This window comes from Vulpes vulpes, chromosome 12, assembly GCF_048418805.1.
Source record: "Vulpes vulpes isolate BD-2025 chromosome 12, VulVul3, whole genome shotgun sequence".
In the NCBI taxonomy this organism is placed as follows: Eukaryota; Metazoa; Chordata; class Mammalia; order Carnivora; family Canidae; genus Vulpes; species Vulpes vulpes.
In genome coordinates this window covers 45,955,439-46,243,796 of record NC_132791.1, presented here as the reverse complement: position 1 = coordinate 46,243,796, position 288,358 = coordinate 45,955,439, and the positions used below count along the sequence as shown (strand labels likewise).

Below are 288,358 nucleotides of genomic sequence, written 5' to 3'. Positions count from 1 at the left end.
AACCACAAAACCTGTTATGCCTGACAGGATGGCTAAAATAAAAAAACATAAGAAGCAAGTGTTGGCAAGGATGTGGAGCAAAAGGAACCCTCATGCACTGTTGATGGGAATGAAAATTGGTGCAGGTACTGTGGAAAACAGTATGGAAGTTTCTGAAAAGATTAAAAACAGAAGTACTATATGATCCAATAATTCTGCTACTAGGTATTTATCCAAAGAATATGAAAATACTAATTTGAAATGATACATATGCCGCTATGTTTACAATAGCATTATTTACAATAGCCAAATTATGGAAAACACACACACACACACACACACGTATACATACATATATATATATATATATATATATATATAGGAATATCACTCAACCAAAAAAAAAGAATGAAATCTGGCCATTTGCAACAACATGGATAGATATAGAGAGCATATTGCTAAGTGAATAAGTCAGTAGAGAAAGACAAATACCATATGATTTCACTCATATGTGGAATTTAAGAAACAAAACAAATGAAGAAAAAGAGACAAAAAAAATAGACTCTTAACTATAAATAATAAACTGATAGTTACCAGAGGGGAGGTTGGTGGGGAGATGGGTGAAAAAGGTGAAGGGGATTAAGAGCACACTTACCTTGATGAGCACTGAGAAATGTACAGAATTGCTGAATCACTATATTGTACACCTGAAATTAATAATATAACACTATGTTAGCTATATTGGAATTAAAATGTAAAAAATTAAAAAAAAATAAATACCTTAAAAATAAAAAAGTTCTAAGAAGTAAGTAAATGTTCCATGGTGACAAAAAACGAGAGACTAGGACCAGGATTCAAACCTAAGGTGAATGACTATGCATACTGGGAATTCATCACCTCATGTTACTAATTATTAATTAGTAGAGATGATGATGATGATAATGATGATTTTAGGGACATTATAAATGTTCTTCTCTCCCTTCAGATTTGTTTGGTTACTTAATAAGAGACACTTATAAGGATTTACGGGCTGAAATATCCCTTTGTCCTATCAACTAAATGCGTCATCACATGCCTTTTTTTCATAGGAGAGGCCTATAAAGCCTCACTCTGGGTCCCCTTATATTTGACATGATTCTAGAAGAACCAAATTTTAACTTCAGAAGTGGACTTAATTGAATCAGCCATTATCAAAAACTGATAATAATAATAATAATGCTGGCCTGGGAGAACAATGGATCCAATCAGACATCAGAACTCAAAAAAACTGTAAGAGGGTACCATTAAGCCTAAGAGCAAATGTCATTTGTATTTCAATAGACCCAGAGGGATTCACTGTTATTAAACCACAGGACAGTCACCATTGTTTTAAAAGAATATTAAATTATGCTAAGTTTCCTCCATCTAAAATGCATGGAAGGACAATATTTATTCCTACCCAAAGTGGAGGTGCCATGGCAGCTCCCCAGTGTGCTGCCCTGAGCTGAGCTCCCACATGGAGCTACCAGCACAGAGTGTTCCTATAAAGATAAACTTTCAATGAGTTAATGCTCATTTGTCCTCCTCTGTCAAAGGAGAACAGCATCGAGGGCCAAGCCCACGACAATACACTGTGGTTTCTGTTAACACACAATGGATTTTTAAAAACATGTATATTTCTTTTTTTAGTGTTGAAAGTGCTCCACACACATACCATGAATTTATCTTACTTCAGTGGAACTGAAGATGAGGTTTCAAACCTTATTTCCTACTCTTTGAACTCTTTTACTCTCTATATATCCTTTTTAGTAGCTCCTCATCTTTTAGTGAAAGCCTTTAGCAGTCTTTACTGCATTCTTTCTAGACTATAAAATTACGTGTAAGGAGAGATCACATTTTGGCCATCTTTTTTTTTTTTTTTTTCATGGCTTGCTCACTTTTCTCCCACATATTTCCTTCTTTGACTACTGCCATTGTAAGACTTTTAAATGCTGTCAGTTGGCCTTGGGGAACAATGGAAGGATGCTATTGTGACACAGTTGTCAAATACTCTATCGTGTTGTAAAGGGATCAAGCTGATCATACTAAAGAAAGGATGATGCTTTGGGATGGGTTGAAGCTAAGTACAAACTAGGTAGGAGGAAAGGAGAGAGTGATGCAGAAAACACTGGCCTCAAGGGAAATGAAAACAAATGGACTGGGGGATCCTGGAAGGACCTGTGGCAAAGGTTGAAGACAAGAGTAGGAAAATGAAGGTCTTCCTAGATGAAAACATAACAAAGGGACACAAGTTTAGTTGGTGAAAGTTATTATGCCAATGGAAATTATAAGAAGCCATAATAAGTGCACACTAGATAAAAATCTTTATGGCTAAAGTAGTTGGGGTAGACTAAACTGCTCAACAAATAGATGCCAACACAAATTGGCCCAGGCAAATTAAAAACTTATTTCTTGCTTATGTAACAGGTCAAAGTAGATGCTTGAGTAGGCAAAGAGCTCTTCTTCATTTGGCAATTTAGAGACCCAGACTCCTTCCTTTTTGTGGTTCTGCCATTTATCCCCTGGGATTTAGTCATTGTTTGCACCCACATGGTGAAAAGAGAATGAAGAGCCACCTGTTCACTTAAAAACTCCAGCCCAGGGCAGCCCGAGTGGCTCAGGAGTTTAGCGTTGCCTTCAGCCCAGGGCATGATCCTGGAGACCTGGGATCGAGTCCCACATCGGGCTCCCTGCATGGAGCCTGCTTCTCCCTCCGCCTGTGTCTCTGCCTCTATCTTTCTCTCTGTGTCTCTCATGAATAAATAAGTAAAATCTTAAAAAAAAACCCCAAAACTCCAGCCCAGAAGGGACACACATGACTTCTCACATTCCACTGTGGAGACAACTGAGCCATGTGGCCTACATTTGTAAGGGGGAAGGGAAATATAATCCAGCTGGGGCTCAAATGAAGTCCAGGTATTGTGGAATGAATAGGTTTTCATGGACCTATTCAGGGAAGAATAGGTTTTCATGGACCTATTCAGGGAAGAATAGGTTTTCATGGACAGCTTATGGTTTTTGCCACCATGGCTCAGGGAGTAAGAGCATAACTGTAGAGTTCAATAGATCTGTTTTAGAATTCTTACCTGGGGATATTGGTCAGTTATGTAGGCTCTGTACAAACCTCAGTAACTTCTTATATAGCATAGAGATAATAGTAACATCTACCTCATAAGATTACTATGAGGATTAGGTGAGATAATTAATATAACCCATTTAGCACAGTGCATGATAAACCATAAACATTCAGTAAATGTTTGCTATTATTCTTCATAGCTATAACCCAAATAAGGGAAAGCAATTGACATTTATTCTGTACCTACTTTAGTTCCAAACTGATGATAGACAATTTACACATGTTTACCATATAATTCTCAAAACAGTACCTTGAGATAAGTATTATCTGCTTGTTATAGATGAGTGGCTTAAAGCTCAGAGAAGTAACTTAGCTAGGATATAGGAAAGCAGGATTTGAGCCAAAGTTTATTTAATTCCAAACTTCATATTATTTCTACTAAGCATACAAATGAAGGGGTAAAACAAATGTGGGGTGAGGTGAGGCAGATAAACAGAAGAAACAGCTAAAGCCCGAACAAGAGAGTGGAATTTATTTGAACTCAAAACAAGGGCCTTAGAGAAGAGGGACACAAACCTTTACCATCAACCTCTAATCTTAACCCATAGTTTAGAGGGGGGACCTTTAATCCAACAAGGGAGGAAGAGTATATACCTTAACAAGAGTTAAGATCTGTTCAAAATTAGCATGCAATTGTATTTGTGTTTATATTCTACCTCTAATGTGTTCAATCTATTGTCTGGGACTCTCAGGCATGGGTAAAATTTAATGGTATACTCGAAATCTTCATGTGCTATTATTATTGGGATCATTTTCAGAGAAGATGGAGCAGAAGAAGTTTGGACACCCAGGTGCATACTCATTGAAGGGAAAAAAATCTCTCAGGTACTTCTGGAGGTAAATGGGTGAATTCTATATTCATTTATCAAAGACATACTCTCCCACTTCATCTTTAGGCATAATAACTCAGGTCATTTTTCTGGTATTCCCATCCCTATAGGCCCTTATATAACCCCTTTAAAAGTACAAATCAAACCCAAACTGAACATGTTCTTTATTACAGGGCTTCTCAGAGACTTTGCTATGTTAATTTGTATTAGAGAAATTTAGATTGTGAAGGTATAGTTGGCAATATTTGCCAAATCTATCTTCCGTAGAGACTTTTGCTTCAGGGAGTACACTTTGGGAAACACTGCTCTAATGTATTTCATTGGCTACTGATATAGAATGATCTGAGTTTTGAGACTTTGAAAAGCATTTGCTGTGTTCTTAGAAAACACATTTTCTGAAAGTTTGTGAAATTTCTTCCACAATACTACCAAGGCAAATCCTTTTAAAACACCTCTCAAGCTACTGTATATGGAGGCACTAATTGCCTTTGCAGCACTTTCTCTTCTTTTTCTCTTGTCAGGTCAGCAGTGTGCTCTCTTTCAGGGGATGAATCATGAAGAGTTTAATCAAGTAGTAGCAGTCCTCTTTCCAAGTGTAAGCACTGGATACAGGTTAGTCATAGAACACTGCTCTGGCCACTATGTCCAAGAGAAGTGTTCTTGGGTATCAGCAAAAATATTTTCTTTCACTAAAAAGATAGACTTGGGAAGAGCAAACCCCACTTCTGCCTGTTTCCTCCTTCTTGCCTTGAACATTATTGGGTAAGCATGTGCAAACATCACAGGATGGGATGAGATGTCTAGGAGAGTTGAAGACATTGCATCAATAGCTTTGCTATATTTGATCCAGTCCTAGAACCATCCACTTGGGAGATTCCTATTAAGTGGGATTATATAGATCTGTTTTGTTTAATTCACTTTTATCTGGGCATTCTCTTACCTGCAGCAGAAAGAATTCTGATACTTAAGATATATGTAAGCTTGTAATGACAAGCTTCACACTCCCCAGGCACGGCTAAAGTTGTGCTAATACCTACCATACTACCTGCAGGTTCCCTTCCTTTCTTCTCCCTCTTAAAAAACCATATTCAAACGAAAGTGAGAATAACACTATTGCATAAATCACTTTGCAATTACGTTAATTTAAAGAACAAGAAAATTAGTTGCAAATTTTATTACTTTCAATGCTATAAGTGACAAATGATGTGGGGACACATCTTACTACCGAGTGTAAACATCAATGCACTATAATGTTGTGTTTGAAACCTCTGATACAAACAATCACCTCATAGATAGTGGTTGTCAAATTAGCCTTGTAGATAAGGATCCTAAGTCTAGTCCAGAGGTTAGCAGACCTCTGCAACGAGCCAGATAGTAAATATTTTTGGCTTTGCTGGCCATATAGTTCTCTGCCACAACTACTGAACTCCACCTTTGGATTGTAAAAAGTTACAGATTATCATTAATGGGCATAGCTGTATTCCAATACAACCTGATTTACAAAAGTAAACAGTATGCTGATTTTGGCCCATGGGATATAGTTTGCTAACTACTTTTTAAATCTGCCATTTGTTTTCTTCCTTACTACTCCATATTCTCTGGCTGGTATTTGAAAAATAGTACAGATTTGTATAGATAAGGAATTTAAAGCTTAGAAATTAAGTGACTTGTCTGAAATCTGGGATTTGACCCCAGTTCTGGTTAGCTCCTAAGCCATCCCTCACACTCTGCCTCTATACCTTATTTGGGCCCTTCTCTGCATATCAGAACAGGCCCATGTTGGAACCAGAAATCCACTGTGGTGGTACAGCAAAGACGCCTGAATGACTCCTTGAGAAGAATGAAATTTCAATCTGCTCATTGAAGATTGAAGAGCTAAGTTATGGTCCTTCTTCTTCCACCTGGGAATTATTTTCTCAATTTATTTCTAGAAATAAGAAGGTTGTCTTTTTTTTTTTTTTTTTACCTTGGACCTGCCTGGCTAGAATCTTTTTAGGTTTGTCAAATGCTGACATGGGCTCTGCCTTTGAGTCTCACAGCCCAAGGAAACCAGCTGTCCTTGCATGCTAACAAGACAACATTTTTCTTGGTTCATTTGTTCTCCAACCTGGGCCACCTCTGAGCCCATTTCTGACAAAGACTCTCCTTCCCTACAGGCCAGCTCCTATCCTACAAACTCTGAAAGGGCCTCTGAAGCCAACACTGTTTACCAATTTGTTCTTAGAAGTGTCAGAACTGTAATCAGATGAGGTCAAGCAACAATTCTCACAGCTGTTATAAAACATTGCTAATTGCTCTACAGGCTTAATAGAAAACACAGCGCTGTAGCCTGGAAATGGTAATTATTGTGACTCAGGTTTGTTGGCCTAAATTCCCTGGCTGAATGTTCCCTTCCAGCCAAAGGGAAAAAAAATTTTTAAAAAGAGTAAAACATGAAATATCCCAACTTTAATAATAATAATACAGAACCATACAAGTATTCGTGACATAAAGAGTCACTGATTTCTAAAATTGTGATCCTTTGTCAAGAAGGTAGTGTAGAGGGGCACCTGGGTGGCTCAGTGGTTGAGCGCCTCCCTTTGGCTCGGGTTGTGATCCCGGGTCCTAGATCCTAGGTTTGAGTCCTGCATTGGGCTCCCCACGGGGAGCTTGCCTCTCCCTCTGCCTTTGTCTTGGCTTCTCTCTGTGTCTCTCATGAATAAATAAATAAAATTTTAAAAAAAGAAGATAGTGTAAATCTTATGAGTGAAAAGAAACTCTGAAGATTTGGATTCTCTACCCCATGTTAAGAAATATTGATTGCAACCCACAAGAAGGCTTTCACTTAACCACATTTTAAAAACCTTTCATAAATATTGCAATAAAGTGAAATTCATTGCTAGTTAAACTCTAACACCAGTATGAGCTTATTTATCATCCAGATGACTGAGCTGCTGGGAAGAGGAAACAGAGGGACAGTAGGGGATTTATATAGCACATCTTGAAATATCTTTCTGCAAGGTAATAAAGGCCATGCTCCACATTCGAATCTAAAGGCCAATAAACAATTTTCAGAAAAAGAAAAATAAAGATGGTGGAAATAGAGTACACTGGGAAATTCTATCTACACTATAGTCAATTATTGCAGTGTTCAGCTTTATTATAAACTTTTTTTCCCCATTAAGCATAGCTTGTCAGAAATCCTATACCAAGGGAATAAAATGTCAGGATGGTGTCCAAATCATTATAGTATGTTCCTCATAATAGATTCTTACTTCTAGAAACTCTAAATGATTTGTGACAGTGTTCATGGCATTTGAAAGTAAAATTAGTCAAGTGAGAGTTTTTAATGAAGAATCTTTGATAAGGAGAGCTGTTTGAGTTAAGCCTGCTGACACATATACCTGAATTTTTTTTTGCATGCCATGCTTTCATTCACAAAGTGAAAAGTCCTCTCCAAATCTGTACCATAATGTATCTTGGAATAGGATATTGCTTTAATAAGGTTTATATACCTGAAGTCATCAAAATAACAACAGTTTAAAAAGAAAAAGAGGAAAAATTATTGGTAAAGAATAGAATTTCCATTTCATTGAAGGAAAATTTAGCTAGTACAGTAGAGTCCTGGCTTATGCCTGCCAACCTGATGTAATGACAGTAGTGCCCTCTTTCATGCTTAAAAAGATCTCAGTTTGGGAGCTAAATAATATGATCATCTTACCTCTGGATGCACTAGAATCAAAGGAGGGAAGCTAGTAATGTTGCCAATTAGTTCCCTCCAAGGCCAATGGGCCAATTACTGGGGGATGTGGCAGAAATTTCATGACAGAGGAAAAGTTAACCTGCACAATCAGTTACCTTTGAAAGAACCTAAAAAACTGGAGTCACTGGGGGGCCAAATTATCTTTATAGTATCAGAGGTTAAGTTCCTTTCCACTGGAAATGCAAAGAGCTCTGTCTTTGCTGGAGATAGGAGAACTTGGATCCAGCAGCTGATTAGGAACCACAGCACCGTTTATAGCAACAATACAAGAGAACAGGATGGTATTGAGAAGTGGCTGAGATAGAGGCAGTGGCATTCTATGCCTGAAAGCAAGATCAGAAAGGGTATGAGCCAAAGGGGATATTCTGGGAAGAGAAGAAGAGAATCTCTTTCTTAAAAATATATACACCCTTAATTGCTACTAAAGGTAAGAACTATAGCTATTGTCCCCAATTTGAATGTGTGTGTGTATAAGAGGGACTGAGAGTGAGATAGAGAACAAAAATGAAAAGAGAAAACTGTGTTGAAGTAATGACAATTTGCTGGTGATTAATTTGGAGACCCACAAAAGATACTGAGATGGGCAATATCTCTGTACCAACCAGGCTGAAGGGAATAGGTGCTAGAAACAGAGTTGACTTTAAAATCAGTTCAGCAAACAATGCAACAAAGCTTAGGGGGAAAGAATTTTGCTATTTTATTTAGAATCCTGTGTTTAAATCCTGTTTTTTTTTTCCAAGTGCAAATTTACTGCCCAGCAAATTCAAATAGTAAAAAGAAAGAGAGAAGTAAAAACCCAGATGATAAGTAAAGCAGGTATAAATATAGACCATTAGAGTGGGGCATGCTTACATGGGGACAGATGACCTTGGCCTAGATAAGACAAATGACATAGATTTGTGTCCCATACATAAGGATCGAAGCCTCAAAAAGTTACTTAGTGAATATCTGAGAAGTAGATGCTTGTTAGGCTCTTTTTTTCAAGGGGATTTGTTGTGTCTAAATAATTATCCTCCAGGAGAAATCAGAATCCAAGGCTTCTAGCCTGTGTGAACTAAAAGTTTGAATTTACATAGCTCATATGGTATAGTAACTCCAGACAAGAAATTAACATAAAACATAACCAAAAAAATTGGTAAGTTAGGGATCCTGGCAGAAAGAAGTGAGAATGGCCCTGTGAGACATACTCAAATTACAGGGCTCATAGAATTCCCAAAGGTCAGCAATCTATAGTGAAATTGAGCTCACAATAAAACAAAACAAAACAAAACAAAACAAAACAAAACAAAACAAAAACAACCAAATCTGAGTTCACAGATGGTATGAAAGAAGATAATCAATACTGTAACACAAGGGAAATAATAGAACATATTGGAAAAGATTATACATTAATATACTTAGAATAAAGAAATAAAAGAAAGACCAGAAACTATAATAAAAATGAGTGTAAAATAATAGAGCATATAGTAAGAGGATAGGCAAAAAAACAGTTTTGAAAGAAGCTAAATAGAAATTGTGGAAATAAAAAATAATATTTGAAATTAAGATCTCTGTGGGTGAGTTAAATGATAGATTAGATACAACTAAAGGAAGATTAAGGGAATTAAGAGATCAATAAGAGGAAAATTACCCACAATACAAATCTCAGAGATAGAAAATATGAAAAAGCAGCTAAGAGATTTGAGGGAGAGCATGAAAAAATATAGTGAATCTAATGTGAGTTCTCAGAAGATAGAACAGAAGAAGAGTCCAAAAAAAAAAAAAAGGTCTAAAAGAAATTATCCATATTTGAAAAAAGAATTGAATCCTCCAATCGATGGGGCGCCCTAAGTCCTAAACAGGATAAATAAAAGCATACACACAGTGTAGGGAACTAAAGACATCAAAGAGAAGGATCTTAAAATCAATCCAAGAAAAAAGGAATTTTCCCTGATAGAGGAATCATAACTAGATTGGTATACTTCTCAATAGCAGAACATGGTGGGATAATATCTTCCTGTTTTCAGGGTAAACTCCATACATCACTTAAAAATGAGGATAAAATGAAGATAGTTTCAGAGAAAGAATTAAGTAAAGTGTTTACTATTCATAGACTCTTGCAGGGAATTATTAAAAATTACTTTTTAGTTAAAAAAAACAAAAAAGAAATGATTCCCAAAGGAATGGCAAGTAGGAAAAGATAGTAAGGATAACAATTGTAAATATATAAATAAATCTTAACAAGTGTTAAATGCAAAAATAGAAATCTTGTAAGGGATCCTCATTTTAGGGATAGAAAACCAGATGGAACCAAAATACTATAAAACAACATGGAAGAAGGAGTGACTTGAAATGAAGTATTCATAAGTCCTTTTATTATAAGAAGATAGTGATTAGTTTTAGACATTATTGAGTCAAAAAGACATTATTGACTCAAATTATTGAGTCAAACATAAAAAATTAAGGGTAACTCAAAATAAACATAGAATGTCTGTTTTGATACCAATAAAGAAGGTAAAAAGAATAAATAAATTTTATCATTCTAGCAGGAAGAATGGAAAGAGAGAAAGAAGCAAAGGAAATGAAAGTGAATAGAAAACATGAAATAATTTAAGAACCAAAGCAATGCAAATTATATGAATTCATATATTAAAAGAAAATGTCTTACATTATTCAATAATCAAACAAAAAGAAAAACCAAATCATTAGTAAGATGTTTGCAAGAGGCAAGCTAGTGACACTGATGGAAACAAAAAGTTTAGAAAGATCTGCCAGGGATGACAATAGCTTTTGATTGGCTACTCAGCAGTTATTATTATTATTATTAATTATTATTATTATTATCTAAATTTTTTAAAATTCAGTTTGTTAACATAGTGTATTACTAGTTTCAGAGGTAGCATTCAGGAATTCTTCAGTTGCATATAACATCCAGTGCTCACTTCATCACATGCCCTTCTTAATGTCCATCACCCAGTTCCCCCAAACCCCCTCCCCTCCAGCAACTCTTAGTTTGTTTCCTATGATTAAGAGTCTCTCATGGTTTGTCTCCCTGTCTGATTTCATCTTGCTTTATTTTCCCCTCTCTTCCCCTATGCTCTGTTTTGTTTCTTAAATTCCCCATATGAGTGAAATCATATAATTATCTTTCTCTGATTGACTTATTCCACTTAGTATAATCCCCTCTAGTTCCATCTATGTCATTGAAAATGGCAAGATCATTTTTTGTTGGCTAATATTCCATTGGATGGATATACATATATATATATATGGTATATATATCACATCTTCTTTGTCTGTCTTTATTCATCTGCCGAAGGACATTGTGGCTCCTTCCACAGTTTGGCTATTGTGGACATTGCTGCTATAAACATTGGAGTGCAGGTGCCCCTTCAGATCACTACATTTGTATCTTTGGGGTAAATGCCTAGTAGTCAGCAGTCATTTTAGATGTACTTCTCAGCTATTTTCCTTGATGTCAGAGCCCTTATCTCACTTAAAAGATGCAAATGCTCAACAGGAAAGAAACAAACAATCCAATCATGAAATGGGCAAAAGACATGAAGAGAAATCTCACAGAGGAAGACATGGACATGGCCAACAAGCACATGAGAAAATGCTCTGCATCACTTGCCATCAGGGAAATACAAATCAAAACCACAATGAGATACCACCTCACACCAGTGAGAATGGGGAAAATTAACAAGGCAGGAAACAACAAATGTTGGAGAGGATGTGGAGAAAGGGGAACCCTCTTACACTGTTGGTGGGAATGTGAACTGGTGCAGCCACTCTGGAAAACTGTGTGGAGGTTCCTCAAAGAGTTAAAAATAGACCTGCCCTACAACCCAGCAATTGCACTGTTGGGGATTTACCCCAAAGATTCAGATGCAATGAAACGTCAGGACACCTGCACCCCGATGTTTCTATCAGCAATGGCCACAATAGCCAAACTGTGGAAGGAGCCTCGGTGTCCATCGAAAGATGAATGGATAAAGAAGATGTGGTCTATGTATACAATGGAATATTACTCAGCCATTAGAAACGACAAATACCCACCATTTGCTTCAACGTGGATGGAACTGGAGGGTATTATGCTGAGTGAAGTAAGTCAATCGGAGAAGGACAAACAGTGTATGTTCTCATTCATTTGGGGAATATAAATAATAGTGAAAGGGAATATAAAGGAAGGGAGAAGAAATGTTGGGAAATATCAGGAAGGGAGACAGAACATAAAGACTCCAAACTCGGGGAAACGAACTAGGGGTGGTGGAAGGGGAGGAGGGCGGGTGTTGGAGGGGAATGGGTGATGGGCACTGAGGTGGACACTTGACGGGATGAGCACTGGGTGTTTTTCTGTATGTTGGTAAATTGAACACCAATAAAAATTAATTAAAAAATAAAAAATAAATAAAATAAATAAAAAAAAGAAATTTGACCAAAAAAAAAAAAAAAAAAGATGCAAATGCTGGCTTTTCAGGTGACCAGTGTCTTTTGAAAACAGTATTGACCTGTGCAGGTTTCCTGGTCTTCATGTACATGACTCTTGCCTAGATTATTCAGTAGCCTTGTCCATTCTGACATTATGTTACTTCCTCCTCCTCACCCCATTTTAAAAAGTGGAATTCTATGTTTACTATATTATTTTACTACCAGAAATTTAATATTTATTTTAAACTGTGCTATTTCATTGCAATTGTTTTCACTAATATTGTAGTTGCATAGGCTTCCTACTAGATGCAGTTTCTAGGAAAGTTGTTGTTTTTCTGATGTAAAGGCACAAAAACTCCTTCCCGTTTGGAACACAGATGCCTGTTGGTGAGGGTCACTATGCTAAGGATGGTAGAAGGAGCCGATGTCCTTTTGAATTCCTCAAGCAATGGAATTAGCCTTAAGCTGCCTGCCTCTGGACTTGTTAAAAGAAAAAAAAAATGTCTGGTTTAAGCCATGCTGGTTGAGTTTCTCTTATATTCAACTGAATATAATCCCAACTAATACATGCAATATATTCTAAATATGATTAGGCATTAATGAATCATAATTTGCATTTTGATAGAGCTCAAAGACTTCAACATCCCCCTTTAAACTTGATCTTCCCCAAAACTCTGAGGTGAGTGAATATTTGGTAATTTTCTCATTTTTTAAAGAAAGATTTTATTTATTTATTTGAGAGAGAGCAAGAGAGAGAGAGCATGAGTCAGGCAGAGGGGTAGAGGAAGAGGGAGAAGCAGGCTCCCTTTTGAGCAGGGAGCCCAGGGCTAGATCCCAGGACCCTGTGATTATGACCTAAGCCAAAGGCGATACTTAACTGAGACTCCCAGGTGCCCCTTGTTCTCATTTTCTGAATGACATTATTTAAGTTTTGACAGATGAGTGATTTTTCTCAGGGTCACATAGCCAGTCTTTGGCAAAGTGATACATGAACCCGCATGTCCAGGATTCTCGTACGGTGCATTTCCACACCACCAACTGATAGGGAGGTATGCATATTTGCAGTTAAATAGAAGTTTACCCACATGCTCTCACCAACTCTCAGTTCAAACCCACAGAATAAAGCTCATATAACTGTTGAGATCGACTTTTCATGGCTAAATATAAATAGCCACCCAGAATAATAGGTTTCATTCTGGTCTCCCATTACCAGCAGGGTTTGCCTCTGCTTGGGTGGGCCAATTCCCAACTACAACCTTATAGTGGTACGTGCACCAAGTGTGTGAGCTGTGTTGGGGTTTCTTTCTTCTCTCCGTCCCTCCTTATAGACCATGGTCTCTATTCAGGTGAGATGATTCTGCTTAACAGAATATTCTTGGTATGGTTTTCAAATAAATCAATACTTCCTATATAAGAAGAAAAAGGAATCGTATGGAGGAGTTTTTTTTGTGGGATAAGTTGTTTGCAAATGCAAAATGTGTCACTGAGATTTTAAAATCAAACTTCCAAAGCTCTTTTCAGAGTCAGAAAGTTTTCTTTAAGAGAGAAACACAGAGTTTAGATCAATACTTTTCAGCATTCAGCATACAACAGATTCATCTGGAGGACTCAAGATAGAATGTTGGGTCTCACTCCAGATTTCCTGATACTGTGGTGGTCCAAATATTTGCATTTCTGACAAGTTCTTAGATGATGCTGATGTTGCTGGTCCAGGCAGAGCTGAATTAGACCCACAGAAATCCATGCATGTTGGAGTTGGAGGAAGAATGAACATGTCTCCAGGCCCCTCTTAGATATGTCAGATGGTTTGCCCAACGTTACACGCCAAGTTAATGGCAGACTCTACCTTAAACTCTAAATTTTGTAATGTCCACTTAGACTGGGACCTTTCTACATTCATTGCTCTGCTGTTCAGCAAATTTATGGATTTGCTTTATTCTCTTCTAGAATATAACAATAATTATGGTAATATATATTACATATACATACATAATATGTATGTATATGTTTGTGACTTTCTAGCAAGACTTATGATGTAAATTCAATTTGAACGTTTATGTTAATAAGGCAAACAAATAACTCAGTGTCTCAGAGTGAGTTTCAAATTCTTTTGTGCTTTGTAACAACCTAGTAAGAAAAATACAGTTTTCCTCTTTATTTCATCATTGTACATCTGAACTATGCTTACCTCTGCTTAGTTTGCTCTTTTGCAATCCTGTACTCCTAAAAGGTGAAGAGTAGGAGTATCTTAGATGAGCCAATATTTTTACAGACACTTGAGCAACCCAACCATTTCTTACTCACTGGAACATTGTTGTGCTTCTTAGCAGGCAGCAAGTGATTGCCTAAACCAGGGGTCAGCAAACTTTTTTCTGTAGAGAGCCAGATGGTAAATATTTTAGGCTTTGTGGGCCATGCTGTCTCTGCCACAGCTACTCAACTCTGCTGTTGCAGTGTGAAAACAGTTATAGACAATACATAAATAATGAGCATGGATGTGTTCCAATAAAACTTTATTTGTGGAGACTGAAATTTGAATTTCATATTTTCACATGTCACAAAACAATATTCCTTTTTGGTGTTTTTTTCAAGTACTTAAAAATATGAGGCATCCCAGCTTCTGGGCCTTACAATGGGCAGGCTGATTTTTGTTCTAAGGCTATAGTTTACTGACTAGTAAATCCAAGTGCTTCTTTCCTCACTCCCTCTCCCACAACCTCTTCCTTCCCCTAGGGGGTTTAGGGGCCTCAGTGCATTTCTTTATTGCCATTAAAATTCCATTCCTGGTAGTTAATGTGTAAAAGAAGATTCAACGTGAAACAAACTAAAACCACAAGATGTCACACCAATTTGGCAAAGATAAGTTATAGAAGAGGTTACAATCTATGTTAAATCGGGGACACTTAAAAAAGAGCTCTCTCACATTGTGGAAAATTGGTACATTTCCAGAAAGGACTTCACTTATTTGTATACCTCGAAGATTTTAAGCTCATAGTCTTTTATGATTTAAGATTATGAGTAATCTTGCAGATTATTTCAGAAAAGAACTCATTCTAAAGAAATAACCAGGGATAGGAGCAAAGGATAGTTGTTTCCTAATGGTCAAAGGTAGGGGGAATTATGTTTATGGAAGTGTTATTTAAAATAATAAAAAATTTGAGTCTAATGTCCAACCATAGGTGAGACAGAGCAGAGGTTGGACTAGTGTCCCTCAAACCTGATAAAAAAATCCAGTATTCCTTGAGTGTCTCCATAAGGAAAACCAAAAAAGCAAAAACACTACACCTCTTGAGTAGCATATCTTACAGGAATACAGAAGGAGGATGCTTACTAAAAGAAGGATATTTACTACAAAGACTTCACAAAGACCAGACCAAAGCAGTCTGAGCCAAGTTGGACCCCATCATTGGTCTTTCAAGGACTTTCCCCCTCATTAAAATACAAAAATTGCACCCAAGGGTGGAGATTTAACCTGTTAATTAGACATGAGATACAGGAAGAAGCATGACCTTTAAGGACATATGTGCTAATAAATCCTGCCTCTATAGGCTTAGACATGACCCCTTTCCCACCTAAATTTCTTTAAAATACTCTTCCTGACCTCTCCTCAAGAGAGCCAGGCTGAGAATACTTTCTATTGTGCTGCCTCCCTTGTGCTGGAATATAAGCCCTGATAAAGCTTTGCCTTGGAACTCTGGCCTCTCATCAATTTCTATTGTCTAGAGTCCAGAGCCCGGTTCAGTATCATAGGGAACTGGCTAATAGATTTTAGTATATCCATGCGATATTAAGAATGACAGTCTCCTTGTGTAGTATTAAGGGTAATGTTTTTTCTTGTTTACACTTTTCCATCTTCTTCAGGTTTCTTTTTTTTTTTTTTTTAAGATTTTATTTATTTATTCATGAGAGACACAGACACATAATAGAGGGAGAAGCAGGCTCCCTCTTGGGAGCCTGATGTAAGACTGGATCCCAGGACCCCGCCCTGAGCCAAAGGTAGATGCTTAACTACTGAGTCACCCAGGCATTCCTTCTTAAGGTTCCCACAATAAGTATACATGACTTTTAAAATCAAGCAAAGTAATAATTATTAACAAATAAACAGATTGAAACAATTCCATAGAATAATTAGAATTAATATTTTCTATGCCTTTAGCTTTTTTGTTTGGGTTCATGATGGCTAGTGCTGATCTGAGGACCACCAAAGTTCTGAATGTACCTCATCCCATTGGTACATATGTGAACCTTCCAACTCATTACACTTGCTTTTTCACCCTGATATCCCTTCTCTCGTATTCACATCTCTGCTCTAGCAATTCCTCTTGCTTATGACAGGAAGCACCTTTTTTCCCTCTGGGGGTACAATTCTACTGGGAATAAGGTGCTTTTCTATTATCAGTTCTTACAATGCTCCTAGTGTTTTCAACTCTTTTAATTTGAACTGGTTCTTTCATTTCCTATAGCCCTTATTTTTTGAGGAAATCCAGTTCCCTGATGCTTGGGTCAAAATCTTAAGTATCCAAATAGTTCTGTAATCAAATTATCTTTTTCCTTCTGCAATAGAACATTTACTTTCTATTGAACATGGGCTCCTCACTTTACTTATTCTATATAGGGCAGGATGCCTGCCCAACTTGGAACTTTCTTGAGAGTTAAGTGGGAGCCTTTGTGTCTCCTCCTTATTTCCCCTAATATTTGATTGTGTTATGTCTGTTTCTTACAAGAGATTTGGTTAGGTTTCCATGAAAACGAGTCCTTGAAGGGAATAATTAACAGAGTTAAAAGATACTTTAAACCAGCATTTTCTAACATTTTTTTTCATCATGGCAAACATATAAAATGAAGATAATTTTACAACACACTGGAATAAATGAAGAAGCATGCCTGAGGTTGGAAATGCCTGGTCTAGAGACTCTTGCTGTCCAAGACCATGCTCAGTCACCATAAAGGTTGATAAAATTCTTGGCACACTTATGACTATTTGAGACATACCAGTGTGCCATTGTATATCAGTTGGGATGCTCCTTAAGGATCAGCTAGTCCCTCCACTCTCACTCCCTTTGCTTATAGATTAAGAAAATGAGACTCATTCTCAGACCTCAATGGCACCATGAGGCTGAGACATTGAGCCAGTGATTTCAGGAAATGGAAGAGCTGGGGACTGGAAGGCACTCTGTCTCTCCATCTTCATTCATTCATATAACCTCCTATTTAGAATTTTCTAAATTTTTTGTTTTGTTTTTTGTTTTCCCCTAACAAATACTTGTCTTATTTTAAGGACAGATTCCAAGCTGCTTTCAAAAAGAAGTAGGGGAAAAAGTGGATCTAACTGTTAAATCATATAATGTTTCTCCTGCTGGCAAGGTAAGGTAAAGCTGTTATGCTTTTTTTTTTTTCTTATAGATTTGGTTGCAGAAACTAAAGATTTGCCTCAGTTGTAGATCTGGGTACTTATATAAAGCACACAGTTTATGCAAAATACAAGATGAACTTCCTGTGAGAAGAAAAAACTAAGGATCACCCACTTAGGATAACCAGGCTCAGAGGGTTAGTTAAAAAGACCAAGTACCCTCTGCCCCTGACCAAAATGACTGTTCTCAGGAACCTGAAGGAAGGTACTAAAAGTAGCTGAAAAAAACCCCTGATGGTAGTTCTCAAATGGCTATTAACACCTTTTCTTGAATGCTGTGGAAGACACAGAAAGCAAAGCTAGCACTGCAATTCTCCACTCTGGAGATCCAGTCATTGAACCAGGGACTTTGGCTTTTGCAAACATCACCAGAGACTTTTGAAGTACATTTCAGATTCTTTGCCTTTAAAAATAGACGATAGGCAGAGGGGCAGGGGAGGAGGTGTGAGTCTCAGGCTTCAAGTGAATGAGATCATTCTGCAGCCTTCCCATTTCCCAGACTGCAGATGTCATAAGGTGAGAATGAATCCTCAACTTGTTCTGGTTTCCAAGTTACAATCCCTCTGCTTTTTCCCTACTGCCTTTAGGGAATCTGTGCAGTCTGCAAAACCACTTGAGAGACAATCATTCTTACAGACAGCAGACACTTACATTACCCCACTGAAACTCTCTTACCCAAGAGTTGAAAGCTCTTACGCATAACAGGTTTAAGTATAAACATGTGTTTTTGCCATTCATCACTCCCCCACCACCCCTTTAAAGAAGCCGTATGTTATCATATTCTGGGAGGCAACACAATCTACAGCAGGTGGGCTCTTTAATTGGCCTGCTAGGGGAGAAGCTGAAGTTGGGTTCAAAAGATACTGACCTTCTGGGTTTGGTTAGCAGGAATTTGTGAATGAGGTTATAAAATCTAAACAGAGAGCTAACCTACCTCTCAGATCCATAGGGGAACAGTCAAAGCCAATGTGATATTTCTCAAGGGAAGTGATAGAATGTGAAGAGGTTGTGATATTGAAGGTCAATAATATTTAGCTATAAAAATAATCCTATTTATCCCCACAACAGTCCTATGTATGGCCCCATGGGATCACTCTGAATCTTTACATTCTTTCATTCATCTGCCTTCTGGGAACACTCTAGGGCAGGGCTGACAGTGACTGAGCATGTGGAGGCTTGGGGGTGTTGGCTAAGCCACCAAGGTTAATGGCAGAGCCAGCACATTCTTGCTCTCATATCTTGGTTGTTCCTATTTTGATCAGAAACTAAATCATAAAAAGATAATGTCAGAGCAGTGTCTACATAGCAAAGCAAAGTTGTGATAAGGTGATGGCTGATAAGTTTTATCAAAAGCAAACACTGTAATTCAAGGCCAAATTATCCTTTTAGGTAGCCTACATCATTGAAATTAGCTGGATGATGAACAATTTGCTTTGAATTCTTGGAGAATCAGCTCATCTGTTGTGAAAGCTTTCAAGATAGGATTCTTAAAACTCATTAACTCAACTAATATGTATTGAGTGCTTGCTCTCTGCAAGGTGCTGGAAACAAAACAGTGAGGCAGATTCAAGCCTTGCTCGCAGCAGTTTATGGTTTAGAAAAAGAAATAGATTTGTTAACAGGTCATTTAGATTCTTTCTGATAGTTGTTATGGGAACACATAGAAGAATACTAAATAAAACCAGTCTTGGTGTGGTGGTCAATGATGGGAGGGGGTAGTTCAAGAAGGTTTTCTAGAGGAATAGCTAAGCTGAAACATGAAGGATAGATAAGAGTTACTTGTTTGAAGAGAAAGGAGAAAGAATGGTCTAACACAGGGTGTCTATTCAAATGTCTGGGGGTGGGGGAATCGAGGAGCTTCTCAGGACCTGCCAAGAGTTCAAATACGTGAGACAGAAGCAGTAAGGGACAAAATCATAAAGGATCTTTGTGTCTAGTGGTTAGTTCCATTCTACTTAGACTGTAGACTAATCCCTTTTAGCCTAGAAAACTCCATTTGGGGTTTACTACATATTGTTTCTATGCTATGTTTCTAAAACTCTGTCCATTATCTTAATGTAAGGAGATATGCATTAATGGTTTGGTAAAAGGGACATTGGTTAACCTTTTTTTTTTCCCAGAAAAGAAAATAAGCACCTGGTGGAGACACCTGAAACAAAAATAGAGATGAGAGCTTTTGGGTATCCACATTATACTGAGACAGGTGGTGTCTCAGGATGAGACAGCAGAAAGTTTCAAAGTTTTCATAAGCAACCATTGTTAAGAATTTAGCTCAGTCCCTATTTTATTGTATCAAATTTTCAGATTACATGCTGGTATTAATTTCTGGAGGGAAATATTAAGGATAAATGATAAGGTTTCCAGATGGTTATAATGGTAATTGGCATGAATTTTATGTAAGTGAACCACATTTTTGCAGTTTTATCCTCCTGCTTTTGTTAGTGCTTTTGGAATAATAATCATTATTATTGTTGGCAGATTTCCCAGATTCCATCTTCAGTTTAACAATAGCAACAACAACAATAATAATATCTGACATTAGTAGAACACTGTACAGATTGCAATACAGGTTTATAGGCTGGCATTCTAACCTCTCCCATTTCCATTATGCATGCCACCTGCATGTACATGTGATTAAAAGATAAGTCCTGGATCTAGTTTCTCATAAAGTGTCTAGGCAATAGTAACATATTTAAATGTGCCTTGGATTTGAAACCAAGGTCAATGGTTTTTATTTTCTCACCTAAAAGTTCTGTTTCTCATTATGGCAAATTATTGGCTTCCTCTGTTATATCTTTGAGAAACATCAGTTTCTACTACACTCCCATTAGTTGCAAAGCCTCTGATTTACCCAAGAGGAGTAGAAAGGAAAAGAATGGTTTAAGACTTCTGGGACATGGGGTTATTTTTACCAAGATCTGAATTTTCTGGTTCTTTATTAGGTTACTTACATGAACCTTGCAACCATCAAAAGAACAGAAAAAAAAAAAAAGAATCATGCTTTATTATTACTTTATGTGGACCATTTATTGAAATATATGTTAGGTATGTTGAGAGATTATTTTAATTTTTTTAAGAAGGCTGCAGGTAGTTCTGTATTTCCATTTCTAATGAAACACTTTCAGAGATTAATTGCTGACATCTATACTGCCATCATAATTGACACATGTGGTTTCTAAGCCTCTTTCCACCATGCCATCCTCTAAGGTTTCTCACTCCAAGGTGATTTGTTTCAAATCATCCAGAGCATTTGATGTGCTAAAACTCATTGGAACCTCTGAACATCAGGTTGGAGGCTGCAGAACTAGAGCAAAGGGAAATGCAAAATCACTCTATTAAAATGACAAATATTCCAGATGTAGCTAATTAGTATGATAACCTATGCGTAAAAGAGAATTGTAAAATTAGTGAGATCAGCCTTGCAATGCCATTAACCATATTATAACTCTTCACATGATTTTCCCCTACCATGAAATGGTCTTGCAAATGCCTGATCTCAATTTGCTTTATCATATGGTGCAACTCATCAGTGCCAAACGCTACTGTGAATACTGTGGTTCTCACAGTGGGATATTTTTTATCTTTGCAAATTGGTAAATTAAAATAATTTCACCTAGGGTGATGCTGCACCAAAAATATGCTGGTGACCTTGACAGCAGCTCTATTTTTTTTCCTGTCACTTTCTTTTCTATAATTTTCTTTTTCATTTCTGTTCTGAATCACCTATTCTACAATATAAAGACTCAGACAGATTAAGAGGCCAGTCCTGTTTATCCTGGAAGCTTTCTCCAAGAGGTAGGCAGTAGCTTTATTTGACGGAATGCTGAAGTCAACAGGCAGCAGGTTAGAGTTAAGCCATTACAGTTCTTCTAAGAAGGAGCATTTGGGGGCCAGCAGGTTTGGAAAAGCTGGGAGAACAGAAGCGCAAATTACTTCTACAAATTAGGCTAGAGACAGTCAGTACATTCAGCGGTTGCCAGGAAGCTAACACGAGGGAAGAAAGGAGCAAAATCAGGTTCTGTGATTGCAGAGAGTGTTTGGGGAAGGTGGCTGCTAGTTTGATCACGTTGGCTCCAGCAAATGACAGTACAGCTCCTTCCAGTGGAACTTAGTCTTCCACTTGCTCTTCATCTCTCATCTGAACACTTCCTTCCTCTGTTTGGTACATTTCTACCTTGAAGCCTTTTATGGCAATTCTATCTTCTGAAAGGATTTCAAATTAGAGCCAGAAAGCATGTGGTGCTGGAGGCAAAAGTTCTAATTAATGAATTTGGATTTTATGAAGTGTGTATGGGAAGAGGAATTGATTTATGTAAAATGCGTTTTGACCCATGATAGCCTGTGATGTTTGCCATCATGTTACATGTTTTCTGATATTACTTTGAGTTGAATTTGGTTTGTCACAGTTCAAGAGGACAGAATATGCACAGTGTCTCATCTGAGGGGCTCTCAGATGAAGGAAAGATAAATGAATATATAAATTGATCATGCCTGAATGCAATTAAGATACGCTAAAATAAGCTGAGATCTTGTTTTAATCATAAATTAGGAATAAAACGTAGTTTGTAGGGGAAAGATACATGCACTCATTCATTGACCCACTAACTCATCAGATCATTCACTTATTCATTTTACACATAGTATTCATTTTATAAAAATCTATTTTGTGCTAGGCACTGTGTTAGATTCTGAATATAGAGTGGAAAGTGAAATAGAGATGGTGCTTGCCCTCAAGAGTTTATATTCTAGTGGAGACAATCAATATCAGTTTATAAATTGATAAAAGTGAAGGTAATTTTCAGGGTTCTTAGATGGGTAATATTGAGATAATGCAGTTATTAAGGAAGATCTATTTGGGGAGACCTACAGGAAAAGAAGGAACCATGCCAGGAGCAAGAGGCAGAGAGTGGTACAGAGGTGGATAGTTGGGACAAATGCTCTTAAGCTGCTGGGATCTTGTGTTGTTCTAGGACTGAAAGAGGAGAGCATGACCAGAATGGGCTAAGTGAGGGGAGCCTGGCCTGGGAGGGGCTGGACAGCAGAATACACACCAGATTGTGCAAAGTTGTATATTTTGACAACCATATTGTCAAAACTTATTTGTAAGATTATTGCAGGAAGCTTGGAAAACATTTATTCATAGAAAGAACATTATATATGATCAGCTGGACAACCTGCAAAAATTTACTTGTAATATGACTACAGCCATATCATCACAGATTATAGTTTCAGTAGAACAGGCATTGTACAGTTTGCACTTCTAAAAGCTCCAGTGCACACCCCCTCCATAGTGATTCCAAATATGAGTTGACTGTTGTTCAAATCAATGTTCATCATACTTATATGTTAAAGCCTGCCATTCCTATTCTACTGGTAATTTTTTCTGTTCTTTTAAAAAATTTTATTCTGTTTTGTTTGTAATCATTAAGAATACATTTGGAGTTTTACCAAATGTCTTCTTTTTGTAATTATTAAACTATAATGGTGGAGAAATGTTTGTTAAGATAATGGGGATGGAGTGTTATTTTAATAGCTGTTCTCTTAGGTTCCTTATCCCTGTGCCTCAACTTTCTTCATAGCTGGGGCCCCTCATCTTCATCTGTGGCTCAGCCCACATCTGGGTTCAGTCACTTGGGTTGCCAGATGTAGCAAATAAAAATACAAGATACCCAGTTTAACTAGAACTTCAGATAAACAATTTTAAATTACATGTCCAATGCAATATTAAAAATGTACTAATACTAAAGAAATTATTGTTTATCTAAAATCCACATTTAACTGGGCATCTTTTATCTGGAAACCCTAGATAATTATGCTCTCAAGTGGATATAAGACTTAGGCCACGAGGTTAGTGGCTTGCTTCTCTGCTGGCCTTCCCCTGGGCTCATCCAGTAACTGGACCATGCCTTGTCCCCTCTTTCTGTTGTGCCCAAGATTGCGAATCCGAGAAACCACCGAGGAGCCGACACCAATGCAAGTACAGGAGGGTTTATTTACAAGCTCCAGCTTGGGTCCAAGTATACCCGACACAGCGGAGCAGGGACTTGGACTCTGAGGCTAAGAGGTATAGCAGTTTTATAGGGGCCAGTGGCCAATGAGATTGTAACACACACAGAAAGTTGCACAGTCATGTCGGTCCACATGCAGGTGGCCAACTGAATTACAATTTACCCTATAGTGACCGTTTGAACTAGCCTATCACTCTGGTCAGAATTGGTGCCCAGGTTTGGTGGGCAAAAGGCGGGGTTTACATTCTAATGAAGCGGTTTCTGGTAAGGATGTGCTCAGCGGCTTGACTAGGGTGGGGCAGCGCCTTAAGCAATAACCAGGTCATGTGGGGGGCATACAGGAGGTGGCGGGTGTAGCACAAAATGGAGTTAGTCCTGCTCTGCTTGTCCAGGGGTAGGGGATTTTTGTTAAATTCCTTGGGTCCCACACTTTCTTGAGTGACTTTTGATTCTTTACATAATATCCTAGTCCTAGTTCTATGAAAAATTGGGGTTGGCCTTTCCTACTCATGCCTCAGGTACTGGAATGCTGTACCCAAATAAAATCCCTTGGGTGAGTCCCTATCATTTGCCTCCATGCCTCCCTGATGCCTTCATATGGAAGGAACCAATAGTGGCAGTTCAATATGCAAAGAAAGGAAAGAATATGCATTGGAATGTAAAGTAAGTTGAACTCCTCCTGCCTCTGTTCTCCTGTGAAAACTTGGTTTTAATGTCTCTGACCTTCAGTGTTTTTTAAATTCTTTTTTTTCTAATTTTTACTTATTTATGATAGTCACAGAGAGAGAGAGAGAGAGAGAGGCAGAGGCACAGGCAGAGGGAGAAGCAGGCTCCATGCACAGGGAGCCCAATGTGGTATTTGATCCCGGGTCTCCAGGATCGCGCCCTGGGCCAAAGGCAGGCGCCAAACGGCTGCGCCACCCAGGGATCCCTGACCTTCAGTGTTTTTAATAAGTATAATGGAATAATTGTATTATTATGTGAGTTTTACATTGTAGTTGCTCAATAAATGTGAAAGATTGCCCATCTGCCATGATTAGATACAGGTTTACTTCTAGGTCTCTTTATATTGTTTGCCTATTGAATGTCTTCCTGTTGACAGAAGCTGGGGATTCCCCAGCACCCAATATATTTAGGGTTCTATGAAGTCCTCTATGGATCTGATTGTATTCATCAGTATTGGGAATTTGTTAAATCAGTGAACAAAATACCTCAGCCACTTATCCTTTTTGTCTGCCTGGTCTCTGGATCCCAGCTATCTAATAATTCCTGTCTCTAGATATGGTCTCACTCAGCCCCCTAATATCTCAGGTTTCTGTGGGAGTCCCATAATCATTTCCTTCCTCCACCAGCCCTTAATGATCAGTGGCCAGTTGGAGTGTTGATCAGGCTGGCCTTCTTGCAACAGGAAGGGGCCCTTACTGTCCTCCCAAGATGCTCTCCAAATCTGGTACAAGTCTGCCTTATTGATGGATTTTGTTTGCCTCTTACCTGCACACCATTTCTTTAAAAAAAATTATTTAAATTCAGTTTACCACCATATAGGATAACACCCAGTGCTCATCCCATCACCTGCACACCATTTCAACTTCAAATCATTTCTACTAACATTTGTTCAGATCTCAATGTCCATCTGCCACACCTTTATCCCTGTAACTTTGTCCTGTAAGCCCCTCCTCATTCATGTGCATGCTTGGCTGAGAAGGTCCAGCAGGCAGTAGTGTTTTGCTTTTTTGTGTCCATTGTAGATGCTATAGGCCTTTAGATACTCCATGTCCAACACTGTCCTAATGTGATTCTGGAACGTGCTTTGTGACTAACTATACCTAGCCTATTTGATGTTTGCTTTTTGAGAACAACCATTGGCATTTTAAAAACTTGAACTTTTATTCTTGGCTCTGAGGTCCTACTCTTTAACTCCAAAATTCTTCCTTAACCAAGACAACTAGCTGGTAGTAGTACTGGCTATGTGTATGTCACCTTGATGCTGTGTTCTGAAGCTAGGAGAGTCTGGGGAATGTGAGAGACGCACTTCGGGCTATTTATCTTTAAAATCTCTTTTAGCCTCTTCCAGTTCCTGAAGAAATAACTCTCCAGGAGGAATGGAGACTCACCACCTGCACTTCAGCTGTCTTCCCATTTCTCACCCTTTACTAACTTATTTTGTTTTGTTTTTTAATGTGATAGAAGCTAAAGAAAAGAAAAACAAAGCATCATATTACAGCATTGGAGATTAGAGTATAGAAAAATAAATCCCCAAACCCCACCCTCCCACATAAGACAATAACCTCATACTAAACTTCTTGTCCTTTTACTTCCTATTCGGAAGTAGCTACTTTTCCAATTAATGTTTAAAACTGTTAAAAGTTCCCCCTCTAGGCAATTCTACCCAGAGATAGCTTCTAGCTAAGGGAAGCTGGTAATTTGCATATAAAGACTTCTTTTAATTACTCCTTAAAACCTGCAATTTTTATAAACTCCCTCTGACATAAACTGTTACTGTATCATTTTGCAAAAGAATCCTGTGAATCTAATTCTAGGGGAATCAGTGTCCTGATCAGGAAAGAATTTTCCTCATAAATATTGACCGCCAACTGCCAAATTCCTTTCTTGCTTTTAAGCTTTTCTGAACCCTCTTAGATCACTTTTTCTAGCTCCTAGTAAGGGTCTTTACACTTAGAACAAAACTTACCAATAGGTTTGCTTGGATTGGATTAAGGCTCTTTACTTTTTCCCATGTCCAGTTTAATCATAGTTGTTCTCTCAAGGTCTCTCCACCTTGGCACCAGTGATATTTTGTATCAGATAATTCTGTATTGTGGGTATGGAAGGGAGGCTGTCCTACACAATGTAAGGTGGTTAGCAGCCTCTCTCACCTCGGTCCACTAGATATCAGTTTCACCCCTTGGTAGGACAACTGAATATATCTCCAGGCATTCCCTGGGGAACCACATCACTTCCTGTTGGGAAACACTGGTTTAGCTGGATCTAGATTAAGTTGAATCGGATGAATTATATAGTGGAAAAAGGGAGAAAGCCCATTTCTTGATACATATATTTGCTTTAGGTCCTTTGTAATTTAATTCCTCCCCTCCTCCATCCTGCTTATCTTGAATATCTCTGTTCCTAATATAGCAGAAGTGAGTATCTGGAGATACTAGGACTTTTGTTCTTGAGAGACAAGGAAAATTAAATCCAAAGAGTACTCAGGATGAGAATTATCCAGTCTGGAAATGAAACAGAGAATGAATATGTCCTCTCAAATTTTCTGTAACTTACCCACAGCTTCCCTTGGAAACCCATGTTTAGGAGAGCTTTACATCCTTATGCAACAAGAGTGAGAATAATGGGTCTTAATTAAATGAGTATGTACTATATTCTGAATTTTCTTGTCATTTAGGTTTTATTAGTTGATTTTCTCAGTAGTAAACATTCGGTGGGTTCAATATTATGCCCATTTCACAGAAAGATGAGAATGAAGAAACTCAGAAAGATGAACTAACTTGTCCCAGTTCACCCAGATGGTAGGCAGCAGAGATGGGTTTCAAATGAAGATGAGCAGATTACAGAAAAATTCTTGTCATACTTCAACATGTTCTTTATTGTGCTGGTTTTGACATTCTCAAGCTGCAGGTAACGGTCTTGCCATCTTGGAAACTTTGTGTAAGATAGTTTTATAATAGTTCTCGTTTTAATATACCAGGAGATAATATGTGCATATCCCTCTGCCAGTCTTCCCCCCCCCCCCCCATTTTTGTAAAGTAGCTTTTGAATGCTACTGAGGCTTTGTGGCTGTCTGGTTAAGGACCCTTTTGCCTACATAATTAAACTGTTTTTTCCACAGTCAGTATTGTTCATTATTTTCTGCAGTTGTTGGCATTAGAATAAATAACTCCCAATGAAGATAACCTCATAAAATTTGCAGAGAGGATATATGTTTGGTTGAGAACATATGTCGGTTGAGGTGTACCTGCTTACTATCCAAATGTTTAAGCAATGATAATAAAAGAAGTTTCTGTTATGTTACATTGCTGGAGCTAATGTTCATAGTGTTCATTTCCAATGGGGCATAATACAACCTTGCAAATAAGAGAAGACTATTTGCCAGCCTTCTTTTTCTCTGCAGAATTATAATGAAATAATTATACTCCTCTCCTTCCCGGCCTACAATTTTGAATAAAATTATAGAATCAGAGAAGTTCAAAACTGCAAGAGTAATCTACTTCATGTCTAGGTCAGCCCCCAATAAGGCTGCCATGTCTCAGAGTAGTCACTTAAATTTTTAAGCCTCATTTTTCTCATCTTAAAATTGGGAAAATATTACACTTCTAATAAAGCTGTCAGAATGAAAAATGAGTGAATATATGTGAGACTACAATGTAAATACTAAAATGTTATATGATTTTAAACTTAGCAAATATATAATGAGGAACAACTATTCAAGCCACTTTCCTAGAGACCCAAAGATAAGTAAATAGAAACCTCTAACTTTAAGGAGCTCTTCCTCTAGTGAAAGAAGGAGACATACAGACAAATGACAGCATTGTAAATTATGCTGCAAGCCCTGTAAGAGAGGACAACAGAAACAACAGAGGAGAAAGTAACAATGTCTGATGTTGAAATGCTTACAAAGGAGGAAGCATTTGAACTGGGTCTTGAAAGATTAAGGTTTGGACAGGAAAAGAAGGGAAGATGTTAATCCAGTTCAAGAAAACAACAAAAGCAAAAGCATAGGCATATGGGAATGGATCGAATATTTGGAGATTGAAATGCGTTTAGTGTAGCTGGGCGATAAGACTCAAAAACAGTAAATGAGACTCATATTTGGAAAGATCACTCCAGTGGCAGGCAGCATGGTCACGCATAGAATAAAACAGGGGAAGTTGGCACATGGATTAACCAATTGGTTGGTCGTTGTAATAATTCTGTTGGAAGAAGATGACAGTATCAGGGTTTGTTGTGTAGATGAAAAACTTAAGTAATTTTGGAAATACGTTTTGGTTCTGGGCTGTTTCCCTGACCACAAATACATGTGAGATTAGACCACATGGCTCAGATTCACAAGGATTATAGATGAGTAGGAGTTAAGGAGATGAAGGTAGTAGAAGGTGGGGTATTTATATGATATTCCAGGAAGAAGCAACCACCTGGGTGGTTACTCTGTTGGTAATAATGAAACCACAAAGTCAACAGCAGAGCACAGAGAGAACAGGGAATGACTAGTGAGAGAGAGGGCTGGAGATGTTGGCAGGAGCCAAGATTACACATGGTCCTGGATGTCCAAATTGGGGGGTTGGGCAATGTCAGAAGGAAGTAGGGTCATACTTTGCTTTGAGGCAGGTCTTAAATGTCTGGGTCACTGGCTCTTCTTTGGACCAAAGACCTTTAGTAATAACCACTAAATTGGGTGGTAAAAATCTTCTAAATTCTAAATTTAAGTCCAACAGTCACTTTCCAGAGTATCACATAGTTGTGCCAAAAAAGGTCAAATGTCTCTGTTGTGATTTGTCAGGAGTGTTCACTTGGAGATTATGTCACAGTCTTTCATCCTCCCTGCCTCTTCTCCACCCAGAGCTGGCACCCTCTGCAAATGAAAGTCAGATGCTTTGAGCTAGTTCCAACCTGTCCCTTTCCTTCTTACCTTTCTTTGTGATTTGCTGTTGTTATTTTCAAGGTGGTACGTGAGGGCAGGATAGGGTGTCAGTCTCCCCTTGAAACATTTGCTGAAAATGGAAAATAAGATGCACTGTGACATTTTAGCTAAGAGACCTTTCTCTGGCTTTGGGAAAAGCCAGCTGAACAGGCACTCATTGTCACACAGTCAGAAGAAAACCACACAGTCCAAATGTCACCTCAGAGCTTGTTTGCTGTTACATTTTCAGCGTACATTTGATTATTCTTCCTTTTTATTTTTAAGGATAAGGGGTCAAAGCCACTCCAGCTCTGCCGTTCTTCTCATAAAAGTCTCCCTCCCTCTTCTAATAAAAGCCACCCACATGAAAGCAAGTCTTGCATAGCTTTTTCCTCTTTCAAATTGTCAAGAGTACATTTGCAAATGCATATGTACCTAAATGGTGTGATTCACTTAAGTTTATTCATATTTTTTCAGAGAAATTGACCAAAATTGCCAAGGAGATAAAATCACATTTTGGGCATTTCAAGTCTTTTGCTCTAAGCACTAACTTCTAGTGCTCCCTTTCAATCTTTTGCTTCTCATCATACCTTTTAAAGAGGCAAAATGATGGAATTGGACAGAATAAAAGTGGAAAGCATTCAAACCTGCCTCTGCCTTGGCATCCTCCTTTACCTACTCATGACTTAGGTCAACTTCCCTCATCCTCAGTTTCCTCATTTGTTAAATGAGGATAATAGTAGCACTTGCCATATGGAACTATATTGAAGATTAAATAAGAAAATGTGTGTGAAACACCTAGCCTATTGCTAGTAAATGTTTTCATAAGACCTCCCGACCCAGTTCAGGGTAATCACGTGCAGGCCAGGGTTTCCAAAAGAACATGAGCAACTTGGTCTGGATGGAAATGGAGGGCTCCTTTGTTCTTTGGCACCACTGTGGCCAGAGGAAGCATGGGAGGGTGTTAAGAGTCAGAAGAGCATGGTCCCCACTTGAGCTCTTGGCAAAGATCCGGGGATACAGCAGGGATCCAGGCTAACAAGGTCCTGCTTCCCAAAGGCTTATGTTCCTGTGGGCCTCATGGAGACACTGTTTGTCTGAGTGCTGAGGAGAAACTGAGCTGAGAGTAAAGGCTTTATCTCTCAATTCTGGGGCCCTGGGCTTCATTCTTAGTTTGCCATTGAGCAGCTCTATGCTGTGGGCACAGCTCGTGCCCCATCTTTCTCCAGCAGATCTACCTAACTAGGTTGTTGGGAGAATTAAATGAGGCAATATTAGCTAACATTTAACAAAACCTAACATTTTTTTGAGGGCTGATCATGTGCCAGGCACTGTTTTAAGCACTTTACATGCATTAACTCATTTAATTCAGGACAATCCTGTGAAATTGGTACTATTGGTATACTAATTCTATAGATGAGTGTGAAGAAACAGAAGTTACCCAGGTTACTCAGGGTGTAGTTGGAAGAGGCAGGATTCAAACAACCTAGCTGGCTTCAAAGCTATGCTCTTAATTGTCTGCTGTCTAGACAGTGGCTCTCAAAGTATGGTCCCTGGACTGGCCATCAGAATTACATGGTAACTTTTTCACGTAAAGGTAACATAGAAAGATGTGCCCTTTTTTGTACTGGGGCTCTTGTAGAACTCCAGAAACTGTGGTTGGTGTGCTGAGGCTTATCTAATATGGAGTCTTCATGCATTCATGCACTGAGTGTGATTCATCTCTGCATTTCCTCAGCATATTTCACATAGTAGGCTCTCAACAAGGTGATCCTGATTGACTGGCAATCCAAGGAAAAGCTGTGGCTAAGTCCTGTCCTCCTAGAAGAAAAGCTACCTCAGAAACTTGTGGTTGAAGACTGAAGCTTGGCTCATCCTTGGCTGGTTTTTGACTCTTCGTTCCTTGTTTGGCCACTCCTCTTTGAAGAACAGGTCATTCGCTGAAATTTAGAGGAAACTTTAAAAAAAGATGTTTCTCAATTCTCAGAGCTGTGGCTTCTCTGGCTTTTCTTTTCTCATTCAGGATCTCCCCTAGATGTCTAGGAACACTAGTTACCTAAAGGCTTGGCTGCCCGCACCTGGCTGGGCCACTGGGCAGGGATGCAAGACACCTGGCAGGAGGGTTTCAGAGAATTCATTGCAGCAGCTGTGTGGCCTGATTGCTCCAAGCCCATTATTCATTTTGCATAATTGTTGACCTTTCTGTCTGCACTCTCCATGGAGAATTTCAAACCATTATCCAGAGCACAGATGAATATCTGAAGTGCACAATAGCACAGGTCACTGTCAGCATCCACCTTATAATCCCTCTTGGCAGCAGAGTAAGGGAGACAGAAAGGCCTACTTACAAGGGTAACTCCAGCTCCAGCGAGAAGCTCCAGGAGTCAGGCAGCTTTGGAGAGATTAGACAAAGAAAGCCCACTCATGCCACTTGTGGATGTTGCCTGCATTGTTCTTAAATTCTAGTCTGACCATGAAATCCTCTGATGATCAGTTGTACAAAGCCATTCATAATTGGATTCCAAACTGCCTTTTTATCCACAGTTCTCTGTGGTTAGTGTGGTAACCCATATGCAAATTCCCCAGAAAATCTATACTGCCTCTTGCCAATGGACCTTTGCACATGCAGTTTGCTCCTCCTAAAATGTTGCTTCCTTGCCTGCTAATCTTCTTTACTGACACTTTTCAGCTGAATTAGTTTCTTTGTTCTGTCTGCCCATAGCACCTTCCTCCATCTCCCATGTTGCATCATTTTGTATATTCTCACACCTCTCTCTTACCCTTCTTGAGGGCCAAGTTCTGGGAAATATTCATTTTTTTAAATTCCCAATTCCTGGTACTTAATAAGTAGACTGTAAAACTTAAAAAATAAATGAGTAAGAAGAATGTACTAAATGAATTCTTTTCTTAGATGCTACAGACTTATATTGTATCTGTGAGGACTCTTTATGTTGCAAGCAAGATAAACTCAAAGTAGTTTAAGCCAGAAATGTATTTCTTGGTCATGTAATTGAAAAACCTGGGGAAGTCTGGCTTCAGGAGTAGCTTGATTCAGGTTTCAAACCAAGTGGCCAGCAGATATATTTGAGTTCTGATGTTTCTAGGTGTTGGCTTTATCCATAGCCTAAGTCCCCTCATAGAATAGAGCTGGCTAGAGCAGACACTCATTTTACTATGGCCTGAGGAGAGAGTGTTTCTTTTCCCCTGAAGCCTCTACAAATGTCTAATCTGCTCTGACTGGGTTATGTGCTAGTCTCTGAACTAATCCCTGTGGCCAACAGGCTGGGCTAAGCAAATTGGCTCAGATCAGGTTTACCTTTGTCAATTCTTTTCCATACAACGATGGCAAAAAGTGGGAGAAGAGGTGAATGCCACAAAATCAAAGTATTACTGCTGCACAAAGAGAATATGAATGCTGGCCAATCAAACAAGCAATTTTCACTCTATATATCCAGTCCCATTGGGCCAATTCAAGAGAAAAAAAATAAACAAAAACTTTTCAAATGCTTTAACAGCCATATCCGATTTTTGTGAACTCAATCCAAACCCTAAAGCAAAATGTACCATCAAATCTTAGGCTCTAGAGTTTAAAAAGCCTTAGTGAAGACTCTATTTCATAAATCACATGGTTGGGTTTTTTATTGTTAAATGTTTTTTATTACAGTAGGCATCAGATGTGTCATTCTTTCCTTTGGTCTAGGTGTATTTTCTCTTGCAATAGTTCACAATTTTATGATTTGGGAAATTGTGTTAAGGTCCATGAGTAGAGAATTATAAGTTTCAAGACACAGATCTGTGCCTCAGATTGCTGACTGGGGTTTTAATCTTTTTCTTTTTCTATGGCAAGTATCACCAATTGGGAAGAAAAATAAATCAGAGCTAACATGAAGAAATCTTTATCTTGTTAGCAGTAGTATGAAAATTCTTTTCTGAGGAAAGATGAATAAAGTAAAAAAGAAGGGTTAGAAAGCATGTACTGGGGTAAGTCTGAGTGGTACACAGATCCCTAACACCCAGAAGAAGTCATTTTTAAAATACAGGTTGGAGAGGGAAGAGAAGTCAGGCAAAACCAGCAGAGGAAGAAGGAGACGCAGGTAAGCAGAAGAGAAGAATTTGCCCAAAGGGGATCTTATTTTTGTGTGGGGCACACTATTGAACTAGTGGCATGATATTCATTCTCCATCTCTCTTAAGAAGTCTTTAGTAAAATCAATATTGTTTATAACACTTAGGTACAAGAAAGTTTTAGGAAGCATTCTAAAAAGAGCTGATGATTTCTTCAAGGTTGAAACAATTTTCTTCTATTATTTATATATGATGACAAAGAAGTTAAATGTAGTTAGAAGTCAAGAGAGTGCCCAGAGAAAAATTATCTGTAAAAGTCACCAAGTACCATTAGTTAAGGTAAATAGCCTTTATCAAAAGTTAAAGGCAGGGGCACTTGGGTGGTTTAGTCAGTTTAGCGTCTACCTTCAGCTCAGTTCATGATATCAGGGTCCTGGGACTGAACTCCACATTGGTCATTGCACTCCCTGCTCAGCAGGGAGACTACTTCTCTCTCTCTCTCTGTCTCTCTCTCTCTCTCCCTCCTTCACTCTGCCCCTCTTTCACTGCTTGTTCTCTTTCTCTCAAATAAATCAATATATATATATATATATATATATATATATATATATATTTTTTTTTTTTTTTAATTAGAGGCAGATAGGAAGCCACCTACCCACACACAGAGTTCAACATCTGGAACCATTTGTATAGAGTTCATAGGTCAGGAATATACCCTAAAGAGAGGATAAAAACTTGGAGCAAGTTTTCCCAAGGTGGACTATTTTGGCTTCAGAAATATTTATTTTACAAACCCACTAAAACCATTAGGACCAGCCCAGTAAACCTTAGAAGAAAGAACATTGAGAGGCTGGGGACTCCTTTCTTCACCAATAGTAGTGTCACAGACATTAGATATGATCTTTGTCCTCCTCTTTGTTCTTTTACTATTTTCCAGATAGTGAGAAGAAAGGGAGAAAAAAGAAAATATCTTTTATAGAAGCCACCTCTGCCTTTGTACCTCATTAATTCTTAATAATCCAGGATCAAAATTGTCTGTTGGCTAAAAAACAAAAATAAATAAAGACATCTTTGATAAGAGTTTTGAAATTTTAGTTCAATTCAATGGGCAATTGTCTGTTTTGGGGTATTTTGAAACATCTCTCCAGATAATTGTACCATTCAGGTAACCATAATCATCTTTCCATCCACTCACAATTTAATTCATCTGCAAATTGGAATCAGCTTTGAATCCAGACTACTGAAGACAGACCATGTTACCCTGTTCTCAGTTCATCACCAGTGATGGGTTTTCCATTTCCCCGTGGAGGGAGGGAAAGTACTGCCAAGGAAACAAAAATGGGTTTGGTTCTTTTTGAAGTCACTGTTCATTTGTTTGTTTGTTTCTTGTCTTTCTTGTCTTTTTTCTTTCTTTCTTTTCTTTTTCTTTTTAAAGTGTCTTCAGGATATCACAGCTTTAGTCAGTTGTGCACAGAGGTCTGGGCTTAGAACACAGCTTTCCTTTGGTTATCTCTTTAGGTAGGGCATGAAGCCTGCTTCTGCCTCTGGATTTGGGGAAGGGTGCTTAAACTTTTCAAAGGCCAGTTGAACGTCACTTCAAGAGAGAACTACCCCAGCAGTCTTATTCGTGTTCCCCACGAAGAGATTTCATTTCATTAAACTCGAGACTTGACTCTCTCTCAGCAAGGTCGGGAAAGTATTACCTGCGGCACTATTCCTCGACTCTACTAATGCCACCAATGTTTGATTTATGGCAGCTGAGCCTTTGTGAACCTCAAAAGGGCCTTGCTGAGAAATGCCTCCTTCCTCTGAGATTAAGGGGCACTGATAAAGAGCTGGATGTGTGTTTGTGAGTGAGAAATGGAAACCTCCATCCATCATTTAGACTGGGACTGGGACATGTGGACCAAGGGAAGCTGCTTTTTAAAATACCAAGGAAATTTTAATAATTTTGGTCTCTCTGTGTGTGTATTGTACGTTAAATTTCAAGCCTGAGATTGTGTGTGTGTTTAATAGACTTTATAATTTTAGATTCACAACAAAACCGAGAGGAATCCTCAGAGATTACCCTGCTACCACACATGCATATACATGGTATATTTTAATAAACAGATCTTGAATTCTAACCCTAGCGATTTCAGATAACTGACCAAGAAAAACATGAGAACATCTATAGGGTATAGCATATGGTTCCTGGGACACTGGATCCCAGATTACAAGGCCATAATGTATCTCAGAGGAACATGTCAGGTTTCATAGAATTGAGGATTTATTGTAGCCAAGGACCATGCCTGGGCTTAGATTTCTAAATTTCATACAGATTTTAATCTTTAAGATTTTGGAGTGAAAAGTCAGAATTCAGAGACATTTTCAGGTACACCTAAAATCATAAGTTATTCTTAGAATACATATATATATTATTTCTCATATTTTAGTATCACTTACCAAAAAATATAACCTGTAATGAATAATCCAACACCGGAAAATACCAGTAACACAATTAACATGTAGTATTCAAATAACAGTTTATGTGTCTCCTAGCAGCATAAAGAGTGAATTGCCAATTAAGGACTTATTTTTCTTCCAAAACTTCCTTCTTTGAACACCATTCATAGGATTTGTATAAACTACACTGCCTATATAAACTTACTGACATTTATTTTCATTCAGGCATAATTTGTGCTTAATGAATATTAAATAAATATAAATATTTATAATATTTATTTTGATGTAAGTGGCTAGACAGTGATACACATTCTGACAACATGGTCAACAGCCACAAGCAGGACCAAGAGTTTAGATCTTGCCCTTTCTTTCCCATGTATTTTATTTTTCTTGTTCCTAGAAACACTGATGCTATCTTTTTTGTTTGTTTGTTTGTTTTGTTTTGTTTTGTTTTGTTTGACGCTATCTTTTGATTCCATGTGTCAGTGGGTTCCATGGAGTCAGTAATGTCTCCAAATTAGTTGTTAAGTTTTAATTCTCACAGAAGAATTATAATACTTTCTCCTATTCTCCCAATTTCTCAACTGATTCTTCTTGAGATTTGACATTCAGAAAAGCATAAATCTCCTACATAATGACAGGGAGGAGTTCAGCACGGACATACTCCTTGGGTAATGTCTGTTTTCTCTATCATGTGTAGAGCAAAGCCTTGTACAGTTATATAATGTGACATCTACATTCCCCCAAATTGCTGTAATTTGCAAAATCATGGAAGAAAAACCATAGGGCTTCTGTGGAAGAATGGGGACAGGTATATAACATTAAAAAACTTCATCAGTGACATATAAAAGAAAGATAACCAAATAAAGTAGTAGCAGCACAGTTTTACACAGACTTTAATAAAGATGCATATAAATATCATAATAAATATGACCCTTTACTTTGAAAAAGACCTAGGGTTTGCTTCTGGGGTTGAGCATTAGAAGAGTCGCAACTTGTGAGTTGTGGAAGTGATGGAAGAAAAGTGATTAGAAATAGGATGAAAGTTGTAACACCAGATGTGCGTGGGTGTGGCTCATAACATACGATGAACTCTGCTAGTGAGCAGATGTTTGAGGAGTGTGTATGTTTATGTGTGTGTCATGTATTCCTATGCTTGGTTCAGTTAGGTACAGTTTTCTGCGTTTACCTAGTGTTACTTGCCTGTAAAGTCACACATAAGCAAATGTGAAATTCATGTTATGCTCGAATTGTTCCTGATTATATCAATCACATTGGAACAAATTTGAGTGTTCAAAAAGCGTTTTAGCGGAATTGGTCATACCTGTAGAGTTAACTGCAGCTGCTGAATGAAGGAATGGCTCTCCAGGCTCTTCTCCATGTGTTCTCAAGTTATGCTTTGGGTTGCAGAGATGCATTCCTTCAGTGGAGATATTCATCCCATGGGTACATAGTTGGGTCAAGCATGTACTGACACTATGTCTTGATTTCTCTTCTTTCCTTTTTCCCTCCCTCTGAAGAATCTGAGAGAAGGAGTATATGCAGCCAATGGAGAACCTGCCGTTGGAGTACAATTTGAGGGATCCCAAAGTCCTGCTTACTTAAGAATAACAATCTTGCCAGCTTCCTACAGTAGCTTGAATCACCATTATTGAGAGGTCATTGCGGTGTTTAGTCAAGACAGGTATGTGACACTGGAATTGGGCACGTTAGTATTGCCCATAGTACTTTATAGAAATATCTACTGGATCTACCTAGCAGGGGAAACATACTTAATGGTATTTACCATTAAGTACCATTCTTCTTTTTATTTATTTAAAGTACATTACACATTTTTATCCATTATGAAAAATAGTATTCCATTCCTTCTGGCAACCCTTTTATACATTTCCTTCCAGTCTAGGAATAGTAGGTTTTGGTGATGGAGGAAGAGAAGAAAATGGAGTTGGTCACATAGCAACATTTCTTACTGATCTCTTTAATCATGAATGTAAGGAGTGAATGAAAGCAAGCTTGGGGACGCTAAACACATGGCAACTTCAAAATAACTCCTTCTGCTCTCTTGGCTGCTCTTTGTGGTAGAGCTTTACTATCTGTGATGATCTAAACTTTCCAACCAGCTATTGGCCTCAGCTGGCTTTGAATGCAATATTGGTTTGGCAACTCAGCTATTGAATTTATCTTCTCAGCTCTTGAATTTGGCTTGTGTGTTTTCCTTGGCTAGTTGCTGAATTTCCCTCTTGGCTTTAGGAACCTGGCTTCTATTAGCTTCCCAGCTTATGGATTTAGTGTATGTATAGATTTGGTTTTGGTTTTGGATCATGCCTTTGACCTGAGTGAACTAACCTGCACCACAACTACAGTTATAAGCTACTTGACTACCTGATGGGGCAGGGCCAGCACCCAGTTCCAGTGTTAAGGGAGCAAGATTAGCTAACGGGGCCCTGTTATCAGGGACAGCAGGTTTGCCTTTGGTACCAGAGCAAAGGACTCTGGACCACCTCAGGATGACATACACAGTCTTCTAAGTTCAGTACAACAAAGCTCCTGACAATACTCCATAAGGACTTCTTTGCTTCTGAGCTTCATGCTGGCATATTGGCTGGGAGTAGGAGGAAGGGCAGAGTTTTTCATTGTGCTGTTCGGTGTCAGTCTCCCACCTTTACAAGAATTCCCTAATGTCCATTGACCAAACCACTATGATCTCTTTGTCTAAATCTTACTGGGACTAGATACTTCTGGGATATCTGAGCTGCATAGCATCTCTAAACATAGCCCAAACTAACTGGGAATTCTGTTGATTCCTCTGCTACTCAATAGACTTGCAGTCCCTGGGTAGTGGATTCCACTCTCTCCTTAACTATACTTCATCTACCCGTCACATTTTAGACTCACAGCTCTGAAACTAAGAAAATTGTCTGAGATTGAGGTAGATTGATCTTTGACTGCAATGTTATGCTCAATTAAAGTAGGATGGTATGGGACATTTTATAATTCAGGCTTGGTAGAAACATTGTAGTATGATTTGGTAAGTAAGCCACAACAGAAGAATGATAATGATGATAGTGAAATCTTGCATTTGTATAGGATTTTACAGATTACAAAATATGTGCATGATTGCATTTTATAAAACTCTGAGGAGTAGTCAAAAGGGGATAGTAATGCTCAGGTGACTTGCCAAAATATACATAGCTGGAGGAAAAGGATCCAGGTTTCTGAGTCAGGTGTTCTGATTCCTAGTCCGGACTTCATTCTGTCATTGCGTATTGTAGTAGACTATTCTATCAGTCCTTAACACAAGGTTGGAATTATAAACTGAGGACCAAGGCAATGTCTTTCTTTTGATATACTCTGATACAGGGCAGGTAATCCTGTGGGACACATAAAGAAAACTACTTATAAACTGGCTTATTCACTTATTTTTTATATTTTATCATTCTTTTTCCCTTAAGACTCACTAAATTTTAGAAGTAGAAGGAACTGTAGTCATTCCATTTTATACATAGGAATATTGAGGCTCAAGAGACTTAAGCCAGCCTGTAAGTGGGAGGGCTGATAATTGAACCCATTGTATGAATTCCAGTAGAGCTCTGTTTCTTACCTTAATGTATCTGGGGCTTAGTAATTATCTTCACTGCTTCTTTCTACCTCCTTCACTCCATCCACAAGGCAGACTTAGTGTAGTCTTAAGGGGCTGGAAGTTCCTGAGGGATCTTTCTTGGGTTGGTGCCCTAGACAAACCTAGATATTTGGATAAAAGGCAGGTCTCACTTGACAGTGAGACCATAGATTGGTAGCTCATAGCATGTTGCATGGTGGAGCTGGCCAAAGTCCGGACATCACACTGGCACCCAGGCTATTGTGGAGCTGTGCATGATGTGTCTACCTCAATATCTGGAAACATTTCTTTGTTTCTTCTCTCCATGCCCATTGCCATAGTCATATGGTGGGAACCTACCTGCAAGCATAATTCTGGACCTGCTTCTCCAGAGCTAATGTGGATCATGGAGCCCTGTGTAATAGCTGAAACCATTCACTGAGCAGGTGTGTTGAATGCCTTTCTGGTGTTATCCCATTTAATTATCTTAGAAACCTCCTCTTCTTTCAGGTGAGGAAACTGAAATTCAGAGGGATAAATGACTTGTTTTTGCTCTCCTTCTTTGTGAAGGTGAATGCCATGACTGAACGGAAGCTCTGCCGCTCCCAGGCCTGCATTCTTGCCACTACAAAGAGTAGTGCCTGGCAGCACTGAAATCTGTGGTAGTTGAATGCCATGTTCCATGGAGCACGCACCCAGGGGGAGGAGCCTGAAGGGGTACCTGGTGGAAGGCTGTGGAGCTGGGGACAGGGGGAGGAGGGAGCAGATTGTTACTCTCCTTCTGACTGAATTCTCCCCCATCAGCAATATTTGGTCTTTATCATAGACTATACTAGTCACATTTTGTGCAGGCAAGGGAATTTCTTTCAGGGTCTGTCTGTGAGCTTAGGGTATTGTAAGCATGACCTTGTCTTCTGTTACAGTTAACAGGGTTAGCTTCCCAATGTTTATGCTTTGTAGATTTTCCCAAGAAGGAATCCTAGTTCATAAGATTTTGATGGTGTCTTTATCATTGTCTTTTACACAATGCCAATTTGCCCCATGCTCAGGAAGAAGCTCTTCTGCATTTCTTGTTCTTAGTGATTACTCCACCATTGTGAGTGGGAGCAGACCCCAGCACTTGCCCATGTATATCCATTCATGATGCCATTTTGATGCACTTGACTATCAAGCAGTGGCACGCAAACAGTCCAGCCAAAAGGCCTGCATCAGAAGGCAACATGGCCTGCTCTGAGTAGCACATGACTCACTGCAATAGGAAGGATATTTGGCAACCTAAATTTTTTGAATGATGGGCTGAGGTGAAAAAAGTACGTAATTTTGGGCAAGTTTCTTAAACCCCGTGAGTTCCAAATAAAATTTGACTAACACATTTCCTTACTTCACAGAGGAGTTAAAAGGACTAAATGGGGACTGCATGTCAAGCTGGGACTAACCAGCTTGGTCCATACTGGGTATCCAGTAAACACAGTTCGCTTCTTAATCCCTCTCTCTCCTTGATTTCTTAAAGCCCTGTAAGTAATCTTGGGAAATTCTAACACATTTAGAAAGAGTCTTTTGCTGGCTAAGCAACTTTGTCATAGCCTTGGTGTTTCGGTAGGCCAACCTCTTCCTCCTTTCCTCAAAGGACTCTGCCTTCGGGTAGGGAAGTCCATGGGAAGTCCTCAGGTTTCCATGCTCCTGCCCTGGCCCATGGCTGTTCTTCCATTGAGTGCAAACCTTCCTTTCCACAGGGACCCAGAGATGCTGGCAGTGGGAAGGCTACCAACAGCTCACCTCCCTTTCTCTGCCCACAGCTGCTCCCAACCCACCCTGCCCAGTGTGAGACAGAGGAGCTAGGACTGTTTTGTCTCACGTGAAGCCAAACATGTCAGAGGAAGGTGTCCTCACATTCCCAGGGAGAGGAGTAGGAGACGTAGCATCATGTATTGTATGACCCTGGTGCAGAGTAGCAATACAGGGAAGGAAGAGAAGAGGCCTTTATCTCTGTCCTTTGGGAGTAGGCCTTCCCAGACAGACAATGCACAGGTGCAGATTTTGACACCCTTTTCCCTTCCCACCTCCTGCTCACGTTCATTTCTATTTATTATCTTATCAGCCTCTCAGACCTGTTCCCTTATCCCCCCTGTTCCCTTGAAACAGGAAACACTTCAGTACTGGGAGGGTGTAACTCACAGGAGGGAAGCAGTGGCTCCACCTAATGCAGGTAGGATTTGAAGCAGCACTGAGGAGCATTTCAACATTTTAGCAAACATGTGTTGAATGCCTACCTGTGCCAGGACATTTCTCCTATGTGATTTTGCTTAATTCTGACAGCAACTCTGTGAGACATGGCATATTTGTCTCATTTTATAATTTTGAAGCTGAGATTTGTTTATGTGAAAGGGGTTGTCCAAGGTTGTACCACCTGTCAGTGTCAGTGAATGCTTGTGATCGACCACACTCAGCTCTAACTCTCCATTCCTCTCCTGGGGCTTCACAACGATCACTGGAGACACGGAAATGTCTGAGACACAATCTCCAGAAAGGAAAATTGCCATAATTTTCCTTTATTTTTTAAAGATTTTATTTATTTATTCATGAGGGACATAGAGAGAGAGGCAGAGACACAGGCAGAGGGAGAAGCAGGCTCCATGTAGGGAGCCCAATGCAGGACTTGATCCCAGGACCTCTGGATCATGACTTGAGCCAAAAGGAGATGCTCAACCACTGAGCCACCCAGGTGCCCACCACAATTTTCACCAACCACATATTTTCTTTTCCCCAGATTTACTGAGATATAATTGACAAATAATATTTAAATTTAAGAGGCCCAATGTGATGATATGATATACATATAGAGGTGTGAAATGGTTACCAAAATAAGGTTAGCTAACACATCTATCAATTCATGTAGTTACCATGCTTTTGTTTTTGTTTTTGTTTCTTGCAGTGAAAACATTTAAGATCTACTCTTTCTAGCAAATTTCACATATTTAATGCAGTATTATTAACTATAGTTGCCATGCTGTATAGCAGATCCCCAGAACTTATTCATCTTAAAACTGAAAGTTTTTGCCTTTTGACCTTTATCTCTGCATTGCCTTCCTCAGCCCCTGCCAAGCACAAATCTACTCTCTGTTTCTATGAGCTCAAATGTTTTAGATTACACATGAAAGTGATAACAAACGCTGTTTGTCTTTTTTGTCTGACTGACTTAATTTAGCACAAATGCCCTCAAGGTTCATCCAAGTTGCTGCAAATGGCAGGATTTTCTTCTTTCTTATAGCTGAATTATAAATATATCTCACATTTCTCTCTTCATTTATCAATGGAAAATTAGATTGTTTTCCATATCTTGGCTATTGTATATAATGCTGCAAAATATTATGGAGTGCAGGTATCACTTAGAGATAGTAACTTCATTTCCTTTGATTGTATATCCACAACTGGAACTGCTAGATCATAAGCTAGTTCTATTTTTAATTTTTTGAGGACCCTCTGTACTGCTTTCCATAGCGGCTGTACCAAATTACGATCCTACCAACAGTGCAAAAGGGTTCCTTTTTCTCCCCATCCTTGTCAACGTTTGTTATTTCTTGTCTGTTTTGGAAATAGCCATTTTAACTGGTGTGAGGCAATATCTCATTGTGGTTTTGATTTGAATTTCCCTGATGTTTGATGCATTGAACACCTTTCCATGTTCTTTGGTATCTGTTTGCCTTCTTTGGGAAAACATCTATTTAGGCCTTTTGCCCATTTTTAAACCAGAGTGTTTGATTTTTTTTTTTTTTTTTGCTGTTTAATTGTATGAGTTCATTATATATTTTGAATATTAAATTCTTATCAGATATGTGGCTCGCGAATATTTTGCCTCATTCAATTGGTTGCCTTTTTGTTTTGTTGATCTTTTCTTTTGTTCTGCAGAAGCTTCTTAGTTTGGTGTATTCCTATTATTTTGCTTTTGTTGCTTGTGATTTGTATATCATATCCAAAAAATTATTGCTAAGATCAGTGTCAAAGAGTTTTCCCCTATATTTTTTCTAGGAGTTTTACAGTTTCAGATTTTATTTTATTTTACTTAAAAAAATTTTTTATTGGGGTTCAATTTGCCAACATTTAGCATAACACCCAGTGCTCATCCCACCAAGTGCCCCGCCCCCGTGCCCATCACCTCAACCCCTGCCCACCTCCCTTTCCGCTACCCCTTGTTCCTTTCCCAGAGTTAGGTGTCTCTCATGTTTTGTCACCCTCACTGATATTTTCACTCATATTCTCTCCTTTCCCTTTATTCCCTTTCACTAATTTTCATATTCCCCAAATGAAAGACCAGATACTGTTTGTCCTTTTCTGATTGACTTATTCACTCAGCAAAATACCCTCCAGTTCCATCCACGTCGAAGCAAATGGTAGATATTTGTAGTTTCTAATGGCTGAGTAATATTTCATTGTACATATAGACCACATCTTCTTTATCCATTCATCTTTTGATGGACACCGAGGCTCCTTCCACACTTTGACTATTGTGGACATTGCTGCTATAAACATTGGGATGAAGGTGTTCCGGCGTTTCACTGCATCTGTATCTTTGGGGTAAATCCCCAGCAGTGCATTGCTGGGTCGTAGGGCAGCTCTATTTTTAACTCTTTGAGGAACCTCCGCATAGTTTTCCAAGTGGCTGCACCAGTTCACATTCCCACCAACAGTGCAAGATGGTTCCCCTTTCTCCACATCCTCTCCAACATTTCTAGTTTCCTGTCTTATTAATTTTCCCCATTCTGACTGGTGTGAGGTGGTATCTCATTGTGGTTTTGATTTGTATTTCCCTGATGGCAAGTGATGCGGAGCATTTTCTCATGTGCTTGTTGGCCATGTCTAGGTCTTCCTCTGTGAGATTTCTGTTCATGTCTTTTGCCCATTTCATGATTGGATTGTTTGTTTCTTTGGTGTTGAGTTTAATAAGTTCTTTATAGATCTTGGATACTAGTCCTTTATCTGATATGTCATTTGCAAATATCTTCTCCCATTCTGTGGGTTGTCTTTTAGTTTTGTTGACTGTTTCTTTTGCTGTGCAGAAGCCTTTTATCTTGATGAAATCCCAATAATTCATATTTTGTTTATTTACTTGCCTTTGTGGATGTATCTTGTAAGAAGTTGCTGTGGCCAAGTTCAAAAGGGTGTTTCCTGTGTTCTCCTCTAGGATTTTGATGGAATCTTGTCTCACATTGAGATCTTTCATGTGTTTTGAGTTTATCTTTGTGTATGGTATAAGAGAATGGTCTAGTTTCATTCTTCTGCATGTGGCTGTCCAATTTTCCCAGCACCATTTATTGAAGAGACTGTCTTTTTACCAGTGGATAGTCTTTCCTGCTTTGTCGAATATTAATTGACCATAAAGTTGAGGGTCCACTTCTAGATTCTCTGTTCTGTTCCATTGATCGAGGTGTCTGTTTTTGTGCCAGTACCACACTGTCTTGATGATCACAGCTTTGTAGTACAACCTGAAATCTGGCATTGTGATGCCCCCAGCTATGGTTTTTCTCTTTTAATATTCCCCTGGCTATTCGGGGTCTTCTTTGATTCCACACAAATCTAAAGATGATTTGTTCCAACTCTCTGAAGAAAGTCCATGGTATTTTGATAGAGATGGCATTAAATGTGTAAATTTCCCTGGGTAACATTGACATTTTCACAATATTAATTCTTCCAATCCACGAGCATGGAATATTTTTCCCTCTCTTTGTGTCTTCCTCAATTTCTTTCAGAAGTGTTCTGTAGTTTTTAGGATATAGATCCTTTACCTCTTTGGTTAGGTTTATTCCTAGGTATCTTATGCTTTTGGGTGCAATTATAAATGGAATTGACTCCTTAATTTCTCTTTCTCCAGTCTCATTGTTAGTCTATAGAAATGCCACTGATTTCTGGGCATTGATTTTGTATCCTGCCCCACTGCCGAATTGCTGTATGAGTTCTAGCAATCTTGGGGTGGAGACTTTTGGGTTTTCTATGTACAGTATCATGCCATCTGCAAAGAAGGAGAGTTTGACTTCTTCTTTGCCAATTTGAATACCTTTTATTTCTTTTTGTTGCCTGATTGCTGAGGCTAGGACTTCTAGCACTATGTTGAATAGCAGTGGTGAAAGTGGACATTCCTGTTGTGTTCCTAATCTTAGGGGAAAGGCTCCCAGTGTTTCCCCATTGAGAATGATAATTGCTGTGGGCTTTTTGTAAATGGCTTTTAAGATGCTGAGGAATGTTCCCTCTATCCCTACACCCTGAAGAGTTTTGATTGGGAATGGATGCTGTATTTTGTCAAATGCTTTCTCTGCATCTATTGAGAGGATCATATGGTTCTTGTTTCTTCTCTTGGTGATATGATCTATCACATTGTGTGCTTTATGAGTGTTGAACCAGCCTTGCATCCCGGGGATAAATTCCACTTGGTCATGGTGAATAATCTTCTTACTGTATTGTTGGATCCTATTGGCAGGTATCTTGTTGAGAATTTTTGCATCTGTGTTCATCAGGGATATTGGTCTATATTTCTCCTTTTTGGTGGGGTCTTTGTCTGGTTTTGGAATTAAAGTTATGCTGGCCTCAGAATGAGTTTGGAAGTACTCCATCTCTTTCTATCTTTCCGAATAGCTTTAGTAGAATAGGTATGGTTTCTTCTTTAAACGTTTGATAGAATTCCCCTGGGAAGCCACCTGTCCCTGGACTTTTGTGTCTTGGGAGCTTTTTGATGACTGCTTCAATTTCCTCCCTGGTTATTGGCCCGTTCAGGTTTTCTATTTCTTCCTGTTCCAGTTTTGGTAGTCTGTGGTTTTCCAGAAATGCATCCATTTCTTCTAGATTGCCTAATTTATTGGCATATAGCTGCTCATAATAAGTTTTTAAAATCGTTTGTATTTCCTTGGTATTGGTGGTGATCTCCTTTCTCATTCATGATTTTATTAATTTGAGTCTTTTCTCTCTTCTTTTTAATAAGGCTGGATAATGGTTTATCTATCTTATTAATTCTTTCAAAGAACCAACTCCTGGTTTTGTTGATCTGTTCCACAGTTCTTCTGGTCTCTATTTCATTGAGTTCTGCTTGAATCTTTATTAACTGTGTTCTGCTGGGTGAAGGTTTCATTTGCTGTTTTTTTCTCCAGCTCCTTTATCTGCAAGGCTAGCTTTTGTATTTGAGTTCTTTCCAGTTTTTGGATGGATACTTGTATTGCGATGTATTTCCCCCTCAGGACTGCTTTTGCTGTATCCCAAAGATTTTGAACAGTTGTATCTTCATTCCCATTAGTTTCCATGAATCCTTATAATTCTTCTCTAATTCCTGGTTGACCCTTTCATCTTTTAGCATGATGGTCCTTAACCTCCACGTGTTTGAAATCTTTCCAAACTTCTTCTTGTGATTTAGTTCTAGTTTCAAAGCATTATGGTGTGAAAATATTCAGGGTACGATCCCAATCTTTTGGTATCGGTTAAGGCCTGATTTGTGACCCAGTATGTGGTCTATTCTGGAGAAAGTTCCATGTGCACTTGAGAAGAATGTGTATTCAGTTGCATTTGGATGTAAAGTTCTGTAAATATGTGTGAAATCCATCTGGTCCTGTGTATCATTCAATGCTCTTGTTTCTTTGGAGATATTGTGTTTAGAATATCTATCAATTGTAGTAAGTGCTGTATTCAAGTCTCCAGGTATAAGTGTATTAGATAAGTATGTCTTTACTTTGGTTATTAATTGATTGATATACTTGGCAGCTCCGGCATTCAGAGCATAAATATTCATGATTGTTAGGTCCTCTTGTTGGATAGATCCTTTAAGTATTATATAGTGTCCCTCTTCATATCTTACTACAGTCTTTGGGGTAAACTTTCATTTATCTGATATGAGGATGGCTACCCCTGCTTTCTTTTGAGGACCATTTGAATGCTAAATTGTTCTCCAACCTTTTATTTTCAGTCTGTAGGTGTCCTTACATCTAAAATGAGTCTCTTTTAGACAGCAAATAGATGGGTCTTGCTTTTTTATCCAGTCTAAAACCCTGCACCTTTTGATGGGATCATTAAGCCCGTTCACATTCAGAGTTACTATTGAAAGATATGAATTTAGTGTCATCATGATACATATTCAGTCCCTGTTTTTGTGGATTATTTCCTTGGACTTCCTCTTTATTTTACAGAGTCCCCCTTAACATTTCTTGCAGAGCTGGTTTGGTGGTCACATATTCTTTCAGTTTCTGCCTATCTTGGAAGCTCTTTATCTCTCCTTCTATTCTGAATGAGAGCTTTGCTGGATAAAGTATTCTTGGCTGCAGGTTCTTCTCATTTAGGACCCTGAATATATCCTGCCAGCCCTTTCTGGCCTGCCAGGTCTCTGTGGAGAGGTCTGCTGTTAACCTAATAGTTCTCCCCATAAAGGTTAGGGATCTCTTGTCTCTTGCTACTTTAAGGATCTTCTCTTTATGTTTGGAATTTGCAAGTTCACTATGAAATGTCGGGGTGTTGAACAGTTTTTATTGTTTTTAGGGGGATCTGAATGCCTGTTTCCCTTCCCAATTAGGGAAGTTCTCAGCTATGATTTGTTCAAATACTCTTTCTGGTCCTCCGTCCCTTTTGGTGCCCCCGGGAGCCCCAATTAAATGTAGATTTTTCCTTCTGAGGCTGTTATTTATTTCCCTTAACCTATCCTCATGATCTTTTAATATGTTTTTCTCTTTTTTCCTCAGCTTCCTTCCTTGCCATCAACTTGTCTTCTATGTCACTCACTCTTACTTCTACCTCATTAACCCTTGTCATTAGGACCTCCAGTTTGGATTGCATCTCATTTAACTGATTTTTTATTTTGGCCTGATTAGATCTAAATTCTGTAGTCATGAAGTCTCTTAAATCTTTTATGCTTTTTTCCAGAGCCACCAGTAGCTTTATAATTGTGCTTCTGAATTGGCTTTCTGAGATTGAATTGTAATCCAAATTCTGTAACTCTGGGAGACAGTACTGTATGATTCTTTCTTCTGTGGTGAGTTTTTCCTTCTAGTCATTTTGTTCAGTGTAGGGTGGCTAAAAACAAGTTGTACTGGAAAAAAGAGAAAAAGAGAGAGAGAAAAAGGGGGGGGAAACAAACAAAACAAAAAACAAGGAGGGTTATCTTCTGATTCTATATACAGTAAGTCCCTACACTTCTCCTGGAACTTTCCAGGGAAAGCTGCTTGGTCAGTAACTTGCTCTTCCCCTGTCCTTCCAGCTGGTCTTCTGGCGGAGGGGCCTGCTATGCTGATTCTCAGGTGTGTGCACCTGGGGAGATGCACCGCCCCCTGCTGGTTGCCGGGCTCAGTGGGAGCTGTTTATCCTTTGAGGCCCCTGCTCCCTGGCAGCCCTGCCCAGTCCCAGGCACAAGGTGATACCAGGAGGGACAACAACAGTAGTGGTGGCCAGCTTTCCAACTCTGAAGTCAGCTCCCGTAGTAACTACCGCAGGTCCCAGTCCGCAGGGGCCTGGATGCTCTGGGGATGGGGGGCGCTGGTCTCCCTAGCTCGGGACACCTGGCTGTAGGAGTGTCCTCGCTGTCCTGGGCCCTCCCCGCCTCCGCCTGTTCGTGGGTAGTGCTGGATCTTGGGTTGTGTACCTGGCACCCTGGGCTCCAGGGCCTGCGCCGCTGGAATTGCGCTCTCGGGGCTCCGCAGCCCCCTCCGCAGAGCTGCCGTCTCCAGTTTCAGATTTTACATTTAAGTCTTTAAACCATTTTGGATTAATGTTTTCGAGTGGTGTAAGATAGGGGTCCAATTTTATTCTTTAGCATGCAATTATTGATTATATAGCTTTCCCAACCCCATTTATTGAAGAGACTATCCTTTCCCCACTTAGAATAGGGAATACTCATTATTGGCTCTATTGTTCAATATTAGTTAACTGTATATATATATATGGATTCTTTTTTTTTTTCTGGGCTCTTGATTCTATTCCATTGATCCATGCCAGTACCCTGCTGTTTTGATTATTACAGCTTTATAATAAAGTTTGAAATCAGAAAGTGTGGTGCCTCCAGCTTTGTTCTTTTTCAAGATTATTTTATCTATTTGGGGTCTTTCATGTTTCCATTCAAATTTTAGGTTTGTTTTTTTCTATTTCTGTGAAAAATTCCATTGGAATTTTGTTAGGGATTGCACTGAACCTGTAGATTACTTTGGATAGTTTGGCTGTTTTAACAATAATAATTCTTCTAATTCATGAACACAGGATATATTTCCATTTATTTATGTCTTTCTCAGTTTCTTTCATCAATGACTTAAATATTTAATATCTTTCACCTCTTTGATTAGATTTATTCCTATTTCATTGTTTTGATGCTATTGTACATGGGAGTGTTTTATTTCTTTTTCACACAGTTCATTGTTAGTGTATAGAAACACAACTGATTTTTGTATGTTGATTTTATATCTTGAAATTTTGCTGAATTCATTTATTAGATCTTACAGGTTTTTCAGCGGAGTCTTCAGGGTTTTCTATATATAAGATCATATCATCTTCAAATAGAGACAATTTTATTTCTTCCTTTCTGATTTGGGTGAATTTTTTTCTTATCTAATTGCTCTAGCTAGGACTTATAATACAATGTTGAATAGGAGTATCAACTATCCCTGTGAAGCTGAAGGTACACTAATGGGTCTTATCCTAAAGCACTTCTCTTTTGTATTCTTAGTACAGACTTCTCTCCTGGTCATCCCAAAGAACTTTTTTCTCTTTGTTACTTGAATGAAGCCCTGCCTATGTTCTTAGAGCAATGAATTCATCTCAAATAAAGAGGTGCCTGCTGGGGTCAAGAACAAACACATCTACCTGCTTCTCACCTCTCTTCTCAGTTTAGTGATCAGCAGATCATGCCTGCCATTCAGAAGCAGACCATGCCTTAGATGCTGAAGAAAGATCAGTGACCAGAGAAAGAAAGCACTAGTAGAAGAAAACAACTTTGTTTTCTTCCTCAGCTGATCCTGCTGCTTTGCTCCAGTAAGAGAGAATACTGCTAATCTGGATATGAAAGCCTTTGATGAGGCCAAGTTCAGTGACCCTGCTATAACCCAGCCCCACTTCACTCAGTATTTATCTGAGGCCTCCCTTTGTGACCCTTGAAAGACTTGTGAGAAATAATGTGATTTTCTTTCTTCTCTTTTGTCAACTCTTCCAGTCTCACTCGCCTTTTTTTCATTGTTTTCTTTGTCATGATGACAGCACAGATCTTCCAACTCATGATGTTGCAGTTTAGTAGTAAGAAAACACAGGAGTGAAAAGTCAGATGTGGTCAGTCAGGTTCATTCATTCATGTTTATCCAACAAAAAGTGATTAAGTGCTTCATATGTTCCAGGCACATAGATGCTGGGATACAACTATGAGCAAAATATCTTTACTGCTCTTGTGGAGCTTACACTGTAGTGAGGGATACATATATTACACAAATAAATGATCACAGAACATTTGAGGGCTGAGGGATGGTCTCTGAAAGCCAGCTATAATGGGCTGTCCAGGTAGTTCTGAAAAGAATAGAAAAATGAAAATAAAAACGTCAAGGGGAGATTTCGCTTCAGTGATTTTTGCCCTGGGTTCATAGTACATGCTAACTGGTGCTCAGAAAACATCTTCCTGGACATGGAGACTCAAATCCTCACTTAGAATTTAGATTAAAAAAATTATAAAAAACAAAGAAACAAAGCTGTTCCCATTCATGTAATTGAGTAAATTTAAACTAATAATCTACATCTAAAAGAATGAACTTTATTATATATAAGCTATGCCTCAGTAAACCTGACTTAAAAGATACTAATCAACTCCTCTCAGCAGTGAGGTTCCCCCCAACCTCCCTCCTCAGATCTGGCTAGTGAGGCTTCTGGACTGAGCTGTGCATGACATGTGGGCACAGCTCTGTTCTGAATGGACTGCCCTCATTATTAAGAAGAATTTAGTATTACAATAGCCTTCAAACAAAAACTGGTTTCTTTCATTTCTGTATTCACTCCAATGCATTCTGTTGTCTATTGCCAATTAAATAAAGTAAGATTCTGCTCAAGAATTGACAATGCTTTCCTATTTCCTATAGCAAACTCTTGTTTTTCTTTCAGGCCCTCCAAATTTTAGCTATGGCCTAACTAGCCCACATTATTTTCCCAAAGTATAAGCCCTTATTATAATCCAGCTAACTCTTCTGTGTAACAAACATGCCTCACTCAGGCTTCTCAGATTTTCTGAAACCTTCACTCAAACCATACTTCCTTTTTAAAAAAAATCTTTTAAAATTCTACGTCTTTTTGAGATTATGAGGAGTCCAATATTTGAAATTAGATAGATAGACCTATGTTTGAATTCTAACATTACCTCAGTTTCCTCATCTGTAAAATAAAGGTAATTACATCACCCTCACAGAGTTGCTATGAATTGATTACCTATAGGCACTGGAATGTGACCTAGAACTGACCTCCTCCAATTTTATCCTAGAGACATTCCCAGATGGGACAGAACTTTAAAAATTTACTTTGTTTTTCCTTAGGTCTCACTTCTATACTTTTCGATTTTATTGCTATTCATGGAGTAATTATTACCTTGACAAACTAGTTGAAATTTATATTCCTAGTCCATTTTACTCTGTGTATATGTCAATTTGAAAAATTCAAGTATTAAATACCACTGTATATAGGATATTAAGCAGCCTCTTTAGCCAAATCATATGTTTCTTAAAGACAGGAATCATCCATCTCTTTTTTTGTTCTTAACACAATATGCATTACTAAGTACATGGTGATTGTTCTACAGATTTTCAAGGATTGGCTAACTCTCCATTGTCTAATGTCAAATATGGTCTAATCATATATATGTGTGTGTGTGTGTGTGTATGTGTGTTACTAAATAAATTAAATTAAAGTAGATTTTGGCTTATGAATATTGTTGTGAAGGTTTTTGCATTTTTCTGTCTTGACAAATTTAAAGTATTAACTATGGTCACAACATAGTGTAATAAAGCATAGGCTCTGAGAAGAGACTTGACTTAAAATTCCAATCTAGGCCTTCACTGGCTGAGTGATTTTGGGCAAATTATTTGGCCTCTCTGAGCCTAGTCTTCTCTTTAGCTAAAAAGGAAGTAAAAACACATATACCCTGGCTTGCATAAGCTGAATACAGCACCATGTGAAAGCGCTTAGGAAAGTATCTGGAAAGTAATAAGCATAAAAAAAAAAAAAAAAAAAAAAGAAAGTAATAAGCATAGAGTACATATTTGAGTATATTTTTCCTTCTGTTTCTTTTAAATTGAATTTTTCACATTAAACTGCAAAGATCAAAAGATCTTTCATCTGTATGAAAGCACTTTCAAAACAAGAGTTTTGAACACCTGTAAAGCATTACCATTATTATTGTAAGCAAGGAAGGTAAACTAAGATAGTACTCTACTCTTTGGAGAGACAGTCTCCCTATGAAGCTGTCAGCAAAGGTGTAGATCTAACTTTCTGAAGAGATATGGATCAGACCCTGTAACATTCCTGAATGAGATGTGACCCATGGCTGACTGCCTATGATCTTCCGCGGGAAATCCTTCTGCCCTGACAAGAAAATTTGAGAGAATAATATAATTATTTACAATAGTCATAGCTATCCTTTTATTTCTCAATATATAAGAGAATTAAGTCTTTTATTTCCATTATTCACTTGTCCCTATTCACTTATTCCTTTTTTCCTTCTTGCCTTTGATTAGAATCAATGAAGAAAATATTGGTAAATGTTGATTTTCCTCTCCAACCCTTGAGGATACTGGTCTACCAGAAGGAAGTCCAAAGACAAAATTGTAATTAAGTGGTCTTGTTATGCTTTCTGCTGTTGTCCTCAAGTTCTCTCTCTTCCAAATTGTTATAATTAAGAGAGTGCCCATTAAATGATTTCCCTTTGTCAGATGGATTATGTTTTATAATGGAGCCAAGTTCTATACTCATTATGATTCTCCAGGCCAGTGCCAACAAAATGTCTGTACCTTTTCCCCAACAGCAGCTGAAACAGCAGAGGAAGGTCACTTAATGACAATTTGGGAGGAAACCAGTATAGCTTTCAGCCAATGGCCTCCTATCCTTGAATGTCAATAGGTGTTCTTTTTCAACTCAGGGCCTCTGCTTTTTATGAAGTAGGGATTTAAAAATGTGCTGGTATCAAAGTGTTTCAGAACAACAAACAGCCAACAAATCTCAAACTAAAGTGATGTTGAATTGATCCACACAGACTTGAAAAATGTTCCACTCTGGGGATCCTGGTGGGTCAAGATATCCATTATCCTCATGCTGTGTTCTCATACTGTGATTGCACCTCTGGGTCACTGTGGCCAAGCTCCCTAATGAAAAGGAAATGATCCCATCAATCGCCCAGATGTTTGGCAGAGGGTAGACTAAACATCTGGTTGATTGACTGAATGGTTTTCTCTCTGGCCAGATGTTTGGTATCAACTAAGCACTGTGTGAGTAGACCATTTAAAAAGGCATTCTCTTGAGGCCCTCAATCACATCTAGTTTATAGGAAGTTCTGATATTAATAAATTTTTGATTCTGAGATGGAATCCTGCTTACTTTGCTTACTCTGTAATGTCTTCATGGCCCTGTTTGATTCTCTTTTCTATAAAGATATCTATGGCAGGATTCTACTAGCAATATAAAAATGTGTTAGCATGAGCACAATATTTAAGTATGTTTTAATGGTATTGAATATTCCACAAGTTATTCCTGCATTGAGTTTTCTTTAGAGCATATATCACTTATCAGTTAGACATTTGGGATTTAAGATATAGCAGTGAAGATTTTGTACTAGCATGGCAGTGTCCCTTTCTATCATCTTTTACTTAGCCAAAGAACTCTCCTTTGTCCAAGAGAAGTTTCTTGGTAGCACAGAGTGAAGCCCTGGGGTCTGAAGTAGTAGATAGTGAAGTCAGTAGTGTGCTATGGTGGCAAGAGCACTAGATAAGAAATCAAGATTTGAGCACTGGGGCCAGTTCATTCATTGACTCTCTAAGTGACCTGGGTATCAGTTTAACTCTCTAGGCTTCCATTTCCTTGCCTGAAAAATGATGAAATACAGCTGGAGTTCTAACAATCTGAAATTTGCTGAAACCCAGGAGATGATCAATGCGATATAATCAGTGTTATAACACTGAGTTCGGATTGCTGCTTGAGGAAGAAATTCCATAGAGGTAAGAAAAGACATTGCACAATGAATTAGCAGCTCTGTTTACTTCCAAGTGTTTCTAGGGTGGGCAATGTATTACATATGATAGTGCCATTGATATTCTGAAATGAGTTTGTTAAGAGGTTTAACTCTTACCAAGAAACATATGATGAATATGGTTTGAGAGTGGACATAGGAAATATTAAAAGGACTTAAGATAGGAAAGGTGGTTCTTATACACTGCCATAGTGGTGGGACAGTGAGGGGGTTGCTGCTGACTCACATTGGGTGGAAAGGGATGGAAAGACATTGGGTAGAAGGGTTCAGAGGAATAACTTTACTGGTGTCACAGTTTTGTTAAGACCAAGCCCCCTCTCTCTCTTCAATTCTACTAGATCATAGTGTCTCGAGGTTAGAAGGATCAAAGACCAAAAAAGCTCTGAGTATTAATTAGGCATCAAAATAGCTTAAATCAGCCATTATCTTCTGAAACTGAAAATAACTGTGTATATCTCTGAGTCAATACAATGTATATTCTAAAAAGCCATGTTTCTAAGATCAGGGGTTTTAGAGACAATAAATAAATATGTAAGTAATGATTTGTGATGTTTCCAGATGAAAATTCTTGAACTTCCTAGTTGTTAAGCTTTTGAAAACATTTTTACATTTGCAAAAGGATCAATTAGTTGTTCAGAAAGTGAGTGACATTGTCAGTCTTAGTTTACTGTAAGCTGACAGAGCTATGAAAAAAAAAATTCAACTGGTTCATCTGCAGGTCTCCAAAAATCAGACTGCAGCCCTTTAACCTCTATGACACTAACATACACTTAATAAAAAACCATACTGTGAACATTGGCTATGTTTTCATTATTCAAAGCAAGTTTGTTTTCTTGTCTGAAGTTTTACCTCCCATGGATCTGGAGTAGTCTACTCTGATTTTTCATCTCTCCCTGATTCCTCTGATCTCAGGGTCAGGGAAGAGGGAACATAGCTAGAGTAGAATTCCCATTCCTTGATCAAAATATTTTTTTCTTGGAAATAATACTTCAACTAAAGACCCAGACCTTCAAAGGGAACTTCCAAAAGTGCATTTTGTTTTATCAGGGCAGCCAAGGACTGAGAAGGATGGAGGGAGGATATAGGCATTCTCCATACTATATCCTTTACATGCAAGGTAAGTTCTTACCTGCCTGGGGTGGGTGAGGGGCACTTCCACCTCGAGTCCTGGGGCAAGGTGACTTCCCAGAAGTCCCCTTGGTCCTGTGGTTCCTCAGCAGTCCCCGAGAACTACTCAAACATATGTGGCATAAAAGTCCATATGGTTTCAATTTCCTTTACTACATGACCATTTTTGCTTTGTTTGTGCTCAGACTTGCCTTATTCAAAATTCCTGCTCTACTGGGCCCCTTCTGCCACAGAATTAGAGGCGGTGTGAGGTTAAAAAAATACTGAAATGGAAGAGAGCTCAACCAGTTCATTCTGTATAATAAAATCTATTCTACTGTGGTCCTAATTTCATCAAGTAATACAAGTCAACATCGGGCATTAATGAGAGAAGGTTTCCAATTAGATACAGTCTGACACTGGCCATGCTTCTCAGTCACCTTCAATTGTCAGCGATAAAAAAGGACAGTTCAATATGATATGGATCATTCACTCCAAATCTCCACAACTCATTTATGACAAACACAACTAACAGAGCATGGGGAACTGCAGAATTGTTTTTCATTATCGTGGCACATTGGCTTCCAAATACAGCTGTAATGATCTTCAGTGGTTTTCCATACCACATTGTTAATGAATTGTTTGAGATGTGATGGTAACCAGAATTCTGACTGAGAATCTCAGTAATCCTTTTGTTTTGAAAAGAACAAATGAGTTTCCAGAAGAAGAAAAGGAAAAAAGAAAGATTCAAAAAGGAAAAGTGTTTAATTTTCATATGAGACATGGGTTCTGTTGGGAGATGAGGGTGGCATTCCTGAAGTATTTGGGGAGGAGGAACAAGTTTGAAGGGGTCATCTCTGGAGTATTAACCCACATGGAACCTTGGAGGTGGCCACATAACAAATTACACGGTTTAAAGTAATGAGGTAAGCTAGGGTTTTATGAAGGCTAGTGTCAGAGTCTACACAATTCCAATATGGTAAGTAGGGCCTAACTACTAGGATTTCTGGGAAATAATGCTATTTAAAGAGAGTTGAATGTCAATATTCCAGGTAGTACAGTCAGGATTCCCCTAGAATCCTGGGGGACAATATCCCCAAGATCTGGAGATACAAAGATGAGGATGGTTAAGCTTCAGTGAACCAAACAGTCTAGAATTCATCCATTCATTTAACCAATATTTACTGAACATTCACTCCAAGTCAGGTTTGGTGCTTCATAAGTATATATTACAATATAGAGCAATATAGATACTGTCCAGGGAAGGGAGAGTAAGCAGGTAGCCAGAGTCGTAGCTCTAGGAAAGGCAGACAGAAGCCATTCAAGCTTAGAACATGCAGGGAGTCCAGGGTACTTAACTATTTTGTCTCCTCACTTAGGCATATTGCTAATTCACAGTTCTATTATTTTTATAACCACAATAATTATATCAGCTGCATTTCAGTATCAAATCACATGAATACTAAGAGGTAGGGCAGAGCAATTGCCAACCATAGAATAAAGATCCAGATGGGCATAGGTGTTCAGAATAAGATAAGAAACACCTAGGATAAGCAGGCATCTCATATTGATGAGCATGAAAAACCTGTGATCTTGGAACCTGAGCTAACAAACTAGGCAATATATGTAAAATACCAGCAAGGGGGCAATGATAGTAACACAACCTTTGACCCTGCAGGGTGTTTCTTATATGCTCTTTGCTGGTGTAAGAGCTAGTCCTACTTGATTCCTCATGTGAGAGAAGGCATGTGGGTGACACTAAATGAAAACAAGCCATACGTATCTATTACTTGATGAAGCTGCTGTGTTTAATTTTCTCATTTATTTGGGAAACAATTTTGTAATGTTTATAATTTGAATATCCCCCTATTTGGTTGAGTTGGCAAACTCATCGTTAGGGCCCTGCACTGAACAGAGAAGTTATAAACACTCATAGAGTCCATTATTCTTCCCACACACAGCTCCACAGCCTCAGCCTTCATAATGAATGAAAATCAAAAAAAATCTTCTGTGGTTCCAAGATTACAAAACTGAGAACTGTGAAAAGCACTGTGAGGGCATAGGCTCTAGCCCCATGTACCCATGGAACATGACTTCCTGTGTCACTGGCTTAGGCATTTCGAGCCCAAACAGATTTTAAATATCCCAAATGACAGATTCCACCTCTGATCTTGGAAAAGAAATCTAGGAAAAATAATAAATCTCACTTTTAAGTATTTCCTTATGTTCAACTCGTATTTTTTCCTGCTCTTCATTGGGTTTTATTAACCTAGCAGTGTTAGCTTTCTCCCTCTTGCTTTTAAAATATTTTTGCTTCCTCTATAGCATTTGTATCCTTCAAATATTTATAGACTTCCTTGTCTTTCCTCAGTCATTAGCCAAGTCATGCATATTTAGCACTTTTAATCTCCTAGACTCTTCATAAATCAATGCCCACATTGCTGGTGTCATTTTCGCTCCTCTGCCTATTTGATCTATATCTTTCTGATTCAGAGATGTTCAAAACTGCATTCATTTATTCCATTGCAAGTGTCACTATCATTGCAAACACCTTAGTGAAAATCTTTCTTTCTCATCTAACATTAAAGCCATTCCTGAACTCTTCCTGCAAAATCTCATAACCAACCCGGACCTGTTTAATCATCCTTTCCCTTCAAAACCATCTTGGAAGCAACAGAGTTTGGTGAAAATATCACTTACCTTTAGGTTTAAATGCTTACTTTGAAACGAATTAACTCCATTCTCCTAGAGAAAGCCACTTTATCTTTCTATGCCTCAGTTTCCCCAATATGTAAAAGAGGGTATTGGATTAGTTTCTTCTAATGAGCCATCACATTCTGAAATTCTGTATTGGTACTGTCTTCATGAATTAAAGAACCTTGTAGAAATCACTTCCCACCTTGACTTCTAATCTTCTTGCCTGAAAAGGGAATTATAATTCTTTTCTTATTTACCACACCATGTTGTTTTGAGGATCATGTATGTGAAAGTGCTCTCAAAATTGTAAAGTGCTAATCAGACAGATTGCTTTATTATTTTTATCATTATTGTTGTTGTTGTCTTTAGTAGTAGCAGTAGTATCACTTTGACAATTACAAGTGTCCTCACTATTTCTTCTACCCCCAAATTGTTAACCTGTTCTTGGTTCTTAGGCTGGAAGTCCTTTGTCCTGTTACTACTGGCTTTACTCAGGGCCTTGATTCATGGGATACTGTTATATGATATCAAACTTTTCCTGGCATTTGCCTGGTTTTGAAGCTTTTTAGTTATTGGTTATGGCAAATATATTTTCATTTTTCTAGCCTTTGTGTCTTTATTTTATGACCAAATTTATTTTGCTTCTTCTGATCACTAGTATTTTAGATTATTATATCTTTGGGAAATATCTTGCATTTCCCTTCTAAATTAGAACTTAATATATCTTTGACAGAGAGTCTACATTATTTATTTGTCCTCAGTGGTGTTCTACTACCTCCTAAAAATCTATCAGATGAAAATTTTGTCAGTGTGCTATTCACTTTTCCTTTAAGACCACTAATGAATGGGGGGCACCTGGGTGGCTCAGTGGTTGAGCATTTGCCTTTGGCTCAGGGCGTGACCCCGGGGTCCTGGGATAGAGTCCCACATTGGGCTCCCTGCAGGGAGCCTGCTTCTCTCTCTGCCTGTGTCTCTGCCTCTTTCTCTCTGTGTCTCATGAATAAATAAATGAAATCTTAAAAAAAAAAAAGATCACTAATGGTATTGATTAAAGGGTTAGGAAAAATAACACTGAAGGTCAAAAGATCCAGGAATATTAATCTGAATGAAAGAGGTCTAATTGATGCCTTAAAAAGCCTGAGAAGCAGCATACTAGAGTGGAAAAATAAACTAAGTAGGATTTAAACACAAATCATTCAATTCCAAATTCTGTAGCCCCCTCCTTTTTTTGGTCACATCTCCTTCTTTATTATAGTTCCAACATGCCTACTTTTTATGGTATTAATCTATAATTGTCTTTGGTAGATATTAAACAGTGGACCACACTTCAGTGAGTTTTTCACCTGAAAACTAAATGTCCTTGGGTCAGTAATATCTTAACCCAACAGGAATAACAACAGATTCTCCAGTGTGGCGGTAAATCTGGAGAGGAGCTCTCTTTAGTAGGAGGTTTTCCCAAACAATGTTTTAAATAATTTATACAAATAATATTCACAAGACAATTTCCATTATATCTACATACACATCTGGCTCTTGCAATGGTGCTTCTTAAATGAGAAATTTCCCAGAGGTTATAATGCCTGAAATTATTAATAATCATGAGAAGAGTACTGCATACATTTATCAATACCCTTTCTGCTCTATTTCTTCTCATGTGTTTGATACATTTTGCAGGAAAAAAAAAAGTTTTGTCTCCTTGAATATATAAGTGTCTAGTGAGAATCCAGATTTGAAAAGGAAACAAAAAGTTTTCTCATTCTACTAAGGGACTAGAGCTTTGAAAAATGTAAAACTTGGATCTTGGAATATGAGTTAGAAATTCTGGTTTCTCCTCCTGTTCCCTACTTATTTACTCTCTTACTTTGAATAAGCCATTTCACTACTCTGAACTCAGTTCTGTGGTGTAAAAAGGAATAGTAATGCTTTCCTGGACTGCATCATAAATAATGTGATGAAAGTTAGATGGAATTATTATAAAATGCTAAGCCAATGAGGTAATCATCATCATTATTTCCACTTAGAAAGGTTAGGAGCAAATGGGTAACTTAGTATGATGCCAATCAAATTGGAAAATAAACCTAAATAAGTTATGTTTAAAATGCACCTTTGGACAAAAGATAGTGGATTTTTAATTTCAACAACCAAGAACTCAGCATTCAGGAGAGCTGATTCAAAGACTTATTAGGAAAGTGAAGAACTCCAAAGTAACCCTTGTCTAAGGTCAACTAGATTCAACTTATCTAATACAGCTAAGTCTATCAATAGTGAATATATTCTAGAAAGTTTGCTAGAATCAGAAAGAATCAGAGTTTGCTTCCTTACTAGGTCTGAGTGAAAACAGCTCTTTAAAGGTGACTGCTAACAGGGGCACTCTAGCTAGGCAAAGGAGCAATTGTGTGTAAGTATTCAGATCATCAAATTTTGCTCAAATAGTATATATGCTGTCAGCATTTATGTATGTTATTAACAAAATAAAAAGTACATACAAGCTTGCATTTATTGATCACTTCATGTGCTCTGTGCTAGGTGCTTTGCTATAATAAATTATTTAATCCACACAGTAATCTGTGGTCCATTCTCTGTCATAACCTCCATGTTTCAAAAGAGAAAATGGAAGCAGAGAGAAGTTAACTAATACATTCAAGGTCACACAACTATTAAGTGGTGAAGCCAGGATTTATATCCAAGGAAGACTGAGTATGAAGTCACTAACCAGTGATAGATCTGGGTTTTGTGGGTCCTGAAGCTTATACAATTGGAGAACCCTCTTTAACAAAAGGATAAAAAAATTATTGGTTAAAAATTCCTTGGAAACTTTTTTTAGCCTTATTAGATTGACAGTAAATCTCCATTGCCTCTATTGTGTATACCATTTTGATTTAGTAAAATTTTTGGAGAAACAACAACATTGACACCATTTGTTTTACTGATACAAACTTTTGCCCATGTGAATAACTAATAACTGAACTTCCATGTAACAATAGTTATTATCTAAAATTTCATTTCATAATTCAGAATGCTACTAATACCCACTTAGTGGCAACTGCCAGAAGTGTTAGCTTGGTCCTAAAAGGCAGTAAAAACTTAAAGTTGTTTTTTAGATCACATAAATTTTTAGTAGGAAGAAATCTTAGAAATCTTACTTAATCTTAAAGTAAAGACCTCTTAACTTTGGGATAAAAAGAGAAACCTAAGAGGAGGCACTGTGGAGAGCTGGTTACAGTTATGGGTCTTGGAATCCAACCATCTGGATCATGAAATCATACAGCCAAAGTTCTCCCACTGTCTGTGTGACTTTGTGCAAGTTATGTGGCCTCTCCGACCTTCAGTTTTCTTATCTGTGAAATGATGATGATAAATGCCTACCTTAAAGGGAAGTAAGGATTAAATGAAATAATAAAGAAAGACTTCTTACCATAACATCTAGCAGATGAAAATAGAAGCAATAATAAAAGTTAATAGTAGTTTTTGTTAATATAGGACTTGTTCAAAGTCACACAGATGTTATTGGCAGCATTGAGGCTAGAGTTAAGAACTCCTGATTTCCAATCAAATGGCCCTTCCAATACTCTGAACAGTTTATTTCCCCAAATTAAAGCAATGATGGAAATGACACAATCATAATTTCAGGAAATCCAGGCATATCTGGGAGACAGGGGTGGTAAATGGGAAGAAAATGTCTACTCTTTGGGTTCCCCAAGTGAATAGCCAAGCATTTTAAAAGTGAGCCTATGCAACTTAATGAGGTGTTACTGTTACCTGGCAAGGCTGTTGGGAGAAATTTAGTTCCCATATAGTCCCAGCACTTCTGGGGAACTGGAACTTATTGGTCCCAGAGGGAGAAATTTCTTTCTGTGGGAAATTCTGTGTTGAGGGCCCTGGACCTCCCTCTGTTTTTCTTTCATTCTCACTACTGAATCACATGTCAGGAAAGCCTGGTTAGAAAGCTATGGTTAGAAAGTTACAAGCTAATTTCTTGTGGAGTTTTACTGGACTGGCCTTGTAGAGAGATCTCTGGGTGAATCCCTACATCTGACATTAAGCTGGGACTTGGACATCTTTTGTGTTATTTTCATAGATGGCATCTCTAACAGGGCAGACATACATAATCTCTTGGTTATTTTTGACCCAAGCAGGTTAAATTATAATGATGGAATTTCCATACTTAATGAATGTTTTCATATTTTAAGCTTAGTTTACTTCATCTTTAAGTGGAAAAATTAGACCTATTTCATGGGGGTTTGTTATCATTTAACCAGATAACATGGTGTCTAACATGAGAGGTTTCAGTAAATGTTAGCTCATTTTTATTACTTTGTCCTTTTACACAGCATTCTGGGGTTAAGAGGTGTTCTTCAAAATATAAACTTAGTGGTTAAATAAGTTTTAGGAATGCTTATTTGAACAAAGTGAAACAGATTTCTTTACTATAACATTTCTCAAAATCTTTGTGTTAAAATGCATATGAACCTCAAGAAGGAAAGAAGTACAGCATGTTGAGTTTCCCAAACTCAATTATCATATGAATATATCAGTGTTTTTCAGAACATAGTTTGGAAAATGCTATACTTTATCCAGAATAATCTTTGAGAAAATGATCTCTGTACTCTCAAATCAAAGCTCTGATTCTTAATGGAGAGTTTCAGAAGTTAAGCAGCAACTGTAGCAGAAGTGAGTTATATAGAAATGATAGATGAGGTGGGAGGTTGTATTTTATGGTCATAATTAGCTTCATTTTTGGAGAAATGGGATTAATTTCATGGAAGTATATTTTTTTATTGCCAAATCCTCGATGAAGAGCCTTGTGTCAGGAAAGCATAATTGATCACCCAGATAAGGATCCCCCTTCGAGTGTGCAAAACTGTTACCAGAGAGAGGCTGCCTGGCCAGGACCTCCCACTGGCCTACCTTTGTGAGAAGTCATGTGACTAGTTTTTACCAATGGAACAGAAACAGAAGTGATGTGTGCTAGTCTGGGTTGAGGCTTTTATTTTTTTATATTATTTTTTAAAAAGATTTTATTTATTTATTCATGAAAGACACAGACAGAGGAGAAGCAGGCCCCATGCAGCGAACCCCACGTGGGACAGATCCCGGGTCTCCAGGATCATGCCCTGGGCTGAAGGCGGTGCGAAACCACTGAGCCACACAGGGATCCCCATGGGTTGAGGCTTTTAAGCAGCAGTGTGGTTCCTTCAAGGTTTTTTTTTCTTTTTCTTTTCCACTGGATGAATGAAGAAGACACTGGAGCTCCTGGTGGTGGTGCCACAAAAGAAAAGTCAGGGTCTTGGGAACATCAACTGGAGGAAAGCCGTGTATTGAGCAGTAAATTTGTATTGGATTATTACACAGTGAGAAATAAGATTCTGTGATGAGACACTGATGTTTGGAGTTGTATCTGTTATAGTAGTTGGTGTTCCTTAACTAACACAATCTCATCTTCCTTTTCTCTTATCCAGAAATATTCTCTTCCTTAAAGTAATTCTACTAAGCATACACTGTGTTTAATCCTGTGTGAGACAAGGGATTAGGGGAAGAGGAAATGCAGAAATTCAAGATGTAATCTTTCTTCTTAGAGAATCCTACAGCCTGATTGGAGAGACAATAACTCAGGCCATATATGCATAGAGGTTCTGCGCCCTGAGGCTGGCTTCTCAACCCTTGTGTCTTTAAGGTTGTCCTCTCACTGAAGAGCTTTCTAGGAAAGCTAGCCTCTGTGGGCAAGATGGACGTGGAGCAAGTAATATGCATGCTAGGATTTGTAATTCCCTCCAGATCTAGTCTATCAGCCTGTCACCTGGAGTTGAAAAGTCTCCAAATAACTGGTGGCCTCAATGAATGGCTTTTAGTTCCAGCTGAGTAATAATTTTCTAAAAAAGAATGAATAAATAAATTAATGAATTAATTTTCCAGCTTTATTGAGGTATAATTAGCAAATACAATTATAAAATATTTAAAGCATACAACATGATGATTTGATATATATATATATATATACACACACATTGTGAAAGAATTCTTATCAAGTTCGTTAACACATCTACCATCTCACATATTTACTATGTTTTTCCTTTTTATTTATTTATTTTTTTGGTGAGAACATTTAGGTTCTACTGTCCTAGCAAATTTCAATAAAATAATGTAGTACGTCAACTACAGTTACCATGTTATACATTGGCTCCTCAGCTGAGTAATTAATTGTGGGTGGGAGAATTTATTCTGAGTTTCAACTAGTGCTTTGTTCCTACCTCTTGGGTTCATTCAGTTATTCATTCAGCAAATCTTTGAGCACATGCACTGTGCTAGGGACCTAGAATGAACAAAATTCCAAAATTTCTCCCCTGGAGCTCCCTGATTTGGGGGAGAGGCAGACATATTTATATATTTTCAATAAATGTGACAAGGAATATGACAAAGATGGAAGAACTCTGCTCTGTGGGACCAGAGAAAGCAGTGATGAACTCTACCAGTGGGGGTTGGGAAGATGCTTACAGAAGGTAAGCTTAGGACAGCTCTGAAGGAAGAGTAGGCATTTGAAGGAAAATGGAAGGAAGTGATTGGAAATGTGCACCAATAATTAACACAAGTAATAAAATCAAGGGGTTGAGGAAAGGTTGAATGTTGGAGAACGGTAAGCAGCTCAGTGTGAATGGTATTTACAATATCTTCTATACCTACAATAGTGCCTATTATAGAGATGGTGGTCAATAAATGTTTATAAAATGCATAAATAGCATACTAAGAAAGTTAAGTTTTAATTTCTTTTTTGTTTCAAGTTTTTATGTTAAAGATTTTATTTATTTATTCATGAGAGACACATACACAGAGAGAAGCAGAGACACAGACAGAGGGAGAAGCAGGCTCCATGCAGGGAGCCTGACGTGGGACTTGATTTCGGGTCTCCAGGATCATGCCCTGGGCCGAAGGCAGCACTCAACTGCTGAGCTACCTGGGCTGCCCCTATTTCAAGTTTTTATTTAAATTCCAGTTAGATAACATATAGTGTGATGTTGGTTTCAGTGGTAGAATTTAATGATTCATCACTTACATACAACACCCAGTGCTCATCACAAGTACCCTCCTTAATCCCCATTACCCATCTAGAGAAGGTTGGTATTAATACTAAACAGGACTAGATGCTATCAAATGTTTTTAAGTAGAGGATTCATATATAAAAAGAAAAAAGCAGAAGATGAATTAAAAAAACATATCATTTAATTATGAGACAGTCTCTTGGAAAACTAAGCTACAATATAGATTTTCATTATGGGCAATAGAGATGAGGCGGTTATAATGTTGTGCCTTTGAAATCTTAACTGTGTCATTATTTGCTACCACCTTGCAATATCAGGAAAAAGAACAGGCCCTAAGGCAAGCATTGAAGAGCACAGAAAATAAGACTTGGTTGATGAGTTACTTATTGAGAACATGTGCGAATGGGAAATGGGATGGTAAAAACGTTCCTACATAAGCTGAAGGCTGTTTATCTTATTGTACAATCAATCCCTATTATGCTAGTATAAATAAAACCTTCAGAGAATCAGAGATGCCAGGGAGGACCTGAAATTTTGTTTGTATTCTCATCCACAGATGATGCTAAGAAAATAATGGCAATGGAATTATTTGGAGGTTGCAGGCAAGGATGGAAAACTTATTTGGATTCAGAACAAAAGCATCATTTTGAATTGGAAAGTAAATGTGTATGCATACTGGCTAATGCATTTTGGAAACAAGGACCTAAAAATGCCAAAATATCACTATCTCTTTAGAGCCATGTTGAACCCAAAGAAGAAGATTGCTATTTCCAAATGGCACCACTGCCCACAATTATGTTGGCAGGAAGTATAAGGTCCCACTGGAAGCAATGAACTTCACCTCCCACCAGGAAAATCTGGAGGTAAAGGTTTAGTACAATAGGGTCATGAAGAATATCCTGTGCCAACTATTTTAACTAGCATGAAAATAGTCCAATTTGAGGATGTTTAAGACTTTATGTAGCAGTTTAGCTAAGAAATAACCTGTCATCATGTCCGTTTTCTTTCCTTTATGGGGTGTTTTGGCAGAACTTCTTCTGACCATAAACAAGCAGAGCTAGAGGGGAGATAATTTGAGGACCATTACCTATGTTCTTTCCCTGGAGGAAAGGTGTAGAGAGAGCCCAGAATTCCTCATTTATATTTCACTTTCCAGCCTACTGCAATCCTGTCCAAGGTTCATCTTCTCTAATACCATCTGGATTCGTAGGGGAGTCTTTCAGGGGGTATTCCAACATGATTCAGATTCCAAATGCCCGGGAGAGTCCAAGGGGAGTGAATTTTCCTTGTTAAGGGTTATCGTTACATGTGTGAGCATGTCTCTACCAGTGGGCTAATTCTTTTGGGAATTGGTTCCTATGGCTTGCTGGGCTGGATGGACTATGGCCTTTCAGATCCTCTCTCCACCTTGATCTCTGTCCTGAAAGGCTAACAAGCATAGATAATAGATACCATCAATAGACTTCAATCAAACCACAGTTCCTCTTGGATGGTCATGTTCCATATGGTTCTCTTTTACCTGGTACAGGTAAATGCTTTCTCCTCATCCTGTCAGGTCTGGAGTGATAATAATACTCCACTGTTTCTGCTCTGCAGTGCTGCACTGCCCTTGTGGTTTCCATGTACCTGCCCTCCTGCAAATAAATAGTCATTTTGTTAATCTCTCCTTAAATGATGTCAGTTTGAGTATTCCACTTTCTATCTTAGTTTCTATTCCAGTTAATGTAGTAACATTTGACTCAACACATGTCAGCTTGGGTAATTGTTACTGTGTCAATGCAGCAACTTCCCAACATTTTCTAAACGGTTAGGGAGAAGATGTTTTATGTCCCTTTAATCTCATGCAGCAACTAGCATGGAACCTACTGTATTGTAGATGCTCACTAAATATTGGTTCAATGAATAACTAAAATGTTAATTGTTAATTGGCCATTTGAGTCTCAAATTTTCAGGCTAATCAGGTGTGGAATATTTCCAAAGAGATTAGAACACTTTTCATTATCAGAACACTTTCTAGATGACAAAATTCTGCAAATTTGAAAATTACAGTAAGAATAACGTATGTTGAAAATATTTTTTTCAAGTAATGTGTTAAATATTGTTATATTCAAAAGTTGGGGGTGCCTGGGTCGTACAATTGGTTAAGTGTCCCCCCCACTCCTGGTTTTGGCTCAGGTCTGATCTCATGGTCTTGAGACCAAGCCCCTTGGGGAGTCTGTTTGGATTTCTTTCTCCTTTTCCTCTGTCCCTCCCTGCTGTGCACTCTCTCTCACTCACTGAAATAAATAAATAAATCTTTTTATTAAAAGTTGGGATGAGTTAGCAATTATCTTTATCCACTTGTGCATGGTATTATCAAAAATATTTCTTATCTCTAGGACTTAGTGTGGATCATTATGCGAGTGACTTTTGAGAGACAGGACAATAGTGTTTACTGACTTTTGAGTTCCTACTATGTTTCTACTACTTTCTAAACACTTTTCATGCATTATATGACTTAATAATAGTAAATCATAATTAGCCCCACTTATGAAATAAGAGCTAAGGTTTAGAGAAAGTAGGTAAGGTATCAAATACTTGTAGAGAAAGATCTAGTCTATCAAGGAATTAAGCTTGAGTTGCAAATGGGTAGGAGAAGGCAAGATTGTAGTGCTTGGTTGGGAGGAAGAGGAATGGCCTCATCTGGGTGGAGAGATGGTGAAGAGTAAAAGAGAGTGGTGGTGACTTACTTCCCACACGCTAGCATGCAGTGCCTGAAGTAGCAATGGCTGTGAGAATACTGTGGAGGCTGATATTGGGTTCCACTACAACAATAATCGTATATAACAGATCACTGCAAAACATAATGGTTTAACTGAAAGTTTGCACCCTTTGACCAATATTTCCCCATTTTTCTCACTCCATAACATAGTAATCATGTATGGTATACATGAAATGTGCTAAGGGAGTTGATCTTAAGTGTTGTCAACACCCACTCCCCTCCCCCCCCCACAAATGGTAAAACAATAAACAGTGACTTAAAACAGCAATCACTTAGAACTGCTCACACATTAGCAGTTCTACTGCTCTGCGCTCAGCAGTGTGGATCTACTGACTGCAGGTGTCCATCTTAGCTGGGGAGGCTCTGGTTCAGTCTGCAGTTACTGGCGCAGCTCTGTTCCGCGTGGCTCATCATATGTTTATGACCTGTGTGCAAGATAGATAAAGCTTATTAAGGTATACAGGCTCGGAACGGACATTGTCATTTCCCCCTCATTCTACTGACCAAAGCAATTCACTTGTCTCAACCTGATGGGAAATATACCCTTCTCTTTTGCTGGTAAAAACCAGAAAGTTAAGTGGCAAAGAGCATGGATCCTGGGAGGAATGAAGAATTCGGGGAAATAATGGGATTCACTACAGCTGAATGATGATTTTCAGTTCCCTGATTTCAAATGATGTTGAGTATATTTTGATTTATTTGTATATCCTTTGTCCAATGTTCTATGATGTTAATTTTCTATGGCTTTGAGAGCAACAGGGAGGCTCTGTGTGGCCAGCTCTGCAACAGGAGAATGGCCTGCTGGAAGAGGCATCTCCAAGCAAATCCAGTTAGGCTATCACTAGCTTATGCAGTGCCATTATGCAAACTAGCAAAAGCATCTTGTGTTGGCTAGCTTTAGGCCTTGTGATCATTTTGGAGGAGGGCAGTGATGAAACTGCATACTTTTTATTTGTATATCACATAACTAATGAGATTTAAATTTTTTACTTTATATCAAGTCATGGAACTGTTTTCCATCACTTTTGGAATTGAAATATTCACATAAACTCTTCAGAGAGCTAGTCACTTCAGATGTGCGGACAGACAAAGGCATTTTGAGAGAAAACTATATATGAATAAACTTGAAACTCTAAATAATATCACCTCCGTGGGACTTGTGGTACAAGGAAACAGAAGCATTCTGTGTTGCCTTACCCTCACAAAGGTGGGGGTCTCTGGTCTCCATCCCCCACCTTCGCCATTCATTCCAAGTTCAAGTGGGAGCTGTGCTCATTAGCAAAATGTCCCCATAGGGCTCTTCTTCCAGGATAATTTGTTCCCTGTCCATGAAAACTGTAGTGTCATCAAAGCCTGTGAGGCTAGATTTTCAGCCTTCCTTAGGCTACAGCAACTAACTTCTCCTACTTAACATCTTTTTCCTAGAAGTATCCTGTCTTAATGTTCTCTTAAATATTATTTGCATGTTTATTTATATACAGAGTTATAAACAGGTATAATTTGAACTAATGTGGAGATGTTTTCAAGAATAACAAATTTTATTTGACCTGTGATTGTTTATTCTATTTCACCCTTTTTTTGGAGACTTAAGTATATTTCAGGTGTAGTAATGCTGATGTGCAAAACAGCATGGGGATTCCTGGCATGTTTTGATGGGAACAATAGGGAACATGAATATCTGGAATTTGGATTTTATCTAAAAACCCAGGAAGAAGTTTGCTATTCCTCTTGTACAAAATGCTTGGCATTGTTTTGAAATCAGAGGAGAGGCTGTGCACATTCCCTTGTTCACCCCAAACCAATTATTTATGGCATTTTTCTAGCAGTGATAAAATAGAGCCAGGGCATAAAGTGTCACAAGGAAAGGAATTAGAAGTAACTCTTAAATATTGAATATTACCTATTCTTAGCAGCATTGAGTGATGTTGACCTTTGATAGGGATCTGTATGTGCTTGTGCATGCTCATTACTCCAAATGGACTATAAGCTCAACATGTAAAGACTGATAACAAAATTATGACTGTCCAGTAGAAATTATCTGAAATTCATGCAGCTAGATCAAAAGCTTCCCCCAGTTCCAAATGAGCAGTAACTGGAATGAATTACATTATGGAGCCTTCCCAACTGCAGCTTAAATCATTTAAGACTTGTTTGGTATGGCACCTGCTGCTCACTTATTTTTAGGAGAGAAAATGCACTTTCTTGAGCATAAGGGCCTAAAGAATTTTTATACCCAAGAAAAAACCTAAATGTGCCAAAATTTTGGGAGCTGAATTTTTAGAAGGGCAGTATAATTTGCTACTCTTCCATGGGACTTAAGGGGCTGAGATCACAGTAAAAGAACTGCCAGCACTATGACCCCCCTTGTCCTTCCTGCAGGAGTCTTAGTAGGAGGCCATTGTGAAGGCTGCTTCAAGCTTTTGATCACTTGAGCTGCAGACTTCATTATAGCAGGCAGAAGGATAAGCTTAAGGAAAGAAGGAAAAAAAAACTGGAATTCCAAATATTTGCTTAGTTTTCAAGAGTTTCAATCCTCATGTTCTTTCAGGGTGATCTATACATTTCAGAAATGAGAAACCCTGACCTAATTACTTTCTAAATTCACTGGAACTGTCATACCTTATGTAATACAGTACTTCCTTTACAAAAATAAGAGTTGGAGGATAGTGGTAAAGCTGTGTCTACATGTTGAGAGGCTAAAAGGGGACTTATGGCAGGCATCTAGATCATTCATGCCAACTGTGAGAGAGCTTTGGTATATGCCTGTGAGATCTAGTGAGGTCGCTAGTGGCTACATGTGACATTTAAATTTATGGTAGTTAAGATGAAATTTAATGAAACATTCAATTCCTCAGTCATACTAGCCATGTTTCACTAACCACATGTGGCTGGTGTATTAGACATTGGAGATATAGAATGTTTTCATTATTACAGAAAGATTTTGGACATCAGTGGAGAGATGGACATAGTCTTAAGAGAAAAGACTAACCACATGTGGCTGGTGTATTAGACATTGGAGATATAGAATGTTTTCATTATTACAGAAAGATTTTGGACATCAGTGGAGAGATGGACATAGTCTTAAGAGAAAAGGATTTGGGTAAAGTGTTTAAAGATAATCCGATTAAAAAAAGAAATTATTTAAAACCCCATATGTTTGTATGATTGAAGCTTTGAAGTTTTTGCTTCATCCCACCTACACATCAAATGATTTCCTTGTTCTTCATCACTGACTTTCACTTGAGTTTTGGGCTCCTAAGTTGACCCTGTGAGCCGTGTTTATTTCCATCTCCTTGCTCACGGTGATGATGCCTCTACATGGAAAAGCCTTTCCTTCTCCTGGCTGCTTACCTCAAATCCATCCTCCCACAAGGGCTTCCTTTATATTCTGTCTCCTCTGTGAGGATTTCTTAGACCACTACAGGTCACTTAATCACTTGCCATTTTTTCCCCTGTATTACATTTTTGATCGTCTCCTGTGCTGGTTTTATTTCTTTACTTAGAATATAATGAGTGTCTTATCTTCGAGAGCTGGGACCCTGTCTCATAGTATGCTCATCAGAAATGACCTTTGCCATCATCCTGAACTCCAACAGATTCAAGAAACTTAACACTGATGCCTTTAATCTGTAGTTCATTCTCCAATTCTGCCAATTGTCCCAGTAATGTTTTTTGTTGTTGTTGTTTTGTTTTTATTTTTTATAGGATTTTGTTTTGCTCTTCTGAGATCCAGGTCAAGATTAGGTATTACATTTAGTTATCATGGCTTTTTTACTCTGGGACAGTTCCTCAGCCTCTCTTTGTTTTTCATACCATTGGCATTTGTCCTCATGATTAAAATCATGTGTTGCATCTTTGGAAGGAGCTACTATATAAATAATAAATTATGTTATTCTCAGGGTATTACATCTGAAATGACATCGTGTCTATTTGCCCCTGATAGGTGATATTAATTTTGATGATTTGGTTAAGATATTGTACAAATTCTCCACTGTATAGTTACTATTTTTCTTTTGTAGTTAATAACTAATTGTGGGGAGATTAATTGTGCTATTAGTTTTGGTCTTTGTTTGTTTCTTTTAAGAAATTTGATGAATGTGTAATTTTGTTACCTTTGTAATACTTAATTCCTTTTGCTTAGTGGCCCTGAGAAACTTTTCTTTGTCTTTAAAACCTACTTTTTTTTTTTTTAAACTCCACCTCAAAGTTGATCATTCCAGACCAACTTTTCAAGGTAGATGGTGGACCCTTTCAACATTATCGCTTTTCTTTTTCTTTCATTTCTGAAAAATGTTCCCAGATTATCTATATGTTTTTCCTTTCAATGACTCCAATTATACATACATTGAATTTTCTTTGCTTTATAGCCATTTTCTCTCTGATCTTTTTTACTCCTTTTTCTTGTTTGCATTTTTCAGTTGTTTTCTTGTCTTTTATTAATTGGCTCTTATAACTGTTTGATTTTATTTGACACCTTGTCATTTTTTTCTTTATTTCAAAGAAATAAATAAAATTCACCTTTTCTTTAATTTCTTCCAGAATTTCATTGCATTTCTTCCTGTTATTTTTCACTTTTATTAATAATTTTTGAATTTTTGATTTTGGATATTTTTATGTCTCCAAATCTTGAAGAAATTTAATTAACTTTGGTGCATTTGTTTATAGTTTTTAGCTCATGGTCATTTTTCTTTCAGGAGCTTATAATCAGCTGAAAAGTTCTAAGTTTCTTTTTTTGTTTTCCTTTTATTTTGGCTTTACTCAGAGTTAGCCTGAGATTTTGTTTTTGTTTTTTTTTTGTATTCCAAGATATCTCAGAGATAGAGTTCATCACTGAATAGTACTCTCTTGTGCCAGAATAGTGAAGTGCAGTTGCCTTAATGGATAGTTTTTTGTTGTTGTTGTTGACGAAGGGGTTGGGGAAGGGATTGGTGCAACTTGCATTTCTTTCTCGCTCTCTCTCTCTTTTTCTTCAGGATATTTAATTTTGTCCTTCTTATTTGTCCCCATTGCTTTAATGCCACATTGTCAAGGGGTCACTCCTCCCTCTTTAGTTACCATCTTCTCCCAAAGTCTTTGCAGAAGCATCAGTAGAACCTCTGGTTTCAATTACTCTTGGGATACTTTTTTTGTTGGCAGTACTATAAAATAGTTAAGTCCCAGACCTGTATTCAGTATTGAGCAGTTAGTATTCACTTTTTCTTCCTGGGAGTTATTCCTACATGGGGTTTATGTAAATCTTATATATTCTTTTCTCTGTAGTCTCCTAAGGCAACTCTCCACTCTCAAAATTCACAAGCATACTATGGCTGTGGAAACTCTATTGGAATTTGGTGTTAGTTTTTCTACTTAGAGGTAACTTGAAATGTGTGATATTAAATGTCTCCTAGTAATTCTGAAGATGTGGTTTCAAGCTCCTTGTATTTGTATTTGAGCTCCTTGTTGAACTTAACTTCTTTGGAAGGATGTGTAGAAAAATTAGGGTTTAGGAAGTTGCCCTTTGCTAGGGCTGAACAGACTTCTCCAATAACTTTTAAGTTTCTTTCTTTATCCTTGATAATCTGTATTTTAATATAATGAGTTAAGATGTGGATTTATTTTATTTATATCTCTGAGCACTTGAAGTGCACTTCATATCTCAGAACTTAGATATTCTTTAATTTTGGAAAGTCTTTGCTATTATCTCTTCACACACACATACACATACACACACATTTGCCAATTCTTTTGTTCTTCCTGGAATTCTGGTAGATATATGTTAGAGCCTCCCAAACTCATCTCCATATCTTTTAATGCATTAACTACTCTTTAATATTTTATTTCCTTATGTTTTTGAACTCTGAGTGAATTCCTCAGTACTATTTTCTATGTCACTAATTCTTTGTGTCAATCTGGAATTTATTCCATTTGTTGAATTTTTGATATCCTTGACTACATTTTTTATTTCTAAGATTTCTAACAGTTTTTCTTTTGAATCTACTCATACCTTTTAAATTTATAAATTTTTAATAATTTTCATTCTTTCATTTAATTTTTTGAGCATCTTAAGCATATTCATTATTTTTTGTCAATGTCATTTAAAATAATTTTTTTCTGGAAGTGATTCATGTTCGTGTGATTGATTTTCTGGGGGGTGGGTAGAAGGAACTCCCATTTTTAGCATTTTATGACTTCATATCTTTTTGAATTCTGTTTTTGCAGTTTCATTTTGGACTGGACATTAATTTGGTTTGGTTTTGTTGTCTATATGCTTATGTTATTACTCTTCTGTATGTAGTATTTTTGTGTTGGCCTCTTATGCCCAGAACTAGTATTGATAATAGTGGCCTGAAGTCCCACCCATGATGATGTTAGAGATACTTCAGGCCCTGGCACTCAGCTAGCTGGTGGCTTGGTTTAGTTCCTGTTATGGAGGCAGTGTTTGTGTCCTCTAGCCTTCTTGAACCCATAGGTTTCTATAATCCCTAGCACAAGGTAATAGTAAACTGTGATATTTTATTAGCCCCTTACATGAAAGGGGAGCCTTATTTTATCTCCTAATTTTGTGGAGTCTGGCTCCAGTCCCATACTGTGTGTTGGGCACTTTTTGCCCCCAGTTTCCCAGCATCTGTTTCTGCATTTCAAGCCTTAGCAGTCCCATGGATTCTGTTCAGTACTTTGAATTTTCCTCCTATTTTCGGTTCATGGAAACAAATTTCTTGTTTCTTCTGACTGATTTTGAATTTACCTAATATTGCTAAATGTTTAGAGCAGAAGTTGTGTATCAAATCATGAATTTACTTTATCATTTTTACCAGATAGCTCTTTACTTGGTATATTAGTTAGATTCAGGGAAAAACAAAAGACAAAAACATGCTATATTCACATTAGATAATTTTAGAATATTTAAATAAGAGAATTACTTACACGAGTACAATTAGAGTATAATTGTAGTATACATCAAGTAATAGTAGAGAGTCCAGGAAACCGAAGGGTTAGTTTAGTATCCAGGGACTAGTAACAGAGAGGAGCAGTCTTAACCTCTAAGTCTGAAAGGGAAAGGGGAAAGAGAAAGTATGAGAACAAACAGAGAAATAGCTAGTGGAATGGGCTGCCTGATAGGATCTGGAGCCTTCAGTTGAAGGGCATAGCCAGCCAAGGTGCACCTGTTCACAAAAGGCTGGAGGAATTAATATACTGAATTCACTCTCTCCCTTCAGTCTCATGCTAATGTTCCCTTTACTTAAACCCAATAGAAGCCAGAGAACAAAGGAGACTGTTGATGCAGTCCATGTTTTCAGCTTCTCTAAGCAAGAGGAGCATAAAGTATAGACAGTGGGTTTAGAAGAGCATGGTTGGTAAAGTTTTCCAGTTGTAACTACAATAGTATTTCCTATGTCACATGTTCTTTTTGAACATTGTCGTGCTTCTATTAAGAGCTGGAGTCTGGTCACATCTCTTAGGTGGGCCTTTATGACTATCCGGACTCATAGGATAAAGTGGAAATAAGGATATGTGACTTTTGAGATTGAGTCATTAGAGACAATACAACTTGTGTCTGGCTTTCTCTCCTTGGACACTTACCCTGGTCTCCATACTTTGAAGAAACCCAGGGCACATGGAAAAACCCAAGTAAGGGGAATTGAGACCTCTGGTACCCATCCTGGTTGAGCTCCCACTTGACTGTTGGCACTGACTTGTTAGCCTTTGTGAGCAGGCCATTGTGGTGGAGAACTCATCAGCCCTTGGGTGGAACACCCAGTTTATACCACGTGGAGTAGAGACAAGTGTTTCTCATTAAACCCTGGCAAAACTGCAGATTTGCAATCATAATAAATATCTTCCTTGTGTCTGAGATGTTTCCTTTCTTCTCCCATAGCACCCTGCCCTAATCTATCATGACATCTAAGCTGTTGTATTTTAATTACTAATTTACATTTTCCTCTCTGCACTAGATTAAATGTTCCATGAGGGCAGATATTGTGGCTTGATTATTTTACCCCCAGTGCCTAGTAGAGTCTGAAATACAGTATAGATTTAATGTATATTGGTTAAATAAATGAATGTGGATTTCAACCTTTTTTGTCTAGCCTTACCTTTCTAAGAACTTTTATGGGCTGCCATTCATAACCCCAGGGTTGCAGATTTAGAAACATTTGTGAGCAGCAACCCAGCATGAGGCTGCAGTTTGAGCAGTTTTCCTCTATAATATACCAGCTTTTCAGAGTGCCTGGCATGACACCACTATCATTTTTGCAGAGCACCAATAAAAAATGATTTGATATCGTTAAAAATGATTTCTCAAATGTGTCCTTAGGAGGAAAGGAAAATGGGGAATTGGAACAAGGAGATTTTAAAGAAATGATTATTATTCTTTTTGAGAAAAGAAATGAGTATGGAGAAATAAGGAAAAAAGGGAACACAAATAAAGGGGAAGGAAAATGTGGTAGCCCTACATCTAAGATAGGCAGTGTTGCAAAGAGAAGATCATAGATTTTAGAGTCAGAACTGAATTATTTTTTTTAAAGATTTTATTTATTTATTCATAAGACACACACACACACACACACAGAGAGAGAGAGAGAGAGAGAGAAGGAGAAGAAGGCTCCAAGCAGGGAGCCTGAGGTGGGACTGGATCCTGGGACTCCAGGATAAGGCCCTGGGCTGAAGGCTGTGCTAAATTGCTGAGCCACCTGGGCTGCCCCAGAGCCAAATTTAAAGCCTTTCCCAGCTACTGAGAAAGTATGAGCTACTGGGCAAGTCAACCTTAGTGTCCTCCTTCCAAATGAATATAATAACAGCCAACTTATATAGAGTTGTATGAAGATACCCTATACTAAGGGCTAATACAACACATGGTATATGGCAGATGATTAACAAATGGCTGCTATATCCTATTACCACAACCACCATGATTAAGGAACTAACTAATTGAAGAAGAGACAGGGCTGGTGAATATCTTCTGACAACCTAAGTCTAGCTCTCACTCAGTGGGTGAGATATTAGGCTACTGCTGATACCTAATATTTAGGGAGGGTTTTTTTTTTCTTTCATTTTTTTTTTCTTCAGGTGTAAAGAGCTGAATTCCATCATGGTATCATTTTATAGCTACTAAACTTGGTAATTTATGAGTAGATTCTCCTTCTTATAATTCTAAAACAAAGAAAAAAGATACTAGGACCCCAGGAAGTGAGAGAGATAGGTTCTTGAGAAGGTAGAAACAGTAGGCATGATGAGATTGAGCCCCCTCAGTCATTGATCTGGCCTTGAGGTCATGAGTTAGAGGTAGTCAGATGGCAGTAAACCTGAAGAGTGAGATGACTCATGGCTTCTTCACCATAAGGCCAATGATTCATTGGGTGTTTTGAGCAGAAAGCATATTATTGAGTAACCAGAAGACACCATACAACACAGTTTATGTACCCTATCTCACACTGACACAAATATTTTACCACTCATTTTGCAGATTGAGAAATAGAGACTTGGAGAAACTAAATGAATTGTTCAAGCCCACACAATATAACTTGTAAAGATAACAACTGGGATCTAAATTGAGCTGTATTTAGCTACAAATCTACAGGTACTGTACTACAAGAAAGCATGTGATGCAGGAGAGAGGCTAGGTTGGCTTACACATGGAGTTATTTCTCTTTGATGATAGGGTAATAGAGAATTATAGTCCTATTATTATTGATACAGGTTGAGTAGAAAGATGCTTAACTTAGCTGCCAGAGCCACCTTATAGAAAAAAAAATAAACACTTAAAATAATTTATTTTCTAATTCCTGAGGGTAGGGAGTTATGGTTATTTATTGACTCAGCTGAATGACATGTAAGTCAAATCTGCTGGTTTCTTTAGCTTATAAGTGTGCATATGGTTACACTAACATTAAAAACTTAGTTTCAATGACACAGAACCTCAGTTTCCAAATCTTAAAGTTTGCCAGCTCCTGGCTTAAAGAATGGTCTTTGGAAACATTTCTCCACTTGAATTTCTTTTCTGTTATTCATATCTATGCTGGCCTCAAGCACATTTCTTAATTTCCTGGAGCCTCAGTTTTATTCTCTCTAAAATGGAATCATACCATTGACCTCATTTAAACTACTGTGAAAATTGAGAGGATATATGTGCAACACATACACACCATAAAAACTTACCTTGCACATAGATATTTAGCATTCTATAAAAGTTCATTCATTCTCTTCCTCGTTTTTTTCCTAAGACTAGTGGAGGATATGATGAGAGGATTATAGCTAAGACAATGAGGAGGTTGGCAGATTTTATCCAAGTGTAGATGTTGGAAGTGGGAAGCAAGAAATGGAGTTTCAGGATCAATCTCTGGAGCTGAAGTAAACTTCCACCACATGCAGTTGTTTCTGTTGATCCTTTTGTGGGAAGTTGGGATTTAGGTAAAAAGAAGACATGGTAGTCAAAGAAGGATGACATATTTATTTGTTATTCATGGCAAGAAGAAGGTCTCCAAAGTCCCCTTCCTCTATAACAACCTGTACCTAATCTTAGAGGTTGTCAACAGAAAAATAACAATCAGGGTGGTCTTTGTTAGGACAGACACCCTCAGGAGGAGATCTCATCATGTGTGGGCCCCATAACTCCCATTATGGGAAGGCAACTACATACATTTGGCCACTAGAAGGTAGAGCACCCTCTAGTATTGGTGAAGTGGAAAGCAGGGCTGAGTGAGGAGCAGGGAAGCAGGAGGCTCAGGGGCCTCTGGTAGATAAAATTTGTGAGGTTCCCTCTTACTTCCCTTTACAATGTGGGGATATTCTGCACAGTTGATGGGAGTCAGGTGTGTTTCCTCCTTTGCACAGCAGGAGACAAAGGAAACTTTAGGAGAACTTCCAACAGTGCATTTTTACTTATATTCTGGCTGTTGAGTTCATAGTGCAATAAGCATATCCAATCCTGATTTAAGCTACAAAGCTTAGGCTATAAGATTGGCTACTTACTGGTTGGTTGTTTGGTTGGTTGGTCGGTTGGTTGGTTTTGGATCATGATTAACTAATGCTTCTTTGGGAGTAGAGTTCCTGATCATGCAGCCCGGCTGTCAGGAACACTGGCCATCACTGCTTAGGTTAGTCTTTACTCAATAGTTCCATTTTGGGGCTTAGCAATTCCATCCCCTCACCACTGGATGAGGGTGCCCTAAAGAATGCTGAAGAACACTTTTCAAGTGCACTCACAGCAATGTTGTAAAAGTGAAAGTTTGCAACCAAAAGGACACCTTCAGGAATTATTAGAACATTTCTTCATACACTTATTTACTGGTAGGAAAAAGGATGTGAATTTTGATTGCTGTGTTTAAATCCTGACTCACCACTTCCAAAGGGACCTTAGGCAAATTTGAATTTTCCAGAGCCCAACTTTCTCATTGGCAAGGAGATAAGAATAATACTTACACTGTAAGATTGCTATGATAATTAATGAGGAAAAAAAAGTTTAAAGTGTCTATTCCAAAGACTGATAGATGCTCAGTACATGCTTGCTAGAAAAATTATTGTTTGGTCAAGGAAAGGCAAGAAGTGTGTGGCAGCAGAAGCAGGGTGATTGGTTGCGATGAGTAGCCAGACATGAGTCTTGGAGGTAGACTGGGGAGAGATTTTCAAAGATGTTGGATATTCTTAAAAGTTTGGATTTTAGTTAGTGGATATTAGATCTCAAATTAGATCAGATATTAGAAAAGAGGTTTGTAATTTTGAAAGAAAAAGCTGCTATGCAAGTATAGGATAGAGAAAGAGATACTATTGAGAGACACTGACCTGACCAGATAGTAGAATTGGGTATGTAGAAGCAACAGAGTATATAATTCAAGAACTGAGATATTGGAACCAAGAAGCTTTAGCCAGGAGTTAACCTGGCTCTGCCACTTATGAATTACATGGTGAATGGCTTTGGGAAGGTTTCTTTACCTCTCAACATCTCAGTTTCCTTATCTCTAAAATGAGGATAGTTATAATGCCTTCCTCATGGGATGGTGAAGCTTAAAGCAGTTCCTGGTACACAATAAGCATTTTTTAGACAAAAACATTGTTCATAATAGAAAGTCAGTTTCACTTGACCAGAGACTGGAAATTCAGGAGGAAATGGTACAGATGCAGGAGGAATGGAAGATGGATCTGAGGCTCCATCTCAGGAAATAGTGCATGCTAGTGCCATCAACCGACATAGGAACATAAGAGGAGGAATAGGTTTGTGTCATGATGGGTCTGGGATGAAGATGTGATTGGGGAAGTGCATTCTGGAAAAAAACAGGACTGGATGAATTCACCCAATGAAATCAGATGGCTGGAAAAGAAGAACACTATAGAAACTTGTAATACATTTGTATTCTTCAGGTGGGTTGAAAATATGATTTGAGTAAGGAGGGATCTGAATGAAAAGAAGAGAATCACAAGATATTTGGATGATAGAAGCCAAAATTAGAGAGAATTATAAGTCAGACAGGGTGGTCAATAGGGGCAAAGACCAAATACTTTATGAATTTATCGTTGTACAATTTGCCTCCCAAAGGGTCATGTCTCCAATGTTTCTGGTAATGAGATCTGTCTTTTTGCCCCATGAATTTCCAGCTGCTTTTTATTTTGAATCATGTAATGAGTCCCAGACACATGCACAATCAACTGTACAGCAGAAAAGAGAAAGACTTCCACATACACTAGCACATGCACACAGACACATACCACAAAGCCTAACTTGAGAAATGAATTAATTTGGTCAAAGAGAATTGTTTGTCCTTAAGTAGAACACTAATGGTTCTCTGTAAGTTAATGGAAATGGTGCTAATCAGTTCTATGCCCCACTTTCTAGACCTTCCTGATCTCTACCAAACCATAGTGCCTCTTGTATGGGTTTGTATTTGTAATTTACTCAGACAACTCATATAAGTTATACTGAGATGTGAGCTCCATTAACTCAGCTTGTAGGGTTATCACTTACATTTTTAGTCTGAAAGACTGGATTGCAGAGTTGGCTCTCCCTCACCCTGGCCTCACCAACAGTGTGGTGGGCAGAATTTTGGGCACATCTTATGGGAAGGGTCAGCTCATAGTCATTGAGTCTGTCTCTGCTCCTGGGAAGGACTGCATCTGAAATGTTCCAATAAAGGAAATCTTTAGGTTTCCAGAGAATGTATGTTTCCATTGAAAAAAAGAACAACCTGCATTAAATACCCTCTATGGACACATTCCTGATCAAGTAGCTGAGGATGCCACCATGTAGTGTCCCTGTCTTCCAACTCACAGTCAGTACTGGGAAAGAAAACCAATAACATCCTGCATTGGAGAGAAAGAAAAAAGTGCTTTGGGGGTTTGAGGAGGTGGAACAAATGCAAGGCCACTGTGTCTATTTTCAGAATGCTAATGAGATGAAAAGATTGAGAATAAAGAAGTAATGTACTCAGTCTATGGCATATTTCAAGGTTGCTTCTTTTGGGTGAAAAACAGTGGAAATTGGAATATGGAATGACAATGTTGGCAAAGAGAGCATTTATCAAAGCAATTAGAAGAGTGGGATTTGATCATTAGTTAATTAATTCAACATGTATTTATTACATGCACACAATATGGAAGAACTCTGGTAGGTGCTGGGGAGACAGCTGGCCTTGTTGGGTATGCCAGGTAATTATCAATATTTCCTGGAAGTGCTCCTGTCCTGCAAAGTGAACATGAGGTGAAAGGAGGCTGTGAAGAAAGGGTTATATCCAATTCTACATTGTTCACACTCTTAACAGGACTCTTCTGAACCATAGCTGAATGGTTATTTTGCTGATACATCAAGCATGTTGCTCCTCTCACTTCCACCATTAGTGATGAAAACCAAATGGGTGGGAATAAATTGTCCATTCCACAAACCATTTGTAGAGATGTTTAGTTAATGGATAGAAAAATGCACGGTAGTTAAATGTTAATTAATTCCTTTTTTGAGCAGCATATTCATTTTATACTATTTATGAGGATCGTCTTGTAAACAGATTCCTATTACTTTGGTTCAACCACTGAATTTCCCTAAGTCACTTATCCTAAATGTTCATTAATTTCAACCAGCTCTAGAGACTGAATTCTTACTGAACATTACCATAAAATGCAACTGAAAAGCAAGGACCGTATCTGTTTTGTGTCCTAAAAAATGCCCACTAAGGAAGGAGAAGTACTTGAGGGAGCTCCAAAGACAGGATTTGATGAAGATAATGATGATGATGATGATGACATGGAAATGATGATTGTGATGACAATATTGGATCTATTCCCTTTTTTGATGTCAATGAAGATGAGAACTATGGTGTAACTTTTATTTCCACATGTTTTATAGATATTTTGTGTTTAACAGGGACACAAAAGAAGATGCTCACACAGGAGAGTCTGTTAGAGTTTCAGCTAAGGAGTGAATGGACCAAATAGATTTATCTGTCTACCAAGAAAATGAAATAAACACTCAGCCAGTGTGGGGGTAGAATTTGAAGCCAACATGGCCTAAGTACAAATCTGAGGTCAATTGTATGAGTATACATCGGTCTACTCATAGACCAATGTACTGGCTGGTCACATAAATGCCAAGTATTCCTTTCCTTGTGTGTAAATGGGATGCAATTCCCTAGTTCTCAGGGCTGTTGTGAAGGTTATTGGGAAATGTAATGAAGTTTCCACACAGTTTCTAATGCATACAATGCAAAAAAAAAATTTATCCTTCTCATCTTCCCTATGAGCATCAGTTTTCTTACCTATAAAATATGAAATTAATATGTACATCAAATGCAATGTATGTGAGAGCACTTTGTAAGGCAGAATGTGTTATAAACTCACATGCATTGATTATATACTGGTGAAATATGGGCTATTAGAGGTGAGCAGGTCCTTTGGAAAATCCCTACAAATCTCTGGACTTTTTCAAGATTCAAGACTTTGAATCCATATTCAATATTACAATGTCAGCATCATGCTGTAGTGAGGAGCAATAGTCATCTCTTTGAACCATGGCTTGTAGGGAGGCTGAAAGGTAGAAACAGAGAGTAGAAAATAGAATTGCCCCTTTGAGACTGAGATCTGCCATCCAGGCTGTGGAGGAAATGCTGAGTTCATTGATAGTCAGTTGTGGAGAGAAAACAAGAAATGAGAGCAATACAGAGAAGCTGCCAGGAATTCATGAGACTTTGCAAAGTTCATCTGTTTGATGGTTGCCACAAATGGCAAAGAGAGCTAGGCCTCAGCTATGGAGAGGAAGGTCACTGCGGGGACTCTCAGTGCCAGGCCCATGTGATACCCCTTGAGAATGGTTCTGAGTTAGTACTTTTCTAAATGGCTCCAGAGGGCTAAGGGCCGAATGGCTGGCACTTCCATAAGCTGCCACTCTACCCTGCCCATTTCTCCCTTGAAGAATGCTGCATCTCTGCAGATCCCTCTGCATCCAACAGAGGGAGGGAAGAGGCAAAGCTCTTCTGCTTGGAATTAGGAAGATCTGTCTGCACTTTGGCTCCCCACCAGCCCCATCAGCATGCAAATAACTCCTTTTGTTCCTGCCAAAGTTCTTCATTGAAAAATCGAAACATCTTGTCTTTATTTTAAATTTTAAACAGGCAAATTAATTTTATTAGTTAAACCACTCTGGAGGAAGAAAGAGCTTTTTACCTTAGATGCCATGACATCATCTCATCTGTCACCTTTTAAAAGCCCCATGTTTGGAATCAAACCTCTTGGCAGCCTCTGTATTGGGCAGCAGCAGCAGCTCTAAAAAGAGAGAGAGAAAGGGAAAAAAAAACATAAATTGAACTGATTTTGGAAATTTAGTGCCATGGCTACAAAGCATCAGACAGGAGAGGCTGAGCTGGAACAGCTGCTCCGGACTTAAGAGTCTGAGCTCTGGAGGCAGAGCTCCTAACATATCATACACTGTGACAGATGCTGATGGCAGCAGGAGCATTAGTGGTTAGTAGAATGGGGACAAAGCTTGAAATTGTATTGGGGGCCAGTGTGCTCAGGAATGACTGTTCCTCTCTCCTATTCAAGCACTAGGGAAATTGGAAACATCTAATCCAGAAAGAGATTAGTGAACTTCTTTCATTGATTCTGCATATGGTCTGTTCTCTTATTATTATTCTAGGTCCCTTAGGCCTATAAAAGTTCAGTCAGTGTACTTCACTCCCTAATAACCACCACCACAATGGTTGAGGCTACTGATTTTCATTGCCGGTTTCCTAAAGTCTTCTGATTGCCTTGCTGACTTGGGTTGGGTTCCCTAGAAAGCAAACTTTGAGAAGCAGATTTTCATACAAGGGGATTATTGAGGTGTGTTCTGGGTTCTCTGCCTGTGAGGAGTAGCAAAACTCAGCAGAAGGAGAGTTCAGCTGTGATGTAGTTGTAATTAGGCCTCAGTTACTACTATAGGGAGCTTGAGAGCCTAGATAGCCCTTCCGAGCCACTCCAAATGGAGGCCTTTGTGGCAGCACTGTTCACTCATCCGATGCCAGCTGTTCCCAGAGAGGAATATAACTTCCCTATGGGAGCATCCTTCAGTCAAGGGCCACTTCCAGAGAGGGTTTTAACTACCGGTTGTCAATAGCTAACACTCCTGTAGCTGGGAGAATGAATATCAGTCCCAAAGAGGGTACCTGGGATGCATGCAACAGCATCCATTACACTGATCTTACACTCCTGTTCCCTCCTTTATCCTCTGTTCTCTATACTCCAAATTATATTTCTCAAATGAAATTGGATATGCCTATACCTTGATCATAAATTCATCAATGGCTTATTGCATAGAGGTAGAGGCCCAAATCCTTATAAGGTCTTCAAAGACCTGAATCTGTGCCACTTTCCCTAGATTTCCAGCCTTTTCCATTTCTCAGTCTCTATGCTTCGGGTAGAGGGTGTTGTACATCTTGTTTTTATTTTCGGTGTTGTACTGCTCCTTTCTGCCTCAGTGGTAGACTGTTTTTCCTTTTCACTGTCCAGAATTTATCTCCCTTCCTAATTTTGGGAACTACCATCTGAGGTATCAATAGAAGAAGGGCCTCCTTGTCTTAGATACTCTACCTAACCTTGTACAAGTGGATGTTCCCACTCCACAGTTTGAATCTGGAGAGAGTGACAAAAAGACAAAGGGATGATAAGATTCAGTTGCTGGCCTTAGTGGCAACATCACTGAGCAGGAGTGACTACAGGTCCAAAAGTATTTCTGCCACCAGTTTCCCTTGATTTCCCTGATGGTTTCTGAGCTCATTCCTTGTCTTCTGTCAGTTTGGTGAATTATCCAACATACTTCTCATACATTCCTCTTTTGATATACTTTTGCTTCATTTCTCATATTTTTAATCAGCTTATGAGTCACTTCCTTAGGGAAGCCTTTAATGGTACCCTCCCCAGCATCGGTCAATTTCCCTTCCTATCACCAGAACTCTTCATTCAGAAAACTTAGATATCTGTCATCAAACATTCATGGAAGTGATTATTTGATTAATGTCTAGCTTTCCGATTAGAATTTGGACTTTCTGAGAGGAAGACTGTCTATTTTTGTTCACAATTTTTTCCACAGCTGTAGCACAGGATCTAAAACAAAATATATAAGCACACATTTTGAATAAATAAAAGAATAGTGAAAGCTAGTGTATGGAATTAGATATCTCTAATTTTTAAGAAATGAGGTAAAAATGGACCTTGAGGTAGAAAGGCACAGGATATTTTCCTGAAGGACTGAGGAAACACCATTTTTGTTATGTACTCTCTTCTTGCATTTCTCAATAATTTCCTGTTTCTCTTCTTCTCTGTCCCTCTTAGTGAAATGTCTTAATGACACAATGACTGGCTTTCTTACATTCTGATGCTATCACACTTGGAAGGCTGGACGTTCCAGCTTCACATTTTTCAGATCTGAGTTATCCCACTGTTTAGACACAATTTAGCTTTGCTTTCCATCTCACCCTTCATTGAACCTTTTCAGGAATTACTGATGAAATCAATAGGCATCTGATGTGTGGAGACCAATTCCTTCACAAAAGCTTTATTAGGTTGCTCCCCAAAACTAAGGTAGTGAAGATTTTTCTTCAGTGGAAAGAGCATCCAATGAGAGAGGCTCCTCCTTTTTCCCTTTTTGGGTCTTTACCAAGCCTCACATTTTCACTGGGAGCCTGAACTTAATGTCCTTTCATTGGAACGTTGCCAGGGAGCTTGGTTTCCATTGTCCTTGTGAGTTCTGGGGGCAGAAATGGATGGATTCTCTGATGCTAGTTGCCTTGAACCTCACAGCCACCAGCATATTTGTGGGAAAAATGAAGAGGGTTGGGCTTTACAATCTGGGGTTCCCTTCAGACAGCATGGCCTGGCTTCAGCCCACTGCAGAGCACATGGGTCAATGTGTTCTCTCTTTGCTCCAAGCTCCATGTTATCTCTGGTCCAAAGCTAACTTGGAGGAAAGACTAACTACTTCTGCCAACCTCTCACCCCTTCCGAGGGCTGAGATACCAACAACTAGAATTAGTCCTTATGCTGGCATTAGTTAGCAGGGAGATTACCATAGGGGCAAAGGTAGGTATTGCTTCAGAAGACAAATTTCTTATCGGGAACTACTCGTCAAAAAGAAGGGGAACAAAGTGAGTATCCAATAGCCTCCAGAGTTGTATTAGGCAGTTTTACACATTTTAAGTCACTGGGTCCTCAGCTTACCCCTGACAAATGCATAGGATTATCCCTCCTGTATAGATAGAACATGAAGATGCAGAATGGGTAGGTGACTAGCACATAATCACACATTACGGTGATAGAACAATGATTAAAAGTGAGGCTGGGTTTTCTCAGTCTTCTAAACTGTCATGCTGAAAAAGTACTGTGGGACTCAGAGTTCTTTGCCTGTAAGACATCACCCTGGTGGACACTGCTGTTTATATGTGGCACTTATCCCTCTCATCTATAGGTGTGGCTTGGCATTGATTTGCTGGCACTGCTGCACCCCATATGACTTGGGATGCCTATATTCAAAAATTTTTTCTGGGTATCTTTTTTTTTTTTGATTGGCATGATATCTAAATCAGACAGGATGGTATTGCAGAAATTGAAAAGGGGAGGGCTCTTTAAAAGTTACAAACTCTAGGATTTGGATTCCAGCTCTGCCATTTACTGGTTGTGTGACTATGCATAAATTACTTCTCTAAGCTGCATCCTTAAATTGGAAATCCTCATACCTTTGTGACAGGGTTAACTGTGTAATAACAAAAGTCATGCATTCTTATTTTCTCTAAATCAACTTAAATCTGATTCTGATCTCACATCTACTAGTTCATGGAAAATGTATTCTCAAACAGTATAGGAGCTCCCCTTGCTAGGACTGTGCAAGACCATGTGTGGAAGACTTGTGTGGTATGTGCAAAATGGGGATGGAGATTGGAAAGTTGTGTGAGGACCTCCATACCAGCCATTTATTCATAAAACAACCTGTTTGTTCTACCCTTTGACAAATGTTGAGAACAAAATGGAAAACACACAGACTCAGGCACCACAGTAAGGCTGAGGAGGCAAATAATGTTATAACAAAGTGTGATAAATAGCAGAACAACATGCAGGTAACTAACCTAGTCTGGTGGTGTGTGTATGTGATTGTGGTGTCAGGGGTCCTTAATCCCAGCACAGAAAGCAGAAAGTGAGAGTGGCATGAGATGGGGTGGAGAGTTAAGAGGGACCAGATAGTTGAATACTGAGGTTCAGAAGTATTGAGGTTCAGAAAGGTAGGACACCCTTGTAGAATAGCCCTCAATCACAACATCTAAAGTGGGGCCATGATGGGGATTGAAGAATTGACCTGTTCAGTTGTCGGGCTCAATCTTGTTATCAAGCCTCACAAGGTCTTTTTCCAAAGGATTTATCCAACAGCTTTATTTAAAAGGAAAATTTGTAAAGCAGAAGGAAAAATGCATCAATTGAGATTTATTGGTGTGATTCCTGTAATGTATTTGTTTCTTTAGTGTTTTTGGACACTTGCTGTGTATCAGACATGTTGCTGTGAGCATCATTTCACTTAAACATTGAAGTAACCTAAGGAAATATGCACCATTATCATGCCCTAAAATCAAAGATTAATAAGGTCAAATAGTTTTCTCAGGATCATACAGCTTGTAAATTACTTAACCATGATTTATATCTAGGCAGTCTTATTTCAGAGCCTTTTACCTTCTAATTTCCAACTAGTTAATTGGGTAAATTGTCTCATAACAGAGAGAGTATCCTGAGGTTGTATATATAGAATTGATACATTCTGATGATGAGTGGAAGCTAGTTTTAGAAGACTGTTCTAGAAAGTGAAAAGTGGGTGAAATTGAAAGTCAAAGTGAAAAGCAACTATGATATTTGTGTGCATGTGTGTGTGTGTGTGTGTGTGTGTGCGTACGCACAGTGATATAGTAGGTTGAGGTCCTACACCACAATTTTTTAAGTTGTGTTCTGCAAAAAGTTTTAGTTTGACATATGTCAAGAGATGTTTTTTGAAGGATGGTTTATGCAGTCAAATTGGTTGAAGAGACATTGGGAAACAAACTTAAATTTCTTCACTTCAGGACTTCTCATTTCCTTTAATATGCTATGTAAATAAAACAGAACTCTTCAAGAGGGGATTCTTATTTTTCAAAGGTAATTGATATAGATACCCATTATTACTTTTTCCTTGAGCATCTATTGAGTAACACCATGTATGACATAGGTAGGGAATGCTGTTCTGAATTATCTTTATGGTTTTAATGATTTTCAATGGGTGAAATCAATTATGATAATTAGTGTAATTCTATGAATAGCTTTAGATAAATATCCCCTGGAGAGATACTTTCTTTGAGGTACAGAGATTATTTTTTATTGGCTTGTTCACTTTAATAGGAAGGTTCTTTATTATTGTCTTGGGGCAATCTGAACTTAAGGGAAAACTTTGGATACTTTTGAACAGCTGTGGATTATACTGGGATTTAATAACATCTTCAATATCATGTTACAATGTATTTGTAGAGATGGATAAATTTGGCAGAGGAGGGCTCCAAATTAGAGGCAGAGGCAAAACTCTTTCCCACAGTATAAAGTCCTTTGTATCAAAAAGACATATCCATGCTGTAAAGACAACACGATGAGAAACAGAGTAGAAATCTGGCTTTTGAAGTTAGCTAAAGTAGATAACGGAAATGCAAACAGAAGAGAGGAAGAGGAATTTACTGAATTGTAATTTCCTTTTAAAGTCTGTTTGGAGGGTCCTTTGCTTTTACCACAATGTTCATCCATTATGCTTTCTCTTTTTATCAGTAAGCATTGATTTGCGAAAATAATGGCTTCTGCTGGAAGAGAAGAATTTCATTAAAAAAATGCTACATCTTCTAGTTTATAGTGTCTTTAAAAAATATAAAAGAAGAAATTGCTAACTTGATTTTGTCAGTTTTCACTGGGATTTGTTTTTCAAATTCTTGGACTGTTTCCATTGATAGAAACAATTTCAATGCTTATGGTTTGGCAGAGAAATGACTTTTTTTGGTCCCCAATAATTGTTTTCTTTAATAGTCTCCAATTCAAAAACAAAAACTTATTCCAGAAGATGAAAACTTGTTAAGGTTTGAGTGTTTAACACTTCTAAATTCATCCTTAAGAATGATGCCAAATAGAAATAATCTTCATCAAATTTCCACATGGATCAGAAGGCTTAAAATTTAGCAAAGTGGAGCAGAGTAAACTTAGTTCTACTCTTGGAGGTGGGAGGACAAACGCAGCCAGAGGTACTTGTACCCAGTGACTCAAGATGGCTGTGGTAGGAACAGGAAGTGGGGGGAACAGCTTTAAAAGTTCTTATATGCAAAAAGCACTCTCGGTTTACATTACCTTGATCAACAGTAATCTTATGCCATGGGTTTTGCCATAATCTCCATTTTATAAGTGGGGAAACTGAAGCTCAGAGACATTAATGCATTTGATACTCACAGACTGGCAGTAGAGTTAACACTTAAACTAGGCTGTATTAGCCAGAGTTCTCTAGAGAAACAGAATCAACAGGATATATACAGTATGCCATGTATTTTTTTATGTGTGTATACACAGAGAGAGAGAGACAGAGAGACAGAGACAGAGAGAGACATGGTTGAGAGATTGATTGATTATATGTAATTGACTCATGTGATTATGGGGGCTGACAGGTCCCAAGATCTGCTGTCAATAAACTGGAGACCCAGGAGAATGGACCTATAGTTCTCCTCTAAATCTGAAGACCTAAGAATCAGGAGAGCTAGTGTTGTAAGTTCCAGTCTGCAAGTTGGCAGGCTTGAGACCCTAGAAAAGCCAGTGTTTTAGGGTGAATCTCAGGGTTGGAAAAGATCCATACCTCAGCTCCAGAGGTCAGAGAGAAGTTTCCTCTTAATCCAACCTTTTTTTTTCTATCAAGTCTTCAATGGATTGGATGAGGCTCACCCAAATTGAGGAGCAATCTGCTTTACCTCTTTAAATGTTCATATCATTGAGAAATACCATTACAGACATGCCCAGCATAATGTTTAACCAAATATCTGGGCACCCCATAGCCCCATCAAGCTGACACACGAAATTAACCATCACACAGGCCTTCTGAGTTGAATCCCATGCTCTGCTTGCATAATAACAATATTAAACCCCCTTTCTGATATATTTTTGAAGTTGTCATCCATGCTATTGTTTATATTTATACTCTAGTAACAATTTTACTTATTGCCATTCACTGTGTATCTCTATGTGACTCTATTGGTCAAGGCTGCCCCCTCATAAAATTTTATATTTATATTAATCCTTTAGAGCTAAATAGACTCAACCAGGGGCAATTTTTGTCCTCAGTAGCCACATGTCTGAAACACTTTGGCTTTCATAACTACAGTGTCGGGTGGTGGGATGTATTTCTGGCATTTAGTAGACAGAGGCCAGGGATGCTGGTAATAATCTTGCAATGCACAGAACAGCCCCCCGCAACAGGGAATTATCCAGCCCAAAGAGTCAGGCAGGTCAAGGTTCAGAAATTGCTCTAGTGTAAGGGTTCTTAGGATCTGTGGTGGATTTTGGGAGATTTGTATATACCATGAAAATGTATGCAATGTTTTATATGTACATTGTTATTTTTTCCCCCTGGAGAGAGTCCATAGCCTTTATCTTATTATGACAGAGTCTCATGCTCTCTATGATGTATATGGCAGATTAACACTAAGCATTAAGCTTCTTCTACTGTGCCTTCCTGCATTACAGAGTCTGGATGGATAAAAGCTGTATTTCCCAAACTTGCTTGTAGCTGTAGTACTGGGTATAAATTCAGTTCTTCTGGGTATGTGGAAGGCAGAAGCAAGGTAAGGTCCATATTCCTGCTGCTTTGTGTATTTTCTGCTGGAAGGGTGTTGGTAGTCATGTGGAACTTTTCTGCTTTATCTTTCCAGGGACTAGCTAAGAACTGCATGGGCAGTAGAAGGCAGTGTGATGACAGTGGTAGAGAAGAAAGCAGTTTTCTTTTTTATTTATTTATTTATTTATTTATTTATTTATTTATTTATTTATTAAAGCATTTTTCTGATCTTGGATCACTGTTACAAGAGAGTATGTTCTTGAAGTCCATGGTTCCAGAGGCAGTCTTCTTAGTTCCCATCTTTCCAATGAGGCCAAGATAAATGCTACTCTGATGGACCATTTTTTGAATATCTTTCTGGGAGTCATTTCTGGAGGCCCAACCTAGAACCTGTTCTTCTAAACCTTCTAACATGTGAAAGTACCTTACCTCCTTGCATTAAGTCCCATCCTACTTAAAAATATTGAGATGGATTTTTTTTTTTTTGTAACTTAATTCTGCTGATATACCTCCACAAAATTTAGGATCACTGATTTGCTGGACTTCTGACCTGATGGAGTTGTTGATTCTTTTTTCACTATAAAATATCATTCACCTAGAGGACAAGATATTCTTGATATCTCTCTCAGGGAGCTATTAAAAAATATTTGACCTGGTGCATCAGTAAGCTTGTCACTGTGGGGAACAAGCAAAGACCACAGTCCAGTGTGAAATCAAACAGACTTTTCTAGCACAGGACTATTACATTACCATGCATGTAAGAAATATTAAAAAGTTAACACTAGAAAGGGCCTGAGAGACCATCTAGTCCAGTTACTTTCAAGGTGGAAATTTATGGGAAATTTAGGGCCGTCACAATGACCTGGGAGTGCTACTGGCATTTAGTACTCAGAGGCCATGGATGCCAAACATCCTGCCATGTGTAGGTCAGACCTACACTATAAACAATTGCTTCTTGCCCATCAATGCCCATAGCACTCTTATTGGAAAACACTAGCTTATTCTCCTTGCTTTGCTAAAGAAGCAAGTGGAGCACAGGACAATGAAATAATTTTCCTAAGGCCATAGAACCCAAGCTCTCTGACTCCTAGAGCAAAGGTCTCTTCTCATCGCAATAGGAGGGGTTCTCTGATGTCACAAAGGGACCCGGGAAGCCAGGATATATTCCTGGAAATGGAATTAAAGAGAGAAGGAGTTGAAGCAGATCTATCAGGTGCTTGATATTCAGTCAACGTGTACCTGAGTGGACAGACTGTTGTTTTATTTTGTTTTGTTTTGTAGATGGGCAGAGTGAGTTCTGATTGTTCGTTATTCAGTGATGTAATGTTATTCAGTGCTGTAATGTTAACTGTTTTGTATGTTATCCTGAGCTAGAGAATCTTGTTGATGAACAAAAGTCAATGGAGAGATGCTGGCTTGGCATTTGACTTTGTTGTCAACATGGTTATCCCATCTTGAATTGTTTATTCCTCAATGCACACAGGGAATTTTAAATTCTTCCTCATTACATTTAATTGCCATGCAATAATCCACTTGCTATTGTGTCTCAAAAGGACACTCCCTCCCCCTTGCAGATTTTGTCGCTGTCATGTTTCCTTTCTGAGATGTTCTAGATTCAACTAGAAAGTTCTGAAAATGTTTTCGAGATCCTCAACCTGTCCTGAGGATTCCTGGGGCAGAACTAATTGAACAGGAATTGATGATTCGTTCTTACATGGGAAAGAATATTTTTTGGCTGAACAGGAAGCAGATTTACTGAATAAGTTGCCTCTTTTCAGTGTGAAATTTAGCCGTATTCACCTTTCTCTAAGAATGAAACTCCTGAATCTTTTTGAATTTCATTGTAAGCCTGCTATTTACTCCTATGGTAATTTTTAAATTGTAGCTATTAGAAATAAAATAGATAGTTAAGTTAGAAATGAGGATATACTAAGTTAAATCTTGACTCTTTCTCTGCACTTATAGGCAGTAATCACCCATACCTTCTGTAACAGTGAATTGCTTTTTGACATAAGTGATGTCTTACTGCCTTTTTACCTCACAAATTAGGCATTCGTTCATTTGTTCATATCATTAGCAAATATTTCCTGATCACCTACAACCTGTTAGGCATTGTGTGCAAGGGATTTATCCAAGGTAACTTATCTAAGGTTATATTACCCAACAACATTTCAGTCTATTTGGGAGTACTATAATTTTATTAGTAGTATTTTACAATGGCCTAGGTTTCTGCATTCTGTTTCTCATTTTGCATCAAAATCTGAAAATGAAACTGATCATGATTCAGAGCAGAGAGATCTCTAAATTGGTGAAGACAACCAAATAGTCTTTTCCTTCAGGAAAAGGAATAATAGTTATAAAGGAATAATGGTTAATAATAGTACGTCGAACTAGAATTAACTACCTTATCCAAGTAGTATAAGGATTAGTGAGAAAGGCAATAAAGAGTTCAGTATAATGCTTGACTCAACCAAGTACACAATAGTTTATAATGCTTATTATATTAGTTATTAGGTGAATTTTTCATAGCTATTTTCCAATTGTCTGTCTATCCTAACTGCATAAGTACCAGCCAGTCTCCTTCTGTTCCAAATCACTGTCAGTTTCACCTCCAGGCACCTGCATTAATAAAATTACTATACAACAAATTGACTGAAACCTTGCCTGGGGAACATAGTTGTAGATAAATTAGCTAAAATTTCTATGTTTGTTTCTCCATTCAGGAAATGGAAATCATAATGAATGTCATCTCCTCCTCCTGGAGCTGGAAGGATTAATGGGAGAGTAGATTACAAATTTATTAAGCATGTAGGATGTAGACTTTTTCAATGGGTAACACACTAGGATGACAAAGATGCTGTCCCAACAATAACACCACAGAAGCAGAACAGCAGACAAAATGATGACTTTATGCTCCATTTGAAATTTGATATGTGTGAGGATGGAGAGTCCACATACATCAAATAGAAAAATAAAAAGTGAAATTAACAGAGAAAACTGAAGAACATCCAAGAATTAGAACTAAGAAAAGTAATGGAGATGCTTACAAGACATTTGAGGCGAAGAGTATAAGGTAGGTAATTCTGTGGTGTATGGTTATAATCAAAGTAACAGAGTTTTACTCTGCCATGGAGAAAGATGGCATTGCTTGAGAAGAGATAATAGTCAATTCTGAACTCTGGCTAGCAACTGCCTGGTGACTTTGAGCATCACTCAAGCTCTCTGGGTTCCAGTTTTCTCATCAGTCCAATACTAATACTTTCCTTGATCCTCAGAAATTGTCGTGAAGACTTGTGAGAATAGCAGCAATGAAAAGATAAGAAATGTGGAAGGACTTTGTTATGGGTTGATTCCTGTCTTGCAGCCCCCACCCCATTCATGGGTTGAAGTTTTAACCCCCAGGAGCTTAGAATGTGAATGTATTTGGAGGTAGAACCTTTAAAGAGGTGTAAGAGTGCTCACAATATTGACTCCATCTTTGGCCCTTCACCTTGTTCATGCCTGTGCAATGAAATGACCTCCCTGGGGGCTATATGTTCCAGGTCCTGTAGAGGTTAATCTAGCCCTGAATGTGGGAAGGCTGTTCTGGTCTTCCCTAAAGTTGTTTAGATAACTAGTAGAGATAACATAGTTTCTCTCCCCACCTTCAAATGCAGGTGGCACCACGAGGTCTGTTAAATGTTAGACCATTTGGCTTTACCTCAAGGACCTCTGCACATTCTCTCACCCTATAAAATCTGTGGGCTAAGGTCCAGACTTTTTGGAGAATAGCTATGTAGTACCTGGATTATCATCTGGCCAATTCCCCCTATCAGTACGTTATCCTGAATAAAACTCTATATAAACTGTATGGAGTCACCTGCTTTGTTTTCTGGTCTCAAGGTGCTTTCTTAGTTTGGACATACTTTACTGTCCCTCTACCAACTTCTAACAAGAGATTGTTAAGGTTAAATTGATTCATTAGGGGTGCCTTAATACAAAATGACTTACAAGAAAAAGAAATTAGGACACAGACAAATATGGAGGGAAGATCATGGGAAGATAGGGAGAAGAGGGCCATCTACAAAGCAAGGAGAGAGGCCTCAGAAGAAACCAACCCTGCTAATGCCTTGAATTCAGACTCATAGCCTCTAGAATTGTGAGAAAATAAATTTCTGTTGTTTAAGCCACAGTTCATGGTACTTAGTTATGGGAGCCCTATCAAACAAATACAGGCTTTGACAAGATAAAGGTACTATCTACTTTTTTGTAGTTTCCCATTGGTAAGGCCTGCATATTTGTGTTCCCTCAAAGTTCATGTATCCAAACCCTAATATGTACATGTATCCAATGTATCCAAACCCTAATATGGTATTTGGAAGTGGGGCCTTTGGGAAGTAGTTAGGTCATGAGGATGGAGTACCCGTGATAGGATTAGTGTCCTTATTAGAAGAGAAAGAAAGGTAGTGCACTCTCAATTCCTGCCATGTGAGGGCACAAAGAGATGAACATCTGTAAACCAGGAAGAGAGCCTTCACCAAGAACCAGAGCATGCTGGCACCTTGATCTTGAACTTTCAGCCTCTAAAACTGTGAGAAATAGATGTTTGTTGTTTAAGCTACATGTCTGTAGTATTCTGCTATAGTAGTTCAAAGTGACTAAGATACTCATGTAGCACTGAATACACAAAAAGTGCTCAATAACTCAAATGGGACTATCAGTGATTCCTGGTAGCATTGCCTGATATGGAAATATTATGGTCAGTTCTACAGTGGAGATGACATTGAAGGAACACAATTGACACATTTAAGATGTAGTCTTTATTCTATTGAATAACTTAATGTAGAATGTGAGAAGTATAAAACCAGTCTGACTAGCATGGGTGCATCTTGGCAACTGGGCAGGTGATGGTTCCATTTGCAGAGATAGTAAAACCAGGAAAAGGAAGCAGGATTTAGGATAACTGAATAGGTAATTTTGATTTATGCTGAGTATAGGACACTTTCATATTCCTAGATTGATTTTAGTACCTCCTAATCACTTAAAAAAAAAAAAGGCAACACTAGGGGCACCTGGGTGGCTCAGTCTGTTGAGCATCCAACTCTTGATTTCAACTCAAGCCATGATCTCACAGTTGTAGTATTGAGTCCCATATGGGGCTCCACACTCAGTGTGGAGTCTCCTTGAGATTCTCTTTCCTTCTCCCTCTGCCCCTTCCAGCCGTCTCCCCACAGCTTACACACACACACTCTCTCAAAATAAATAAATAAAATCTTTAAAACAAACAAACAAAGAAACTCAAAACCAACACTATATCCTGTAGTTCTACTTTTCATGAGGGTCTTAGTTTCCTGCAAACAATCTCTGACTTGAGAATACTTCAATCTATGCTCTTACTTTTTAAGTACATTATCCAAGAAAGAACAAGTTGGGGAAGCAAATAGGCAGAAAAGAGAAACATATGGAAAGAGAATAGGGCACAAATACACTCGCCCAAACACACTTCATTTTAATTTGCAAGAGAAAGCACGAGGCTGCAGATTTCAAGGGTAATGTATTTGAGTGAGTGGGTAGATGGTGATTTTTGCTATAAATACATTGAGTGAGAGGAAGAAAAGATGATCCCTGATTTTATCACTCTCTTTTGATTCATAGCCATTTTATTTCCTTCAGTGGACTGTTTAAATATAAATTGACAGACACCTGTCCAAACAACTTCACTCAAGAGATAAGTGCTTTTTTTGGTCCTTGCTGCCCTTGTAGGAATGACAGAACTAGAGGCATGGTTATCAAAATCTCCAGCTAGTTCACCAAGGCCTATTACAAAGATCATGATCATGGGAAATAAATGGTTAAAGGCAGCAGTCAGGTCTACAGGGTCCTCCTTAAAGACCTGGCTGGTCAGGTGCAGGTGAATTACTGTAGTAGGGAGAAACAGCCTGGCTGACTCCATGTTGCTTCTATTGCCCTTTCTGCTGTGACTTATGAGCTTAGAAACTTCTACTTAGCCCTGCACAAGGGCATGCTAATCATTAAAGGAATTTTGCTAAGATTTCCAAAAACTACTGTTCTCCTGAAATCTACCTCATGTGAGGAGAGGTGAGTACAGAAATGACTATGCTATGTTTAAGATTTACTGGAAGGACACGGCCAGATTTTTGTATGCAAAGGTCAACTGACCAAGGACAAAGAGGTTATAGGATGTTTCTCGGATGTCTACAAACATCAAGTCACCTTTTGACTCTAACCCACTCATATTTCCCTCTTTTGCTAACATAAAAGAAGCTCAAATCTCATGTTCAGGAAGAGAGTTCTTTGGGACATTGTCTGCCATCTCCTCAGTGTGCCGGCTTTCCTTACCCCAACATCTTGCCTCTTAACTTACTGGCCTGTCATGCAAAGGGCAGAATGAGCTTGGACTCGGTTACATAGCCATCTTGTTAAGCAAGGAGTGGTCTACTGCCTTTCTGTTTGTTTCTAGAAGTTGCATTAAGGCTTTTGGTGCCAGTTAGGAATTACTATTTAATCAGGTCTTCCAGTTGAAATATTTGTCAGTAGCTACTGAGAAGAATTGCCTTGTGTTTGGAGAGATATTTCCACCCTCCTTCTGAGCCCAGGGAATGTGGATCAGGAGCTCATTAGCATGCAGAAGCCACAGGAGAACGCCTTTTATTGCAGATAGCATTTTATCACCCAGAATGATTGGTGTATATACAAAGGGGCTCTTCAGAAATCTTCCTGGAACATAATCCCTGGCCTACTCCCGGCCTCCTTGCCCTTCCCTTGTCCCCAGCTGTTGTTTTTGGATTGCTAATTTCACTGCTAGGTGGTGGTTGCTATTTCAAAAGCACCAAGACCTCTCTGTGTTTTGTTTTGTTTTAAGCTGACTGGAACTTTTGAAGCCAGTCAGACTTTGGGGAATTCAGTGACCCCACTGCGAATTATAAGGAATGTACTAGAAAGGAAACCAGCAAAATTTTATAGTATGTCTTCTTTGCCCATCCTTTTTGGTAGAGACAAAAAACAAACAAACAAACTCCACTATTTCTTGTCTGATTTTTCCAGGGTGGGGTGGGGATAAGGGAAGAATATAAAGAATGAGAAAGGGCAGAGAAACACATGCATAGCACTCCTCCCCACCCCCCATCCTGCACACTCACTCCCCTGCTAAACCTCCACAGCAAAGAGCCATTTCAAGTCTGAAACCCTGAGGAGGCCTTCAAGTAAGAAAGGGAAGGTGTTTCCTAGGCTCCTGTTTCCTCTGTGTTTGAGCCATTAACAGCGTTAACTGAGTAAAGCAACCACCAGGCACAGCTGTTTTATTCCAAATACTTGCTGATCCGCACAATTTCTACAGAGCTCCAACAGTTGTTCTGGGCTCATAAAGGACATTTGAATAGATTGTTCTAATTCTGACTGGCACTGGAGTGTAGGATTCTGACCTCCCCAGAAACGGCATTTTTCCAAGGGGAGAGATGGTAAATAGAATATTTCCCGCCTCTTCCCTCCCCTTTATGGCCTATGCTGGCTGGGCTGAATTGTTTAGAGACCCGTTTCATACTCCATCTTCCTTTCAGAGAGGCTGCAACATTACAACTCAATTACCATATGGCAATATTTAGAAATGATCTGAATAAATGAAAGCAAACAAGTACATAAAAATATACACATACTCATATAATTTCTAGCTAAAGAGCTAATATATTGAAAATGTAACTCTAAATCGGTAGTTCCTTATTGCTACCCAGGACAAACATGAGGGCAGTAGATCATTACACATTTCCTGGTACCATTAAAATTCCTCCTAATACAATCTGGAGTAAATATATTAAAGATATCATCTTTGTTGAGTCCTAATCCAGAATATACTGAAGGCTTAAACTGTTCCAGAACAGTTTATCCAAAGTTGTCTTCCAACATTGTGAAAACCTAATCCCTTTCTTGATTTTTTTTTTTTTCTGTAAGTGGTTCTTGATTTTTTTTCTGTTAGGACCACAAAACCACACACCAGAATTTGCTTCCCACTGGAGTGCTGCTTCAGCATGTCTGAAAGACTTGTGGGTCTTGGATCCAAGTACTGTGAAAGGGGAGAAAGGCATAAATAGCTGTACTTCAACTAGACTGTCAGCATCAAGTTTATCATGTAGTATAGATAATCTAACACTGTTTCTGTGTTGCTCTTCTGAAGGAAATATGTGAGCCAAGATTGTAGTTAGGGCACTTACAAAATGCCTCTATTTCAGGGGTTTGGGGTGGGGAATAGCATTGTCATATTGTGGTAGGATTCCTTTTTTAAACCCATTTTAAATGGCCGCAAGTTGTGAACTCAGTGTTACAAATATTGAAACTTAACAGTGTTTGTCTAATTACAATGTGTACATATACATCCTATTGTTTATGGAGATTCAACTTCTTCACAAGCAAATGTGACAACTTTTGATGTCCCATTAAGAGGAGCAACAGTGATCTGTAGTTAGAAAGTATTTGAATCTTTGACCAGGAAATTAATCATTACTATAATTGTAATCATTAAATAAAAGGTGATATTCTTTTTAAGCATACTGTGTTTTAATTAGTTTCAGGTGTACACTATAGTGATTCAAGATTTCCATACAACACCCAGTGCTCGCTCATCACAAGTGCCCTTCCTTAATAATCCCTATCACCTATTTTACCCATCTCCTACCCACCTGGTTTGTTCCCTATAGTTGAGTTTATTTCTTGGTTTCTCTCTTTCTCTCTCTCTTTTTCCTTTGTTCATTTGTTTTGTATCTTAAATTTCACATATGAGTAATATCATATGGCATTTGTCTTTCTTTGATTCACTTATTTCACTTAGCATTATGCTCTCTAGGCTCTATCCATATCATTGCAAATGGCAAGATTTCAATCTTTTTATGGCTGAGTAATATGCCATTGCGTATATATACCTTCTCTTATTTATCCATTCATCAATCAATAGACACTTGGGCTGCTCATTGTAAATAGCGCCGCTATAAACATAGGGGTGCATATAACCCTTTGAATTAGTGTTTTTGTATTCTTTGGGTAAGTACCCAGTAGTGTAATTGCTGGATCACATGATAGTTCTATTTTTAACTTTTTGGAGAACCTCTATACTATTTTCCAGAGTGGCTGCACCAGTTTGCATTCCCACCATCAGTGCAAGAGGGTTCATCGTTCTCTATATCCTTGCCAATACCTGTTGTTTCTTGTGTTGTTGACTTTAACCATTTTCACAGATGTCGGTTAATATCTCATTGTAGTTTGAATTTGCATTTCCCTGAAGGTAACTGATGATAAATATCTTTTCATGTATTTGTTGGCCATCTGTATGTCTTCTTTGGAGAAAAGTCTAATCTTGTCTTCTCCCCATTTTTAATTGGATTGTTTTATAGTTTGGAGTTGTTTGTATATCTTGGATACTAACCAAGAAGGTGGTATTCTTCGTCTGCAGTCTGCCCCATCTGCTCTCTGAATAGAGTTGGTTTTGTTTTTGGTGGAGAAAAGGAGAGGCATTATTTTGTTTCTTCCTAACAATTGTCACATATAAAAAGTATGGTGGTTATAGTTTATATGTTAAATGTTCTTATTCTTGAACTATTTGGTTTTATAAACAGAACTGAAGCTAGGATAAGGCAAGAGAATCACCCAGTGGACAGAATGTAAGGAGATACTCACTCTTAGGGTCACACAAGTCCCAGCCCCGTTCCTAAACATAAGGATCTACTTTCCAGAAGCGACACAGAACATCTCCATTCTGGGCCTTTGACAAAAGGTAAAATCTTTGCCATTTGATCTTTAATAAAGTCCTGCTTAGAGAATGAAGTATTATTCAAAGGATATGCTCTTCACCTATTCCTCTAGGTACTACAGGTTCTATTCCTGGATCAAGTTATTCTCAGAATAATACACAGCTGAACTCTTTGTACTTTACAGCTTTCAGAATTCTATCTTATTGCGCTTTCTTTTAATGGCATTCCCTTAGCTTTTATGAGAAAGTAGTATTTTTAAAAAGCCAAATCAAATCCATAACCATATCTATTGAAAAAACCTTGCTTAGGATGTTTCCTCCAGAGTATTTAGTGTTTCCTAGGTTGATTATTTTGGGTTTCAGTGCTAGGAAAGTTTTACCTCCCTTGAGGAATAGTTATGAATCATCTTGTGCTGGTTAATTTATGTGTCAACTTGACTGGGCCATGGGGTGACCAGATGCTTGATTTTAAACATTATTCTGGGTGTGTCTGTGAGGGTATTTCTGGATGAGATTAACATTTGAATTGGTTGACAGTATATCATATTGCCATTCCCAAGTGGATGGGCCTTATCCAATCTGCTGAAGGTCTAAGTAGAACAAAAGGCAGAGTAAGAAAGAATTTACTATCTGCATGCTGGTCTTTGAGCTGAGATATTGGCTTTCTCCTGCCTTCTACTCAGACTGGAACCTATACCATAATTTCTCTTGGTTCTCAGGCCGTTGAACTGCAGATGTTGGGACTTCTTAGCCTCTCTCTCTCTCTCTGTATTTATTTATTTATTTATTTATTTATTTATTTATTTATTTATTTATACCTATTATCTATGTATACTTATTGGTTCTGTTTCTCTGGAGAAAACTAATACAAACACATTTTCTAATAATTCATTTTATGTAATTGTCTGTATCCTCTTTTATTTTGGCATTCAAGATGCCCAAATTTGAAGCTTACCTCTGACATCCGTGTTTACTGCAGTTTGTGTCTTAGTCTCTTTGGGTTCTTACAACAAAAATATCACAAACTGTTTGGTTTATTAACAATAAGCATTTGTTTCACAGGGTTCTGGAAGCTTGGAGGTCCAAGATCAAGGCATCAACAGTTTCAGTATCTGTTGAAAACTAGCTTCCTAGCCAGCTGTGTTTTTGCTATAGTCTCACGTGGCAGAAAGGACAAGAGCGCTCCCTGGAGGCTCTTACATAAGAGTGCTAATCCCATTTATGAGGGCTTTGTCCTTATGACTGAATCACTTCACCAAGACACCACTGCTAAACACTATCACTTTGAGATTTCGTATGAATTTGGTGCAGGGAGATACATCCAGTCATGGCATTCAGCCTTTTGTCTACTTTAAAAAAGATTAATTAATTACCATATAATGTACTATTAGTTTCAGAGGTCGAGTTCAGTGATTCATCAGTCTTATGTAATACCCAGTGCTCTTTACATTATGTGCCTTCCTTAATATCCATCACCCAGTTACCCTATCCTCACACCTCCCTCCACTCTAGCTACCCTCTTCCTTCCTATGATTAAGAATCTCTTATGGTTTGTCTCCCTCTCTGATTTCCTCTTGTTTTGTTTTTCTCTCCCTTCCCCTATGATCCTGTTTTGTTTCTTAAATTCCACATATGAGTGAGATCATATAATAATTGTTTTTCTCTGATTGACTTATTTCACTTAACATCACACCCTCTAGTTCCATCCACATCATTGCAAATGGTAAGATTTCATTTTCCTGATGCCTGAGTAGTATTCCATTGTTATATATATATATTTTATATATGTTATATATGTTATATATATTATATATATCTCACATCTTCTTTATTCACTCATCTGTCAGTGGACATCTGGGCTCTTTTCATAGTTTGGCTATTGTGGACATTGCTGCTACAAACATTGGGGTGCAAGTACCCATTCATATCACTACATTTATATCTTTGGAGTAGATACCTAGTAGTGCAATTGCTGGGTCATAGAGTAACTCTATTTTCAACTTTTTGAGGAACTTCCATACTGTTTTCCAGAGTGGCTGCACCAGCTTGCATTCTCACCAACAGCATAAGAAGTTCCCCATTCTCTCCATCCTTGCCAATATCTATTCTTTTCTGATTTGTTAATTTTAGCCATTCTGACCATTGTGAAGTGGTATCTCATTGTGTTTTTGATTTGTATTTCCCTCATGTTGAGCATTTTTTTGTGTATCTGTTGGCCATTTGTATGTCTTCTTTGTAGAAACATCTGTTTGTGTCTTCTGCCCATTTCTTGATTGGATAATTTGTTCTTTGAGTGTTGAGTTTGATATTTTCTTTATAGATTTTGGATACTAGCCCTTTATCTGAGAAGAAATTTGCAAAATCTTCTCCCATTCTGTTGGTTGTCTTTTGGTTTTGTCAACTGTTTCCTCTGCTGCGCAAAAGCTTTTTATCTTGATGAAGTCCCAATAGTTCATTTTTGCTTTTGTTTCCCTTGCCTCTGGAGACCTATCAAGAAGCTGCTGTGGCTGAGGTCATGGAGGTTGGCGTCTGGGTTCTCCCCTAGGATTTTGATGGATTCCTGTCTCAAATTTAGGTCTTTCATCATTTTCAGCCTATTTTTGTGTATACCGTAAGAAAATAGTCCAGTTTCAGTCTTCTGCATGTGGATGTCCAATTTTCCCAACACCATTTGTTAAAAAGACTATTTTTTTCTCCATTGGATATTCTTATCTGTTTTGTTGAAGATTAGTTGACCATAGAGTTGAAGGTCCATTTTCCGCTTCTCTATTCTGTTTCATTGATCTTTGTGTTTGTTTTTGTACTATTACCATACTGTCTTGATGATTACAGCTTTGTAATAGAGCTTGAAGTTTGGAATTGTGATGCCACAAGATTGGTTTTCTGTTTCAACATTTCTTTGGCCATTCAGGGTCTTTTTTGATTCCATACAAATTTTGGGATTTTTTGTCCCAGCTCTGTGAAAAGAGTTGATGGTATTTTGAAAGGGATTGCATTGAATGTATAGATTGCTCTAGGTAGCACAGACATGTTAACAGTATTTGTTCTTCCAATCCATGAGCATGAAACATTTTTCAATTTCTTTGTGTCCTCCACAATTTCTTTCATGAATATTCTATAGTTTACTGAGTACATATCCTTTTGCCTTTTTGGTTAGGTTTATTCCTAGGTATCTTATGGTTTTTGGTGCAATTATAAATGAGATCGATTTTTTACGTTCTCTTTTTTTCTGTCTCATTGTTATTGTATAAAAACGTAACTGATTTCTGTGCATTGATTTTATATACTGCCATGTTGCTAAATCGCTGTGTGAGTTTTAGCAATTTTTTGGTGGAGTCTTTTGGGTTTTCCACATAGAGTATTATGTCATCTGTGAAGAATGAGAGTGTGACCTCTTCTTTGCCAATTTTGGAGACTTTTTTCTTTTTGTTGTGTGATTTCTGAGGCTAGGACTACTAGTACTATATTGAACAATGGTGATGAGAGTGGGCATCCTTACCATGTTCCTGACCTTAAGGGAAAAGGTCTCAGTTTTTCCCTATTAAGAATATTTGCTGTGGGCTTTTTGTAGATGGCTTTTATGATACTGAAGTATGTTCCCTCTATCCTTACACTGTGAAGAGTTTTAATCAAGAAAGGATGCTGTACTTTGTCAAATGCTTTTTCTGACCTATGAGAGAATCATGTGGTTCCTGTCCTTTCTTTCTTTTAATGTAGTGTATCGCATTGATTGATTTGTGGATGTTGAACCACCCTAGCAGCCCAGGGATAAATCCCACTTGGTTGTGGTGAATATTCCTTTTAATAGACTGTTGGATCCTATTAGCTAGTATCTTGGTGAGATTTTTTGCATCTATGTTCATCAGAGATATCGGTCTGTAATTCCCCTTTTGGTGAGGTCTTTGGTTTTGGAATCAAAGTAATGCTGACCTCATAGAGTGAGTTTGGAATTTTCCTTTCATTTCTATTTTTTGAAACATCCTCAGAATAATAGGTATTAATTCCTCTTTAAATGTTTGGTAGAATTCCCCTGGAATGCCATCCAGCCCTGGACCCTTGTTTGTTGGGAGATTTTGATTATTGATTCAGCTTCTTTGCTGGTTGTGGGTCTATTCAGCGTTTCTATTTCTTTCTGTTTCAGTAGTGGTAGTTTATTAATCTTATTAATTATTTCAAAAAATCAGCTCCTAGTTTTGTTGATCTATTCTACTGTTCTTTTGGTTTCTATTTCATTGATTTCTGCTCTAATCTTTATGAATTCCCTTCTCCTGCTGGCTTTAGGCTTTGTTTGCTCTTCTTTCTCCAGCTCCTTTAGGTGTAAGTTTAGGTTGTGTATTTGAGGGCTTTCTAGTTTCTTGAGAAGGGCTTGTATTGCTATATACTTCTCTCTTAGGGCTGCCTTTGCTTCATCCTAAAGGTTTTGAATAGTTGTGTTTTCATTTTCATTTCTTTCCATGAATTTTAAAAATTCTTCTTTAATTTCCTGGTTGACCCATTCATTCCTTTTTAGGATGTTCTTTAGCCTCCACGTATTTGAATTCTCTCCAAAATTTCCTTTTGTATATATAAGTTCAAGTTTCAGAGCACTATGGTTTGAAAATAAACAAAGGATGATCCCAGTCTTTGGTACTGGTTGGGATCTGATTTGTGATCCAGTATGTGATCTATTCTAGAGAATGTTCATATGCACTTGAGAAGAATGTGTATTTTGTTGCTTTAGAATGGAAATCTTTGAATATATTTGTGAATATATTCACATCTGGTCCAGTGTGTCATTCAAAGCCCTTGTTTCCTTGTTGATCTTCTGCTTAGATGATCTGCCCATTGCAGTGAGTGGGGTCTTAAAGTCCCCTACTATTATTGCATTATTATCAATGTGTTTCTTTAATTTTGTTATTAATTGGTTTATATAATTGGCTGCTCCCATGCTAGGGGCATAAATATTTATAATTGATAGATCTTGTTGGGTAGACCTTTTAAGTATGATGTAGTGTCCTTCCTTATCTCTTATTACAGTCTTTGGCTTAAAATCTAATTTGTCTGGTATAAGGATTGCTACCCTAGCTTCCTTTTTCATGCCCATTAGCTTGAAAAATGGTGTTCCTCAGTTTCAATATGGAGTTGTCTTTGAGTTTAAAATGAGTCTCTTGTGAGACTTGCTTTTTTATCCAATCTGATACCTTGTGTCTTTTGACTGGGGGGCATTTAGCCCATTTGTATTCAGTGTAATTATTGAAAAATATGAATTTAGTGCCAGTATTACCTGTAAAGTCATTGTTTACAGTGACATAGATATGATCCTTTCTGATCTATGCTACTTTTGGACTCTCTCTTCACTCACAGTATCCCCTTTAATATTTCTTACAGGGTTGGTTTAGTGATCACAAATTCTTTTAGTTTCTATTTGACTTAAAAGCTTTTTATCTCTCTTTCTATTTTGAATGACAAAAGTATTCTCTCCATATTTTTCTCATCTAGCACCCTGAATATATCATGCTAATCCTTTCTGGTCTGCCAGGTCTCTGTGGAGAGGTCTGCTACCAGTCTAATGTTTCTACCTTTGTAGATTCTGGACTTCTTGTCCTGAACTTCTTTCAGGATTTTCTCTTTATATTTGAGACTTACAAGTTTCACTCTTATATGTTGAGGTGTGACCTATTTTTATTAATTTTGATGGGGTTCTCTGTGCCTCATGGACTTGAATGTCTGTTTCCTTCCCTAGATTAGGGAAGTTTGCAGCTATAATTTGTTCAAATATACCTTCTGCCCCTCTCTGTCTTCCCTCTTCTTCTGGGATCCCAATTATTCTAATATTATTTCAGTTTATGGTATGATGTTCTCTCAAATTCTCCCTTCATGATCCAGTTATTGTTTATCTCTCTTTTTTCCCACCATCTTTATTCTCCATAATTTTGTCTTCCATATCACTAATTCTCTCTTCTTCTTCATTTATCCTAGCAATTAGAGCCTCCATTTTTTAATTGCATCTCATTAATAGCCTTTTTTGATTTTTACTGAATGAGATTTTAGTTCTTTAATTTCTCCGGAAAAGAATTCTCTAGTGTCTTCTATACTTTCTTTTCAAGCCCAACTAGTATCTTTATAATTGTTATTCTGAACCCTACTTCCAATATCTTACTTATATTCATGCTTAGGATTAAGTCCCCGGCAGTCAGTACTGCCTCTTGTTCTCTTTTTTGAAGTATGTTTTTCTACTTTGTTTTTCTTGCAGAAAGTGATTGCTTTCATATTTGTAGAATTGCAGCCATTCTTCAGAATGATGTGATAGCTATCTAGCTGAATTCCTGGGACCAGACAAAACTAAGGTCTCCTATTCCTCTGCCATCTTGGACTTCTCCCTTCTGTCAGGTCTCTGCCTTTTTGCCTTTTTCTTTACCTTGGAATTGATTTTCTTCTTCTTTTATTCATATCTTTTATAGCCATGACCATCTAGTTTACTTTATATTTTAAAATAAGAATACTTAAGATTTATAAATGTTTATCATGTGACAGGTATATTCTAAGCATTTATTGGAGATTATTCCATTCAATTCTTACAAAATTCTACTGATTCAGTATCTCTATTTCACAAATGAAGAAACTGAGGCATGGAGCAGTTAAATAATTGCTTATTAAATAACTGCTTATTAAATAAGCAGTTAATAGTTACACTCATGTAACTATTAATGGTAGAGCCACAATTTGAACCTACACAGTCTTATTCCTAAGTCAGTATTTTTAGCCAATATCTATGTGACCTTTGTTTGAATGTATTAACTTATTTTCTAGGTCTTTATATAAGCCATTCAAAATACTTTGAGGAGAGAGATACATGTAAGTGTTTATTTTGATTTTTCTTCTGTCTCAGATTTATACTTAAATTACAAGGGCTATATAACTCCTTAATATCTCTCTGCTATATTATTTTTCAATGAATTTTTGTTTTGAGCATATTCAAGCTTACAGAAGAGTTGCAAGAACAATACAATGAAGGGCAGCCCGGGTGGCTCAGTGGTTTAGCGCTGCCTTCAGCCCAGGGCCTGATCCTGGAGACCCAGAATCAAGTCCCATGTCAGGCTCCCTGCATGGAGCCTGCTTCTTCCTCTGCCTGTGTCTCTGCCAGTCTCTCTCTGTGTCTCTCTCAAGAATAAATAAAAAAATCTTTTTTTAAAAAAAGAATAATACAATGAATCCTTGGATACTTTTAACCTAGATTCATTAATGGTTTAGATTTTTGCTGTATTTGCTTTATCACTCATTTCCATCAATATCATTATTATTTTTATGATTATTATTTTCTAAACAATTTGACAGTAAGTTACAGACATTTTGGCCCTTCACCACTGAATATGTCAACATGTATCTCCAAGGAACAAAGATATCATCTTTTTATGACTATCAAGTTCAAGAAATTCAACATTGATATAGTGCTATTCAAATTTCAGCAATTAGCCTAAATATCCTCATAGTATTTGTCTCTTCCTTTCTCCTTCCTTCCTCCCATCCTTCCTTCTTTTCTTTCTTCCTTTCTTATTTTCCCCTCTCTCTCTCCCCTTTTCCTTCTTTCTCTCTCTCTTTCTTCCCCCCTTTCCTTCTCTCTCTCTTTCTTTCTATTTTCTTTCAGTCCTTCTCTCTCTTTTTCTCTCTCTCTTACTCAGTTTCTTCTACTCAGGATGCAGTCCAGGATCATATTTTGCATTTAGTTGCCATGACTTGCTATGTGCTTTGAGCATTAAGTGTCCTGGAACATTCACTTTCTCACTCAAGCCATCTTTCCTCTAGCTTGGAGTTCTGAGCGTCTTCTATCCTCACTTTGCCTACAAGTGTTTTTGAACTATTTCACAAGAAAGAATGAGCTACATTTTTCTTTAATTTCAAGGGTTCTCCTTTTTGAAGAAGGATCCACCTTTCCTATATGGTTTCTTAAAGCGGCTGTATCCTATTACTTCAAAACATTAAAAAAAATTTAGAAACCACCAGACAAAACATGCACCAAAAAGTCAAAGTTAGTTTTTTTCTCCTTACCTTTTCATTGGAAACTTTCTTTTCTTTTAATTGGAGTTCAATTTGCCAACATATAGCATAACACCTAATGCTCATCCTGCCAAGTGCCCCCCTCAGTGCCCATCACCCGGTCGCCCCAACCCCCCACCCACCTCCCTTTCCACTACCCCTTGTTCATTTCCCAGAGTTAGGTGTCTCTCATGTTTTGTCACCCTCACTGATATTTTCACTCATTTTTTTTCCTTTTCATTGGAAACTTTCTAAACTTTATTATGGACCAAATTTGACTGCTTTTGCCCAAAAGCTTTGTATGATCAACAAAGCCCAAAGCAGAGAGTGTAATTTGAAGACCAGGTATGCCACTGAAAAGAATGTTTCCGTTTGTATTTCTGAGACTGAATATATATATCACTTCAGAAAGAATCTTAATAAAAGGAATGATCAAATCAGCACATCTCCATCAAATATAACTGTAATTCACTCAACATTATCTTTTGATCTTGAAACAGTTAGAACAAGAGCAAAAAAATTCCCAAAGTGAAAAACAAAGCTGTTTCAGTAAGTTCTTAGAGCATATACCTGAGGGCTCTCTTAGAGTTTGAGTTTGAGCCCATTGAAGTGGGTGTGGACAAAATGCAAGGATCAGACCATCAGCTTTCCATTCCTCTACTCCCTGAGGAACCAGTATTTTCAACTTCTGTGAGTTTATTTTGATGCTTAAGATTGTATTTTCCATTGTTTTAGAATATAATTGAAGTAGTCTTTACTTAAAAAAGAATTCCTCTCCATCAGTTAGTTGAATATTTTAACACTCTAATTTAAGGCTCTTTCCTTCCACCCCCAGTCTTCATGTCAAATACTTAATGATCTATAAATATTTAGAAAGTTCTAATGGAACATGCTATTAAAAGCAAACCTGTAAGAAAGTCTGGTATTGTTTGAGTAATATCCCCTAATTTATCTCTTTGTAAGTTTAGATACATGAACACTAGGTTTTCTTAAATGGAATTTTATCCCCACTCATAATTTTATTATATTTCTCCACCCCACTTACAAACTGGTAGGAAGATGAAGGTCCAGACCCTACTACCCTGGATGTAGATTATAGGCCAGGAAGTGTTAGCTGACGGTAGTGGTAGGACAATAGAAACGGTGAGGAAAATCTTTTATTAAAATTGTATTATTGTTTAGGGAATTTCATACGATAATTGAGAATACTTAAATACAATGCAGCCATTTGTTCCTGAGTTTTTCATACTTACATTTCAGTTCAGGGTAGAGGGTGTGTTTAGAGGTAGTGTGGTGTATAGGAAAAGGCGGTGATCTGGGAATTGGGAGACCTGGTTTCTGCCTGGAGTCTGTCATTAATAGGTTCTGTGACTCTGAGCTAGAAGTTTCACCTCTCTGAAACTCAATCCCCATCTTCAAAGTAATAGACCAGATGATATCTCGTTTTCTTTCTTAGCAGTAACACACAACCTTACGAGCTCTAAGGATATCAGAAGCATGAAACGTTCATTAACATCTTCTGATTAGTATTTATACTAAAGCAATACCTTTATATTTACAGTTAATTTATCTTTATTTTCCTTTTTTTAATTTTTTTATTTTTTTTAATTAATTTTTATTGGTGTTCAATTTACCAACATACAGAAAAACACCCAGTGCTCATCCCGTCAAGTGTCCACCTCAGTGCCCGTCACCCATTCCCCTCCAACATCCGCCCTCCTCCCCTTCCACCACCCCTAGTTCGTTTCCCCGAGTTAGGAGTCTTTATGTTCTGTCTCCCTTCCTGATATTTCCCAACATTTCTTTTCCCTTCCTTTATATTCCCTTTCACTATTATTTATATTCCCCAAATGAATGAGAACATACACTGTTTGTCCTTCTCCGATTGACTTATTTCACTCAGCATAATACCCTCCAGTTCCATCCACATTGAAGCAAATGGTGGGTATTTGTCATTTCTAATTGCTGAGTGATATTCCATTGTATCTTTATTTTTCAATGGTTTGCCAGTGCTCTTCTGGATATGAATCCAAGTGAATTTCTTAAATTATAGATATAAGAAAATGGAAATATATAATTGTATATTATATATATAATATATATAATTTAGATTAAATATTTAAATTAAAATTTAAAGAAAGTAATTTAAAAAGATGCTTTTATTCAAATGCTTTTTTCTGTAGAACTATATTTTTAAAAATGTGTCTTAATTTATTTACCTTCTAAATAAGGGGCTTAGGCTTGAGAACTGGAATGGCAAATAGGCCTTATCTGAAGTACTGACTCAAAGGCTCAGCAGGAAAGAATACTTGCTATGGTTAACAGTCAATGTCTACCATGGGTAAGAGAAGCACTCAATGCCATCCCCTTCTTGAACTTGGACCAGACCATCATTAAGAGTGCTTCCTAAATATCATTTTCCTCTACTGTTCTCTGTCTTATGGAATGACATTATTCATCCAGCTGCCTACCCCAAAGCCTAAGGGTCATCTTTGATCCCTTTCCCTTATTCTCCCACTAGCAATTTGTCACCTAAATAGTTCATTACCTCTTAATTAGTTCATCACCACCATCCTCATCCATTCCACCAGCATCTGTCACCCGAGCCACTGTGTCCCTATGTTTAATAATGGGTTACCAATAAATGGATTGAACCTGTGCTTAATGTACCAGAAAGTGGGGAATACATTTCCTTACTTACCCACTTAAATATACAGAAAGGAGTGAAAAGAAGTGGGGGGAAAAACCCTTAATATCAGCACCCATTTACATTTGGGTCAATTAGAGATTAACAAAATTTTATATTATGTTATGTGCTTGCTTTTATTTTGCATTACAGCATAGTATTCTTATCTCTTGAGTGTGTGTGTGGGGGGGGGGGTTGGCTGGGAGGTCATTTGGGGAACATAATACTGTTTTAGAGCATAGTGTCTCTAAAGGTCTGATTCTGGCCCTGCCTCTCATCCATTCTCCATAGTGCAGCAAAATAATCTTTTAAAAGGAGATTTGATCTCGTCAGTTGCTTCTTCCTGCTCCCTGTAGGATAAAGCCTAAACTCTTTATTATGGCCATGTATACACTGGGCTTCATTCTCCTACTTAGTTCCACCACATTCTTCCTTTGTTTTTTGGGTCCAATTATATCAGCCTTTGTCAATTCACCCAGAGGACCTGTGTAGCAATGTATTCCTCTCCCCGCAAAGTTATTATGCTTCTCTCTCTTTAGCTTTTTACACTGTGACTAATACTTTGACTCTCAGCTCAAACATCTCTTACTTGAGAACATCTTTCTCAGTCCTCCATATGAGATCAGAAGCTGCCATATTTTCTCTTCATATTACAGATTTGTGTATAAGTATGTGATCATTTGACTTGTGTTTGTCTTCTGTGCTAGAGTAAGCTCTTTGTTTATTATTGTTTCAGGGGCACCAGCTTAGTATATAGGTATATAAATACTGATGGAATGGCATAGGTGCTTCTACAATTCCATTCAATCCAGGATTCTTTAGTGAAGCAGTAGAATAGAAGCAATCTAAAGATGTTAACACCTTGTTCTTAATATTCAGTCTTTGGTCATGGTACAGATTTGATAGTTAGTTGATGAGAAATATTCCAGGGTTTTAGTTCTTTTTTTTTTTTAAGATTTTATTTATTTATGATAGACATAGAGAGAGAGAGAGGCAGATTCACAGGCAGAGGGAGAGGCAGGCTTCCTGCCCGGAGCCCGACACGGGACTTGATCCTGGGGCTCCAGGATCGTGCCCTGGGCCAAAGGCAGGCGCCAAACCACTGAGCCACCCAGGGATCCCCATAGGAGTTCTAGATTATAGTAATCACCTCAAGTATTTCTGGTAAGTCCTTCAAACTTTACATGGCCGAACAGAACTCTTGATACCTTTCCTTTTTCCCTATTCCTCTCCCTGAAATCTCTCATAATGGCTCAAAGCTTTGACTTCAACCTTGGTTCCTTGTTTTCTTTCCTCTACCAAATGCAATCTATCTAAAAGGTGTATTGGTTCTATCTTAAAAATACATGCACAGTCTGACTCTTCTCACCTCCTCTGCTATCATCGCATTTCCAGCTACAAACATCTCTCACTTGCACAACTTCAATAAGCTTCTTACTGATGTCCCTCTTTCTGGCATTGGGTGAAAATCAATATGGTTTTCACATAATGGCCATGTAATTTTTAAAAATCATATTAGTCCAAATAACCCTATTCAAACTTTGCTTTCTTGGCTTGGTTTTACCCTTAATGTAAAATTCCATTCTTTACCATTGTTTCTTGCCTACAACTTTGCTCTCACCTCTTTCTACTTCCCTCCTCTTGATAATTTCCAGCCACAGTGATGTTCTCTTCACAATTCTTTGATCACACAACATTTAGTCTTGAGGGCATTCATGTTTGCTGTCCCCTTTGCCCAGAATTATATTCTTTATCATGTGTGACTCCTTAACATTTGAGTCACAGCTCAAAGACTGCACCCTGAGAAGGTCTTGCCTGATCAGCTAATTGAAAAGAGTTCCCTCCAGCCCCATCACTATTCTCTATTTTATTATATACAGCTTTGTTTTCTTGACAGCATTTGTCATCATCTAAAATTATTTTATTAATATATGATCTACTTATTTTTTAACTATGTCCATGTGCTGACATATAATGTTCAATAGAAAAAAAAACTCTTAGTCACTTGTTTTCTGTTTTATTTTGGGTTTTAGCCAAATGATTGTCGCATGGTAGTTTCTCCACATGTAGTTACTGAAAGAGTGAATAAATGGAATTTCACTTCAGAATGGAGTAGTATTGGGCAAGGACTAAAGAGCAATAAAAATATTTCTTGGAAAACATTTAGGACTATAGTGCTGTCATTGTTTTTATGCCTTTGCATATACTACAGAGAGTTTTCTCACAGTTTTACCCTATAGCATAATGAATCATGTGACTATTTTTGAGAAGTAGCATTTCATGATGGATTGCATAATTTGCATAATTGTGACCTTTAGTATTTGTTTTTTTTTCCCAAGAGAATATATATTTCCTAAGATTTTATTTATTCATTCATGAGAGACACACAGAGAGAGGCAGAGACATAGGCAGAGGGAGAAGCAGGCTCCCTGTGGGGATCCCAATTCAGTACTTGATCCCAGGACCCCAGGATCACACCCTGAGCCAAAGGCAGATGCTCAACTACTGAGCCACCCAGGCGTCCTTCCAAAAGAATATATATATTTTTAAATAAGTAACTAGATGTTGGTTTCCTGGCACTGGTCAGTCAATGATTGCTTAGAACTCATTGCATTTTTTTCTGAGTTTCATTTCCAATACTTAAGTCTAAGATTCACATTCTCCAGCTATTTTATGGAAGGGCCTAGGAAGCCTACATTTTCATTAAGCATTGGATTCCTAGACACTGAATGGTGCCCTGGAAGGCAGTATCAATGGTTTCTATCAGGACCCTCTTTTACATTTATACCTACTGGTGATAGTTTGTTCGAACAGTAAATGGCACACATACAATGCTAAGGCAATAATTGCTGGCTAATGGACTTGTGGAGGAGTCATGGGAAATCTGGAAATGAATGTAAAAAGTCAAGGGCTGGTAATTTTCAAAAAAGGATATATGTGAAATATGAATCACTAAGATGGATTCTGGAATGACTAATTGTATTTCCTCAGAATAATCAATGCAAAATAAAAAAATGCAGTAATTTAACAATATTGTAGGTTGCTTAGTATGTTCTGGACTTTAGTTATATTAAAATTTTTAATGAATAGCTTGTTATATTTTATTCCTCTTTGTTACTGGAGAGAAAAGTCTAGTTAAATGAGAGCTTCATTTAGTTGAATTAAGATAAAATGAGAATTTTTATTTTATCAAAATAATAAATGTATATGGTAATATATCAAATAGTACATAAGTGCTTATAATAAATAGCAACAATCTTTCTTCCTTGCTATATTCCCCAGAGACAACTTCTAAAAATTTTTTTGTAAGATCATTAGTTAAATAGCAAAATCATAAACAGTTTTGACTAGAAAATAGATATATTTCTGGGAAGATGAATATGCAGTGACAATGTGGCATGGGCATGATTCTGTACATTTATTTCAAACTGATATACCAATGGGTGCTTTGAAATGAAATTATAGACATCTGTTAAAAATCCTCTTTAAATTGTGTAAAAAATGTTTATGTTTTTGGAAGTCCTTTCTTATAAATAATTCAACCAGTGAAGAAGGGAGTGGAAAGAGAGAGAAAGCCAGGACTGAATGAAAGCCAATGCCGATTATTGGGGAAATGGAGAGAGCATGGTGTTGGTCCTCACACTTCACTCACTATTATCTTTGGTTTGTTAATCCTTATTGAGAGTCACTTAAGGCCACCAAAATTCAGCAAACAAAACTGTCAAATCTTACAACTCAGTCCCCTGCTCTGAGAACAAGCTTAGCCAAGAAGGCTCTTTTGCTACCAATGATATCATAGTACAGGTAGGCCTTGCATTGCCCAGATAACTTGAATGTCTGTGTTTTGTGCCAGTTATAGCTGCCACTATGAATCATGTCATAGGCATTTGATTTTTCCATTGACCACTTGTGACCCAGATTATCCTGGGTGGATGGGATAGTCTTGGTTGTAGACATAATTATGTTTGTGAACACACAAACTTCCTATGAAGCCTTATCATCAACTTTCTGGGGGGAATCTTGATGGGACTCCCAGAGGACAGCCTCTGTTACTTTCAATCCCCAAACACCTATTTTCTGTAATACACAGCTTGAGGAAAGCCAATTGCATGGAGACAGGAATAGAGCCAAATCTCCTCAGTTTTTACTGAATATCCTAAGGAGTACGTTTCTACATACTTGCCTCATTCATGACATATTTAGTCTCTGTAATTTCAATCTTTTAGTGTGTCTTTAAGTTCTGGGTGGTTTGCTCTATCCATGTATACTTGGTTTGTATCTAAACTGTAGAATGAGGATAATTAACAAGAAATGACATTTCCATCAGTTCTACTGTGATCATTTGTGAAATAAGAAATTATCCTGGGGAAGAGTTAAGATGGTGGAAGTATAGGGGTACCCTAAGTTTGTCTCATCCCTCAAATACAGCTAGATAGCTATCAAATCATTCTGAACACCTAAGAAATCAATCCGAGTTCTAAGAGAACAAATACTGCTAGTCTATAAGTAGAAAAGTGACCAGGAAGTGTGGAGACTTGAATCCTGTGTGACGTAGCTGTGGATATGGTGGCAGAGAGGCGCTTACAGAGGTGACCACAAAGTATTATAAACAAGGAAGCACAAAATCTGAAATTTTAGAAGTCCACTACCATGGAGGACGTGCCTGGCTTAGAGGTGCTCAGGTGGTGAGGTGGGGCAGAATCCCAGGTGTGAAACTGTGTTCTGAGGTTCCCCTGGGATGCAAAAAGAATGGGTGATGCCTAAATGCTGTGCTGTTCCCAGGCTTGGAGTGGGGAAGCTCGCCGACCACAGAGAGTCTAGGTGCCAGCTTTTCTGCTCTGTATTGCCATAAACTGCAAACTTCTGCAGGTTGTGTGACCAGTTTCCAAAAAATGACAGAAGTGTGGTGAAACCCTCCCCAGGAGAAACAGCATGGGCCTACTCCATGGAGTTCCTAAAATTTGGAGTTTTGAAATTCAGTGACATGCCTGAGATTTAAAAAAACAAATAGCTTGGACACAGGCATGCTGAACACAGGATTCTGAACACAGAGTTACTCTTCTGTGAGGGCTCCAGTAGGAGAGTAGGGGCATGAATTTTCAGCTCTGGAGCAGGAGAGCTGGCGCCACCATATTCATCCCACTCATCAGTGCTGAAAGCCTTCAGGGAGCAAAACATTACCTAGTGGGGTCTGGAGCCACTTACACCACTTACACCAAGCCTTGCCTCCCTGACACAGGATGCACATTTCTACTAGGACACATTCACCTGAGAATCAGGAAACAGGCCCATCCCCCAGAAGACCAGAACAAACAAGTGGCTTCCACAAGATTTACTGATCATACAGGGCTACAAAGCTTCAGCTGTAGGGGAAAATAGTATCTAGTCTCCTTTGTACTTTTATCCTTTTAAAAAATTATTATTTTTTCATTTATTTATATTTTTTAATTCTTTTTTACTTTTTATATATACTTTAATATATTATTTTTGTTTCCTTTCATTGTATTTTGTTATATATACATAAATTTATTTATTTATTTATTTATTTATTTACTTACTTACTTACTTATTATTTTGGGATCCAGTTTCTTTTAACAAGTAGTCAAAACACACCCAAGATCTAATTTTCTTTTGTTTGTTATCATTGTTGTTGTTTTCTCTTTCTCTTTCTTCTTTTCTTTCCTGGACAAAATGGCAAGATGAAAAATTCATCCCAAAAGAAATAACAGGAGGTAGTACTCACTGCCAGGGACTTAATCAATAGAGATATAACTAAGATATCTGAACTGCAATTTTAATAATTTAATTTAATTTTAATAATTTTAAGTTTAAAATTATTATAAAGATACTAGCTGGGCTTGAAAAAAGCATAGAAGACACTATAAAATCCCTTACTCTGGAGATAAAAGAATAAAAATATAGTCAGGCTGAAATTTAAAATGGGGTAACTGAGATGTAGTCCCTAGTGGAGGTCAAAGAATGGACAAATCAGAAGAGCAAATCAGTGATATAGAAGATAAGATTATGGAAAATAATGAAGCTGAAAAGAAGAGAGAAAGAAAACTATTAGATCATGAAGATAAACTTAAGGAACTCAGTGATTCCATAAAGCAAAAAATAATACCTAAATCATAGGGGTCCCAGAAGAAGAAGAGCCAGAGAAAAGGGCAGAAGGTTTATTTGAACAAATTATAGTTGAGAGCTTCCCTGATCTTGGGGAGGAAACAAGCATGCAAGTCCAGGAAGCAAAGAGAATCCCCCCCAAGATAATAAAAATAGGTCAACACCTTGACACATAAGAGTGAAACTTGTAAATTTCAAAGATAAAGATAAAATCCTGAAAGCAGCTAGGGACAAGAGGTTCTTAAGTTATAAGTGTAGAAACATAAGGCTGCAGCAGACCTGTCCACAGAGACCTGACAGGCCAGAAAGGACTGGAATGATATTTTCAGGGTGCTAAATGGGAAAAATATGCAGCCAACATTGCTTTATCCAGCAAGGTTGTCATTCAAATTAGAAGGAGAGATAAAGAGTTTCCAGGAAGACTAAAACTAAAGGAATTTGTGAACACTAAACCAGCCCTGCAAGAAATATTAAAAGAGATCCTTTGAATGAAGAGAGATCCCAAAAGTAAGAGAGACCAAAAAGGAACAGAGACAATCTACAGGAATAGCAACATTACAGGTAATACACTGACATTAAATTAATATCTTTCAACAATTACTCTGAATGTAAGTGGACTAAATGCTCCAATCAAAAGACATAGTGTATCAGAATTGATAAAAACAAAACAAGACCCATACATATGATGTCTGCAAGAGACTCATTTTAAACCTAAAGACACTTCCATATTGAAATTGAGGAGGGTGAAACACAATCTATCATTCTAAGGACATGAAAAGAAAGCTGGATTAGTCATACTTATATCCCAAAAATTGGATTTTAAAGCAAAGATTGTAATAAGAGATGAAGATGGACACCATATCATATTTAAAGGGTCTATCCAACAAACTCTAATTGTAAACATGTATACCTGACTAACTTCAGAGCAGTCAATTATATAAATCATTTAATAACAAACTTAAAGAAACTCATAGATAGTAATACAATAATAGGGGACTTTAACTCCCCACTCATAGCAATGGACAAATAATCTAAGTAGAAGATCAACAAAGAAACAAGAGTTTTGAATGACACATTGGACCAGGTGGACTTAACAGACACATTCAGAGTATTTCATCCTAATGCAACAGAATATACATTATTTTCAACTGCACATGAAACATTCTCCAGAATAGATGATATACTGGCTCACAAATCAAAACTCAACTAGTACAAAAAGTTTGAGATAATGCCACGTGTATATATTCTGATGCAATGCTATGAAACTTGAGGTCAACCACAAGAAAAAATTTGGAAGGACCACCTGTGAAGGTTAAGAACATCCTACTAAAGAATGAATGGGTCAACCAGAAAACTAAAGAAGAATTTAAAAAATACACAGAAGCAAATAAAAATAGTTTAGAACCTTTGAGATGCAGCAAAGGTGGTCAGAAGAGGGAAGTATATTGCAGTACAAGCCTACCTCAAGAAGCAAGTCTCAAATACACAACCTAGCCTACATCTAAAGGAGCTGTAAAAAGAATAGCAAAAAACCTAAATCCAGCAAAAGAAGGGAAATAATAAATATTAGAGCAGAAATCAATGATATAGAACTTAAAAAAAATTAGAACAAATTGATGAAATTAGGGGCTGTATTATGTTGAGTGAAATAAGTCAATCAGAGAAGGACAATCATGGTTTCACTCATACTTTGAATATAAGAAGTAGTGAAAGGGATTATAAGGGAAAGGAGGGGAACTGAGTGGGAAAAATTAGAGAGGGAGGCAAACCATGAAAGACTCCTAACTCTGGGAAACAAACAAAGGGTTGTGGAAGGGGAGATGGGTAGGGGACAGGGTAACTGGGTGATGCACACTGAGGAGTGCACTTGATGGGATGAGCAACTATATGTTGGCAAATTGAATTTAAATAAAAAAGTAATAAAAAAATAAAATCTAACGAGAAAAAAAAGAAACTAGGAGTTGGTTCTTTGAAAGAATTAACAAGATTGATAAACCCCTAGACAGTCTTATGAAAAAGAAGGGAAAGGACCCAAATAATAAGACCATGAATGAAAGAGGAGAGATCACAAACAACATCATAGAAATACAAATAATTATAAGGAAATACTATGAAAAATTATATGCCAACAAATTAGGCAATCTGGAAGAAATGGATACATTTCTAGAAACATAAACTACCAAATCTGACACAGGAAGAAATAGAAAACCTGAACAGACCCATAACCAGCAAGGCAATTGAAGCAGTAATAAAAAAAAATCTCCCAGCAAACAAGAGACCAGGGCCAGATGCCCTCTCAGAGGAATGCTACCAAATTTAAAAATTTAATATCTATTCTTCTGAAACTGTTCCAAAAAATAGAAATGGAAGGAAAACTTCCAAAATCATTCTATGAGGTCATCATTACCTTGATCCCAAAACCAAAGACCCTGCTAAAAAGAATTATGGGCCAATATCCCTGATGAACATGAATGCAAACATTTTCAACAAGGTACTGGCTGATAGAATCCATTAAAAGGATAATTCACCACCACCAAGGGGGATTATTCCTGGGCTGCAGAGATAGTTCAACATCCATAAATCAATCAACATAGTATACCATATTAATGAAAGAAAGGATAAGAACCATATTATCCTCTCAATAGTTGCAGCAAAAGCATTTGACAAAATACAGCATCCTTCTTGATAAAAGTTTTCAACAAAGTGGGTATAGATGGAACATATTTCAATAGCATAACAGCCATATACAACAGATCCACAGCTAATATCATCCTCAACAGGGGAAAACTGAGAGCTTTGCCTCTAAGATCAGGAGCATGACAGGGATGCCTTGAACAACCACTGTTGTTCAACATAGTCCCGAAGTCCTACATTCAGCAATTAGACAACAAAAAGAAATAAAAGTCATCCAAATTAGCAAAGAGGAAGTCAAATTTTTACTCTTCACAGATAATATATTACTCTATGTAGAAAACTCAAAGACTCCAACCAAAAAATTATTAGAACTAATACAGGAATTCAGCAAAATCACAGGATATAAAATCAATGCAAAGAAGGGTGTTGCATTTCTATACACTAACAATGAGGCAGCAGAAAGAGAAATCAAGGAGTCAATCCTATTTACAATTGCTCCAAAACCCACAAAATAAATAGGAATTAACCTAACCAAAGACATAAAAGTTCTGTACTCTGAAAACTATATAGAACTCTTATGAAAGAAATTGAAAAAATGAAAAAAAAAACATTCCATGCTCATGGATTTGAAGAACAAATATTGGTTAAAATGTTTATACTGCCCAAAGCAATCTACACATTCAATACAATTTTTACCGAAACAACACTGACATTTTTCATAGAAGTGAAGCAAACAATTCTAAAATTTGTTTGAAATCAGAAAGATCCTGAATAGCTAAAGTAAAGTTGAAAAAAGAAAAGCAAAGCAAGAGACATCACAATTCCAGACTCTAAGCTGTATTACAAAGCTATCATCATCAAGACAGCATAGTAATGCCATAAGAACAGACACATAGACCAATGGAACAGAATAGAGAACCCAGAAATGGACCCTAAACTTTATGGTCAACTAATCTTTGACAAAACAATAAAAAATATACAACGGGAAAAAGACAGTCTCTTCAACAAATTGGACAGTCACAGGCAGGAGAATGACACTGGACCATTTTCTTACACCATACACAAAAACAAATTCAAAATGGATGAAAGACCTAAATATGAGACAGGAATCCATCAACATCCAAGAGGAGAACTCAGGAAGAAGCCTCTTTGACTTTGGCTCCAGCAGCTTCTTGCTATACATGTCTCCAGAGACCAGGGAAACAAAAGTAAAAATAAATGATTGGGATATCATCAGGATAAAAAGCTTTTGCACAACAAGGGAACAACCAACAAAACTAAAAGGCAGCCTACGTAAGGCGAGAAGATTTTGCAAATGATATATTAGATAATAGACTAGTATCCAAAATTTATAAAGAACTTCTCAAACTCAACACCAAAAAATGAAAAAAAAAAATCCAGCCAAGAAATGGGCATAAGACATGAACAGACATTTCTCTAAAGAAGACATACAAATGGCTAACAGACATATGAAAAACTGTTCAACATTATTTGGCATCAGGGAAATAAAAATCAAAACCTCAATGAGATACCCCCTCACATCAGTCAGAATAGTTAAAATTAGCAAGTCAGGAAACTACAGATATTGGCAAGGATATAGAGAAAAGGGAATCCTTTTATACTGTTGCTGGGAATGCAAAGTGGTGCAGCTACTCTGGAAAACAGTATGGAAGTTCCTCAAAAAGTTAAAAATAGAACTACACTATGACCCAACAATTGCACTACTAGGTGTTCAAAGGATACAAAAAGTGATGTGAAGGGGCACATGCACCTCAATGTTTATAGCTGCAATGTCCACTATTGCTAAAATAGATAAAGAGCCCAGATGTGCATTGATGGATTAATGGATAAAGAATAAGTGATATATATATATATATATATATATATATATATATACATATATATATAATATTCCTATAGGAATATTACTCAGCCATCAAAAAGAATGAAATCTTGTTATCTGCAACAATATGGAAGGAACTAGAGAGCATTGTGCTAAGCAAATAAGTCTGCCAGAGAAAGATGAATACTGTACAATTTCACTCATATGTGGAATTTAAGAAACAAAACAGATAAACATAGTGGAAGGAAAGGAAAAATAAGATAAAAGCAGAGGGAGGCAAACCATAGAGATTCTTAACCAGGGAAAACAAAGTGTTGCTAGAGGGAGGTAGGTGGGTGAATGGGGTTACTTGGGCACTAAAGAGGTCACTTGATGCAATGAGCATAGGTGTTATATGCAACTGATGAAACACTAAATTCTATCCCTGAAACAAATGATACACTATCATATTAATAAACTTGAATTTAAATTAAAAAAAAAGAAAAGAAATTCTCTTGCTCTAGACTCTTGAGGACCTGGTAGGACTCTCGACATGATCTCTTCCTATGCACACTCCAGGATTCTCCCTATTAACTTCACTGGACAATTGGCTAAACCCAAGATGGCTAATTTGCTGGTACTTCCCTGCCTGTAGTCTCCCTCTTTGCCTTAAGAACCTCTCTCCATTCTCTGATATTGGGAGATTTAGTTATATTAAAGTTTTGTCGTTATTATCATATCCTTCTTTGTTTCTGAGGAGGAAGGATCTAGTTTCTTTTTTATTTTTTAAAGATTTTATTTATTCATGAAAGGCAGAGAGAGAGAGAGAGAGAGAGAGAGGCAGAGGCATAGACAGATGGAGAAGCCGGCTCCATGCAGGAAACCCAACCCGGGACTTGATCTTGGGACTCTGGGATCACACCCTGAGCCAAAGGCAGGCGTTCAACCGCTAAGCCATCCAGGTGTCCTGGAAGAACCTAGTTAAATGAGAGTTTCATTTGGTTGAATTAAGGTGAAATGGGATTTTTTTATTTTATCCAATAATAAATGTGTATGGTAATATAGCAAATAGTACATAAGTGCTTATAATAAACAGCAACAGTCTTTCAGCATCTTTTCTTAAGTGAGAACTTTTTCTTAATTATTCTAACCTTGGAAGTTGAGCTTTAGGAACCAACTTGCATCCAAATTAACCAGGAACATGGTACAAGAGAACATGAGTGTATCAACACGTCTCTCTATAGCCTGATCCAGTGGATAGGTAAGACTATAACAAATTGCATAGATATAATACTTCACAAACACTATGACCCCAGTAATAATTATATCGTATATTATGCAGTGCAGTAAAGAGACACATGATCCATAACTGGAAAATTTATAAAATAATATTTACCTTTAGTATCTATGAAAAGTAGAAACACATCAAAGTAAATTTAAATCTAAGTATTTATTAGCATAGAAAAATAGCTTAAAAATACAAAACAAAATAAACAACAAATTGGTTTCATAATTCACTAAAAGGTTATAACTCTCAGTTTGAAATACACTTATCTTGGATACATGGGAGAAGTGCTTCCCGGGTACTTTGGTGAGTGGTGTCTCCCTCATAGAGACTTCCATTTGTCTTTGGATATCTTTTTGTTTCCACTATGTTCAAGTACAAACATCTTTCATATGCATGGACCTAAGTTCTGGGTCTGAGAGAGATGTACTGAGAGGTTATGACTCCTCAAAGTCCTTAGAGTTTGCTCAGTCTTTCCTAGGTCACACGGAATTTATGAGTGAGTCATATTACCAGCAATATTTTCCTGAACAGCCAGATACTCTAAAATATTTGCTGTGTTGATTTTTTTAAAAGATTTTTTTATTTATTGATGAGAGACATAGAGAGAGAGAGAGAGAGAGAGAGGCAGAGACATAGGCAGAGGGAAAAGCAGACTCCATGCAGGGAGCCCCATGCGGGACTTGATCCCAGGACTCGAGGATCACACCCTAAGCCGAAGGCAGACACTAAACTGCTGGGTGGCTCAGCAGTTTAGCCACCTGAGCCACCCAGGTGTCCCTGCTGTGTTCATTTTGACCATGAAGATGAATTAGGAGAACATCCTGGCCAAATCACCAAGGGGCTTAAGAATTTATCCAAGACATATAGCTGCCTAAGAACTTGAATGGGTTCCATCTTGTCTAAGAGTTAGGTCATGTACAGTAACCAGTTCAAAATGTTCTGATCCACTTCTACCACTCAGACAGATGCTCACCAGTGATGATTTGATGGCATTTATACCCAGGACCTTAAGGAAGATCCCCATGCTCATGACATTCTCCTGATGATGTTCCTGTTTCATGTAGAGTATCATGAATTACAGCTGATCAATCACCAGTCCCATTCTAGTAATCTCAGAGAAGCTATCCTCTAACATGTCAAGTAGTTCCAAGCATAAAAAGTAGTAACTGTGAGAAAAATCTATCCATAATCTACCAAAAGTCATAGATCATGATATTGTCCAGAGCATCTATCATGGTGGGAAATGTGAAATTTCTCTGCCCCAAAGTCTTTGTCTTTCTTGGTAGTTCTCCTTTGGGTGTGAACTCTGCTATTTTTTAGGTCCATTGGGCTTTGGAAGCTCTGGATGCCAGGACATCTGAGTGTTTGAATACCAGTGTTTTGTACATCACCTTTCATAATTTTTGTTTCTGTCCCAACCTTGACTGTGAACTTACCCTTCAGGAATAGAACTTACTCTAATCTAAATACTCTTGTGTTAATGATGTCCATACTTAATTAGTAGTTGAGAACCTATAGGGAGAATGTTGTAGTTTTCCTATTACTGGCCTCTTCAGCTTCTTCATCAAATAAGATAGTTTGCTGGAACTGTTGGTATTTTTAGTTCTGGAACTAGTCTCTGTAACTGTAAATAATGTGCTTGTACTATTTCTATTTGTTGACATATCAATCTTAAAATGACCTCTTGACTCCCCACTCTGAAAAGTGAATATTTATGTCAAATGGTTTCTCTTTTCTTCTATTCAATTACTTAATCAAAATTACACCACATTTTCATATGTATTCATAAATTGCTTGTTTGGTTTTACTTTTTTCTAATTTTTCTATTCATTCACTCTTTTATGTCATATCAGAAGACTAAAGTGATATTTTTAGCTATAAATGCAAACCACAATGCTCTTGAGGTATTCACTTTAAAAAGCCAGGATTACTTCTCATATACCTTGGGGAATGGCTTTAATTCCCAAGCATGCATCTGGCAGTACAGTTTTATAGGAAATCATGAACATGCAGAGACATCATGGAACCTATAAGTAAAACTAGCAGATGCCCTTCCTGTCCTATAAGTTCATCTGGGAATATAGTTTTGCTTTTAACTTCACTTAGCTGAAATTAAAAGCGAAACTATATTCTTTCTTTTCTAATTAAAAAAAGTTTACATTATAAGGGTCTCTTTAAGCTTATATAATGATATCTAACCTTAAATCTGTAAAAGATAACATAGAAATAATAGTATCATCTATCACTAGTAGTATTGTTCAAGGCCCTGACCAATGTGGTACCATGACCTTTCTATTCTTATCTCTTTAGTCTTCCTCTTTCTTTCTCACACCCAGGATAACAAGCTTTCAATTCCCTCCCCTTCCAGAGCATTACATGTTATAACAACCTCAGCCTTTCACAGTCCACTCTTCTAAAAAAGTGATGGGATGGAAGTCAGAGCTCTCTGAGTTTCCTCTGTAACTATTACTCTATGTTCCCTTCACTCTTTAAACCTCTTTCCTGAAGTGAGGTTCACTTATTCACTTAATAATTAGTAAGTACTCAGAACTTTCTATTTCCAAGTACTCTTATGATAAATGAGATAGATAATATACCTGTTCTCAAAGGACTTACAGTGTGGTTGAAAAGATAGATAATTAATAGGTGTTAAGAGTAAGAAATAGTTATCATTGTAGCAGGGGAAATATAGAGTCACAGGTGGGGTGATCAAAATATACTCCAGATGTGTGAGAAGGCATCCCTCAAGGAGTGACTTTCAGCTGTACCCTGAAGAATGATACAGAAAATATCTGCAAGGGACAGATTGTTCTAAGTAAGAGAATACCATGCAGAGAAGTCTTACAGGTGAGAGAGAGCCTGAATTAGTTTTTCAGGGAGCTAACAACCACCAGGAAGCTGGTGGATGGAGACTTGGAGACAGAGGCAAGAGCCACATTATGCTTGGCTTCTAATAAATCAGGTTGAGAACATTCACATGTCATTATGGCCAAAAGAATGGAAATCCATTAAAAAATATACTTTAAAGATTTTATTTATTTATTAATTAGAGACACACACACACAGAGAGGCAGAGACACAGTCAGAGGGAGAAGCAGGTTCCCTGTGGGGAGCTCAATGTGGGACTTGATTTAGGGACCCTAAGATCACCACCTGAGCTGAAGGTGGATGCTCAATCACTAAGCCACTCAGGTGTCCCTCCATTAAAATATTTTAAGTAGAGGAGCAACATAAATCATTTTCATGTTTTAGAAAGGTCATTCCAGCCTCAGGGTGGGAAGTGACCTGGTCAGGGCTTACTGATTAATTGTATTGAGGGTGAGGGAACAGAAGGAAGCAAGAATGGACTGCTGATCTTTACGTGTGGTCAACTGGGTTGATGGTAGTGGCATTTAGTGAAGTAAGAAGCACTAGAGAAAAAGATAATGACAAATTTGAACATGTTTTAGGAAGATACAAGCCATCCATATTGAGATGTCCAGAGGTATACAGACATAGAGGTTACCAAACTGTGAGACAGTAAATGTCTCAGATTTTGAGAGGCAGGCAATCTTTGTTGCAGCTACTCAACTCTGCCATTACAATATGAAAGTAACCACAGATAATATATAAATAAGTGAAAACAGCTATGTTCCAATAAAGCTTTATTTATAAAACAAGTGAAGTACCAGGTCAGGCCCTGACTGGTCCCTGAGCTAGGAAAATGAAGCTGGGATAACGGAGATGGGGAATCAAGAACTACCACTATGTGTGCAATGACCTTGGTCTGAAATGTCTTTTTTGATAAGTTTTGTAGAATTCCAAGTTTTTCTGAAGACCCTTTTCTGAGGACTAAAAGCTGGAAGTTGAAGTTTCCAGGAAAATATGGCTTGATATAAAACAGAATAAATTGTGTCCAGAAGCAATTGCATAATTTTAGTTACTGATTTTTATTCTTTAGTAATTTTAAATAAGCTATATCACAAAAATAATACCCTAAATCCCAAGCCAGGAGTGAGGGAGATGTTGTTGCTGGGTTGAAAGTGTACGAAGGAAAGAGACATGGGGAGCCTCATTATATGGGGCAGCATGTCACCAAAGCAGAAAGAGAAAGGTCTGGGGAAAGAGTCACACAGCAGAATCTACTCCCTGTGATGCCACACTCCTCAGGCACACCGAAGGTTGTCTTTGGCAGAGCTGGTTAGACTTGTCAAGTCAATAATGTTATGAACAATTAAATTGCCTTTCTCAGCTTGGGAAGGAACTGATTGTATATCTCTGGGGAAGAGCTGATTTTTTAAAAGGCATTTTTTTCTATTTATTTCTTTCTATTTTCAAATAAATCACTATATTCTCCTAAATTGTCCCTCTTATCTGAAAATGCTCTGGCTTGGACCAAAATGTCTTAACAAAGTCTTCCTATTCCAGAGGAGCACTGTTGACTATGGTAATTGGGGCAGCATGTCTCACTCAGGATGGTTCTACTTTGGGATTGTCAAAGCCTGGCTGTTAATAAGACCTCAGGTAGGCCTCCGCCCCTTCACCCCATCCCTATACAATCTCCTGTTTTGGTTTTTTTTTTATTCTTGGAAGCTCAAGAAACTAAGCAGGTGGTGCTTAATTTAGCCTCCTGGGATTTCTGGGAGGAAGTCAGTGTGGGCCTGTCAGCATCCTCATTTTCCTGTTGAGGACACCAGTGCACAGATGGGTCAAACGGTGCTTGGTCTGTTATCCAGCAAGTCAGCCACAAAAGTTGGGAAAGAACCAAGAAACATGTCTCCTACTCTGTTCAATGAGAGCAGTGATTTTCGCACGGTGGGGCCTCAGATTTGTCAGGGGGTTTTAGAGGCATACATGGCCCAAGGGGAAAGCTGAGTGGGGGACTCTGGGTTTCTCAGTAACTGAAACTCCCACATGCTTCAACAAGAAGCAGCACTACTGTTTCCTTTTTCCTTTTTTTCTTCTTGAGGTTGCGCTTAAGAATTCTATAATTTGAAAAAGAAAAGACTAAATACTTTTGTTGAAATCATGTGCTTTTTGTTTATAAATCTGTGTTTCTTTCACTCCAAATCTTCCTTTGACTTCCATAGCCTAGTTCTTACTCTGGATGCCCATAGCACTTTATAAATATATTTATTAGAACCTGTTATGTGTTGCACTTGTCTATGACTGTGTTGGAGATTTCTCTAGTATGTGCACCATGTCTTCTTCATCTAAGTAAACTCCTGGTATACGTGGTACTGAATACACATTGGCTGAACTGTTAATAAATGCACAGATGGATGAATACATGAATTAGATAGTTTCTGCTAGAATTTTTATTTGAATCTAGTCATAACTTAAACGGCAATTCATTTGCCTTTATATAACTCTAGCCTGCTAGTAAATAAGTGTTGTGGATTATCTTTCATTCATCTTTGTGTATATGATGCTTAGAACAGAGCCTGGATCATAGTAAGCATTCCATAAACAAAGGATTTAATAATCAAGGAGATGACTTTATAGTTAAGGTAATTCTTCCAGATGAATTCCTGCCAGGAAACACATTGAGGAATTAAGGTGTTCCAGGCAGTAATATTAGTGTTGGGGTTATAGATACTAGTAAAATTTGGCTCGTGCATGGAAGGAATTTTACTCTTCTACAGAGTTGGGAGTTTGGCAACCCGTGGAAGAGAGGGAAAATGGCAGGCAGGATTGTACCATCTAAGAAGCAGGGCAGAAGACTGGCTCCAAGCTTCTGGCAATATTCAGTGGGACATCAGTCATAGAGATGGAAGGAGAGGGCTTATGCTCCCAGGGCATGTCAGAATTCTGCAAAACTTCTTCCAGTCACATATCCCACCCTTTCCCTGATTAATAGCTTTGTCATATTTCAGTGAGACACTGTTGTTGTTGGTAACATGTGTTTTTCCTTAGGTATCTTGGTGCCTACCATAGTTTGGGGGTAAGCCTTGCTTGTCCGGTGGCTTTTTCATGAATGAATAGAGTGGGTTGTTTCTTTCTGCCTCAGCTCCTCTCCCTGTCTTCAGGAGAACATTTCCACATGGAGTTTCTTTTCCCACTTTAAATAAAAGAAGACTCTTATCACTCCTCTTTCTACTTCTAGTTTCTTTACCAACTGATGAGATTCTACAGTCCATTTTTTTTCATTCAAAATACCAAAATTATATGCATTACTTATAGCACTCTATTGGATAAAAAGCTGGATTCTCCCCTTTCCAGGTCTACATATCCATCATCTTGATAATATTGTCCTTGAATGTGGCCTCCTCTGTTTTCCTTTGCTAGTCTCCAATCACATAAAATACTCTGCTTTCCGTGTTCAAGTTCCTCTCTGTCACGCTCATATGAGATCTCTTCTGATCCCTCTGCATCACTGGAAGCTTCTGCTGACAGTGCTCATCAGCACACTCCTTTTCCAGGCTGGCCGTGCCTTTCTCAAATTCTCTTGGACCACCTTCATCCTTGAAGTTTCAGGGCCTAATACAGAGGCTTCCTCCTTTCAGAAGTCTCTATTGTTTCCCCCTATTAAAAGTATATCTGTGGCTCCTTGCATCTCCTTGAATCTCTCTGTGACTCTTATGAAGCACTTTTCATATTCTGCTTATTAGGAGAAGTTATACATTGTTTCTTCAGACAGCCCATTTTACTGATCAAAGCTAAAACCCAGAGTGGTTGCTGGGGATTTACCCCAAAGATACAGATGCAGTGAAACACCGGGACACCTGCACCCCGATGTTTCTAGCAGCAATGTCCACAGTAGCCAAACTGTGGAAGGAGCCTCGGTGTCCATCGAAAGATGAATGGATAAAGAAGATGTGGTTTATGTATACAATGGAATATTACTCAGCCATTAGAAACGACGAATACCTACCATTTGCTTCGACGTGACTGGAACTGGAGGGTATTATGCTGAGTGAAATAAGTCAGTTGGAGAAGGACAAACATTATATGGTCTCATTCATTTGGGGAATATATAAAATAGTGAAAGGGAATAAAGGGGAAAGGAGAAAAAATGAGTGGGAAATATCAGAGAGGGAGACAGAACATGAGAGACTCCTAACTCTGGGAAATGAACAAGGGGTGGTGGAAGGGGAGGTGGGCGGGGGGGCACTTGATGGGATAAGCACTGGGTGTTAGGCTATATGTTGGCAAATTGAACTCCAATAAAAGAAAAATAAAATAAAACCCAGAGTGGTTACTTTAGAGAGTTCCCAAGGTTAATCCATTTGAATTACAGCAGAGGGGAAACTGGAACTCAATCATGTGCATGTCTAGTTCTTTTTCATATGTGTATTGTGCTTGATGTGATATGTATATTAGACATGCCCTGACCTTTTGTATAACTTAGGATTGATTAGTGATTTCATACTAGATTGACCAGAAGGGAAACCCCAACTTGTGAAGAAGCACATAGAAAGGAGAGAGTGATGTGAAAGGCATCCTCCAGCTCACACTCAAAACGCTAGTAGTACTTGAATATCTGTATTAAAGTTCTTTGGAGAAACAGAACCAATAAGAGATGATAGATATATGACCAATAGATAGATACAGAGAGAGAGACAGAAAATAGATATTTTTAATATAAGAAATTGGCACATTTGATTGTAAAGGCTGGCAAGTCCAGTCTGCATGTAGGCCAGCAGGTTGGAGCCCCCAGGGAGAGGAGTGTTCAAGTTTGAAAGTTATCAGGCAGGCAAAGTTGATGTTTTTATTTGAAGGCCATAAGGCAGGAAAAGCCAATGTTGCAGATGAAGTCCAAAGGCAGTCTGTTGGAGAATTCTCTCTTATTTGGGGGAGGATTGATCTTTTTGTTATATTTAGGCCTTCAACTGATTGGATAAGGCCTACCCACATTATGGAGGGCAATCTGTTTTACTTCACCAATTTAAATGTTAATATCATCCAAAAATGCCATCACAAAAACATGCAGAACAATGTTTGACCAAAATCTGGGCACCCCATGGCCTAGTCAAGTTGACACATAATATTAACTATATGACATCCTCCAACTCATGCACAGGTGGTACCTTGAGCTTCCTTCAACTTGCACATAACACATAGGTACTAACTTGAGTATCCTTCAAATCAAATTTAACACACAGTATGTTTAGCATTCTTCAACTTGGCCTCAACACCAGAGAGTATCTTGAATTTAATTCTCACATAAGTTTGACCAGGAATGTGAGTCACTCACAATTGCCTTCACTAATTGATACTGTTTTTTAATTGCTCATTAGGATCCAAGGTATTTAAGGGAAGAGATCATGTCCTTTTACCACATACACATTGCACAGGCTGAATAAATATGGTGGGTTGACCATCAGTTTTTTTTGCCAAGATGGATCCTGCACCTGATATTTCAGTCATTGGCTTCCATCACTTGTTTCACATACTTGGAACTTGTTAAAAATTATCCTTTGGGCTTTAAATTTTCATGTTCAATTTCATCCCAAAGGTAGGTTTTTAGGTTCTTCAGTGTTGAGAGAAACATCTGTTCAGCTGTTTCTGACACTTGGGCAGCTGAAGAAGAAGAAGAAAAAGAAACAGACCCCCAGTTTTATGCTGTAAAAACCATTTGAGATTATTTTTGCACATGAATAACTCTGACACAGAGTAAATTTAAGATTTGAAACTTTCCATGCATCTGCTTCTCACAGGGGAGGAGGTGGGGTCATTTCAGAATTTGTCTTTAAATATGCATGTCCAAAGCAGTTTCAAGTGACCAAAAATTTGCTTTGTATGTCCAGAGTCTAGATTTAAGGAACAGTTCCCATGGTTCTATGCTTGGTAAATACACTATAGCTCTAATAATACTCAGTGTATGGCTTTTTGTATATCTGATTATAAATTTGTTTGAAGTTAGTGATACTGTATCATGTCTAGGCAGAAGGAATTGAGATGTATTTTTTTCTTTAATTGCTGTTTTTGCTGTTACCTTTATTTCCTTCCATACCCATGTTCTTTATTTCTGGTGCTAAAAGGAAAGGTAAATTTGCTTTTACTCAGTAAATCTCAAGCCTGAGGCCTCTTTGTTCCTTGTTCCTCTGGGGCCCATTGCTTTTGGTAGTCTCCGCTCCCTATTGCTACATAGGTTATTGTCTGTGTCCCAACACCAGAATGTAGCCTTCTTAAAGTTCAGACATTGTGTTCTATTTGCCTTTCTATGAGTGCCCAACTCTGGGTCTGGTGTACTTGGGCACTCATTAATGTTAGATTACTGGATGAGGTGTTCATCCAGGTTGGTGGTAGGTCTCCTGGTATGGATGAGCTCTGAACCGCTAGTCTGGCCTCCTGCCTTCAAGCTGATTCTATTTGTCATTGCAAACATGATGTCAAGGCATTTTTTTCCCTAACAACCTGTTCATTCCAGTTCTCACATTTTAAAACACAAGGTATTGACTTTCACCTTCTGTTCCACTAAGAACCTTCCTGACTCAGGGGCATCCTCAGTTGGTTAAATGTCCAACTCTTGATTTTGACTCAGGTTATGTTCTTAGGGTCAGGCATCACACTCAATGGGGAGTCCACTTGAGAGTCTCTCTTCCCCTGTCTTTGCCCCCTCCCCTCACTCACTCTCTCTAAAATAAATAAATAAATCTAAAAAAAAATCTTCCTGGCTCATAGTATATACAAGTCTTTGTTATACTTGACTTTTAAAGTTTACATTATGAATATAATAAGGCTGTCTGAGTTTTCCAAATATATTGAAATATAATTTGTATATATAATTACATATTATATATGTAATTATATCATATATTCAATGTATAATGTATATAAAGTATTATATAAAATGTATATATTATATAATTATAATTAATTATATACCTAGATTATATATTATATGTTATACATAAACTATATTACAATATATAATTTATATATTCAGGGATGCCTGGGTAGCTCAGCAGTTGAGTGCCTCCCTTTGGCCCAGGGCGTGATTCTGGAGACCCAGGATCAAGTCCCACAACAGGCTCCCTTCAAGGAGCCTGCTTCTCTCTCTGCCTGTGTCTCTGCCTCTCTCCCTCTGTGTCTCATGAATAAATAAAATCTTAAAAAAATAAATTTTATATTCAATACATATATAATTATAATTGACTGAATATATAATTAGTATATATTATATATTTTGAATATATAATATTTTCCAAATATACTGAATATGCTTTAAAAACTATCCTCTTGCCCCCACCTATGGTACTCCAATATGCTGATATGTCCACAATGGGGGAGCATGATATGTCTTTCAATCACCTGTGACCCCCTTCTCCCACCATGAAAATGATGGCTTATAATATCAGCAGGACTTGTGACAACCCAAACTTATCTTTTGAGTTCTGTTCCCATTTACAATTGTCCTGACTTAAATCCCAGGGGTTGCATATCCTCTAATATTTAGTTCTAAGGACAACTGTTCATTGTCCCTTGTCCTAACCCTTCATGTAGAGAAAGAAAGCTAATGAGGCTGGTGCTTGTTTTCTTCTAGATTAAAAAACCTGTAGCCCCTTAAACTTTGTGCCAGTGGACTGATTTATAGACTCTTTAATTAATCTTAGTTGATATTCTGTACTTTCTAAAGTTTTTCTCCATTTTTCTGCCATGTTCTTTAAACACTGCTGTAAAACAATTGACCAAAGCTAAGTGTCATGGAGAAACAATCTATTAACTTCCTCTTTAGAGGGGAAAAGTAGAACCCCAGGGATGGAATGACTGCCTATACTCTCATAATAATTGGTAAAATTGGACAAAATCAAAGAACTCACAGCATGCTCAGTGGAGAGAACACTTGGAATCAAGAGAAAGGGGTTTGAGTCCATCACGTACATGCTGTGTCACTTATCTGTCATCTGGGAGGTGGAAATAACAATATAATCTGCTTCTTTCCTAGAGATATCATCATGTTCATAAGAAACCATACAAGATAATTGCATATTGTATAGCTCTATCTAGAGGGTTGCCAGAGCCTAAGGGAAATAGTAAAATGTCGCCAGAATATCAAGACAGCTCCTGAAAGTGCATTGCAGGAGAATTTAAGTGTAGCCAATGCAACTAGTGATTCGTTGTAGTAAATAGTCTGAGAGTCTCAAATCCAATCAAATGATCAGGTGGCAAATAAGGAAAAGCATAGTACTGAGCTCCTTGGTGCCTGTTGTGTGATAGTTAAATTAATGTATGATTTAATTTTTTCATATGCAAAAAGAGATAGTGGTAGTCTTTTTCTTGCTCTTTCACAAAGGGAGCCTTAGTGCTCAGAAAGATTATATTATTTGCCCAAGGCAGTAAGGTCACTGGAAGCCCCGAGAAGCACCCTCTGTCACCCCATCTCTGCTATTTTCGTTCCTAAATTTTTTTCAGGAATTTGATGTGGACTGAACACATAGATCTGCAAACACAGCGGAAACTGTAACCTGATGTATCAGAAGTATATGAGTGAAGGTGCAACACAGTCAAGTATAAACTAAAGCCTCTGTAGTGAAACAGCTAAAGCTGATTATAGAGAAGCTGAAATAGCAGTTGTATTATAGAAAGACAAAATTGATAGAAAGAGGCACTGTTAATTGTATCTAAAAGAACTCTCAAAGAGAGGAAAAAAATAGTGCTTATCTGCTCTGGTATAGGAAGGGTTCACAGCCCTTATAGGGCAAAAGAAGTAAAAGATGCTGTAGAGACCAGCAAGAGCAATTCTTTTTTTAATATTTATTTATTTTTTATGATAGATATATATATATAGAGAGAGAGGCAGAGACACAGGAGGAGGGAGAAGCAGGCTCCATGCCAGGAGCCCGACGGGGGACTCGATCCCGGGACTCCAGGATCACGCCCTGGGCCAAAGGCAGGCGCTAAACCACTGAGCCACCCAGGGATCCCCAAACAATTCTTAACACTATCTTTTTTGACTTGATTCATACATGTGACCTTGTCCTAAACGAAGTTGATAGAAACATCTCTCTCTTTTTACAGCAACACTTGGCAGAATGGATTATACACCAGACTCTTGAATCTTGAGTTATCCTGTATTGATATGTCAGAGCCAAACCAATGTTCTCACAAATAGGTTTTTGAATTTCCAAAATCAAGGGCTAGTTGTAAACTGTGGCAACATCAGTCAGATTCTAATACCTCTTAAAGGCTGGACTAGTGGCTAGCCCTCCATCTGTGACATCTGTCATCTCTGTTTTTTTTAATTTTTTTTATTTTTTCAGATAGATAGATAGATTGATTGATTTTAGCGGAGTCAGGGGTAGAGGGAGAGAATCTCAGACCATGCTGAGTGGGGAGTCCAAGGCAGGGCTCAATCTTGACCTGAACTAAAACCAAGAGTCAGACGCTTAAACCATTGAGCTACCCAGGCATTCCTGTCATCTCCCTTTGGTTGCAACTACCACGGTACTATGACTTTTGTCTCTAATGTACCTTTGTTAAAATGATAGAATTTTAGGTTTCAACTTTATCACTTTCATTCCAGAGACCCTGACAGGTTAAGTAACTTGCCCAGTTCATATAGTTAGTAACAATATTCATTTATTTATTAAAGATTTTGTTTATTCATTCATGAGAGGCACAGAAAGAGAGAGGCAGAGACACAGGCAGTGGGAGAAGTAGGCTCCATGCAAGGAGCCCGAGGTGGGACTCAAGCCCGGGTCTCCAGGATCAGGCCCTGGGCTGAAGGCGGTGCTAAACCACTGAGCCACCGGGGCTGCCCAGTAACAATATTTAGACATGAACCCAGGTCTTCTGAGTTTCATTTGAGTTTCTCTTCTTTTTCTCACTATATCTGTTTACTATAATCTTCTCTTTGTGGTTTTTGAAAACTTATGGCAAAAACTGTGCCTTAATTTCCTCATCTTTCAACTGTGGCTTATAATACTTTCTAGGAGTGTCATGAAAATGAAATGAGACAAATGTAAAGCACAAGGCACCTAACTTGGATGGAGTACATGCTAAATAAATACTAATTCCCATTCATTCCTTTACTTATGGTATTCTACAGACATTTCTTCAATGAATTTGGTTTCAACACTTTCCTCCACTAGACTAGAAGCCAGTGGGTCTCAACTGTGGCTTTTGACTAGAATCACCTGAGAAGCTTTTTTTTTAAAATTTTTTAAAGATTTTATTTGTTTATTCATGAGAATATAGAGAGGAGAGAGAGAGAGAGAGAGAGGCAGAGACACATGCAGAGGGAGAAGCAGGCTCCATGCAGGGAACCCGATGTGGGACTCAATCCTGGGTCTCCAGGATCATGCTCTGGGTTGAAGGCAGTGCTAAACCACTGAGACACCCAGGCTGCCCACCTGAGAAGCTTTAAAAGTTATTGATGCCTGGGTGGGTCTTATCCCCAGAAGTTCTTATTTAATAGCTTTGGGGGAGGAGAAGAGCTTGGGTATTTGTATTTAAAAATATCTCCAGGTGATTCAAATGTACATCTGAAGGCTAAGGAACCCCCTCCACCCCAAAGTTTTGTGAGGACTGGGGTTTTATTTTACTTATTTTTGCAATCCCAGGACCAAACTCAGCATTACATTGTGGGCACTCAATTTTGGGTTGTTTGGAAAGACACAAATGGTCGTGCAGTCACTTCCTCATTCATGGTGTTTGTTCCTTCCTTTATTATATATATAAAATATATATATTTTATGTCCTTTATATATAAATATATATATTTTATATATATATCCTTTATTATATATCCTTTATATTTATATATATATAAAAATTGTGTGGGTGTGGGTGTGTATAAATATATAGTATTTATATACTATAAATATATAGTATTTCACTTTGAATCTGGTTGGAGTTTTTTATGGAAGTAGCTGGAGATAGATATCTAAACCAATAAATAAGTAAAATGAGTAAGTCATTCTGGTGCACAGCCTGATGCTTTCCAGATAAAACCCTAGAAAACTATCTGTCTTTTTCCCTATCAGATGAACATTTTACCATGACATTTTGATAGCATTGATTATTTATAGCAAAGATTTATTTCTATTCTCAGTTCTCTTCCATTAGCACATGAAGTATATTTTAAATTATGCAGAGTTTTAGAATTCTCTTTCCTAATCAGGGGGAAAATTCTTGGCAATTTGGGGAGATAAAACTTTTTTCCTTATCTTCTGCCTGAATTATACCATCCACCTGCTATCCAGGAGGGTCCATTGGGATACTTCCATTTTAGATGACAAGGCTGGGGGGATGGGCTCCATTTGATCAATGAAAATAAAATATTATACTCCAGGGGGAGGGTAATGATAGAAAAAATATTATTCTGTTTTTTTTAAGGCCTCATCCATTCACTAATTGGCCAGTATGAGCCATTTTAAGCTAAAGCTAAGTTAAAGGTACTTAGTATATGAGATTGGTTAGTCAATCATCTTGCAAACCTCTTTGAGAATGAGATCAAAAGAGAACTGATATTTTTGAAGGGGTCATAAGGATATGAAGAATGAGTCATGGTTAGATAAAAGCATCCCAGAGGAGTGCTGAACATAAAGGCCCTGGAAATATATGTTTGCCTGTCTACATAGGAGTCATGGTGGGGTGAGGAGGGTGATGCTGAAAGATCAAAAGATTAGCCTCCTCTGCACATTTCCAGTTTGTCTAGGGCAGGATTTCTCAGCCTCTGTGCTCTGATATTTTGGGCTGGATAATTTTTTGTTATGGGGTGCTGACCTGTGCATTGGAGGCTGTTTAACAGCATCTCTGGCCTCTACTCACTAGATGCCAGTAACGCCCCTCCCATTGTTGGGACAACTGCAAATACCTCCAGACATTGCCCAGTATCCCCTGGGGGACAAAACTGACTGGTTGAGAACCACTGGTCTATGGGAAGCCCAGGGTGATGGAAGGCAATCAGTTTTTAAAATACTTTTAAAACATTTGTAATGGAGTCTCAAGTTAGTCTCCTAAATAGTAAAGTCAGTAAGGGCAGGAACCCTGTGTGTATTATCCACTGTTAGCACTAAGTGGGTAATTAAGACTAAATTGTGAATGAACACTATCAGCAAATAGGTTTGGTATAGAGGATTAGAGATTAAAATGGTTGTTTGTATAGGAGCTATCATTTTTCTAAGGACTTAGGTAGGAGTATTAATTCTAACTCATATATTATATGTTTAATTTACTTACCGAACATTCATAATACATGATAAAATCCCTTTATTTAATAACTGAGTACTGGATACTGTAGATCCTTGAGATACATTAGTGAGAAAAACCACTACTTCTTAGGGGTTGTATAATCTTGGACAAGTTATTAACTTCTGGGAGTCTCAGCTTTTTCATCTAAAAACGAAGATAATACTTTCTGCCTGCTCCACTATCAAATAAAGGACAAAAGATAATTCACGTAAGGTACTTAGTGTAACGTCTGCATAGAGTAACAAAAAGTGACAATAACTGCTATAAAACTGATGATGATGATTTACTAATAAGAGTAAAAACCAACTTAACCTTTCAGAAGAGGAAACTGAGTTCAAGAACCTGCAAGAAACTTCACTATCTAGAGCTCAGAGACAGAACTTGGGCCACCTGCATCCCTACTCTCCTTTTTTCATTGAGAAGAGGATTTTGGTATTATAGATATTAATAAAAAGGATCAGAGATTCTGAAGATCCATCCTTTTAAAAAAAATTCATAGTTATCAGGAGCTGAACAAAGATCACCCACATGCCATAGATAGTTGAATCTACAAAAGATACATATCAATGATGCATTCATAAGCACCCTGGTCCAGATGATTATCTGGGTGGGGTTGAAGAAGATAAAAGCATGAAAGAAAAATGAAAGAAACACCAACACAGCAGGAGTACTCTTCAAATGGGCTTTTAATTCACAGATTTTTTTTTAAGTCTCTCCAACAATTCATAAGGCAGAAATTTCACACTAGGGTGAAGAGAGCTTGTAGTAGCAGCTAATAGCCTTAAGAAAGGACATCTTAATGGGCTCTACAAATGCTATTAGGAATTTCTATTTGAGTCAAAAAAGGAAAAGAAAATATAAAAATGCCTAAAAATGTATGATGGGAGACAGCCAATTGAATTTACCCACAGGCTCCAGTTAAAATGTTCTTGTTCATTTCCATGCCTCTGTTGGCAAGTCAAGAGGACAAACAGAAGCTCCAACTCTTTTCTAGACATGACATCAGTATCTGAAGGAGTAAAAAGGGAACCCTGGGGTGCCTGGGTGGCTCAGGTAGTTAAGCATCCCACTCTTGGTTTTGGCTCAGGTTGTGATCTCAAGGTTGTGAGATAGAGTACTGTGTCAGGCTCCATACTGAGGGTGAAGCCTGCTTAAGATTTTTCCCTTTCCCTTTCCCTCTGCAAATCCCCTCTTTCTCTAAAAAAAAGAGGAACCCCTAAATTCTTGGTCTTGGCAAAACCTCACCTCTTCTTCCTACTCCAAGGCATCCTCTGGCATGCCTTTCCAGCTTCCTATTCCCTAACACTCATAGCTTCTCCACCTCAGCTGGCTTGACACCATCAAGATTAATCTTGTTATATCTTTATCTTTGTTCATCTCTGCCACTACAAGCAGCCCAGACCTACCTGGTCAGCCTTCATCTGTGTTTGGTTCCATACAACATTACCTACTTCCACTTCTGATACATATATAATAAGCTCTTACCTTGCTTGATTTTTCTCTGTAATACTCATCTACAACCACCCTAGCATACTTTCTGTCTACTTTTTTTGGTTCGTTCTCTTTCAACCCTAAAATCTAAGTATCATGAGGTTAGAGATGTGTTTACATTTTGTCCAGGGCCACATCTCTATCTTTTAGAATAATACTAGGCACATGGTAAGCATTCAATAACTATTTGGTAAATAAAAAGAATGAACCGATAATTATGTTTGAATAGTGCATCAGAGATTATGCTACAGAGGCATGGGGAAGTAGAAATTGGATTCGTTAAGATAGACTCTCTGCCCTCAAGGTGTTTGTAATTTAGGAAGAGGGAAAATTGTCATTCAAAGTAGAGTTGGACAAGTGTTTTCAGGAGTGTGGCAGGGACTTTCAGTGCTCAACTGTATCTGGTTCACTCCTTCCAGACCAATAGGAGGATCACAAAGGGCAATGCTTTTTGCCATAGGCAGAGTCATATGACTGTCATTTTGATCATTGAGCTAAGCAGAAGTGATATGTTTGACCTTAGGATTTAATTGTTGGTACAAAGAGTCTCTAGCATTCTCTTTTCTTCATACCATGACAACTGAGGAAGTTGCATATTCCAGACAGTGCAGTTTGAGGATGGAGAATATTCATTAGCCTGGTTTGTTGACAGATTGCATGGAGGATAGATGCCCTAGACACATTATTCAACAGCAGATTTTTGCACAAGAAAAAAAAAAACCTTTTCATGTTAAGCAACTGAAATCATTGGCTTGTTTGTTCTTGCAACACAACCAGACTTAATATAAGGAGTATAGAAGATGCCACATTTCCTGAAGTCAAAATTGCAGCACATATCTTGACTCATGGTCTAGTACTAGGCCATTTAAAAGTATAAACACACTTCATGGCTTAGAAAACTATCAGACATCTGATTTTATAAGGAGAGGGGGGACTATGTTTCCTTATATGGTTGAATACCTTATTACCTTCTTTTCTGACTTCAAAATGATAAATGGGGAAGCTGGAGGAAAGTTTGAGATGTACTCTTCATGATAGCAACCCATCTAAAAGATGGTAAATGGACAAATGTTTCCTCAGTGTCTATTTTATACCCACCACTAAGTCAGGCACAAAGGGAGATGCCAAGGCAGCAGAGGACATAAATCCCATTCCAAGGAGACTATGGCCTTTACTTTATATAAGTGCTAAATATTTACTTCCTTAGCTATCATGCTTGTAATAATTTAAAAAAAAAGAGATATTTGAAATCTGGGGGATTTCAGGAAAGGTTTTTGGAGGTGAGGATTTGAACTTGTTCTTAAAAAAAATAGGCAAGATTGAATACAACTACTAATAATTTATTGGGCTTATCAGGCAGTAGGCACAATATGAGGATCTGTATAGCTCATTGAGTCTTTCATCCATGTTGTGGATGGTATCTCCACTTTATAGATAAGGAAACTGAGTCTTAAAAATGTAAAATAATTTCTAAGTCATAAAGTTTGGATTCAAACCCAGGTGTGTGCCTTGCCACAGCAGATATTCTTTTTTTAAAAAATACTTTATATATTTATTCATGAGAGACAGCAAGAGAGAGAGGCAGAGACACAGGCAGAGGGAGAACAGGCTCCATGCAGGGAGCCCAATGCGGGACTTGATCCCGGGACTCCAGGATCACGCTCTGGGCCAAAGGCAGGCGCTAAACGGCTGAGCCACCCGGGGATCCCCACAGCAGATATTCTTAACCATGAATCAGTTTTATTAAATGGAAAGATGAAGAGCCTTTTGATAGGGAGAATGTGTTGGTTTATGGTCAACTAATATTCGATAAAGGAGGAAAGACTATCCATTGGAAGAAAGACAGTCTCTTCAATAAATGGTGCTGGGAAAATTGGACATCCACATGCAGAAGAATGAAACTAGACCACTCTCTTTCACCATACACAAAGATAAACTCAAAATGGATGAAAGATCTAAATGTGAGACAAGATTCCATCAAAATCCTAGAGGAGAACACAGGCAACACCCTTTTTGAACTCGGCCACGGTAACTTCTTGCAAGATACATCCATGAAGGCAAAAGAAACAAAAGCAGAAATGAACTATTGGGACTTCATCAAGATAAGAAGCTTTTGCACAGCAAAGGATACAGTCAACAAAACTAAAAGACAACCTACAGAATGGGAGAAGATATTTGCAAATGACGTATCAGATAAAGGGCTAGTTTCCAAGATCTATAAAGAACTTCTTAAACTCAACACCAAAGAAACAAACAATCCAATCATGAAATGGGTGAAAGACATGAAGAGAAATCTCACAGAGGAAGACATAGACATGGCCAACATGCACATGAGAAAATGCTCCGCATCACTTGCCATCAGGGAAATACAAATCAAAACCACAATGAGATACCATCGCACACCAGTGAGAATGGGGAAAATTAACAAGGCAGGAAACCACAAATGTTGGAGAGGATGTGGAGAAAAGGGAACCCTCTTACACTGTTGGTGGGAATGTGAAATGGTGCAGCCACTCTGGAAAACGGTGTGGAGGTTCCTCAAAGAGTTAAAAATAGACCTGCCCTACGACCCAGCAATTGCACTGTTGGGGATTTACCCCAAAGATACAGATGCAGTGAAACGCTGGGACACCTGCACCCCAATGTTTCTAGCAGCAATGTCCACAATAGCCAAACTGTGGAAGGAGCCCCAGTGTCCATCAAAAGATGAATGGATAAAGAAGATGTGGTTTATGTATACAGTGGAATATTACTCAGCCATTAGAAATGACAAATACCCACCATTTGCTTCAACGTGGATGGAACTGGAGGGTATTATGCTGAGTGAAGTAAGTCAATCGGAGAAGGACAAACATTATATGTTCTCATTCATTTGGGGAATATAAATAATAGTGAAAGGGAATAGAAGGGAAGGGAGAAGAAATGTGTGGGGAATATCAGAAAGGGAGACAGAACATAAAGACTCCTAACTCTGGGAAACGAACTAGGGGTGGTGGAAGGGGAGGAGGGTGGGGGGTGGGGGGGTTTGGGTGACGGGCACTGAGGGGGACACTTGACGGGATGAGCACTGGGTGTTTTTCTGTATGTTGGTAAATTGAACACCAATAAAAAATAAAATTATTATAAAAAAAAAGAGAATGTGTTGGAGTGAACCTTATTTGCCTTGCTTACTTGAGTTGCTCACAGACCCAACAAAGCCTTGGCTTTGTGGATTTTCTAGCAGAAATTCTTCATCCTTCTAGTTGTAGAGGAAGATTTGGTGAACTGATCTTTAAGTAGTACACAAAGTAATGGAGGTGCTCAGCCATTATTTTGTTGGATGGCTTAACCTCTTCATATTTCCCAAATACGAAAATTCATCTCAACTTTTTAGCCATACAGATGTAAAAGTAAGTGGTGGAACTAGTCTTAATTTACCCAGACAGCTGGTGATTTAGACTTTGTTAAGGAGTATCATAGGTTAATGGAATCATTAACTGTAGCAAGACTCCATCCACACTGTTTTATCTGTGGTAAGTGAATGAGCATTATGGTATCAGTCAGGATCCTGGCAAGAATCAGTGTGGAACCCAGCTTTCCAAATACCTTGATTTTAGTCCATTTAGACCTCTGTGGATTTCTGACCTATAGAGACATTATAGTGATAGATTTGTGTTTTTTTAAGCCACCAAGTTTTTGGTAATTTGTTAAAGAAGTCACAGGAAATATATCACTAAGGAGGAGATGCTTGATAGGACTTGTGGGCCTAGATAGAGGATAGCAGCTGCTGGGCAACTTTAGTCCAGCAAAGTTAGGGAAGGAAATAAATACTTTGACCTCTCTCTCCTGCCCTATGGAGTTCTTCCAGGGCCTCCCATTAGCTGAAAGCTACAGAGCAAAACAGCCTAGGGAATGAATTTCCTAGAGTTTAGCCTACTAGGGCACAGAGCATAGTGGGGTAGGGCAGAGAATGGATCTATAGGGGCAAATAGAAAAGAACCAGCATAGAAGTTAAACTTTACGGTGAAGGTTTCAAACGGTTGTGTGCTTGACTTTATTTCACTCATTATAGAGAGGAGGATCTGATAGGAAGCACTGCCAAGGAGTTGCTTTCAGGAAAGGGGTTGGATTAGTTCAATGTATTTCATCTTTGAAGCTATATCTCGAAGTAAATGTGGTTCATTCATTTTAATTCAATTCAATTCAGTTCAACTCAGTTCAATCAATCAATCAATCAATCAGTTCAGTCATCATTCAGTAAGTCTATTTGAAAGACTTGCATGTAGGTGTGGGGATAGATAGGATACAGGGATGTTTAAGACACAGTCTTTGCTCTGGAGGAATTTAAGATATGCAGAGTAGAGGTAGAGTTGAGTTAAGGTGGAGAAGCAGAAATGCACAATCAACCCTAATTCATCCATCAGTGACATGAATCTGTAAAGGGAGAAGGTGTGGGGTGGAGGAGATCCAGGGTAGTTGGGGTGTGGTGGACTATTCACAAAGAAGGTAGTACTTAAGCCAGGCTTTGAAATATGTGTAGGACTTTTCTGGACTAGAAAAGAGGAAAGGACATTCAAAGCAGAGGAAATAGCATGAGAAGAGGAGATGCCAAAAGACTTGGCATTCAGAGAACAGCCAAAAATTGTGTCTTGCTAGTATATAGGATGTCTAGGATATGGGATGTTGTGGGGTGAGTGCTGGAGGTGATAGGCTGTGATTAATTATGAAAGGTCTTGAATGGTGTGTGTGTGTGTGTGTGTGTGTGTGTGTGTGGTTTTAGCACAGACTTTATAAGCGTATGAAAATAGTTGGTAAGTACTGTAGAAATAATGTGTTATAAAGCAAAATGTGTGAAAGAGGTTGTTGCTTCCATAATATAGATATTTCTATCTCTTAAAATTGATTTTTGTCTCATGCCCCAACATACCCTGATCTGCCCATTTAGTTATAGAAATCTATACACCAAAATAAATGCTAAACAAAAATATTGAAAGAATCACAAACTTTAAATTCCCTGAAGACAAACACATGGCAGAGATGACTTTTGTTTGCCTCAGATGGTTCTCGTCTTCTTTCTTTCCATACCCTATTTACTCTTGAAACTTACACACACATGTACATGTGCACACATACACAGAAATACATACGTGCACACTCACACAGAAGGAGCTCAACCCTGAAAGTTTTCTTCTGATTTCAGGAAGATAAACAATGTCTCTCCCTTCACCTCTTAGGAAACATTGGACTGCCCATTCAGCCATTTGGCTGATTCACCACAGAAGTGATTTCTAGTGTCCTATTTTGTATCACTCAGACCCCAGACACTGCCTCAAATGAATGTGCCTTGTCTTACTTAAGAAAAGCAACAATTCTTTTTCAGAGGGTATTTGGGAGAGAGAAATGGAATAGCTTTCTTGAAATTTGTCAGAATACCTGTCCATGTCTCCCTTGATGTCAATCCACAGTTACATACATTTTTTTCCTGTGATGGAACCTCTTCCATAGTGCAATTGAACTGGTTAATACAGAAAAGGAGATGGCTGTTATCATTTAATTACTTCTGGCTATGTTTAGTAACAGGTATTATAACTTTGTGGTAATAACACGCTCTCTTCCAAGAATCTCAATAGCTAAGTAGGAATGAGGAAAGCAGTATTGAATCAGGAAGAAAGCTTCCTGAGAAATCAGCCAAAGATTCAGGAAGCCTTGGGCTCTTGAGAAAGTTGGTTTCATTTCTCTAGATCCAAATTTCTCACTTATAAATAAGAACCCAGACAACATATTTCAGAGAGGCAATTAAGAGAGTGTGGTGGTTAAAAACACCAATATAGACCAAACCCAGTTTTGCCACTTATTAGCTGTGTGGATATGGCACTTTGACTCACTGAGTTTCATCTATAGAAAGGTAAAAATAGTACCTAGCTCAAGAGTTATTGGGAGAGGTAAATAGGAAATTATGAACACTAGGTATTATACTATATGTTGACAAATTGAATTTAAATAAAGAATAAATAAATTTACCATCTTAACTTAAAAAAGAGAAATATGTGTAAAATCCTCTGCATAGTTATGTGTATGTATGTGTACATGCTCACATGTATATGCCTGCCTGTGTGTTTCACAAATAAAGAAAACAGGGAGGCAAAGAAGGGTTAGAACTCTATGGAGCAGTGATACAGCTCCTTTGCAGTCACATAGGAATCATAGAAGAAGTAGAAATGATATTGTCTCTTGGAAGAGAGCTGTGGGTCACAGGTGCCACAGATTCGTGAGATAAGCTTCACTCACTCTCTTCTAGTAAAGAAGTTCTTCTAATTCACAGGAGAAAAAACACCCCCAAATCCAAATTGATGATGAAAAGCAACTATCCAGGGGGAATCAATGGAATATCGGATAACAATGTTCACATTGTGGTAGCAAATGCTTGCTGGATTCAGAAATGATATAGTTTCTGATTGGACATGAACACTCGTCAGCACCAGTATGGGTTCACCTCTCATATTAATTTAGGGAATCAGTGGTAGATGATGAAGCCTGACATTCTTTCCTAACCTCTTCTTGTTGGAATTGGAGAATTAGATCAACTTAACCAACCTCTCATTAAGAGGCTGTGAAATAACTATAAACAGAATACAATAAGAGGAATTTACCTAGATTAAATACTGCAGACCACACCTTCTTGGAATTACAGGAAATCATGCATAGTTCTGGCTGTGGGTTTTCCACAAGATTTGATAGGAAGGAGTAACTCATCTAACCATGTGCTACATTTCTCAAGGTATGATCATTGACCATGCTGGCCTCCTTGAAGAGTGAGATAGAGCAGCCATTAAGTCAGGAAGAGATTGGGGGTTACAGTGGAATATTTCTCTCTTATGGACAGAAAGGGCCTTGTCAAAACAAAAAAGCAAAAAACTCTCTGAAATGGGAAAGATTTCTATATTCTCCTTTTCCTATCCAACTCTCTTATGACTAGAATGCCTTTGAAATCCCTGTCAGTCACAGAGTTAAATGTTCACCTCTTTCATGTGTGTGAAAACTGGTTCTTTCATTAGGGAACATATAAAGTAGGCCAATTAGTATATTTACAGCACTGAGTTTTATCATTATCATTATTATAAAAGCCTTCCTATCCAGAGTTTGATGTTTATTGGAACCATTTTCAGTATCTTCAAGGTCTCTGCCTTTAGTACTTCACTACAAAAAGACTTCCTCTACTTGGTAGTGATTGGTAATTTTCTTCACATGTATGGAGGTGGCCCAATACATGGTTGGACTATCATGCAGAAAACTGATATGTCAGTTTGTGGTTGTTGATTCAGCTTTGTAATACTAAAACCCTTGGTGGCTTTATTTCTATATGTAATTGAGATTGTCACGTGGCCTGCCTATATTCATATATCATTTTTCAGCTCACTCAAATCATTCTAACAAATGTTTATTTATTGCTTCATTCTCTCCTGATCCTAGAGCAGATTGGGACATCCATCCAATGTTTCAGCACATTCCTGAGTTACCACTGTGATGGAGTGTTCTTGGAAGACTCTCCAGTTTCTTACTTCTCAGGACATTGGCTGTTTTCCAAAGAATGTACCTTTGGAGACAGTCATTATCACTCCTGGGGTAGGTCTTTCTTGTCTCTCCCACCTTCCCTGTCTTATTCCCTCTGACTCTAACCCAGATGAAGTTTACTGGCCACATATGTCTAAATAATGCCAAGATTACTTTTAAATAGCACTTTACATGTTTCAGAGCATTTTCCATAAGAACTCTGATACCTAATAGTTTTACCAGCTTTGCCTTAATACAGGGAAAGGGCTGGCAACTGAGCATTTTCTAACTTGAAGTTACGTTCTTGAGGCCAGCTGTGGAGCTATTTTACTGTGGTTGTCCTCAATAATAGCAGAGATGCTGGGCAGACATAGTTTTGGATGCGATTGTAGCCAAGAGGATAAATTAAGTCTTTTCAGAACACATATGGTCTGATTTTTATGTGTATCTTGAGAAACCATTTTTTTTTAATTAAAAAAACCCAACATGGTATACTTGTACATCTGCATTTTTGAATGGTAGTGTAAGCAAATCCTTCTTTTAGTGTATTGGGATCCAAATAACCATACTCATCCCATATTTTTGAAGACCCTTACATATCTCTCCTGTTTGTTCTTATATGCTTTAGAGAATCAGTATAGTTACTTGCTAAATCAGCAACATACCTACTAAAACTCTTCCTTTGCTCTCAAGGCACTGGGGAAAATGTATTGTATTGTAATTACTCATAATTTTCAATAAAGAGACCAAGAAGACAAAAATGCTTTGTATTTTTAAGGAGCTTTTACATCCTAAATACACATTGTTGCCCCATTGCTATTAATATAAGTCAAATGCAGGATTTTTACTTTTAATTTTGCATTTTAGTTTTGCCAGTTTAATTTTGCTATATTCAGAAATCACACTAGAAGCACTCTCTGCCTCAACCAGGCTTCTGGGTTGTTCTGCTTTCGGATATTGTCGGATGCAACAGAACATCGAGTTAAGGGTGAGTGCTACTTAAAGCCCTATATCTTACTGAGATTACTCATATTTCCAGGACCATTCTCTCTGGGAGTTTCTCAAATCACCAGATTTGAAACTTGAGGGAACCTTGAAGATATAGTATTCTAGAAGGCTCAGACAAGTTAATGAAGGCAGACAGATGACAGAGGCCAAGTCAGGACTGGATAGACCAAATTTCTTAATTTTATCCTGTGTTTCCACTGCCGCATGAGACTTCTCACTAAAACCAAAACTTATAGGTAAGAACATGGCAGCAGTCCAATGTCATTTATAACTGAAAGATAAGCTCAAAACAAATATCCCTTTGTAAATGTATATGGCAAAAGACAGTCTTCAGTATTCACTAAAGTGTGTAGTATTCATTCTTAAACCTGTTCTGACCTTGAAAGCTTGAATCATAACCTTTGCTAAAATAAAGCACCCTCTTCTTGAAAGTAACCCCATCTCCTGGCTACTTTTATTTCTTTTTAGACCACAGCTATTCCTTAGCTTTCAAAACTGTACTTATACAATATTGGAAGTCTAGTGGGACTCACTGGAAAGCAAAAAAAAAATATTTTAATATCACTCCTACCCCTAAAACTCAATTATCTAATTACAAGAAATTCCAGGAAATGTAAATTTACTTCAATATTCCATTTCTGCAATACTCGGGGTTTTGTATTGCCCATAAATTTCTAGAACCATATCAAACTACTCTTCCTGAGGATTTTAGAAATTGGGTCAGTTAATTTACTTGCTCTGTGAACTTTTCCTCCTCAGAGATTTCTCTCCGAAGGGCTGAACCAAGCTAGGGTAATCTGATTTTTTCCCCTTAGCAGTTTGAAACTGGTACATAAAACCTCTAGTTACCTATCGCTAGGCTTTGCAGCAGGGAAGTTAAACTGCCTGGGTTGGGGCAACCATTTTTTACTAAGTATAAAAAAGAAAGAAAAAGTCTGATTGGCAGAGAGAGAAAAGAGATGGAAATAGTAGCTTGCAGTCCTGACCTTCCATTCCTGGTTCGATAACCACATAAGTTACATCTGTATTTGTTCATAAATCCCCACTGGGATTTAATTTAGTATGAGTAGCATTTCATTCTTGGAAAAAGTAAAACCAATTCATTTTAAGACAAGGAAGATCCCCTCCTGTACCCAATTCAGAGACATGGTTGCAGAAAAACACAAAAACAACATACTGATCTCAATTTAAATTTACACTCACAAATCTAATGCCAGGCTCCAGCACTACCAATCATGCAACTATGTTTCTGTGAGTCAATTTATATTTCATTCTCCAAGCCAGTCATTTCATAATTTCTCCTCTTCCCTGAAACTTCTAAAACCCCCTTCCCTTGTCATTTTTATCTAATGACCCTGATTTTTATTTCATTAGTAAAATAGAAGCCATGAGAAAGGAATGGCTTTTTCCCAAAAATAGCAAATCTGCCAATCTACCTGCATTTGAGCTCTGCTTCCCCTCCAGTAGATTGACTGCCCATATGTCTAATAAAGCAAACCTCTCTACACATGTACTGCATTACATTTTCCTTTGCCTGTATGTCCTGCAGTTATTTCCCATCCCCTCCTTCTCTTGCATTATTAATTATTGCCTCTATACTTAATCAGCATCCATAAATACCCTAAGTATCCGAAATACCCTCATTTAAATAAATAAATAAGTAAATAAATAAACTTCCTTGATCTAGAGCAACTCCTTAGCTACTACTCTGTTTTTTATTACAGTAATTGTTGTGAACAATCATAAATCAAATCTTACTAACAAGTCTTAAAAGATATACAATGTGGAGGTAACGGTAACTTGAATATAAGAAATGATTTAAATTCATTTTAGAAAGATGGAGAAAAATAATGAAGATTATGGGAAAAAAGTTAAAATATCCTGATAATCTTTTATTTTCTTATTTTTTTATTTTCTTAAAGATATTTTATTTATTTATCCATGAGACACACACACACACAGAGGCACAGAGACACAGGCAGGGGGAGAAGCAGGCCACATGCAGGGAACCCAATGTGGGACTGGATCCCTGATCTCCAGGACCACGCCCCGGGGCCGAAGGCGGCGCCAAACCGCAGAGCCACCTGGGCTACCCTCTTTTATTTTTTAAAAACATTTTAGTATGTATGTATGTATTTTTGTGTATGTGTGTATTTTAATTTAGGTATGATTTATATACAATATTGTATTAGTTTTAGGTGTACAGCATAATGATCTGATATTTGTATATATCGTCACTCCATTTTTCTACAACTGTTCATAGTGAAACTCCTTGTGCCACCTCCACCAACACTCCACTTTCCTAAAGATTCACAATGACCCTCATGTCCTCAAATCCTATGGCCAGCTCTTAGGCTTTCCTTTCTCTGATCTTCCTAATAAACTACATCCTCTTGGTTTTCTCATCTTCTCACTGACTCTTCTTTCTTAGCCTTCTCTGCTAGCCCTCCCTCCTCTTCCATATCTTGAATCAGTATTATTATGCTGGATTGTTCTATTGTCAACTTGATCAAGTTGGAAATGACATCTCTCAGAACCCCTTTTTCTCTATGGCTCCAGGTTAGAGTTGCTTAAAAGAGGAACTTGCATAGGAATTGAGAAGTGGAACTGAAGCTGAGTCATTATTTTGAGTAACTACAGGACCAAATATGGTAATGGAAAGACATGGAAATACCTGGAAAGTTCCAGCTTGTATTTTTCTTTCATTCCAAGTTTTCATCTCATGTTTCATTTCTCATTTCATTTCATCTCAGTTTTTTTTTTTGTTTTTTGTTTTTTGTTTTTTTTTTGTTTGTTTGTTTGTTTGTTTTTGACCAGCAGTGGTCCCAGGAACACTACTAGATACTTGGCTATAGCTATACAGAATTAGTAGCTACACAGATGCAGCAGCTTCTATGTTCATCACAAAGAGTTCCCTATTTGGAGTTATACTTTAGTGACTAAACGAGCCTGGTTTATCAGATTTCCCTGAAAACTTCACCTGTGCCCGTGTTATGATAACACTGGTTAGTGACTTCCTCAACTCCTCTATTCCTCCTGCCAGATTTTTACTACTTCAGCTCCTTTAACAGTTGTATAAAGCCTAATTCCTGTAATAAACCTTTTATCCTATATCACTACTAATAGAACACTGAATTAAATTCTGGTATCACTAGAAGTGATTCTAGAGGAATGCAACATTAAAATAGCATTAGAATCCTGAAATGACTAGATTTAAAGGCATTGATTATCCTGTTGCCATTGGTGAATGGGACACTAGTAGTCTATGTCAAGCAATAGTTATTTTCTAAGTTATGAAATGTATAGTTGAAATAGACAACTAAGTAATTGATAGAATCCCCATATTCCCTGATGTATGGAATGACACCTTTTATGATAGGAAAGGCAAAATGAAAATCTCTCTAGAACTTCTTCTTACTAAATCAGTAACACATAATCAGTACTGCATTTCTGGAGGAATTGAAGAGATTTTTTTTTTTTCTACCATCAAGGACTGGGAAAATGCAGGAGTGGTGATTGCTACTATGTCCTCATCCAATTTGCATTTTTGAACTATGCAGGTGACAGATAGATCTTGGAAAATGAGAGTGGAGGGGATCCCTGGGTGGCGCAGCGGTTTGGCACCTGCCTTTGGTGCAGAGCGTGATCCTGGGGACCCGGGATGGAGTCCCACATCGGGCTCCCGGTGCATGGGGCCTGCTTCTCCCTCTGCCTGTGTCTCTGCCTCTCTCTCTGTGGCTATCATAAATAAATAAAAAATTAAAAAAATAAATATTAAGAAAATGAGAGTGGATTACCACAATCAGATAGTGGGAGAATCCATTTGTCACTTGTTGCAGATATGGTTTCTTTACTTGATCTAACGAATACACTCCCTTGGAATCTACTATGCAACTAGTAACCGAGTAAATACCTACTAGTAAAGACCACCAGGAGCAGTTTGCTTTCAGCTGGTAACTAGTAATACACTTCTTTATCATAGAATTCTACCAACTATTTATTCCTTTATAACGATCTTTTTCTCAGGAACATCCCTGCCTCTCTGTTCTCAAGGACGTCTTGCTGGTTCACCATGTTGATAACATCATTTTTCTGGGACCTCTTCAGCAGGAAGTAGACACTTCCCTAAACATATATGTGCCAGAATTTAGAAAGTAGTTCCCACAAAAATGCAGGGACACCCTAATTTGGCAAAGCTTTTAAACACCCAGTGGTGTGTGGCGTAAATTGTCTGTTATGAAAGGGTCATGGATACTCAGCATAATACCATGGATTGTAGATATAACATAGGGATTTAATAGGTAAAAAAAACTTAAAAATCAGAGAAGGGGTAAAATGCAATCAGTGCCCTGAATTCTCATTACTCTATAAAGTACAACACAGACTTGCTTTAGCCAGAAAGCTAGAGGTGAAAAAACAACTCCTGCTTACTCTCCGCATTATGTAAGTTAGTCTAAGAGTGGGGAGAGAGAATGCCTGATTACTTGTAGTAAAAAGAAGTAAAACAGAATTCAGGAAATGCTAGTAAAAATGCATACTAGAGACCAAGGTCGAAATAAGGAGGGCTCAGAGAATAACCTTGCCTGCTAAATGGAATGCTGAAATAAGCCAAAGGCCTTATCTCTGCAGGCTGGCTCAGTGGAGTTAAGCCAGCTTTCTGCTAAGCTTCCAAAAGGGGAAGGAGATGAGCCCCCAAGGCCATCTGGATTTGTCTCTCATCAATATCCCTTCCAAGAAAAGGGAGAAGTTGCTGCATCTGTCCCCTCTTCCAGTTCTAAAACAGTGCATCTGGTTGTTCATTTTGTCTAGGAGAAATGGCCAAATATGTGGATCTGCACTAATCCATAGGTAGTGGCTGATGGTTTGACTGTGTAGTCAGAGACCTGGAAGGAACATGAAGGAAAAATTATGTACAGTAGTCCAGACGTATATGTGGATAGGACTCTCCTAAAGGGTCATGAAATATAAAGATATTTGTGTCCCATGTTGTTATTTGCCAAAGAGTATCCTCAGCAGAGGTGAGTGTTAATAACCAGATGGATATGATGATTCATGCTGGGATGTTAGTCAACCTCTTTCTCCAGCCATCCCTCCTCTTGCCTACTAGGCTCATGATGAAGGTGGCAACGGTGGCAGAAATGGAGGATATGTGTGGGCTCAGCAATATGGACTTGTGCTCACAAAGACCAATTTGGCTTCAGCCACTGCCAAGTGCCCAACCTACCAGCAACAGAGACCAACACTGAGTTCACAATATGTCACTACTCCCAAGGGACATCATCCAGCCACTTCATGGAAGATTGATTACACTGGATCATTACATCAAGGAAGGAATAGCACTTTGCTCTCAGGGGAATAGACATATATACTGGATATGAATTTGTCTTGTTTGCTTACAATTCTGCCAATATTATCACCCAGAGATTTCCAAAATGCCTTATTAAGTGTTAAAGTTTTCCAAACAATATTACTTGATATCATGGAAATTAGTAAATATCAAATTCACTAGTCTTATGATCCTTATCACCCTGAAGTAATTGATCTGATAGAATGGTAGACTGTCCTTTCGAAGACTCAGTTATGGTGCCATGTGTTTAGCACTATTTTGCAGGGCTGGTGTAATTCTTCAGGATGAATGTATGCTCTGAATCTGTGACCAATGGGAATAGTTCTTCCTGTTACCTTTAATGATCCACTAGCAAAATTTGTTTCCACAGCTTTGGGCTCTGCTGATTTGAGTTCTTACTGAGAATGGGAAGCCTATTTTTAGTAGAGGATGTACAAAGTCTCACTAAATTGGAAGTTGTCTATTACCTGGTCATTTATTACCTCCTCCTAGTGGACCAGCAGGCAAAGAAGAGGGTCATTGTGTTAGAGGGTTGTTGATCCTGACTATCAAGGAGAAATTGGGCTGCTTTAACACAATGAGGGTAGGGAGTAATATGTCTGGAGAGCAAGAAGTTCTCTGGATGCCTCAGTGCTTCTCCATGTCTTATGTTTAAATTAATGAAATACTGTGACAACTCAATGGATGCAGGACTCCTAATGACACAAACCCTTAAGAAACAAATGTTTTGGTCACCTTGCCAAAGGTTCCTTCCATCAGACAAGGAACCATGACCAGCCAAGTTATTCAGTGAGCGTAAAGAGAATACAGACAGGCAATGGAAGCAGAAAATGATAAATCCCTAGTATGATGTCCTGGCAAGTTACAGAAATAAAGATTCTAGTTATTTATTCCTTACTTCATTATAAATATGTGTGTGTATATAAAATACCATTTGCTTTTTCCATTTTTCTTATTCCCATTCTCATACTCTTCAACATAAAATGTATTAATATTACTTAAGGCATAGATATCAAAGGAGGAGTGTGACTCAGAAAAAAGAACAAACATAATCTACATAGAGACAAAGAGGGAACTTGGTGTATCCCCACCTAGGGAGGCTATGATATATATTGTTGGTTATACTAAGGATAATTGCATTATTTTAGGTAGAAGCATCATTTTTGTGGCCCTAATTTGGAAATTATATATGGTTAAAAATGTATATATGGACAACAAATTGAAAGGTCTGGAATTAATCTCCATTCCTGAATAGTTCCAAGTTATAGTTGGGCAAAACAGGAACCTCTATGAGATTCAGAAGGTGCCCAGCTTGTCCTTTCTTTCCAGTTCTATCTACATCCAGCTCTTCTTTCCAACTGCTAGGCCTACTATCCAGGCATCTCTACCAGATGCTTGGCTATGGGCACACAAACGTAGTAGCTACACAGAGACCACATCTCATAAACTGCTGCTGCTGGTTGTACCTGGTTTCTCAGGTTTTCCCAGACGCCCAGTTTGTCTATTTGCACCAGCACTACAGAAGGATGAGATAGTGACTTTGCCTCTAAATCTGCCTCCAAGTGTTTCCTTTTTCAGCCACTCCTATAATAGTGCAATGTCTAATTTTTCTTATCAGTTCCTTATCCCACAACAAGCACAATGCGTCTGCCTCCCTGTCTGAATCCTGAACCCAAGTCTACCAGAATACCTGTAGCAAGTGTTTGGTAAATGTTACGTGTCCACGTGTGTTTCTGTGTGTGTATCTGATAGTGGTAGGTAAATTGCTGGTAAAGCCACACTAGAAGTAAATGCTGTGCTAATTTTCTGTGATATGCAATTATCATGGATGGAATTGAGAATTTATAACTCTAGTATTGAGAAAGAGAATTTGAGACAATCCCTGGACTATGATGGCACAAGGGGTGAGTAGTTAAATATTGCTTGTTCAAACTCTTCCACCAGAAGCATCCAAGTTACTCTTTTTTTAGGATTCTGTTGAAACCCAAAATGTAGAAGTGAATAATAAATGTCAAAAAGTCAGAAAGGCATTGGATATTTGGATGATGGGTTAGGCAAAGTAACAAAAACAATAGCCAAAATAACAACAACAACAACAACAAAAACTATAGAAACATACAAAACATTCCTGTCCTTAGAATGTATATATTTTCTACAGGTAAGCAAAATGAATTTTTAATCATTTTTATTGAAATCAGGGAAAGATACTCAATAAGTTTCTGGTGAGCAAGATTTAAGAAAATAAAAATATATTGATTTAAGATGTATGGGCTATCATGGATATTATATCTGTTTGGTGGGTTTCTTTTTATCATTTTTTATCATTTTTATTTCAGAAAATAAAAGTATTTATAAAGCCTCTCACAAATATATATAAGATCTCAGTTCTCCTACTCAAAATTTTCCCCATGACCATTTAAGTCCTTTACAACAATCATAATAACTTTTATTTTTTTAGCTTCTACCCAGCCTTCATTACACTACCTTTTTTTTGGTTCCTTAAAGACAAAAATTCCCTCATCTTTGACTTGTTCTGCTAAAGTGACAGACGCTAGGGGAGGTGCTTTGTTTGCACTTTCTCTAACTTTCACAGCAGATAAAGAATGTAGGAATTGCATTTCCTCTTTTAGAGGCGAGGAAAGTAAAGTTCAGAGAGATTAAATGATGTATTCAGGGTCACACGATGAGGTCATGAGTTTAACCAAGATACACACTCCTTCCACTTCACTATCTTCCTTCCATTTAACTTTTGTATCATTGCTTTCCCCATCCCAAGAACTATTGCACATTCAATTTTTATAGCTATTGCTAAATTGCTTTCCAGAAATTGCACCAATATACATATACTCCTACCAGAGTAGGAAAGTCTCTATTTCTCCACATTTTCATCAGCACCAACTGGATTTTCCAAAATTATTTTAGAATCAGGATGTGATTATAAAGATTATTGCTGGGTTGAAATTTAGGAATAATATGATGTGTTAGATATTTAAAATGCTAAATGCCAAGCATTTGTGTTTGAGTGTGTAGTTTTTAAAATAAATCCTGTGGACTTCTACACAATTGACTATAATTGTGTTAGGACTTAGATTCAGCTGGAGATTTAAGTCTCATGTTCTAGAATTGGTGTATCAGACAGATCTTTAAGCTACTGGTTAACTGAGGCTCTCAGCAAACAGTGGAACTTCAGGCTCCTCACTGAGAGGGCCAGAAACTTTCCAATCATACTTTATTAGCCTAAGAAACGGTCTTTACCACAAAGAACACCAAATACTTGACTTTACTGCAATTTCTATTGCCTCAGAGAAAGATGCACTTCTTTTTTTAAAAAGTTTTTATTTATTTATTTGAGAGAGAGAGAGAGAAGTAAAGAAAATGAGTGCAGATAGGGACAGGAGGAGAAGCAGACTCCCTTGGGCGCAGGGAGCCCGATGCAGGACTCGATCCCAGGACCCTGGGATCATGACCTGAGCTGAAGGCAGACATTTAACCAACTGAGCCATCCAGGTGCCCAAGAAAGAACTACTTCTGATGGAATGTGTCCATGATGATTGAGTATGGAATCCATACCATTCTCCAAGAATAAGGAGATTCCAGCTGCTTCCTGGGGCTGCTCATCATGGAATCTAATTCTGAGCTTTCCAACCTAAAAACCTTTCAATTTCCCACAGTTCCCTCTGCCTTCTCCAATCCAGCACTGCCAGTAAATGCAAAGAGAGCCTGTAAATCTCACTTTCTCTCCTTATAGTACACATTTTTCTTTTTTTCTTATCTGCTATAATTTCGGGCCCTCTGGGAAAGTAAAATCTGATAGTAGGAAGGTAGAGAAAGAGAGAACTTTAGAATCTGAAATTTGGTTTATTTAAGGTTCTTCCAAAATGCAGACCATAAAATAAAAACTTGGGTGCAGGTAGTTTGACAGATCATCTTGGGAAGCATAAGACAAAGAGTGGGATGATGACAGAGAAGGGACAGGAGTTGATCCACATCCATCCAAGGGCTGAGGTTGCTGTTGGGGACATCGTATCCCTGACACTTCTAATCTTCCCTATATGGAGGTTGGGTAAGCTCCTTTGATGCTGGAAAAAACTGAGGCCAGAAGCAGAACAATGATACACTGGAGGTGTGCTGCCGTCCACATACCGTAAGCTGGTCTCCTATGCAGATGTACTTAGAGATGGGCTTAGGGATATGGAGCAGGGCCCCAGTAGTATCTACTCTAACACCCTAGAGAGAAATTTAATGAATTTTTCATTGTTATCCCCAGCCAACCTAATAATTTTGTTTTGGATATGGATATAGATGTCTACGGAGAGAGAGGTAGAAAAGCTGCTCTAGAGAAGGAGGGAAAAGTAGGGATATCGTACGCATAAAGGTAGGAATAGGAATAAGAAAACAGAGATTACGTATAAGGCTCTGTGCTCACTTGTGTATATATCATTTGTGGCCGTATCATGTGTCTATAGCCATATTTGATGGGAAAATAAAAATCTATTAAATTCAGGGGACCACAAGGGAAAGCTGTGGTCCCTGCTTGGAAGCCAAAAGAGGAATAGCCACCTATTCGGGAAAGTTAAGGTGCCTCCAAGGTGATAACCTCTGCTCTGGAAGTTCTTGATGCAGTATTATTTCCTTTTATTTTCCTGATGCATGAGTGGCAATTCCTACTTCCCAGGTGGGTGAGCTGGGGTGGTGGTGAAATGACCTATGAGCCATTAAAGCCCTGGAGAGGACACATGTCAAGGATGAAGGATCAGATTATTATGCTGAAATGACTGTGGTTGGTACAGAGACCTGTACATGTACTGTTCTAGAAAGGAAGGGAGTCAACCTGGATCTGGTGATGAAAAAGAGAAGCATATTCTTTGGGTCATCCTCAATTGCAGTTATATAATATCTTTTCTGTGAATATGTCCAGAAGATGAACATGATCTGTTATTCTCGAGCTTTATTATTCATCCCAGATTTCAAAAACCATGTCAAGTTACCAGTGCTCTTAAGCATATCTGTGGCAAGGTCTCAGCTGGTTGAATTCACAGGTCTAAGAAGAGTATGATGATGCCTAAAATTCATGTAATGATTAAGATTTACTGATTACCTATTATGGAGAAAGTTCTGTTTCAATACAGTAAGAAAAACAGAGATGAACTAGTTGTGGACTTTTTCCTCAAGGACCTTTTGGTTCTTTAGAGGAAATTCATTCATTCATTCATTCAGAAAGTGTTTATTGGGCAGCCATAATGTGCTGGTCATTATCTGGGGTTATAATAGTGAACAAACCACAGAGATCTCTGCTTGTATGAAATATATATCCTACTGGGGAAAACAAGTAACAAACAAGCTAATAAACATATGTAATACCAGAGGGTGGTAAGTACAATGCAGAAAAATAGAGTAAAAGAAGAATAACGAGGTGACACTTTTGATTGTGTGGATGGACAAGGCTTTCCAGAGAGCATGCTACTGAACAGGAACTGGAATAGTGGAGAGGGAAATCATATGGATATCGAGGAGGGAAAGTGTGGTGGTGGCTTAGATGAAGTAGAGTGATAGGGGCGGTGAGCAGTGGTCCATTTCCAGATCTGTTTCAGGAAACATTCCATTCTAAAGCGAGATCAATTCGGACTCCTGGTATGCATTTTAAAGTTAATCACAGACCATACACCTATTTCCTGAGTGCCACCTTGTGCTCAGCAACATGTGAAAGGCTGTGTTGATTCAGAAAAGAAGGACCTTCCCTTACTGTGTGGGAGTAAAAATGTTTTTACTAGACTTCAAAACCTCTTTCAGCTTCTTCAACCTGGAAACACTTAACGAAGTGGATTGGTATTCACTCATGCACATACCCATCTCAGTGGCTTAGAAACAACTGATTTCAAATACAAATATTTACCAAGCACCTACTCTGCATCAGACACTGTGCTAAGCATTTGGGAGAATATAGTAGCTAATTACATATGGTTCTTTTCTTTCAGGAATTTGTAATACGAGAGGGACGACTAATTTCTCATAGCCTTCTCTTCTTCCATATGGTCCACCAATAACATTCAAAGCTGCTCCTTTAGTTAAAGAATTTTTATTAATAAGGGACAAAATCCCACATGAAGAAGCTTAGATGAGAAGGCATTTATCCCAACAGTTTCCAATGGAATCCAGTTGTAGAAAGCATTGCTAGTCCTTGGGAGAATTGCAAAGGTTATCAGAATCTTTGCTTCTCATTTTGGAGCTGTGTGATTTATTATCCTTTTTCTCTGCATATCTGCTTCATATTCTCCCAGTAATCTAGATTTCTCCTTTTCTCATGGCCTCTCCAGGACACAAAAATGGTCTTTTTGGGTATATTACTTTTCCACTCATGTCTCCTTATCTTAGTCTCTGTGTCCCCATTTCCAGTTTCTAGTAGGGAGAATATTATTGATTAGGTTCATTAACTGTGATCTGGTTTAGAGTCATGTGATATACAGGATCCCCTATTTTGACGTATGAGTAGATCAGGGAATGTGAGCAGAGTGAAGTGGTGATCATCTCTTATATGATATTTCTCTGTTATATTATCTTAAATAAATTTTTGCATAGCCAGTCTGCTTCTCTAGTTGCAGGGCTCAGTATTTAAGACCTTTTCCCATAGAGCACCTTTTGCACATCCAGCCTCACTATCCTTTCATACTTTTAGTAGTTCCCCGAATCAGTGATAGCTCCTTTATTGACCTACCTGGGGGTTCATATTTAATAGACTCCCTAATGATGCTGTACTGAGACACAGTCCTTGACACAAGTGAGTTTACCCCTGTGCACACAGCAAAAAAAATGGCTGCAGTGATGATAGGGGTGATGGTGGTTCAGGTGGCAGACTGAGGCCAATGCTCAGGTTAGCGTGGAGCCACAGCTCCATCTCTTCAGAGGGAGCTTTTAGGCTTTTGCTAGGTGAACATTTCAAAGAGGATGGTCCATTGATAGCAAAACTAAGTGACTCATTCCATATTCATTACTCTGTCATCTCCACTCATGGATTCTAAGTGATCATTTTATCCTCCTAGCCTGTTCTTCCGTGTGTGTGTGTGAATCTTCCTGATGTTAAGGCTACTGAGGATGTGTAGGAAGCATGCAGAGAGAAAGTCAGATGCGGCTGGCTTAGCTGGCAGTGTGCCACTGGGGGATTTCTGCTGAAGCTAGAGCCCTACTGTATGTCATTTTGGAATCAAACCTCCTATTGCTGAAAATCACAGTGCCTCTGATCTCAGCGCCATCAGATAAGATGCCAGAAAATAATATCTTAGATATTCATTTAACGGGATGTAGGGGTGTTGATAGAACTGTCTTGCTTTGAAAATTCCTACAAGGCAGAACCAAATACACAGATGACAAAATTCTGGTGGAAGCACTAGAGAGACAGAAGCTAAAAAGTATGGCAGAAACAAAGGATGTGGGGATCTTTGAAATGTGTTCCCTTTTAAGAGCATTAGACAAACACATGGCAGAGACTGCACACCCCCAATTATTTCCTGGCCTCTTTGCTCACAAACAAGCACCATATGAAAAGCAAAGCATTTTCATGAGAAAAGGGAAAAATGATTATAAGAAACACAGAAATGTTCTAGAAATCATCCTGGCTGCCACTTGCCCGAAGTACCAGCGCTGTGCTGGTTCCTGGGATACAAAGATGAATGGTGTGCAGGCTTGCTTTTCAGAAGCTATGATACTAATCATGATAGTATTCCATCCCTAAGTATCAACATTTATGCTTTCTGTACTCACTCCTGCTGTCACCACCCTAGGCCTGGTCCTATCTTTTATATGAGTCACTGAAAAAGCTTCAGGGATCCTCTTTCCTTCCTTCACATCACTCACTGCTCTAATGTTATCTCTTCCCAGCAGCATGTTTATCACATTGTACCCTGTTCAGGAAATAGCAGAAATCCCCCTACTGTCTAATGAATGAAATCTGAACTCTGTGGCCTCATATTCAAGGCCTCACCCATTGAGCAGCTTCCACTGTGTCCACATATGCAGCCTTGCCTTCCCTCGATTCCCACAGTGGTCTTCTTGCTTGAGTGATGGGGCCCTTTACTGACTTACATGAATAGTGCTCTTATTGCTACAAATAAAGCATTGGCACCTACATTTTGAAATATCGAAGCATGTGTCTCTAGCCTTTGTTTGACTGAATTTCCTATTTTCCATGCATATGAAATTTATATTTATACTAATAGAGATGCTTGAGTGGCAGGATGTTAGAATGAATTTGTTAGAATGAATGTTGGTCAGTTTTGATATGACCTGAAAGGATCGATATGTTGTATGGGAAAATACTGTCACCAAAAGACACTCCTATTTCTACATGTCTATTCTTACTATCATGTCTTTTAACATAATATTTCACTTGCTTAAAAGTATCCCTTGCATCTTTTCTATCTGTTTCTCCCAATTCCCCCAACTGACAGTTGTGGTTGATTAATTGGCTAGTATATATTTTAAGTACCTATGCTTACTTAGACCATTCAGCAAGGAATTTAAAATCGAGTCACACTGACAGTAAATATGTATGTTTCATGCATCTTGTGTTACAATTAAGGCCTGGCTTTGAGGTCCCTGAGAAGCCCCCATTCTAAGGGGTTCTGTCAATATACTCAAAAACAAATTTCACCAGTGACATTCCTCTTTCCTTGTTCTGGATCCTCTCTACTAGATTTTGCCATATCCTACAGATACCACTGCTCCTTCTAACAACTTCTGTTCCTGCACACACTGCTGCTTAAAGTGGAGCCCTGCTGCCTTTGAAAGGCATTGTTTTCCTCCTCTAGGGCTCTAACATTTACATCATTGATGCCCTGGAGATCTGGAAGTGGCACAGCTAGGAGTGGTCTTGAGGCATAAATGGAGAAAATGTTCTAATTACTTGCCATTTTGATTCCTTGTTTTAGAAGAGTACCAAAGCAATGTGGTTTTTGTTCCAAACTCTTTCTGGTTATACTAACAGGCCAAACTGTTACAGGACTCAAACAGGAGTCTTAGGAGTCTGCAAAGAAAGTGAATTTGGATAACTACACAAATATACTACACCAGACCAACCTGTCTTAGTTCCCTTTCTCTTAGGATAGGTTCTTTTCAAGGAGATTCTTTAGTTCCTCATGAGGATGAAACCCACTCTACTGTTTCACCCCATTTAACTGAACAGGTTATAATGTTAATTTTGGCACATCATGCACTAAGATAAGACCAGACCATATGGGGCAGTCTGGATGGCTCAGCGGTTTAGCACCACCTTCAGCCCAGGGCATGATCCTGGAGACCTGGGATCAGGTCCCACATCAGGCTCCCTGCATGGAGCCTGCTTCTCCCTCTGCCTGTGTCTCTGGCCTTCTCTCTCTCTCTCTCTGTGTCTCATGAATAAATAAATAAAATCTTAAAAAAAAAAGACCAGACCATGTATTTATTTAATGGTGTTCATTGCTAAGTAGCTATTATGGTCACATCAATTAATCTCTCTGGGTCCAAGTTTACTCACTTTGGTTACCTCTGAAATCTCCTTCGTTGCAAAAATTCCTTGGTTTTAGACATTTGACTACTTTCTTCTTCTGGGTATGATAAACTAAAGTTCTATGAGCTAACTGCTCCATGCAGAAAACTTGGTCATAACACATCCCTGAGGGTTCTGGAGAATGAACAGAGACAGACACTTTACTGGGAAGTGTACCCTTGGAGGAAAGGGGATGAGAACTACACAAGTCAGTCTCCATCTTGTTTGGTTTTAGACTAGGGCTAACCCTTGCAGTGCAGAGAGTTAGTAGCACACAAGAAGGAAAGCCTGCCGTCTTTCCAGCTTGAAGAACAAGAAAAATAAAACTGGGAAACTGAATTCGGCAGAGTGAGAAAATCTCATAAGGGAAGGAACAAGTGAAGACATCACTAAGCTCTATCAACCATCTCTCTGACCCCTGAGCCCCACATGCATGGAATAGACTAAGAAGTTCAACAAAAGGTAAAAAAAAAAATCTGAACTGAGACCAGGGATGCCACCCTGAAGGTACTAAAGAAAGAACAGAGGCAGATAGTTATATGAACTTGGGGAAGGGAACTGTACAAGCAGGTTCCTATCTCTGTAGCTCTTACACTGGTTTTAAATGTATTCCGTGCATGTACTGTACTATATAGTGCTATATACTATACCATATATATACACTACAAAGAATCCCTAAAAAAAGTTGCATTGAAATCAGCTTAGCATATATGCAGGATTCATGATCAATATGAAAAATCAATTAGAAAATGAAATTAAATAAAAAACTATTCACAACAAAATAAAAATACTTAGGTATAGACTTAACAAATGATGTGTAAAACATGCATATTGAAAATTAGAAAACATTGCAGAAGGAAATTAAAGAAGATTTTATATATAAATAAAAAAATACAGGGATCCCTGGGTGGCGCAGCGGTTTGGCGCCTGCCTTTGGCCCAGGGCGCGATCCTGGAGACCCGGGATCGAATCCCACGTCGGGCTACCGGTGCATGGAGCCTGCTTCTCCCTCTGCCTGTGTCTCTGCCTCTCTCTCACTCTCTGTGACTATCATAAATAAATAAAAATAAAAAAAAAAAAAATTAAAAAAAAAAAAAAAAAAGAAACTTATAAATAAAAAAATACATATATATGTATATATTTGATTTCTTCTGAAGATCCAGGAAAGAATGCATTCTTTGTATCTTAAATCTACATAGATATATATAGTTCATGGATTTAAACAATATTTCAAGAGAGCAATTTTCCCAAATTGACCTAGATGTCCAATGCAATCTCAAGAGGCTAAAAAGAGATATTGGCAAACTTATTATAAAATTTATATTCAAAGACAAAGACTAAAATGGTTTAACATTTTCTGAAGAAGAACAAAATTGTAGAACTTACACAAATAGATTTTATTTTTTAAAACGATTTTAGTTATTTATTCATGAGAGACACAGAGAGAGAAAGGGGCAGAGACATAGGCAGAGGGAGAAGCAGACTCCCTGTGAGGAGCCCGATGGGGGACTCTATCCCAGGACTCCAGGATCACGTCCTGAGCTGAGGGCAGATGCTCAACCACTGAGCTACCAGGTGTCCCACACAAATAGATTTTAAAACTAAGTATAAAACTACAGTAATCAAAATGCTATGATATTGGTATAAGAATTGAGGTATAGATCAAGGGAATAGTATAGAGTCTAAAAATAGATGCAAATGTAGATGAAAATTGATTTTCAATAAATGTGGTAAAGTGATGGAGACATTTGAGAAATTACATATATTAAGTTGGGTAGGTTAGGCTGTAGGAACAAATGAATTGTCAACTTCAATGGCTTACACAATAAGAATTCTATTTCTTGTCCAAGAAATATGTTTATATTGGTAGAGCAGCTCTCTTCCATGAAGAAATTCAGTGACCTAGGCATAATGGTGACACTGAAGTTTTCAATATGTTGCTCCTAAGACCATTCCAATCATCACTGAAGATTCCATGTGATATATCATAGAGCTGTGCATGTAAAAAAGTCGTGTATGTGTAAGATTTTTAAGGGACCAGATGTAGATGTTGTACAGGTCAGAACTAGACTTCAGTTAGATTGTCATAATCAGGGCCAGTGGAGGCTGGGATCTGTAGTTTAGCTATTTGCCCAGGACAAATATTGCCCAGGAGGGATAGGAAGCATTTTTGGTGAAGAGTTAGGAATCTCAGACATAATATGAAAGGGTATGTAATTTAAATGATAAACAGATACAAATAGAAGAAAGAGGTAAATGGTAAATGAATAACAACTTCATTGTACATGTGCCAATATAATTCTAGAGGAAAGAAGTTTATCAGCCTAGTAAAGATAAGAAGGATGGAATATAATAGTACACAATGAGTGCATATTATATTATCTAATGAGATATTTCTTTTCTTTCCTTTTTATTTTCTAATTCCAGGGAGTGTACATCATATAGCGCAGGCATGAAAAGCATAATTGATTATCGAGTTGTGATTATGGTTCCCTCATGGAAGTGATCAGGAGGCATGTTATACAGTTGTCAAATATGTTTGATTCCTGAAGACGCTCTCTGAGATTGTTTAAATAGGGCCTTTATGTTCATTTCTGCATGTATATGAATGCATCAAGCATTGCTTCTGACCCATGGTAATAGATCAAACGGGCATTGCTATTGGTATTCTTGGTTTTCCCAGATTAGCAAACAGGGAAATTACTTCCTCTATATGAGAACATAGTGTTTCTGTTACCACTTCTATTTGTTAGGGGATAAAAAGAACAAACTCCAAAATGCCATGAAAGGAAATGCAAAGGCAAAATAAACCCTGGAGATCTGGCAATAATTAATAACGTCATGTATCTTTTGAGTATATGCATGTGTGGGGTATGTGTGCGTGGGTGTGAGATGGCCAAGTGAGAAAGACCAGATAAATTCCAAGTTGTATCAGGAGGAACTTGAGGCCGTAACTTCTTATTGTTCTAAGATTATATTATCAGTTTTAAGATGAAAAATTTAAAAAAACTATCACAGAACATCTAATGCTGTTTTTAAATCTCAGTTTTAATACTTGGGAGAAATCTTAGACTGCAAATACCTTAGGAAGCATGGTCTGAGCACTGCCTGCTTCATTTTATAAATGGCATAAATGGCTGTGATAAAGCAACCAGTTTCCCAAAATCTTTGTAGAGCCATAGATGTAAAGACAGTAATATGAGAATGTCCTATGATCCAACTATAAGAAGTTCAAGAAAGGAAACAAAGGAAAACTGTTATTCATCAACTACTACCTGCTGTGTGTCAGGACATTTGCTTGCATTTTCACATACATTCATATGCATTTTCACATAGAACCCTCAAAAATTCCATTCAAATCAGATATCTCCCTTCTAAAAAGTAAAAACATTGAGGCTTAATTTAGGGTTCAATAATCTGATTGCTGCAGATTTGCCTAATTTCAAATCACAGTTTCTTTCACCAAAATCTCAATATGATAAAACTAAGTTCTTTGTTTCTATTCTATAAAGAATACAGGACAAGTCTTTCCTTCCTATTAGGCTAGATCCAACTTTAACAGAAAGCTTCCCTATTCCTGCTTAACCTTTCTTTAATTTTCCTTCTGCACTTTTTAAAGTTTTATGTATTTTTTAATATTAGCATATACTGAATTACTAGTTTCAGAGGTAGAATTTAGTGATTCATCAGTTGCATACAACATGCAGTGCTCATTACTTCAAGTGCCCTCCTTAATGCCCATCACCCAGTTATCCCATCCCCCTACCCACCTTCCCTCCAGCAACCCTCAGTTTATTTCCCATAGTTAAAGGTCTCTTATGGTTTATCTCCCTCTCTGTTTTCATCTGCTCTTGTTTATCCTGCTCCTTTTGCACAGGCTTTGCTTTCACAAAAATTGACAGGCGTTGAGTATAAGCTGTCCACTTTAGATGTGTTAGGAACTCTTCAGATGCCAAAGTCCCTACTCCTCCCTCTTACTCTGGGTACAGTAGCTGAGTGCCTGTGGGCTCTTTATTGTCATGCTTGCACCATTGCTTTTCTTATAAGAGTTAAGAAGAACCTAGGATATTTATTGTTCCTATGTTTCTATCAAAACTGAGAAATGAAACAGAATGATGAAGCCATACATGTTCCATTCACCTGGCCTCACTCATTTATATTATCTACATACCTTGAAGACATCTGAGTTTGAGATTCCTGGGAAAGAAACACTCTGTGAGCCCCTCAAGGTGACAACTATCTCATCTGATGAACTTATCTCTGTTACTATGATGGGGTTTGGAATCCTCTCTGCTCTCTGTATTTTAGCAGAGTTTTTTTTCTTTTCTTCTATATTTCCTCTTTGTTTTCTTTTTCTTTTTTTTAAAAAAAGGTTTTATTTATTTATTCATGAGAGACACAGAGAGAGAGGCAGAGACATAGGCAGAGGGAGAAGCAGGCTTCCCTCAGGGAGCCTGATGCGGGCCTCAATCCCAGAACCCTAGGGTCATGCCCTGAGCTGAAGGCAGACACTCAACCACTGATCCGACCAGGTGCCCCTCCTCTTTGTTTTCTAAACAATTAGTGTCCAAATACTGAATCAGCTAGACTGACTATATCACAGACATTTGGAAAACTGTTTAAAATATAGATTTCCCATTCCCTGGCTTTAGAGATTCTGATTTAGTAAGTCTAGGAGTCTGTTTCTTAACAAGCTCTCCAGGTGAATCTGATGGTCAGCCATGTTTAGTAATCACAGGCAAAGGAATAATTCTATGTGGAAGGATACTGTAGGACAGATAGAAAATTGATGGAGAATATGTGGGGAAGGCAAAGCATCATAGTACCCATATGAACCACACTCAGACTGACAGATATGTTGAATGATCAGTTTAACATGATAGACACCATTGACAGATTATTCCACCTCACCCCAACCCCACATCCCAAGCTAGTTAGACCTCTCTTTCTACCAACTTGAAAAAAACAAGATTCTGCTGGCTTGAGAAGAAATCACAACTTCCAAAAACGCTTGCTTTATTTAGACAAGGACTTAATTAAGTCTTAAGAAGATAAAGTTTTCTATCTTTTTTTCTGCCTTTGCTTTAACAAACAGCCTGCAGATATAGAAGCATTTAATGGTGGACAAATTCAGATCATTGCATAATTTCTGAAGTTTTTGCTTATTTCTTATCTTTAGTTGGCTTTCATTTTGTATTGAATTTCAGATATGTAAGATCATTGTATATACACTCTAGATTAGAGATAGTAACTGCTTAGCTTAACTAAAACTATAATTAAAATATTTAAAATGCTTGGAGTGAATTGTATACACAATATATTACATATACCTAAAATGTATTACATATTATTATGTATTACATATAATGTATTCCATATAGCTAAATATATTTAATGTATTACATATAGCTAAAATATGGAACACACATTTGGACTTTTACTACACTGCTGGATCCAGAAACAATAATAAAAACAAAAAATATATATACTTGCTACCTAGGGAAGGGATGTGCTGAGGTTGGTTTGAGGGGGTGAAGTTTTAGGTCTTAATTTTTACCCTAAATAAATGCTTGACTATTGGTTGACATGCAGAACATCTGTATGAGTAAAGATTTTGAACACAGAATTTCATTTGGCTTATCTGAGTTGGTCTTGGTTTTGGTGTTGTCTTTTTGAACCAGTGGTACCTGAGATTTTTCTTGGGGATAAAAGTCACAGTAGTGAAAAGGAATGGAGGTTTAAGTCCTCACTTTCAAGTGTGCTCCATTCCATTTTTGTTCAATGTGTAGCCTCCTTTCATATTTTTGGGGAAATGAATTGGATTGAAAAGAAAGAGAGCTACAGCAGATCTTGGCCAGATTCCTAGAAGCATTCATTTAAAGCTCACTTTTGGGTCCAAGGTTGTGGCTCTCCTGGCTTTTGCTCTATAGTGTTGTTGCCTTTGTGTGTCATTTATAATCAAAATGGTATACAGAGGACATTTATCACATATGAAAGACAAGTTGCAGAAGCATGGAAATGAATTTCATTAAGGTGAAAACCTTTCTCTATATTATGATTTTTTTACTACTGGTTTACAGTAACTCATCCACCTAAAATAATTGGACAGTCAAAATTTGCCTATGGAATGGCTTAGTTATTTCATTATATAACTCCCTTTATCAATTCCTTACCCTACTTTCTGATACATTTTTTAATAATCTCAGTACAATTAAATTTCTTAAAATTTCTTAACTATTCACATTTAAAGAATTCTATTTTAATAGTTCCCAGAATGCACCTGAAATGAATGATACGGTTGAATCCAGTGATCACATAGAGCACCAGAGTTCTGGAAAATATGAGGAAATTCATCTCATGGTCAAATCTTGGCCAGAGATAAAAATGTGCTTAGCTCATACAGAGAGCTGTATTAAGCTATCATCCTTCGGTGGGTTTCATGGGAATACACACGGATGGGTTTGCATCGTGCAGATGTGCATGGTTTCAGACTGGAATGTTGTCTGTTTACACTAGGGATATTTCCTGACTCAGTCCAAGACACAGAAGTGTTGACAGGAAGCTCTGGGTGAAGCACAGTGTAAAGGACCACTGGGAAGTTTTCTGTTACCATAGCTAAATGATTTCATCTACAATAGAACAGAGTCCATTTCTTCAGATAAGTATAGCAATAAGGTTGTTCTTTCTGGCCTATTTCTTTTTGCTCTGCTGTTTTGGTGCATGTTCAGATATATGTTCACATGCATGTGTGTATATTACACAGACATATGTCTTGATACCAACAGTCATCTAGAAAGTCATGCCTTGTTAATTCTAAAACTTTATCCTTTGGCATTTACACTTGGATGCACAGATAGAAAGGCTTGTCTTGTCAAAACAGTGTTATCTGTCTAAATGAGGGAGTGTGTGTTAAATTAGAATCCTCAGTCATTCTGACATTCATCCTCATACCAATGTTTCATACCAATACACACACACACACACACACTCACACACACTATAGTGGTGGTTGTGAATGTACCATGTTTCCCCAGAAAAGGGGAATTTCCTGACTTATTTCCAAACATAAACTTATTTTCTGCCTACTATTAAATAGCCAATTTTACAATTAAAGCATTAAGGGACCCCTAAGTCAATAATTACCCTAACTCATCACCTTGATCTTCATTTGACATATATCACTATTTCTTCCTCCAGCCATTACTTAGATATCTCATCCATCCTTTATTCATCCATTAATTCAGCCTACCAGGATTTTGGCATAGGGGTCAGACACAGATGTATAAGCAATTCCATTTAACAAAACCAACATTTCCCAAGTGTCCATTTTGTGCCAACCTTTATGTTAAGCACTCTAGTCAATATAAAAGTGAAGATTCATGGGCCACATTTTACTTTACTTTCTTTTATATTCTTTTTATTTTATTTTATTTTTGTACATTTTTTATTGGAGTTCGATTTGCCAACATACAGTGTAACACCCAAGGCTATCTCATCAAGTGCCCCCCTCAGTGCCCATCACCCAGTCCTCCCATCCCCCCACCCACCTCCCCTTCTGCTACCCCTTTCAGAGTTAGGAGTCTCTCATGTTCTCTCACCCTCTCTGATATTTCCCACTCAAATTTCTCTCCATTCCCCTATAATCCCTTTCACTATTTTTTATAGTCCCTGAATGAATGTGACCATATAATGTTTGTCCTTCTCCAACTGACTCTGATTGACTGCAGTTCTATCCATGTTGAAGCAAATGGTGGGTATTTGTCATTTCTAATGGCTGAGTAATATTCCATCGTATACATAGACCACATCTTCTTTATCCATTCATCTTTCGATAGACACTGAGTCTCCTTCCACAGATTGGCTATTGTGGACATTGCTGCTATAAACATTGGGGTGCAGGTGTCCTGCTGTTTCACTGCATCTGTATCTTTGGGGTAAATCCCCAGCAGTGCAATTGCTGGGTCGTAGGGCAGCTCTATTTTTAACTCTTTGAGGAAACTCCACACAGTTTTCCAGAGTGACTGGACCAGTTCACATTCCCACCAAGAGTGAAAAAAGGTTCCCCTTTCTCCACATCCTCTCCACACTTGTGGTTTCCTGTCTTGTTAATTTTCACCATTCTCACTGGTGTGAGGTGGTATCTCATTGTGGTTTTGATTTGTATTTCTCTGATGGCCAATGATGTGGAGCATTTTCTCATGTGCTTGTTGGCCATGTCTATGTCTTCCTCTGTGAAATTTCTGTTCATGTCTTTTGCCCATTTCATGATTGGATTGTTTGTTTCTTTGCTGTTGAGTTTAATAAGTTCTTTATGGATCTTGGATACTAGCCCTTTATCTGATATGTCATTTGCAAATATCTTCTCCCATTCTGTAAGTTGTCTTTTAGTTTTGTTGACTGTTTCTTTTGCTGTTCAGAAGCTTTTTATCTTGATGAAGTCCCAATAGTTCATTTTTGTTTTTGTTTCTCTTGCCTTCATAGATGTATTTTGCAAGAAGTTGCTGTGGCCAAGTACAAATAGGGTGTTGTCTGTGTTTTCCTCTAGGATTTTGATGGAATCTTGTCTCACATTTAGATCTTTCATACATTTTGAGTTTATCTTTGTGTATGGTGTAAGAGAATGGTCTCATTTCATTCTTCTGCACGTGGCTGTCCAATTTTCCCAGCACCACATATTGAAGAGACTGTCCTTTTAACAATTGATAGTCTTTCCTGTTTTGTCGAATATTAGTTGACCATAGAGTTGAAGGCCCATTTCTGGATTCTTTGTTCTGTTCCATTTATCTAGGTTTTTGTTTTTGTGCCAGTTCCACACTGTCTTGATGATCACAGCTTTGTAGTACAACCTGAAATCTGGCATTGTGATGCCCCCGGCTCTGGTTTTCTTTTTCAATATTCCCCTCGCTATTCGGGGTCTTCTCTGATTCCACACAAATCTTAAGATGATTTCTTCCAACTCTCTGAAGAAAGTCCATGGTATTTTGGTAGGGATTGCATTGAATGTGTAAATGCCCTGGGTAACATTGACATTTTCACAATGTTAATTCTTCCAGTCCATGATCGTGGAATAGTTTACCATCTCTTTGTGTCTTCCTCCATTTCTTTCAGAAGTGCTCTGTGGTTTTTAGGGCAAAGATCCTTTACTTCTTTGGTTAGGTTTATTCTAGGTCTCTTATGCTTTGGGGTGCAATTGTAAATAGGATTGACTCCTTAATTTTTCTTTCTTCATTATTAGTGTAAAGATGTGCCACTGATTTCTGGGCATTGATTTTGTATCCTGCCACATTGCTGAATTGCTGTATGAGTTCTAGCAATCTTGGGGTGGAGGCTTTTGGGTTTTCTATGTACAGTATCATGTCATCTGGAAAGAGGTAGTGTTTGACTTCTTCTTTGCCAATTTGAATGCCTTTTATTTCTTTTTGTTGCCTGATTGCTGAGCTAGGACTTCTAATACTATGTTGAATAGCAGTGGTGAGACTGGACATCCCTGTTGTGTTCCTGATCTTGGGGAATGGCTCCCAGTGTTTCCCCATTGAGAATGATAGTTGTTGTGGGCTTTTTGTAGATGGCATTTGAGATGCTGAGGAATGTTCCCTCTATCCCGACGCTCTGAAGAGTTTTGATCAGGAATGGATGCTGTATTTTGTCAAATGCTTTTTCTGCATTTATTGAGAGGATTATAGGGTTCTTGTTTTTTCTCTTGCTGATATGATCAATCACTTTGATTGCTTTACAAGTGTTGAACCTGCCTTGCATCCCGGGGATAAATCCCACTTGGTCATGGGGAAATCTCCTTAATGTACTATTGGATCCTATTGGCAGGTATCTTGTTGAGAATTTTTGCATCTGTGTTTATCAGGGATATTGGTCTCTAATTTTCCTTTTTGGTGGGGTCTTTGTCTGGTTTTGGAATTAGGATGATGCTGGCCTCATAGAAAGAGTTTGGAAGTATTCCGTCTGTTTTTATCTTTCGGAAGAGCTTTAGTAGAATAGGTATTTCTTCTTCTTTAAACAGTTGATAGAATTCCCCTGGGAAGCCACCTGGCTCTGGACTTTTGTGTCTTGGGAGGTTTTTGATGACTGCTCCAATTCCCTCCCTGGTTATTGGCCTGTTCAGGTTTTCTATTTCTTCCTGTTCCAGTTTTGGTAGTTTGTGGTTTTCCAGAAATGCATCCATTTCTTCTAGATTGCCTAATTTATTGGCATATAGCTGCTCACAATATGTTTTTAAAGTAGTTTGTATTTCCTTGGTATTGGTGGTGATCTCTCCTCTTTCATTCATGATTTTATTAATGTGGGCCTTTTCTCTTTTGTTTTTAATAAGGGTGGCTAATGGTTTATCTATCTTATTAATTCTTTCAAAGAACTAACTCCTGGTTTTGTTGATCTGTTCCACAGTTCTTCTGGTCTCTATTTCATTGAGTTCTGCTGAATCTTTATTAATTCTCTTCTTCTGCTTGTTGTAGGTTTTATTTGCTATTCTTTCTCCAGTTCCTTTAGGTACAAGGTTAGCTTGTGTATTTGAGTTTTTTCCAATTTTTTGCGGGATGCTTGTATTGCAATGTATTTCCCTCTTTGGGCTGCTTTTGCTGTCCCAAAGATTTTGAATAGTTGTATCTTCATTTTCATTAGTTTTCATGAAACTTTTTAATTCTTCTCTAATTTCCTGGTTGACCCTTTCATCTTTTAGCAGGATGTTTTTTAACCTCCACGTGTTTGAGTTTCTTCCAAATTTCTTCTTGTGATTGAGACCTGATTTATGACCCAGTATGTGGTCTATTCTGGAGAAAGTCCTTGTGCACTTGAGAAGAATGTGTATTCAGGTGTGTTTGGATGTAAAGTTCTATAAATATCTGTGATATCAGTCTGGTCCAGTGTGTCATTTAAAGCTCTTGTTTCTTTGGAGATGTTGTGCTTAGAAGATCTGTCATTTGCAGAAAGTGCCATGTTGAAATATCTCAGTTATTAGTGTATTAATATGTAAGTATGTCTTTACTTGGTTATTAATGGATTGATATACTTGGCAGCTCCCATATTAGGGGCATAAATATTCTTGTTTGTTAGGTACTCTTGTTGGATAGATCTTTTAAGTATGGTATAGTGTCTCTCTTCATGTCTTACTACAGTCCTTTGGATAAACTTTAATTTATCTGATATGAGGATTGCTACCCCTGCTTTCTTTTGAGGACCATTTGAATGGTAAATGGTTCTCCAACCTTTCACTTTCAGGCTGGAGGTGTCCTTAGGTCGAAATTGAGTCTCTTGTAGACAGCAAATAGATGGGTCTTGCTTTTTTATCCAGTCTGAAACCCTGCATCTTTTGATGGGATATTAAGCCCATTCATGTTCAGAGTTACTATTGAAAGAGATGAATTCAGCGTCATCATAATACCTATTCAGTCCCTGTTTTTGTGGATTATTTCTTTGGGCTTCCTCTTTTTTTTATAGAGTCCCCCTTAATTAATATTTATTACAGAGCTGGTTTGGTGTCATATTCTTTCAGTTTCTGCCTACCTTGGAAGCTCTTTAACTCTCCTTCTATTTTGAATGAATGCCTTGCTGGATCAAGTATTATTGGCTGCATGTTCTTCTCATTTAGGACCCTGAATATATCCTGCCATTTCTTTCTGGCCTGCCAGGTCTCCATGGAGAGGTCTGCTATTAATCTAATATTTCTCCCCATATAAGTTAGGGATCTCTTGTCTCTTGCTGTCTTAAGGATTTTCTCTTTATCTTTGGAATTTGCAAGTTTCACTATAAAATATCGAGGTTTTGAATGGTTTTTATTGATTTTAAGGGGGAGACCTTTCTATCTCCTGGATTTAAATGCCTGTTTCCTTCCCCAAATTAGGGAAATTCTCAGCTATGATTTGTTAAAATATGCTTTTTGGTCTTCTGTCTCTTTGGCACCCTCTGGATCCTCAATTAAACGTTGATTTTTCCTTCTGAGGCTGTTTTATTTCCCTTAACCTTTCCTCATGGGATTTTAATTGTTTTTCTCTTTTTTCCTCAGCTTCCTTCCTTGCCATCAACTTGTCTTCTATGTCACTCACTGTTTCTTCTACCTCATTAACCTTCGTCATTAGGACCTCCAGTTTGGATTGCATCTCATTGAATTGATTTTTAATTTCGGCCTGATTAGATCTAAATTCTGCAGTCATGAAGTCTCTTGAATCCTTTATGCTTTTTTTCCAGAGTCACCAGTAGCTTTATAATTGTGCTTCTGAATTGGTTTTCTGACATTGCATTGTAATCCAAATTCTGTAACCCTGTGGCAGTGAGTACTGTTTCTGATTCTTCTTTTGTGGTGAATTCTTCTTTCTAGTCAATTTGCTCAGTGCAGAGTAGCTAAAAACGAGTTGTACTTGTTAGAAGTGAAAACCATTCTCTCTGTAGTGTTCCAACTGTTCTCTCTTTAAATCTCAAGTCAAATTCATGGTTTTCAGGATGATTTGAAAGTTATCTAGGTAATTTGGTGGGGATAGGTGACTTGGGGACCCTACTCCTCCACCATCTTTGCAGATTTTATTTTTCTAAGGAATCTCCAGAGATACTTTAAACTCTTAGATTATCAACAACATTTACTAGGCATCTGTGGAGTATAGGAACTGAGCAGTTGCATTTGAGAAGTGTACATTTCAAATACAGCTTCTAACCTATATATTTATAAGGCCTTTTTATTCCATCCAATGTTTGCAAGCATGTGGTGATATGACTGAGGGGATTGAGAAAGGATAAATGAAAGCAACTTTTTCAGAATTGCATGTGAATAGAGAGATATAAAAATAGATAGCTTTGCTCATCCTAGGAGCACCTCAGCCACTTAGTCATCATCAGCCATCAGCTAAGAACTTTTGCTATATTTGAACTGTTCTCTACAATAGTGATAATGTGTCTGCATTTGTTTATTCAGGTTACCTGGCTTGGTCCCTTCATTGACAAGAACAGCAACTTTTGAGATATTTTGGTGACAAAAGGGCATTGGCATGAGGGGGTTAGATTCAAATCCAGGTTTCATATATGTCATTCTCTAATTAGTCAAGCCAAACAGTCACTTGGGTGAAATATATCTCAAACTTGGGTAATAGTATAGCTTAGATATAATTATACATTGATTATATAAGAATAAAATAGGATAACACAGGATACTGATTGAGATCTTTTCTTTCCTTATAGAACACTGAGGAGTGCTGAGATTAGAGAAGTGTTATCCTAGAGAACAAAGCTATTAAATTCTCCAAACCTGAGTTAAAAGAATACCTAGTACCACACTTAATTCCTGGTGTGAGCAGAATTAAACTTATTTGATGATCTTTGACAAGATCATAAATGAGGGAGCAGAAGAGTTAGGGAACTGATGTTCATGAAGAGAGGAGAATGGAGGAAGGTACTCAACTGGTCCCTTTCCCTTGGTCAAATGGAATTTGGGATTAATGAGCAAATAAAAACATTCACAAAGTTTGTTAGTATCTCCTCTAGGAGGAGACCATCCTCATTCTTCAGTCGGCAGACACCAAGACCCCTTTGCTGCTCGTGTGTCCTGATACTACTGGAGTAGAAAGAAGAGTGCTGTGGAAAGGTAGACCAAGGATAAGGCCAGGCAGAGTTGCCAGGTTTTTTCTGTGTTTGGTTTATGAGAGGTGTTGAAAATGGATCTTTCCACATTCTAGGCCTCTATTTTGAAGCAAAAGTGGGAAGAAGAGAAGAAACCCTGTAGCTTAGTGGGGAATCATTACAACAGAGGCCAGAGAGAAAAGCAATGTGATGCTACTGTCTGAGGGTGAGGTGAAAAAGGCAAAATATTATTAATATGGAAGTTTTCTACATAGAATTGAATCAAGAGAGTCTTTTGAAGCTTCCAGGTGCTACCTCAGAACTTCACATAAACACTAGATCAGCTGTGATGAAGAACAGAAAGGGGAACACCATTTGCTCCTTTAACCCATGGCAACCTAGGTATATTAGTGTCCCATTGCTATGGTAACAGACTACCACAAACTTCGTTGTTAGGATAATACAAATGATACTTCAAATCAAAAGTACTAAATTAGTTGTTAAGTTCCTAAAATTATGGTATTATTCGGGTTGATTTCTTCTGGAATCTCCAGGAAAGAATGAAATACTTATTTATTCCGGTGCCTAAAATCTGACATTCCTTGGCTCATGGCTGCATCACTCCAATCTTTGGTATTACTAGATGGCCTTTTCCTGACTCTGAAGTTTCCTGAATCCTTTTATAAGGGTATTTATGGTTATATTGAGACCCCCCAGATAATCCAGGATAATCTCCTTGTCTTGAGATCCTTAACTCAAAATTATTATGTTGAAATTCTAATCTCTAGTACCTCAGAATGTGATTGTATTTAGAGATATATCCTTTAAAGAGGTAATTAAGTTAAATATAACAAATATAGATCTGAAGGGAGAAACAGCAATAATACAATAATAGAAGGGGACTTCCATATCTTACTTTTTAAAAAGCTTTTATTTATTTATTCATGAGAGACACAGAGAGACAGAGAGAGGCGACATAGGCAGAGGGAGGAGCAAACTCCATGCAGGAAGCCCGATGTGGGACTTGATCCTGGGATTCTAGAATCACGCCCTAAGCCAAAGGCAGATGCTCAACCACTGAGCCACCCAGGCGTCCCCCATATCCTACTTTTAACAATACATAGATCATCTAGACAGAAAATCTATAGGGAAACTAGGGTCTTAAACCAAACCTCAGACCAAATGGATTTGATAAACATGTGCAGGACATTCCATGCAATAGCAGAAAAACACATATTTTCAAGTGCACATGAAACATTCTCTAAGGTAAGTCATATGTTAAGCCACAAAACATAAATATCTTATGTTTCTTAGCAAACATAAGAAGATTGAATCATGCCATGTTTCTTTTACAACCACAAAGTTGTGAAAGTAGAAATCAATAAAATGAGGAAAACTGGGAAATTCATGAGTGCTTAGAAATTAAACACAATGAACAATCAATTGGTCAAAGAAGAAATAAAAAGAGAAATCAAGACATATTTTGAAACAACTGAAAATGAAAACAAAACAAAACAAATCTTTGGCATGTATGTAGCAGGCATGTAGCGGGCATGTAGCAGGCAATCCTAAAAGGATAGTTTATAGCAATAAATACCTACATTAAGAAAAAAGAAAGATCACAAATAACCATTCTAATTTTGTATCTCAAGTAACTAGAAAAAGAAGAGCAAACCATGCCCAAAGTTAGCATAGGAAAGGGAATAACAAAGAGAAGAGCAGAAATAATGAAATGCATACCAGAAAAGCAATACAAAAGATCAATGAAACTAAGAGCTACTTTTTTGAAAAGATAAACACAACTGATAAACCTTTAGTTAGAACTAGCTATGAAAAAAGAGAGAAGACTGAAATAGAGTCAGAAATAAGAGGAGATGTTACAATGGACACCACAAAAATACAAAAAGTTATAAGATATTGCTATGAAGAATTGCATGCTAAATTTTTACATGCTAAAAATTACATGCTAAAAATTGAATAACGGAGAATAAACAGATAAATTTCTAGAAACAAGATTGAATCATGAAGAAACAGAAAATTTGAACATATCAATTACTAGTAAGGAGACTAGACCAGTAATCAAAAACATCCCAAGAAAGAAAACTTCAGGATCAAATGGATAGCTGCACTGGTAAATTCTTTTGACTATTTAAAGAAGAAATAATATCATTTTTCTTAAATTCTTCCCAAAAACTGAAGAGGAGAGAACACTTCCAAACTAATTTTAGGAGATCAGCATCATCCTAATATTAAAGCCAGATGAGGACACTACAAAAAAAGAAAACTACTGACAAAAGTGTCTGATGAACATAGACAAAAACTCTCAACAAAATACTAGCATACCAAATTCTACAGCACATTAAAAAAATCATATACCATGATCAAGAGAAATTTATCCCTGGAATTTAACTAATTGAATAATACATGAATAAATGGAAATATATCCAGCATTCAAAGATAGAATTAATATTGTAAAATATTCATAGGACCCAAAGCCATCTAAACATTATTTGCAATCCCTATGAAGATTCCAATGGCATTTTTCACAGAAATAGGAAAAACAATACTAAAATCTGAAACCATAAAAGACCCTGAATAACCAAAGCAATCCTGAGAAAGAATGAAGCATCACAATTCCTGGTTTCAAACTTCATTACAAAGCTATAATAATCAAAACAGTATTGCATAAAAACACACTTACATTTTTATGCCAGTGGAACACAATCAAGGCCCATAAATAAACTCACACATTAATGGCCCACTAATATTTGACAAGGAAAGCCAAGAAAATTCAATAAGGAAAGGATGATCTTTTTCATTAATCATATTGGGAAAACTAGATAATGAACATGAAAAAAATTGAAGTCTCCTATCTTACACCACTCACAAAAATTAACTCAAAATGGATTAAAGATTTGAATTTAAAACCTGAGACTGTAAAACTCCTAGAAAAAAGCATAGGTAGAGAGCTTCTTGACATTGGTCTTGGCAAGAGTTCTCTGGATATGATTCCAAAGTCCAAACAACAAAAGTAAAGTAAACAAGTCAAAAATACAGATGCAGTGAAATGCCGGAATACCTGCACCCCGATGTTTCTAGCAGCAATGTCCAAATAGCCAAACTGTGGAAGGAGCCTCGGTGTCCATCGAAAGATGAATGGATAAAGAAGATGTGGTTTATGTATACAATGGAATATTACTCAGCCATTAGAAACCATGAATACCCACCATTTGCTTCGACATGGATGGAACTGAAGGTATTATGCTGAGTGAAATAAGTCAGTCGGAGAAGGACAAACATTATGTGGTCTCATTCATTTGGGGAATATAAAAATTAGTGAAAGGGATTAAAGTGGAAAGGAGAGAAAATGAGTGAAAATATCAGTGAAGGTGACAAAACATGATAGACACCTAACTCTGGGAAAGGAACAAGGGGTAGTGGAAAGGGAGGTGGGCAGGGGGTTGGGGTGACTGGGTGATGGGCACTGAGGGGGGCACTTGGTGGGATGAGCCTTGGGTGTTATGCTATAATGTTGGCAAATTGAACTCCAATAAAAAAATTAAAAAAAATAAACAAGTCAGACTATATCAAACTAAAAAGGTTCTGCACAGGAAAAGAAACAATCAACAAAATGAAAAGGTGATCTACACTATGGGAGAAAATACTTAAAAATCATCTATCTGATAAAAGTTGATACCCAAAATATGAAAGGAATTCATACAACTTAATAGCAAAGAGCTAAAACAAAACCAAATCTGATTTAAAAATGGGCACAGGATTTGAATATACATTTTTCCAAAGAGGACATTCAAATGACCAAAGGTACATAAAAAGATCCTTGACATCACCAATTATCAGGTGAATGCAAGTCAAAATCACAATGAAATATCACCTCACATCTGTTAGAATGGCTGTCATCAGAAAGAGGTAAGTTGTGGAGAGGTTGTAGAGAAAAGGGATCCCTATGCAGTATAAATTGCTACATTTACTGTGGAAAACACTATGGAAGTTTCTCAAAAATGGAAGATAGAGCTACCAAATGATCCAGCAATCCATCTCTGGGTATATAATTTGAAGAAATGAAACAACAATCTTGGGATCCCTGGATGGCTCAGAAGTTTAGTTCCTGCCTTCAGCCCAGGGTGTGGTCCTGGAGTCTGGGATCGAGTCCTGGGATCGAATCCCACATCAGGCTCCCCGGATGGAGCCTGCTTCTCTCTCTGCCTGTGTCTCTGCCTCTCTCTTTCTGTATCTCTCATGAATAAATAAACTCTTTTAAAAAAAGAAGAAACCACAATCTTGTAGCACAAGCAGACTAAAACAACTATTTTGTTGTGCTGATGCTTTCACAGATTCATAAATATGTGAAAATTTACCAAGTTGTATACTTTAAATACATTTAGCCTATCTTATATCAGTTAAACCTTAATGAAGATGTTTGGAATGGAATATAATTTTCCATATTTTTATTACATACACAGGCATTTGAATTTTCCAAAAACCCTACTGTGAGATTAAACTATTACTCGAGACATTTAGCAACTACCAGTTGAAAGTCAGAAGAATGTAGAATAAGAACAGGAAACAGATCAGAATGTTGTCTGGTGTGAAATGTCATTGTTACAAAGCCAAGTTCTTCAATTTATATTGTGATCTGACTATACAGCCTGAGCTGTTGTCTTCTGGGCCTTTAAACTAAAAACCCGTGGTTTTAAAGATATTTCTTTTAGTGAAGAAAGGAATGTAGCTTTGTACTCTTCGGCCCCTTGAAACAGAACCAATGGAAAATAATAGTAAACATCTGAAAAACTACGTTATAGAAATGGGGAAAATGACTTTAGAGTAGAAAAATGGGTTCAGTGTGCTGCATCAAGGTCTTTTCTTATTGTACCCTCCTAAGGAAAAGAGTAGATTATCCTTATCTTAACGTTCTCCAGCTTTTTATGGTTCCTAATGTAGAGGGACACAACAAGGGAATGGAAAGGGCTCTGGCTTGGGCTTCCACATTTCTGGATATCCTTGACTAATTTACTTGGCCTAAACTGTTATTTACTGCGTGCCTGAAAAGAGGAGTTTGCACTATATGACCTCCTCTGCAATTGCCTATTTTAATTATCAATTAACCAATGGTAAAATGAGTTAGGGACTTGGAGGTGCTGAAATAAGCCTGTATCTGGTGCTTGAAAGCTTTGTTAATAAATGCCCTCCTTCTTCATTCCTCACTCTAGTTTCTCAAGACAGGTTATGTGGTGCTATCCTCATATTATTTATATTTTCAAATGCAGGCCAATTTTGGAAAGCAAAATAAAACTGGATTTGTTTTATGTCCAGTGTATTTAATGGGACTTCTCCCTTTTAATCATTATAAGTTACAGTAGAAAAAATTAAAATGATTCTCATATTGGAGAAGTTGTTCATCCCCATGCAGAATAGATTATTCTAGTCTTCTTTGAATGACTGAAATTATTTTCCTGAGGTAAAATGAAGGACACTCCCAGAGTATTTAACAGGGCTGATTTTAAGACACACTAGTCGCAAAGCTGAGGAGGTAAATCTGAAAACAGGTTTTCAGAGGGAGAATCTTGTTTTCCTTTTCTGACCCCACCATAAGAATGTTTCACTCTCAGCGCTCAGACCAATTTCCTAGCATTCTGTGCCCAAAGGTTTGAAAGAAAATGATAGAGCTCAGGAAGATTCCAAATAAAATAATATGTCAGATTCTTGAGAAGCACCTTTAAAAAAAAGTGGAATGGAGTGTATGAGAGATGAATGGAATGGATTATCCCTTTTTTTGAGTGGAGAAGATTGTCTGTTCTATGCACAGCAGGTCTGTGTTGATGGAAATAAGGAGTAAGCCCTCGCCCCTCCCATTTTGCTTCTTGAACCTGACAATAGTGAAGTGGAAGAGGGTCCGTCTTTCCACAGCTCATGACTGTACACAAGCTGCTTGCCTAATGCAAGAAATGTTTAATAATGCAGCATTGCTGGGGATGACCATACCCCTGGCACGATGCTGGCCTTTTCTTCTGGATACTATCAAGTTCAGTCTATTGTTCATGCACCAAACCTTCTGACATCTATTGTTATAAATGACCCTGCTTTTTTTGAAGCTAGTCATCATTTTCATTAATGGAACAACTTTTCCTCTTAAGGCAGATATTTCCTTCCTGTTCTTACTTAGAATGGGAGATAGACAGTTTCTAATAACTGCAGCTACATGGTATGGTCATTGCCATTAAGAGATTCAACTTTCAAAATTGTATGAGATGAGACATTGAAAGATCAATTGCCACCAGAAAATTCACTTCTAGACAGACTGCCAAACACAGGCATGACAGCACTAGCAGCAACAATAGCCAGAATATGAACAAACTCAAGTGACATTTCAATTCTCAACTTTCTCTCCCATGAGGACATTTCCTGTGCATGCACACGTGCATGTGTGTGAGTGTGTCATGTGTATTTTTGGATGGGCAGGACTGATTAACACGTGAATACTCTGTGTAAATGAGCCTAGACTCTCAAGAGTCTTTACTCATTAAACTGTCTCAACTTATTTGAAGTGGTGCTGTTGTCTGAGGTATATATATATATATATATATATATATATATATATACAGTGTAGTATGTGGCCTGCTGACTTCAGAACCATTATGTCACACAATTCTGTGGGCAGAGTTATGTTATATTTTGAATGAATTATGCCTCCTGGCTATCTTGATTCCTGCAGCCAATTTGATGCTCTGTTTTTCAAAAGCAGGCCTCTGTATAGAAACATCTGTGTAACTGGTTCTGTGTCTTACTAGAAGCATTTCCAATGTCCGCTTCACTCACTGTGATTTTAGCTACGACTGTGCCTGAGCAGTGATCAGCTCTTCCCCAACGTCTACTATGATGCACTGTTGTCTTCTGAAACAGTGTATTGATCCACCTTCTAATTAGCATCTGTTTTTGCTTCTGTAACACTAGAGTGGGAAGGGAGCTTTGCAATTAAATCCTAGCTGTGTCCGTTACTAATTATGAGGTCGTAAACTCTCCATTCTCAGTCTTTACTTCTGCACAATGGAAATAATAACGCTAACTTCCTAAGATTATGAGATTAAGTAGGATGTCATGGTGGCTCTGTAATGTGTCAACCCGGCTAAGCTAATTTTCACAGAATTTTCTTCCTTGTCTGTTTCTGGATAGGGTACACCACAAGAAAGATTCTTGAGTGAACTTTGGAGGATAGAAGGGAAGTATTATAATTTAAACCATTTTATGGCTTAAAGATATTGTTGCTTATCTGCTACCTGATTGGTCAGCTCTGTAACTGCTCTCTTCCCTTGGGTCCTCCTTCAGTTTCTCAGATTCTTGATCTAAGTCATATGTTTAGGTCTCTGATGAAGAGCCCAAGATTCTAGATGACATCATTATTATCAAGATCAGTGGCAACAGCAATTTCCAGTCTATTTTCAAGGGTTCTAGCATGTCTTGTGCCTTCTAGCTTGTCCATGCTCTCCTTAACTTTACCTCTATTTTCTGCTGTCCACTTTACTTCCTATGGACTTCAATTTCAGTATAAGATCTGAAAACAACAGCTTTACAGGAGCTACATAATCGGCTCCTACAGCTACAAAACTTAAATTTCTATAATAAATCTTTTTTAAAAAGTAAACACACAGAGTTAAATCTTTTAGTGATTTTTTTTCTGATTGAAATTTAACTGACATAGATACAATATATAAAATGAAAAGTGCCAGGATTATGGAAGGCACCAACAAAAGGTTGATGGATGGTAGGATGGATGGATGGATGAATGGATGGATGGACACAGACTTACTTGCCTGGGTGAAGATAGAGAAAGTGAGCTAGAAAGAAATGTACTTTTATTGAGCACCTACTACATGCCAAAAACTATGATATGTGCTAAGGATACAGTTGTACAAAAGTCAGACTAGGTCTTGGTTTTTATAACCACTGTAGTTCAGGGATTTTATTTATCTTTGTTGATATCTTGCCTGAATTCCTAATGAGGATCATTTAAAATCTATCTGGCGTATAGGTAATGTTATGATTATTAAAGAAGGCAAATGAAATATGCATACACCTAGGCATCACACCTGTCCACAGTCTATTATCAGTAAATGTTTAATGAACAAAAGAGGTCTAGGGCAGGTCCAGTTCTCACAGGAACTTAAGGAAACTGGGCATTCATTCCTCTAGACGATATTGGGTCTAGTAAGGAGCACACTACACTAAATAGATTTTCTATTCCCTTGTTATTAATCCCTTCTACAAGGAATGTTTTGATGAAATAGGAAACTCTAGTTAAGGGTCTGGCTCTTTTTTGCTGACATAAATTTTGAGTAGATAGGCCATTTCCCTGATATATGCTGGTTTGTGATCTTGGGCTCTTTATAATTGTCATGTCTTTAGAGAATGACATTGACTTAGCAATATTTTTGTAATATATTATATGTCTTTAATGTATAGGGAATCCAGAAAAAAATATATTGTAATTAAGGCTATGGCAAAGTTACTGTTTACCAGGGGTTATGCTAAAAATACCTAGCAAAATTTTGACATGGACAGCAAATAATCAAAGCTGTCTGGAGTCCTGAGGGTTCCTGCTTGGCCATGTCTTAATCCTTTAGGTTCTGAGTTGCAGACAGACTCAAGAGGTCCTGAGGAAACCCAGGTTGGTTGGACATTTAGGTTGATCCTGGGGAAGATCCAGCAGTTCAAAATGCAAGCGCGTTAATATCACTAACCCATACAGATGAATGAATACACACCAACTAAACTGGTGCCCATTTGTTTGTTTGTTTTTTTCACTCCAGTCATGTAATTCCGGCTGCTGCCAAAAGGATTTCATGAAGCCTATATTTATAGCAGTAATTCAATGATTTTATGACTTAGGACTTCCCAAAGCTACCCAGAGATTTGTTGCGATTCTCTGACCCCACAATTTGCAGTGCTATACATTAAACATAATGGAACTCTAGTTCAATGTAGACATCTTATCAAGAAAATTGTCTCTCTTTTAGTCTAAATTTCTTTTCTTTGGGCTTGGACTCCTTTGACATTTTTTCTGGATCTTATTAATGTTGCACACCAGTGTGCTTCATGGTGTCATATACTTGGTTCTCTCTGTTTCTTTTTCTCTCTTTCTGTCTCTCAATCCCCTTCTGTGTTCACTTTCTACCTTATATAAACTCTTGGAACTATTCAGCTTACAGCTCCTGATAGAAGCAGTTCTTTGGCTGATTTGTGTTGGGTCACTGTACAAGCAGTTGGGTACTGGACAAAGATTACAAGGGGCCCATATGCAGGTCTCTGGAGTTCTTTCTCTTTGTATCTCCTTCCTCTCAGGACTCTGCTCCTCAAATTCCAACCCCCTTGGCTTTCACTACCTCTGATATCTTCTTGATTTGGTGAGAGGTTATACTCTGCCTGGGCTATCCCCTCCTTGATCCACACATGCAAGATGCCTCCAGGTGGAAAGCTAGTGATTTTGTAGGGCTTGTTGTTTCCTTTCTCTCAGCAATCAGTCTGTGGCTGCAGATAATCTAATGTCTGAAAACTTTCATATATTTTGTTGATTTTTTTAGTTGTTTCTGGTGGGATGGTTTAAGTCTGGTACTAGTAACTCAATGAGGTAGAAGCAGAAGCTCTGCCTGCTTTTTGAACTAGGAGTACTCCATATTGCCACCTTCTTAATCTGGGTGCTCTGCATGAGTGTACACACATCCTTCCCAACTTGCTATGGCAAAGGATGGTGTAATTTAGGTTTCCTTTAGAGGAAAGAATCACTTCCTAATTAAAGTTCAAATTGAAAATGGCTTCCCTACTTTGAGAAGAAATATGAATGCTGTGATACTTTGACTTCCAATAGATAAACATCATTAGACAGTCTCCTCTTTCTTGGCAGCAGCAGCCAAGAAAGTATGGGTGCTCATTCTTTAGCATTTTCATGCCACATGTCATATAAGCTGCATGTCTTTTCATTTGTGCCTCTTTAGTAGATAGGACGCAGCATGGAAACCCTTTTATCTAAAGAGACTGGTCTCTGGAAGCCTCTTGCCTTGCTCTAGGGAAAACTATAATAAATAACTCCTGTGTGCCAACCTTAAAAAACCTTGTTGGTTATAGCACATGATCATAATGGCCAGTTTTGCTGTAAAGGTAAAAAAAAAATAAGGAATGAGGTGAATCTTTTAGGAAACTATGGGTAAATGATGTAGGTGATAACACTGTACTTCCTACCAGATCTCATTCTTTTTTCTTTCTCAATTATTCCCTAACTTCCTAATTTAGGAGTCTGACACTTTAGGAAAAACATTTAATAAATGAGTCAATTAATTCAAAATTTACTGAGTATTCATCATGTGCCAAGCTCCATGCTATACAATGGATATACAAACTGAAAAAGCAGACCTTAGGGCAGACAGATTCTAGCCAGCAGAGAAGAGACAAAAATCTCACTCTTACCCTGTTGTGAGATTTTGCCACTTAGAGGTGATGAAGCTATGTGCAAAGGGAAATTTTGTATGGTTCTCTAAGGAGGATATAATCCCTTGCTAGGTATAGGGATATAATCCCTAGCAATGATGCATTGGAAGGGATCTGTGGACAGGGAATTGAATCTTCTTGTCAAGTCTATGTTACACAAGGAGAACTTTGAATGCCCTTGGTGGCTGGGAGAGAGTGCTGGCTAAAAGAAGACATAAAGATGAATAACCTGTCTCTGCTCATAGGAGAGAAATATCCCAATGGCAGAGAATTATAGATCCTCCAATGTGAATGGAAGATTATGATTTTATGATAATGATAATAATAGCAACATTAATATTAGCTACCAATGAGGTTATATCTGATATGAGCCAAAGATGTGTCAATCATATACATATCAGGCAGCTGTTATTATGCAGTTTTACAAATAGTAATACTGAGGCTCTTGGACTTTAAGTTATTTTCTCTGGGTCACAGACCTAGTGATTTTGAGCCTGTGTCTATCTGACCCAAAGTCTTTACATTGACCCTCAGCCAGTAATATTAAATAATATTGAGTGACTTTGTGCCTGTGCAGTGATGATATTTTAGTTGATGCTGAGTATGTTACAGACAATTTTCATTTTCTTTCATTAAAAGTATTTTCTAGTGCACTCAAATCAGTGTGCTTAGAGTTAGTGTAAACCTGCAGAACTGACTAGAGCAGAAAGTGTTGCCCTTTCTGTGTGAGGGGCTTTTGCCAAAGCTTATGCAATTCCCACAAAGCAACTTTGGCTGCTTGAGTCAAAAGCAGAAGAATTAATTGAGTAAATGTTAGTTTGTGGTAAAATGGAGTAGAAGGAGGAGGTGAGGGTCAGGAGATAATAGTGGAAGGAAAGAATGGTTATTACACTATATCTTCTCTGTGGCCTTCCTCTTGCTGTGTGGCTGGACCTGGTCAAGTACCGGTTGATATCTTGCCTTGCTCAGTAAATATGTTCAATGGTCAGGGGAAAATGATTATTTTCCATTGCACTGTTATTAGAAATTGAAGTCCCCATATAACAGAAGCAATTTTTTGGTTCTGTTGAGCTGCAGTTTGCTACCTTGTGAAAAATAAAGGCCGTGCAATATATAAATCCTGAGTATGACAATTTCAAGCTTTAAACCCGTCAAGGAAAAATTCACATTTTTTTCTATTTAAGGGGATATGAATATATATATTTATTATATTATATGAATATATATGTATATGGTTGGATTAAGGGAAATTGGGGAAATGGGAAATTAAAGAAACTTAATTTCCTAATTTATTCTGTCTTGGGGTATATGTACACATACGCATATATACGCACAGTCACAGCTTCCGTTTATCTCAGGACAATGACAGGTGGCTGGTTCGGTTCACTTTACAGAAAGGTTAGAAAAACCTCTTTAGACCCCAATAATTCTTGTCCATTCTGCACTTCTCTCCCAGACCTTGCCTTATTCATTTATGGCCTAGCAATGATGCATTGGAAGGCGTCAACCCTCAGGAGCTTGGGGGAAGTACAGCACCAACTCAGGCCTTGTATTTCAACTCAAGTTAAGGTTAGTGTTTGTGCATAGGCTGATTTTATTTATGCCTCAGGCCTCCAGGCCTGTACTCATTTGTGTGGCAAGTGAGAGCAATTCCCTTCAAGCAGAATCTAACCTTAAGGAATTGTGGTCTTGTGAAAGTCTAAGTTAGGCTTAAGGGAAGCACAGGGAAGGGAACGTAGCCGAGGGAATGAATGAAGGATTCACAAAGGGAGAGATTGATGTCCACCTGGCCTGAGAGTGAGTCATGTCTAATTTCTTCTTGCATTTTTACTTATCTTGCAACAAATATTTAGCATTAGAGGATATGGCAATAAGTTAGAATGCTCCCCACCGTTAAGGCATTATAGTCTAAAAGAGGAGATGAACTTGCAAAAAACCATTTAGGTATCATAAGATGATTGCTATATGTGGGACCACACAGAAATGTATAAAACATACAGGGAAGGAGTCATCCATCCATTCCTTTTGCCAAAACCCTTGACATGCATTTCCATGAGTACTTCCTCTCCCTTGCCACTTTTTACTGTTTCACAAACTCATTCAATTCCTTCCATTCCCATAACAGTATCTTATTTTAGGAAGCCCCTATCTCGCATCTGGATACCCTCAGCAGGCTGCTTACAGGTCCTTACCTTTCATTGCCTGCTGCATGTCTTTCTCTGTATGTAATCTTTCAGTGGTTCTTCTATGACTTCAGGAAGATGTCCAAGGAAACTCTGGCTGGGATCACTTCCTAGGTTGTCTTCCATTAATGACATCAATGTTTATTAACCACCTATCCATAGTGCTAGCAGAAGTTGTGGCATCTGGTGGAGATATTCACCAAGTAAAGCTCAGTTACCATATCTATCAAATAAGTTCAGAACTTTCTCTAGTGGCTCAGTATGTTTGTTGGGAGAATAAAATGAGGTACCTGTGAGAAACCTTTAATATGATGGAAGTATACAGGTAAGGGCTTACTATAGCATATCTTGGGATGCATGAGAGTCTCATTGCCCCCCAGGTACAGGAACGGAGAATCTAATACCTTTAAATTAACTTGTGTTTCTAGTGGTTACTCCTAAGGCAGCTTACTGTAGTGATTAGGAAGATCTGAGTTTAATTCCTGGGTTTGCCCTTTATTAGCCCTATAACCTTGACCAAGTTGTTTCGCTTCCCTAATCCCAAGTTTCAAGCATCTGTAAAGCTATAATAATTATAATATCTACAGTCTTTAGTGAGGATTACATGAGAAAACGTAGGGAAAGCATATAGCTCAGTGCCTGGCATATAATAAATGCTCAATAAATGTCAGCTACTGATTCCCTTTCTGAAACGAAGGCATTTCATGGGGCCAGTGCACACTCAAGAGTGTGAAAAGTGTTTCTCTAATTTTGTGAATTTACTGTGCTTATTTTTATCAGTAGATCTGTGGCTATTTTCCTTCCTTTTTCTCTCTAGTACATTCTGACTCCAAAATCCTTCATTTCTGTTTAAAATATGTTAAGTTTTTAAGTACAGAGGCTCTGAAATAGAGGGAACTCATTTCAGAGATGAAAAAAATGTCCATTTGTGAGAATCAAATTTGCAAAGATTAAGTCTGTTAGCTGAGCAGTTTGCACGCAGGCTGGGTCCAGGCATGGGCTGTCCAAACCAGCCCCACTGTATGAATGAATGCGACAGAGCAAAGGTTCACAATTTGCAAAGTTGCAAGCCTCTTTCTCATGGAAGACACATGAAAAATGCTGACTTTTTGGACAGAGAAAGCATGTTATTTCCTTTGTAATATATAATATACATAATATATATGTATAATATATAACATATTACTCCCTTTTGGGCCTTATCAAAAAGACCATATTTTAAAAAAAGATTTAAAATTTCCCCAATCCAAATTGGGGTTGTGTCTAAGTTAATGCATCCAGGGAAAGATGTATGGCTGATCCCATTTTGAAAGTGCTCTCCAGAGATTGTTCCGAAACTCCTGCCTGAAGACAGAGACAAATCTCCTGAGATCCTTCAAGCAAAAGGAAACATATTTTATTTACAATGTTACTAATAAATCCTTCCTACTGCATGTTAAGTTCCCTCTCTTTAGGTAGGCACTAGGAAATCTCATAAGGGGAGTGCAGGTATGGTGTCACTGACTATGCCTGTCTGGGAGACTCCAGAGCAGTATGTCTGGGGCCTAAATGAACGCAAAGCATTCTCAGATCAGTATGACCTGCCATGGCTTTTCTGTTTTCCTCAACCATTTTTATTTCTTTACCCAGTTAAAAGAAATACATTTCATAACTAATACACAGCAAACACCTGATGGATTTAATTTTCTACCTTCTTTTTTCTTACCTCTTTCCTCATCCATCCCTCTTGCTTCTTGTGTGTCTCAATGGCTTTTTTTTTTCTCTTCTACATCTTTTCTTACATCTTTTTCTTTTCAACCAGTTTTATTCTTCTCTGTATTTATCTTTTTTTTTCTTCCTTACCTTTTCTTTTTTTCTTATCCCACTTATAGGCATTCATTGAGGGTGGAGGAGATTTATTTTTTAAAGATTAAACAGAATGGCTCTCATTTTCCAGGTTGTATTTGTCTAGTATCAGAGAATGTTGGTCCCTTCTACTGTTTACTGACTTTAAAGAATATTGACCAATAGTTTTAGGGTGATTCTGATAATAATTACACCTTACCTTTTTGTTTATTTGCTTCCTTTCATAAAGTCCTTCTCTTTTGTTTAATTTTTATATACTGTGGGACTCCAGAGACAATATTAAATGTGTGTAGATTTTAGCAATCTTTCAGATCTGATGACATTAGTTTTGTTCAGGCCATGAGACCTGACAACCAGGGCATGGATGCAGTTCAGCTGCATAAACTGACTGGCTCTTGTGTGCCAAATACTGCATACCTAGAGACAAAGAAGCAGGCTTTGCCTCTTAGGAACTCCCAGTCTATCACAGAGTAGTTCAATGCAAAGTGCTATGTTAAACCACTGGTATAAGCAAAGTACTATCAGAACATTAAGGAAAGATTGATTTTTTTTCTTTTTGGATGGGAAATGAAGATAAAGGTCTTTAAAGAATGAACAGAATTTCTAAATGTTGTGAAGGGAAGGGCACTTATGCAGAGGGAACAGTTTGTACAAAGGAACAAAATCATAAAAATACATGGTGTGTTTTTGACCTTAGTGAGTAGACCATTGCAAAAATGGTGAGTGAGTGCTGATAGGAGATATGAAAGATGAGTCCAAGATATTTTGCTGTAATGATTGTGAAGGTTCCAGGTGATAGAATTTAGACTTTGTTATAGGCAATATATTGTAGGGCAAGTCTGGTGAGATCCCTACAGAAGGCCCTGAATCATATATCACTCCATGTTATAACAATTCCCCTTCTTATAACAATGGGGAATAGTACTATATTTTGACTTTTTTTCCTAAGTGAGATTTGTCAAACTGTTTTGTGTCTGTTCATGTAAGATATCTGCATTTTTTTGCCCAAGGGAAAATAAGAACATTTGCAAATCCTCTTAGGGGGTTTTGGTCCTTGCCAGAGACCAGTGAAACTTAGCCCCAGGGACTAGTTCTGATCATAAAGTCTATGTTTTTCAATATCTGATCTATGTTAGCCTGCAAGTGTTCAGGGGAAAGATGGACACTTGAATTTTTTCGACTTTAGGCAAAAGGCTGAAAGCTATTTGGGGAATACTCATTATACATCAGACATTGCATTTAATAAGAAATGAAAAGGCTTGGATACATTTGTTTACTTGTTACTATTCTTTGATATCCTACTATAGCTGTTTCATTACAATAAAAAGAATCACAATTTCGGTCTATTTCAAGAGCAGACTCTAAGCAGTTTGGGGAGACTCTGGCCACTGAATTAGAGGGAGTCTTAGAGGAAGAGCTGGCTGAAGGTAGGAGGCCTAGTAAGATGCAGGGACTGTGTACAAGGCAAGGGATGGGTGGAGGGCAGAAGAGGAGGAACAGAGGGGTTTCAAAATATTTTATGAGATCAAATTGATAACAGGCATTCATTAGAAATGGAGGATGAAGGAGAAAGAAGACTCATAATTTAGAAAATGGCAGATTTTGAGAATAAGTCAATGCTCTTATTCAATAGTCTGGAAAACTCAGGAGGGTGAAAAAGTGGTAGATGAGGAAGACCCCATCTGGTTTGGGGTATGTTAGGAATAGGGGACCTGGGGTGTAACCAAACAGAGATTTTTAGTAGACAAATGGAAGTTTGCATCGGGCACTCAGAAGAGCAGTTAGATGTGGAGAAAGATTTTGGAGCAATTAGTATCCATACAATAAAATGGAAAAATAATACATAGAAAATGGGATTCTTGAGGTAGGCCCTGAGTCTATAATTAGTTGCCTGGGTGAAATTAGACAGGCTGACAGTTGACCTTTCTAGACTTCAATGCCTTTTTTGATGCAGTCTCCAAGTTCCCTTCTGGAAACTGTTGAACAGTTCAAAGCAGTGCTGGTTGGTGAATCCTCTGCCGGCTTCACGTCCTGCCTTGTGATTTGTGTAATGGACTCAAGGAGGACAGAGACCAGGAAACCCAGGATGGAGTTTGTAGGCTAACTTTTTTGTGACAGCTCTAATGGATCTTGCTGTTTGGAAAACTGTTTATTACACTGGAAAATTACTTCAAACTTCAGTTCTAAAATCTCTCATATATTTAAGAAAAGAAGAAAATAAAATAACTTGCACTAAAAATTAAAAAAAAAATCATCAACAAAATAATCTACCCCAAAACCTGTAGTTCATATTTTAAAAGTAGTGCCAGTTCCTTTGGTTCAACATAAGTGTGTGAGGATCGAGAGGTTGTTCACATGTTTGGCCTAGTGGAGTTATAAAAAAGCAAAACCAAAAAACAATACAAAACACTGAATTCCTTTTTCAACACCTGGCCTTAGTGACTGTCAATCTCCAGTTCCTCAAGGAGAGCTTTATTTTCCACTGGAAACAAACCTCTGCAGTTGGTAGGTGTGGATTAAGTGTGTGATTGATGCCTCTGCTTTCCACTCTCAGCTGCAGAGATCAGATTGGCCTAAAGCAGATCTCACTTAATGCTGGGCAAACCTCATGAATCATTAGAGATGCAACTTTAGCCACTTACTAGTGAAAGGAGCAGCATATTGGTAAAATGGTGAGGGAAGTGTTGTCAAACCGTATGTCACTAGGGAAGCAAATCTTGAGAAGTCTTTTCCTCTCCGCGCCCCCCCACCCCCCGCCAAAAAAAAATTACCTGTGAAGGAAGAAACAGGAAGGGAGAGAAAATGCTATTTAAAATTCAACTTCTATCTAAAGAAAATGCATCTTGTCCAACTTTTGGTGCTAAAAGAATAGATGATCTGTGTATCTGGAAAGACTTGAGATCTATTAAGATAGACCTAAGTGGACAGTTTGTCAGGGTATCAGTTGATCTCAATACTGGTACATGAGCATCACCTGGAGTGCTTTATAAGTATGATGAGGCCCAGGTCTTTCTCAGAAATACTGTTATTCTGATTTTATATATATGGGTGAAGCTGCAGTGGCTTTACTCAGGCAACCAGAACAGGGATATTCCAATCTTATTTGGAATAAAGATTTTTTTGGGTTTTTGTTAAGAAAGAAGTTTCCTTGGGGTGCCTGGGTGGCTTAGTTGTTAAGCATTTGTCTGCTTTTGGCTCAGGTCATGATCCCAGGGTCCTGGGCATCCTGGTCAATGAAGAGCCTGCTTCTGCCTCTCCCTTTGCTGCTCTCCCTGCCTGTGCCCTCTCTCTCCCAAATAAATAAATAAAATCTTTTAAAAAAGAAAAGAAAGGAGCATTGTATGTACAACTTGATTTAGTAGAGGAGACATGCAGGGATTCACATTTTATTTCATGTATTATTTTAATTTTTTTATTATTTATTTAAGAGAGATCAAGAGAGGGATGCCTGGGTGGTTCAGTGGTTGAGTGTCTGTCTTTAGCTCAGGTCGTGATCCCGGGGTCCTGGGATAGAGTCCCACATTGGGCTTCCTGCGGGGACCTTGCTCTCCCTCTGCCTATGTCTCTGCCTGTCTCTCTGTGTCTCTCATTAATAAATAAAAGAGAGCCAGAGAGAGAGAGAGAGAGAGAGAATAAGAGAGAGAGAATGAGTGGGGAAGGGACATAGGGAGAAGCAGACTCCCTGCTGAGCAGGGAGCCTGACAAGGAACTCAATCCCAGGACCTGAGATCATGACCTAAGCCAAAGGCAGGTGTTTAACTTAGTGAGCCACTCAGGTGCCCATAGGGATCCACATTTTAAATAAACATCCAGGTCACTCTGATGCAGATGGTTCAGGAATGACATTTGACTAACACTGGGATTATGAATTTTGTTCAATGTTGGGGACATCCTAGGATGGAGAAGAGGAATGAGGAGGAAGCTAGATGGTAAGAAGTGGGTTGCAATGTGGGATAGTGTAATAAGTGAATTACTATCCTCGTAGTGGCATGAACAATAAACCATTTTAGATGAGAGGAGCTTGATCAAATACTACTAATAAAAGGAATTATAGCTAACATTTGTTGCATGTTTAAGAGAGCATTAGGCACTATTCAAAAACACTTTGCATACATTAACTTATATAATCCTTATAAATATCTTATGATCATAAGGTAGATACACTTACTTATTTCTGTTTTACAGATGAGGAAATGGAGATACAGGGAGGTTAAGTATTTGCCCAAAGTCACACAGTAGAAAATGGCTGTGAGACATTGTCTAAATGGAGCCAGAATAAAGAACCCAGGAAGCCTGACTGCAGAGTCTGTGCTTTTACTCACTCCACTACATGGCTCTATGTTATAGCACGTGGTGGTTAATTTTATGTGTCAACTTAGGCCATGATCCCCAGATATTTGGTCAAAAACTAATCTGGATAAAAATTAAAAAAAAAAAAAAAAAAAAAAGGGGATCCCTGGGTGGCGCAGCGGTTTGGCGCCTGCCTTTGGCCCAGGGCGCGATCCTGGAGACCCGGGATCGAATCCCACGTCGGGCTCCCGGTGCATGGAGCCTGCTTCTCCCTCTGCCTGTGTCTCTGCCTCTCTCTCACTGTGTGCCTATCATAAATAAATAAAAATTAAAAAAAAAAAACTAATCTGGATGTTGCTGTAAAGGTCCTTTTGGGATGGAATTAACATTTCAGTCAGTAGACTTTCCGCCAAGGAGCTGGAGCGCGGCAGGGGCTTGTTCTCGGTGGCGGTCGCTGTGCTTCGCGGCCACGCTCCTGCGCACGGGGAGCCTGTCGGAGCAGGAGTCGCTCCTCTTGCGCTGTGGCTGGAGGAGACGAGGTCTGGGGCTGGGCGGCGTCGCGCTCGGCCCAGGGGCTGTAGTCTTCGCCATCTGGGCGCGAGGTGCCGTTCACGACGGGCGTGCTCTCCTGGGCTGACAGCCGCCCCACAAACGGGGCCAGCGCGGGGGGCACCTGCAGGGGCTCGGCCCCGGGGGTGGGGTCTGAGATGACCGGGCTGGACTTGGAGGCCGACGGGGCGCTGGGGAGGACGGAGCCGCTGCTTGGCCATCCGCGGCATCAGCTGCACCGCGCGGGCTGGGACCTTGGGGTGCGCCGGCTGCTGCCACCGCCGCAGCTTCGATGCCAGCGGCCCCTTGCCCGTGGGGTGGGAGGTGGCGGAGCTCTTGGCCGCGGCGCGCTGCTTCTCCACCGGGAAGCAGAACCTCCTCCTCCGCCCGGTCAGCGCCGTTTTGCCGCCGTCCGACAGGAGTCCTCCGGCTCGCCCTGCCTGTTGCTGACTGCGTGCATGTGCTGCAGCTCCTTGTCCCAGCCCTTCTGCGGGTTCTTGCTCCCCCGGCTCTTCTTGCGGAGTTTCTTCAGCTCGGCCTGGCACTTGTCCAGCGCGTCACCCTTGCTCCTTTGCTCCGTCTGGTATTGCTTCAACGCGGCGCCCGGGTCCCTGGAGTCCAGCTCCACCTTCTGCTCTAGCTGCGTGAGCGGCTCGTCGTGGAACGACTTGAGCATCTCTTCCAGCTGATTCTGAATCTGCCGGTGGCCTTCCGCCATCGAAAGAGGACGTCTCCGAGGTCCCTGGCGGCCGGCCTGGAGCGCAACGGCCGCACGCGAGCGGAAGCCAACTTCTCCCACGCGGCCGGGGACCCAGCACCCTGCTGAGCTTCAAGGAGGGAGACCTCATCACCCCGCTGGTGCCCGAGGCCCGGGACGGCTGGCACTGCGGCGAGGGCAGGGCGAGAAGACCAAAGCGCGGGGCTGGTTTCCCTTCTCCTACACTCGGGCTCTGGACGGCGACGGCGGCGACAGGTTGCACATGAGCCTGCAGCAGGGACAGAGCAGCGGCACCGGGAACCTCCTGGACAAGGGGGACCCGGCCCCCCCACCCCCGACTACCGCACGTGCTCCCGCGCTCCCTGCCCAGACACCGGTCCCTTCAAGCAGAGGCCCTACAGCGTGGCTGCGCCTGGCTTCTCCCAGGGTCAGCGGCAGGCTGGTGGCCACAGTGTGGGGACGCTGCTCGGAAGCCCCCCACCTGTCTGGCCTCCATCAGTTCCCACCTCTGCGCTCGTTGGCTTCTCCTCGGGTTCTTTGTCTTCCTCACTTGCCCTGTCCTGCCTTTTGGTTGGTGACCCCAGACTCTGAGATCCCCCAGGGTCCATGGTGCTGCCCCGTCTCTGCTCCTCGTGGTTACACGCCCCCCCACCCCGCGTGTCCCCCAGGAAGGAGCTGCTGGCGGGGCAGCGGGGGCGGGCGTCCTCGCCTCTGCTCCGAGGCCGCCGTGTTCATGGTGTGCGGTCCCCTGTCGAAGGCTCACCGCATGCCAGGCCTAATGTTTGAAGAGAAAGAAAAATCTTAAAAAAGGAAAAAAAGAAAAACAGGAAAAGGACTTTTCTTTCCTGCAAACCAAAACCAGATCTGCTGGACTCCGGGGCGCGTACTGTTGCTCCTGCATCTGACTCCCGCAGCGGACGCTGGCATCTGTGTCGGGGAAGGGGAGGCTCGCGGCCCGCAGGCGCCCCTCCGAGGGCCCCGCCCACCAGGGGCTCGTGCCAGGCCGGGGGGCCCCCTGAGGAAGCTGGCCGCTCCCGTAAGGGAGGCCACGGCCCCCCGCCCCACGCCGGCCCCGCAGGCCGGGCCCCTGAGCGCTTCCTTCCCGTGGTCGCCGAGGCCACTGTGCAGCGCAGAGCGGGGTGGCCCCAGGGCCGTGGGACCTCCCGCAGGGGTGGGGAGGGGGGCGGCAGGCGCGGCTGCTCTCGGACTTTCCAAAGAGCTGCAGCTCCCCCCCCCCCCCCCCCCAACGCCCCGACGGTCCTGGAAAGCCGCGGACAGCGGGAGGGAATCGCGGGCCCCAAGCTGCCGGACCGGCCCTGGGGAGGGGGCAGCAGGCCGACCCGCCCCGCCTGCTCCAACGCGCTGGTCTTTCCGTGTGTCTTGGTGACCGCAGAAGCAGACCCGCCGGACTCCTGGGCTACTGGCTTTGCCTCTTCACACCCTGAGTCTGGGGAGGGAGCCCCGTGAAGCTGTGGACGCTTTTTCTGGTGTGATCTAAGAAAACCCTCTGCCCGCTCTCCTGGGAGGGTTCGCCAGAGAAGCAGCTCAAGGCACAGACAGACCCATTTTATATTTAAGGAAAAAACAAAGCCAGAACGTGACCCATGTGCAGAGAGCCTTCCGTGGTGTGTGCTCATTTTGCTAAAAGATCTCAAATCCAGGGGATTCCATGCTCAGTGGATGAATGTAGACACAAAACTGCGACACTTGTATGAAGATGTAAGGTGCTCAAAATATTTTCGTTTCCTTTCCTCTTTTTTTTTAAATCTGAATTGTGCCCTGTACTGCAGTCGTTTGAATAAAAGTTTTATTTCTTGCAAAAAATAAATAAATAAATAAATCAGTAGACTTTGAATAAAGCAGATCATCCTTCATAAAGTGAGTGGATCTCATCTAATCAATTCAAGGTCTTAAGAGAAAAAGACGACCCTCTCCATAGGAAGAGGAAAGAGCCTCCTAGCCTCCACAATTTCATGAGTCAATTCATTAAAATCAATCAATCTCTCCCCCCACCTCCCATGTCTGTTTCTTCAGCATGGGGAATCCTGACTACTCTAGAATGATAACTTACCTTACTCTTTCACAGAGTAAAAGAATTTTGTTAGAGCAGAAAATCAAAACTATAGGTGACTTTGGGGATGCAATATCCTTGTATTTTCCCATCTTAGGAGATGTAAGGAAATCCTAGGGAAAACATACTTGCCACAAAACATGAAACAAACATTCAAGCTAAAGCTATTTAGATTTTAAGAGAACAGAATAATGGCATCTAACATCTAATTGCACCCAAAACTACCATCACCTACAACTTTTTTCTTAATCCAAATTTCTTTTTTTACTCATCTATATAAGCCTGTCTTCTGAAGTTGTGCTTAGTAAAAAAAATTCATGTATTAATGAATTGTACTAATTGTACTAATACTGCCTTTGACATGTACAGAAGAGATAAGAATAAAATCTATATAGATACAGATATAAATGTAGATATAATTGTCTAAACTTACATGATCAGCTGCAAGGATTACTTCAAAGTCATTCCTTGGAATGATTGCTCTCTGTTACTATTTTATCCTTGTTAACAAATAATACTTTGTCATGCCACAGATACCCTTTTTCAGATGCACAGCACATTTTTACAGAGTACTTCTTCATGTCACCCTCAGCCACAGGTAGAAGTGATGGTATCTCTGCTTGAGAAGAAACCATGGTCTTACTCAGGAAAGGAGATGACATGAAAACAGATATTTATGGTAACATGGGAAAAAAGTTACAAAAAACAATGGGAAAATGCTGTAAGAGGCAAAGAAGATAGTTGGAAGATCTTGTAGAAAAGATGACTTTGTAAACTGGGTTTTGAAAGATGAAAAGCAGTTTTCTAGGTGAAGAAAGAGGGCCAAAGCGATAGGTGCAGGGATGGTGAGATGGCTGCATTCAAGATCATTTGTGAGTTCAAAAGAATAGGGATAGCGGAGGGGGCGGGCAAGATGGTGGAAGAGAAGGGTCCCCAAGTCACCTGTCCCCACCAAATTACCTAGATAATGTTCAAATCATCCTGAAAAAACTACAAATTTGACGTGAGATTTAAAGAGAGAACAGCTGGAATGTTACAGAGAGAAGAGTTTGAGCTTCTAACAAGTACAACTCGTTTTTAGCCACTCTGCAATGAGCAAAATGACTAGAAAGAAGAACACACCACAAAAGAAAGAATCAGAAACAGTACTCACTGCCATAGAGTTACAGAATTTGGATTACAATGCAATGTCAGAAAACCAATTCAGAAGCAAATTATAAAGCTACTGGTGGCTCTGGAAAAAAAGCAAAAAGGATTCAAGAGACTTCATGACTGCAGAATTTAGATCTAATCAGGCCGAAATTAAAAATCAATTCAATGAGATCATTGGGAGGTCCCAATGATGAGGGTTAATGAGGTAGAAGAACGAGTGAGTGACATAGAAGACAAGTTGATGGCAAGGAAGGAAGCTGAGAAAAAAAAAAAGAGAGAAAAACAATTAAAAGACCATGAGGAAAGGTTAAGGGAAATAAATGACAGCCTCAGAAGGAAAAATCTACGTTTAATTGGGGTTCCATAGGGCACCAAAAGGGACAGAGGACCAGAAAGCATATTTGAACCAATCGTAGCTGAGAACTTCCCTAACTTGAGAAGGGAAACAGGCTTTCAGATCCAGAAGATAGAGAGATCCTGCCCTAAAATCAATAAAAACCATTGAACACCTGGACATTTCATAGTGAAACTTGCAAATTCCAAAGATAAAGAGAAGATCCCTAAAACAGCAAGAGACAAGAAATCCCTTACCTTTATGGGGAGAAGTATTAGGTTAACAGCAGACCTCTCCACAGAGACCTGGCAGGCCAGAAAGGACTGGCAGGATATATTCAGGGTCCTAAATGAGAAGAACATGCAGCCACTAATACTCTATCCAAAAGGCACTCATTCAGAATAGAAGGAGAGATAAAGAGCTTCCAAGATAGGCAGAAACTGAAAGAATATGTGACCACCAAACAAGCTCTGCAAGAAATATTAAGGGGGACTCTGTAAAAGAAAGAGGAAGCCCAAAGAAATAATCCACAAAAACGGGGACTGAATAGGTATTATGATGACACTAAATTCATCTCTTTCAATAGTGAACTTGAATGGGTTTAATATCCCATCAAAAGACGTAGGGTTTCACACTGAATAAAAAGCAAGACCCATCTATTTGCTGTCTACAAGAGACTCAATTTAGACCTAAGGACACCTCCAGCCTAAAAATGAAAGGTTGGAGAACCATTTATCATTCAAATGGTCCTCAAAAGAAAGCAGGGGTAGCAATCCTTATATCAGATAAATTAAAGTTTATCCCAAAGATGTAGTAAGACATAAAGAGGGACACTATATCTTACTAAGGGATATATCCAACAATAGGACCTAATAAACATGAATATTTATTCCCCTAATGTGGGAGCTCCTAAGTACATCAATCAATTAATAACCAAAGTAAAGACCTACTTAGATAATAATACACTTATACTGGGAGACTTCAACACGGCACTTTCCGCAAATGACAGATCTTCTGAGCACAACATCTCCAAAGAAACAAGAGTTTTAAAGGATACACTGGACCAGATGGATTTCACAGATATTTACAGAATTTGCATCTGAATGCATCTAAATACACATTCTTCTCAAGTGCACATGGAACTTTCTCCAGAATAGACCACATACTGGGTCACAAATCAGGTCTCAAACAATACCAAAAGATTGGGATTGTTCCCCACATATTTTCAGAATATAATGCTTTGAAACTTGAACTCAATCCAAGAAGAAATTTGGAAGAAACTCAAACACGTGGAGGTTAAAGAGCATCCTGCTAAAAGATGAAAGGGCCAACCAGGAAATTAGAGAAGAATTAAAAAGTTTCATGGAAACTATGAAAATGAAGATACAACTATTCAAAATCTTTGGGATACAGCAAAAGCAGTCTGAAGAGGGAAATACATCGCAATACAAGCATCCCTCAAAAAATTGGAAAAAAATCAAGTACACAAGCTAACCTTTCACCTAAAGGAACTGGAGAAAGAACAGCGAATAAAACCTATACCAAGCAGAAGAAGAGAGTTAATAAAGATTCGAGCAGAACTCAATGAATTAGAGACCAGAAGAACTGTGGAACAGATCAACAAAATTCAATGAATTAGAGACCAGAAGAACTGTGGAACAGATCAACAAAACTGTGGAACAGAGTTGGTTCTTTGGAAGAATTAATAGGATAGATAAACCATTAGCCAGCCTTATTAAAAACAAAAGAGAAAAGACTATAATTAATAAAATCACAAATGAAAAAGAAGAGATCACCACCAATACCAAGGAAATACAAACTACTTTAAAAACATATTATGAGCAGCTATATGCCAATAAATTAGGCAATCTAGAAGAAATGGATGCATTTATAGAAAACCACAAACTACCAAAACTGGAACAGGAAGAAATAGAAAACCTGAACAGGCCAATAACCAGGGAGAGAATTGAAGCAGTCATCAAAAACCTCCCAAGACACAAAAGTCCAGGGCCAGATGGCTTCCCAGGGGAATTCTATCAACTGTTTAAAGAAGAAACAATACCTATTCTACTAAAGCTCTTCTGAAACATAAAAACAGATGGAGTACTTCCAAGCTCTTTCTTTGAGGCCAGCATCACCTTAATTCCAAAACCAGACAAAGACCCCACCAAAAAGGAGAATTAGAGACCAATATCCCTGATGAACACAGATGCAAAAATTCTCAACAAGATACCATAGGATCCAACAGTATATTAAGAAGATTATTCATCATGAGCAAGTGGGATTTATCCCCGGGATGCAAGGCAGGTTCAACACTTGTAAAGCAATCAATGTCATTGATCATATCAACAAGAGAAAAAACAAAAACCACATGATCATTCAATAGATGCAGAGAAAGCATTTGACAAAATATAGCATCCATTCCCAATCAAAACTCTTCAGAGTATAGAGATAGCAGGAACATTCCTCAGCATCTCAAATGCCATCTACAAAAAGCCCACAACAACTATCATTCTCAATGGGGAAACACAGGGATGTCCAGTCTCACCACTGCTATTCAACATAGTACTAGAAGTCCTAGCCTCAGTAATCAGGCAACAAAAAGAAATAAAAGGCGTTCAAATTGGCAAAGAAGAAGTCAAACACTCCCTCTTTGCAGATGACATGATACTGTACATAGAAAACCCAAAAGACGCCACTCCAAGATTGCTAGAACTCATACAGCGATTCGGCAGTGGGGCAGGATATAAAATCAATGCCCAGAAATCGGTGGCACATCTATACACTAAGAATGAAGAAAGAGAAATTAAGGAGTCAATCCCATTTACAATTGCACCCCAAAGCATAAGAGACCTAGGAATAAACCTAACCAAAGAGGTAAAGGATTTTTGCCCTAAAAACCACAGAACACTTCTGAAAGAAATGGAGGAAGACACAAAGAGATGGAAAACTATTCCATGATCATGGATTGGAAGAATTAACATTGTGAAAATATCGATCCTACCCAGGGCAATTTACACATTCAATGCAATACCTATCGAAATACAATGGACTTTCTTCAGAGAGTTGGAAGAAATCATCTTAAGATTTGTGTAGAATCAGAAAAGACCCTGAATAGCCAGGGAAATATTAAAAAGAAAGCCAGAGCCGGGGGCATCACAATGCCGGATTTCAAGTTGTACTACAAAGCTGTGATCATTAAGACAGTGTGGTACTGACACAAAAACAGACACATAGATCAATGGAACAGAATAGAGAATCCAGAAATGGGCCCTAAACTCTATGTTCAACTCATATTAGACAAAACTGGAAAGACTATACACTGGAAAAAGGACAGTCTCTTCAAAAAATGGTGCTGGGAAAATTGGACAGCCACGTGCAGAAGAATGAAACTAGACCATTCTCTTACACCGTACCCAAAGATAAACTCAAAATGGATGAAAGATCTAAATGTGAGAGAAGAATCCATCAAAATCCTAGAGGAGAACACAGGCAACACCCTTTTTGAACTTGGCCATAGTAACTTCTTGCAAGATACATCTATGAAGGCAAGAGGAACAAAAGCAAAAATGAACTATTGGGACTTCATCAAGATAAAAAGCTTCTGCACAGCAAAAGAAACAGTCAACAAAACTAAAAGACAACCTACAGAATGGGAGAGGATATTTGCAAATGACATATCAGATAAAGGGCTAGTATCCAAGATCCATAAAGAACTTATTAAACTCAACAGCAAAGAAACAAACAATCCAATCATGAAATGGGCAAAAGACATGAACAGAAATCTCAGAGGAAGACATAGACATGGCCAACAAGCACATGAGAAAATGCTCCACATCATTGCCTATCAGGGAAATACAAATCAAGACCACAATGAGATACCACCTCACACCAGTGAGAATGGTGAAAATTAACAGGACAGGAAACAACAAAAGTTGGAGAGGATGTGGAAAAAAGGGAACCTTCCTGCACTGTTGGTGGGAATATGAATTGGTACAGCCACATGGAAAACTCTGTGAAGGTTCCTCAAACAGTTAAAAATAGAACTATCCTGTGAGTCAGCAATTGCATTACTGGGGTTTTACCCCAAAGATACAGATGCAGTGAAACACTGATCACCTGCACCCCAATGTTTATAGCAGCAATGTCCACAGTAGTCAAACTGTGGAAGAAGCCTTGGTGTTCATCAAAATATGAATGGATAAAGATGATGTAGTCTACGTATACAATGGAACATTACTCAGCCATTAGAAACTACAAATACCCACCATTTGCTTCAACATGGATGGAACTGGAGGGTATTATGCTGAGTGAAGTAAGTCAATCGGAGAAGGACAAACATTATATGGTCTCATTCATTCAGGGAATCTAAAAAATAGTGAAAGGGATTAAAGGGGAAAAGAGAGAAAATGCGTGGGAAATATCAGTGAGGGTGACAGAACATGAGAGACTCTTAACTCTGGGAAACGAACAAGGGGTAGTGGAAAGGGAGGTGGGCAGGGGGTTGGAGTGACTGGGTGACAGGCACTGGGGGGGGCATTTGATGGGATGAGCACTGGGTAATATGCTATATTTTGACGAATTGAACACCAATAAAAATATATACAGCGCCCCCCCCCCAAAAAAAATACCCAAAAGAATAGAGATAGACAGATTTTGGTTGTGGATTGTGAGTGAGAGGGAAGGATTCAGAATGAAATTTACAGAGAAACATCTCTCTCTCTCTTTTTTGTTTTTTTTGTCAGATGTTAGTTTTAAATGCAAGCAACCTAATGTATTAGGTCAGTAGAGAGATCATCTATTTAAGAAGGGGCTGAATTTGGCTATTTAAAGGTCCTTCCAATTCTAAAATCCCATGCCCCTGTAGAACTAGAAATCTAATGAAATGAACAAAGTTAAATATTTGAGATAAGCTGGACAAAATACATGAAAGGAGGTAATTTGTTTTCCTTGGCAGTAACATTGAATATCTCCTGACCAAAGGAAGTGGGAAAAAGTTATATCAATGAGCATTTATCACAGCTTCTTTTCAAAATGAGCATCACTAAATAGAAAATAAAATCCATAAAGACAAAGAAGCAGAGGGAAAGATGGTAGAAGGGAGATGAGAGTTTTGGGGATGAGAATCAGATCAAATAGTGGTAACTAAGTGAAGAAAGTAGAAACTGAAGCCTACAGAGTGAAAAGTGAACAGCAAGGAAGCCAATTTGTGTCCATAAACTTTGGAAATGCTCAAAAAGGAGAGTCACTGGACACCTCTGTTGAAGGCTGGATTGAGCAGTAGGGCTGAAAATAATATTTCTCAAAAGTCTGTAGAAGGAATGGTTGCAATGCAGAATACACTTTTCTTGGTAGTGGGAACTTGTACTTTCCTAACCAGATAAAAGGTAGAAGTTTAATTTCATGATGAATTGACCCAGAAAAGCTCTGGCCTGAGGACTCCTAAACACAGCTGGGGACAAGGGTAAGCCACTACCCAGAAAACCAGAGGAATATGTAAGAATGATGTATAATCAACCATCCTGCTTCTCCCCAGCTTCCAGAATGCTGGCTTCCAGGCTGATTGCCCATGTCTTTGTTTCCTTCACCATGCCTCCTTTTGAATCACATGTACCCAGGAAGATTAGAGAATTTCTCTCTGGAGTAACCAATTGGTTCAGGGGAAAAGATGTGCAGATACTGAAAACTATGGAAGTCCCCTGAAGAAGTTTGCTCGCCATCTCAACATCCTTCAATATAGTCCACTAGATATTTGCTAAGTTGTCAGTGCCTCACTCTTAAACATGAACAGGGAGGAAGAATTGTCAGATTTTTGAAGTAAACATGTAACATGAACACCACAAGCCAAAATGTATATAATAAAGGAAGAAAGCTAGAAGAATACAGAGACAATGTAAGAAACAAAACAAAACAAAAAATCTCAAAGAAATTAATTAATATACTTATAAACATGAGAAGGTACTCAACTCAAGAAATAATAAAAAGATATTATTAAAAAGAAAAATTGAAAAAAAGAAAACCTTACACATAGTGAATTACATCATGACAAAAATAAGTCACCCTTAATATAAAGTTAACTTTGGCAAAGGGAAAAAAATCTGAAGGCGAATGTTAAAAGACAATGGTAAGATGCAATATCTGTCTAATAAATGACCCAGAGGAAGTGATAGAAGATAGAAATATTCATATTCAGAAATATATGACTCATATGTGTCCTTTATTGTTAAAAGTGTTCAAGGGGTGGCTATTGAAATAAAAGATGGGGTGAATGAATTAGCAAGGTGTAGTATATACATAAAATTAAACACTGTTCAGTCTTAAAAAGGAAGGAAATTCTGTTATATGCTGCAAATTATGCATGAAATGTGAAGATGCCATACTAAGTGAAATAAGCCAGTCACAAAAGGGTAAATACTGTACCTTATGTGATGTACCTAGATTAGTCAAATGCATAAGAACAAAGTAGAGTAGTGATTGCCAGGGGCTACCAGTCAGAGGAATGGGAAGTTTTTGTTTAATGGATAAGGAGTTTTTTATCCTCTGGGAGGGTTAACACTCACCTTCCCTTTTTTAAAAGTAGGCTCCATGCCTAGTGTAGAGCCAAATGCAGTGCTTGAACTCATGACCCTGAGATCAAGACATGAGCTGAGATCAAGAGAGTTGGATTCATAACCAAATGAGCCACCCAGGCATCCCATGGATTTGGAGTTGTAGTTTGGGAAGAAGAAAAAGGTCTGGAGATGGATGGTGGTAATGATTGCATAGCGATGTGAATGCACTTATTGCCATTGAACTGTATATCTAAAAATGGTTAAAATGGCAAATTTTGTTTTGTCATGTTATCCTAATCAGTCAACAGATAATCTATGAGAAAATATTTATTTTAAGAAAACAATGGTGAGCAAGAAATCCAGTAAAATTGATATTTAAATTCAAATAATTGCTAATTATAAGGCTATAGAGCTTATCGCTATATTACACGGTTGTTTTTAAATGGAAGAGAAATAATTTTTTAAAGTTTTAAAACATTTTTAAATTTTCTTTTGAATTAACAAAAAAGATAATTGTATCCTATCCGATCAATATGGATTTAACAGAAATTCTCCATTGGCAGAAAGTGGAATACAAAAAAGTTGGTGGTGGAAATGCCCCAGTGCTGATAATGGAGATAGCAGCAGATCAAGAGGATTCTTGAGAGATGGTGACATCATTGTTGATAGGGCAATCAGAATTCAATTGCACACAGTTTTACAGAAAGCAAAAGAGTTTATCTAACACTGGTGTCTGACTGGCTGACTTGTAGGAACCATTGGATAAGAAAAGAACAAGGAGCAGATCCAGTGGGAGTGGCAGAGTAGAATAAAAATATGAAATGTTGAGGTTAAGAGGGACTTTTCAGAATTTCAGACACTGATACAAAGCAAGCATTCTGTTTGATAATGGAGTCAATAGTGTGTATCTGAAATAGAAAAGGTTTAGATGTGTTGGAGTTGAGGAAATTAAGGAATCAAAAATCTGGTCTGTGATGTCACCATGAAGATAGAAATGTACAGGCAAGGAGGACTGCTGAACCAGAGCCCAGAGTCTCAGAAGGCAACTACAGCACACTGGTGGATGAGGGTACCTGTGGTACCTGTGGGCAAGGTAAGGGAAGGTACCTGTGGAGATACCAGACAACATCCATAGGTGTGGGTGAAGTGTCTTCCATTCATCTAGTTTTGTGAAAAGTGCTGAGAATAGCGTTTTTTCAGTGTCACAATTAGTTTGATAATATCTGGAATCATAAAAGTCTATTTTAAAACTGTGCTTGTAGTATGCTTGTGTATTATGTTGAGCTATGTGAAATGCCAGTATCGTATGGTAATCATAATAGAACTTTCAAATCCTCCTAAACTTCCTGACCATTAGAGGAATAAAAAGGTTTTTACAGATTTTCAGCATGTCATTTTAGATAACTGATAAACTCAAATGCAATATGGGAAATATCTTTTTTATACAAGACCATTGCTATGCACAGCAGATAGGATGCAAATGATTAAGACTTTTATCTTGTTTTAGTTCTGTATCCCTGCTAGCTATTCAAATGTATTCTCAAAAAAGTTTTAGGAAAATCTGAAAATAGGCTCTTCAGGTGTTCTGTTTCTAGACCCAAATGGAAATATTAGGAAACCAATCTAATGTGAAATATTCCATCTTTTGGTTGAATTCACTTGCTGTGATCAGATTCAAGTAACATTTATTAAGTACCTGAGCATTTTCTACTTACCAGGCCACATGCTAGGTTCATTCATTATTATTCATACATTATTTTCTTTAATGGCAACTTTTCATGTAATCTTATGCTCTTTGGTACTATTTTCTTATTCTACAGATAGGGAACCAGTTTCAGAAAAGATAAGCAAATTGGTCACATGGAACAGATAAAGAGTAGAGCCAGGAATTAAACCCAGGTCTCTTGACTGTACATCTTGTATTCTTTCTGGTATTCCATAATCATTATATTTAAACTTCTAAAAGAAAATAAGAAATTACATCTGGGAAATTACCTGTGAAAAGAGGGATGAAATGTTTACTATTGAATTAAGTTCATATATTTCTATATTATATCATGTAGAAATTAAACTATATTTTTGCATGATATTATACATGTCATAGTGTTGAACAGGGGCCCTGTCATTGAGAGAAATGGTAAGAAAACTGTCAGAATATACTGGACTTTGGGACTATGGGGAGAGAGTGGCACAAAGGAATGACATGAACATAGAAGAAGGAAGTATAATATAAAGTATAATTATAATATAATATGTATGAAGGAGAAGGAGTATGTTGACCTGATCTCGATGACCTGTAAATTTGGAAACATGAAAAATGTGTGAGTCTATTTGTGTGTGTGTGTGTGTGTGTGTGTGTGTATGCGTATATGTGCATGCATATGTTTATATTCTATGAATTTTAACATATAATTTGATACTACCTAGGAAATACAATTTTTCTGAAATATCTTATATATTTCACTATTGCAAAATCTGAACTTCTACAAAATTAATAAAATAAACCATGATCATCTTGCTGAAGGATTAGTTTACATAAGTACCACCACTGTTTAAATATTATGTGATTCATATCTGACTTTCAGAAATAATCTGTTATGTAAAGCAACTTGCACTTATCCTTCAGAAACTTGATGTCTGTATACATTTCCGGAAAGCATAGACTTTCTTTCTTATTTATCTTAATACTGATATTCTTGATATTTTATGGATCATTATCTCTTTAAGAATTTGATGAAAACTACAAATTACTTCCAAGAAGAACAGATACATGCATAAATGCCAACAATCTTGCATTCTATGATAAGCATTCATGAACTTTTTGGCATCAACCCCTGGACCTCCTAGGGCATCAACTCGGGTACATAGTGGGTTTCATTGATAGGTCGTTATATTCCTCAGCCTGAGTAGAAGACACAAGGTATGCCATAGCTCAATCTTATCTCCTAATTCACTGCAACTCTAGCTCCAACCAAACTCCTCACTGACTGAAGATAAGGGGAAGGCACATAATCTCTGTCCAGAAATAGTCAATCTGTCTTTTTAAGGAGGTTATTTTGACTTACCTACTCTGGTTTGGAAATTTTTGAATTAGACACAAGCAATAAAACTCCAAGTTATTTTTAAATCACCAGGTAACATAAAATAAGAGCCCCCACTCGGCCCTGAGCCTTACAGCATCATTCAGCTCCACTTGTGGAGAATACATCAGGATGGAATAATGCCCAGGTATGAGCAATGAAAAAAATTAGTGGGAGTCCTTAAGGACATTAATTATGATAAAAAGCAGTGATTATATATTTTCACATAGATGCTGTGACTCAGATCAACTTAGGTATGAAAAGAATGGTGGTTAGAGAAATGTCAATGTATCAATGCTACCAAGAAGTTTCTGGAGTCAGTGATTTGCAGTGTCTCTTGCAAAATTGTCTTCCAGTTTAGGACTTGCACTAATACCAAGAAACAGCTTAATTTGTAAATATATAATCTCTGAGGCCACTTCCAGTTTGTGGTGCTTTTAATGGACAGCCTTTTTTGTAGTAGCACATCAATTTTTCTAGCAGACATTGTTATTTTTCACTGATGTAGTGTTTCCCTCTCCTTCTAGACACAAGAAAGAATTACACTCTAATTCTTGAACTTAGTTACCATTTGATTCCCACTGGCCAGTGAACTGTAAGTGAGGTGAAATTTAATATGCATGATTCTCCACCTCTCTCTCCATCTGCCTCACTGACCTGTGGAAACCAGATGATGGTGTCTTCGTCATCTGTGCACTTTGAATGACGATGACATGGAGCAAAAGTCACTGCCAACTTGCAGTGGATACATAGCAGAAGCAAGAAAAACACCTTGGTTGTTCTAAGTTGCTGGAATTTAGGGTTTAGGGTTATTTGTTACAGCAGCATAACCTAGCCTGTTATGCCTGCTATTGGTATGTACTGAACTTGTACAACTTTTATTTAAACAATATAAACAGAAGAGTGAGCTAGTAAATAGGTGAGACAGTGTAAAGGGGGAATGAGTAGTACCTGCTTTTAATGATTAACCTGTTCCTGCATAAGAGCAACTCAGCCAGTTGTTCTGGGATTCTTGGCTATTCCACAAAGCAAATATCTGTGTGTAAATATAGTCCACAGCAATAATGCCTTAGAGAATTCACAATGGCTGAGTTGGCCCAGTGGCCCAGGCAAATAAACACCATTTGCTTTCTTTCCCCTTTCATTTTCTCTGAGAGCGGGAGAGTGCTTGAGTCACTCAGCTTCATCCACTGGGACAGTGGTGTCAATGATCTTGTAGTTCTCTGGAGGCTCCATGTCATGGTCAAGTCACTTGAAACTGCTTAATAATTTGTGCAGGTCTTGTTGGGTCATGAAGTCCCAGAGCCACTTACTCATGCATTATCTTCAATCTCCCTCACTTTTTTCTAAGAACAGAAGAATCTCTCAGGATCCTTTAAAGCATATCCATCACAGGCTTGACTACAAGGGGAAAAGGTTGGGGAAGGTGCTTTCACCATTAGCAGGCACAAATAGAACAAATTTCAGTGAGTGACAGCAACAGGTGATGAAGAGCTCATGCTTAGATTCCAACAATTCACTAATGTCACTTTTTAATTTGACAGGAGATGATATATATGTAGAGAGGCAAATGATGTCATGAGAAGAGCAAAGGATTTGGAATAAACGATCTTATCTCAAAAGCAGTTCCTACCATTTACGGCATTGCAGCTGTAAACATCTATTTAATCTTTTTTTTAAGATGTTACTTGTTTATCTGAAACAGAGAGAGAGAGAGAGAGAGAGAGAGAGAGAGTAAGGGGTGGGCAGAGGGAGAGGGAGAAGCAGACTCCCTGCTCAGTGGGGAGCTTGATACTGGCTTGATCCCAGGATCAAGCCCTGAGCCAAAGTCAGATGCTTAACTGACTGAGCCAGGCACCCCTATTAAATCTAAGCCCAGATTCTTCACTAGCACCAATGGATGCAATTATACTTGCCTTCTACAGAAACCCTGAAGGTGTATTTCACAAAATGGGCTTTCATTTAATGCTTCTTTCATTTTTTTTCTTTATACATAGTCAATAAATATTAACATAATCCAGGTATCCATACATATCCAATCCTCAAGGATCATGTTTTCCTTTAATGCCCCATAAGCAATAACCTAAGCCTCCATCCTACCTAATCCAAGAAGTCCAATGTTTTGCCTAAGTTGACTCCTTGGGTTTTCCTGAGAATCCTTGAGGATGTGTACATATTTCACAAATCTATCCTGGCTACTCTTGTCACCTTAGCCAGCAATCTGGCACCAGACTGTTGCTCTGATCCTCTGCAAATCCTCCTAGCTGTTGTATAACTGTCTCCCCCAAGTTCTAGCTCTTTATCCTTACACTGCCTTTTCCCAAATTTTGACACAGGACTCTCTTTATTCCCTTAGCATGGCAAAGACCAGGCTCTGACAAGATTATTGTAAAGGTTTAGGGACAATAGAAAATTACTTTAATGTCATAGGGGTGGGGGTGGAGAGGAGGAAGGGCTTACATGCTGATTATGTTCTCATAATCCTCAGACCCAATCCTCCCTAAATGCCAGGATTTCCAGCTGATCTGTGCAGAAGTATCAACTGGGAATTGTGTAGTTCCCTCTTAAACAGATCTAGTGAATCAAAATCTCTGAGGGATGCTGTTGAGAAAGGTATATTTTAATAAACTCTTTATGAGTTTATTAAACTCTCTATGAAGTATTTATAAAGTAGTTTCTCTGTTGGAACATTGGAAGGAATTGTGTGGGAACTTGTACCCTAGTGCCATGTTTCAGAGTCCAGTTTGCACCCAACCAAAAATAATGATTTGATGATATTTCCCCGACTTGGAATCTGAGCCTTCCATTTCTCCAGGACCAGGCTAAAATAGCAAACAAACAAAATGAACAATAACACTAGGAGCAGGAATAACGAATTTTCCAAATCTCCCTTTGGGGAAAACTATTATTTGTCTACCCAACACCCATCTCCTCTCTTCATCCTTTCTAATGGGACATCATTTCATTGAGCACAAAGTGCTTGGCTTCTGATAATGAATTAAGATTGGTCTGAGTCTATTTTGACTAACCTGTCTCCTCTTAGCTTCTTTTACAGCTAGGGGTAGTCATAAGACCCAATTCTGGGCAATTAAGGTATAAAGGAAAATTTGTGGGAGACAGTTTCTGGAAAAACTTTTGATTTCCTATCTTGACTATAGATGTGATAACTGGATCACGGGATTTGTGGCAACCATCTTCTGTCTATGAAAAAAGGAAGAGAAAATTACAGAAACATTGTCAGGTCACTAGACCAAAGTCAGCATTTGGCCACCCCCAGTCTTCTTTGGATGGGGGAAAAATGAACCCCTATTTTTAAGCCACTGTAGCTTTTCTTTGTTCTATTTTATTTTAGTTACTGAAAGTATTCCCAATCGCAGGCTATTCCCCCTATAAAGATAATATAATTTCAATGCTAACTGCAATGATTGTTGCCTTTTATACTACATGATCTATTTAGTGCATTGTTATTGCAATCATCTCTATTTCAGAAGAGAATCTTGGCTTTATCCAAAAATCTCATTTTTTCCCTTCAAATTGATGAAGTTTGTCTTTAAAACTTTGCTCTGAAAGTGGTTTGCCCTGGACCTCTGAAGAAAGAGGAAAAAGTGCTGTCATCTTTGAAATAAGCCTTTTCTTTTTACTATCTTATCTTCCCCTACCCCTCACATATATATCCCATTCATAGTTTGAGAAATCAATCACCCTTTACACCACAAATATATGGTATGTAAAAATCTTCACTGGCATTATCCAATCTCTTAATAAATTTTTCCATATTTTCAAAATATTTGAAAACCATATATTTGATAAGAGCTTACCATCCAAATATATACAGAACTCATACAACTCAATAGCAAAAACAAAACAACAAAACAAAATAAACAAAAATCCTATTAAAAATGGGTAAGGGAGCTGAATAGCCATTATTACAAAGAAGATATAGGTGAAAAAGCATATGAAAATATGCTCAAAGTCACTGATTGGCAGGGAAGTCAATCATAACCACAATATGATATCTCACACCTATTAACATGACTGTTATCAAAAAGAAATGAGGTTAAGTGTTGGTGAGGATGTGGAGATAAAATACTAATAATACTAATACTAAATACTGTTAGTGGAAATATATATTAGTGTAGTAAGTATGGAATATAGTATGGAGGTTCCTCAAAAAATAAAAATAGAACTACCATATAATCCAACAATCCTTCTTCTGGGTATATACACAAAGAAAATGAAATCATTACGTCAAAGAGATATCTGCTCTTTCATATTTACTGCATCATTATTCACAATAGCCAGGACATGGAAACACTCTGTCAGCTGATGGAGATATATATATATATATATATATATATATATATATCCTCTCACCCTACGGCTGGGCTTCTGAGCGAGTTTGGCGTGTTTGCTAATGGTCTTCAGAGAGGACGTGGCGAGTCACGGGGTGATTTCTGAGCTCAGGAGCATAAGCTTGGGGGACTGAACCTGGGTGGGACGGGAAAGAGCTTTCTATGGGCCATACAGGGAAATTGACTACCACGGTTTCTGGAGAGAAACTGCATCTTGTGTTGCCCTGGTTTCTCCCATTGCCCAGTGGGACTGTGCGTGGATCTGACCATGATCAGCAGACGCTTTGTGACCACAGGACCAAATTCATATATATATAATGGAATTTTATTCAGTCTTAAAAAGGAGATCCTGTTATTTGCAAGAACATGGATGAATTTGGTGATCATTATGCTAAGTAAAATAAGCCAAATGCAGAAAGAAAAATAGTGCATGAAGAAACAAACATGAAGGAAAAGTGGTTTTCTTCAGGAAAGTGGGCACATGTAGTAGGATCTGATAGCATTCCAGAAATCAGTCCCCTTAGGCAGGGTTCAAGCCAGAGCTAGAGCCAGCCCATATTAAATTACTTTAAAGAAATATTATACAACATCTGTTTCAGGGAGCGTGATTTCCATAGGGCACTTTTGAAAGAAGAAGGAGGAGGAGGAGGAGGAAGAGGAGGAGGAGGAGGAGAAGGAGAAGGAGAAGGAGAAGGAGAAGAAGAAAAGAAGAAGAAGAAGAAGAAGAAGAAGAAGAAGAAGAAGAAGAAGAAGAAGAAGAAATAGAAGAAGAAGAAAGAAGAAGAAGAAGAAGAAGAAGAAGAAGAAGAAGAAGAAGAAGAAGAAGAAGAAATAAGAAGACGAAGAAGAAATAAGAAGACGAAGAAGGAATCAGCAATAGCATAGGAGGAGAAGAGGGGCAGGGAGAAGGAGGAAGAGTTTCAAGACCAAATGATGAGAGAAACATTGTGTACTGCATTTCAATTTTAGAGATTTTTTTCTAGTCCCTCAAATGATCCTGGCCACCACAGGACATTTAAACATCCTCTTTTTGCCTAGAAATCTCTTTTTCTTTCCTCCTCACCTAAACTTGTCTTTCATTCTTGATACTATTATCTCTCCTGATTTTCCCTAACCAGATTGAAATCTCCTCTTGTGCACACTTATAGCATTGTTCACCTCTCCAAAGCAGAACTACAATGATCATTTTATGTTTTATTTATATAATTATGTGTTAAATGCCTAGATTACAGATTCTAGGAGGACAAAACCTATGCTTGTTTATACTCAACAGAGTATCTTTGGTACCTAATACATGGTAGGCACTTAATAAGTAGCTATTGTTAGACTGAATGAATATAGAAGGCATATATACTTATCAATGCATCAGAAATATCCGGTAGTAAAAAAAAAAAAAACTAATTAACTTTACCTGTAGATTTCCCACATTTGAATCACAGAACTGTTTTTTCCTGTATAACTCCCATTAACATCCTACAGAATGAGGGTTCTAAAAACACATGTTAAAAACTCTTTTCTAGAGCCACATATTTAAAATAAATAAATAAAATTTAAAAATAAAAAAAAATTGCATGACCTACTGACTGAGCCAGCCAAGAGTCCCATGTTCTGTATCTTTTACCAAAATAAAAACATGAACAAACATCTCCCGCATTCTGTAAGAGATGTCGGGAACCAGAGTCCTCAGGGCAGGGGCTAGAGCACCATCTGCTGCTGTCCGTGGAGCTGGAGAACAGTCCCCGGCCACACATTTTTAATGTTTTGGAGTCTGAAGAAGTCTTAAATTTATCTAGTTTAATTTAAATCCATTCATTTAGCAGAGAAGAGAAAAAAGCCAGGGTGCTTATGTGTCCTACCTAAGATCACACAACTAGTTCCTGGCAGATTAAAGTCTAAAACTTAGCTCTTCTATTATCTTATGTAGTCCAGTGATTTCCCTGTGTCTTCTGTTACCTCTCTAAACCCAGAATTATGTGAAATTCAGTTGTAAAACAGAGTGGAAAGCAGTAACAACAGGTTGTTAGGAATTCCATTTAGAGACATTCATTTCTCTTCAGTTTCATTAAGACATTTATTTGTGACTAAGTCATGTAACATTTCTTTAGACTTACTCATTTAACACTAATGACTGTGGTGTTAAAACCTAAAACACTGCCACAGAATTTAATCCTTAGAAAAGATATTTGTCAACACTGAGAAATTTTAGTTTCTACTCTTCAATATAACCTCCTTTACTGATCTACTGTAAACTTTAGCAATGATATGGTTCAAAGAAGACTGTACTTTCTTTGCTTGTCTTTTTACCCTTTTCTCCAGCAGTTCTTTACATTCTGAAAATTTTTAGATAAAACTTTCAGGACCTCAATAAGTTCCTGACAAATGGTGCCAAGTTATTTAGTGGTTCATCAGTGGCACCAGGGTGTTCCAAGAGAGGCTGGTGTTGCTACCTCATTAGACTGACTTAACTCTGGCAAGGGATTGTTACTCACCAGGGCCCAGTGCAAAGATTTATTTCAAAGATTTGGGCTGAGCAACTTTTGTTTCACAGTCATTCCTTTTGAAGAAAAGGAGGAAACCCAATACATTTTTATTGCATCTTATTTTTTATAGTGAAGGTTGTTCAGAATGGATAATATGATATAGCAAAGTAATAAATAAAGGAAAAGATAAGAAATGGTTATGCAGGGAGATGGGGAGTAAAAATGGATCAAAGAATAAATGATAGGAAACTGATGAAAAATATTTTGCCCTAAACCACAGAGAACATTTTCAGTCACACATGCATTCATTCATATGGAGTCTTCCTCTTCTCCTTTGCATATATAGATCCACCTGTAAATGATTTTCTGAGCTACCCCTTGGCTAAGCTTTAAAGAGTCCTTTGCTTTATTTTGACATTTATTCACCAGACTTTAGGATTCCTTTACCTCTTCATCCTCCACATCCCCACCCATTCCCACATATTCATATATAGAGACTCTTTCCATGTATTGTAAAACAGGGTTAAATCACTGTGGAAAGATATCACCTCAGTTTTGGAATCCAGTTGTTTCTTGAGGACCATGATCTTGACTTCTACAGATGATAATTAAACCACCAACAACCCATTAGAAGAAGGGAACTATTCAAAGTCATTGCCTTGCCATGAGTCAGATATAATCCACATAGAGACCAATCCAACTTGGCAGAACTTGTGTGGAATAACTGCCATGTGCTGAATTGCAGTGAAAGAAACAGAAAAATCAGATTATGAAATCAAGGAGTTTATAATCTAAGGAAGAAAGAAAGATAACTGGAATTTAATTGTATCTTCTATGTGTTTGGACCCTGAGCAAATTCAGTGATTCACTTAAACTGCCTAAGAACATTTAGTATTTAATGTTCAATTCCTAGAACAGGGCCTAGCAAAATACTGAGCCTTGATAAATATTTGTCAAATGAAGGAATGAATGCATAATACTAGGAGGAATCAAAAGCTCATAGGAACCACATAATTGTTTGAGGTTAGGTAGAACTTACTGTACAAACAGTAATGACTACCGTTTATTGAGCGTTTTCTGTATGCTCAAACCTATTAGTGAAGAAGCTTTATCAACACAGCAGCCAGTACATAAGTTTTGGAGGAGACACGGGTTTACATTTTTGCTCTATAAACATAGGATTGTAAGACCAGCAGCTTCACATTGCCAAGCCATGGTTTCTTCATATATAAAATACAGATGAGAGTATCTATTTTGGAGATTTTATAAAGATTAAATGAAACAATATGTAAAGTGCCTGGCATAGTGCCTAGCACAGGGTAATAAATAAGTAACAAAAGCAATATTGTAACCCAGCTCTGGTTGAATGAATTATGGTCCCCCAAAGATGTCCATATTCTAATTCCCAGAACCTGTGAATGGCAAAAGAGATTTTATAGATGTGATTAAGTTAAGGCTCCTCATATATAGATTATCCCCAATTATCTGGATAGACCCAAGGTAAGGACATGGGTCCTTTTAAGAGGGAGACACAAAGATCATAATCAGAAAAGGAGATATGAGGATGGGGGGAAGCTTAAAGTGATGCAGTCACAAGAAATTCAGGAAGCCTCTAGTAGCCGGAAAAGGTAAAGACCTAATTCTTCTCTAGATTTCTGCACCCAGAAAAAATGCAGCCTTGCTAACACCTTGATTTTAGCTCAGTGAGACCCACTGTGAAGAACTGTAAGATCATAAGTTTGCATTTCTTTAAGTTTGTGGTAATTTGTTATAGCAGCCATAAAGGACATGCACATGCTCTTTCCTCTATATCTTGCTGCCTTCTGCAAATACAGAATTAAAGAAGAAAGAAATCTAATGTTTGGCAGCCTAGTGTTGATTTTCTTTTGAATTCTTTTTCTCTTGACATACTTACTATTTCTCCTCTCATGGCTAGACAATTTGGCAGGTCTGTTCTCACTGTTTGATTGCTTTTTTTGTGGCCACTAACTTGGGAGTTACATGGAAAAAGAAAAGAAGGACAAAAGCAAAGGAAACATTGGGAGAAATAAGAGCTGTTTTGGGGAAATGCAGATCCTCAGTATCTGTCTTCTTACACTGGAAAAGGTATGCTTCCCTTGGAAAGGTTATGTTTTTCTCCACTATTTTCCAATATCTCTTCATGCTTCCTTCCTATCTCCCCAGACACAAACCCAGAGAATTTTGGAGAATCTGGAAGGCTTGTCTAATAGAGGCCTAGGTTTGAACTCTATTTTAAAATGCATCCTTAAAAATGGTTATTGTAGTGAATATGTGAGGATATCTTGAATCTTTATTTAAAGATAGTCATTCACTTATTCATTTATTAACTCAAGAAATATATTTTTGAGAACTTCGCATGTGCCAAAAGAACTTTGACTCTTATGAGGAAAGCAGTGGTCAGTGAACAGGTCAGATACAGTTCTTTTCCTCATGCACTTAAAACTTCAGGAAGGAAGAAAAACTAACACAAGTAAATACCTTAACATGTGTGTCAAAAGAATTGTAAATTGTGTTAACTATTACTAAAGAAAGGAACCAAAGGCTGAGATAGCTCATAGGATGTATGGGGAGTGGGGTGAAGGGAGAAGGTTGCTGTAGGTAGGTTACTTAAAACAAGGTGTCAGATATTTAAGCCAAGACTACCTTAAAGGATGAATAGGAATCTTGTAAAGAATGATGGTGTTCTGGAGAGCCTTCCAGGCAAAGAGACCAGCATGTGCAAAGGCTCTGAGGCAGATAGAAGCTTAGAAATTTGGGGATCCCTGGGTGGCACAGCGGTTTGGCGCCTGCCTTTGGCCCAGGGCGCGATCCTGGAGACCCAGGATCGAATCCCACATCAGGCTCCCGGTGCATGGAGCCTGCTTCTCCCTCCGCCTGTGTCTCTGCCTCTCTCTCTCTCTCTCTGTGACTATCATAAATAAATAAAAATTAAAAAAAATATATTAAAAGAAGCTTAGAAATTCCAGGAATTGAAAGAAGGCAGTGTGATTAGAATATAGTGAGTGATACCATGTTGTGAGGTGTATTTAGGGCCATAGCAGGGTTTCACTCCTTGAGAGTCTTACAGGAAATATAGCAGGGAATTTGATTTGACTTTGTGTGAGATGGAAAGCAATTACAAATTTTAAACAGACAGTGACATAAACTGATGCATGTTTAAACAGGCCATGGTTTATTGGTCTATTTGGTTTATTTGGAGGATGGTTTTAAGAGGAGCAAAACTGGAAATGGGCAAATACAATATCCCAGATGAGAGCTAATGAAGGCTTGAAATAAGGTGGTGGAAGCAAAATATATGTCTAAATATAATAGAAAGAATTTATAAATAAAGCAAATATGGGGGGCCTTTTGGCTTGAATATCTGAGTGGATGAGGTATCATCCCAACTGAGATGAGAAGATTGAGGTGATAAGGAAATAATTTTGACAAAGGGATTGAGAGTTATATTTTGTGCATGGAAATTTCAGGTGTCTGGCTATTATCCAAGTGGAGCTGTCAAATTGGAAATTGGATAAGTATACAAGCCTGGAGTTCAAGGGACAGGTCTGGGCCAGAGATACAAATGTGGAAATCATTAGCATACTTATGATACTTAAAGACAAATGACTTGTGATACAGCTGGAGAATATGTGTAGAGCAAGTAGACAGTCCAAGGTAAAGCCCTGGGGAATTTCCACAGTGAGATGTCAGATGGAGGAGGAGCAGGAGCCATGGGAACAGAAGATGAGTAGTCGGTGAAGGAGGAAGGCAATCAGGCACAGGTTGTGGTCTAGAGTGCCAGAGTGGGAGGGAGAAGGCATGTGTGTTAAATGATGCGGAAGCTTGAGTGTAACAGAGAGTGTCTTTTGGATTAGCCAATGTGGAAAGCACCGATAATCTTGAGAAGATGAAGGTATATTTAAGTCACAAGTAGATTGCAATGAGCTAAAGAGTGAATGTAATGGGAGGAAGTGCAGACAGCATTTGTGTGCAGACATCTTTTCAAGAAATTTGGTAGTGATGGAGGACAGATTCATGGGGCAGAATCTGGCAGGGAATATGTGGACAGTGGAGGTGTTTTGTGCGCATATACATAGATAAAAAGTGGGAGATGCTAAAACATGTTGGTGTGCTGAGGAGAATAAGCAAGTGGGTGGAAAGAGATTGTTGATACATGACAAAAAGTGGGTAACTAGAAAAGCCAGCTCTTGAGAAGACAGGGAAGAACATGAGCTTGACCTTCACTAGCAAGGACACTAAGGAGGCAGGAGAGGAGTGCAGGTATCAATGATAGAAAGATGATGTTCTCACTTAATGGCTTCTATTTGTCAATGAATTTATGAAAAGTCATCAACTGAGTATATAGGGTTAGTGGAAGGTTTGAGGAAAGAAGAGAGCACATAAAATTCTTGTCTCATTTGGATTAGATAATTAGCTTCCCTTCAGCTGACTCCATGCTTATCAAGCAACTTTGTGGTTGTAATTAGGCCTCCTGTGGGACTTGCCAACAGAGAAGATATGCAGGTCAGAGGTTCCAAATATCAGCCCAGAGGAAGTTAGAATTCTAGTAAAATGTATCTGCGAGTCTGTCTATGTGAGTCAAACTGGTCAACTCAGGGATGCAGAGAAGTTCAGACTGGATGTGTAATCTGAAATGTGACCACCACATCAACTTTGTATATGCTTCTACTGGGAAAATCCTTGACTTAACCAGCACCTTTCTTATATTTTTTTTAATTTAAGTTCAACTAGCCAACATATAGTAAAACTAAGTGCTTAGTTTCAGATGTAGTGTTCAATAATTTATCAGTTGTATATAACACCCAGTGCTCATCACATCACATGTACTTTCTTTTAAACTTCAGTAGGAATTATATCATTTGCCTGCATTAAATAGGCAAATTTAGGCTCACAACAGCCTGTGCATTCTATGTCTTAAATAGTATCCTTGAAGAATTGGTTATGATGATTAATAGTTTCATAGAAGCACCATTTTATACCTCCAAATTATAATGGTAAAATTTCTGTTGTTCAATTCTTGTGGAAATAAAATGAGTAAGCAGATAATAGAGACAAGGAAGATCTGAGATTAGCCTGGGAATTGAGGGGACTTCAGGGCCTTATATTCTGAAGGTCTCACCAGAGGGGTTTCCACATTTAATATCCTAAGTGTTCTGGCTCTGAGAAGAGTGCAAAGACAAGTATGTATAAGTATGTATATACAAGTAACAAATAATTTTTATTTATTTGTTTTTTTAAAAAGACTTTATTTGACAGAAAGAAAGAAAGCACAGAGTTTGTAGCTACAAGCCACAATATCCTTAAATATTCCTTTAAATATCCCTTGAAAACTTGCAAAGTGTCCAGCTGAGGGGTGGAAACATACAAGGAAATGTAATCTTACAATATTTTGAGCAGCATAAATAGTGACCATCTGGGGAAAAAGGCTCTAAGTTTCTTTCTTAGATGTAATTCTTTAGGTACTCCTTTCTTTGCTCTTAATACATTATTATGGTAATTATTCTTTTTAAGACTTCATATATTTTCATGTCAAAACCACAGTAAAATAATTGTGAGTTCTAGATAAAGCTACAGTGTAATTTCTATGGTTTTTTTTTTAAAGATTTTATTTATTTATTCATGAGAGACACAGAGAGAGAGGAAGGCAGAGACACAGGCAGAGGGAGAAACAGGCTCCATGCAGGGAGCCTGATGTGGAACTAGATCCCGGGAACCCAGGATCACGCCCTGGGCCGAAGGCAGGAGCTAAACCGCTGAGCCACCCAGGGATCCCGTGTAATTTTTATGTTATAGCAGCTGGGATTGTGTGTGGTATGTGTGTGTGTGTGTGTGTGTAAATGAGAAGAGAGGGACAGAGAGAGGGAGAGGAAGAGGGAGAGAGAGGGGGAGGAAAAGGGAGAGGGGGAGAGAAAGAAAGAGAGAGAGAGAGAATAGAAATTTTGTTGTAGATGAAACAAAAATTCCCTTGCATGATGGAACTCAGCAGAAACATCAGACCAAAAAACAGGACAGTAAATTTATTCCAAAACCACCTATTGTACATATTCCTTATATACAAGCAACTGCACTGGGTATTGGGCATATAAAACAGACCTTAGAAAACCTATGATTATGGAAACTTATATTCTGGTGGATGGCACCTGACTCTCCTCCCTACTACATTAGTGAACAGGTATATATTTTTTACCAGAAGTTTCAATACCTTCTTTCGAGAGCCAAGGGAGGTTGAAGGTTTTTTGCTTTCTTGGGTCAAACACAACTTGGTTGGGTACTTTGTCTTTCTAGTTGTCTTAAACAACACAAGAAGTGACTTTCAGGTTTACAGTGATAATAAACCTTGAGCAGAAGTGGCTGATGGTATTATATACTATAGAAAAGGAAGTATATCTGTAGAGTAGTGGGATTAGATCTATCAAGGTAGCTTGCAAGTAACTAGAAAGCAGCCACCAAATATGATCGACTCCTTCCCTCAGTAGCAATAACATTATCTTCTGTTCTATTGAACTTTTCCATTTCATTTTTTGAAGAAACAAAGTATTCTTTCTCTTTCATTGGTAGACAGGCTCTCAAACACACAAGAGCATTGTCTCTCTGTCCCTGTATCTCTGTTTCTGTCTCTCTTCTCTCTCTCTCTCTCTCTGTCTCTCTCTCACACACACAAACACACACAGACACACAGGCGCGTGCATGCACACACACACACACACAGATACTGCTTCAAGCCAGTTGCTTCCAGGATTTATCTCAAAGCTGCTACCTAGAAACAAAGCCCATTTTCTCCCTCTTACCAATCACCTTAAACTTTTCTTTGAAGTAAAATCAGAAGTTCACCAGAGTCATTTTCCTGGTTGCTGAAAATTCCATCACTTCATTTTCACACCAGGATTCTCAGGCTGCTAGCTTTGCTCCTGGAGTAACGGGGTGGGGTGGGGGGGCAGTCTTCCTCCTTTTATCTTTGCTTATGTGGTGAAGCAAGCACATTAGGCAATATGGAAGCATATTATATCCACACTTGTCTCCGTGGCATCATTTATAGTTTCTGCGTCAATGCTTAAGATCCTCGATGATAACAAAGAGGGTAATTAGTCTATAATTAGCAGTTAATCACAAATCTGTAGAAGAAATTTCAGCATATTGACAAAGGCTTTTCTTTAAGTGACATTTCTATGCATAGTTAATTAATTGCTGGTTTCAAATTGGGTCACTAGAAATGTATTTTTCTGATCTCTAGTAATTTCTCATCTAGGCACAGTTTTAAAAAAAATTCAGATAACATATCTAGGTGTCCAGTGTGTAGTTGAGCTATACTGCAGTGGGATAAAAGGCAAACCATGTAGGGCATGGTTAATACAGTTGCTAACAAATAACCAGTAACTGATGCACCACTGCAGTCTACTTTGTGAGTGACAGGACATACTCACTCACCCTTTTTTAGAAGGCATTTCCCCTCACCCCTAATTCCTTAAGGAAGTCAATGAACCAGAAACAGCTCACTGCACAAATATGAATTGCAATATGTAGCACGTAAGATTAATAATGGGAAAAAACACACTAGCAGGAAGCAAGCCAGACTCTTTTTTACCCCATGTATTCATAGAAATAAATATATCCATAATATCTGTACCTGTGAGACTGTACTAAGTAAGGCTCGATATATGGAAATCCAATGGAATTTTAATAGAAAAGAATGTGAGGATTGCTATGGAATTACGTTGGTGTTATATTCACTAATACCAAATGCATTAGTTGCACTTAATACTGTTGCCATTACTGGCTAAACAGGGGTGATCACACCTCCAATAATCTGCTGAACAGATTTCATAGAGACTTTCTATCAAATGGTAATAAAAAATGAAATGCTTCCTGAGGCTTTCCAACTCAGAAGAAAGATATGTTGAGATTGTGAATTAAGTTTGAAACAATGTTCATTTCCTGCACTATGTTCCAGCTCAAATAACACAGCTTTGGGCAAGTATGCCGGAGGATCTTATTCCATAGCCTGAGTAGTTCATGAAGAAGAGCCATCCAGATGGTTCAACTGTTAAGCCCCTGCCTGATTCAGGCCTAACTCCATCTATCTGTAAGTCTTCTGTCCTCCATGGTATGGATCTTATAAACAGAGGGGTTCAGTGATAATCTGTGCTCCACCCCTGGGCTGATACTCTAGGATTTTATAGCAGTGCTGGTGCTAATGTTCTATAGTCCTAACCCTACACCCACCACCTCCATGGTATGTCACCATGGTAAAGCTAAGCTCTTTTTCTGACTCTTACATGGCCCCCAAACCTGGAATTTATAATATTTTATGATATTGGTATTTGCTCATTTTAAGCATGAGGAAGCTGAGGCTCAGAAAGATTTAGCAATCTACATGGCAAGTAAATGGCAAAGCTGGGCATCAAATCCAAGCTGACCTCAACATCCACATGCTGACTTTACGTTTCCTCTCATATTCCTGAAACTGTGGCCTAGACCACAGTTTCTTAGGCCTGACTACACATAAGAAACACTAGAAGGCTTATTAAAAATACAGATTCCTGAAAATTTTCCCTCTGATATTTTGATTTTACTAAATCAAAATCTGGGGTAGAATCCTGGAATCAGATTTCCTCCAATAGTAGATCTGGGCAGAGTCCAGGAATCTAAGATCCTCCAAGTGATTCTGAAGGAACTGCTGATTTTGATCAATGCACCACACTGGAAACTCAAATTGAGATTCACTCATTGTTTCTTTCAACAAATATTTCTTGGATGCTGACTATATACCAGGTATTGTTCTAGATGCTTAAAATAGAGCAGAAATAAAACAGATAAAATCCCTGCTCTTATGAAACTTACACTCTAACTAGAGGATACATACAATGAAAAAAATATATATATACTATGAAGCTGTGATGAATGCTATATAGAATAACAAAGCATGAGATCTACAGGAGATATTAACAGCATGGCTGTAGTTAGATGAGAATGGCTAGGTGAAAATGATAGAGGATGAGTCTGGAGGGGGCAGGAATCTCCTCTCTTATGGAAGAAGTCAGCAGATTCATGGACAACTTCCAAATATGTTGCTATAACAAACACTTCTGGAAGGGAAAAAAAGATGTTCTGTTTCTCCAGTTCTTGTGATGACAATAAAATGACAACACATCTGCCCTTTTTGAGGAAGTAGCATCCTCACATGTGGAATCTGAACCCCATAGGTTCATCTCTGCCTCCTCAGGCAGGAAAAGAGAATTGGCTCAGCAGTGCTGATGAAGATCCATCCTTTGGAATCAAAGATAAAGTTCATTGCCCAACCAAAGATCCCAAGAGTACTTTAAATACCATTTGGTTCTAGGCAGTGCTGAGAATCCTCGAGAAGCTGCACAGCAATGAATGCAAGTTAACAGAACAGTTCACAAATAGATCCTGGGGGAGGCTCCTGCTGCCTTGTGGCAGGCCCATAGCCTACACACACCCAGTCAGCATCTTCTGTAAGCTGGGACCCTCCAAGTGCAAGTTCAATGCTTCCCCATGGTGTTTCCGGGGATATCAGTAGTAAACTTGATGCTTCCAGTTTCCACTAAAATTCTCCAAGATCCTCAGGGACTATAGTTATATATTACTAGGAGAATTTTGCAAAGAGTGCTTCCTCAAATTATTACAGGTTGAGACCAGAGCTAAACAGATTACTTTAGTCTACATTTATTCAGGGCTATGATAGGTACACAGGTAGCTTCTCTGAGGTATTCTCAGAATTTAGGGGAACGATCAGGAAAAGGTGAGTCCCCAAGAGAAGGAAGAGCACACATGCATGTTTCACATGTGGAAATGCCTTATTCTCAGATGGTTTGTATTTATTTTGCTGAGGGGACTTCACAGATTTCTCTGGCCAACATGTGTCTCCAGGGCTATGGCACAATTTCAGAAAGAGTTAATCTGAGTGATAGTGCTGCTTCTTGCCTGGCTGAAGTGACAAAGCTAATGGTAACTGAAGGTGAGAGTCTTCATGAAAATTAGAAAAGGGAAAAATGAAGAGGAAGAATAAGTCACTGTGTTTCCAGCCCTGTCCACAGTAGTGGTACTCAGTAGTAGTAGTACTCTGTTCAGCTAGCACAGGCATCCACTTAACTTCACCTACCTAGACTCGAAATGGGTGGCCTTGAAATCTCAAAAAAGCAAAATCATCCAGCTCTTTTGACTTTGGCTCAACCTAAGCGTAAAATAGTCTCACAGGATTGGGGTGTCCATGGAGTTCTTCTTTATACTAAGCAGTTAGCTGAGATAGCTGTTTTGTCTTTTTAACATCTTTCCTCCAAACCTAACCGGAGTCAGTAGGTATACCCTACTTTAAGGCAGTTTTAGACTCAATTTTATACATAATTATATATGTGATATATAATAATATATGTGTATTAATGGTGATGATATGTTTTTAATAGTGGTCTGAAGAAAAAGTCACTCTTTAGCATCTGAAAGGGATTCTGATATAGTTAGGATAAGAACAATACTTATATAATATACATATATATAGTGTACATATATACTATTGAAATATATAGAGTGACTCATACATTTTAGTACAATAAGCTAGTGGTAAAATTGGTAAAAGAGTCCCATTTTCTGTTCATCTGAATAAATATCTTTTTCTTACTGCTGCCATATTATTGCTACTATACTAGTCACTTTTATTGATGAATCTGGTGATATATGATGAGCCCAGAGAGGTATATGCCATTTTATTACTCTCAGTAATGTAATCTGGAAGTCGGTTGCAGCACAGATTTTATATATCAAACAAGAAAGATTAATAAAGACACGAGAAAAAGAAAATGACCAGTTTAACTTTTATCTTTATTTCAATCTTAGTTCCTATTTTGCAGTTGACTTCTTCACCAGTTTTTTTTCTTTAATAAGCTTACTTGCCAATTCTATTTTTTGGACAAGTTGTTTCTTTCATCTATGTTTTTTTGTAACTTCTCTTAAATGTTTATTACCCTTTAGTGCAGAATTATTTATCCCCAGATTCTTTTGTTTGTGGATATAAGCATTTGGGTTATTTTAATGATTTGTCTCTCAGTAAGTTTGTTTGGATTTATGTCAGTAGCATCTCTTTCCCAATTAAAGTAAGTCACCCCGTTGTTTCCAAGATCATAAGATCAAACTTATAGATGACTTCAATTCTTAAGAGCCAATCTTCTCTTATTGAGTGCAAAGCTCAGCTCAGTAACAAGATCTTATTACAAAAAGAAAGAATAAAGTGGTCACCATAATGGTTATTGTTGGGATGTTATTTTTATTCACTGAGAGAACTGCAAGTGTGAAAGTTTGCTTGACATCAGTAATCTGCCTTAGATAAGCAACTGATTAAGGTGAGATCAAAACATGCAGTCCATGGAAGACACATTGAGTTGCCACACACAAAAAATGAAAATATGAATTTACCTTAAATGTTAGATGATGAAAATTAGCACTTGATGAATAAGGACAAAGATATAAGAAATCATCTCAAAGATGTAGAGTGATTTCCAGGATAGAGAGATTATTTTTATTGATAGTATTAACACATTTAAACTATGAATGAATCAAAGCAAAGGAGATTGGTTAACTATAAATGTGCAGGAAAAGGAGTGCTCAAAGTCAACAATCCCCAGGAAGAAGGGAGCAGGTCTCAGTGAATGTATATCAAGTTTGATAGAGGATATCCTGAGACATTACCAAATCCCCAATTCTATCTGTGTCCTCATCTCTAAAATGGAGATTAAAAGTATATCAACATTTAAATGAGATCCTGTTTTTTTTTTGGGGGGGGGGGATTACTCTTTAATTTTTATTTTATGTGTGTGTTTACCATTTTACCAAAGTATAATCAACATATAATAAATTATGTACATTTAATATGAACAGTGAAACCACCAACACAATTGAGATAATGAACATATGTACTATTCCCCTAAGTTTTTTTGTGTCTTTTTATAATCCTTCCCTCCTGCTGTTCCTTTCTACCCTCCTCATGCCCCACAGCTCCCATCTCCCAAGTCTCCAGGCAACCAAATGATCTACTCTTTGTCATTTTTAGATTAGTTTGCATTTTATAGAATTTTGTATAAATTGAATTATGCAATAGGTGTTCCTTTTTTTTCAGCTCCTTTCACTCGGCATAATTATTTAGCGATTCATCTATGTTGTAGTGTGTATTAACAGTTCATTCCTTTTTATTTCTGAGCATTTCATCATATGGATATACCACAATTTCTTTATCCAAACACTTGATAAAGTTGGATTGCTTCCAGTTTTGGCTATTGCAAATGAAGTTGCTATAAACACTAGTATATAAATCTTGAGTAAATAGTTAGGGATTGGAATGACTGGATCACATGGTAAATATATGTTTAACTTTTTAAGAAATTGACAAACTGTTTCCGAAATGGGTATATTTTATGTTTCTACTAACAGCATATGAGAGTTTCATTTCATCCACACAGGTCCTATATTAAAATGAGAATGATCTCAGTAGCAGGTGTAGGTTCACTCTCCAAGTCTGTACTTCCCATAAGTCAGCTGTGTACTATGCCTCTGAGTGATTTCTGCCATTGTAATGTACGATAGTCCTATTATTTATTAATGTTTATCTTGAAAATAACTCACAGTCATGCTCTTGCATGACCAGAATATATGCACCTATAAATTGGTATTATTGATATCCAAGTTTATGTAGTGATTTTTGGGAATCTGGTTAATATCCCTATAGAGACTTAGACACATTGCCAACTCACATTTTTGAGCCTACACAGTTTCAACTCTCACTGTGGACCATGGTCAGTGGACTAGGATAATTCCACCCAGTGAAACCAACCTCTCCTGTGCCACTCTAACCAAAAATATTATTTTCTTACAAGTTAAACACCATATCTTGCTGATTCTGAGCTATACCTATTGAAAATAATAAATAATTCATCAGCTCTGAGTCTCACCTAAAAGTATTAACCTTTTTAAATTTCCAGTGCCTAGGCAACCCTGAGATTCTTTGAAGGTTCAGCTCCCCAAGGGCAGAGAAACAACCTAAAAAATTTATACCAACTTTTCCCAAGTTAGAGCCATTAACAATCAGTCTCAATGGATTCCTGACTCATAAGCAAGCTTTCTCTATTAGGTGGTGAATTCTGGGAATTGGTAGATCTGAGAAGTCCATCTTGGCTGTACCTGTGATAAACAGACTAAAAAATGTAAATGAGGGTAGAAAAAGACTTTGAAGTCTAGAATCAGAGAATCCAAGAACTTGAGAACCAGAAAGGACTCTAGTGACCAACCAACATAACCCTTGGGATGCTGAGGTCCAGAGAAGTGAGAGTATTGGCCAGAGGTCACAGAGTTGGTGATTAAGTAGCAGAGGTGCTCTATTTATTTTTTAAATAAAATTAAAATCAAGCCTCATGACAGTGCTTTTACTATAGTGTATTCTTCACAGAAGTGCTTTGGACTGATTGCTGTTAAGAAAGCAAGGGTCATAGGGAAACAATGCAAGAAAGAGAAAAAGAGGGTAAGATTTTTGAACTTGGTTTTCCTTGAAAACAAAATAAACAAAACAAAACAAAACACCTTCAGTGGTTGTTTTTACTTTGATAGACCATGTATTCTTCCAGCAATATTCCGGCTTCTCTTTTCCTTTTTTAGTTGCATATGGTTCAGCTGAAGACTTTGGGACTTTTCTACCATAATCATGGAACTATTTCCTAATCACTATTCTGCATTTCTTTTCCATTTATCAAGCAGTTCCACTGCAAATTGCCTGTCTTGAGACTTACTGAACTCTACTAGCATTCAAGTCTGCTCACCACCTACCTCTTACTGCATCTGACTTCACTACTCCATTGCTTCCTGTAGCCTGTTGACAGTCATTTAGTTTCTGTGTTTCCCATTCAAAAACATCTCTGTTTCAGTCCCCGGTAGAGCCTGGCTGGAAACTTGGAAGAGAGGAGAGCACATAAATGAAAAATAAACCTCTATTTTCACATCAAAATTGGAGGTTTTTTTTTTTATAGGTCTTATATATTGTTTAGGGAAAAAAGAGTTCATTATTCCTGCTCATGACCTAAAATCAGAAAGCCTTTGCAAGGCTTAGATGTATAGATTATTGAAAACTAAAACCTGGTTTCCACTGGGTACAGACTATCATAAATTCATTCCCATTTAAGGGATTAGAATGACAAAAAGGGAAAATGAAATGCTCTAAAGGAATTTAAATCTTCCTCCTTCTGGAGAATTTAATGCTTTGAGTTCTGTTTCTAAATGTTACAGTCTACAGTGTAATTCAGGAAGTCCCCAACCTATTACCTTTTGCTTTTCCAACCTCAAATGACTCCCATTAGGGCTCTGTGGCCCAAATGAAGTTGATGAAGCCAACCCTCAGAAGTGGTTCTATTCTATAAAACTCTTAATGCATACTTCATCAACCAAAAATAGATGATTTAACTTTTTCCAAAATGACAGACATTTTGGGTTTGGAGAAAAAAAGATGCAATCACTGTGTTATCTCCCATAAAGAGCCATCAAACTCCCAGTGGTTAGTGTTGCCCAATAAACTGATGAGCCACATTGAGAATATTGGATATGGGGTTATTCTGCTCATCAGCCCTCAAGAGAGATCAAATGGCACTGAAAACACTTTAGGGAATGTCAAGGGAAAATAATTAAGAAGAAGAAAAGGTAAGAAAAAGAAGGAAGACCAAAATTAAAACAAAAACAAGTCAATATTTTTGCCTAGAATGATAAAGCTAGATATACTTGAAGATGAAAACATGATGAACATAGTGAGCACAAATCCTTATTTGATAAAACATCTTATCTGTCTGCTTTATCTGTAAGGCTCTATGTGGAGTGCTATGGGGGGAACGGAGATAAATTAGACAAAGTTCATGTCATGGAGTATATGCATTTTAGTGTGTTTAAAATTAAAAAAACAAGGGGATCCCTGGGTGGCGCAGCGGTTTGGCGCCTGCCTTTGACCCGGGGCACGATCCTGAAGACCCGGGATCGAGTCCCACGTCGGGCTCCCGGTGCATGGAGCCTGCTTCTCCCTCTGCCTGTGTCTCTGCCTCTCTCTCTGTGTGTGTGTGCCTATCATAAATAAATAAAAATTAAAAAAAATTAGAAAAACAAATATCAATAGTGCAAACGGAACACTGCATATGTCTAAGAGGTATGCAGATAAAGCAATAGTATTTCAGAGGATGAACAATGTCAATTGGAAGGAAAAGGAAGGGAAATTATAGATAAAGTTTTATCTCAAAAGACAAGTATGATCAAATGTGGATGTATTAAAAACAAGAGCATAGGATATAGAGGGACTATAGGGAAAAGTTACATCAGTAAATTAGTTAAGGCAAAATTTACTGGTATGATTGATAAATCCTCAATCTCAGTGGTTTCACAGAATAAGGATTTAATTTTGGCTTCCAAAATGGACATTCCTGTTTAGTAGGTGACTATCTATAAGTGGTGATTTAACAACCAGTTTCTTTCCATCTTTTGGCTTTTATCTACTCTCACATCTCTAAGATCACTGTACTCATCTACATTCAGCTGATAAGAGAAAAGAGAATAGAAGGAAACACTTGGAAAATTTTTGTGGGCTGGCTCTAAAAGTGGTACATTGATTCTACTTATATTCCAATAAGTATAACTTAGTCATGTGCCCACACTTAACTACAAGGTATACTGGGAAATGTAAGTCCAGTGAGAATAACAAAAAGAAAATGAATTTGATGAATGAATAACTAGCTGATCTCTTCCACAAGTGGGAAAGTCTGAATGGAGAAGTAATTCAGTTTGGTTGAATTGAGGTTGGGAGATAAGACATTCTTTGAGATAAAACTAAAGAAGTGGGTTGAGAACCCACTTGTTTTTTAATAATAGATTGATTATTTCATTCATTCATTTAGCAAAATTTATTTAGCACCTGCTATATACCAGATACTATACTAGATGTTGAGGATTCAATAAGCAATGTGTCTAGTGGAGGAGACAATTATGAGAGTGTTGTAAGCACAATGATAGACGTATATAAAAAATACCATAAAACACAGAGGAAAGGAAATCACTCTGCTTGGGAAGTCTGGGATTGGAAGTGAATCAGAATGAGTCTTTTTATGTGAGAATAGTGGGCAGTGGGGGATATGAAAGTGATATTCCAGGTGGGGGAAACATTCTAGGCAAATGTCCAGGTATATGGAAATCACAAGGTTACAGAGAATATGGAATTTTTCACAGAATCCTAATTTGCTAGAAATTGGCCAACTCTACAAGTCTGAAAAATATGAATTCAGGACAAAAAGGAAAAACAATGGGAAATGCAGCGTTTCACAGTGGATCATTAATTCACAGAGTTTTTTCTTTAAGAAGTGGTATAGACCAGTGATATACACATTTACTGGTAGATTAAAGAGATAGATTCAAGGTTGAGAGATTACAATGTAGGAAGCTTTTAGGGGTACATTGCAGGTCCCTTGCATTTATTGGCTTACTCATAATATATCGTTTGGAGTTGGCTGTCAAAGACATGGGCTTTTAATTCAGATAGACTTGGATTTAAATCCTAGATGTAGCCCTTGTTAGCTATGTGGTCCTGGGTGATTTTTGAATCTTGGTTTTCCTTGTCTGTAAAATTGAGACATTGATATTATATACTCCAGTGTATCAGTTAGGTTTTTTGCCCATTATTTAATGGCTTAAAAGTGATTTATTTTTGAGAGTTGACAATTTTGATTGTGCTCAGTTAAACGGTTTTCTTGCTGGCCTCACCTGAACTCATGCATATTGCTATATTTAGCTATAGGGTGGGCCAAGGGCTAGTTGGTCTGCAATAGCCACTTGTCTGGTAATTTGTGCTGGCAGTCAGTCAAGGTAATGAGGCTGAATGTACTAATGTTGCTAGTAGGCTAGTTTGGGCTTATTCATATAGTGACAATCTCAAGATTCCCAAGTGTATAAAGATAGGGCAAGCTCCAATGCTGAAGCGTTTTTACAAGCCTCTTTTTGTGTTATGTTATAATCTCACTGGCTAATGCAAGTCATGATGTTCCATTGGCCAAGCTCAAACTTAGTATGAGAATTGACTATCCAAGGCCATGGATACAGGGATTAAAAAATCCATTGGGACTGCAACAATCTACCACATTCAATCATGGTGTTGTCACATAAATTAAATGTACTTACTATTTTGATCAAATTTACTAATGTAGTAAACTTTCAATAAATAATAATGATAAAGATGATGATTAGTCATGGATCACTGCCAAAGTGGAATATTTAATTACTTTTTATAGTTGAGGAAAATGTCTAACAGGAAATAGGAGATCTGGATTTTAGTCTAGCTTTGCTGTAATATGATTTGAGGTAGGGAATTGACACTAGAAGGACTAGAAGTTTAGTTACAACAATGGACAAATAAACATTTCTTTGTTAATTGCTAATCCAGATAATTCTTCTACCATTAATCCTATCACATCCCACCTTACTAGATTGTTTCTCAATACTGTCCCTTGTCCTTTCACCACAACGACCTTTGTCTGCCTAGGCCTGCCACCACTGAATACCTGACTTATTATACAACCTCTCACTCCGTGTCAGATATCCTGGGTACGTTTTCTTTCGATCTGTGAATGTATTTATTAGGATGCCTATAGATACATGCAACTAAATAACTAACTGAAATGGCTTAAACACTGAGGAATTATTAGTTTATGTAATAACTCTGGAGGAAATAATTCCTGAGTTGATTGATTGATTGATTGATTGACTGATTGAGAGGTTCAATAAATGTCAGTTCTCAGATATGGCACTCTGAAATTCTCTTTGGTTTTCTCTTGCTATTATTGCGAGATGACAGCTTTCATTTCCAAACATCCTGTACTCACAAGACAACATCTCAAGGCAAGAGAGAAAGGGTACTTCCTATTCCCACTTGTGGTCCCTTACTCCCTTTTGTTTACTTATCAGATATGTCAAATTCTCTCAGAACCTTCTCCTTTATTTCTCATTGACTAGAAAAATTACTTCCAAACCAATCAGAGGCAAGGGGGGAATAAGGTTATTGTTATCATGGTGAGATTAGATTTCTCATGATTCATTTTCCATAAATAGAAAGGGGCCATATTCCTTGGATATACTGTTGCAGAATATATTGTTACAAGATAGTTGTTTTTTAAACCATTACTCATGATTCTTACAAAAATATAAAATGGATAGGTGTCAAAGGTTTCATTTAACACATGAGTTAAGAAGGAAATGAGAGAAATCACAACTAGTTCTAAAGAGATTCCAAAGACCAAACAAATACATAAAACCATCATGATTGCTGAAGTGAATTTATTTAATTGATGCAAAACTAGCTTCTTCCATTGTAGGGGAGGAAAGTCAATTGAACCTCTATGGAACAGAACTTATTTTCTATAGAAAAGACATATTTGTCTTACCATGAGTTTTCTACAAGTAAACTTCTCTCTATATAGGCTTGTAAAATAGCTCAAAGACAATGAAAGTCACAAATAACATAAAATCAGATGACTCGGGAGAGTGAGCTTCAAACAATATATGTTTTTAATTTGAAGACATTTTATAGTCTTTTGGTCCATATAAAAGTCTTTCAATTTTTTCTTATAATATGAGAAAAATCAGATTTTCTTAGCAAGAAATGAAGGGACATGGCTGTTGGACAGAACACCAACAGTTAGAGAAATAAACATATTTTAATTTGCAGTGAGGCTTTCATATCACTTCACAAGGATCACTTTGGAGGTAAATGGTGAAACAGATAGTATTGGTTGGGGCAGAGAAAGCCTGGTGATTTGTCCTTAATCTAAGCCTGAGCCTTCAGTGGGAATGAAACAGCAGCTTGGTATCTCCATTTCTGAGAAGTTGCTAGAATTGCACATTAGGAATTGCCACCAGAGGCACTTCTGCCATGAAAGACTGGACCATGAATGATTCCTTCTTGGAAGCCACAGAATTTAATTTTTCTAATGTGCATGATGATTCTTTGTTCCCATTCCACCCCCTTCCTTGGCTCTTTCTGCATTTAGTATAAATTGAATTCCAAGGGAATTATACCAGGGATCACATACTATTCATTTCAGTCTGTTGACAGGCAATTTTTCTGTAGTACCCTGCTGGGGATTTGATAGTGAGAGGGGGTGGTGTGAAAATGTGATATCTGGTATTCTTACAGCTTTTGTCCCCAATCTGGTGTTTATGGACTGCTTTATTCCTGTGTCTTATACACTTTGGGATACTATATTTTTGTACCTTAATTAGCTTCAAAATTAATAAACCAATTTTTTCCCTGAAGTTCCAAACCACACAGTGTACTTGCCAACACTGTTAGCTCAGCAAACCTGTCTTGTCATGGGAAAGAAATCTAGTCAGGCTTTTGCTAAACACTGCATTTAATACACGTACATTTCACACATATACATCAGACTTTGCCTGTGAATAAATTTTTCCTTGAGAAAGCTATTTTACAAGCCTTACACACTTTAGAGGAATAAACATTTTCTCCACTTTGTTACATTGCAACTAAATAATGTCTATATCCAAGGCAAAATATAGGTCTATACTGATTTCTCTAAGCTAGTGGTTCTCAAGCTTTGGCCTGCAGCATAATCACAGAGGTGCTGGTTGAAACATAGATGGTGGGCCACATAGCGGTTTCTGATTTGAAAGATCTGGATGGGCCTAAGAATTGACACTTCTAACAAGTTCCCAGGTGATTAATGCTGCTGCTGGTTTGGAAACTACAGCCCAAGAACCACTGCTCTAAGCTGGTTACCATCAGGAGATTCTCTCAGTCCAGAAGGCATTCAGAAATCTACACGTGAGAGATAAGGGAAGTCATTGTGTTATTTCTAAGGAGCATTTCCTTACCCTTCAAAGGTGCTTATTTGACTTTCTATTATCTTCATCCATGAAAATATTGATGTGAATAATCAAAAATGGCAGACCATTAAAAAATCATTGTATTGAAATCACTCTAGTACTTCCAGTTCTCTGTTGATGCGTGACATAGGTAGGAGAAAGAGACTGAATTGAAAATCAGCAAACTCATAAATCTGAGTAGGATTCTTATCATATACTGGCTGTGTTACTTTGGCCTATCATGGACTGTTTCTGCATCTGTAGACAAGGATTGTGGATTGTGTTGATTGCTAAGTCCCTTCCAGCCCTAATTTTCCACAAATCTGATCTTAAGCAAGCTCATCTGCTGGTTTGGGCGTCTAGAGCAAAGGAATACAGCAGGAGAGGGGCAGTAACTTCCTCAGAGCCCACAGCTATGGTTTTGCCAACCTTGATGATAGAGTGAAGAGCCAAGTAAGTGGAGTTTCAAGGGACCCAGGTAAAAGTGATCTGATTACCTGCTCTTTTGATAGAGCTGTCACAGGGTTATTAATGATCTCCAACTGCCTCACACGGTTTTACATGCTGTCACACCTATGCCCTCAGAATTGTTCCAGCACCAAAGATGCTCAACCAGAGGAAAAGCGCAATCTCCACATTTCAGTAGAAACTCTGGAGGCTTTGCTAGGAAGTGCTCTGGACAAGTAAGAAGGCTCCCTGCAGTCCACTTCAGGCATCTGAAGGGTCACAAAAGAAAGGTGGAATGCTTTTGGTTTCACCTCAGAGTCCTAGAGTTCCATGCACAGCCTATGGTTAATAGAAGGGCAGAGACTCTTTGAAAGGAAATCTATTGTCAAGTCTTGCAGTCCACTGTGCATGTGTGTGTATGTGTTTCTTTGGGAAAATTGTGGACTCTTAGGCCGAGGACCATGCTTCTTCCATCATTGAATTTGTCTATTGCCAGAACTGGAGCAGAAGAAGTACTTTATGCTGAATGGATAAATATATGGATATCCATACTTTGCGTGTGGAGGTAAATATAAGGGTTGTTTTGTTGGTTTGTTTTTCTCCTAAAACTCTTCAGAATCAATAAAGTTATTAATGAATGAATGGCTTTTATATGAAAACAAAGTTATATCAAAGGCTTGGAATATTTGTTGCCTCGGTAAAAAGATATTGAATGGGTAGATGAATAAATTCTTCAATAGAAGTTTCATGAAAACAGGATTATTTTGTGGCTTGCAAAATTAGCATCTGAACTTCTAAGTCCTGACAAACTTTCAGTGGGTCCCAAAGGTAGGTCTGCAATAAAGAAACAAATAAGTAAACAATTTCTCCCTGATCTCAGCTCCACTAGCATACATATTTTTGTTTCTTCATTGTTTAATCATAATAATAATAACAGCAACAATAATATTAAGGGCACTAACTGGGCATTAAGACCCAGGCATTGTGCAAACCCTCTTTTTTTTCCCCTCTTTTCTTTTAATACTTATAGCAATCTAAGAAGTAATTACTATAATTATCCTCAGAAAGACTGGATAATTTATTCAAGGGCATCCAGTTGTTGATGGGGGAGGCAGGATTTTTGCCAAGGAAGTCTGACCACAGTGCCACACTTCTCACTGCTCCATCATACCAGTAGCATTTGTTGATAAATGAACCTTTGGAGAAACAGCTTGTGGGAGGCTGAATAATGACCCCCCAAAGATGTGTATTATCTTAATGCCCAAAACATGTTAATAAATTGCCTTACATGGCAAAAGGGACTTTACACTGATAACTAAATTAAGGGTATTGAGATGGAGAGATTACCTAGGATTGTCCAGTGGGCTTAATGTAATCACAGAGGTCTTTATAAGAGGGAGGCAGGGGATCAGAGTAAGAAAAATTCACAGATGACAGAAGCAGAGGGGGCCATGAGCTGAGGAATGGAGGCAGCCTTGAGAAGCTGGAAAAAGCAAGAAAATAGAGTCTTCCCTAGAGTCTCCAGAATAAACAAAGTCCTATTAACCCATTTTGGACTTCTGACCTCCAGAATGTGAGATAATAAATATGTATTGTTTTAAGTCACTGAGTGGTAATTACTAGCAAGTATTTAGTTTTGGCACTTTGTTACAGCAGCCATAGAAACGGAAACAGAGTTGATGTAACCTGGTAATAGTTACACCCTGCCCTCATTAGGAAGATGCTAGCACAAGGCCTCAAATCTGCTATAACTGCTTCACAGACCTCACTCTGGAGAGAAATACCCTGTTGGTTTTGAGGCTCCCAGATTTGCCTGCTGCTTTATTTATCAGTACATAAATACATGCCATTTCAGAAAGTGGATGCCATTCCCCAGCATATTCACAGCAATCAAAATAGCAAACAGACTGAAAATTGCCATAATAGCGCTTATTCTTGTCCTCACTTTGACTTATAAAATGACATGCTTACAAGATTTGTAAAAATCTCTGCTTCTCTTTGCCACCTCCCTTTTTTCTAGATCCTTCTTTTCTGTCTGTACTAAGAAACTAAGTCCATTAGCAGGTTTCCTTTCACTGGTATATATTGTGAGCTTTATTCTTTTTTTCTTTTTAAGTGATCATATTTTTTCTCTTTTAACTATTTTTATGACATGTGTTGGGTTAACAGCAAAAGGGAACCTTGAAATGGCAAACATAAACATGAGGAATGCAGACTCTAAATTAATTTCCTCTCTGACTAAAGAGAAAACATGGTTGGTCTCTATTTGAGTATATCAGATTTATGTGGTAGGGAAAGAAGGATTGTTTTAAACTTTAAAAAGAGCAAAATGTAATATCCTTTAGATACCTACTATATGTCTAATGATTCATGTATGCTATCATATTTACTTCTCACAACCTTTAAATGCTAGGTATTTTCCTTTTTTTTTGGATGCAGAAGAGTAAAATGACTTATACAAGGTTTTACAGCTTTGAAAGATGAGAGCCAGATATTACCTGATGCCTAAACTATTGTAAACCCCATAAAGAGTGGGTTTCCTTCCTGTACCATCCTCAAGGTGAAAAGTATCTTTTCCTTTCAGGGCACCACAACTAGCTTTCTGAGAAGTTCCTTGATACCTGGGAGCAGGCAAGTGCTCTAGAACTATGGGTCCTCCTCTGTTCATCCCATTTTCCTCTTACTTGGAAGTTTCCCATCTGCCATCAGTAGCCTCTCCACTTCAAAGTCATCTTCTTGTTCTCCAAATTGCTCATTGACTCAAATTCTTGCCTTCATCTTCCCTCTCATGAACATGTCATGTTTGACAGAGACAGAATGTTTAAAGAGAAGGCCTTTGTGGTATTACTATGACAGACCTACATAGCCTAACCACACCATGCTATTCCCCAAAATATGGTAGTCTGCCATTCACTGTGAAACTAGATTGTTCTTTTGATATCTCTTGCCATTAGTTTCAAATGTTGGTGCCTGTTATAAATAAATCTGATAAAGATAACACTCTTATAATGTCATCTGATATTGGTGTATATAAAGAGGCAGAATATAAATTTGGATAATCAAGTATAGGAGGAGAGAAACAGAATACTGGGATGAGGAAAGAACATGAAGAAAGGACTTAGAAAAAGAAAAATTTCTATGATTTTATTTTAAGCAAAGCTGGATGAGTTAAGACTACATGCAGTTGGAGGTATGGCAAATATTCAGTCCCTTGACAAGCATGGGGTCTCATATTTCCACTGCATTTTTCTGGTTAGGCCTTGGTGTTGCCTAAAACCAAAACAGAACCCTAATGAAGACAGGAGAAAGGACATTTGGTCTACAATAGGCTGTCTCAGCACACTGGCTCTTTCCCTTTTTTGCCTTCCCACTTGCCCCTCATTCATGTTCTACCCCAGCCTGGGTAGACTGAACCTATGGAACACATCATCCAGGCCCCCTTGAATTCTTTTCTCATTGGGTTTAGCCACTGAAAGGTGCTAGCAGGAGATTTTATATTTCAAGAACTGAGACACCGGGACATTTCTTTCTTGCTGCTTCTTATTCCATGCTATGGTTCTTGTGATGTCTATACCCTTTCATTACTCTAGATATGGGCCCCTCTGAAATAGGCCTAGTCTCACTAGACTTCAAAAACACTGTTTCCTTATTTTGCCCCTTCATATGTAGGAGCAGTAATGATTTTCCACTCTTGCTGACCTTGGGATGTCTCAACCTCCTTCACTGGTTGGCTTAACCTGCTCACTCTTAATGTGAATAGTACCTTCATTAAAACATCTTCATCGGGGGATCCCTGGGTGGCGCAGCGGTTTGGCGCCTGTCTTTGGCCCAGGGCGGATCCTGGAGACTCGGGATCGAGTCCCACGTCGGGCTCCCGGTGCATGGAGCCTGCTTCTCCCTCTCCCTCTGCCTGTGTCTCCGCCTCTCTCTCTCTCGCTCTGTGTATCTCTGATGAATAAATAAATAAAATTAAAAAAAAAAAGTTTTAAAACGTCTTCATCTCAACCATCTGTGTATAGTTCTGTTTCCTGATGTTGCTCCAACTGAGCACAATTCTTTTCCAGAGCCTCATGAACAGAGAGTGTCCCTGCAACCATCATTATTTCATTTTTTAGTTTTGTCCTAGTATCAGAATTACCCATATTTTAAAATCCTAAGTTCATTTGTTTGCTTGTTTTCATTTTTAAATGGGGGAAATAACTTCATCTGTTTCACAGGGGGAAATAAGGTAAAGTAGTACCTCTTTAAAAGTGGCATGGGTTTTGCTTCTGTGGAGAGTCATATCAGTGCCTTCCTGGAAATAAAACCTCCTGTTGATATAGGACCCTACTCTCTTTCCTTAGTATAAAATCTCTCTGACAGGTGTTTTCCTTGTCATATAACATTGGGGTCACAATGAGGTTCCACTGTGCTCGCTTCTAAGCCATACAATGTCACTCTATGGCTGCACAATACCTATGTCCCTAAATGTTCCAGATATTTTAAGGAAATTTAACATAGCTATCTGCAATAAAATGTTATGAAGAGTTGGAGTATTACCTCAACCAGGCAAAAGCCTGATTAAAAAGATCTTATGCTGGCCCTGAAGGTCGGTATTTATGGCACTATATTATTTATAAATAATGTGAGAATTATTATAGCAATAAAAGTTGGCGTTCCAAAGAATGGGCATATTAGGGATGGATAAATTATGGTGACATTGAGACCATAGGTCACATCTGAAGCTTCCTTTCAGCCCAGTGGAAAATTACCACCAACTTGACTGCAGGAAAGTCTTGAAAGACATAAAGAATAGTGGGGAAATTTCCATACATTTGACTAGAAGGAGGAATGAGTAAGACTACATGGATTCAAGGGGCTGTGAGACTTGAGTAATTTAGCATTTGTTCTCAGTTTCAACATTTCTGCCTAACTTTTTTTCTCTGAATCTGAGTAAAGTTGTGCTCTGGTCAGAACACCAGAATCTCAAGTAGAAATACACAGCTAAAGAAAATCTTGAGACTGGAGCAGCCCAGGTGGCTCAGCGGTTTAGCCCCACCTTCAGCCCAAAGCCTGATCCTGGAGACCCAGGATTGAGTCCCTGCATGGAGCCTGCTTCTTCCTCTGCCTGTGTCTCTGTTTCTCTGTCTCTGTCTCTGTCTCTGTCTCAGTCTCTCTTTCTCTCTCTCTGTCTCTTATGAATAGATAAAATCTTTAAAAACAAAAAACTCCTGAGAGAGGATGAGATTGGAGACTGTATGTAATCACAAATCTGAGCTTAACCCACAAACTCCTCTGTCCCTCCAAAAGGCAAGAGCATAGGTTCCCAGCTGATACCATTGCATGGCCAAGGTTCAGACAATCGACACATTTAAGGGACAGTTATAAGAAAGTCTCTTTCTCTTCAAAGGAAAGCTTTAGAAGTACAAAATTGTTGGGACGTCTCAGTCCCTATCCCTATGGAGGTAGAGTCCACTTCATTGCTGGAGAACGTAATCTTATCACAAGACCTGTGATTATTTTTAAGGAAACACTCATTTGGAAATACCATTCTATATGATGTCCCTACTTCACCCCTTCTCTGATTTAAACACCTCAAACTCGAAGATAAGTTTTCACTCAAAAGCTAACAGATATTTATTACTCTAGGAAGCAAGCCAGTTTTAAAAGTTCAACTCCACTTATGACTCTGAAATGTTTGAGATGGGAAAGAGCTCAGAAAATTATTTTCAAAACCAGTTGTCTAATCATACTGTTTCTGGCTATGGGCAAGAAATTGATTTAGTTAAGAAAAGCCATTCTTGTGACATTTGTAATATAAAAACCACCAGGAGGGTCTCACTCTGCTGGAAGATCTCTTTGTCCAAAAAGCATCAGAGTTGCAAGTAAACTGAACAACTGGGGGAAGGGGGAAGTAAAATAACACTCCAATCCTTTGATAGACTGCCATCTCTCTATGTTTTTGTTTTGGCACTTTAATGTCTATGTTTTTTTCCTGGGGTTTGTTTTATATAGTGTCAAATTTGTGTACACATTTTTTCTTTCTCTAAGGAAAATTCATTCTTCTATAGGTCCATTAAAGTTCTTAGGCAACCTTTAAACTGGTAATTATGTAGAGATTATACTGAGAAGGAGGTAGATTCAATTCAAAGGTGATTACAATGTAATCCAGAAAGCATAAATAATAATGTACTTAGTGCAGAAGAGTTTGCAAAAAGGCACAACCATTACTTAGCTATGTGTGCCTGGGGAAAGAATAAGAACCCAAATGTTTGTGATTTATGATTCCTTCGTCTCTGTTAGGAGCTTCATATATATATATATATATATATATATATATATATATATATATATGCACATATATATATTTTTTCAAACCATTTCCTTATGAGAATAAAAATAATCTTCAGTATTGCGTGTTTCTTCTTCCCTTTATGTTTTGTATCCTTGGTCAGTGTTGGGCTGCTTAACCCTGGAGTTTGTAGGACAGCATTCTGGGGAAGCAGAAGCAAAGCCACTAAATTTGATTGGCTGGAAGGCAAGTTGTACCCTATATTTCTATAATCTTTATTGCTATTTTATTTTCAGTTTCTACCACATAAATTTTTGCACTTTGGAAAAACAGAAAGATCTGGTTTCTCAGATTCGGGATTTAAAATTTCATTGTTTGGAAATTCACTGTTTACCCTCCTGTGGTTTCAAATTCTTCCACTCTTAAATTAATAGATCTAAAGGTACTAAAGAAAGGTGTTTAAAAATTTGCATTTAATTGAGTCTTTTCTCATAATGCAACATGAAGAACTCCAAAGAGGAAGTTGGCATGTCTTTCATTTTTTTTTTTAAAGATTTTATTTATTTATTCTTGAGAGATAGAAGGAGAGACAGAGCCAGAGACACAGGCAGAGACAGAGCCAGAGACACAGGCAGAGGGAGAAGCAGGCTCCATGCACCGAGAGCCCGACGTGGGATTCGATCCCGGGTCTCCAGGACCGCGCCCTGGGCCAAAGGCAGGCGCCAAACCGCTGTGACACCCAGGGATCCCCTTGGCATGTCTTTCAAATAGAGACCAAATTTTACGGATTTTCCAATCTTAAGAAATGTAAAAGGTCTATCTCATCTCACTTAAATAGGGAGGATATACTATATCCTTTTATTCTTCATTGTGGTGACATTTGGTTGATATTGAATGTATGGATTATTTCTCCAGTTGCTTCATTTGTTTATTAACCACATGGACTGTATCATTTAATTTTTTAAAAAGATTTATTTATTTATTCATGAGAGACACACAGAGAGAGGCAGAGACACAGGCAGAGAGAGAAGCAGAATTCCCACAGGGAGCCTGATGCGGGACTCTATCCCAGGACCCTGAGATTATGACCTGAGCCAAGGCAGATGCTCAACCACTGAGCCACCCAGGCACCCCATATCATTTAATTTTTTGTCTCCTCTCCAGTGCTCTATACATGTTCTTATGTATACAGAATTGACACAGATTCCTGAAACCAAATTAGAATTTATCATAATAATTCTGGAAATAAACCATCAGTCAGAATAGTTTAGAATATGCTGCAGCAACAAATGACTGAAAATATCAGCAGCTTATAATACCCTGGGATTCAAGCAAGTAGAGCAGAGTCTAGATGGTACATTGCTATATCATGGCAGAGAAAATGAGAGATACTGAACCAGCTGCTGTTTTGAGGGGACATGCATCACTTCTGCCCACATTTAATTGGTCAGAGTAAGTCTTACGGCTACTCACTGAAGGAAGAAAAAAATGAGATACTAGGCAAACCTAACGTAATCTCCACAGGAGACATAGGGGTTAAAAAGAAGACATACTGGGGCAATGTTTAGTTGGTATATATCCTTCCAGCCTTAGGCCAGGCAATTAGCAACTATTATTCACCACTTCCCTGTCTCTTCTAACCTTGGGTATGATTAAATTAATTGGTTAAGGAAAGCTGGTATGCATTTCATGTGATTAATGCCTTAGAAAACAATTGCAGTAGATTGCATTGATTTGTTTCATTTTACATACTTGAAATTAGAGGCTTATGAAGTCTACATGCAAATTTATGCAAAGTGGGATGCAAATTCATATTGTGAGCTATGAGTCCTGGCACTCCCCCCGCCCCCCAGAAAAAGAACTGCACCATTGAATATGCATGTGCTGCATATGGTGCTGCTCTTTTCAAATAGCAGCTCAGAGCCAGCAGCCAAATAAATCCCAATGACATAGACTGAGCAACAAACAGAAGTTTAAAGTCATTTAGAACAAAAATTAAGCTCCAAAGTCTCAATATTTTTAGGGTCAATATCTCCAAACAAGATTTGAGTTAATAAATGCACTGTTCCCTGGACTCAGTGGATGGGGTAGAGACATACAGTTGAACAAAAGAGGTACTAGCGGAACCCATCCTAGAATATCATTCTCTTGATTGCTTGCTTCTGGTGATCACTTGGCTGGCTGGATCAAATAAATCTTCATTGCCACAAGCCAGTGCCCATGTGTGCTGACGATATTTTTCCCTCATTTGTACCCATCATTGGGGGATTCTGGTTCCAAGATTCAGACAGGGAGTGATTATTAAGATAGTCTCAAAGAGAGGAACAAATTTTGCACCTGAGTGCTTTCAACTCAGGCATAGGGGAAAAATTAACCACTTGTAGGAATACCAATTAGAAACAATATCTTGATTGGCCTGCAGGTGGTACTCAGATGATTCTTCTGAGCTCATTCTGTTCTTGCAAGACCCCAATTTTCCTTTGATACTAAGTATGTGTAAAATATTTTTGGTAAATGTTTATAAATAAACTGATATTGGGTGCAGCCTCATGAGAGTTCTTCTAATTTGATGCTAATGACTTCAGCATTTAGTCATTTAGTTATTCATTCATTTATCAAATACTTTTTTGGTTACCCTCCAAGTATTAGGTAGGGACCTGGGGGTAAAGAAAGAATGATAAGCATCCCCTGTGCTTGAGAACTACCAACCAACCTACTGAGCTACCTGAAGCTCTTCATAGTATCAAGGACATTGTTTTTGGGTGGCATTTAAAAGTAAATGCTTATGAATTACATTAAGAAATATACCAAGTGGGAGGAGGGAGCAATGAAATCTTTTCATTAACGTTTATGGAACAACCCTCCATTATAGTAACTGTGGTTTTTTTTTTTTTTTAGTAACTTTTTATAAAAATCTATTCAGGAAAATATTTCTCAGCCACAGCTTAGGTTTCAAACAATATTTAGTACAACAAAATTTCAGTACAATAAATGTGCTTCTAATGTCCCCTGTAGTTTGTCATAATGGGGTTTGATCCATGAATTTAAAAAATATGTTCAGTGGTTTAGATGTTTTACTTATAAAAAATTTCCCAGAGAAAATGTAAAAAGGAAATATAGACTGTGTTGGAGGCATAAAATGACCAAGAGGTTAAGGGACCTGTGTTTCCTCTATTTACCTTTGGACTGTGATCTTAAGGCAATTGTTCAAAACTGGCATGCCAGTGATAAATGTGTGAGAGTTTACAAAGATCAGTGCAGGAGTGCAAAGTTAAGTCACCTTATAGGCTGAGAGGCAGTCTGATGAAAATACTAATCATCCAAAGATGGCTACTAATAAACAAAGGAATAATAATCATAATGGCATCAAGTCATAGTATTTATGCTTAAGAATTTAAAAATGAGATAAGAGCATTTATTTGTTATATCAACTTAATATGTCCATTTTACAGGTTAGGACACTAAGGCTCAGATAGGTATATAAAGGAGCAAGCATGGTATTCAATTTGGATCTACATGATCTTTTTTCCTCAGGCATTAAACCTCTTCCTGAGGAGAGCTTCTCTCCCACAGCTGAGAGCCAGAGAGGCTGTCAGAGTAAGAAAGTTCACATTAGCTTGACCTCGGTGAAGGACAGCTTTCAGAAGCCTGCTCTTATCTGGCCTGTTCAATGAGCTCAACTACTCCAATCCAGTGACAAGAGGAATAGATGCGTCTTTTATTTCTTTGACTGAAAAAATCATTTAAGCAGGCTGGCTTCCCACATCTTAGCATATTTCAAGTGGATATACCATGTATAGCAGGTTGAATTATTCAATTTCTAACCACAGTACCTGTGCCAGTGGCCTTACTTGGAGGTAGAATTGTTGTTGATACAATTAACTAAGATGAGTTCATGCTGCAGTAGGGTGAGATCTAAATTCAATTATCTTAATGAGAGAAGGAAGATGGAGATTTGGACACAGAGACACAGAAATACAGGGAAGAAGACTACATGAAGGCAGAGGCAGGAATTAGCAGTGATGCAAGATATAAGCTACAGAACACCAAGGACTGCTGACAACAACTAGAAACTAAGAAAGCATCAACGAAGGATACTTCTCTAGAATCTTCAGAGGAAGCACAAACCTAAGGACACCTTGACTTGGGATTTCTACCCTCAGAATAGGAGAGAATATATTTCTGTTCTTTTAAGCTACCCAGTTTGTGGTATTTGTTATGGAAGCCCTTGGGAGGCTAATCTATTACATTTCTTGTCTCTCCCCATTGTATCTCCCGTTTTGTTACCATAGCCATCATCTATTAAGACCACTGTCTCCATCACTTCAACTTTTATTGTGGGCTTTCCTCTGATCTGGCTGCAAACTACTTTTATCTTTTGCAGTGCATCTTTTTCACCATTTCCAAAATCATTCTCCAGAAGTCCAGGTCCAATTATGTATACCTCCACTGTTGTAAGTTTTCAGTGCCCCCCCCCACCAATATTTGACACCCCTACTCTGGGACTCAAGACTCCCTATGAGAAGTCTCTAACTCACCTACTCATCACTGTGGTCTCTCATGTCTTTGTCATCCTGGTCCTGTGAGTCCATGGTTACTATTCATAACTATCATTATTTCTTAAATCTGAATTCAGCTCAAATGAAGGTTCAGCATGCCCTGTCTCTGAGCTTCATTTTTCCTCCTTGTTGCTTTCTCGTTTTTACATACGTCACTCCTACTAAATATGCTACTGTCTCCCTCTTTTTCCCTTCTGAGGCCCATGGTTGTCCTTCCTACTTCACAAATACTGTCTACTCATAGTCTTCCCCAGTTGTACTAACTTGGCAGTCTTTTTCCACCCATGACACTCCCATAATTTCCCCCTCTTCAGTAATAATTAATCTTGAATTCTTTCCATGTACCAGCCACCATGCTAAGAATTTTTTAAAATATTTATTTATTTATTTATTTATTTATTTATTTATTTATTATTTTTAGAGAAAGAGGGGGAGAGAACATGGAGTAGAGGAGCAGAGGGAGAGAGAATTTCAAGGAGGCTCCCCACTGGAGCCTGCCATAGGGCTTGATCTCACAATTCTGAGATCATGACCTGATCCAAAATCAGGAGTTGGGTGCCTAACCAACTGAACCACCCAGGCACCCCTGTGCTAAGATTTAAACTTGTAGATTATCATATTTCATCCTCACAACAATTCTACTTGTTAATTTTATGGAGAAAAAATGAGGCTTCGAATTAAGAAGTGTCTTGCTGGAGATCACAGCCATCAAATGGTGGAATTTGTTTAAGCTCTGGGCTGCTGAAATCCCAGTCCCATGTTTATCATCATTATACAATGTCACCTCTGTGATAGCTTCATTGCTCTTGAGTTATTGTGATATCTTGGGTCTTCTTCTTAGCTCATATTCTATTTGCAGATCCTTGAGAATGCAGTCTCAATTCATGGTGGTTTCTCTGTAGGGCTTGATGTTGGGAAGACTCTGGATTAGGAGGTAACACATGTCAATTTTAGGCTCACCTCTACCATGAAGCAATGGTGTGGTTTCAAACAATCATATCATCTCCATGGGCCACTCTGACTATAAGATTTAATAATTACAATGGCTCAGAGCTTGGGCTGTATTAGTAGAGTAACAGACATTGATTTAACTTAATTAGGAGCAGCTCTAGTCATAACTGAGGCCTTTAAACAAACTGGAAGGCAAGAGCCCATAGGTGAAATGCCCATTTGACTAACTGTTCTTTTGTCCAGAAACATTACTTAAAGCTTAAACTGAACACTTTCATGAAAGACCACCTTAAAAGAGATAGATTACTTGCTAAAGGCAAGTCTGTTCAGTTTTTTCTATTGTCACTTTAAATCAGATGAATTTTCTATTTGTAACAAGTCTTAATTTATTAAACAACTACCAACACATGATATAAAGCATAAGATTTAGAAGTAGATTTTAAGACCATCTAGGGTAGTATCAAGATGTTTAAAGATCATATTTAAATTGAGACATTAAAAACAAAAAGATTTCTCAGCTCTTCAACCATCAAAACATTTGGCGTCGCTTTCTTTCCTAGGCCCCAAATAGCCATGTAATCATCGCTCTGTGTTTTACATGCAATTCCACAGCTAAGTACATCATTATTTAGACTCCACAGATTATATGGTAATCATGGATTTACTGTAAACCCAATTTAATTTCTATGGAATTACTGACTTTAAGGTTGCAAAACAATATTGTTTACAAGGCAGTATAATAGCACCCAGAATGAATGCTGATTAGAACTAATAAACAAAGGAATGCATAGCTTTCAGGACTAAGCCTAAACAGTTATAGTGATCGATATAGTAATCAAGGCTTTTTAAGAGAGTACCTGTTGAGCACCTATTCTGCAGTCTCCGTACAACTTACTAAGAATATAGAAAAGAAGCAAAAATCATTTTATTATAAAATTCAAGAATAGTGCTTATAATGGATCACTTCACTTATGTATTTGCTTGTTCTAACTAATAAAACTAACCCTGTGTTTGAAATTTCAATTTTTAATAATCAACATATTGAGTTCTTGGTTAGGTTGGTCTTTAAAGTATCACCTTAAAACCTAAATGTTGTACATTCAATCCATTCCACCCTAAACTTGCTCTCACTTTAATTTCCCTGTAACTAACTAAATGTGTCTGAATTTAGATGCATAGGTGGGAACATGAATGAATAAATTATTACTCCTCAACTCAACAAACTTTGACATGTATTGGACAAGACGATGGATACGGTTTAGTTAGTGGTGTTTATTGGTCATAATCTCTGATGAATAAACTTCAGTTATTGCATGGAGATGAAAACTAGCCTAAGCATGAGTCAAGCTGCATAGGCCTTACTTGACAGTGGGGTAGAAAATGTGTGGGGAAGAGGATTCACACAAAAATATAGACCAAATAAAAATTTAACAGACTTTTGAGAAATTGAGACTGCAAATTAAAGAAGAAAGCTAACAGGCTCATAAAAAGATGAGGAAGGGGAGAGGATAGGGCCACATTCTATAAGTTTTCTAATAATCCTTATGATAGGAATTATATTTGAAAGTATCAAGCTACTAGGGAATGCTGAGTGAGACTTTAAATTTAATAAGGATTGTATATGGTAGAAAGAAGTTGCAAAGTGGTTAGGAGTGGAAAGGAAGATACTAAATTACATCTCTTTTGGAAACAAGTGCTCCCTTAAGCCTTTTAACCCATCAGGCTAAATATCCCTGGAAACCAATGCCAAGAACCCAACTGCATCTAACATAGTGAATCAGTTCTAAACCAAAAGTTCCTTGAATGTAGGCATTCTATTGAATTCTATTTTATTTTTTTTCATTCATTTATTCAACCAATATTTAATGAGCTCCTACTACATGGCAACAGCTTGCTAGACACTGGAGATTTTAAAATCAAAGGACATATGTGATTTCTCCAGTCTTTAGCCTCATAGAAAGAAAGAATTCAACAAGTTACCTGAGAAAAAACCATAAACATTGCATTAGTCGTAATTTTTTTTTAGTTAACAACAACAACAACAACAAAAAAACAAAAACCCAAAACCTTAGCTAAATTAGAGAGTGATTGGTTCATCTCAGATCAGAATGGTCCAATGCATTCATCATGGCTAAAAGCAGAGAGTTTAGAGCGTATATTCTGACTTGATCTCATTCTTTCCATTATTCTTCTGTAATAGTTTCAAACTCAGATAGACTTGCTCCTTTGTTGACAGAATGGCTGCTAATAGCTCCAATCATGACTTTTATCTTCTTAGTTCTCTCATAAAAAAATGGAATTTCTCTTCCTCTGCAGTTCTGCAGAAATCTTGGGCCTAATTTGTGTTGTTCAAATTGTTTCATCTGCCCATTCCTGAACCAATCACTGCAGCTAACAGGATGCATATGTTCCTTGGCTAAGGCCAAGGCCCACCCTGAGCTAGGGCATGATCAATCCTAATCATATCACATGAAATGAGAAAAGGGATGGTATCATAAGAAAAATTTGGAAGAAGTCCCAGGCAGGCAAAAACAATGGATCTACCACAAATCTTATGATGGAAAAAAAAACCAGGGCATTCCCTGTGTTCTCACTTCTTTCTCCATGCACATAGGAAGCATCTTTTCAAAGATGGTTATAATAAAATCATTTTAAAAGATATTTTTGAAGGATGCTTGGGTGGCTCAGTTGGTTAAGTGCCTGCCTTTGGCTCAGATCATGATCCCAGGGTGCTGGGGTTGAGCCCTGCATTGGGCTCCCTGCTCATGGAGAGCCTGCTTCTCCCTGTCCCTCTGCTGCTTCCCCTACCTGTGCTCTCTCTCTCTGTCAAATAAATAAATAAAATCTTTAAAAAATGTATATTTCTGAGGATCTTTTACAGTGTGTGGTAGTAAATTTATGTGTCAAACTAACTGAGCTAAAGGATGCCAAGATAGCTGGTCAAACATTATTTTTAGGTGTGTTTGTGAGCCTGTTTCTGGAAGAGATTAGAATTTGAATCAGAAGATAAGGCAAAGAAGATCACCTTCTTCTGGAGGAGGTCATTGAGAGGAGTTGACAGCCCATTGACTTAAAAGCTGGACCCAAAGCAATTGGAGGCCCTTATCCCTTCACATTCCTTGAAATATACATTCTGCTTGCCTTCTCTGCATCAGAAGCTGCCCTAAGGACACAGCCTTGAAAGACTTTAGTGTTGCTGAGGCCATCTGCACAGAGTATGTGAGTAAACCCAGTTAAGGCCTCTATATAAACTTTTAAGGTTCTGGCATGGAGTGCAGAGATCTACTCATTTTGAAGTCATCCAAGTAAGTACCCTGGCTTGTTAAAACTACTGCCTACCAATCTGGAGTGACTTGCCTCTTTCTTTGTCTCTCTTTGCTCTCCATTCAGGGGGGCAATTTGGAAATTAGCACCTTTCCCTATGTGGGTGGACATCATCCAATTGGTTGAGGACCTGAATAGAACAAAAATAAAGAGGAAGGGCAAATTTGTTCTCTGCTTGGGCTGGGATATCCATCTTTTACTGCCTTGGGACATTGGTGCTCCTTGTTCTTAAGTCTTCAGATTTGGACCAAGATTTGCACACCATTGATCTCTGGTTATCAGGCCTTTGGGTTTGAATTAAAACTATAACATGTGCTTCCCTGGGCCTTAAGCTCAAAAACAGTAGATGGTGGGACTTCTCAGCCTCTACAGTCATGTGATCCAGTCCTTAATACTGAATCTCTTTCTAGATATCAATATATACTCCACTAGCTCTGTTCCTCTGGAAAACTCTAACTAATATACAAAGTATTATTTTTGAGATACCCAAAAAATAAGAACCAAGGATCTTGAGGTCTATTCTAAACAGTAAATATGGCCAACTTAAACAATCTAAGAAGTTCCAATATATATAAAGTAATACATTAGAATTTGAATGCTTGGGGTGCCCGGTGGCTCAGTCAGTTCAGTGTCTGCCTTTTGATTTCAGCTTAGGTCATGATCTCAGGGATGTGGGATGGAGCCCTGTGGCAGCTCCATCCTCAGCAGGATGTCTGCTTGAGATTCTCTCTCTTTCTCTCCCCTCTCCCAGACCCTTCCCTCTGCAGCTCTCTCTCTTATAAATAAATAAATAAATAAATAAATAAATAAATAAATCTTAAAGAAAAAAAAAAGAATGTAAATACTTAAGTGATAAGTAAGGCATGAAGACACTATGCTCTACTATAATAACTAAAAAAGCCAACTTCTATTTTCCAGTAATTTGTGTTTTATTTAAAAAAATTTTTTTTAAGATTTTGTTTATTTATTCATGAGAGACAAGAGAGAGACAAGCAGAGATACAGGCAGAAGGAGAAGCAGGCTCCATGAAGAGACCCCGATGTGGGACTCAATACCTCAATACTCCAGGATCATGCCCTGAGCCAAAGGCAAATGCTTAACCACTGAGTCATCCAGGCATCCCATATTTTGTGCTTTAAAAGAATTTTCATATGTATTATCTCAGTTGATTTTAAAATCATCAGTCAGGTTGTTGGGGAATATATGTTCATGACCCAAATTTTCCATAGGAGGCAATTGATGCAGAAAGAGGCACAAAAATCCAAAAGGAGGTGAAAAGATGAAAAGGGTACAACAATCTTGTCACTTTTCCTCTGGTCTCCAGAGGGTCTACTCTCAGACAGCCCTTGCAGTAGAAGTTCCTGGGTAATTGTAAAGCACAAGCCAAAGTGACCTGCCATAAAAGGGCTCTTCTTCTTCTTCTTCTTCTTCTTCTTCTCCTTCTCCTTCTCCTTCTCCTTCTTCTTTTCTTCTTCTTCTTCTTCTTCTTCTTCTTCTTCTTCTTCTTCTTCTTCTTCTTCTTCTTCTTCTTCTTCTTCTTCTTTTTTCCTGAAGCTCACATTTTAGCTATGTGCAGTTGCTTTTTATTTCATAATATATTTGTACTACTTTTCATACTAAAAAAACTTTTGCCTTTGTCTTTCAGTAACTTTGATCCTAGCTTGTTTTATGACTGTGAGTAATCCCCATCACACTTCTGACAGTGGGCCCATCATCCAAATTCAAAAAGCACAGCACAGGGTTGTAGGGACATGGATACCTGAGATGTAATTTCTGGAACTGTCATTTTCAGTCTTGAGGAATATATCTGGGGAGACATAGTATTGGGTCACAAAGTAACACCTGTTCTTTGTGGAAAACAGTGACAGGAGAATAATTCGTTTCCTCCACCCCATAAAGTCCTTGAAACAGAAGCACAATTCTAGTGAGGGAAAAAAAATTGGCAAATGCCTGCTATTATACACAGAAAATCAGAGTACTTCTTTGTATAATCACATGTTTAGTCCCTTTCACAAAGATATGAATCACACAGTACACTTCTACAGGTTTTTATGTTTTCTATAAACAAACACAATTTCACAGCTTTCCAGAATATCTTAGTGTTTAGCATCTTTCAGGACTTTGTACTCATTAAGTACCTTACAGTTTATTCCTTAATCATCACAGAATCCTTGAAACACTTTGGCCTGATATATTGTTATTTTATTTTATTTTATTTTATTTTATTTTTATTTTATTTTTTTATTTTATTTTATGGATGGGGAGCCTAAAGCAAAGTGATGTTCAAAGTTACACACAAGAACAAAAGTTAGAACCCGTAAGTATTTTATATTTATTTAAATTTTAGCTAGTTAACATACAGTGCAATATTGGTTTCTGGAGTACAATTCAGTGATTCATTACTTACATACAACACCTGGTGCTCATCATAATAAGTGCCCTCTTTAATACACATCACCCATCCACCTCATTTGTTACCCACCTCCCTCCATCAACCCTCAGTTTATTCTCTATCATTAAGAGTATCTTATGGTTTATTTCCTTATCTCTCTTTTTTCCTTTTCCCCCTTCCTATATATTCATCTGTTTTCTTTCTTAAATTCCACATATGAAGGAGATCATGTGGTATTTGTCTCTGTGTGACTGACCTATTTCACTTAGCATAATATGCTCTAGCTCCACCCAAATCATTGCAAATGGAAAGATTTCATTTTTGATGGATGAATAGTACTCCATTGCATACATATATACATGACCTCTTCTTTATCCATTCATCAGTCAATGGACATTTGGGGTCTACATGGTTTGGTTATTATTGATAATCAGGGTGCATGTACACTTCCAAATCTGTACTTTGCATCATTAAGGCAAATACCTAGTAGTGAAATTTTGCTAGATTGTAGGGTAGTTCTATTTTTAACTTTTTAAGAAACCTCCATACTATTCTCCAGAGTGCACCAGTTTGTATTCCCATGAACAGTATGAGTGTTCTTCTTTCTCTGCATCCTCCCCAAAACCTGTTGTTTCTTGTGTTGTTAATTTTAGCCATTCTGACAGGTGTGAGGTGATATCTCATTGCATTTTTTTAATTGAGGTTTTGATTTGTGTTTCCCTGATGCCAAATAATGTTGAACATTTTTTCATGTCTGTTAGCCATTTGTATGTTTTCTTTGGAGAAATGTCTATTCATGCCCATTTCTTGACTGGATTTTTTATTTTTCGGGTGTTCAGTTTGATACATTCTTTTAAGATTTTGGATACTAGCACATTATCTAGAATATCATTTGCAATATCTTCTCCCATTCCATAGGTTGTCTTTTAGTTTTGTTGACTGTTTCCTTACTGGGTAGAAGCTTTTTATGTTGATGAAGTTCCAATAGTTCATTTTTGCTTTTGTTTCCCTTGCTTTGTCTAGTAAGAAGTTGGTATGGCTGGGGTCAAATAGGTTTCTGCCTTATTCTCCACTAGGATTTTGATGGTTTCCTATCTCACATTTAGGTCTTCCATCCATTTTGAGTTTATTTTGTGTAATGTGTAAGAAAGTGGTTCAATTTCATTTTTCTGCATGTGGCTGTCCAATTTTCCCAACACCATTTGTTGAAGAGACTCTCTTTTTCCCATTGGATATTCTTTCCTGCTTTGTTGAAGATTAGTTGAGCACAGAGTTGAGGACCCATTTCTGGGTTTTCTATTCTGTTCCATTGATCTATGTGTTCATTTTTGTGCCAATACCATACTGTCTTGATGTCTACAGCTTTGTAATATAGCCTAAAATCCCAAATCATGATGCATCCAGTTTTGTTTTTGTTTTTCAGAGTTGCTTTGGCTGTTCGGGATCTTTTGAAGTTCCGTACAAACATTAAGATTGTTCTAAGTCCATAAAAAATGCTGGTGTTATTTTGATAAGGATTACATTAAATGTGTAGATTGCTCTGAGTAGCATAAACATTTTAACCATGTTTGATTTTCCAATCCATGAACATGGAATACTTTTGCATTTCTTTGTGTCCTCTTCAATTTATTTCACAAATGTTCTATAGTTTTCAGAGTACAAATCTTTTACCTCTTTAGTTGAGTTTATTCCTAGGTATCTTATTGTTTTTGGTGCAATTTTAAATGGAATTGATTCCTTGATTTCTTTTTCTACTGCTTCATCATTGGTGTATAGATTTCTGTACATTGATTTTATATCCTCCAACTTCGCTGGATTTACATATTAGTTCTAGCAACTTTTTGGTGGAGTCTTTTAGGTTTTCTACAGAGTATCATGTCATCTGCAAATAGTGAAAGTTTTATTTCTTCCTTGCCAATTTGGATGCCTTTTATTTCCTTTTGTTGTCTGAATACTGAGGCTAAGGCTTCCAATACTATATTAAATAGGTAAGTAAGAGTGGACATCCTTGTCTTGTTCCTGACCATAGGGGAGAGGCTCTCAGTTTTTCTCTATTGAGGATGATATTAGTTGTGGATCTTCATACATGGCCTTTATGAGGTTGAGGCATGTTCCATCTATCCCTACTTTGTGGACAGTTTTACCAAGAAGGGATGCTGTATTTTGTGAAATGATTTTTCTGTATCTATCGACAAGATCATATTGTTTTTTCTTTTACTAATATAGTATATCATGTTGATTGATTTGCAAATATTGAACCACTCCTGCAGCCCAGGAATAAATCCCACTTGATTATGGTGAATAATTCTATGTTGAATTCAATTTGTTAGTATTTTATTCAGAATTTCATTAGGGATATTGGCCCTTAATTCTCCTTTTTCACAGGGTCTTCATTTGATTTTGGAATCAAAGTAATTCTAGCTTCATAGAATGAGTTTGGAAGGTTTCCTTCCATAACTGTGGTTTTTTGTTTTGTTTTGTTTTGTTTTTGTTTTTGTTTTTGTTTTCGTTTTTTTGGAACAGTTTGAAAAGAATAGGTATTAACTCTTCTTTAAATATCTGATGGAATTCCCCTGGGAAGCCATTGGCCCAGGACTTTTGTTTCCTGGGAGATTTTTGATTACTAACTCAATTTCTTTGCTTGTTATGGGTCTGTTTAAATTTTCTATTTCTTCCTGTTTCAATTTTGGTAGTTTTTGAGTTTCCAGGAATTTGTCCATTTCTTTCAGGTTTCCCAGTCTGTTGGCATATAATTTTTCATAATATTCTCTTATAACTGTTTGTATTTTTGTGGTTTAGGTTGTGATCACTCTTCTTTCATTTATGATTTTATCTATTTGGATCCTTTATCTTTTATTTTTGATAAGTCTAGCTAGTTTATCAATTATGGGTTGATAAATTGTGTTAACTCTTTCAAAGAAACAGCTCTTAGTTTTGTTCATCCATTCTACTATTTTTTTATTTTGTTTCTGTGTTATTTATTTCTTCTCTAATCTTTATCACTTCTCCCTTTTCTACTGGCTTTAGGCTTTATTTGCTGTTCTTTTTCTAGGTCTAGTGTAAGGTTATGTTGTATATTTGAGACTTTCCTTCCTTCTTGAGGTAGGCCTGCACTGCAATATACTTCCCTCTTAGGACTGTCTTGGCTTCATCCCAAAGGTGTTGAAATGTTGTATTTTCATTTCCATTTGCTTCCATGTATTTTTTCTATTTCTTCTTTTATTTCCTGATTAATCCATTCATTCTTCAGTAGAATGTTCTTTAAACTCCATGTATGTGTGGTTTTGTGGTTGATTTCTACTTTCATATTATTGTGGTATGAAAATATGCATGCTATGATCTTGACCTTTCTGTACTTTTTTTAAAAAAGATTTTATTTATTTATTCATGAGAGAGAGAGAGAGAGAGAGAGAGAGAGAGGGAGAATGAGGCAGAGGGAGAAGCAGGCTCCATGCAGAAATCCCAACACAGGACTCAATCCTGGGACTCCAGGATCATGCCCTGGGCTGAAGGCAGGCACCAAACTGCTAAGCCACCCAGGGATCCCCCTTTCTGTACTTGTTGAGGGCTGATTTGTGACTCAGTATGTGATCTATTCTGGACAATTCTCCATGTGCACTTTTTTGAAAAAAAAAAGTATTCTGCTTTATGGTGAAATTTTCTGAATATATCTGTTAAGTCTATCTGGTTCACTGTGTGAGTGAGCTTTGAGTGCAAAGCTGCCATTTCCTTATTGATTTTCTGCTTGGATGATCTGCCCATTCCTGTAAGTGGAGTATTAAAGTACCCTACTAGTATGATATTATTATCAATGAGTTTCTTTATGTTTATTATTAATTGATTTATATATTTGGGTGCTCCCAAGGAAGGGGCATACATATTTACAATTGTTAGATCTTCTTGATGGGTGGACCCCTTAATTATGATGCAATGCCTTTCTTCACCTCTTGTTACAGTATTTGTTTCATTTTTTTTCTTTTTTTCTTTAAATTCAATTTGCCAACATAAAGTACATCATTAATTTCAGAAGTTTTCAATAATTCATGAGTTGTGTATAACACCCAGTGCTCATCACATCACATGCCTTCCTTACTTTGTTTTAAAATCTAGTTTGTTTGATATGAGTATGGCTTCTTCAGCTTCCCTTTGATGTCCATTAGCATGATAGATGGTTCTCTAAACCTTCACTTTCAATCTGTAGGTGTCTTTAAGTCTAAAATGAGTATTCTGAATGAAGTATATAGATGGATCTTATTTTCTTTTATGTATTATGATACCTTATGTCTTTTGATTGGACCATTTAGTGCATTTACATTCAAATTGATTATTGAAAGATATAAATTTAGTGCCATTGTGTTATCTGTAGAGTTGGTGTTTCTGGTGATGTTCTCTGGTCCTTTCTACTCTTGGTTGCTTTTTGGTCTTCTTTTCTCCACTCAAAGAATTCCTCTTAAAGTTCTTGCAGGGCTGGTTTAGTAATCACAAACACCTTTAGTTTTTGCTTGTCTGGGAAACTCTATGTCTCTCTGTTTATTCTGAATGGCAGCCTTGCCGGATAAGGAATTCTTGGCTGCATATTTTTCCCATTCAGCATGTTGAATATTTCCTTGCATTATCTCCTGTCTGCCAAGTTTCTGTGAACAGATCTGCTGTGAACTTGATCTGTCTGGCCTTGTAGGTTAAGACCACCCCCCCACCCCCCCCGGTGCATTTAGGATTCTTTCCTTGTCTGTGTATTTTGTGAATTTGACTATGATATTACTTGGTGATGGTCAGCTTTTGTTGAATTTAATGGGGATTCTCTATACTTATTGAATTTTAATGTCTGTATCCTTCCCTGGATTAGGGAAGTTTTCAGCTATAATTTTTTCAAATAAACCTTCTGCCCCCTTTTCTCTCTCTTCATCTTCTGGGGCTTCTATGATACAAATGTTATCACACAATAAGTTGTGAAATTCCCTAAGTCTACCTTTCTGATCCATTACCTTTTTTTCCCTCTTTTTTTCCTTCATTATTTTCCATAATTTTATCTTCTGTATCGCCAATTTGCTCCTCTGCTCCATACATCCTTGCTTTTATGACTTCTATTTGGGTTTGCACCTTAGTTAGAGCATTTTAAATCTCAGCCTTATTGTATTTTAGTTCTTTTGTTTTTATAGCAGGGGATTATTTAGTGTCTTCTATGCTTTTTTCAAGCCCAGCTAATGTCCTTATACTCATTGAACTCTAATACTTTTAGTCTTTGAACTATAATCCTTAAATTCTAATTCAGACATCTTACTTATATCTGTATTGATTAAAGCCCTAGCTGTGAGTTCTACTACCTGTTCTTTCTTTGGGGTAAATTTCTCCATCTTGTCATTTGGTTCAGAAAAGAAAGAAAGAGAAGAAGAAGATGAAGAAGAAGAAGCAGCAAAAACTGGATTCTGAATGTTTTTGTCTGCTTGTTAAAAGCATCTAGATCCCAATTTTTTAAAAAAAATGAAAATGAACAAAGAATGTATATAACTAAAAATTTAAAAATTTAAAAAGGAATTGAAAAAATAAAATAAATAAAAAAAGGAATAAAAGTAAAAAAGAAAGCTAGATCCTATTTCCCATAGAACTGAAGATTTGTAGTATTCTATGATCAGTAGACTTGTGAAAAAAATTGTTTTTTTTTTTTAAGATTGTATTTATTTATTCATGAGAGACACGGGCAGAGAGAGAAGCAGGCTCCCTGTGGAGGACCTGAGGATTATGACCTGAGCTGCCGGCAGATATTCAACCATTGAGCCACCCAGGTGCCCTGAGCAAATTGTTTATGTTGGTCTTCTGGGGAAGGTGCCTGCTCTGCTAATTCTCAGGCTGATTTGTTTCAGTGGAAATACACCTGCAGGGTGAAGGGTGTGGGGCTTGGTGTTAGTGACTCACACCTCTACAAAGTGGTGTGTTTTGCTTCCTGAAGGCTTTCCTCACTGTTGGGCTGGATGAATATGGTGGCACCAGCTCTCCAGCCCTGGATTCAAAGTTTCCCCCCCACCAACTCTTGAGTGAGCCCTCATAGAGGAGCAATCTATCACCCCTCTTGTGTTCCTGGTTTCCCTCTGAACTCTATGTTCACCATGCCTGTGTCTGAGTTTTATATCTCTGGAATTCAGTGGAGTTTCAAAACTCTAAATTTTAGGGACTCCCACAGCATGGACCCATGCTGTTCCTCCAGGGGAGGGTATTGCAACATTTTGCCCTTTGCTGGTCAGTCCCAGGAAAGCAGTTGCATAATCACATAGTGGTTTGTAGTTTATGGCAAAATAGAGGAGAACACTGGCACCAAGACCCACTGTTCTCAGCTGGCTTCCTCACTCCTGTGCTTGGGAACAGTGCAGCACATTGGCACTACTTGTTCTCCTTGTGACCCAGGGGATCCTCAGACCATGCAGTCTCTCCTGGGCTTCACCACCTGAGCACATTTAAGCCAGGCACATCCTCTATGATTAGTGGAGTTGTAAAATTTCAGATTTTGTGCTCTGCTGCTTATACTACTTTGAGGTAGCCCCCATAAGGAGGTTCTCTCCTTGCTGTTGTAGCCAGAGCTATATTTCCCCCAAGTCAACTCTTTGCATCTCCTACCTCCCAACAGGTGGTCACATTTCTACTTGTAGACTTGTAGTTTTTGTTCTCTCAGTCCTTCAATTAGCTTCTTGGCTGTTCTGAATGATTTGATAACTATCTAGCTGAGTTTGACAGACGAGACAAATTTAGGGTTCCCCTACTCCTCTTTCATCTGAATTCCACACCCTTAGGTTTTAATTACAATTAAGATTTAATTAATCAGTCCAATGACTGATTTCCTTTTTGTATTTAACCTTGGGTCTCTCCATCACCTCTTTAAGTGAAGTAAATACAAAGAAACATGTATCTATCTGATTCTGCCCAATGTTCATTCTGATCTTGTTACTTAGTAGTCTGATAACCAAGGGCATGTCATTTAACTTGAACAACCTGCAGTTTTCTCAGTTGTAAAAAAAAAAAAAAAAAAAAAAAAAAAGGAAATTAAGCCTATATTTCTGGTTGTGATTGCTAATAACAAATGCAACAAATGGCAATTGTTGCTATTAAGAATCTTCTCACTCTTCATTCAGCTATTTCTAATCAACATAACTTCTCCAATTTTCTCATTCTACTCTGTCTTGTGGTAGATCATAAACCCCTTGAGGACACAGGCTTCCACTTATAAATTGCTTTAAACGGTGGTTCTGAACCTAACTGCACCTTAGAGTCAGCTGGGCAGCTTTTTGAAATTATCTATTCCTTTCTTTCACTCCAGACCAATTAAATAAGAATAAATAAGAAGTGGGTCTCAAGCATCATACTTTTAAAAATCTCCCCAGCTAACTCCACTGTGCAGTACAAGTTGAAAAATCTCTGCTTTATAGAGATGCCTGTCATTTTCACCACCTACTTATAAAGCCATTACTCTTTCATTATCTAAGATGCAAGTCTTAAGCAGTTTGGGGCCTAATTAAAAGATAAATAAATGCATAAATTAGGACATATATGATAAGTATAACTCATTTAAAGATTGCAATTATCCTTCTACACAATAATACTATACACCTCTGAGATCAGCTAGAGAACCAGGAGGAATGAAACCCATTCTGAGGACGTTTTTTAAGCTGAATCTTTGTCACACAGATTCCTCTAAATCTTGAAACTTCCTTATTTGCAATGCTTTTCCATTAGATAAAATTCCACCATTAAGAGGTTTATTAAAAAAAAACTATTGATTAAAAAAACATATTTTAATGGTTTAGGATGGGCTTGTGAAAAGGACAAATGATCTTGCATGGAAGAAGGCTGCCTAGAGTTTCAGACATACTTGATACTCCCCCCACCACACCTCCCTACTGTGGAGGCTGGCCTACCGTGCCAGTGGGTCTGGAAGGCAGAGCATTGAGTGAAACTGGAATGTTCTTGAGTCTTAAGATTTCAGGTAATAGGCTTTGCTAGGTTTTAGACTTACTTGGGACCCATTGCCCTTTCCTTCTTTTGTGTTCTTCCCTTTAGGAATGGGCATCCTGTTCCTGCCTCAGCATTGTATATTGATGGAAGCACATAAGCTGTCTGGTTCTACAGGTTCATAGCTGGAGAGCAATTTGCCTTAGGATGAGTCTACTTTAATATCATTCATATCTGATTAGATGATATTTAGATGAGACTCTGGACTTTAGACTTTTCAGTTGATACTGGAACAAGTTGAGAGGTTGGGGACTGTTGGAATTAATTTAGTTTGCATTCAAAAAAGAAGGTGATGAAAGTTAGACTGAATATGTCTCTCCAAAATTCATATGATGAAATCCGAATCTGCAATATCCTCCCTTTGGGAGGCAATTAGGTCATTGGGGTAAAGCTCTTATCAAGGGGATCCTTGCAAGGCTCCCTCTCTCTCTGCCACGTGGAGAAATGGTTAGGCAACTGCTTGCCAATGGAGTAGCACTCTAATCAGACACTGGATCTTCTGGTGCCTTGATCATGGACTTCCCAGTCTTCAGAACTATGAGAAATAAATTTCCATGAAGAAGACGAAGAAGAAAAGAAGAAGAAGAAGAAGAAGAAGAAGAAGAAGAAGAAGAAGAAGAAGAAGAAGAAGAGGAAGAAAGGAAAAAGAAAATGACAAAAAGAGAAAAAAGTAATCTGAAAATACCAGGTACCCTGGTGGGACTTGGGAAGCCTGTAAATGAAACTTTACTATTATAAATAGTCTCTATTATAAATAGAGGTAATTGGAAGAAAGGCAGACAGAGACAAGGGGCCTCTGTCCTAAGAGGATACTACCTTTTAATGAAAAAAAAAGTTCATCCTGTTATTCTACACCACCCAAGAAGGAGTGCTCCACCCTTTCCCATGTGAACGACTGCCTGATAGGTAGATGAACATGCGGACAAAAACCTGATTGGGTGACAGGCACATGGAGGGTTAATCAGATTAAAATAGCCTGCCAACATTCTCATAAAAGCTCCCAGACTTAGAAGCCCTAACTGCAACCCTCTTGGGTCTCCTCCCTCTTCAGGAGGCTTTACTATTGCCCAATAAACTTTCCTTTCCTGCCCACCACTTTTCCTCTGGTCTACCTCTGCATTATTTGAAGCAGCAAGAACCCTGGGCTGCGAAGGAAAAGAAATCCTGAAGCATTATTACTCATTATTTCCTTCCTGGGGCTGGTCATAGTTTGTAGTACCATGCACATTTATTTTACATTTACTTCTTCCTTGTCTGCTTCATCAATGGATGGATGCTCAGTGCCTTACACAGTGCGTTACACAAATTAGGCACTATCTATTGAATGAATGCGTGAATAAATGGATGAATGAATAAAACCAGTGAGCCTGGAGGGTAAGTGAATCAGAAGTTTCATTTATCTTTTGTCAAGATCCCTCTTCCATCTGAACATACTCAGAAGGGAATATAGTCAATCGCTGCCCTAGAGCTAATGAGATGCTCCCTTTGAATCCTTCATCCTCCAGACTCTTGAGGTTGGGGAGCAACTATCTGAAATTTTAGAAATATTCTAAACACCAGCCATGTATAAGGCATTATTGCCAGTCATGATGGGGGAATAAAACAATAATTCAGGATATCTGCTCAAATTTTTAAAACTGTATTTCAAGAGTCAAGAAAGAAACTCAAATACCTTAAACCCAAGGCACTAAATGAAACATAGAAGTTGAGAAATGCCTTCTAGAGGTTGGTTTAGTTTTGATGATTGTTTATTAATCCTTACTTCTGATGATGTACTATATTTTCATGGATCAGGCTGATATATAATATCCAGCAAAAAGCCCGAACCCTTGCCTCTTTTCCCTACCATCTCCAACCCCCCTAAACTAAACCAGGTAGTCTCATGTCCTTCTAGAGTTTCTTTCTGCAAATCCAAGAAAAAAAAATGCAAACATATGTATTCTTATTTTCTCCTCTTTCTTGCTCAAAAGTGGCATATTATATATAATTTTCTGCACAGTGCTGTTTGCACTGAACAGTGTATCTTAGGAATCTTTGCATTTACATACACACAGAGCTTTAGAGTTTGCTTTCAAGCTGACTCTTGTAAAATATGGAGTCTTATAAAAAGAAGGGGAAGGCCATTGCAGAGGAATGGCCTGGAGGCAGGACTAGGCCTGGCAGTTTGGGGGAAATCAATGCCCTCCTGTTTAGCTGGCATACGGAGCAGGGAAAGAGAAGACATTTTAGGTAAAGCTTGGGGGGAACCCACACAGATGCTGCAAATACCATGAAAGGAGATTATCAGGTGAACCAGGAAATGATGGAGCATCAGAATTATGCTCTAAGAAGATCAATCAACAGCAAGGTCAATGGTGGTTTACAGAGGATAGAAAAGAGGCTAAAAAATCAACTAGGAACCAAAATAGTCTAAACCCAAACCAGGCATAGTGATGAAGAGAATGGGAAAGGAAGGATATAAACATGGGAGACATCATAGAGATTCATTCTACATCCACAGTTCTCTACCCTTTCTGTCCAGCTATCACACATTATAAATAAAATTCAACTGCTCTACTCAATTCTGTGGGCATATTTAATGATATATACAGTTTCAAGCTTGCTAACGTCATTTTCATCTATTCCTTTAGCATTAATGGGAAAAGAAACATCAGAATTCATATGAGTGAGAGTGATGACTTCTGTAGAGTTGATTTGTACTCCCATATATTCTACATACTGGTTAAAAAGTAAATAACTTATAAACATTGGCATCTTATTATTAGCAATAGTAAGTTATTTTGTAGCTGATTGACAGGATAGTTTAATAAGTTAACTCAGGACCACTGATTTCCAGAACTTGGCAACCAGCCCTGAATGGGGTTTAGAAAAGGGTATTGGCAGGAGGAAGGAGTTGATGCAAATCTAAGTGGCTAGATGCATGAAATATATTTAATAGAGATGGGAAATGCAGCTGGAACAGAGTTCTAGTCAATGAAAGTGTAGAACAGCAGGCATAAATAACTATGTATCTTGAATGTATCTTCCTAAATCCATTTAGGAATTTACACCCTAAAATGCTCAGAGTAAAGATATGAATAAACATATGGCTGAGTCCCCTTTATTTACTCTATTTAGCAAAGCAGTGGAGAAAGTACTCAAACCCAAGCAGTCTGATTCTGGAATTATTCTCTTAACCACTGTGCTTTGCTATGAAATTCAATGCTTTTTTATGATAAAAGCATTTACCAAACTGAGAATAAAATATATTTCTCTAACCTTGTAAAAGGCATTTATGAAAACCCATTGTTAATGTCATATTAAATGGTGAAAGACTGAAAGTTTTTCCTTTAAGATCAGGAACAAGACAAGTATAACAACTTTCACCACTGTTATTCAACATCGCACTGGAAATCCTAGCAAAAGCAATTTAGCAGGAAAAAGAAACAAAAGATAAAACAAAATAAGGAGGAAGTAAAACTATTTTCAATGACATGATTCTATATATGAAATTTCCAAAGAATACAAACACACACACACACACACACACAAACTACCAGAAATAGCAATTACATTAAGCAAAGTTGTAGAGTAGAAAATAAACATACAAAAATTAGTCATGTTTCTGCACACCAGCAATGAACAATTCAAAAAGGAAATTAGGAAAATAATTCCATTTACAGTAGCACCCAAACAATAAAATACTTAGGAATAAATTTAACCAAGGATATATAAAATGTGCACAATGAAAACCATAAAACATCAGATGAAAGGGATTAAAGAAGACTCAACTAAATTGTTAGACATCCCAAGCTTATGGATTAGAAGATATAGAATTGTTAAGTTGACAACACTCCTCCAAATAATTCACAGGTTCAATGTAATATGTATCAAGATTCCAATGGCCTTTTTTTTCCCCAGAAATGGAAATGCAGGGGTGTCCAGTTGCTCAGTGGTTGGGCCTCTAACTCGGTTTCATCTAAGGTCAAGGCCAGAGAGTTATGAGATCAAGCCTTGTGTCAGACTGCACTCAGCATGAAGTCTGCTTGAGATTCTCTCTCTCCTTGCCACTCCCCTTGCTTGTCAACCCTCTCTTTCTCTAAAATAAATGAATAAATATTGAAAAAATGTGGAAAAGCCAATCCTCAAATTCACATGGAATTGCAAGTAGCCCTGAATAGCTAAAATAATACTGAGAAAGAAAAACCAAGTTGCAGAATTCAGACTTTTCAATTTTAAAATTTACTGCAAAGCTAAAAGAATGTGATACTGGCATAAAGATAGATATATACACCAATAAAATAGAATTAAGAACTAATAAATCAATTAAATATCTATGGCCAATTTATTTTGCCAAGACCATTAAATAGGGAGAAAATAGTCTCTTCAAATTGGTACTGGGGCAACTGGATAAGCACATGCAAAAGAATGAATTTGGACCCTTTACCTCATTTACAAAAATTAACTCAATGTGGCTCAATAACCTAAATATAAAAGAAAAGGAGGAAAGGACATGACAGCTACCTGAGTGTAGATAGTATCAAATTAATAAGAAATGGAGAGCTGTCAGGCCTGTTCAATTGTAAAGCATAAAACAGAGGTTTTTCTTTTTGGAGAGAAATAGAAACCAATCATAACATATTGTCTAGTTTCTTGAAGTTAGTTCCTTTGTCAAACTCAGGTTAATTTCTTCTCAAAGGACCAAAGGAATAGCCTGATGTGATTGTGGAACCACTGCCGGTCATCTTTGAGAAATCACAGGCAATGAGAAAAGTGCTAATACAGTGGGGATGGACAGCTACAAAGTTTTTCATAAGGCAGAAGATTATCCCTGGATTCAAGACTTGGTCTTGGTGGGAAGCATAAACCCAAAAGTCATTCTTTATGCTTACACCCTCAGACAAGAGGAGACCAAAGCAAGTGTTGTACCTATACTACGATGGTCTTTCTAGCTGTCGGCACCACCAAACAATCTCCCCAACTATGTTTTTAGCTTATTTCTTGGTCTTTTGTCTTGGTAACTTGGCTGTCTGCTAGGTATAAAGATGCTCTAAAGAGTAGATGAGAGCAAGCCAGCGTCATACTGGATGCTTAGGCTTTAATTTCCAAATCCCCCTTGAAAACCAAGATCCCACCTGATATTTCCCACCTGAGGAGTGCTCAAACTTTCTGTGTTTTAAGAACTGCAATGCTGATTCTCAGCTCTGTATTAAAATAAAATATAAATAGTATTTTTATAGAGAATGGGGACTATAAGACTAGATGCTTAAAACACAAATTAAACATCTCATGTGCAGATATCAAGATATGCGGTCCCTGTTTTAGCTGTTTTTTGCCCTGACAACGCAGACAGAGTGTTGTGGAAAAGGCACACAACTTGATGTCAAGGCAATGTATGTTCAAATCCAGGTCTTTTGATCTGTGTGACTTTAGGCCGTTTGCTGAATTTCCCTGCATTTTCATTTCCTATCTATAAAAAGGCAATGAGAATACCTATGTCACTGTATCATTTTTTTAAAGATTTTATTTATTCATTCATGAGAGACACACACACACACACACACAGAGAGGCAGAGATATAGGCAGAGGGAGAAGCAGGCTCCAGGCAGGTCTCTCATGAATGAATAAATAATTTTTTTAAAAGGAATGCCATATAATAAGTTCCCAATGAATAATATTTTGCTCTTTTGCTTTTCCAGTAAACTTTTGGCTTCCTTTAATGGCCCATTTCTGGGAAACCCAAATCTATATCTTGTTGGCATCTTAGACTCAGTAGGTTCAAAAGTGACACCATTTTGTTTACTTCTAAACCAGCTCTCCCTTTCAACATCCATCTGTAAATAGCATCACCATTTTCTCAATTAATTACCTCTTTGATTCTACCTCTTCAGTCACCAAGATCTATTGGGTTTTCTTCTCTGATATCTGAAACAGCCTCATTACACCTTGCAAATCCATAACTTTGAAGTTATAAAAGCATCAAAAATGTCATAGAGGTCAGTGAAGTGTTTAGAATAGAATCCTGACCTGTTGAAATCAGTATTTAAATATTTCTTTTTAGTGCACCACTGTTAGGGGTGTAGCTCCAAACTGCTAACAAGATGAGGATCAGAATTGGAAGAGGTGAGAGTTGAAAGAATCCCACAGAGACAAAGCCAAGTAAATGGGGCCTTAGCAATAAGGAGATTTCCCGTTTTACTGGAAGGAAGTTAAGGAGTTAGATGGGCTTCGGTTTCTGATAAATCCAACATTCTCAGATATATCTTTTAGTGAAGTTGCGCCCCACCCTTTGCTCTGAGCCTTTTGCCTACTGTGTTAAAGATTATTTCCATCTTCCATTCCATTTAATATTTGAGAATGCAAGTCCAAAGTAAAATAACCCATCTAACATTATCTAGCAGGTCAGCCAATCATACTTTGGCTCTCCCGTTTCTCCTCTCCTCAGAGTTTTGCTCTGTACAAACCAATCTACAATAAATTGAGTGTCTTAGACATCATTACTTTCTGAGTACAAATGATGACACACCAACATTAATGCCCAAATTTGGAATTTACTGATATTTCCCACCTGAATAATTGTAGGACCTTCACTGAGAACCCCCAGAGAAGACTTTACTGGTTATTTCCAAGAGAACTAAGGAGAGAGAGTCAGCTTACAAATGTGCAGGGGCAAATCCACTCATGCCTGTGTCAGACTTCGTCAAACTTCCTGCTAGGCCTTTCAGGGAATCATGGTCCTTCTGTCATTGCTGAGTGCTGCATTCCCTCCTGCTATCGCCTTCCTGAGCCCTCAGGTTGCCATGGCTATACTGAAACCTGAAGTGGAGTGTAGGTGGTAGGGAGAGATTCCCTTCACTCCAGCTCAATTTTACACTAGCTTACTTCGGGCCTGAAGCAGGGTTCTTACATGTTTTTCAAGAAACTTTAGCTCTAGTCCTCTGCCCTATCTTCCAATTGAAACAAAGCAAGCAAATTATCAAATAAATGCCAGTCCTCTAGGAAGAACAGATACCATATGTCCCTTCCATTGGTACCATCTCTCTTCAATGCTCTTCAAAACAACTTATTTTCCTTTTTGCCAAACACATATATGGGCAGAGGAATCTCCATATCCCATTTGGGACATGTTTAGATTCTCAGCTCCAGCTCAGCCAGAATTTCTTACCATTTTGGAAAACTGTGTGAAAGCGAAGTGCATAATCATGGTTTAGAATTTTTCACTCTTTCCCAATTCTGAGCCCAGTTCCTGCTCTACACATTGTAGAGGCTAAACAAAACTTGCCTCTTGGGAGAGGTCTCCTGGTGGTACCAGGCTTTACAAAGGAATATTATTATCTTTGGTATTTTAGTTCCATAGAGACCTATGATGTAGGCAATAGAAAACCATGAGTTCTGAAGCCAGAGCCCACACTTTGACCAAGAGTATTCGGGTGGACCTATTGGGATGGACAATTATATGTAAAGTGTTGTTATACTGTGATCTATAATAAGAAATATATATTATTTTTATATCTGTTTCTGCCACAGAGTTCCCCAAACTCTTGGAATTTCCTAAATATTGAGACTGTGATAAAAGTGTCTTTTGTTAATGAGGTGACTCTTGGAAAGCACCTGAGAATGGGAGCTGGCTGTGGTGAAGCCAACCATGGGATTAGGGAATTGGAACTTTCTGTACCACGTGACCTCTAGAGATGCCTGAAGATGGAGTTCAACACCAATAGCCAATGATTTAATTAATCATGACTATGTAATGAAGCCTCCTCAAAAATTCAAAAGGAATGAATTTGAGAGTTGTTTGGGTTGGCGAACATGTGGCACTTTGGGAAAGTGGCATGTCTGGAAAGGTCACAGAAGCTCCTTGCAACCTTCTCAACATCTTTCCCTATGCATCTCTTCCATCTGATTATTCCTGAATTGTATACTTTTACAGTAAGTTCATTATCTAATAAGTAAAATGTTTCTCTGAGCTTTGTGAACCATTCTAGCAAATTAATTGAACCCAAGAGGAAGGAAGTGGAAACCTCTGATTTATAACCGGTTGGTCAGAAGTACAAGTAACAGCCTGGACTTGCAATTGGCATCCTGTGTCCCAGAGGGGGATTAGAACTTCTAATTTGCAGCAGGTCCATCAGAAACACAAGTTACAACCTAGGCTTAGGATTAGTGTCTGAAATGAGGGGGACACTGCAGTCTTGTGGGACTGAGCTTTGAACCATGGGATCTGATGCTATCTCTGGATAGATAGAGTCAACATTGAGTTAAATTGTAGGACAACCAGGTGCTATCCCAAGAATTGCTTACTGTGTGGGGAACCTTCCCACCCCACCCTCCCCCTGCCATCATGAATTGGAATTGGGATCTGGACAATTTTAGTTGTGTACACTTGTCAGGCAGTACTTTCGTCAAGCCTGCCCTGATCTTCCATATGAGTTAGGTGGCCTCCACAGCATTCCCACTACGCCCATTACTTGTCTCCATTATGGTTCTTACAGTTCTGTGCCATGATTATTATTTAACCATCCATTATCCCCCCAGTTAACTATGAGCCCTGTGGGTAAGGAAGGGATCTAACCTGCCTTTAAAATGCAGTATCTAATATGAGTTTTACCACTTGAGAAATTTGGCTTAACATTGCTGTTACAAAAAATTAAAATTAAAGCCCTCAACATGGATTATAAATTCCCTGTCTTCTTATTCCTGCCTGCTTCTTACCTTCATTTCCCTCTTTGGTTATTGTTTCAAAGCTCAGGCATATTGGCTTTTTTCAAATCCTTGATTACGACCTGGGTCCTCCTGACAAAGAGACTTTTCCCACTTTGGTCTCCATCAGCTAAAATCTCAGCTCACATTTTACTTTCATGAGAAATCTTCTTTGATCCCACCCCACTCCAACCCATACAAACTTCATTTCCTCTTGTTTCCTATATGGGAGGAAAACTTTCTTCTTTTTCTTCCCTTCAGGTTCTTTGGCTGGTCTTATAAGTAAACTGACAGAGACAACTTATCAGGGATAAACAGATTTAATTTTGTATGTATGGGAATCCATAAGAGATAAGAAACTCAAAGAAACCTTGGTCACAAAGCAGGCAGCATTTATACCTTTTAGACAAGAAAAAAAACCACGCCAACCCCCACCCCCCCCCCGCCGCCAAACCCCAATAAATTTGTGAAGAACTGACAAGACAAAGGATTTGGGCTTGAGGTAATAAATTAGTGAAGTAGTAACAGGTTTGTTTATATAGCTTTCTTGGCCCTGAATTCCTTACCTCTGATGATAAGGATGCCTTTCACCCTAACGGATACAGAGAGGATACCTTTCACATAGGAGATTTATTTCATGTTTTCAAGGGGACAGAGGAGGGCCAGGGTGATTCTCTTGCACTGACTGTTTTTTAAATAACTTTAATTCAAAACAATCAACATGCCAAAGTAGAGTGGCATTCTGTTTCCCTTTATTCTCTTCATTTCTGGTCCAGAATTAAGTTGTCTTGTGATGAGAATTCATAGAACTATCTCCTATCCCTTCCAAGCACTCACTTTGTAATGCTGCATTTACTGGTGTGGCTTTATGATAAATCCTCCTGCACCACCCCCTATTCAATTTTAATTCCTCAAGATGAGAGAATTTCATGGTATATTCCAAGTGATCAGTACAGTGCCAGGCATATAGAACGTGTCAAATTAGTACTGTGCAATAGATGAAATGTTTGATAAATGAGTGAATGGATGAACTAAATTCAGGTGGAGTGTACTAGGCCTCTGAAGGCACACAGAACTCTTAGAGCTCAGAATACAGTGGGCTTCATCATACCATATTGCTAAACTAGATAACTGACCTTTGATGAGCACTTAAAACAAATGCTTAGTTATTGCAGTTGCACCGTGAAAATATTTATGAAATACATTTTCAAGGCTGAGAAAATAAAACTCAGGTTAATTTTTGAATTAATAGCATGACTAAAGCAAGGGCCTAATATATTTATTATCTACATATAAATGTATTAAAAAATGTGCAGTAGAGTGAATGGTATGTTCACGATTTTCAAATGCTTCTTATGGATACATGCAGATAAAATGAAAGAATATTTAATTGGATATAATTAAACTACTAATAAAAAAATTAAACTACTAAGATGCTTAAAGTAATGGTACTTTAAGAATAAAGTCACAGAGGTGTCTGAGGAGCCAATTCAAGAACTTACAACCCATTGAATATATTGGCAGAGCTAATGCTTCATGAATAAAATAGAATACTTGTATTTCACACTACAAAGACCCCTATTATCTGGGGGAAGCTCATAATGTGTCAAAAAGACAGACTTCAGTGCAAGACACACCTAGGTTTGAATCCCAATTCCACTACTCTCTGGCTATATAAATTTGGGCAAGAAAGCTATATTGGCTTCCTTTCTTTACCTTGAAATTTGAAAGCTCCCCCTCTGCTTCAAGGATTTTTGCCTTTCTTCTCTCCCTGGCCTTGTACATAGCTGGATTCTTCTCATTTTTCATATTTCAAGTCATATATTCTCTCTGAGGAGAGGCTGTTATAGTCATGTTCCTTGGGCAGCGGATTCTGACATATGGATGCATATACAGAATGCTGATCGGGGAATGCCTTTGTGAATAATACCTCTGAAAGGGTGACAGAAACTAGATTGGACAGAGGGAAAAGCTGAGCTGTGATACACTCTTGACAGAGGCCACAGCCAATCTCTCAGGATGTTCTAAAGGCATCATGGTCCTTCAGAAATGTTCTATATGAAGGCAACTGATCTGAGCCTCTACACCCCACGCCAGTCAGGCTTTGGAGGCAGGATGCATCCCCCTGGAAAGGGGCGTAATGTGGGTGAGGCAGTTCCCTTCAGCCAAGGACAGTTCCTAGAGTGACTGAGGTATGAGCCCTTGGTAGTAGAACATCCCCACAGCTGGGGAAATGAGACCTCAGGTCCCAGAGGGGGCTGGGAGCATCCACCACAGGGGCCTCGGCTAATCACACTACCAATGATTGTAACCACCCTTGCCCATAGCATTCTCAAGCCACTCTGTTCATCTCTATGCTATCATACATTTTGAAAGTAATTTGTCCTTTTGTTCATTTTCTGCCTTCTCCACTCAGGTAAGGACAGGTCTGGAGGGTAAAGACATTTTTGGTCAAAGAACAATGTGTAATTTGTACTTAGTAAATACTGGTTGAATAAATGAAGGTGCGACTAAATGACGCAGATTGATAACTGTGCTTTGGTGGTTAGAATATCCAAAGTTACTGCACAGAGTAAATCGCCACTTTATTAAGGAGGTGAGTCTGCAGTCTTTAGAAAGAATAAAAGAATATTAAATTCCCATCCTGATTCTGAAAGTAGGAAGAGAATATGCTCTCAAACTGTAATATCAGATATATTGCAATTTCCAACCAAACTTTTCAAACAAACCAAAAAAAGTTAAATGTTTTGTTTTAATCAGTAAAGTAATGGATATTTGTTTAGTGGAAATTGTATGCAACACTCTAAATATAACAATAAAATTTATCCATGACCAAAACACAGAGAATAATGGCCACTATTAGCATATTCTGCTATGCTCCTTTTTGGCTTTTCTTTATTCATATTTTGTATATAATTGAGATCATATTGCTGCTATACTGCTATACTTTGCATTTTTTTCATCTCAATATCATAGAAAGTTTTTGAGGTCACTGAAATTCCTTAGGAATCTTATTTTTAAAGGACTGTCTTAAAGTTGCAATATTATTATTTAACCATACTACCATGATTAAATAATTAGATTGTTTCCAATTTTTGTATGATTATAAAGAACTCCAAGTGCTTCAAGTAAACCTTTTTTTATAACAAGATTTATTAATGATTATTCTTTTAAATGCTCAGATGATCTAATTTGCTAATCATATGCCTCATTTGTCAGTTAGATCAAATCACTCTTTTTCATTAAAGTCTTTTATCAGAAATAATTGAGTAGAACCCAGTCACTAAGATAAAAGTAAGAAATCCTGGGGTCCAGCCCAAGTTGGCAGCTTAATTGTGATGTAGCCTTGGGAAAGCAATGTGCTATTGTAACCTGAACCTCAGTTTCTTTGCTTGTGAATGAATGGTTAGGCTAGATAATTTGAAAAATCCCTTTGAGCTCTAGTATCCTAAACTATCATGACTGCTTCTTACTTTTTTCCAGGAAACGGCTTCATGGGCTCAATTTCAGCCTCTTTGACATTCTAAGTTTCCTACAAATCTTCTCTGATTTCCTGTATTTCTGATTTAATTTCCTTCCCTTTATCCAATATTGGCTATTCTTTAATCTTCTTATCTAGGTCTTACTTTTGTTCCTTCTTTCACTGCCATCCATTAAGCTGAGATGAACTCTCTCTTCTTGATCTTTTACCCACTCAGTACCTGATTTTCTTTTAAACCCCTTCTCAACACTTAATTCTTTTTCTGTTAAACCTCTTGATGTTCAGTACTCACAAAGATTGCTCAGCCCTCTACTTTCTCTTTTTCTGTAAAATAAATGCAAATAATAGACTGGGTAAAAGAATGAAAGAAAGTGAAATTAAACCAAGTAATATGATATAGCACACATATGGTGTTCTTATATATTTTGTCTGTAACAGACTATATATGGAATGGGATTTGTGAGTGGGGTGGAGGCACTATGGGCTAAAGGCTGACTGAAAGGCCAAAGAGTATTGCAGTCAGCAAGGTTCATAGCAGTTCATATGCCACATTACTCTTAATCTCACAACAAAAATGGTGATAGTATCAGTAATTGGTAACATTTTAAATTGTTTTTTTATATGGCATATTAATATCCTTAAGTCTTCAAAAAACCCTGTGAGGTAGAAATTATTGTTATCTCAAAATTATAGACAGGGAAACTGATATGTATATTGAAATCATTTTTGCTATATTACAGTAAACAAATTTATGATAAATATATCGAATCCTTGGAAGGCACTTGTCATAATGGCAGGTTTGGATTACACCATGTATCAGTTAGGATGTTGCAAATGGTCTTAGTTTGGTTTTGCCTAAAATTCAGAACTTAAGGACTTAGCAGGTGATCCCTAAACTCAGGAAGAAGGGCCTGAAGAAAGTAAGAGAGGGAAAGAGGAAGGGCCAAAAAAAAAAAAAGGGTGTGTCATCAAGGCCACTACTGCAAGTTCCTGGGGAGTGGAATCTGTCTCAATATCTTAGGATCAAACTCTAGAATTGTGGGCATTGACATCCTTTCTTATAATATTTTATCCTTTCTGAAAGTGGGTTTTCAGAAAAATCCTCTGGAAAGATATTGATAGGAAAGGTATAACAAACAAAAAGAGTTATGGGATCAAGCAGTAGCATTGAGAAACACTGCAAGGAATATAGGAAGAAGGGAGTGGAGAATGAGCTGCTATATCCTCTGTGCTAGGTACTTTCTCTTCACTATCCCATTTGATCTTCACCACTAAGGTAGAAAATGCCCATCATTTCCATTTTATAGATGAGAGAGGAAACTGGGGCTCAGAGAAATTACATAACCAGAGTAGGATCCCATGTACAGGGCATGAGTGATCTGAATTGAGCATCCACCCTCTTTTTCTAAAATATTTATTTATTTATTCATGAGAGACACACACTCAGAGAGAGAGGCAGAAACTTAGGCAGAGGGAAAAGCAGGCTCCCAGAGGGAGCCTGATGTAAGACTTGGTCCTCAATCCCAGATCACGCCCTGAGCTGAAGGCAGATTCTCAACTGCTGATCCACCCAGGTGTCCTGAGCATCCACCCTCTTCTTTAAATACCTAATTTCTTTAGCAGTCATGGTTAACACTATTTTCTTGTGGGGGAAGGATCTTCTCATCTCTCTTTCACTTATCAGATACCCCATATCTGTTCAGCCGTAAGAAACATGTGGTTTGTTGAAGGGTGTCTTACTGGGCAGCAGTTGGATATCACTGGAACTGAGGCATGTTTTTAGTATACAATGAATCCATGGGTCAGTCTTTTGAATAGTTTGTGAAATGTGTCCCAAACATGAATTCTGTATACTGTCTCCCTGTATCCTGCTCAGTACTGGTTGTTCCCATCTGTGTCTCTCTTCTTTTTTACTAGTCATCTGTCAAAAACTGCTTCCTACCAAATCAGTGCTTTTCAAAACCCAAAGGGAAAGGAAGTCTTGAGTAAATAATGGCAAAAAAAGTCATATTTCTTTCAAACTAGCTTCCATGTTAAAATTTACCTGATTTATTTTCATTCTCAGATGTAAAGAGACATGGATGTTTCATAGCTGCTTCTCAGATGGTTCAGAAATACCATTTAGGGCCCTAATTTCAATTTCTCCTGGACCAAAACTTGAATTGGTTTGGCTAACCAGAAAGCCCCAGATAAGCTTGAATTTTACTTTCTCCTTTTCAGGGAAAATGGGATTCAGACAAAGATAGATACAATTTCAAATCCTAGGTCTGCCTTTGACTAGTGGTGTAACTTTGGATAAATTAATTAAGCTTTCTGCTTTGTCAACATAAGGTGAGGATAAAATGTTCATATTTACTTGACAGGGTTTCTTTATGAAGATAAAAATAGAAATGTAAAGTATTCAGCAAGTGTCCTGTCCCCAACAGATACTCAATAAATGTTAACTTCCATTATATTCCCTTTAATTCTTTAATTCTTTAATTAAATTCTTGCCCTCTTATAGTGATGAAATAGGTAATAGATTTTTAAAAGGTATTTTTAGGCAGTAAAAATCAACAGCTCTCAATTTTTACTGTGCTAGATTTTCACTGTGTGGCTTGTTTATAACACCCAAATTAGGAAGAAACTTCAGTGAAGCAAAAATCCAGCTCAGGCACTCAGATTATTTGCTTTTGGGAGAGAATTGTGTATCTTATTACATACCAACCACTGTGCTATTCTCTCTAGAAAATCATTGGTTGAATTAGGTGGCCAGGAAGTAAGAATTGAATAAAGCCAGGAAAACAGCTGTGTCTGGATGGATGCAGCAACTTCTAGCTCTTGCTGATTCATTTCTCTAGCAGTTTTTACTTAAGAGAGCCATCCATAATGCATGGCTACAGGACTACATTGGAGGCAAATCACCCAAACTGTGAGCATTACAGGCATTGCACATTGACTTTTCCAATTCTGGGAAACTGCATGATGAGCTACCTATAATTTTTCTAGCAGGAGCATAAAAGCAAAAAGAAATGTAACTACTCAAACAATAAAAAAGAAGTAAGAATGATTGATTTGCTTTTTTAGTAGAATTTCACCATTCTTCCAATAAGAATTAATTATAACTCATTTATTCTACAAACATTTGCTAATCATCTACTATATGCCAGGCAGAATGTTAAGTATTGGGTATTCATAAGGCAAGTAGAATACCATGATACCTGACCTTGCAGCCTAGTGAATCCAGTAAACATGTAACTGAGTAAAGAAATATTTATTTTCAATTAAATGAAAGTGCTACGAAGATAGAAGATGGTGACAACCATCTACTATCTACTACTACTATCAACTACTTCTACTGCTTAGCAGCACCAGGAGCCATTTAAGTTGAGTTTACAAGATGAGGAGGAGCCATCCATGTAAAATGCCAAGAGCAGGACACCCCCATTGAACACATGCACAAAATCTCTGGGAGGGAAAAAGCTTGGCTTAGTCTGGGAACTAAAAGGAAAGTAATGTGGCTAGAGCAAGGGAAGGTGGCATGAATGGGAATTTGGGCAGGAAAGTAGGGGTTGGTAGGTAATGTATAAAATATAGTTTTTATTGTAAGGTTAATATGAAAACATTTAAAGATTTGACTCAGGTGAATGGCATAAACATATTTACAATTTCAAAAGATTGCTTTGGTTACTTGATGGAAAAAGTCTTGTGTAGGGAGAGTATCAAAGGATTCACAGCCAAATAACTAGGTGTTCTAATATTCCTGGTGTGGAATAATGTTGCAGCGGTGGGAAGTGATGACAGTGTAGGTAAAAAGAAGCAGAATAATGAGGACACACACTAGAAGTAGAATAAACCTGGGTAGTATGAAGGGTGATTAAGCATAATTTAGGAAGTTATGAAATGGTTTAATAGAATGGTTGTGTGATGGTGTCATTTACTGGTTTGGGAAAGACTGTAGGAGAAGCAGAAAGACAGTTCAAGCTTTCTCTGGGCCCCTTGAGAATCTTGTACACATTTTCGTTATAGAGTGAACTACAATATGCTTTGGTTTATTGTCTATCTGACTACCTTCCCTGAAAGCTTTTTCATCTCTTTGAGCAAAAAGCACAAGAGTCAATAGAATGGACTTTTGAGTGGAAGACAACAGGGGTCAAATCTATGCTCTGTCACTCACTCACTGTGTGACCTTTGTCGGGTTTCTTTTTTTTTTTTAAGATTTTATTTATTTATTCATGAGAGACACACACAGAGAGAAAGAGAGAGAGAGGCAGAGACACAGGCAGAGGGAGAAGCAGGCTCCACGCAATAAGCCCGATGCAGAACTCAATACCGGGACTCCAGGACCACACCCTGGACCGAAGGAAGGCAACTAAACCACTGAGTCACCAGTGATCCCCCCTTTAGGTTTCTTAACGTCATAGAGCCTAGGTTTCTCAATTTGTAAGTAGCCTGTAATAACTCACCTATCTCGAGGGCTGTTAGATGAAATGAGATAAATTATATAATATGTTTGTATAAAATCAATAAATGTTAGCTATTGTTATCATTAGAATCTTTCATAGTCCTGGTCCATAAAAGATACTTAGTATTTATGGAATAAGTGAATGAATGGGCCAGAGCCCATTTAGGTACTCACTGAAAAAATGAGTAAATCAGCTCTGGATTCTAATCTTAAATTTACTATGTACCAACACATTACTGTTGGTTTAAACCTCTCTGAGTTAAACCCAGACTCAATTTCCTCATCTGTAAAATGAAGAAGATGTTTGTGAAGGATGTGTAGTTGTGTTAGACTACATGGTTTCTTAAAGAGCTTCTAAGGATAAACTTCCAATAATGTTTTCAGTTCTTTGTTTTAATGCATTTGTGTAATCAATTATTAAACTGTGCTTAATAATTCATTAAATGTTTATCTGCTTCTTTATTTGATGCTTACAAATAAAGGCCAGATGATATAATTCTTGGTAAAGAGATGAGAAAATTGAGGTTAAATGCCATGTCCATGGACAGTGTTTGAATTCAGACTTCCTAACATTGACTATGGTCATTTTTCCAATATACTACAGTGCTTCTTAGACTATATAGTAACCCTAGATACTTGCACACAGAATTTCTTTTTAAGAACCATATTATCTTTCAAACCAAAGACTTAAAAAAGTTGATCCATTCTTAATATCCATTCTACAAAATAATTCAGGTGGCTCAGTCAGTTAAGCACTTGACTATTTGATCTCAGCTCAGGTCTTGATCTCAGGGTCATGAGTTCAAGCCCCACTCTGGGCTCCATGGTGGGTGTGGAGCCTACTTTAAAAAAAAGAAAAGAATTCAAATGAGGTTTCAGAGCTACAAGAAACCACATAGACAACACTTCCAGTGAGCACTTAATTAGATCTTCTTGTTTCTGTTTTATTCAATAAAAATATAAAATTTTAAGGATTCCTAGTAGCCACATTAAACAACTAAAAAGGGGTAGGTGAAATTAATTTTTATTTTTATTTATGTATTTATTTATTTTTGTATTTTTTATTGGAGTTCTTTTGCCAACATATAACATAACCCCAGTGCTCATACCATCAAGTGCCCTCCTCAGTGCCCGTCACCCAGTAACCCCAACCTCCCGCCCAACTCCCTTTCCACCACCCCTTGTTTGTCTCCCAGAGTGACGTGTCTCTCGTGTTCTGTCATACTCATCGATAATTCCCATTCATTTTCTCTCCTTCCCCCTTTATTCCCTTTCACTGTTTTTAAATACCCCAAATGAATGAGACCATATAATGTTTGTCCTTCTCTGATTGACTTATTTCACTCAGCATAATACCCTCCTGTTCCATCCACGTTGAAGCAAATGATGGGTATTCGTCGTTTCTAATTGCTGAATAATATTCCATTGTATACATAGACCACATCTTCTTTATCCATTCATCTTTCGATGGACACCAACGCTACTTCCACAGTTTGGCCACTGTGGACATTGCTGCTATAAACATGGGGTGCAGGTGTCTTGGCATTTCACTGCATCTGTATCCTTCGGGTAAATCCCCAGCAGTGCAATTGCTGGGTCAGGGCAGTTCTATTTTTAACTCTTTGAGGAACCTCCACACAGTTTTCCAGAACTGGCTGTACCAGTTCACATTCCCACCAACAGTGCAAGAGGGTCCCCTTTTTCCACATCCTCTCTAACACTTGTTGTTTACTATCTTGTTAATTTTCACCATTCTCACTGGTGTGAGGTGGTATCTCATTGTGGTTTTGATTTGTATTTCCCTGATGGCAAGGGATGCGGAGCATTTTCTCATGTGCTTGTTGGCCATGTCTATGTCTGACTCTGTGAGATTTCTCTTCATGTCTTTTGCCCATTTCATGATTGGACTGTTTGTTTCTTTGCTGTTGAGTTTAATAAGTTCTGTATAGATTTTGGATACTAGCCCTTTATCTGATAGCTCATATCTTCTCCCATTCTGTAGGTTGTCTTTTAGTTTTGTTGACTGTATCTTTTGCTGTGCAAAAGCTTCTTATCTTAATGAAGTCCCAATAGTTCATTTTTGCTTTTGTTTCTCTTGCCTTCACGGATGTATCTTGCAAGAAGTTACTGTGGCCAAGTTCAAAAAGGGTGTTGCCTGTGTTCTCCTCTAGGATTTTGATGGATTCATGTCTCACATTTAGATCTTTCATCCATTTTGAGTTTACCTTTGTGTATGGTGTAAGAGAATGGTCTAGTTTCATTCTTCTGCATGTGGCTGTCCAATTTTCCCAGCACCATTTATTGAAGAGATTGTCCTTTTTCCAGTGGATAGTCTTTCCTGCTTTGTTGAATATTAGTGGACCATAGAGTTGAGGACCCATTTCTGGATTCTCTATTCTGTTCCATTGATCTAGGTGTCTGTTTTTGTGGTTGTACCAAACTGTCTTGATGATCTCATCTTTGTAGTACAACTTGAAATCCGGCATTGTGATGCCCCTGGCTCTGATTTCTTTTTTAATATTTCCCCTAGCTATTCGGGGTCTTTCTGATTATATACAAATCTTAAGATGATTTGTTCCAACTCTCTGAAGAACGTCCATAGTATTTTGACAGGAATTGCATTGAACATGAAAATTGCCCTGGGTAGCATTGACATTTTCACAATATTAATTCTTCCAATCCATGAGCATGGAGTATTTTTTCATCTCTTGTGTCTTCCTCAATTTCTTTCAGAAGTGTTCTGTGATTTTGAGGGCAAAGATCCTTTACCTCTTTGGTTAGGTTTATTCCTAGGTATCTTATGCTTTTGAGTGCAATTGTAAATGGGATTGACTCCTTAATTTCTCTTTCTTCATTCTTAGTGTATAGATGTGCCACTGATTTCTGGGCATTGATTTTGTATCCTGCCACACTGCCGAATTGCTGTATGAGCTCTAGCAATCTTGGAGTGGCGTCTTTTGGGTTTTCTAGGTACAGTATCATGTCATCTGCAAAGAGGGAGAGTTTGACTTCTTCTTTGCCAATTTGAATGCCTTTTATTTTTTGTTGTTGTTGTTGTTGCCTGACTGCTGAGGCTAGGACTTCTAGTACTATGTTGAATAGCAGTGGTGAGAATGGACATCCCTGTGTTTCCCCATTGAGAATGATAGTTGCTGTGGGCTTTTAGTAGATGGCTTTTAAGATGCTGAGGAATGTTCCCTCTATCCCTACACTCTGAAGAGTTTTGATCAGGAATGGATGCTGTATTTTGTCAAATGCTTTCTCTGCATCTATTAAGAGGATCATAGGGTTCTTGTTTCTTCTCTTGTTGATATGATCTATCACGTTGATTGCTTTACAAGTGTTGAACCAGCCTTGCATCCTGGGGATAAATCCCACTTGGTCATGATGAATTATCTTCTTAATGTACTATTGGGTCCTATTGGCAGATATCTTGTTGAGAATTTTTGCAGTGTGTTCATCAGGGATATTGGTCTATAAATTTCCTTTTGGTGGGGTCTTTGTCTGGTTTTGGAATTAAGGTGATCCTGGCCTCATAGATCGAGTTTGGAAGTATTCCATCCCTTTCTATCTTTTGGAACAGCTTTAGTAGAATAGGTATTGTTTCTTCTTTAAAGGTTTGATAGAATTCCCCTGGGAAGCCATCTGGCCCTGGGCTTTTGTGTCTTGGGAGGTTTTTGATGACTGCTTCAATTCCCTCCCTGGTTATTGGCCTGTTCAGGTTTTCTATTTCTTCCTGTTCCAGTTTTGGTAGTTTGTGGTTTTCCAGAAATGTGTCCATTTCTCCTCAATTGCCTGTTTTTGGCATATAGCTGCTCATAATAGGTTTTTTTAAAAAGATATTATTTATTTATTCATGAGAGATACAGAGAGAGAAGCAGAGACACATGAAGAGGGAGAAGCAGGTTCTTTGCAGGTAGACCAATGTGGGACTCAATCCCGGGACTCCAGGATCATGCCCTGGGTGGAAGGCACCACTGAGCCACCCAGGGATCCCTCATAATATGTTTTTAAAATCATTTGTTTTTCCTTGGTATTGGTTGGTTCTTCTGGTCTCTACTTCATTGAGTTTTGCTCGGATCTCTATTAACTCTCCTCTTCTGCTTAGTGTAGGTTTTATTTGTTGTTCATTCTCCAGTTCCTTTAGGTGCAAGGTTAGCTTGTATATTTGAGGTTTTGTTCCAATTTTTTGAGGGATGCTTTTATTGCAATGTATTTCCCTCTCAGGATTGCTTTTGCTGTATCCCAAAGATTTTGAATGGTGGTATCTTCATTCTCAGTTTCCATGAAACTTATTAATTCTCTAATTTCCTGATTGACCCTTTCATCTTTTAGCAGTATCCTCTTTTACCTCCACCTGTTTGAGTTTCTTCCAAATTTCTTCTTGTAATTGAATCAAGTTTCAAAACATTATGGTCTGAAAATATGCAGGGACAATCCCGATCTTTTGGTATCGGTTGAGACCTGATTTGTGACCCAATATGTGGTCTATTCTGGAGAAAGTTCCATGTGCACCTGAGAAGAATGTGTATTCAGTTGCATTTGGATGTAAAGTTCTGTAAATATCTGTGAAATCCATCTGGTCCAGTGTATCATTTAAAGTTCTTGTTTCTTTGGAGATGTTGTGCTTAGAATATCTGTCATTTGCAGAAAGCACCGTGTTGAAGTCTCCCAGTATAAGTGTATTATTATCTAAGTATGTCTTTACTTTGGTTATTAATAAATTGATATACTTGGCAGCTCCCACATTAGGGGCATAAATATTCATGTTTGTTAGGTACAATTGTTGGATAGATCCTTTAAGTATGATACAGCGTCCCTCTTCATCTCTTGCTACAGTCTTTGGAACAAACTTTAATTGATCTGATATGAGGATTGCTACCCCTGCTTTCTTTTGAGGACCATTTAAATAGTAAATGGTTCTCCAACCTTTCATTTTCAGGCACGAGGTGTCCTTAGATCTAAAATGAGTCTCTTTTAGACAGAAAATAGATGCTGTTTTATCCAGTCTGAAATGCTGCATCTTTTGATGGGATCATTAAGCCCATTCTCATTCAGAGTTACTATTGAAATATATGAATTTAGTGTCATCATAATACCTATTCAGTCCCTATTTTTGTGGCTTATTTCTTTGGGCTCCTCTTTCTTTTACAGAGTCTCCCTTAATATTTTGTGGAGCTGGTTTGGTGGTCACATATTCTTTCAGTTTCTGCCTATCTTGGAAGCTCTTTTTCTCTCCTTCTATTCTGAATGAGAGCCTTGCTGTATCAAGTATTATTGGCTGCATGTTCTTCTCATTTAGAACCCTGAATATATCCTGCCAGCCCTTTCTGGCCTGCCAGGTCTCTGGGGAGAGGTCTGCTGTTAATCTAATATTTCTCCCCTTATAAGTTAGGGATCTGTTATCTCTTGCTGCTTTAAGGATTTTCTCTTTATCTTGGGAATTTGCAAGTTTCACTATTAAATATTGAGGTGTTGAAAAGGTTTTATTGATTTTAGTGGGGGATATCTCTATCTCCTGGATCTGAATGCCTGTTTCCCTCCCCAAGTTAGGGAAGTTCACAGATATGATTTGTTCAAATATGTTTTCTGGTCCTCTGTCCCTCTCAGTGCCCTTTGGAACCCCAATGAAAAGTAGATTTTCCCTTCTGAGGCCATTTATTTCCCTTAACCTTTCCTCATGGTCTTTTGTTTTTCTCTTTTTTCCTCAGCTTCCTTCTTTGCCATCAACTTGTCTTCTATGTCACTCACTTGTTCTACCTCATTAACTCTCATCGTTAGTACCTCCAGTTTGGATTGCATCTCATTTAATTGATTTTTAATTTTGGCCTGATTACATCTAAATTCTGCAGTCATGAAGTCTCTTGAATCTTTTATGCTTTTTTTCCAGAACCACCAGTAGCTTTATAATTGTGCTTCTGAATTGGTTTTCTGACATTGAAATGTAATCCAAATTCTGTAACTCTGTGGCAGAGAGTACTGTTTCTGATTCTTTCTTTGTGGTGAGTTCTTCTTTCTAGCCATTTTGCTCAGTGCAGAGTGGCTAAAAATGAGTTGTACTGGAAAAAGGAATTAAAAAAAAAAGAAAAAACAAAAAACAAAACAAGGAGGGGTACCCTCTGGTTCTATATACTGTAAATCCCTGGACTTCCCTGGAGCTTTCCAGTGCTGCTGGGTCGAGAACCTGCTCTTCCCCCGTCCTTCCAGCTGGTCTTCTGGGGGAGGGGCCTGCTGTGCCGGTTCTCAGGTGTGTGCACCTGGGGAGATGCTCCGCCCCTACCGGTGCCGGGTTCAGTGGGAGCTGTTGACCCCATCCCTGTCCCCTGGCGGCCCCGCCCCTCCCAGGCACAGGGTGACACCAGGAGGCACAACCCCACTGGCGGCGGCCAGGTCCCCAGCCCTGGCGTCAGCTCCCGCAGTACCGACCGCAGCTCCCCGTCCGCACTGGCCTGGATGCTCCGGGGGCGGGGGGCGCTGACCCGCACAGCTTGGGGGCGCCCGGCGGCGGTGGCAGGAGCGTCCCCGCTGTCCTGGGCCCTCCCCGCCCCCCTGTCCCGGGGGAGCGCAGGATCCTGGGCTCCGGGGCCTGCGCTGCTGGGGTGGCTCCCGGGGCCGCGGCTCCCGAAGGCAGCAGGGCGCAGCCCCCTCCCCCGGAGCCCCCGCCTGACCCACCGGCTGCTCCCCGAGGCCCCGCCGGGCGCTCCAGCCCTTTACCGCGCTAGGCCCGCGGGGTGTGGGGCGCCCTCCCCCGGGCGCACGTCCTCTGTCAGCGACCCTGGGGGGCTGGAGGCCCCACGGCCCACCCTGAGATCCTGCCCGAGTTCCTGCGAGCCCCTTTCCGTCCGGGAAGATTGGGAAAGTTCCTGGTTCTCCAGGACTGGGCTTTCCTGTCCTGGGGGTTCCCGCCCCCCAGCCTTAGCCCGGCTCCTTGCGGGGCCCCTCCCCCAATGGATTCTTTTTTATTTTTATTTTTTTCCGTCTTCCTACCTTGTTAGAAGTACAAACTCTTCCCTCTGTAGTGTTCCAGCTGTTCTCTCTTTAAATCTCAGGCTGGATTCGTAGGTTTTCAGGATTATTTGAAAGGTATCTAGGTAAGTTGGTGGGGCCAGGTGACTTGGGGACCTTACTCTTCCATCATCTTGCCCTGCCCCCTAATTTTATTTTTATATTTCATTTAATCTTATTTCCAAAATACCATCATTTAAATATGTAATGAATTTAAAAAATTATTGAGGTATTTTACAATCTTTTTTGATATTCTGAATCTTCTGAATCTTAAAAATTTAATGTGCATTTTACATTCCAGGACATTTCAATTCAACCTAGCCAGATTTCAAATGTTTAGTAGCCACATGTGGTCTTGGCTACTGTATTGAACAACACAGGATATGCAAGTAACATAATCACCCAAGAACCAGTCAAACCTTAAGATGTTTTCACATTAACCTTACAATAAAAGCCACACTCTGTCTATGGCCTATCAGCTTCTCCTCTCCTTTCCACCTTCACCTTCATGCTATAATCCCTTGCTCACTTTCTATTTCCTTGAGGATGAACACTCAGATCATAGAATGGTGTCATAGTCTTAAGAATGCTTGGACTGTGTAGTATATCAGTTAATATGTCTGTATTTCCTAAAAAGATCAATAAAGCTGTTTAAACTTGGTATTTTACTTGAAATGAATTACATTAGTCTACTATATCTTAAGTTTATATGAGAAAGATCTTTATTCAGGAAATCTAAATGTCAGGAACAGAACAACATATAATAATTCTTAATATATGTACCTCCCTGAAAAAAACCCCTTAAAGACACTCATGTATATATTGCTTATATATAGAAAGAAACTGGTCTTAGTAGCCAACTTTGGAAAAGAAGTATGATGGATTGGAAAATTAAGTTTTTAAAAAAATTATATATGCTTTTATAGTGTTTGAAATTTTTACCAGAATTTTCAACAAAAGTGATAAAAATTCCTTTTTCAATCAAAATTACTACAATAGGATAAAATTACATTTTTAACAAAGCTATCAATTAAAAAAGATAAACCTGCATCAGAGAGCAGGAAAATTCCATTGATCTTTTACTTTTTATTTTTCTCAGTTAGAGCCCAATGTTCAGCCAGAAAGTTAGAAATTGCCGTGGCATATTATCCACGGTTATAATCAACGTATAAACCCAGGAAGGTTCAAACATATCACGGCAGTGTAGGAGACAGACATAGTCTGTCGAAAAGTTCCTGTGAATTTGATGGGATTTGTAGCCCTACTTTACCCACGGGCTTGGCTGTCAAGCAGCCTGAGAAAATCAATAAAGACTCCTTACTTGTACCCTGAATTGCAGGGCATGTTTGATGTGTTATCAGCCACCTGGTGTGACCATATTCTGGCAGATTGTGATCATGTCATTGCACTGGTTCTAGATCAATCAAATCCTTTTTTTTTTTTTTTTTTTTTTTTTAGGTAACATAGTTTGGTGTCATATTTATTTCCTAAAGTGACTAATTCACTGAACACTAATTAGAGGGGTTACTCTTAAAGATAATTTCTACTTACTA

General features: G+C 38.2%; 1 pseudogene; it reads right to left on the bottom strand.

Annotated features, from left to right (window-relative positions):
- Positions 1–48,715: 48,715 nt before the first annotated feature.
- Positions 48,716–197,346, bottom strand: LOC112921908 (BAR/IMD domain-containing adapter protein 2 pseudogene; annotated as a pseudogene).
- Positions 197,347–288,358: the final 91,012 nt, after the last annotated feature.